General features: G+C 41.7%; 7 protein-coding genes across 9 annotated transcripts; 4 read left to right on the plus strand and 3 right to left on the minus strand.

The window, feature by feature from the left end:
• Positions 1–12937: 12937 nt before the first annotated feature.
• On the minus strand, positions 12938–15334 carry LOC137291718 (uncharacterized). The gene has a single exon (XM_067823179.1). It carries the CDS (start codon positions 15332–15334, stop codon positions 12938–12940), a length of 2397 nt encoding a protein of 798 aa, XP_067679280.1.
• Positions 15335–50908: 35574 nt separating this feature from the next.
• LOC137290227 (A disintegrin and metalloproteinase with thrombospondin motifs adt-1-like) lies at positions 50909–73183 on the plus strand. The gene is made up of 20 exons (XM_067820973.1): positions 50909–51123; positions 52299–52482; positions 54008–54240; positions 55707–55868; positions 56574–56735; positions 57718–57861; positions 59020–59163; positions 59287–59430; positions 61405–61539; positions 61655–61798; positions 61973–62116; positions 62705–62839; positions 62936–63079; positions 63210–63353; positions 64108–64242; positions 64345–64488; positions 64757–64897; positions 65808–65951; positions 69630–69794; positions 70972–73183. The coding sequence occupies exons 1-20, from the start codon at positions 51033–51035 to the stop codon at positions 71346–71348; spliced, it is 3216 nt and encodes a 1071-aa protein (XP_067677074.1). The 5' UTR covers positions 50909–51032; the 3' UTR covers positions 71349–73183.
• Positions 73184–77372: 4189 nt separating this feature from the next.
• Positions 77373–77867, plus strand: LOC137291951 (keratin-associated protein 6-2-like). The gene has a single exon (XM_067823505.1). The coding sequence runs from the start codon at positions 77373–77375 to the stop codon at positions 77865–77867; it is 495 nt and encodes a 164-aa protein (XP_067679606.1).
• A 3218-nt stretch (positions 77868–81085) lies between these two features.
• LOC137291041 (sushi, von Willebrand factor type A, EGF and pentraxin domain-containing protein 1-like) lies at positions 81086–135983 on the plus strand. Its single transcript, XM_067822300.1, has 36 exons — positions 81086–81697; positions 84660–84915; positions 86071–86250; positions 88365–88526; positions 89102–89281; positions 89458–89637; positions 90355–90552; positions 91706–91954; positions 92790–93026; positions 93920–94111; positions 94732–94856; positions 95348–95420; positions 95769–95900; positions 97572–97796; positions 98341–98502; positions 99351–99512; positions 100016–100177; positions 102011–102163; positions 102814–102927; positions 104518–104631; positions 105130–105328; positions 106133–106290; positions 106935–107127; positions 107810–107982; positions 109127–109366; positions 115151–115318; positions 116040–116213; positions 117108–123392; positions 124928–125116; positions 126034–126213; positions 126664–126843; positions 128658–128837; positions 129284–129379; positions 132450–132545; positions 133422–133515; positions 134331–135983. The coding sequence occupies exons 1-36, from the start codon at positions 81200–81202 to the stop codon at positions 134359–134361; spliced, it is 12390 nt and encodes a 4129-aa protein (XP_067678401.1). The 5' UTR covers positions 81086–81199; the 3' UTR covers positions 134362–135983.
• An 825-nt stretch (positions 135984–136808) lies between these two features.
• LOC137291046 (armadillo repeat-containing protein 7-like) lies at positions 136809–143051 on the minus strand. Its single transcript, XM_067822319.1, has 7 exons — positions 142913–143051; positions 140725–140823; positions 140378–140446; positions 139732–139798; positions 139278–139348; positions 138302–138393; positions 136809–137471 (listed from the first exon to the last, which is right to left on the minus strand). Exons 1-7 carry the CDS (start codon positions 143019–143021, stop codon positions 137373–137375), a joined length of 606 nt encoding a protein of 201 aa, XP_067678420.1. The 5' UTR covers positions 143022–143051; the 3' UTR covers positions 136809–137372.
• A 35-nt stretch (positions 143052–143086) lies between these two features.
• LOC137291042 (HEAT repeat-containing protein 1-like) lies at positions 143087–196557 on the plus strand. The gene is made up of 45 exons (XM_067822301.1): positions 143087–143198; positions 143793–143961; positions 145099–145315; positions 146496–146640; positions 147235–147336; positions 147788–148051; positions 148809–148894; positions 149146–149403; positions 156586–156687; positions 157458–157677; positions 158318–158410; positions 159082–159164; positions 160024–160211; positions 160885–161018; positions 161621–161788; positions 163053–163224; positions 164098–164246; positions 164834–165023; positions 165392–165573; positions 166196–166390; positions 167424–167657; positions 174035–174169; positions 174718–174812; positions 175868–176014; positions 176600–176703; positions 177112–177233; positions 178155–178283; positions 180063–180323; positions 183496–183628; positions 183943–184112; positions 185686–185856; positions 186958–187101; positions 187411–187578; positions 188083–188261; positions 189574–189673; positions 190018–190085; positions 190662–190746; positions 191327–191461; positions 192390–192494; positions 192935–193005; positions 194068–194165; positions 194912–195069; positions 195602–195760; positions 196176–196284; positions 196404–196557. The coding sequence occupies exons 2-45, from the start codon at positions 143817–143819 to the stop codon at positions 196490–196492; spliced, it is 6462 nt and encodes a 2153-aa protein (XP_067678402.1). The 5' UTR covers positions 143087–143198; positions 143793–143816; the 3' UTR covers positions 196493–196557.
• A 772-nt stretch (positions 196558–197329) lies between these two features.
• On the minus strand, positions 197330–209520 carry LOC137291045 (uncharacterized). Of its 3 annotated transcripts, none has more exons than XM_067822315.1 (13): positions 209400–209520; positions 207098–207259; positions 206729–206808; positions 205894–206029; positions 205145–205276; positions 203789–203806; positions 203335–203552; positions 202643–202794; positions 201324–201472; positions 200049–200148; positions 199144–199315; positions 198517–198595; positions 197330–197425 (listed from the first exon to the last, which is right to left on the minus strand). In XM_067822315.1, exons 1-12 carry the CDS (start codon positions 209470–209472, stop codon positions 198551–198553), a joined length of 1437 nt encoding a protein of 478 aa, XP_067678416.1. In that variant the 5' UTR covers positions 209473–209520; the 3' UTR covers positions 197330–197425; positions 198517–198550. The 3 variants fall into 3 exon arrangements, with proteins under 3 accessions (XP_067678416.1, XP_067678417.1, XP_067678418.1); XM_067822316.1 differs by lacking the exon at positions 209400–209520 and adding an exon at positions 207371–207520 and having other exon boundaries at positions 197332–197425; XM_067822317.1 differs by lacking the exon at positions 209400–209520 and adding an exon at positions 207371–207480 and having other exon boundaries at positions 197332–197425; positions 207098–207269.
• Positions 209521–213994: the final 4474 nt, after the last annotated feature.

Below are 213994 nucleotides of genomic sequence, written 5' to 3' on the forward strand. Positions count from 1 at the left end.
TTGTACCCTTGTCAAACAACTCCCATGAGTGGACAAAATACAAGTCATGGAGAGAGAGAGAGATAGAGAGAGAGAGAGAGAGAGCCCATGGGGAAACAGCACAACTTCACAGGACCCATGACAACAACAGAGCACAACTTAAGAAAATCTACGAGGAAACAGAGCACAACCCACGATCATACAGGGCCCAGGAATGGAACCATGAACAGACAGAATCTGTGCTGTCATACAGGTGACAGTGAATCAAGTGGTCAAGTTTGGTGACGTGTCATATCAATGTACCAGAAGGCATGGTCCTTTGCTTGTGATATCAATCACTGTATTGGCTGTCATGTATAGGTTGCAGTCCAATAGTGGGAATATTGCTTAGTGTCGAATTACTCCGCAAAAGCACAAGGGAAAAAAATGAACAATAAGACCCACCAAAACCAAATGCAGATGCACGTGGTAGAAAGATCAATGCAAAACAATGCCAAGATTCAGGGACCTAAGATAGACCTAAATTTTCAAGGCACGACCATGACCCCATTGTTCAGGCAAATTGGCAGTCGGTGAAGGATGGATTGAGTTCATGTTGATAGTTCATGAATACCAAATTATCCAGAATGTTCTTCTCAATTTCAAAATGGCTGAAATAGGGCGACCATAAGATTAACCACTTGTTTGCCCGCCAGTACCCAATACAAGTCCGTACCAGACAATCCTGTGATTGAAGTTATGAGTAGCTATCCATGTTGATAAAGTGTACTGACATGCTATCAATCAGGTTAACAAGCTTGTCCATATTGCTTGAATCACCTTTTTTGATGACCAGAATCACTATGGAATTAAACTAGACCCGACTAAACCCGAATCAGGGTTATGAGAAAATGTGGAGAGGGAGAAGATAGGGCTAATCCAAAAAGAGACCATGAATAAACATGGAGAATGTTCTAGGTTTCATCTTCCTTTTAGTCTTGAATACGTTCTGAAGCTTGTTCCTGGCCCCACACCACCCACCATAAGTGGTGATAAAAATTCTAAAAACTTTAGTTTCATCTCAATAAAAAAGGAAAAGAAAATATGTTTCGAATTTTCAACAGAAGAAACACAATCCTTTCCACATCCGTATGAAATCTCTCCTAAAAGCAGACGTAATTGTACAATTCTGACAATACCATGATCATGTATTTGTTTCAGCAGTATTACGTGAAATATCCTGGATTCAAACTACCTGAACATTAAACAAATATGTATCAATGACAAATCTGTTAATCATGGGGTTCAGTCTATAATTATGTAGTGAGTGGAAAAAAGATCCCAAAGTTGTGTATTCATCCCTTAGCGTTATAAAGAGGCTGCCCCTGTTTGTAGTTCTTATTAAGTGGCTAAGAGAGGGAAGCTATTGAATGTTTGATGTTGACGATGTGTGTTTGCTGTCAACTTTTGAAATAACAGTCACAACCCAGGCTTCAACATCAAGGGGTCCTTGTTTGGATGTTCAAAGTGAAAAAAGCACATATTGAATGATGCAACACCCAGTGAAGAGTTGCCAGGTGTTCCATCTTATATAACAATAATCTCTTTCCTGTGCTGTTGTATATTGCAACAGCTGTATTGTGTTTTAGATGGCCAGTTTTGTTTTACTTTCACTTACACCTGTAATACTTAAACACAATGGCTGAAATGTCTGTGAATGATAATAAATTGATTCAGTCATCTCAGTATATAAATATTTGTTTTACGAGATATATTTTTACGGCATATTGCTACGTCTACAAATCCTGGTAACAAGCTTGTTCAACTGGGCGAAGTAAAGAAATGGGATTGCAAAGAATAATTTCATCTTGTCCAGTAAGGTTAGCTATTTTATAGACTGTCGGCATGCCACACAGGAGGCTAAGTAAAATTCAGACAAAATTAAAGTTTCAAAGTTAATTTCGGTTATTTAAAAAAATTAAAGTAGCAGTTGTAAATATAGCAATTTAATTCCTTTCTCTATCTATTGCACCATTTAAGAAACAAAATAAAGTTAAGACCTGACCAGCTCTTTGAAAACTGGGAATAATTGGAATAGACATTAACTAAAACCTAACAAAAAAAAACACGTACCATAACAAAATTAATAAACATAATTAGCATAATTCTAAACCTATCAATTTGAAAATATTTAAATATAAAACCTGAAAAACTGTCTCTCTTCCCCTCCCCATCTCTACCAGTTTCATTCCACCTGCCAACTTGGCCTACACCTGAAACAATATTTTTCAAGCTGATTTTCAAGATAAAGTGAATAGGGTCATAATAATTTGACACTTCAGGAAAAGTATGTGTTTGTGACCGGCTTGGCCAAGGAGGAATGCTGGTGATTTTAACAATCCTATTATGAATAGGTTAGAGGAAATCCCAACTGTCAATAAACACCACAGCTTGTACAATCCATTTGAACTGAGTCTGAAGTGGCAGTTTTTCATCTCGGTAACTCAAGCACCCCTCTTTTCTTAACCAAAAGGACATTAGGGATTGTTCACTGTGAAAACGAGGGCATTCTAGAGGGGTAGGGGAAATTTGGTTGTGTTAATGTTCTTGGTGGTTGATCTATTACAAGTCGTCATGATATGCTGTTGTTTGTTCGCTCGTCAAGGTAAAGAACGGAATTTCAGATTGTAGTGTTGACAGGGCATGGGGCTTGATGTACCGGCGGTGACGCAGGTTGTTGGGGTGATGTGAGGTTTAGGAGGAGTCTACAATGACAGGAAGAGAATGGGGGGACTGTTTTACACCTGGGTTTAGAATCTGATCACGAGAGTCAGAGACAGGCATACCTGTCATTCCTGGAGGTGCAGGGGTTGATTGTCCCTGCAGATCGGTAACAAACCACGTGTGTGTCCTCTGTATGTGTGCGTGCGTGATGCACGTGTGTGTGTGCGTACGTGCGTGCGTACATGCGTGCGTGTGTGTGTGTTATGAGGGAGAGAGAATTCTTGTTTCAGACTTACACCAGCTACAACTTCAAGTCTGGACCAGACAAATCAGTGATTGATACCATGAGCAACATCTGCATGAAGTCAGGTATGATGATACGCAGCCAGCCAATTCACGACAGACACGATGTATCCCCATACTGTCGTCTTATAGCTGGTATATTTTTGGTGTTGCCTTACACAACAAGCAAAGCATTCAGTTGTGATTTAGATGACAAACAAAACTCATCATAATCGAGACTAGCATACATCTCAAGATTTAATTGTAATCGTTGGAACTGTGTACCAACCGGTCTGACATCATGTCTCTAAAATGAACATATCCTACAGAAAAGATTAGTTTCCATCCATCCACCAAACAAACATCCATCCACCACCCACCCGTCCGTCCATTCATCCATCCACCCAACCACCCAGTCAACCGCTCATCCACCCAATCAGCGTGTGTCCATCAACTCACCTCTCGCACCTTATCGATCCAGTCATATAATTGGCCACAAATCATACAGGGTACACGGTGTGTCAAATTAAAGCGTGTTTTTGGTATGATAACAATCATAAACGTTTATCTGACGCCATTGATCTACATGCCCCAGGGTGTCTGTCAACACCATGGCGTCATTTACACGATCAGTATTTACCGGAGTGTGGTGTCTAGTCATTACACAGGTACGTGACAGCTAGATGTTCGCTGACTATTTAATGTCTTTACGATTTCATTCTAACCTCGCCCTCCTCTGTCCCAGTTGTAAGGACCCATGGAGGGAGAATGTCGGCCTTCGAAACAAAGTCAACAATGCCAGTTGACATAACGCTAACGTTTAATACACTCGACATCTGTGTATCGCCATCCTCTGCCCAAACCACTGACCGTATATATGGAGAGGGATGATATATGACTCGGGACATTTCCAAATTCCTAAAATTAACACATGTTTCTTTTGCGTATGTGTTAAGTGAATTTTAATACAACGTAAACTATAGCATTTTTGTTAAACCTCAGTGTACGAAGATGACGACCTTATGACAACGTTCAATCACTCCTGAAAGTAATATGTTTAGATACGATATAAGTTTGCAAGGACCTTTAAGAAGAAAATCATCATTGAATATGGTGTGTCTGTGTCTCTATTGGGGAGGTTGCGGTGGCCTGTTGGTTTCAGCGCTCGCTCATCATACACACGACTAGGGTTTGATTTCCCTCATCGGTACAATATGTAAAATCCAGTAATGAGTTTGTTATTGCTAGCTGCGGCGCAAAACCATACTGCTTGCTCCCTCCCTCACATTGCTTTCAACTCACATGCTGTGATGTGACTGAATTGATGTTAAAAGAGGCACCAGAGCAATAACTCATGATCACTGTTGAGGCGGTTTATAGTTACACTCACCTGAGCATGGTGCTTGGATGGCGGTGTATGTTTTGCGAATACATATAACACATACAGTTGTATAAACGCATACGTGCGTTGGTGTGGAAGGTTATGCGTGTGTTCGCCCTTGTCCATGATAAGGAATTAGATGTCACGACGTGCAAATGTCAAAGCGTTACTCTCTTTTCGTACCCAAATCAAAAGAGTGAGTTTAGTTTTACGCCGCTTCTAGCAATATACTAGCAATATCAAGGCGGGGGTCGTCAAAAATGGGCTTCACACATCGTACCATGGGGGGAATGGAACCGGGGTCTTCGGCGCAACGAGCGAACGCTTGTACTACGAGGCTACCCCACCACCCCTAAACAAAACGAAGTATAGAGAATACGTACCAACAAGAAACTATTCAATAGTAAAACACGATGGACAAAAGACAATAGTTTGGGGCACATAATGTTACTGGAAATACCTCAACGCAACGTTAAACGTAAAATCCTGCTGTCGTAAATCTATATATTTGATAGGGACATCCAAATGCCGCATGTTTGTGAATGTGTATTTGATAATTGGCGTCGTCCTCATTGTACCCCAAAGTCATTAGTCATAATCGCTTTTAGGAATGTTTTAAACTTTTAAGCTTTGGGTATTGATACATACTAAAGGTTATCTTCAAAGAGGAAAACATTGCGTTAAGCTGGTGAGAGTAGCGAGTAGTTCAAAAGACATGTAATCCGGCCAGTAATACGTCCAGTTCACAGGAGACATATTTGGGTTTCGGTTGCTTGAAAGTGAATCCCTGGATTATTTCCGTTCTCCTATGAAAGTTGTCTGATCCCATGTCTGCCACGCTTCTACTGATATGAAGCTGCTGGGGATTGAAATGCCACGATCCACGTGCACGTGGGATAAAAGGGGGGCAACTCGTGCATGCATATAAGCACGACGCTGGCGATCGTTATAAAGCGGCCAATCTGGTTTATTTCATGTTATATTATGTAGGTACAATGCCACATTTGTCATAGATTCACGTGGGAATATATTTTGTGTGAGTTAGGGCTGGGATGGGTAACCCGGATACCAGGGACGGGTCGGTAATGAGCTGGACCCAGGTATCCGTCTCAATACCCGGGCCCATTATGATCATTGTGACTAATAGATTAAACAAAGTAATATTTTAGTATTTCATGATTAAAAGGTTGTATCGTCTTCAAAGAGTTAGGCACAGTTACAGTTAAGTTAAGTTAAGTTACATGGTTGAGATATAGCAAAACTCGAAATTTTAGCCTCCCAGCTGAAGAATACATTGCCAGTACATGCACATTTGATGTCAAGAATAAACATAACGGGTAATCCGGGTAGAGTAGGGTATGGTAGGATTGTGTAATACGGTGTGGGGTACACGTGTAGAAAATCTGGACCCGTCCAAGCCTACGCGCGAGTTAAACTTGACCAATTCATCCTCTAGAACCTGAGTGAGTGAGTCATTTGGGTTTAATACCACTGTGAATTATCATGGCCCTGGTTCTGTCAGCTTAATGTTTCCACTACTTCACAAAATATGCTGGATCTGACCCAAAGCCATTTAAATTCTGAGTCAGATGAGTGTTGAATCTTGTTCACATCACACTCAGAAGGTTCGTAACTCTCTCGTGCAAGACGCCTATTGCTTCGGTAACGTGAGTTGTGTTAAATAGTCGATCGTCCAGAATCCTGTCGTTTATTGTTAGTTGAGGGTGACCTGATCTAGGTCACTAGTGATGCTCTGCCTTCCCATGTCAACCCCGCTGCCCTCCTTTAAGAAGCACAGTGAGGAACATCACCCCTACCCCATGACCCAATGTCTGCATGGATTGCTGTTGGGGTGAACCCTCTTAGTTGGAGAATCTTGACGACTGCGCGAAATCCAGTCAGTTAATTTCATCAACAGACAATGCATGATCACATGCCTTCCGAAGTATGCAGAATGGTCGTGTATCTGATAAAATACAGAATTTGAGAATCGGTGTGCGAAATGGTCACTGGCCCGCTAGCCGGTGGCTAGTAATAGTCCAGCCGGACCAGTAAATCTCCAGTCACTGGCCCGCTAGCCGGTGGCTAGTAACACGCCGGCTAGTAACAGTCCAGCCGGGCCAGTAAATCTCCAGTCACTGGCTCGCTAGCCGGCGGCTAGTAACAGTCCAGCCGGGCCAGTAAATCTCCAGTCACTGGCCCGCTAGCCGGTGGCTAGTAACACTCCAGCCGGACCAGTAAATCTCCAGTCACTGGCCCGCTAGCCGGTGGCTAGTAACGATCCAGCCGGGCCAGTAAATCTCCAGTCACTGGCCCGCTAGCCGGCGGCTAGTAAAAGTCCAGCCGGGCCAGTAAATCTCCAGTCACTGGCCCGCTAGCCGGTGGCTAGTAACGGTCCAGCCGGGCCAGTAAATCTCCAGTCACTGGCCCGCTAGCCGGTGGCTAGTAACGGTCCAGCCGGGCCAGTAAATCTCCAGTCACTGGCCCGCTAGCCGGTGGCTAGTAAAAGTCCAGCCGGGCCAGTAAATCTCCAGTCACTGGCCCGCTAGCCGGTGGCTAGTAACGGTCCAGCCGGGCCAGTAAATCTCCAGTCACTGGCCCGCTAGCCGGTGGCTAGTAAAAGTCCAGCCGGGCCAGTAAATCTCCAGTCACTGGCCCGGTTGGGTAGTAACTTTCCATGGGGTCATATTGTAAATGTCTCACTCTCTCCCACTTGTTGAGTTATAATGCAATGTTAAATCACGGGGTATCATGGTCTGATAAAATGCTCATCATATTAGCAGCTTACCTTTTTGTAATCCTTTACTTATTAGTTTCTAAGTTCAAATTCAACATCCAAACTGTTATGGGTGAAACACACACCATTCTCTGACACAGAACGTCAGTTCCCCCCTCGATCCCCATTTCGGGCGTTTGAGCATGAAGATTCACCGTGACCGATGTGGCCGGAGAACCCCTGCACATGTACACCAAACACAGTTACCGCACTTGAACCGATCTACGTTAATACTTTGAGTGGTTCGGCACAACCCCATAATGGTGACTTAAGAAGGAATACCCAGCGACTAACCTTTTACTTCGAGATAAACAGGTGTTCGACACATCAAACTTCGACACAACCCTGTTTGTAATTCGTATCTAATGTTTTGATTAAAGCATTAAACATCGCTTTCCAACCACCACCCCTTTTCAATCCAATTACCACATCAAGTTAACGGTTCCAGAAATGGACAGGGAATACTGGCATTAAATACGCCCAAGGGGAAGATCGATGCAAATCCCGGAATCCTATGGTATTCTTTTCAAAGATTCTGCGGTCTTTGTGCCATGCACTAACCCAATCATCCAGACGCCTCTTTTCATTTAATCATTCCCAATTAAACAATGTTTATTACCCATCCACCAGAAGGCTTTATCAGTTCAGTGCACCATTTCTTTTTATAAAATTAAGCAAACATTTCTCGCATCGACTTGTCTGTATGGAATTGTCGATCCATACCCCTTTCCAAGCCAACCCTTTTCATTAAACCACAGCGATCTTTAACCATACCACCTGTGTTAATAGAACCGGTTCGAAAACATTGGCTTCTGATGAGATGTGTTAAATAATACAGGTTCTGAAAACTACTTCCCTAATGACTGTTGATTTCAGATATTGACTCCCGATATGTATGGACGAATTGTTCTTTTCAGCGTCAGTAGTTCCTGCCGACGTGGCCTTCTGTTTTTGTGCGTCGATATCAGCAAATCATTTTGACAACAGGCGCCCATGCGTTTAATGCACGATTCGCAAATTAGACGCTTACATATTTTACAAATGATTGACTAAATGCTGATTAATTATAGAATAGCTGCAAGTAATGTATAATTATCTAATCCACTTTTATGCTCTACTGAAGGCTATATCCACGGCTCCAGGTTAATTATTGAAGAAGAAATGTTTCCAGAAATTACAGACAGAGAGTGTCAATACAATGTATCCGAAACTTGTTTCGCTAACACTCGCCCGCTTATAAATAAAGCGATATTCGAGATTCAGGTTTTATAGTGACTAATCGTGTTGCAAAAAACTCAAATATTTAACTAATTACACTGAAAGTAGTTAATCAAAGCAATGATCCGCAGCACAAATCCCTTGTCCAGGAGCAGGAGTGCAGAAGAGTTGTGGTTAAAGCATTAACTCGTCACGCCAAAGTCCGTTTTCGATTTCAAATAAACAGTATATGACCCTTTTGTGGAGCCAATACAAGGCTAGATTAATGATAAAAGGGCACCAGACTCACTCAGTCGAAAAAAGAAAGACGCTGTTTACTGTTTTACGCCGCACTCAGCAATAATGCTGCTACATATATCGACAATCTGTAAATAATCGCTCCTGGACTAGACAATCAAGTGATTGACATCATGAGTGTTGAGCAACGCAATTGTTTGATTGACTGACTGACTGACTGGTTGACTGACTCATTGATTGATTGATAGATAGATAGATCGATCGATCGATTGACTGATGGATCGATCGATCGATTGACTGATTTAGCAAAATTCCAGCAGTGCCCCAGCGTGTACCCATGTGGTGAATCGAAGATCCGTCCTCACATTGACCACTAGGCTAATTCGACCACCAGGCACCCACGAGAATACCTTACGGTCAGCGAACTTGACATGCTGATAACCGTAATGGAATGTCGGCTTTGGTTGACTCATGTCATCGAACTCCAATTGCGTAGTTCGATGCTGATGCTATCGATCACTGGATAGTCTGGTCCAGACTGGATTTGGTTCCAGATCGCCGTTATATAGCTTCAGTATTGCTGTGCATGCCGTAGGCGGCGACAACGGGATCCGCCCGAGTGACTTGACTGACACGTCATCATATCCCAACAGCGCAGATCGATGCTCATGCTGTTGATCAATAGAAAGTCTGGTCCAGACTCGATTATTTACAGACTGCCGGCATATAGCTACTGTATTGATGATTGTGGCGTTAAACAACAAACCAAGGGAATGTTTCATCTTTATTTACGCTTGACGCGAATGGTCTGTAAAAATGTTGACAAGGAATACTTCTAAACTTTGTCCCAACATTTTAAGTAGCGACTCAATGATTTAATAAAACAATGAGAAAAGAAAGGACCAAATTCTTAGATAATCAAGAGGCAATTAACGGGATCGGGTGGTCATACTCGCTGACTTGTTTGACACATGTCATCGTATTCCATTCCGATCCTCATGCTGTTTGTCACTAGATTGTTTGGTCCAGACTAGATTATTAACAGAATAGCTACAGAATGAATGTGAATCAGCGATATGTCAAACCATCAGTAGGACAACTGGATACCAATATCTATCCCAAACTGAACTGTGTACACGTGTTTCCAGAATTTCACCGGAACAAGTTGAGGAAAACATCGGATAAAACAGACAGAGTTATCTCCCTTGAACTCACTATCCCATTTTCGCTTTGAGGGAAAATTTAACATGTACTCATGTAACATGTACTTTATCTTATATAGCATAAATTCACTCCAACATACACGTAATATATATTGTGACCATTATTTTAACCACTTAATTTAAACTGTAAGTACTTGTCATGGCGAGTATTCATTATTCCGGGTAGAGTACATAATTTGCAATGTAGCTGTTTTATAGAAGTCTAGACAGCATAGAGGGATCTCATGTTTGAGGTCGGTGATCGCGACTGAACCTAAAACTGTATGTTTTGAATGCCTAAGACGATTCCGTACTTTAAGATTTACCAGTAGATACAAGGTACCACCCCAGGCTGATAACTATTCCTGTTTGATTTCAATGGTACTTAATATCACCCAAGTACTTATATATTGTATTGCTGTATTTGTTTTTGCTTATTTATTTTAAGGAATAAAACCTCCTTGAAGGAGAAAAACGTATTTTTACAGACATATTCTGACGCAGTTACAACCATATGTTCGCCTTATGTTACCAGTTATATTTCTGAAGGGGGTTTAATAATCATAAATAGGATTTGTTTATCGAATATGCAAATACAATTTATCAAAGAGCCCCGCCACATTAAATCCCAAAGCAGAAACTCAAAAATGACTTTTAAATAGTTCCCAAACTAAACATTCGTGTAAATCCTGCTGTCATACCCCTAGTGGAATCTAAATCAAGTCACTGACGATTCCCAAAGGTGTGAATTATATGTTCAATGTTAAAGGTTAAAGTTGATTAGTTATGTCCAGATATAATATTATGGTTTTAAAACTCGTTGCGATTTGATTACATTTCCTGAAATTGTATGAAGCGCACGTACAATCACCACAACACGCCCGAAAGATTGTCAGAAATACTCTCGGTTGAACCTGTGAGAACCGTTGCGTCAACAGACGCACGTTTGTGCTGTCGGGGTTTAAGGGCTCAACACACGTTCGTGTATTAGAATCTCTCACCGTCAATCGCATGATTCTTTTGAAAAAAAATCCACATTAGACAACAAAATTCTGTTAGCTTGGTTCTTAGTACTTTCAATATGACGACATATAGCTTCACGATTGTTTAAAACAAGAACATAATGCCCAAAACGATTTAAGTAGTCTGGATAATATTTATCACAGTACAGCAACCATTACGCGCTTTGTGATTGGTTTCTCGTATTTTCGCATCAATTGGGGACGAGTCTTCTTGGAGGTTACGGAAAGAGGCGAGAGGTGACGAATGCCATCTCTCGTCGCACGCAGCTAAATATCACGTTTTGCCCGGTATGCACGTTTATTTGTGATGTCTTGGAACTAGTACACAACGCTGAGGACGGGACGAAGATGAGCAAATCTACAAACAACTACAAGGTAAGAGTTAAACCTGGCCACCAATGCCATCCCTTGATAGAGGCTCCATCTTCAACCTCCAACTACGTCATCCCCTACCACCCCACCACCCCAACCCCCGCACGCCCCCCAACCCCCGCACGCCCTTTAAGTCATTACAGGAAAACTGATGGGTTTCACACGGCAATCGAAGCAGCCGTAAAATATCGAGCTCTATATCCGCGCCTGGTTTTGGCCATAACTGCCGCGTCACAATATATTTCTGATCAAACGTCAAGCTGACTTGCTATATCTAAAATAAAACATTATTTTAAAACTTTATTTTAATGTACAATGACATGGAAGTAAAACGCTGGATAATACCGATCTGACTTCTGTAACTTGGCACAAGAACCTACATATTCGTAAGTATATCATTAGAACCATAAAAAGGCTGAATTATTGCCCGGCCTCACTAAACATGAAAAATGAACATAGGGAAATAGGTTGATAAGTGAGTGAATACTTTACTGTAGGTAAATCTGTTTCGTGGCCAGACATTTAACTGAAGCCACTGTAGCGAATGAATGTTGTTGGACGGCGCTTGAAGTAGTATGTCACCTATATTACAGCCCCCGAGGTTTGTTGGTTGTGGAAATGACGTAGCTATGCAGTCTCCATTGGTTTGGTTGGTTGGTTTGTTGTTTAACGCTAAACTCGGGAATGTTCCAGCTATCTGGTCTGTGCATAATCGAGTCTGGACCAGACAATCAAGTGATCGACAACATGAACATCGATCTACGCAATTGTGATACGACGACAATCAACGACTCTGACCACCCTGTCCCGTTATATTTCCTTTAAGAAACCCACAAACTTGAGTAGGCTGCTGAAAAATCACGATGATATCGCGAGAAGTTTCGCCTCGACTGAACGATAATACATTACTGGCAAGTCAAAGGGCCGCAACTCTGAAAGGTACCTGAGACGACTGGCAACCACAGAAGTAACATGCCTTCTACATGGGTTGAGGCCGGACACCAGTGGTTCATCAGAATCTGTGTCATAATCTATAAAATGGAATAATATGGACTTAATGATGCCTCTAGATAATGTTTTCTGACCTTCTGTGCTTTTATGTGTTTTGCACCGTTTTTAAAAGCATTCCAGCAATATCACGGCAAGGGACACACCATATGGGCTTCACATACTGTACCCATGTGGGGAATTCGCCGGGTCTTGGCGTGAATCGTTATAGTCACTTACGGAATTACTTTGAATATGATTTGTTGAATGATAGTTGAATTATTGTTCAATGCATGGTTCAACAAGAAACCTGCCAATAAATTTTGTCACACAATGTTTTGTAGGCTACGAACTGCCATAAATGTGTAAGAAAAATAACATTGGTATAATGAGATAATCGGAGTCGTCAGGTGGTGTGGCCCAGTGGTTGAAGCATTTGCTCGTCACACATATGTCCCGAGTTGGATTCTAGTGTCCCAAACTGTGATTTTGCTGAAATATTGCTATACGGCGTAAAACAGTACTCACTTACTCTCTCACTCACATCTGGAAAGATGACATTTTCACTAGTGATTGTATCGATGCAATCTAAATATCCAGTGATTGACATCATGAGCATCAATATACGAATTGAGATACGATGGCATGCATCAAGTAATTTGGCAAGAATGATCACATGACCCAGTCGATCGCCTCTTAAGACACGCATGGGTTTGCTGAAGAACATCTTTACACGCTCAAATGTAATGAATTTGACCATATGTCAAGAAGGAGATAGTCACACTAACGATTCCATAGCACCGAGTTTCACAATGAAAGGGATTACTGGTTCATGATCAGACTGTATCCTAGTTCCATTCTGGTGTGATTTCAGCCATACTGGCTGCAATTCGAACATGGCAGTGGAATCTGAGCATGTTTCCGAGAAGGATCGTTTATGCTTGATTGGCGTAAATCCTGTTTGGCAGTTGAGCTGTAACTCTGAATTTTCATGAACACAGGAATCAGACTTGTGTCTGTTTCTAGAAGGTCGAAATGACGTCAGTTCTGGATGAGGCGGAACCTCGGCCAAGAAGTCTTCAAAATTTGGTACGTCTTTAGATTGGTTGTCTGGTGGCATTACATACGTACAGTCGGAGGAGTGAGATTCGCTGCTACATTGACAGCTTGGCCCCGGTTGGCTCACTTCAACATTTGCTAACCACATTTTTACACAGTCTTCTTTCGTGAGTTGTCTAACTTTCTTTGTGTCCTTGACCTTGGTACGTAACGAGCCTACACACACAGCTGTGGAGTTTGTTCCACCAGTCAGAGACTGAGATGATGTCCTCCCGGATAGCTTCTGGGCGTCTCTGAACGTATTCGTACTTGCTGTACGAGTGTCACTGTCATTCCAGTTGAATTCTTCGGGACTGACACCCTTACTCTCACGAGAAGAGTCCGGTTCTTTAACACCAAACTGCTTCCCAGACGTGACTAGAAAATGTGACACGGATGGTAATCGTAGTTGCAGCCTCTGCCACATTGAGCTTTTGTTCATTCTACGTTGCACTATATTCCTATTGTCATCAGTAGGAATACCATCACGCGTGGCAATAACCCCCGATGTCTCGCTAGTTCCAACTAAGCTAGTTCCAACGGTGTTTGTGTTACGACTGTTTGAGGAACAGATATCCAGACTGACTTCACTTCTATTCCTTGCCGTTCTGTTTGTTCCTGATCTTCCCAAAATAAATTTATTTCCTCTCCGTGGTACTCGTGAATGAATCTGAGTAGCAGGTGCTTGCAATGCATATCTAGACACTCGGGTTGGGTCATCAATAGAGCATGAATCTTGAGTTCCTGTCCTGTAAGTGCCATAATCAGTTGCTGAATCACTAGCTCTTGGGTCCACAGACGCTGTACGTCCAGAAACACGACCAAAACTCATGGCTACGTCACCACTTCGAGTTTCACTTTCATAAAATGGAATCCTATCTGTTACACTTCGACCTTCACCAACCAGCCTTGGAGACGATCGACTTGGCTGGTCCTTTTCCACTTGCATCCTTTGACTCCGATCTTTGCCTTCAGAGGTGTTCAAATGGTTGTCAATGTCGGAGCTAATGGTCGGTATTGGGGATATGCCTTTGATGATGTTGTTGCTTTCTAAGATAGTCGCCTGGTCGGGCGTTTCCGACTGGATCAGGTGTATGTTTGGTGGTGGGATGATGAAGCCACAGCTCATGAATTTTAAAATGAGCGCACAGATGAAGATCGCTAGCACAGTTACAATGACGATTAGTTTAGTAATATAGTCATACTCCTCTTCGGCTTTCAAAAGCCACACTGCCACCATGATTATGTTTTCAACCAGGATGACAGTATAAAACGAAACATACTTACATTGCACTTTATGTAAATCCTTTTCTACGAGGTCAAAAATATTCAAGAAGGACAATCCAAGTCTCATTAGAACATCGTTGAGGACCAAGGACTCACTTTTCACAGCCTTGCAGCTCATATATCCAAATATCAAGATCAACATGTGGAGCGCAAGGAGAATCAACACAAAGTATGGCGCGACGAGATTCATGAGGACTATACACGAGAATCTGGCAGTGAGGGCGAGAATTGTTCCCAACAGCAGCAGGAATATTCCACAGTATCTCTTGGCGTTGCCAGTGGTGACGCTGTTGTCATCGTTCCAGGAACAGGCGTGGAGCTGGTCGCGGACACAGAACATAGTCAGGCTGATAGCAGCAGATAGTAGAGCTACGGACAATGTTAACACTGGCACGACTTTGATACTCATTGTAGAAAACATTAAGCATCCATGGAGAGCTAGAAACGGTAGGGTCTGGATGGCAACGTGAATCAGTCTGAGACTCGTCATTTCGAACCAGTCCCTTTTATCGTACAGAAAGACAAGCTTCCCGAACCTCCAGGCTAGGCCGAACTGGCAAAGATGCAGCACAAAACACAGAAGCTTCCCGAAGTATTTGTCGGAGAAGTCCATTGACGTCCTGACCATCATAGCTGAGGACGTGTTGATGAGGACGAAGGACAGCAGGACGAGGACGATGTAAGTGATGAAGAAGGCCATATGGTCATGCAGCTCAGTGATCAGGTAGGATATCAACAACGTCTCCAGGTACATGGTAATGATGCTTGTTGTGAGTAACGGGTTCACCATCTTGATATCCAAATACCTCATATGCTATGGCATGTTGTTGTGTGGACACTCGTCCTCAACCTGCACCTATCTGGATTCGGGTTCAGGTACAAGGCAATGGCGACTAAACATTATGAGATAAATCATTTGTCTGGGCTTACATGTTGTTTCTGAAAGGATTTCCTTCGTGAAGTATCACCGAAGACGAATATTCTCACAAGCTTACACTTCTGATTTATCCGTGACTCCATCCAATAGGCCTTAGATCTGCAGTCGAAAATAGTTGCCCGTCGCGATGAAACAAGGGTCTCCTTTGACTCATCCTCTGTATAGTGTTCACCTGTCTTCTACTCTCAAACCGCTACCTGCAACATTGAAAACAACTTTTCTTGAGCAAACACGCAGGCATGCCGTTTTCTTGCCACCTAGTGTGACCCACAGCGTTTTTCTAGTCTGTAATCTTGATAGCAAACACCGAATGTATTGCTTGAAGTCGTTGCATAATAGGACTGTTAATTGTTTTTGCCGAAAGCCAATGTACTCTTTCGCTGTGAGACTTTTAACTACACTTCCCAGACATACGACATTTTTTCTCTCGAAACAGTCGTATTATAGGAATGTTTTCTCTTAACGCACCGCCTACTTTGAACGCGGGACGCTGTTGTCAGATATACGTGACTTTCAGCTGGACCCATTAACAACATACACATGTACATTGACAGTTGCTTGTACAACTTCTCTCTGTACACCTATGTACAAGAACTGTATACCTACACGACTGTCCACCGTATTTCGTTATACATAAGAAGATTTAAGATATACATTAAGATAGATATCAGATGTGAGTACCCGCCACGGGTATTATATTACATCCTAGCTTTCATGTGCCAAGCATGAATTTGCCATGGTAGAGTTAAGGTGAGAGGTCAACTCGATCTATTGCGGAAAGGTCATATTACCCATTAAAACACGAACCAATGCAAGACTCATCACAATTGGGCGTTTACCTGAAATCCTTACCTTTTGCTGACAATAAAAACGAAACGAAGCCTTTCCGATTACTAACGTGCATGTGAACATTAATTTACAACATGCCCGTCACCGGTATGTATTTCGGGGCCAGGAAATGGAAACCGTGTTTTAAATGATGGAGTAGGACAAACTTAGGTCACGAGTATAATTTATTATACCTATATTCAGGTTTAAGTCATAATTTATGCAATGGAAGAAGTGACTTTATATGTGAAAAAAGCGGGCGCGAATGTTAGCGTCAGCGGTGCGGATATTTGATCGAGATGTTTTGAAATACGAAACAGATATACAGAGAAGATATCTTCAGAGAATGATTGTGTAGGAAACGCGAATCCCGTATACGTAAAACTTATATTTTCTATTTGAGAATATGTTTTCAATCATCATGCCCATGTATGACTCGCATTGTAGGCCCATAACCGCGACTGGCGTCCAAATATACTCTTTGCTACGTTATTTATTAACATAATCTAATAACTGCGCACTTGCATGTTTTTGTATATTTTAAATGTGAAACCTTCATAAAAATGCGCATTTCAAACCAAAATACTAACTTTTTTATGTGTGTGCATTATGTGAGCATTTTCTGGTCGAGACTCGATTGTTTACAATCCGCAGTAATGTAACTAGAATGTTTTTGTGTAAGGAGGTACAAAAACAACAAACGACTTAAAGACAAAAGAGTGAAATAAAAATAACGTCTGCAAGATTTGGAAAACATGTTTGATATTATGTAGGAAGAAACAGACTTTAGGATACGGGTCTTCTTTCTTCGTATTTATTCTAAAATTCATTCACCTGTTTACACAGAAGGCGCTTGAGATACACTAAATACATATGAATCATACGAAATATCCTCTTCTAATCCAGCGAACATTTGTCACATTTCGTCAAAAGGAAACTCAATCACGACACATACACGACAAAAACAAACAATATATTATATTATCATCGTGAGACACACATACCCGATCTGATACAGGGTTCCTCTGTAAACCATTCGGGGTAGATCAATACCCCTGTTTCTCGAGGGACATGATTGTTCGGGAATACAGTGTGTCGCTACCCGTCTAACACTACCCCGTTTACACACGGCTTTAACCATGGTTTATCAATCCGCAATGAGAATGTCATTCATACACTCCAGCTGCATATATGACAGAAAACGGCTTAACCTGGTTACAGCGTTCTGTCCGCGTTTACCACTCACACGCGGAACAATTTATTTGCTAATCATTTTGATATAAGAGAATAGAACACCTTTATAAATACAATTTTAACAAGGAGCTTCATATATAAAGTGCACCGGTTATCTTGTTTTCTGATCGAACTAAATTAAAAACTATTGTTGAATAACTATTAGAATCGGTTGTCCTATATTACAGGACGTATTACCTGACATGTGAGGAGTATAAATGGAGATATAAGACTTGTGTATTAAGACATATTACGCTACGATGATTGTGGGATTAGTATTCGTGTGAGGGTAATATACTGGCGGATATTTCTGTCTTGGGCTATCGTTAAGATTTCAATATAGGCCAGAGGTCCGGAGCTTTTTATCAGATATGTCTCGGCTTTGATATTAATGTCCCTTTAAGGATGTCAATAAATGAGATCCGAATTGCATTTTTATACGTCGAAACTTATAACACTTCCACGACCAGTCTTAATCAGTTTCAGGTTATAAGGCGGTTTGAAGTGTAAACGTTGAGGCTTAAAGCTTTCAAAGAGTTTTATGGCAGGCACGTGGAGAACATTTCTAAATTTACCCTCCGTGAGAAATTCCATATGGTGTAATTCCCTGTTTAGATTTGTAGCATATTTCCTGTGATTGACTTGCCTTTGTACGTGTTTGCACACGATCATGATACTACCGGAAGAATACCAGTTTAGGGAAATGTTATTTTGGGGTTGTCACTTTTATTTGCTTTTATACATTTATTTGTCGTATTTGTTTATGGGAATACCAGTTTAGGGAAATGTTATTTTTGGGTTGTCACTTTTGTTTGCTTTTATACATTTATTTGTCGTATTTGTTTATGGGAATACCAGTTTAGGGAAATGTTATTTTTAGGTTGTCACTTTTATTTGCTTTTATACATTTATTTGTCGTATTTGTTTATGGGAATACCAGTTTAGGGAAATGTTATTTTTGGGTTGTCACTTTTATTTGCTTTTATACATTTATTTGTCGTATTTGTTTATGGGAATACCAGTTTAGGGAAATGTTATTTTTGGGTTGTCACTTTTATTTGCTTTTATACATTTATTTGTCGTATTTGTTTATGGGAATACCAGTTTAGGGAAATGTTATTTTTGGGTTGTCACTTTTATTTGCTTTTATACATTTATTTGTCGTATTTGTTTATGGGAATACCAGTTTAGGGAAATGTTATTTTTGGGTTGTCACTTTTATTTGCTTTTATACATTTATTTGTCGTATTTGTTTATGGGAATACCAGTTTAGGGAAATGTTATTTTTGGGTTGTCACTTTTATTTGCTTTTATGTATTTATTTGTCGGTTTGTTTATGGGAATACCAGTTTAGGGAAATGTTATTTTTGGGTTGTCACTTTTATTTGCTTTTATACATTTATTTGTCGTATTTGTTTATGGGAATACCAGTTTAGGGAAATGTTATTTTTGGGTTGTCACTTTTATTTGCTTTTATGTATTTATTTGTCGGTTTGTTTGTTTGTGGGTACTGGTATAGGACTATTGGACATTCAATCTTTAGCCTTGCCAGACCCTGGACACTCACCATGATATTAAACACCTTGTTCGTTAAACACATGCCTCCGATAAATATTTCTAAAAAAATGGGAACCCAAGACAATAAAATCTTTCTCAAGTTATTTATGTTATTAAAATACAGGCGTTGGTCTATTCTTTATTTCATCCGAGCCGTGAAGATCACTTCAATTGATCTTCAGTAACTCATTCTTGTCGAAAGAGGCGACTAGTGAGGTCGGGTGGTCAGGCTTGCTGACTTGGTTGACACATGTCATCATATCCCATTTCATGTTCGTGCTGTTGATCCCTTGATTGTCTGGTCCATGTCCTATTACTTACAGTCCGCCGCCATATAGCTGGAATATTGCTGAATGCGGTGTAAAACTAAGCTCGCTCTGTTAATTATATCCATTGAACAATTTGAATTTTTGCTGTAAAAGGCATTTGCCGAAATAGTTCCTTCACAATAATGAGTGGTAGGCACTCTACCGTATGGGATCATCTGACACTGTTTCCAGGGTTAATATTAGCTTAAGAATATGTCTTTCGCTTCATGCTGAATTTGATCCACAATCCTGCTCTGATGATGTACCTGGCGGAAATCTACAGATCATAATGATTCTCCGTGATTATCTGATCCAAATGACCATGAATTCTTTTTGTTAAGAAGCAAAGACATCGAAGAAAGCAAACGAAAGTATATATTTCCATAGCCTAAGGCGTAGGATGAAGAAAATAAAGAATGTCCCAGGACTCCTTTTCATTCAAATGAATCCAAACTGACCATGACCATAAATTTAATTTTACGCCGCAATTGGTCTTTAAGTAATCGAGTCTGGACTAGACAATCCAGTGATCAACAACATGAACATTAATCTGCGCATTTGGGAACTGATGATATGTGCCAACCAAGTCAGCGAGCCTGACCACCCGATCACGTTAGTCGCCTCTTACGACAAGCATAGTCGCCTTTTATAGCAAGAATGGGTTGCTGAAGGCCTGTTCTACGCAGGACCGTCACTGGTTAAACTGACCATGAATTGTGCTGTACCAAAGCTTGTTTTTATACTTGAGAGGATATTCTTACAGCTCGACGAAACTGTTAACTATTTGTCAGGATCAGGTGTGAATCATAAACTTCAGACATACGTACACACGAAAAAATAAAATAAATGACATAAAATAAAATTTTAAAAAAAATTAAACAAACAAAAAAGTGAATGATTGAGTGAGTATTAATTTTAATTCAGTTGTTATTATCACATGCGCAATCTGGGCTATCATATATTGTTCGACGGATATACAGAACCCCCTTGTCTTGAATTCGGATGCTTCGAATCCCTTGTATTGCACTCATTAAACGGCCTCAGGGAACCATTCCTATTTCTATTGCTAATCAAACAAAATGTGTCGAACTGTTCGTCTCATCAGGACTCTGACACAATGAGATCAGTTTTGCAAGATATTTACAATAGAAACAAGGGAGGTAATCCAACTCACCGAGACACCAACTGTGTCGCATAACACCTAGGGTTTCTTGGCATAAGACATGTCCTGTTAAAACTTTGCCCTCAGATAAACCCGACAATACAGTGGAATCCTTGATCGCCCCGATAGCCCTCGCGCATAGTTACGATACACGCTGTTGGCCACGTCGGCGTCGTAAGACACCACGTAATCGTGGAGTAATCGGCAACACGCACGTCTTCTGTCACCCCGCAGGGAAACTATCAGCCATTGACATAGTCCCTACATTCCGGGGCACCAGTGGGGTGACCCAGTGTCACCGGTAGGTGGGGGGTGGAGGCATCTCCCTCGCCCCTCACCGATTCTTGTCTTGTGCATGTTCGAGGATCTTGTGCATAGAAATTAAACCGAAAGCTAAATGGGAATAACACGGATGACAGCTCTTCTTGCGCATAGAATCCGACTGGTTAGGTCAACCACGCAACTGGGTTCAGTATTGCTTTGATCAGCCCTACAGGAGCTTCCGTCTCTCTGCGAAGATCTGGAAGAGACTTGCTCAAAGGTTCCAACAGATAATCTTAATATTATATGTCTCTGGTTCCAATAAGGACTGAATTTTTCAAGGCTCCGGTGGTATATTCGGATGTTCGCTTTGAGACAGCGTATACAGAGGATACTAAGCGACCTGCCGTGTAATGCCATTGATATTAAACAAGTGAATGATTTGGTATCAAACGAGCGACCGCGAGTCAAACAAGGTTCAGTACCCTTGCGACAGCGGCATTAAGCATTGTGACGTCATAACTCTGAATCCTTATTACGTCATCTCGCGGTATTACACTAGTAGTAAAATATTACACTGCAGTATCTTCCAGGGGCGAGTAATTATACTACTATACTAATGATTCAAGTAATTTGTTGTCGCATTGTTAGCATGTCACGTCTTAGGCATGACCACCCTATCTTATATCATATATCACAGTAGCTTTTCACAAACGGGTAAAGATGAACCCCCCAGAAAGCCACGTTGATAGAGGCCATTGTGTTCAATTACAGCATTACCCAACCACAAGAAGAGTGGACTTCACACAAATTTTGATTCTGAATTGAACAGATTAACCATTACGCTACTCACCAAACATGCTATGTATTATTATCTACCATCAGCATATGGCATACCATAATGTAACTACCTAAGAGCGAGGGATTTGGATTTAAGCCGCTTTTAGAATTATTGAAACAATATCAAGACGGGGAACATCAGAAATGGGCTTCAATTGTACCCATGTAGGGAACTGAAACTAGATCTCCCGGGTGACGAGCGAATGAGAGTGGTAGCTTGTGTTTAACAGGTTGATGTCCTTTTCTGCAGATGTTCAAGACATTCTTTTGGCATTGTTGACGGATGCGAATTACTTTCAAGAAGTGGAGACAAAAAAAAAGAGAAAAAAGGATAGATTATTACAGTATATACAGGAAACTACGATCATAACGACGCCCTAATAACGAATTAATGGACATAACGAACTATTTTTATCCCGAAATGCTTAAGACGTACTACTGTATAGCCGTTGTTAACTGTCCTATCGAGCAAATCTATTATGTAACAGAAGACTCCCACAGCAACAACCACGTGTTATCATCTAAATGAAGGGCGATGGAGTAGCCTAGTGGTTAAAGCGTTCGCTCGTCACGCCAAAAACCTGGGTTCGATTCCCCACTTGGGCACAATGTGTGAAACCTATTAATGGAGTCCTTCGTTATATTGCTGTAATATTGCTAAGGGCGGCGTAAAACTAAATTCACTCACCTAAATGACAGGTTTCAGGAAGGCTTTCAAGTATTTTGTGACAGCTCCCAGTAATGTTTCTCCTGGCTTATATTCCCTGTATTCTTCGAGTCCAGGTTTAGAAGGTGTTTTTTGTTTGAAACACTCTTGAATTACTCTCGATTATCTCTCCAAAGAATCCTTGATGGGTAAATGGTAAAATAACGATGAAGAGGACATATACAACACAGACAGATCACTGGAAGTCGTTGACCCATGGTGGATATACCAACAGTATTTGTCTCAGGTAGTGGTCAGTTCAGGCCAGTCTCAACGAAACGTAAAATATAAATATTAATCTCAGTTGTTCAGACGGATTACTATACCCGGGGATTTGATACTCTTAGATGTGTAACATCACAATCGATTTTGTTAATTCCCTTCCCTTTGATCTCGATCCCAATATTAAACACGCTTTCGGATCTTTTTGATCGTCGAAATTACACTGTTTCTAAAGCAGCCAGCTTGACATCGTGCGAACTGCCATGATCACTCTACTTTTGATGCATTCTCTATTGGACTGATTTGTTTGCCGTGAAACGCTTGCACTCCTCGACACACGAATGGACATTTTATGCAACGCGCTGATGGTAGAGAAGGCAGCAAACCAGTTTGAACTCTACACTGTCTCTTCTGTTGCTACTTCCAGGTTCCATGTGCGCTGATGCAGAGATGGGGGAACCAAGTTTATACTGTTTCCCAAGACACCTTCGCCCCAAAATATCTTAAACGAGCACATGCTGTGATGTAACTCCTAATTTGTATCATGCTATTTTTGTTTATGTGACTTACACTATGTACTTACTCAGTCACTCACCCATTGTATTCTTCCAGCTCCGTTTCAGTTTTAACGGCATATTTTGCTTCTATGAAAGCACTATATATTCAGAGACTAACCGTTAGTCTATGTATGGAGATTAGCTTGTACATCTCAGTGGGGCCCGTTTTCAATCAACCCGTGAAGATCCGGGTTAGAATTGATCGTCAGCAAACTATGATTGTGATAAGAGGCGACACGAGATCGGGTAGTCAGCATGGTTGACTTGGTTGACACATGCCATTTGCGTAAATCGATGCTCATGATGTTGATCACTGGGTTTTCTGGTCCGAACTGGATTATTTACAAACCGCTGCCATATAGCTAAGTGCGACGTTAAACAAGAAATCAACCAGCCAACCAACCAAAGCCAACCTTTCCAGTCCACAAGGAACTACATATTTCTATCCAATTTGTACATTTTCAGATTCTACGTTTTAGTCTAAAGCAGTGTTTCTATGACGCCAAACTCGAGTCCGGCTACCAGTTCTGATTACATCGTGAGCATATCTAAAATTAGGGCATGCTGGGCCGAAGGATCAAAATAATCACACATAAAGAGACAGACATAATTATGACACGAATAAAACTAACCTTATACAAATAAATAATGTCTGGCTATTACAGTTGAATAATCACACATAAACAGACAGACATAATTATGACACGAATAAAACTAACCTTATACAAATAAATAATGTCTGGCTATTACAGGGGGAATAATCACACATAAACAGACAGACATAATTATGACACGAATACAACTAACCTTATACAAATAAATAATGTCTTGCTGTTACAGGGGGGAATAATCACACATAAACAGAAAGACATAAATAATACGAATACAACTAACCTTATACAAATAAATAATGTCTGTCTGTTACAGGGGGGAATAATCACACATAAACAGACATGATTAATACGAATATAACTAACCTTGTACAAATAAATAATGTCTGGCTATTACGGGGAGAATAATCACACATTAACAGACAGACATAATTATGACACGAATACAACTAACCTTATACAAATAAATAATGTCTAGCTGTTACAGGGAGAAATAATCATTGCGAAACTTTTATTCATGTGTATATTTTCAGGCAGTGGTATACCAGTGCATATGTTTGTCCCTATTAACATAATGCACCATATATGAACTGCATGGATGGCACTCTTGTCTCTGTTTTTGTTCATGCCCTCCCTGAACTCCAATATTATCTCCGATGTATCATATGTGAAGTGGCATATCCTCTTGTCTAATTGTATTCGCATTTAACTATTCGCCCGACAATCTTATAAACATCAGGACTACCTCACTAGCTGCTACTCAGTCCGTCTAACTCGGATGTGTTAATGCACGAACGCAATATTTGAACTGCTAATTCCTCATGTCATTCGAGCTGTAATGTACAATCCTTGTTTAACACCGCGTTTAAACCAGGACGGCCGATTGCTGAGATAAGATTAACTTAAATCTGCTGTTAAGTCCTAAGACAACCCACGCAGCGCGACTAAGCCCTCGGGAAGACCTCTTCATGGTGTGTTTATTACACTGGGATCTGTGCTACATTCTTCACTGTCACCAATGTAGCTAGATCGGGAACGGCGTTTAGCTCAATTGGGTTAAAGGTTTCGTTGTAATGTCTTAACTAGTTGTCATATATGTTAAACTTTCCTACACCTCTAAAACGCAGTAGTCCTGTCAGTTATAAAAACATATTTTTTCACTGTCTAGCATTTAGTCAAATAAAACAAATAAATAAATAATCAAATAAATAATTAAATATATAATCGGGAAGGTTAAGCAGTAGTGAAAATGTGGTCCAGAGACAGTGAGACAGACTATAGCCATATATAAATGTATAAATATATATCAAATATTTTGGCATAGTAAACCAACGATCGAACCAACCAACCAGCCAACATCGAACCTGCCAACCAACGAGGCCAAACGAGAAGTGAGAAGTGCATCTTACCATATTCATGTGTGTTGTCAATCTTCAGGACGGCAGTCTTACCAGTTACATACCATTAAATACATTACTACGAGGAAAAATATAAAAGTAGAGTACATTCCTCCACACAAAAACCACATTGATCGTATCAAACATTTCCTCCATAATTAAACAACCGCATTGCTATCTGAACAATCTCAGATTCAGGAACACATTTGCATGACGTGTATAATACTCCCTACCTTGTCCTATGTAAATAATATGACATGCACATAACTACAGCACAAGCAGGAGGAGTTACAGTCCGTTTGATGTCATTTGAGACCGGTGAAATGCTCACTCAAAAATCTAATAAATGCAACAAAACAACTTTGCACAGTTCTCTCATATTAATATCTGTCAAACAGTTGTACGACGTCTGACCTTTCCTTGAAAACGAAACAAAACCAAATATTAATTTTTTAAAACAAGAAACAACACTCAAATTCGTTTCGGAACATTTCGGTGAAATGCACACTAACAAAAAATCTAATAAATGCAAGAAAGCGAAACTTTGATGATATACTACTTCAGTAGTATCAATATACGTGACGAGGAAATACTGACACAGTTATCAAGTGCAGGGTAGTAGCTTCACCGACAAGTCGTCCATATTAATCATACTGAACTTGTATATCAATAGAACGTTTCCCTTTGTTCATTGCATCATCTTCTAAATCTCACTACCTCACCCACCAATCCACCCACATACATCAGTCTAAACAGGACTCTCTCTCTCCGATAGACCCGTGAAGGTCCCGGGGTAGAACAGGCCTTCAGCAACCCATGCTTGCTACAAAAGGCGACTATGCTTGTCTTAAGAGGCGACTAACGGGATCGGGTGGTCAGGCTCGCTGACTTGGTTGACACATGTCATCGGTTACCATTTGCGCAGATCGATGCTCATGTTGTTGATCTCTGGATTGTCTGGTCCAGACTCGATTATTTACAGACCGCCGCCATATAGCTGGAATATTGCTGAGTGTGGCGTAAAACTAAACTCACTCACTCACTCTCTATCCGATATTTTTTCTTCGTTCAATGTTAGAATTTTTCTGTTGCTATTTGTATCTGGTCAATGGCCTATCGATGAACAAAGACAGACCGCCGCCACATCCATACTGCAGCCTGTACTTACAGATATCAAACACATCTACAATATTCTTTCAAGACATCGATATTTTCAATGACTGTCCTCTTGAAATCATAAACTGACAGACATACACGGGTATTGCTTAGAAACCTACCGACAGTTAAAGGAGGGTTTTGCGAGCCCCAAAAGAATTCTTGGTTGTAGTGAGTGAGTTTAGTTTAGCGCCGCTTTTGGCAATATCACAGCGGGGGACACCGGAAGTGGGTTTCACACATTGTACCCATGTGGGGAATCGAACTTCGGCGTGACGAACGCTTTAACCACTAGGCTACCCAACCGCACTCTTGGTTAGAATTACTCCTTGGTGACCTGTATACGAGAGACTAATGATTCCGGTGGTAAAGGATCAATACCTAGGGTGCTTGATCATGACTTCTCGTTCCCAGATGTAGTTCATGACATCAATCACTGATATTTCAGGTCAGACACGATTGTTTTCAGACGCTGGGATATTGCTTAGTGCAGTTTAAAACAAAAACGAAACAGAAGGAATAAAACAACCCATACAAAACAAAACCATAAAATGGGCCTAAAGGGGTTACCACAAGGCCTAGCTTAACCAAATCCTACTTTTACAAAATCCCGAACGACGGTAATGCTTTAATCATACAGTGTCACATCGAGTGGTATTTATGCGAATGTAAACACGGTTACTACAACTGAGGAGATAACCGCTAGACTGCACAGTGTACTAAAGTACCGGATAAGATAACACGCAGGCATCTCATAGTGACGTGCTAGTCCTTTCTGTGTAATCTCATAACGTTTTTCTTCATACAGACGACTTACAAATGGTGTTTACGCATGTTATGACACCGACATTTATTTGGTTATAAATGAAGAGACAACGTGTCGATGTCTTTTTATTCAACGTGATCGATAAGCATATTAAAATCTTGATCATATCTGTCTTACAGTTGTATGACGACTGACCTTACCTTAAAAACGAAACAAAACCAAATATCAAAATTGAAAAAAAGAACCACTCAAATTCGTTTCGGAACATTATCGATTCGACGTTTTGAAAATGCATTCTGCGTTCAAGGTGGTAAGGGAATAACTGTGTGTTGTGCACCTATTTTATTTTAACGAGATCTGTATGGTAGGTTCCGATTAAGCCAAACAATATTACCCTACTGTATATTCATCATGTTTGTTGTGAACACATATAGTCAAAGGCAATACAATGATCTTAATTTCGCCCTCTTATCGCAGGTAACAAATCACCGCGTCACAATCAGCTGCCTTCGGATCAGCGGAGATAGAGTTACAGTATAAATCAATATACTTCCCATTACGACCGCGAGTATTGTGTGAAGAAGTCGCAATGCTTCAGATACAATGATCAATCGATATTCATCACAATGGATGAAACATTATTACGAGGCGGTCAATATTAGTACCGTGAGATAGGCGTCCTTCTCTCTCGTTGCATCTCGCAGTTTCCCGCTCAATCCGAGATTTACAGCTAAATCATGTAACGATGTTATATTGACAATGACATTTGTCTTATGATCTATACACCTACTTTTTCATTTCTAGAATTTAGGAAAAAAATGTAACTATTCTGTTGGATCGAACGATCAAATAAATTACTAAAGACAAATAATATGCTTTTTAAACATAGATTATCTTTACTTAAACTTTCAGCAGTATGGTAACGAAAGCCTAAATGAATTTTTGTTGTTAATTTCTTTTATAGTTAATATACAAATGTGTTTTAGGTATTAGTCCAACTGAACTCTGAGGCATGAACAATATATACTGCAGTAAAGGCGGAGGATTAATGTTAAATGACTGTGAACATGAACATCATGCATTTCCTGGTTCAAATGCTCAGTGTTACTGCGTTAAACTGAAACATAAGAATGGCAGTTATGAACACTGATCGTTTTGGACAATGTGATAGATAGTTTTCCAACTTTACCATAAGTACAGAGAAGACCAACATTTATCCCGATGTCTATACGTTTGACTGGCATTTTAGAAATTGATGAATGATAAGAAAGGTAGGATACATTTGTGAGTTTGTGTGAGTGTGAGTGTGTGTGAGTGTGAGTGTGTGTGCGTGCGTGAGTGAGTGAGTGTGTGTGCGTGCGTGCGTTTGTGTGTGTGTGTGTGTGTGTGTGTGTGTGTGCTAAACAGCAAGAGACACGTTTCGGTAAAAAATGAAATCTCATAAAAGTAAACGTTCATGTTTGTCTCCTATTTATTTGACTAAAAGCCAGAGTTGCGTTTCTTTTGCTGTTCAGTATGAGTCGGTTCTGTGCTGTTTTACTTTAGTCTTGCATGACATGCACAATGGTATAGGAATCTTCCTTGTTATATAAAGAAGTTGTTATCCATAAAAGTATCGTATCTTTCTTGTCCGACTATCCAGATGACATAGACACATATGTACATATTGATGATGATCTGACTCAGAGATGACCCTGAGAATGACGCAACAGAGTGAATATTTCATGAGACCACATTAACCCAGGAATACTCTTCAAGTATTGATGCTGATTCAACCTTCAATGATTAATGAACAAACATGGACGGGAGGTCAATACAAACACAATTTAATCAGAGTGATTCCACGATGCACGCCAATGCCGGAATGGAATATATGGGCAGACATTACACAACATCCACTGACGCTGAACCAAACAACGACAGACCTTGTTGACCTGTCCATTTCCATAGAGGATGAATGACCAGAACATATCCTGACTGACCAGACGGTGATTAATTAACGCACGCTTCTTTTCAACCTAGATGGCCCATAATGGGTTTGCTTGTTACTATCAAACTTTTATATATATATATATATATATATATATATATATATTCAGAGACTGATCGTTTGTCTGTTGTCTTTTAGACGTCCACTGTATTTTTCAAAACATTCACTGAGGCTATAACAAACAGCGATAGACTCTGCTGACTTGTCCCTTTCCACGAAAGCTAAAGTCCAGTATATTTCCTGACTGACCAGTTGACCAGGGTAATTAACACACGATACGAGAAGACACCGTGTATATATACTATTGCCGTTACCATTTCGACGTTCATTGTATGTTAGACAACATTCCCTCCGACTGTACCAAACAACGATAGACACATGTTTGCATCCATTACAACAGAAGATGAATGTCCAGTACATTTCCTGACTGACTAAATGATGATTAATTAACTCTTGCTATGCAAGAAAATACTGACAGTGCATGAACATACTATTGTTGTTACCATATAAACGTTCATTGTATATTAGACAACATTAACTGAGATTGTAATAAACAACGATAGACCCTATTGACCTGTCCACAGAGAATGAATGTCCTGTACGTTTCCTGACGGTTGACCAAGGTAAGAAACGCACGCGAGGTGAGAAAACACCGATAGTATAATATGCTATTACCGTTCAGGCGCTGTCAGTAACGCCTTGACACAGGTCTGAACGCTGCAACACCTTCTCTTCATCAGCTCTAATCCGTAGTGATGTCAGACAGGTACTGTTACAGACCGACGCTAATCAGGATTAGCTAGACTTACCTACCTGCTGTGCCTGTCCTGTCTCTTCAGCACCCGTGTTCTGATTACTACCTGCCGAGAAAAATCCTGTCACTGAATAATTGATCAACTCTGAGATCGCCCGTCACTCGAATTAGCGCTGCATATGCCACAAATATGCGTACGTTATAGCCCAGGTAGGCTATCGTACCCGGGTGCCGATCTCCTTATGGTGCAGGTTTTGGTGGTGTGTTTGCGCGAGTTTGATCATCGAGTGAGTTAGAAATAGGAACAGGTAATATTGTGGAAGAACTAGGGTGGAGTGAGGTATTTATTATAACTACCGTTCTGTGTTGTTCTACATTGTCCTTTGTGTTATACTTTTAGCATGTTTCTTTACAACGAACTGGCGGATATAACGAACTGATGAATTTGGTTACACGATGCCATTTAGAAAGTGGTCAAATGCAACATATGTCATATTCGGGATTTCACTTTCTCAGTAAAGTACTTGTGGAAGTCCCGGTGGCTGAACGGGCTAGGCGGCTGGCGATTGGGTGCCTGACTCTGAGGGTGCGGGTTCGAATCCCGGATGGAACTAAACCAAAAAAAGTACTAGAATTTGTACTTTACTGAGAAAGTGAAATCCCAAATATGACATATGTTGATGAATTTGGGTTTTATTAGCATGGCGGGGCGGTGGGGGTAGGCTAGTGGTTAAAGCGTTCGTTCTTCACACTGAAGACCCGAGTTCGATTCCCCACACGGGTACAATGTGTGAAACCTATTTCTGGTGTCCCCAGCAATGATATTGCTTTAATATTGCTATAATGGGCCCTAAAACTAAACTCGCCCACTCACTGTCTTTAACCTTGTCCACTTGCTTTGTATTTACGCAATGGGTCAGTCCAGTACGTAGGAACCGTGGTTTGGGGAAACAGTATAAACAGGAAGTATATCGCTGTTATTGCAGAAAGTGTGGGATCTACATATCATGGGATTAGGTGGTCTCCGTAGTGATTTCAATACAGTACTCTGTCTTACATGGCAAGTGCTACGGTAGGCCGAGAATAGTGACAAAACACCTAATACTTTTGGTCAAATGGAATCAGAAATTTAAGCGAAATGCGAAATGTTGTGATGGTTTGTTGTTTGACGCCGCAATCAACAATATTCCAGCTATAATGGTATCTTGACCGGATAATCCAGTGATCAACCATCGTTGCCATGAACTGCCAGAAATATACGCGATCATCAGGCACATGCTTGTCGTACGCTAACACATGTTAATATTTAAAATCACTTCTGTCAAACTTTACTAAAATGAAAATTAGCGTATTATTGGTTGCAACTGAGAAGTAAATCTTTAATATCAGCCCGCCATGTAGCTGGAATATTGCCGAAACTCACTTACCAAAACCCTAATATCACTATAGACCCGTGTAGATCCGGGCTAGAATAGGCCTTCAGCAACCCATTCTTGCCAAGAAAGGCGTCTATGCTTGTTGTAAGAGTCGACTAACGGGATCGAGTGGTCAGGCTCGTTGACTTGGTTGACACATGTCATAGGTTCCCAACTGTGCAGATCGATGCTCATTCTGGTGATCACTGGATTGTCTGGTCCAGACTCGATTATTTACACACCGCCGCCATATAGACGGAATATTGCTGAGTGCGGCGTAAAACTGAACTCACTCACTCTAATATCACTATGATTCTGTTCCGACATAACTAGAGCCAAGCATTCCCATCACACTATTTCTGACATCACGTTTCTTATTCAGGCTAGGTTGTTTACAGAGATTGCTGGAATATTGTGACGTCAAACATCAAACAAATAAACGTCAGTTATTGGTTACTCGAAACTGGCCCTAAAGATCACTATATTGCGTTACTCACTCACTCACATCACTATAATGCGTTACTCACTCACTCACTCACTCACTCACATCACTATAATGCGTTATTAGACGTGAACATTATCATCATGAGGCAGTTCAGTTGATTTTTAACGTCAGTCTCAATGATTGACATTCAACGTAATGAGCGGTAGGGTAGCTAAGAGGGGTTAAAGCGTTGGCTCGATAACCAAAGATCCGGGTTCGATTCCCCACATAGGCACAGTGTGTGAAGCCCATTTTCCACACATGGGTACAATGTGTGAAGCCTATTTTCCACACATGGGTACAATGTGTGAAGCCCATTTTCCACACATGGGTACAATGTGTGAAACCCATTTTTGATGCGACATGCAGGGATCATTCTGGAGCAAATGGTCAATGGGGGAAACAATGGTCTTTTTTCAGAAGAAATTATTGGATATATCTATATCATTCCGCAGTTAGAGCATGCAGAAGTGATGGGAATTTCTCCCCATGTTGAAATGTTGATGGGATATTTAGTATTTCGGTGGGTAAACCCCAAATAATTCCAAATGCCGAAAGTGATCCCAGTATATGAAATCATACTCACTCATTGACATTCGGCTTAAATGAAGTCACAGACAACCATTTATTAAGATGACAACTTAAAACTTGTCATGAATTACAAAACATAATCTCTACAAACACACTTGTCATAGGACACTAACTTCAGAACAGATGTAAATCAGAATGTGTGTTATTTATAGTGTGTCCTTGTATAACTATTTTGTATTAGAACTGACACTGATCAGTCAGACATCTAAATCCTGCTCATTGTATTGTTTAAAGGATCGGGGGTAACGGATCTGGGTGCCCTGGAAGACCTGCCAATCAGATATGATATGCTCTTCATTGTGGGAGTACTCAAGGAGTTTTAATGCCCGAATAACTATTAAGACAGTCACACCATCGCGTCTTGCAGGGCCCGCAATCAGATATGAGTGAATTGAAAAAAAACCAAACAAGTAGATACTTGTCACATATGCTTGTCCACTCGTCTGAAGCGCCGCACTTTTCTGTGCTTTGAGGTGCGCCAGAAACTGTTCATTGATGGTTTGAATCCCAAATTCTGGATTTGACCGGTCCATGCCAGTCCTACTGATTGTAATTGCAGAAGACTACTATGTAGAACTTAAAGGAACCATTAAATTTTGTTCGTTATACGCATTTGGACTATTTTTAATATATCACTGTGGTACATAAATAGAAGTTCGTCACATCAGTCAATTCATTATAGGCGCGTTTGATATAAACGTAGTTTTGTAGTTAACGTGTAATGTGTGCACCATACAGGGATACCCTTCCATGTCATCTGGGTAATTGACTGAGTTTAGTTTTACGCCGCTTTTAGCAAAATTCCAGCTATATCACCACAGGGGGACACCAGAAATTGGCTTCACACATTGTACCCATGTGGGGAATCGAACCCAGGTCTCTGGCGTGACGAGCAAATGCCTTAACCACTAGGCTAACCCATCCCCATCTGGCATCTAACAGAAATAATGTTCCCATTTGCTGTGGTTACATGGTAAGCCTTGTTTCAGGAACCTGTGCTACAAGCATATCTCACTCACTCACTCACTCACTCATTCATTCACCCACTCACTCACTCACTCACTCACTCACTCACTCACTCACTCGACTGAACAGATTTGGTTTCCTATTCGGTGAAAGAAACCAGTCAGTTTCTCGGTCCCTTTCGCCAAAACGGCGCCATGCTATCGCAACACGTCTGTTAGTGGACTCCTCTTCAAGTAAATCCGATCATTAGAAATTTATTGTCGTTACTGTGTAATGAAAATATTTGAATAACAGGACTGAGCATGCTCTGCCACCTGACACCCACACAACAGAGTAGAATCAAATTTACAAACCCGATAAAAGGCCGAAGACCGAGAGGACCTCATAAAAACACACAAACAGAGAATAAAACTGTCATGTCTAAGCCAGTTCGCTTTTCAGAGTTGAAAACCCCATTGAAGTTACGTTCAGCAGATGTCGGGATTTCGATGTCTTCAGAAATCAGAGCACTGACTTCAAAACTCTTTTATTAATATGAATTTCCATGACATCGATACCACGATGAGATTCATTTGAATACTGTAAAGTCTTTTTTGTTGGTAATGACAATTGATCCTTTGGGGTTTGAGGTCAAGGTCTTTGAATGTATTGATCTATTTGTTGCTGTTTAAATAGGAATTTTTTCCCAGGGAAGTAACTTTCACAAAGGCTTATTAAGGATTTTCTCCGCCTCCTTGCCGTCGAGAGGAGGCCAGTTCAATAAGATCAGATGTACCGTGCAGTTAATTAAGAACGATCGATAAGATGAACTCGAACGTAATTATTAGTGATTCATAAACTGCATGCTTGTCACAAAGTCTGAATCGTACAATGGATTCTGCTTTTAGCAGAGATTTCATATGATTATGAATGTAATTTTGTTGTTCTTTGTGATTTTATACGAGCAGACATGATCCCAGTCACAGCCGAGATGAGTGAGTGAGTTTACCCGAATCATTGATATGTATCAGCTTCCCTGGGGTAGCCTACTGGATAAAGTGTTCGTTCGTTACGCCGAAGTCCTAGGTTCATTTCATGTGTCCCCTGCCGTGAAACTGCTGAAATAGAAGCGACGAATAATCCATACTCATTCACTCACTAATATATATGCACGTTTACATTTGTGTCGGTTTAGGAATAGAAAGGAAAACTGGCTCTACGTGTCCTCAGCAATTCATTATCAATTTTCTACGTGTTATATTTTCTCAAGAAGGGGTCGTACTTGAATTAAAAAGCAGGTGGTTTTAATTCGAGTGTGCTTTTCAAGTGTTCGACTTGTACCTGGTTCGTCACATAAACATTGAAACGGGACTTATGAATGCCAAGCCCATGTCATTCAGATATACAAGTGCATTTAAGCTGATATTGTGAAGGACACTCGATAAAGGACCTGATGTATACATGCAAACAGTGTGGGTGTTGTGAATGACAAGGACATTAGTTCAGTGTGCACCTGTATGTAATAACTGCTTATATACAGACGCTTCCAAGGATTGCGGAGGTGGTGGGGTAGCCTAATGGTTAAAGCGGTCACCCCTCACACCGACGTCCACACATAGGTACAGTGTGGGAAGCCCATTTCTGGTATCCACCGTCGTGATGTTGCTTGGGTAATGCTTAAGGCGTCGTAAAACTGAAATTACCCAGTCAATCCAAGGTTTCTGCAATGGTCGGTAGTACTGATACCATCTCTTATATATATTTTAGATACTTAGGACATATTTCAAGAACTGATTCATAGGCAGCTATTAAGGCTATTCACACTGGAGCTGATCTGTCGCGAAATGAATTGAGCTTCGCATGACACATTGTGAATCTGGACATATCATTTTAATACTACATATATCTTATGTGATATTGTGTTGACGAATATAAAGGTTTGGGTATGACAAACGGAATTTCAACATTATCAACAGATTAGGATATAAAAGTATTGTAAAGGATATAGCTGTAGTCTGAAGTGACAATAATATTTCCTGTGTATACATAATAGAGATGTCATTGTGAATGACAATGCTATTACATGAATGACGATGACACTACCCACACGTGTGCATGCATATACGAGTAGGCATTGTGAATGACGATGACACTACCCACATATGTGGATGCACATACGAGTAGGCATTGTGAATGAAGATGACACTACCAACATGTGTGCATGCACATACGAGTAGGCAATGTGAATGACGATGATACTACCAACATGTATTCGTCATATACGAGTAGGCAATGTGAATGACGATGATACTACCAACATGTATTCGTCATATACGAGTAGGCAATGTGAATGACGATGATACTACCAACATGTATTCGTCATATACGAGTAGGCAATGTGAATGACGATGATACTACCAACATGTATTCGTCATATACGAGTAGGCAATGTGAATGACGATGATACTACCAACATGTATTCGTCATATACGAGTAGGCAATGTGAATGACGATGATACTACCAACATGTATTCGTCATATACGAGTAGGCAATGTGAATGACGATGATACTACCAACATGTATTCGTCATATACGAGTAGGCAATGTGAATGACGATGATACTACCAACATGTATTCGTCATATACGAGTAGGCAATGTGAATGACGATGATACTACCAACATGTGTACGAGTAGGCAATGTGAATGAAAATGACATTACCTAACAGTTTGTATGTGTGTGTGTGTGTGTGTGTGTGTGTGTGTGTGTGTGTGTGTGTGTGTGTGTGTGTGTGTGTGTGTGTGTGTGTGTTGTGTGCGTGTGTGTGTGTAAGAAGGTATTGTGGATGGCAAGAATCTCAAGTACTTGAATGCATTTTTATATATCAACCAAAATAAGTAATCTCCTAATTTTTTTCTTCGTTCTCTCCAGAAAATAGATCTGTGGTCGCTTTCACTTTGTCGCCGACTCGTGTAACCAGGTATTATACTGAATACCTTTACACTAATTAATCGGCAGTATTTCTTAATATCATTTCAAACAAATAAAACGTAATTAGTTTCTTATAATTTCCCTTAAGAAGCTTTTAAAACATCTAACAAAGTTGCGAGTCGGTGTTTTAAGGGTTTAAGCTGATTTTAGTCCAGGGATTATTTAATTGCTTTAAAGATACTACGGTGATGTTGCTGTTAAGCGAACGTAACTCCTTTTAACTCCTCATCAGCATTTTACGGAATGCAGAATGGCACAAGCAGACGTAAAATCTTCAAAACAAATCTCCAGTTCATTCGTGACCAACTCGTGTTATTCCGGGACAAGCCGAATAGCGACTTGTGATCCCGTTGTGACCACTTCGTTTTTTTCCGGAACAAGCCGAATAGCTAGTCGTAACCCATTCTTGACCAACTCGTGTTACATCGGGACAAGCCGAATAACGACTCACGACCCTCGGGGAGGATTTCTTATTGGTGCAAGAACATTAGTACTACTTCAAACAGGAAATTTCACAATAACTCTACTCCTGTTTCATTCTGATGGTGCTTAATATCACCGAATCACTCGTGCATTGTATTGCTGGTTTTGCTTATCGGATACAACTAGACGGAGAAGAACACATTTGTTAATGATTTATTCTGACGTGTACTTATTACCAAATGTTCAACTTATATTTCCTTGTATTTCTGAAAAGGGTTCACTAATACCAAATTGGATTTGTTTCATATAACATGCAAAGAAACTATATAAAAACTCAGCTACATTATCCCAAGACAGATATGCCAAAATTAACTTTAAAATATTTCTCAAACTGAACATTCAGGTAACCTTGCTGTTATACCCCAAGTGGAATCTTAAATGAAATCGCAGAAAAAATATATGAATGACCTCCAAAAAGTCAGACTAAAATATTCCTAGATATGTTAAATAGATGTCCAATTTTAAAAATTAAAGTTGATTAGTTGCATACAGATATGTTTTTGTTTTGAATCTCACCGAGATGCATAATTACATGTTCTCAACCAGTTGGAAGCCCACGTCCTATCACCACAACAGGCTTGTCAGCAATACTCTGTTGGAACAGTGGGAGCCGTTTTGTCAACAAACACATGTTCGTGTATTTGAATCTCTGACCGTCAATCACATGATTCGTATTAATAAGTTCACATTAGATAGCACAATTCTGTTAGCAACGTTCAACGTACTTTCAATATGGCGATGTATATTTTTAATGATTGTTAAAACAGTAACATAATGCCATAAATGATTTAAAGATTATTTTTTTCCAAAGCACCGCAGTGACAGCTAGATTCCGGAATCTACATAACTGGAGACATGTATCATTGTATGGTTCAGTTAGACCTTTTGCTTCAGTGCCACGACGGAAGACGTTATCAACGTCGAAATAAATGTTTTACCCAGAATTGTGTCGCCCAGGTTGACCGATATGGTGGTGAAAGTGTCATGATATGGCGAGCCCTATCCTACACGCTTTGTATGCCTTCAGGGCAGTTTAACTGAATAAACCTTAATGATTCACATGGTTTATACCATTGGCCACCAGAGTGAGTTGTATCAGGAAGAAAATTCCAGGTCTCACATTGCACATGACACTGTTCAGAATCTTCAGTGTGAGGACGTAACAGTTACTCCATGGCCTTTCATATTGCCCCACCTCAACCTGTTCGAGAATTTGTCAGATTATATCGGCCAACCGTCAGACTTTAGATCAACTGTCGTAGGCATTGAAAGAGGAATGGGTCAGAATTCCACAAGGTCTAATTTAGAGACCTACTCAGTCCAAAGTCACTCATGGTGGTCACAACTCGACGTCCAGCTTGCAACGGACGTTTCTCATATAGAAATCCTCCAGGCTATTCATGTTAACAGACATTGGATCTTTTATGTGGCAGTGAAATGTGACAGCAACTGATTCAGAATTACATGTGTTACATCATTTAAAAGCTTTTGCAAGGAGAAGTGTATTTCTTTGCTTACCAGGATTGTACCAACGAAACTGAATTTCATCTCACTCAACAGTCGAGCATGTCAGGGATATCGTGGAAGAGCCTTCGTCCAGGCTAGAAACCCAAGCGGGACGGAGGGACAGGATTTTCCACATAGTAGATGGTATTTCTAATAGTTACACAACCTGTCTTACAGTTTTGAACCATAACATAGTCCCTAGTGGTAAAAGCGTTCGCTGATCACACGGAAGACACTGGTTCAAATCATCATATAGGCACAGTATGTGGAGCTCATGTCTGAAGTCTCCCGCCGCGATATCGCTGGAATTTCACTCGCTCACTCAATAGTATCAACATAATGTTGTTGTTTTCAGGCATTAGGTATCCATTAGACTAACACTCAGTCCCTGAATATATATAATTTTGACAGTAACACATAGAACCATTTAAAATTGAAAACGAGTCCTAGAGAGATGGGAGATTAAAAAAATGGCATTGGAAGTAGGGTTAGGCATCTCGGAAATATTATGGTCCACTGACTAACTCACACTAGGCGTCCGACTTATGCTGTGCTCTGATATTTGCTTTGCAGTGGACCAGCGATTGTTTATCTGTCAGTTCTCTAAAAATTCAATTTGTTCACGCTTAGTGTTTACAAACAGTAGTCACGCCATTTTCATGATGATCACTTTGGCAGTGTGAAACCGGCTAGCATTGAAGAAATTATATATGTGCGAAGGATCTTCAGACTTTTGTCTTTTATTTTGTGCATGTGTGTGTGCATGCGTGTGTGCATGTGTGCCCTGTCTGCGTGCGTGCGTGTGCGTGCGTGTGTGTGTATGTGTGTGTGTATGTGTGTGTGAGTGCATGCGTGTGTGTATGTGTCTGGATGTGTGTGAACCAAGGAATGATTTCTTTTATCCGACATTGTAGGTTGTCTCTGCTCACTCATAAAAAACAAGCCCAAAACATGAACACAAAATGAAAATTGATTGTATTTCCCCTTGGTAGATCACAGACCTCGAACAGCAAACCTGTGACAAAGAACACACTTCAAACCTGCCTACGAACGCGGTTCTTCACAATGGCCTTTGTACCTTGTCGTTCTCAAACAGTCTGCGACACGGGTGACAAGTTTGGCCACTTTTCTTTTCAATGGAACCATCGGATACTGCTTTCATTACGAGAGTAGTCCCGTGTTGGTCTATTGACAAATCTGGAGTGGAAACAGGCAGGCGCCTGAATAACACCGATCCAATAAAACACATTGCATAACGATTACTTGTGACTGTAAAGGCTACGTCGACATGAACGTGACCTCGATGTTGACGCTGTGTACGCCTTGACTGAGCATTGCAATGTGTATTAATATATCACAAGGTGTTCGATACTACTTCAACATTTGAAGGATCAAGGTGTGTGAGGCATTGAATTATACTAATTATCACAAACACATATTAGATACTGTTGCCTATTCTGCCCCTGTTCTGTCAATATATAAATCTGTGTTTGTTTGTTTTTTATTAGCGACAATAATTCATACATGGCGGTTCGTGGAAAATCGTAACCAGAAAAACCTTTGATGGTAATCGATAAACGCATATACTATTACAAGCGCCAACGAAATCAGCGTGTCTGACACCCGATACCTTCAGACAAGCATGGATTGCTGAATTCTGATCCGGGTCTAGATAGGTCCAATACATCTAAAGTGGAACCGATGTACCAGAACTTCTTTGAGGCATTTAGAAGCTGCATAATATTATGTGCTCCTCCATTCTCATATAGTGAATCACTTGCTTGATAACGGTGTTAGAACCCACACCGAAACGTAATAACAGCCTCTCACAGCAACCTGTCACAACAATAACGACCTCTTACAGCAATAACAACCTGTCACAGCAATAACAGCCCCTCACAGCAATAACAACCTCTCACATCACCCTCTCACAGCAATAGCAGCCTCTCACATCAACCTCTCACAGCAACAACAACCTCTCACAGCAATAACAACCTCTCACATCAACCTCTCACAACAACATCAACCTCCCACAGCAACAACAACCTGTCACAGCAATAACAACCTCTCACATCAACCTCTCACAGCAATAACAACCTCTCACAGCAACAACAACCTCTCACAGCAATAACAACCTCTCACATCAACCTCTCACAGCAATAACAACCTGTCACAGCAACAACAACCTCTCAGAGCAATAACAACCTCTCACAGCAACAACAACCTCTCACAGCAACAACAACCTGTCACAGCAACAACAACCTCTCACATCAACCTCTCACAGCAATAACAACCTCTCACAGCAACAACAACCTCTCACAGCAACAACAACCTCTCACATCAACCTCTCACAGCAATAACAACCTGTCACAGCAACAACAACCTGTCACAGCAACAACAACCTCTCACAGCAATAACAACCTCTCACAGCAACAACAACCTCTCACAGCAACAACAACCTCTCACAGCAATAACAACCTCTCACATCAACCTCTCACAGCAATAACAACCTGTCACAGCAACAACAACCTCTCAGAGCAATAACAACCTCTCACAGCAACAACAACCTCTCACAGCAACAACAACCTGTCACAGCAACAACAACCTCTCACATCAACCTCTCACAGCAATAACAACCTCTCACAGCAACAACAACCTCTCACAGCAACAACAACCTCTCACATCAACCTCTCACAGCAACAACAACCTGTCACAGCAACAACAACCTGTCACAGCAACAACAACCTCTCACAGCAATAACAACCTCTCACAGCAACAACAACCTGTCACAGCAATAACGACCTCTCACAGCAATAACAACCTCTCACAGCAACAACAACCTCTCACAGCAACAACAACCTGTCACAGCAATAACGACCTCTCACAGCAATAACACCCTCTCACAACAATACAGAAAAAGTAGTTCATGATATACTGAAGTACCAATAGTTAAGGACTGCAGTTGTTCATCTGTTCATGCTTTGAAGGCAAGAAAGAACATCAATCTATGATTAACTGTCCACACGCACGCACGCACACACACAATGTTTTCAAATACTGTCAAAGGGATAAGGATAATCACTGTACAAGAGTTCGATTTCTGGAAGCATGTCAGCAGCTGGATCGATATTGTTGATATTCATGACAATTGTTTCTAATCGCGGACTGAATTTTCAGACAAACGCGGTTCCATAAACGTCAGCTTCTTACGAGAGTGAAGTAATAAAATCCCAGGTAACTAAAACAAATCATCTAAAATTCCAGATATCCAAACAACTACATCTGTCATTTCCTGTACTGAAAGAAAGCACAAGTTGAACTGACAAAAATGATCCCCAGTGAATAATACAGGATCGTTTGTGAGGAAATGGCGTGACGTGGACTGGGGTATAACAGCACGTGCAAAATCATATCCAAAGCGACAAGCATGCACGTGCGTGTGACTGTTTTTCTGTTCTGTAAGCATGTCGCTTTGACAGTGTTGTCCATTGTTACAGCATACTGTGGGTTACCATTGATACCAAGACTCCAAGCTTGCTCATTTCTCCGCCGTGATATTGCTGAAATATTGCTGAAATATTGCTGAAAGATGTAAAAACCTTACTAACTCGTTCCCAGGTAAACGGGATGAAATGAAATGACCTATCATTCTTGATCTTTCAACGAAATATCATAAATGTTATGTTGAATAAATCTGCAGTGTGACTGCTGAAGAATATGACAAATAACAGCGACGGTGACTGGAATATAATCAGTGGATACTATTCACTTAGATATACAATGGTGAAAGCCCAAGGTCATGTTTGTGTTTCTCGTTGTGGAGACGTGGGTTTTCTTAAAACGGTCTAAAATCAGATTTATTCATACACGGGTTGTCAGGCGATGCGGCATTGACTGCAGAATACATCAGCGTCACACTGCATACAAGCCCGAAATGACCCGTGAAGGCCCCGGGGTAGAACAGGCCTTCAGCGACCCATGCTTGCCATAAAAGGCGACTATGTTTGTCGTAAGAGGCGACAAACGCGGTCGGGTGGGCAGGCTCGCTGACTTGGCTGACACATGTCATCGAAACTCAGTTTCGTAAATCGACGCTCATGCTGTCACGATTATTTACATATCGCTGTCATATAGTTGGAATATTGCTGAATGCGGGGTGAACCTAAATTCATCACCACACTATTACATATTAAACACAAATCGTGCTTGTTGCTACCAAAATGGTAAGCGTCTATGTCCTGGATCGCGTCAGGCTTCTCAACTTCTTTGAAGTGGCAAAGCAACTGTAGCAGAAATACTGTCAAATATAGATCGTCAATGACAGAGTCTCGATTAACTAGCGAAACAGATTCCGACTGACATAAACGATAAATAGCGGTTGAATTATATGTGTGTATCAGTGAAAATCGGTATAGACGATATCTCGAAACATCTGGAGAATGTCCCATACAGCATTCCATACGAAACAAATTTAAGTTTTTACTGAAATTTCAAACTGTGTGTGACTTTGAAACTGCTGAATTTTTAACTCGACCGCGTTTTTAAAATAAAAATATAAGCCCAAACAATGTCAGTATGTATGTAATCTATCCACTAAACTCAGATTGTCTGCCACGTTTCAGTTCCTCCTGGGAAATGCATTTTCCTTACGTTTCTCAAATTTGGGTAAAAACTCAAAATTAAGTCTAAACTCAGACTTCAGTCTGTTCCGAGAATTCGGGGACAGGTGTTCATTAAAAAATGACCATGACCAGGTGTGTCAACAAAACAAAACAAAACAAAAATAAAATAAAAATAAAAAAATATAAAAAACCAAAACAAAACAAAACAAAAACAGACACAATCAAAATGTGAAACAGGAAATACTAAATCTGGAATGATCTTTACCGTTTTCATAGCATGGTTCCACGTGTAAGTTCGATCATGGAGATGGATCTTTTGAAAACAACATCGTAGACAGGAATGTTGAAACGAATGACTGGCTGGCAAAACAACTGCAAATGAAACCCCCATAATGAAGATTATTGAAATTGTATTCCCTTCCTCTGTTTAAAATGGGATTATCACTTTCCGATGTGGCAGTCCGTGTGGTTTCTGTATAGGTGGTATCTGTATGTAAATCAATGACCGTGTTTATTCATTAAGTATAGCAGGTCATTGGTCCAACAACACACAACATTCATACAACAATTCATGACCTGGAATAATTCATAAGGTAACTATTAGATACATTGGTCATATAAGTAATCCGTACCAAGATAAATTATTCAAATATGCCTGGATTCAAAATATTTATTTCTCATTGTCTAAGACATGTCCAACGATCGTGAAGAACCTTGGGAAGTGTTTTGGTGTTGACGAACGAGTTCTTCCATCTCACCCGTGTTTACGGGTGGATCAACATACATACCCTCTACAGGACATGTAAACAGGCCATCAGGTCCGGGAAGTACGTCACAGCATTATACTACATTAAGACAGGTTATAGGCTAAATTAGTGAAAACACCTGGACACCCGTAAATACGAACCTGTCAATAAGCCCCTCGCTGACTCGAGACGGCATTGTGCTGGGAACCTGGCGAACTACGGTTGTCCATTTCCTGGAATTGATCCTGATGGGGTGTTGTCCCTCCCAGCCCTTTGATGAAGCACTGACTTTTAGGGTCATTTTGCTTGTGTTGTACGAGGGTTTGATGGATTAACGTGGCCACTTTCGATGAGTTTCCAAGTGGTGGGACTGTATACATAACTACCGTGGGAGTAATGTCAATATAGGTATTGTCCACGCTGTATTGAACATATAACTAAAACGTGAACGTTATGAACGATGCACTTTGGTTGATGAAATTCACGATCTGAAAATATATTTTTCAATCATAGAACGCATTTGTGAAGCTATATATGTATATGTATCTTTTACCATCTATATATATCTTACACAAAAGAGAAAAGACTCACCCGAATATTTCATTGTAATGTGATTCTGTCATGGTATGAGTGAGTGAGTTTAGTTTTACGGTTCTGTTAGCAATATTCAAGGAATTTCAGGGTGGGGGACTCCAGAAATTACGTTAATACATTCTTTGGCTTTATCAAATAGGACAAGATCAGGCATATTGGCTGGAATTCTTCGGAGGCTGTATACGGGCCTATTCCAAAGAAATTTACAAGCATCAATTTAATTCAATTTACATTTCTCCCTGGACCTCATAGTCAAAGCCATGGCGAAAGTGATACATATTTTTTAAATGTCTGATTTTGTGATGATTATTAAAAACCTTCACATAAAATTCTGCAGCAGCGGAATCCGTAAACAAGGAACTTCATAATACGTCACCTTGTTCCAGACTTTCCGAACATGAGACCATATTGAGATCATCAGTGCAGCTGCATTTACTCAGCGACAAGATTCTCACTGGTTTACATTGATCCATGCAGGCATCACGTTATCCAGTGTATCAGATAACATTAGAATTGTGTAGGATTAATGCGAAACTGACGCCTTCCGTATCAGTGTCTCATTCATCACTTTAGAGAAATGTCATTTGTAAAGCAGGATTGAATGATAAATGTGATATTTGTGATTTTAATATAATTTATATCTGTAATTCAAGGTTTATCTGTAATATGAGGAGGTATTTTTTGCCGACGTGAAATATGTTTTACTTCATAGAGACAAACACTGATGTTTTGTGAAAGCTGAAACAGATGCTTTTAATTCATGCACACACTGAAATGAATTAAGCTAAACAGATGTTGTCGTCTGTAGTCCATGACGAAACTGTGATCTTAGAACTTGTCTGGCATATAAAAATGGGTAACAAATGTTGCCATGGTTAAAAAGTGGATATCACGTTGGAATGATTAATAGTGTTATGATGTGATACGTCTGTTTGTTATTACGGGCGCAGTTTTGTTCAGAATTGGGTTGCCCTTAAAAGTGACGAAAGAGTTTTTAATGTTCTGTATCTCCTTAATTATGCCCGTCTGTAGGCTACGAAGATATACATTCAAAGTAAATATATCAAAGGCAAATGTCATTCATAATTCTTTGTGAGCCGTTTGGTGTGAAAATATTTTTCCGCCGGAGCTTTCATGCATACACTGTGTCTTTGAAAGGACGCACAACACGAGATTTGATTATTCTGAACATCTTTAAGTAAACGGACGATATCAGTTTTAGCGAATTATATAGGATCTCACTGCGTATCATCAACTCATCGAATGGTACCAGGTCGTCAAATAATCTTGTCAGTTTGAGAGTGAAGTATTCCGATATTTCATCGAATCATATCAGTATTATCACCAGGTCAGTGAATCATGGCAACGTGTCGGCGTATGAAATTGGCTGGTCAGTTAATGATCTCAACATGTGACCAATAATATCATCATGTTATAGAATGGTCTCATCATATCAACACGTTGGCGGATAACGTCAGTATTTCGGTGAATGACATCATAATTTCAGTGAATGACGTCATAATTTCAGTGAATGACGTCAGCATTTCATTTCGGTCATCAGAATATTTAGTGAATGACATCAGCATTTCAATGAATGACATGAGTATGTCAGTGAGTGAATCTAGTCTCAACAGATCACTTAGCACCGTTTGGGATGTCAAATGCTTGTCCCTTGACTGGTGGCTGTAGAACAGTTTAGGTTAACTGAGAAAATAGAAACTAAGGAATGTTGCTAAAGTTACAAGGTGGAAGCTGGAAACATGACAACCATTTTATACCACTACATATGCAACTGGTGCGAGTGAGTCTGTTGATGCTAAATGAGACCTGTATTGAGAGTTTAAACTTTATTTGACATGATGTTTCTTTCCTTGTTTAACGGACAGTCAGAACTATTGTCATTATTAATATTATCGTTATAGGATATTTATATGGCGTACATATCCACGCACCTAGTACATGCTCAAGAAGTCTGAGTGTTCCCTTGTTCAACGGACAATCTTTTTCTGGCAGTCTTTTTAACCATCTCAACTTCCTGGGGAGTATTCAACACAGACGCCTGTATAACATAAATATGCTTAACAATATAGTGCACTGATTTCATAAACAGCGTCCCTGGTCGTTAGGATACAATGACACACAATCAGGCAATCCCTTTAGGGCATCTCTCAGAACAATCATAGGGGTGCATTGCAAGGCATGGATCAACGTTGAATGGGGTCCATTTCCCAGGTCAAAAAACTTTCAAGTTCCGCAGTCAAACTCAAATTTCCATCAGTAACCATTTTGGTTTGAGAACGAGCCCACCCCAACCAGCGACTGGTGTTTATTATTATTATGACTAGATTCTTATAACTTATAAAACGGTATAAGAATCCATGGTTTCCTGGGGGCCTCTTCAAACCAGTAATCATGAAGTGGTCAAAACGATTGATTTCCTTGCCACTACTGTGAAAGCGTTTGTCTATATAATGCTCATCCTCGGGTGTTTATAACAAACTGTTTAGTGATTAAAACAAACCCTGCCAGATTCGCTTTTGTTCCAGGCGAAACTAATGAATAATATCATAAAATAGTCTCACAAAGCCGTGGAAAAGACGGCATGCTACTTTTAGCTACCAGTTAACTGTTAGTGACTTAAAAGTATATGGCAGGATGTGTGATTTAAGCCCCCGAAAAGATCAAACCATTTCAAAAGATTTTAGTACACTACGGAAAGTGTATACAACTGCCTCCGAAACAATACTTTGTTTTGTTGGCACATGATTTGTCGTACAGGGCTTCAAACCAGTCTTTCTCTGATTCGTAAACACATTATCATGAAATAGAACCAAAGACTCTACGGTGCCAGGGATTTCTCATGAGTATTTTGTCACTTTGTCAGATGACTAATTTTGTGCCCGCCATGTGTTCTGGAACTAACAACTTAGAACGTATTGTTGTCTGAAACTGGATACAGTTTTGTCATTCAGCATTTGAAATAACAGTCTATCTTTGGAAAGAAGTGCCATGTAATTAGGTTCAAAATCCATATCTAACGCCCTCAATTTCACATGCCTCCGCTTCGCCCTCCATCTTCCACCAAACCCCACCTCTCTATACCAAATAATTGCCGTCTAATAGAGCCGAACACGTGCTTGCGAACAACCTTCACAACAGGAAGTCCCAACACGTGACATGCTAAATATAGGATTGAGTTCCGCCACATCGATATGGAAAAACGATTTATGGTATAAAGGACAGATACACTGAGCAATCAGACACTGTTATGTGACAATTTTCTGATTATCTAGCGATTAGAAGGTCCAACGCGACTTACAATACTGACAACTGAAAGTGCCACCGGTTGTACTTCAGGTTGTCCGTATTTCTCTCTTTTCCATCTACCAATCGCTTTGCAGTTTGCAAATTCAATTCCGACATGAGATCGGACGCCGTGGAAAGTTATGCCCCGATGTGACTGAAAAAATATTTAAAAATTCGTTTCCAAGGCACAGTGAATCGATCTACGTCATAAATCAATTTATACACTGGTACGATTTTGTTAGACAATCCAAAAATTATGATAAAAAGAAATTTTGGGAAAGGTCTCGCCTGCAGGCCCTTTTGCTTCCTAAGGATACAGATGGAAATCAAACTCAAAAGACATACATTGCATCCCAAAGAACGAGTTATGTCTGAAGATTACATACATAACATACAACGAGCGAGTTGAGTTTTACGCCGCTTTTAGCAATGTTCCAGCAATATAAAGGCGGCAGAACCACAAATAGACTTCATACATTGTGCCCATGTGGGGAATCAAACCCGGACCTCCAAACTTGACACTTCACTGATATATATGTCCAAAATGTCATATATTTGTGTAATGGCCATATTTGATAATATGTAGCGCACGTTTGCTTTTCAACCATAACATCTTAACTTGTGCGAGAGATTCGATTCCATAACAGCCATATTGAATATACATGTAGATATAGCACTTCAGTGTAAATGAATACCCAGCATTCCGTTTTGTAAATTCCGTTTGCTGAAAAATTAGCTGTGAAAATATGAATTAGACTTAAATCAGTATGCTCTTGACTATTGGAGTTCATTAAACAGAAAACGTTGTTTAAACGGTACAAGACTGAAAACAACGCTGCAAACGTAGGATCAGTTTTTGAGCCAACTGGCAAACGTAGGGTTTGGGTTTGACATATTTGTTTGGCAATTTGAAAAGGGTTAGGAACAAAGTATACAACGTAGACCGCCATCGTCAAAAACGCTGTTATGTTACCGTATGTTCTCAGGACCCATACAGAAATATTTGAACAGTTATTCTGACATATGTTTTGCAATATTCCAGCAATATCACGGCGGGGGACACCGTAAATGATCTTTTCATATTGTAAACATGTGGGGAATCGAATCCGAGTCTTCAGCATGACGAGCGAATGCTTAAACTACCTGGCTACCCCACCAACCTTCAGCGATAAGCGGTTTACATCGATTGATGTTTCTGTGCAGACACAACCAATCCTGTTTTAATTACAACCGTCCTAATATAGGCAAAAGAATCAACGTTCCTTAATTTAGATTCACTAATGTTCATACCACAGGGTGTTACCCATAAAATAAATTGAAGATTGTTGTTGAACAAACACAAATGTGTAATTCTCATTCATTCTCTTCGATCATGCTCACCTGCCTGATATTCTAAATGGAGTGATATTTAATTATCGTCTTGCTGCGCGCGTGTAGATGCATAATGTAATTGATGCTAGCAACACAATTCCCATGAGGAATGTCTGTTCTGTGTGGGTTAGTGGGTCACGCTATGTTCTCAAGTTCACTGTTGGATACAAGATCAGCCGTGTGGTGTATAAGTCCTTTATACACCACAGACGCACAATACCAGGTCGGTCTTCCGCATTTCCGGTTTCTGTCATTCTGATTTGATTTAAATGAGATATTTTACCCTGGCACGATACCTTTCTAATGGTCGATATAACAGAGCTTCCATAGAACATTATGTCAGCTGCTTTTCTGATGAGGAAATCAGCTTACTGGTTTCGCTCCACTACAGACACCGTCAATCCGTTCCGGATCTCTTAATGTTATTACCCGTTATACACTGCAGTGCTGCACCTTATCGTTAAATGTCATTCCACTAAAGGCACTTGCATGCCCTTCGTTATGCTTTTCTTCATACCTTAATGTCATCCCACGTTATTCACTGACCGTGTCATACCGTTCCTTATACCTTGATGTCATTTCACGATATTCACCGACCATGTCACACCGTTCCTTGTACTTTAATGTCATTTCACGATATTTACTGTCATGTACCCAATTCCTCAACGTCAATGATATCGTTCTGACATACACTATCATATCTTGTTTAAATAATATAAAATCAATTTGCGATCGACATGATATCACAACGCCAAGTCACCATAGTCGTTGTTAACCCTTTCCTAATACCTTAATGCCATTTTTGTGATCATTGTCACGGAGCTCCAGATAGTAATAAATTAATGTGTTTTCACGACGGGCACTGCCAAGGTGCCATTAGTACTGCTTCTTTTCATGTAATTCCATTAACACCACATACAAGCCACAATCAGTAATTTCTCAGTGAAAACACTTATATCGTCAATGTGCTTATTTATTTAGTTCATAAACGAAAAATATACACAGAATGCATAGTTATAGCAAGTTGGAAATGCAGTGCTAAAGTAACCAAATACTGGCAACATTCACGACAGTTTACTCAACAATGACTCTTGTTGCCAATTTGTGCTCGAATGCCAGTCAGTGAGTAAGTGAGTGTTTTTAGTTTTAAGCCGCTTTGAGCAATATTCCAGGAATATCAAGGCGGGGGACATCAGAAATAGGCTTCACAGATGGTACCCATGTGGAAATCCGAACCGAACCCGGGCTTTAGGCGTGACGAGCGAACGCTTTAACCACTAGGCTACCTCACCGCCCCTGAAATAATAAGGTTATAGGTGTGCTCTGTTTCCACCCAGTTTTTAAGTCCACCCGTCAAAACATACACCTTAATTCTGAAAGGTTCAGCAAAAAACAATACTCGACACAACACATTTTAAAAGCATGCATTGTGAACGATATTTTTTCTGCTTAAAATCCAAAACTACTTTGTTTTCAGTTTTGTTACATTTCCAAAAATAAGTTACATTTTTGGGAAATAAAACCCGGGAACGCACTAACCACTAGGCGTGGTATCTATTGCATGACATACAAACATAACGTCTCGACGACTAACTACTGTTATTCATGTAGATTATGGGCACACAGTTTGAAAAAGGATTCGATCCATAACCCAGCTCTTCTAAACATTTTTTAAGCAGTCGGACATACGGAGGATAAACAATAATCCATGATGCCATAAAAATAATAACCTGAAGAAAGAAGGATGTTGACGTTATATCAAAACAACCTGGACGCTTGAGCCTATAGCTTCTGGTGTTTTCATGTGAAAGGGAAGATACAGAGAAATTCAATCACAGCATTTATCCAGTATCGGCACAGTAACACGACCGTCCTTCGCATAGCTTTATGGGATATCGACAGGTCTTGGACGGTTCCAGTGCCCGACAGACTACGGCGTTGATTGGTTGCGCTGTCTGGGAACCATTGTAGCCATTGATGCCATTAAATGGTTTTGTAAACTGCGTTGAAATGGTTGCCAGGGTTGATTTGTTCTCAAGACAAAGGGGGTTGCTATTGTGGCCCTTGTATAACTATTTCTCAAGATGAGTGTGCATTCGCTCAGGAAAGTTATGCATAGTTAAGGGATGGATACCATTTGCTAAAGGAACATGGATTTCAGGAGGGTGTGTTTTCTGTTTGTACTGGCTTTTGCCAGTCGGATTATTGGCGCAAATGCGGATAAGAAGTCAAAAAATGATGGTAAGACTTTACTTGATGTTAAGTGAGATTATGAAACTTAAGACTCAGTTAAAGGGAGATTATCTTTGTACAGCTAATAAACCCAGTCCCCCAATCAAAGCAATGTTGTTAGAAGAAAACATGAATGTTTAAACTTTATATATGAAACTGTCAAAATATTTCCGTAATACATTAATAGAAACGCGCCCAAAATATCCCGTCGCTTGTTTTCATCAGCCAACGACAATGCAGCCAGCAAGTTAGCGGTTACAGTTTCGATAAAGAAGCTGATATCCCTAAGTACTCTGTTAGCATTAATGCTACATGTTTAGATATCATACATGTGCTTCAAAATAACTCAAACACAATACAGAAAAAATACAATCAAGATGTGTATGGATATTTTGGAGTGAAAGTATAGCGGTACTGTTTTTTTTCACATTTTTATGACACTTTCTCTTTGAGGAAGACGGTGTCCTAGGTAACAATACACAACAATGGATAATCAATGTGCTGTCTTTTCTATGATTCAGTGTGTCTAGTCCGAGATGCATCCTAATAACCCTTTCTCGTTTGTTTCATTTTTAACCGTGTAGATTCGGGTTGCAATAGTAACTGGTCCTCAGCCATCTTCAACCCATGTTTGTCTTATGAGTCAACCTATGATTGTCCCTGATTGCCTTATCCCGACTAACATGATCGGGTGGTCATGCTTACTGACTTCGTTTACACACTTCATCCCTAATGTGAAGATCGATGTTCATGCCGTTTAACTGGATTGTCTTATATATCTGAAATAGTATATAATAAACCATCAAACAAACTTGGATGTGTACTCTCCTTTACCTGGCTAATTACCAGACTAAAATGTTCTGTCATCATATACATGGGGCGGTGGAGTAGCCTATGACTTGAAACATTTATAGATATCCGTCTCATGCCGAGTCATCACACGGTGGGCATGAGATTCTATCAGTTTATGCTGGAGAGTAATAAACAGAATATCAAACTCGCTTCTAAAAACGTGATATCATCACCGTAAATCGATAAACACCCACAAAAACATCCGAATGACAGAGACATAATCTGTTTTTTTTTCAGCAGTGATTTCTTAACAATTTAAACTTTGATTTTGGAAAGTGTTTTTTTACCATCAATCACTATAAATCGTGTAAGTCTGTGATTTTATTCTGTAGAGGTTTGCCCTGGAAACAACTGGGCCCAGCTGGATTCGACGTGCTACTATTATCTATCGACGACGAAGGCGTGGAACGCTGCCGAGAAGGACTGCGAAACCAGGGGTGGAACGCTACTCATATTCAAGGAACAGAGCGAAGTGGCTAAGGTTTTTAATAAGATCAAAACAATTGCCCAAAACATGTAAGAAGAAACTTTTATCCGAGTAACAATCGAACCATGCACGTATTAAATGTACGTTCAAAATGTACGCACCCTTGCAGGCCCTTTGATAAAGACATTCATTTTTATATGTACATGTACTTTCTTTACTAGTCTCCTGTCTCCTTCACGTCCTTTTTTTTATTCCAGCCTGAAATAATTTAAAGTTTTCTTTTCTCATTGTCCCTGCCACTATAGAGACCCATGAAGGTCCCTGGGTAGAATAGGCCTTCAGCAAATCATGCTTGCCATAAAAGGCGACTCTGCTTGTCGTAAGAGGCGACTAACGGGATCGGGTGGTCAGGCTTGCTGATATAGCCGGCCCGGAACATTGCTGAGTGCGGCGTAAAACTAAATTCACTCACTCCTTGCCACTGTAGAAATTTAGCCCTGATGTTATAAAAAATATATACCATTAAAAAGTAGCGGATATTCCATTTTGAGCATGTTACCAAAGCATATGAGAAAAAGTGTGAAACATGAAACTTTTACAAAAGAATGGAATAAATTTTTATTAATCTTGTAAATCTAATATCCCCTACCTTTTAATGGTATATTTGCACACGTTAGAAACATGTTCAGACTATATTTCGCCATCTACTTGAAACTACATTTTACCTTGGATTCGAAGCAAAACAAATTGGACAAGGAAGGACAATGTATATTTAAAAAGATGCTTCGCCCTTCCGCTAACTTACTGGTTGAGGTTGAAGACGAGAGACACAAACGCCTAAAATTTAAGGCAAGGTGATCGAAGTGAAATAGGGTTTACTTCACACATATATTTTGCTTATGTGACGACGCGCATGCGTGTTTGTGTCTTTGCTTGTAATTGTCAAGACTGAAGCTGGTTTTATAGTGCTAGCTAACCGAGATACCATGCCTCTCTCGAGGCGGACGCTCTAACCAGTACACCACGGCGGAGGTCTAAAACTATAAGACTGGCCTAAACTGTATAATGTATCCGCCAAGGCAACGTTGAATTAGGAGCTGTGACGTTTCACTTGAAAAGTCACATCGAAGAGATTAAATGAGTTGAAATCCACAGACAATAATCTGTATTTATTGACTTGTGTTTGCTCCCTTGGGTTGTCTGTATGAAATGAATGAAAATTGTATTTTTGGTCAAATCCGGTTATCGAATGTATGGGCTCTATATTTGCACGTACATGTATTATGTAAACCAGTGCGGAATATATATGCTTTCTTATTATTGTGCTACCCGTGAAGATCCAGGTTGGACCTGATCTTCATCAACCCATGCTTGTCGTCCGAGACGACTAACGGGATCGGGTTGCCAGACTCATTGATTTGGTTGAGACATGTCATCGTATCCCAATTTCGAAAGTGGATGCTCATGATGTTGATCATTGGATTATCTTTTCTAGATTTGACTATTTACAAACCACTGTTGTGTAGTTTGAATATTCTGATTGCTGCTTTACACAACAAACAACAAAGCTTAGCAGTGTTTTGGCATTCAGTGCTTCTTCTGTGTCTCTGTCAGAGATTCGGTGCCTCTTTTCTGGATGGGGGTGCACAATCAGGACGAAGACCGCGTCTTCCGGTATGCAGACGGAAGTGACGTCACAAAGCCCAACTGGAAGAAGATGCTGAACGAAGCCTCAGGATCAGGGCGCTGTCTGGCGCTCAAGTCCAGCAAGAGCGGGGGCAGCAGCAAAAGCTGGGCTTTGACCGACTGCAAACAATCACTCCCGTATGTCTGCGAAATACAACTCTGTAAGTCTTGAACAAAACCAACGTTTTGATCCAAAGCGAAACACGTGTGTTGTTATCTATATTGAAGGGCGTTAAAATATTCAGAAGATAGAATCTCAAGTCCTGTGACATGACGAGAACCACGCCCTGGTTTGCTCGGTTGATTGCACATGGGTGTGCATGAAGCGCCAACCGGACCATGGCACAAATAGTTGGATATGGTCAATTTGACAGAACCGCATAGTTCCATTTAGACTGAAATGTTGTGAGATTGAAACTAAATAAAATCTTCACTTATTTCATTGGCGAATCCAAGGGTGGAGTGATTTACGGGATTCGACAACCTCACCCTCACCCTCACCCTCACCCTCACCCTCACCCTCACCCTCACCCTCACCCTCACCCTCACCCCCAAATCACTAAAAGCTACATTGAAGTCAATGTTTTGCTTTGGTAGAGCCAAGTTAGGGGAGTTTGCCCCTTTCCCACTTGAAAATTCCTGGATACGCCCATGTATTTCATTTTAGGCTTTGTCGTTATAGACAGGGCTGGGGGTGGTGAAAAACAGCTTGCATCAGGAACTGTAAGCATGGCGAGTATTGACCCAGAAACTCCATAGTAATGAATCGATACATGGACTCCAACTCAACTGATTAGTCACAATAATTTTCCAAATCAGATCTCATTGCGTTGATGTAACTCCATTGATATACACTTCCTGAAAGGGGGTTACATCGATTATCCTTTTAGAGCTGTACTGAAGTTTAACGAATGTACCCTTCTGCAACGGCAACGTGCCGGGAATCACGTAATACTAAACATGCCATATTCACTCATATCAGACCAATTATCAATTTATCCATGAACTGGTAGATTAATGTTTTTGAAGGGTTTTCAAAAGAGCAAAGTGTGCTAATTATGGGCACATATGTATGGGTAAATAATATTTATCTGACTGATAAATATGCTGGGGGTGTCCTTTCTGGATTGCATATTTATCCCTGCACGTCCTTTAGCAAGCAAAAGGTTCAGAGAAAACATGCACTTACATGGATGTCTCACATAGTGTTTCACCATTTAGCATAGACTTTCTGAATGTCGTTTTAGAAACAATTCTTAAGGCAACGTTGTTAAAATAATTTATGTGATAGTTCTTTGAAAGAGTATTGTAGTTACCTGGGCCTCCTTTCACAGTATGGTGATCACAAGTTAATAACGTAACCTTAGTGCAATGTTAAAGAGTCGCAGTTAGGGTTAAGTTTAGAGTAAATGGTGGTTAGTAAAAGGAGCTCCTGGACCCTGGTTTCAAATCTGAACATTTTCTCTGAAAAGTTATTGAGCAGTGTTGTTAACCGTACTATGCAGAGCATGGGCACCTTAGCGACCTGCTTGAGTATATTGCTAAATTAAATTAAACGCGCGTAATCACCATTGGCTGAAAGCTGCATATTGATGTTGAATGACCCTTCCCTTGTCCACTGTTTCAGCTGTCGCTAGATGGTCCGGCTGGAGCCAGTGGACTGACTGTTCAGTGTTTTGTGGGGAGGGATCTAGAACTAGGACTCGGACCTGCCTCCGCGTTACTGAAGCTTCGGGGGAGTGTGCTGGGGAGGCCGTCAAGACAGAGGTGTGCTCTAACGAGTGCAAATGTGAGTTCAGACAAACCCGTGAAGGTTAGAAATGATCTTCAGTAGCCCATGCTTGTTGGAAGAGGCGAGTAAGGGGATCGGGTGGTCAGGCTCGGTGACTTGGTTGACACGTCATCGAATCCCAGTTGCGTAGATCGTTGCAACATGTTGTTGATCAGGGGAATGTCTGGTTCCGACTCGATTATATGCATACCGCCGCCATATAGCTGGTATATTGCTGAGTACGGCGTAAAACTACACTCACTCACTTTCAAATTCATCGCGACACTATGTTACAACATCCGTGAAGAGCCGGCTAAGAGCTAATCACCGGGAACTGTCGTAATAGACGACTTCCGCCGTGGTGGTGTTAAGACGCTCTTGATGTCGATCACTGTATAGGTCCAAAACGTTTTCATACAGCAGGTATTTAAACAACAAACAGTACATTTGAAAACTTGTTTTCACTGACTTTCAAGAAACGAATCTTCTTTATGAGTGAATTAGAATGAAGATATGGTCTTATGTGTCTGAGTTGAGGAAATAGAACCACCTGCTTTAGGCTGTGAATATGTTATGCCATCCATTCATGTTTTACTGAAATGAAGATGAAGAACACACGATGACTATTGGCAGTGGTTAATTTGTCACAGTCTTTTCAAAGTCTTCCACCTGTTGGCGATGTCTAACTTGATTCGAGTAGTATAAAATTATGGGTGTGTACAGTGCCTGCTGTGTGGGGAGAGTGGAGCAGCTGGGGTGCCTGTAGCAAGACCTGTGGGGTGGGTCAGAAGAAAAGGAACCGGAGCTGTCTCAACTCGAAGGACGTCAGTGAATGTTCAGGGGAAGCAGACGACACCATGGACTGCTCAACAGACGTTTGTCCTGGTCAGTGAATCTAGTTGATGTATGTCTGGTCAGTGGATGAGTGAGTGAAGTTGATGTAGAATGTGGGTACACACATAGCGTTTGCTTCCCCCACCTTCTCCTGACCCAACCAAAGCTTGTATATATTAAACCAGCTGTGGAAATCAACCACAACCAATCAGGCAACAACACTTAATAAAGTATATTAACGTTAATACTTTAGAAGAATTTTGTATGAAGATACCAAAGACCCAGGGTACATGGGTACAATGTGTGAAGGCAATTAGTGGTGTCTCCCGCTGTGATATTGCTGGACTATTGCTAAAAGAGACGTAAAACTAAACTCACTCACTCAACTGAACACGCGACGATCACAAAAGCCATTTGATAAATTTCGTATGCATATTATTTGTACACATCGCAGATCCTGCTCATGAATCATACAAAAACAATTATCTTGCCTCACACATACATGCCAATTTCTGATTGGCTGAACGCTCTTCTAATATTTTCAGCGTATCCTACTTATAAGCGAGTAACATTTTTATGTACCCCGCTTGGAATGCTGAACTCATTTGGTACTAAATCTTTTCCTCTGATAACATTGAATCTCGAATGATGTACGGAAATTACCGATGTTTCGCGAATGCAAATCGATGGAAGAGAGATGACTCTAATTCTTTTTTGTTGTTGTTGCTGTCGTCGTTTAACCATGGCTACAAAACGATTTGTTCGGTCTTATTGAACATATAACCAACATCGGGGGTACATTAACCCATATCCCCCTGGTGACCATTGAACAACTTATAGTACAGCATACCAAACCGGATGAACACACATTTTACAATGGGTTAATGTAATTATTTCAATTATTTTTATTTGACGCATAAGTATATTTTGGCAGTATAATCCTTTACTGGATTACTTCAGACATTTCAGAACAATGGGAAACGTTCATAATACCGGATACTTGAGTGATCTCATATTATTCTCTGTGGTTTAGTGTGGACTGGATGGGAAGAATGGGGTCCATGCAGCCAAACTTGTGACACCGGCACGAGGTCAAGGTCGAGGTCGTGTCCTGTTGCCAATGGATGCAAAGGAGAATTGATGGAAACAAACAACTGCAAAATCACGGACTGCCCCAGTAAGTGTACAACGATCGCAGCGAAGGCAACCTTTATCATAAAAAGTGAGCATTGCCAGGTTAGGAGGAAAACATCACACATAAATGGAAAGACGTGTAGGTACAAATAAAAATCGTTTTACTCCTGTGTCTGATTTACTGAGAATAAGGATGTACAAGCAGGATCTAAATAATTTTCCTACTCTCCTGTCAAACGAACGCTTTGTAGTTATGTCTGCCAATGCCAAACCTCGGCACTATTTTTCAGTATCGTCTATCCTGTTGTTAAACTAAATCCCTGATCCAACTTTGGTCTTGAATTAACTCGTGAAGATCCGGGTTAGAAATGATCTCCAGTAACCCATGGTTGCGGTTGACTAAATGATCGGGTGGTCAGGTTCGCTGACATGGTTAACATATGTCATTGTATCCCAGCTGCTTCGATATATGGCCATGATGTTGATCACTGGACTGTCGGATACCAACTCGATTATTTACAAACAGCCGCCTTATAGATGGAGTGCGGTTTAAATTTGAACTCACTCACTAACTTACGATGAATTTATAAATTTCCCTGTTGCATTTTCCAAAATACAGTATACCCTGGTTATAATGCCACCTTTTCTCCAAGACAAAATATGACATTATGTCCAGGGAGGCAGTTTAAGGTAGGACAGTTAGAGGCCCTCTGGCGTCAAAGAAAACAAGTCAACTTGATCATTCTTTATTTCTCAATTAAATAGCTCATGTACACTCGCACATAAACACAAAATACATTTTGCTCAACTGAATACATTATTGGAATGAAACTCTGACCCGCAATGATTTAGAATGGTTTAGAAATCTATAACTGATGTCTGCTTAGTATGACTGATTGACTAGCTGGGGACTGGACTCTGGTGTGATCACTACACCGGTGAGTTTCAAGCATTTTGTAACAGATGTTACTTGCTCAACTTATTGCATAAAGTGCAGTTACGTTTTATGCATATACCCGTAACGTATTTTCAAGCATATGTTATCATTGCAGTTTGGGGTGAATGGAGCGCATGTAGTGTGATCTGTGGCCGAGGTGAAAGGTCAAGGTTTCGTTTGGTTTTAAATAAAATACATTTACCATCCATGGAAAAAGTTCAGAATAGACGTCTGACTACGTTGATGTTATTCTCTATGATGTAGTGTGGAGTCGATGGGGAGAATGGGGACCTTGCAGCCAAACATGTGACACTGGTACGAGGTCAAGGTCAAGATCGTGTCCTGTTGTTAATGGATGTCGAGGAGAATCAACGGAAACAAACCATTGCAAAAACACAGATTGTCCAAGTAAGTGTACGGCGATGCCAACATAAACTAATTTTATCACATTCAGTGGGAATAATCTATTTATGATAAAAATATCAAACATTCATAAACTGACGATAACCACAAATCGTGATAATGTTTAAGCCTGGGCTAAATGGAACTCGTGGAGTACGTGCAGCGTCACATGTGGCCAAGGTGAAAGGTCAAGATCACGGAAATGCAGCAAAGCTGACACCTGCGAAGGGGAGAGCAGTGAGAAAGAAAAATGTCGAGAGGCGGATTGTGCAGGTGATGATATATATTGTTCTTCTTTTCTAAACCTCCTTCTGCCTTTCTTACCAGTGATATTACACTCTTCAAAAATGATACTTACAATTTTGTACACATATGTAAACTCAAACATTTTTTTAGGATTGTACATTGTTTCTGGAATGTTTTAGAAGATCATGCCTCACAAAACGCAACCCAAAATGATTTTGAACGGTTTTATCAATCAGGATTGTCATGATGTGCGTGGATTTCTCACGTGCAAAGCATGAGTACAGCATGTGACGATAAAAGACGCACATGAATCTCACAATTTCATCTACGATCTTTGTAAGTACTGTACAGGAAATTGGACGATTGCAAACTGGCGAATCAAAGAGTGATGTGGCAAGGATCTTCAACGTTCATCCCAGCACAAAAACTCGATTGTGGGATTGATTTCGTCAAATGACCGTCCAAGATCAGGAAGACCTAGAATCACCACACCTGTCCAAGATCGGTACATCCGGTAACCCACCTAAGTGACCGCTATCGTACCGCCCGGGACACAGCAAAGAACAGTTTGGAGCCCTAAGAGTGTCCGATCAGACAATCAGGAACCATCTCCGAGAAGTAGGAATGCGTGCAAAACGTCCAAAGGTTTGCCCCCTCCTTGACATGACTACATCCTAATCCTAACTGCATCAGGCAGGTGGGCGGATTAGGCGAAGGAAAGTGTTATGGTGTATGGAGCGATCTGATCTTGTTCTTGTCCAAAGCAATGTGACGGCCAATCGATACATGGACCATATTCTCCGTCCGCACGTCCTTCACCTAGTTGACCGTCAACGGCAGCTCTTCCAACACGAGAACACCAGACCCCACACAGCACGTGCCACCGTGGACTACCTGGCTAGTAACAACATTAATACCCTCCCCTGGCCCTCCAGATCCCCTGATCCAAACCCAATCGAGCATCTTTGGGATCAGATCGACAGACGGGTACGTCAACGTCGTAATCCACCACAGAATCTTCAACAGTTGTTCGACATGCGTCAGTGGGAATGGAGAAGGATTCCACAACAACACATCCAACGACTGACCTCCTGGTCGTCGGGCCCAAGAGGTGTCGGTCAATGGTAGCAGCTGGAGGTGGTCACACGAGGTATTGACTTCAACACCACCTGCTGGACAGCAGTAATGACTGTGATGACTGTTATTCTCATGAACTATGGACAAGATAACAATGCATTGCTCCACAAAATACAAAATTTCATTCATGTATCTTTGTTTTCCGCTGATCTACACGTCATTGAATAACACCAAATGTTCATTGATATTTGTGTTTTGCGTTTCGTTTTTTGAAGAGTGTATTTACGAATCCCATAACTTCTTACAATAGGTGTCGAGGTTTGTCAGCACCAAAGGATGCTCTTGGGTTTCACGAAGTCGCTAAACTTTTATACATCCATCTCTTTGGACATTCTCTGCCCACAGAGGTTACTCCTGTCATATCTGCCTACGTAACTACGGAATCCTCTGTGGGAAGAGAATGCTCTTTGGGCTTTCCTCTTCCATTCATCCGACCCATCTCTTCAGTATGGATGCAGACATTTAAAGCAACAAAGCTGTACCTATAAATGTTACCCTTTCCCAAACATAGAGATATATGACGAATAGGGCTGACAGGTCATGGAGTTGTTTCTAACATAATAACCTCAATAAATCATTCATGAACAATCCCTGTTTTTAGCGTTGGTTTGGATTAAGGAATGGCTTTGTATGATTTCAACCAGTATTGAGCCCCGTTCTTCAAGATCATCATAGCTCTACGACAGTCGTAAGTGCATGATAAAGTTTGGGAGTTATGATCAACTTAGCCCTACGATGGCCTTGACAAATCAAACCCCTGACCCACCCTGCATCTGAGTGGACATTCAACATAACAAAACAATTTTTCTGAATGCACAGTCAATGCGAGGCACGTTAATTGATAATGAATAGTTTTAATCGCAGTTTGGAGTGGATGGAGCGCATGTAGTGTGACCTGTGGCCGAGGTGAAAGGTCAAGGACGATTTCATGTGGAGGGGATAAATGTAAAGACGGGACTTCTCGCCAAACAGAAGAGTGTATGGAGATCACGTGTCCAGGTATGCTTATAATTCTATTTCTTTTGTTTAGTTTTAAATGAAATACATTTACAACCCATGGAAAAAAGCCTAGTATAGACATGTGACTACGTTGATGTTGTTCTCTATGATGTAGTATGGACTCGATGGGGAGAATGGGACCCTTGCAGCCAAACATGTGACACTGGCACAAGGTCAAGGTCAAGGTCGTGTCCAGTTGTTAATGGATGTCGAGGAGAATCAAGGGAAACAAACCGTTGCAAAGTAATAGATTGTCCAAGTAAGTGTAGGATGATGGCACCTTTTCTTGTTTTGAGTGAGTGAATGGTTAATGGCAATATCTATATATTCTTTTAAGGTGCAGTGAGAACAAAGTAAGGGTCGTTTATAACAATCCTTGCCTTTCTGAAGGTACCTTACATGCCACTATCAATGTTAGGTGTTCTCGTTTAAGCTTGGGGTGGTTGGAACTCGTGGGGCGCATGCAGTGTCACGTGCGGAGATGGTCAGAAGTCAAGGTCACGAAAATGCAACACGGGTGACATTTGCAAAGGGGAGAGCATTGAGACAGGACAGTGTCGAGAGGCGGATTGTGCAGGTGATGACTTATTCTTCCTTCTTTCCCAAATCCGATGACGTCAGGTTCGATTCCCACTTGGCACTGGTCTAAGGTTGTCGGCACATACTCTTGGACGTTGGTTTCCCGAAAGTGGAGACCCGTGAAGGTCCCGGGGTAGAATAGGCCTTCAGCAACCCATGCTTGCCATAAAAAGGCGACTAGGCTTGTCGTCAGAGGCGACTAACGGGATCAGGTGGTCAGGCTCGCTGACTTGGTTGACACATGTCATCGCGCGATCGGTTCCCAATTGCGCAAATCGATGCCCATGCTGTTGATCACTGGAGTGTCTGGTCCAGATTCGTTTATTTACAGACCACCGCCATATAGCTGGAATATTGTTGAGGGTGGCGTAAAACTAAACTCACTCAATCACTCACAAAAGTGTTAAAGCCTGAGACATGCTTCCATTCTTTCTTCCAACATTTTAGACTCTTATGTATAAATTGCAATAATGTGTTGCCTGAGCCATCGTGCAATATACAACACTTATCTTTCATTGCCTGTCAATAGCAATAGCCATGAAGGCTCCTGTTAAAACGCACTTAATTTATGCTTTGTAAACTGCAGTGTGGAGTGACTGGACGGGATGCAGTGTGACATGTGGTCGAGGTGAAAGATCAAGGACAAGTTCATGTGAAGGGAAAAATTGTAAAGACGGGGCTCCTCAGCAGACGGAAGAGTGTGTGGAAACCGCATGCCCAGGTTGGCTTTTGAATCGCCTTGTCTCCTAAAACAATGTATATGTAGTCATGGTATATGAGTGTGACGTACATTGAATAATTGTTTCCTGTGACATAGTGTGGACTCGATGGGAAGAGTGGGGACCTTGCAGCCAAACATGTGACACCGGCACGAGGTCAAGGTCAAGGTCGTGCCCTGTTGTTGGTGGATGTAGAGGAGATTCAAGGGAAACAAACAACTGCAAAATCACTGATTGCCCCAGTAAGTGTCGACCGACGTATGCTAATGCCGGAAATGTTCTCTAGGACAATAAATCTGTATACGTAACGTTACATTTCATCTCTGATGGTCGCTCCAAATACCAGTATTGAAACCTTTCTTATCATTTCAGATTGGACTAATTGGCAATCATGGAGTGCATGCAGCGTCTCATGCGGTGTTGGCCAAAGGTCAAGGTCACGAAAATGCATAAACGGTGACATCTGCGAAGGGGAGAGCAGTGAGACAGTTGAGTGTCGACAGGTGGATTGTGCAGGTGATGACTTCAGAATGACGCTGTTTCTCTCTTTCACCGAACCTATGTCTTCATGTGGACGCCTCTAGATTCTTTTTTCTTCTCTGTATCAATGGTATGGTAAATGTTCACATCATCGCTTGCCACTAAACCATGGTACCAAGTCCCGGATCCGTTAGGTTTTCGTGCGTGAGTTTAGTTTTGCGCCGCACTCAGCAATATTCCAGCTATGTGGCGGCGGTCTGTAGGGAAGGTTTTAGATTTGTATGCACCATACGTGGGTTTTCATGATCAGTAATCATCTAAGACCTGTATCTCTAAAAGTGTTCAACCTCCATTGTCTGGAGTACTTTAAAAAGCATCGTAAAAGCAGGGTTAACTCAGATTCTAGCTAAAGTTAAAAGTTTGGGTTAGTGACCTAGCAAATGCATTATGCAGAATGTGTTTAGTGTAAAATAAGACACTTGTCATATATAAAAGCAGATGTACCCTTATTGTGTCTCTGGCGGTATGAATGAGGTGTCCCACTACCTAATCTAACGTAGGCATCAGGGACTATTGCAGTATTGTTTGACTTGCAACTTAAATCATTCCAAGTCCTACCTAGATATTACATGGATTGTGTACATGAATGACATTACCTTCACACATATACTCAAGCAGTGATCTGGGACCTGCATCTTTCTCATGCTTCCCCCTTACATCACCCGATGTGGTGTTGACTCCAAATAGTTCTGAATGAAGTTCTATGTAATATATTTAATCCAACTTACAGTCTGGAGCGAATGGACTGGATGCAGTGTGACTTGTGGTCGAGGTGAAAGGTCAAGGACAACTTCGTGTACAGGGGAAAACTGTCGAGACGGCATATCTCGACAGACGGAAGAGTGTATGAAGATAACATGTCCAGGTATGGTTGCAGAACATAGTCTTATATGTGAGTTTGATTACAACAGTTGGACGTCTGTGCAAATGAGAAACGTCCTCTGCATGACCATTCTGTATTTTGTAGTGTGGACTCGGTGGGGAGACTGGAGTCCCTGCAGTCAATCATGTGACACTGGTACAAGGTCAAGGTCAAGGTCGTGTCCTATAGGCAATGAGTGTGGAGGAGAATCAACGGAAACAAACGATTGCAAAATCACGGATTGTCCAGGTAAGCATTGAAGACGGTCAGCAAATATCTTTAATTCGAAGACCATTGCCAGAAATATCATAATCAGTGTTGAGTCATGTCATCAATTACAAGCGTGGGGTTAACATACAGGAATAAATGGACAATTCGTTTCTTGGAAGACTGAGAATACGTATTATGATTTTAAATAATTGGTACCAGCCGTACATGATATTGTGTTTGTACAGTATACGGAGGTACAATGCTGAAAGACAAATGGGTACATCAGCACTACCAATACTTATTGCAGCGTGGAGAGATTGGGGGACCTGGACCTCCTGCAGCGAGACCTGTGGTGAGGGTCAGAGGTCAAGGTCACGGGAATGTTCGGGTGGAAAATGCAGTGGAAGTAATTCCCAGACTGAAAGTTGCAAGATTGAAAATTGCCCAGGTAAAGCAGATGCATCCCGACGAGTTTGTCATAGGATGTAGTCATCAGTTCCCGCGTGGAATACTAAAACTTGGAAAAGAACAGTGAGTGAGTATGTTTTTTTACCACCTTTTAGGAATTTTCCAACAATATAACGGCGGGCGACACCAGAAATGGGCTTCACACATTGTGCCATTGGCGTGACGAGCGGACGCTTTAACCACTAAGCTACCCCATCTCCCCAGCCAAATAGGAATGACGATATGAACATATTATTCGGGGAGGGTAAAGTCTTTGAAGATTGTCTGTAACCTCTGGTTAAAGCCGTGATATACGAACTGAACTATTTTTGCTCAACACATTAGGAATGTTCCTGTGTACTTTGGGATTGTTGTTGATAGGATGGTTACGGATAGACTTGCGCAAGTCGCAAAGGTGATAATAAATAGTTTACAAGATAACTTCTAAAAACATTTCCTTAGAGTCGCTTATCTAGACGTGCCTCATTAAAGGATAGAATTATATTACAAACAATTGAAGGCTTAGCACTTGGTACAGCCTTGGAACTTTGATTGTAAATCGTCGTAACCGGAAGCATTGAACACTGACCCTGTTAATACTTATTAGGGACAGTGGGTTAGCCCAGTGGTTAAAGCGTTCGCCACGGGTTCGATTCCCCACATTGGTACAACGCAGCGTGTGAAGCCCGTTTCTGGTGTTCACTGCCAAGATATTGCTAAAAACGGCGTAAAACCATACTCACGCACTCATTCTCTAACTCTCTGTGGTTTGTCAGAGTTAAGTACAGGCTTTCTTGATGTTAGATATTGGTAGCTTGGGCTTTAAACGAAATGCGCACACAACAGTGAACACCTGGAATAAAAGAAATGAAGAAGCAGTCATCTTGTATGTCCGTCTGTATTGAATCCAGAGTTGGGCAAATGGGGCCACTGGACCGACTGCAGCGTCACGTGTGGAAAAGGCAAGGTCACAAGGTCAAGGTCATGTAGTGGACTGGGAAAATGTAGACATGAGACGTTACAAGCTATGTCTTGCAACAAACCTAAATGCCCAGGTAAGAGAGTTCGTGTTTTCCATTTTCAAGGTGGGATCCAGTATCATACAATATACATGTATACTACTCGAAGGAATTTAATGAATAGTCAATCCTTCGAATATCTTGGGATCGACTTTTCGAGAGGGTAGGGGGACGAGCTTGTGACATTGTGAATGATGATCGGATATTCTTTCCGCTTGGGGCGGAAGCGATTATATTCTTAATATTCTTACACATTCCACATTTGCGATGCTTGTACAGAAACTGCTCTTAAAGAAGTCAGTTTATTTGGGAAATCCATTTTCAGTTTTTGTTTTCAAAACTCCCGTGTGTCATTTCCACATAATTGCCTACATTATCATGTCAAACTCAATAGCCAATTACATTTCCATTGCGATTTCCTTCACCACCTATTACTAATCAGATGTTGTTTGTTATATAATCTTTTCATTTCTTTAATGTTTTTTGTCTTCCCCATGGATGGGTTTTGTACTTCCCCAAATAAATAAATAAATACTCACTCACTCACTCTTATACCAGCCAAACTTGTGATATGCTTCATGAAGGCAGGGAGACTATATATATATATATATATATATATATATATATATATATATATATATATATATATATAGAGAGAGAGAGAGAGAGAGAGAGAGAGAGAGAGAGAGAAGAATCTCCCCGTACGTCTCGGGTCGTTACGTAACCAGTGTAGCCAATATAGCGGCAGCTGAGTCCGGTTCATTTTCAGCAGCTGATTAAAATCGCTGAGTGTTGTAACAACTGAAATCCTACATGTAGAAGATACGTGAACTATTTTGTCACTTCAGTTTAAGTCAAATAATTGGTATTAGAGTCCGTGTTAGGACAGTAGATTTGTAGTAAGGTTTCAAGTCAGTATGTTATAGAGCACTGGCTTCTATTCTCGATTCACCGCGAAGATAGACTAAATTGTGCCGATAAAAATATGACATATCGCCGATCTGTCAATGAAATGCTACACACCGTTGTTTGAGAGTTTCTACAAAAACGTCTTTCACATACACGTTTTATTCTTATGAGGGGAATATACTATCAGGTGAAATGTTTTTGCAAGTAATAGTCATAGTTTCATAATCTGAAAATGAATGTTACGGTGTGTTTGAGGTGTGTTTAAAAGCTTGACTGATACACAGATCTTCAGTTCGCTCTCGTCGCTATGGCAGGCAAACGTAAAGCTATCACCTTTGACACAAAGCTTCAGATAATCCAGGCTGTGTTAAACGCAGTTAAGTGTTATATTGTTGAAATTGTTGTGATTGTTAAACATGTTCTAGATAATGTATTTGAACAATGAAATCAGAATTTTAATGTCAATGTACAAGAATAAAAATATGTAGCCCATGTATATACGTGTCTCTTCATCTCTATGAGCCAATATGGCGGTCAAACGTGAATAACGAACAACGGATATAGCGAACTAAATCCCTTGGTCACTTGGAGTTCGTAATATCCGTGTTCTACTGTATGATATATTGCCGATCTGTTCTGATCCGCCATTGAAATGTTGTACGCCGTTGTTTGAGTACTCCTCGTTATTTCCTCAAAAACATCTTTCACATTCACCTTTAATTCATATGAGGGGAATATACTATCAGGTGAAATGTGTTTGCAAGTAATAGCGATAGTTTCATAATCTAAAAAGAATGTTAAGGTGTGTTTGGGGTTGTGTGAAAAAAGTGACATATCGCCGATCTGATCTGATCCGCCATTGATGCTTGTGATGTTTGAGGGTTTTAGTTCCATAACTTCTTTCTTTCTTGTTGATCTTATTATTTGACAAAACTGGAAAGGTGTTTCGGAGGCTTGGTGACAGTTTTACACTTTCTGTTTTTGAGGGGTATGTGGCAGTGTCAGTTAACATTTTGTTACTGTCCATTCCATTCCCCATATGGAATAAGATATCTGAATTAATTATTAATGTAAACAAAAATGTCTCAAAGTAGATTTTTTAAAAAGGACAGCTGGAGGTAACACATATGTTCTGGCGATACTTTTGCGTTCTTTAACATGTTTTGGGAGGGAAGGCCGCTGTGTATCATTTATTCTTTCATTCATTCACCTACATCTTTCTTGTATTGTTTCTTTCATTCATTCACATACTTCATGCTCTTGATTCTTACTATAATTCATTCATTCATTCATTCATTCATTGTAAAATTCCGACTGATACAAAAAACCGGCTGAAGTTCTGTTAAACACAGCTGAAGTAGCGCTGGGAACGAGCCAAGTCACGGTGTGCGTTGGAGCGTGACGAAGCACACGTTAATTAGTACAAATGGTAAAGAAAGCAAGCGAGTGGCCTGTCCTTGTTGTAGATTATCCCTGATTATCGTATTTTGAAACATAGACGAAATAATTGTTTGTCTCCGGATGAAATCTGCGTCCCCCTATCTTTGGTAAACAAAACAGAGGGCCCGTTACATCAGTGTTGCAAAAACTCGCGTCATTATTCCTGTTGATCTAATCCAGAAACATTGTATAGAGATGCTTCAGCCCTGTTATCCATCAGAGTTTAAAATTGTCCATTCCTTCATGCACATTCGAAAGTCTCTCAGATGTATTGAATAATCAAAACAGATGATCGATATCGCTTTAACGGCTGAGCAAATATACTCCGTATTGACAGGTGTTTGGAGAAAGGGCTTACTTACATGGTAAAACCGTTATTTTAATTCATTAATTAATTCATTCATGAAATCAATTGTCGCCATATTATTGATTGGCAAGTTAAACGTCGTATGGCATATTGTGAGTAAATCTGTGTAAACGGTTAAGGTGTGTTTGGCTACATTAAGCTGTATCACACACTCGGTTGATTCCGCTGTCGACATTACACTTCGGGCAACAATGACGTGTCACTTTTGCATAGATTTGCTATTGACCTTGTACCGACAGACCCCAACATATACAGTTGGTATGACATGTTGGTTTAATAGAAATTAGGCTCGTGTGTACACTTTGATGTGGAAACCAAACATTACAAATGTAAGCTAAAGAGTTATTTTGTATAAGCAGCGTTTCGACAAAGATTCAAATGGCATCGTCCAGCAAGCAGTGACAACTTTCTTGACAGCAACATTAGAATCTATGTCGAAACTTCACCTTCGCAGAATAAAGACGTTGTATATTCTTAGGAACTGTCCTCATTTCCACAAAAGCAGTTAATTGAACCGCCCCGAAGGCACTACTGTTTCCACTGTGACATTGTGTCAAGTGATCATGACAGTCTCGTGACCGTATTGCAACATATAAACCTGATTATTATCCCCCGCAACGCGTTTTGCGGGGGGTATTAAATCCACCCTGTCCGCCCGTGCGTCCGTCCTTGCACATTTATCTTTTCCGGAGCGGAACTTTAACACCATTCAAAATTTCTTCACCAAACTTGACACATACACAGATCTGGTGGTGTATTAGTGCCTTTTTGGTAGTTTGGGTATTCTTAATAAAATATTCTTCGCGTTTCCATGGCAACAAGTGTGACTTAGACTGAAATTGGAGGTAATGCGGGGGATATTGATGACTGTCTTTTTGTTTGTCTCGTGTATTGCACAGAAATATATTTATTGTTTGCCAGACATGTTCCCCACATGGTACAATGTGTGAGGCCTGACCTTTCTAGTTACATATGTCATATACAAAACTCACCTACAGGAAAGGACCACTGGACAAAATGGGATCTGTGGAGCGCGTGTTCGGTGACGTGCGGTGTCGGCAGGAGGACCCGACAACGTCAATGCGTCAACGTCGACGGCGACATCGTCAACACTTGTAGGGGCTCCGACACCCAGTCCAGACAGTGCCTAGCTCCTTGCGATGGTAACACTTGTGTTTTATGGAGAGTTTTATAGGTGTAAATGTGTAAATGAACAAAACGGGCTGCTTATTCAGTGTTCTCGCCCACCACTGTCATTGTCGAATGAGCCTTGACCAATGTGATGTACAGAAATAACTGAGTTTAGTTTTCCGCCGCCCTTAGCAATATTTATAGCAATATCACGACGGGGAACACCAGAAATGGGCTTCACACAATGTCCCCATGTGGAAGTCGAACCCGGATCAACGGCGTGACGAGCGAACGCTTTAACCACTAGGCTATCCCACCGCCCCCTTCAGAAATGAAACTTCCATAGCTCTAGTAAATTGACGAGTTGCATTTGATCGTCCGCAAACCAAGCTTGTGAAAGGCAAGTTACGGTGTCGGGTGGCGATTCTCGGTATCTTGGTTGATGTTTGCAGTCGTTTCACAGTTGCGTGGTTTGATGCTAACGATGACAATAACTGGACTGTCTGTTCCAGACTATTATTTACAAACCACATCATATAGTTGGAATATTACTGACTAAAACACTGAAACAAGCTCTACTATTGACTTGTTAGACCCGTGAAGATCCGGATTAAAATTAATCTTCAGTAACCCATGCTTGTCATAAGAGGCGACTAACGGGAATTGGTCGACACACGTAATTTTATTACGTTTGCGTACATCGATGCCCACGGTGTTGATCACTGGATTGTCTGGTCCAGACTCGATATTTTCATAGACCACCGCCATGTAGTTGGAATGTTGCTGAGGGCGGTGTAAACCTAAACTCACTCACTCGCTTTTGACTTATCAAGCGATAACATCGCAGACCGTATCTTCATGGATGAAAGAAAGGCGACACCGCTGTGGCAGGTAGGGTAGCCTAGTAGTTAAAGCGTTAGCTTATGACGCCAAGGACACGAGATCTATTCCCACCATGGGTACACGTGTGAAGCCCATTTCTGGTGTCCCCCGTCGTGATATTGCTAAAAGTGGTGTAAAACCAAACGCACTCACTCAATCCAAACTAACTACGCGGTGTTGTTGTGCTCATATTTTAACTCTCAATATATGTCCCTCGAGACTGAAGGAAGGATAAATTCTAAAATTTATGATTATACGAATTATATTTCAAAATGTTTAATTTAAAATTGTCTTGTGTAGTTGCTTTTCTTGACTCTATATTTACAGACTTGGCAATGGTGAAGAAACTGCTGCGGAACTGTCCCCCGGATGAGGTCGCTGGTTTGAAAAAAATTGAGGAGAAAGTGTCCAACAAAAAGAAGAAGGAAGACATATTCAATGGTCAGGACACTGAGGACTGGGTGATTGAGGGATACGAAATTGAGGAAATGATTGTGGATCGGCCGCTTACCTGCGCGCGCATATGTCTCTTAACAGGATCTTGTCGATCTTTTAATTACGAGTATTTGTTGACGGATGGAAAGAATGACCTGAGTGTTCCCAAACGCTGTATGCTGAACAGTGTGAACAAAGACTACGACAGGAAAGCTCTCAAGAAAAAGGAAGGACACAAACTGTTTGATCTGGAGCCATTCTTTGTATGAACGCGACTGCGTTTGTTGTTTTACGCCGTAGAGATTTACCAGTCATTTTACAGCGGACTGTAGATAAACGAAGTGGTTGATCGTATGACCAAAACTATACATCGTAGGGATCGTCCAGCAGCCCGATCAACAATGCGTTCGTAACTTTACGACGTGTCGTAACTCTACAATTTATCATAGAGTTACGAAGGTTTTGTGAATCGGGACCCAGATCTGATATCACCCTATTCGCGTTGTAGACTGTTCTTCCGACAAACTCGTGATATTTGGGTTCTAAGCGGTTGGGTAGCCTTGTGATTAGGGCGTTCGGTCGTCACGCCGAAAATTCGGGTTCTATTCCCCACAATATCTAACCCAATTCGGATGTGATATTGCTGTCACGCTCTGAAATAACGCCAAATCATACATACTCACATGGGTTAAGTTCTTTCATTTAATCCCAATGGTGGATCTACCCCCACACCTAACGAGCGAGTGAGTATCGTTTTTGCACCTCCTTATGCAATATATCAATACCATAGCACTGAATACCAGAAAAGGGCTCGACTTGTGTTGGGACTCGAACACCGATATGAGGCAGGACAATCAGACACTGTCTGATGTCTTGGCTAACTGTATGTGTGGTCTGTTAACAAACGAAATTTGATCCAGTGATTGACATCATGAGCATCCAGATACGTAACGACGCGAGGACGTGCACCAACCAAGCCGAGGAGCATTACCGTCGGATCCTGTTAGTGTCTTCTTCCGACAAGCGTAGCCAACTCTTTTTACATAGCATGGGGTGCTTGTTATGTTTTCCCACCTGGATCCGGATATGGGCCATCATTGCCTTCTCATTGTTTGGAATACTAGATAAAGATAATTATAATAATAATTATTCCATTTACATTGCGCTAAATCCACACCGCCTGCATGCTCGTGGCGCCCACGTTTCATTATTACCCCGAATAACCCAAGCTTAATGTGCGCCGTTGGGTTATAGACACATAACTCATCCCACCGGGTACCCATTTTGTGCTAGTTGAACTAATACTGAACAATCCTTATCAGAGAATATTGAATGTGTATCTACATTTATATGTATATCGAGCAAATACCCTAAGTTATCGTCATGACACAACAAGGGAAATATCCAGATCCAAAGTCCGTTATCAGCTCCTTGTGAAGGATGCAAATAATGTGATTTTCTGGAGTGATCTGGTGTCTTAGAAAAGTGTAGGGCTAGGCGAGATATTCCACAGTTTTGTTTGTAAATTTTCAGTGTTGGTCACTTGCAACAACAGAACGATGGACGTCAAGGGTCCGCCGCCCTTTATCGATCCCAAAAGTAATATCGTACTATTAATTCGTGTGCGATACTCAACGAAGTAAATGTAGATAGAACTGAGGAGGATTCGTACGTTCGCGTCTTTGTGTGCGTGCGTGCGTGTGTGACTGTGTGTATATATGTGTGTGGTGTATGTGTACATAGAGTAAACTATATCGATATCATTTTATATTTTACAGTCTATAACTATATATAATGTACATTATGTGATGCCAAGTATGTTATATAAGATCCTAATGTGTACATCCGTCAATCCTGTTGCAGAGAAGTCGTCCTTCCAACTGAACTACAGTGCTATGAAGTATTTGTTTACGTCATAGTGACGTCATCGCTGACGTATTTCTTCATTGTACCATGTGTAGATATATTGAGACAGTAGATAGTGATGTGAGGCACCGTTGTGATACAATACAGAGACAATAACATCATGATAAAATGGGTGCGAATTCTTGCTATTCCCCACACTAGACTGTGATGCAAAATAAACATTAATAGGTTTCAGAAAGCTCTTCTTTAGTTCACCGCTGATATATTACGAAGGCCTCTTCAACAAAGGGAAGGTAGCATGAGTTCTGCGTTTGTCTGCGGCTTCCTCTTAAGTGAGTTTGTAAGGCTGGACGGCACTTTTAGCAATAATCCAGCAATATTTTCATAGAAACCAATACTTCGTTTTACATTAAAAAGGAGCCCAAGCGAGAAGGAAGATTGAGGACATCTTCGTTATGGGCTTTAGCAAAACAGAACGCTCTTGGTGGAAGGGAAAATTATGCTGCCCAGTTCTATGATACAGGCCAACTGCATAAGACAGGCGGTAAATGTGTTCGCCAAAGACGCGGTTTCGATTCCCACATGGTGACAGTGTGTGAAGTCCATTTCTGGTGACCCTGTCATGATATTGCTGGATTTCTCAATGCGGCATAAAACCACACTCACTCACCTAAAGAACGTAGGTCGACGTTTAGTGTTTCAAACGCCTCCAATTGCCGGCCAGAATAGGGACGTCGGCGTCAACGTATTAGGCCACGACAACGTTGACTGAACTTGGTCAGGTGCTGCAAGAGGAGTAGGAACGTATCCCTCTTTGCGTATTTCTCTTTCAAATGGGTAAACAGTGCTGTTACTGAAAGTTTGTGGGAAACCTTGGGAAACCTTAGGTTGGAAACAACTTCGATCCAAACATTTTACTTCCTGTTTCTGTGAAGATGGATACTGAACCGAAAACTCTTGACCTTCCAAAGGTCCTAAGGGCAATACAGATGAAAAGAAATGATGCATTGAGTTGAAATATATAGAGGAAAATGACATTAAATTTCAAAATTGTTTCTGTATAGTTTTGACAAACAGAAACGTGGGCAGACGCTCAGCCATAATAGTCGCCTTCATGCATTAATTTCATGATTACTATTAATCTTGCACACGTCAATTCACACAATGATCCTACTTCCGATAAGATCTATAGTCCAGTAAAAGAGTCAATTCACTTAAGCTGCATCCAGAATCCAATTTGATTTAGCGCACTGGTTGTGGTATTTGACGTAAATAACATTAACTTCAGCACACAATGAGCTGTTATTTATTGACTCGAGCAAAAGCGCTTCTCAGCAACAATGGCGACCCAACTGTAACTGCTAAAGCTCGTAACGAATAAGTTTTTCAGCCAATAATTGATTTAATTGTAATAAGGGTATTTCATGCATTTACGAAATTACTTAAGCATGTACGCGGCACATCGCCGTTGGTTTTAACAGTTTTGATGTTTTATTGTGCAAATCAATTGAATACATGTATCGTTCAATTTGGTTTGATTTAAACTCTGCACGTTACATTAGGGGACTCGTGGACAGTTCACAGCATTTTATAGCCTTATCCACGAACACTATCATTGATGATAACGATTCCAGTGTTTCGTTGACAAAGTTAAATGGTTATTTCTGGTTGCTTTGTCTCGATTTATTATTTAATATGATGTAGCTTTGTAGTGCCAGCATTCGTATGGGGTATCGCGAACTATGAATAAATCTACATCTGTTTGATGCTTACGTCACATGTGCAGGGAGATTGGAGTAGCATAGTGGGATAAGCGTTCTCTCAGCACACCGTAAATCCATTCCTCTTGTGATTGTGGCTCGTGAAGCTCGAATCTGATGTCCTCTTGTTGCTAGATTACTCACTCGTCCACCCACTCACTAACCCACCCACTCACCCGTGAAGGTTCCTCCTTCAGCAACCCATGCTTGCCGTAAAAGGCGACTATGCTTGACGTGAGAGGCGACTAGCGCGATCGGGTGGTCAGGCTCGCTGACGTGGTTGAGACATGTCATCGGTTCCCGATTGCGCGGATTGATGCTTATGCTGTTGACCACTAGTTTATCTGGTCCAGACTCGATGATTTACAGACCGTCGCCATATAGGTAGAATATTGCTGACTGCGGCGTAAACTAAATTCACTCACTCACTCACTTCTTACATGGGTAATGTGCTGGGGAAAAAAGAGTACAAACTTGTTTGATGCGGTTTAATCATAGCACATTCCAAACGTTAAAAAGGAACGCATAAGTGAAAAGTAAGAAAATGTATAAAAGATCTTTGCGTGCACATAAGTCCAGTTTGGCATTAAACTTGAACATGGATGTACGAAAGCCGTTGGATTTTTGCATGGGGAATTTGTAGCCATTCCCCTTGCACTGCAAAGTTCTTTGACATATCTTAACATAAACTTCATTACAGAAAGACACGTAAGATGTTAATCAATAGGTGAGACATGTGAAAAACATACGAAAAAGCACAAAATATCTTTGAGATGAACCCTTGCGCCTGTCGGAAGCATGCCAAGTGAGTCGACTTTCCGTCGTCAAAACTGGCTGAGTGACCTAATTGCCATCTATCGCATGATCTATTGTTTTCTGCAGTTGTTCGTATTTTTCCGATTCGTTTTGCTGAAACAAACACGTCGCCCGAACCCTTTTGCTCCACTGAACGTGTCGTTGACGGTGCTGTCGAGTCGAGACAGGTCCAAGTTTTGGTCGATATGCTGGAATTCCCACTTCTTTGACGATTTTTGATGGTTTGGTCGGAACTTCTTCGAAGACCATGCACCTGTCATGCAGAGTCCGTTTAGTTTAATTTAAGCATATTTTATTCACAATGTGAAAAGGATTGGGGACAAGTTCTTTCAACTTATAAAACCCCAAAAGTGTCCGTTGCTGAATCAAAGCTCAAACATGTGGATGCATCGGTTCTGATCAGGAGTGGTAACTCTTGGTCCTCAACATTTGTAATGATCTGGAGTTGAACCGTACATATAGATGTCATAATCGAGTTATTAAACTTTGGTGTTCGGTCAAAGTGACTGGAACTCCCGTGGTTCCTAACGCCCAATAGTGATATTTTGGTCAGCAGCATTCAGTCTTGGCATTTTTAAAAATCTCCTTTTACGTCTTACAAAAACGTAACGAAATGAAGAATTTGGTTTGGTCTTTTATATTCGATGTCTCTACTCATGTTTCCGACAGTGCGCTTTCTTTACGTCGAAAACTTTTTCTGCATACACATTTCATGCATTGTTTTCAATTTTGGATGACAAACGTTTACAAACACATTTAGGAATGGGTTTGTGGTCAATACTCAAACATTCAAACACAGGAATGGTCTGAGTGACGAGTTCTGTGAAAATATAGGGAAATACGTTCACTGTAAATGCCTATGCGTTTCTTTTCTGAAGAGTGTATGGTGTGGTGAACTAGAGTTTACAGATTAATTTAGTTTTCATTGACGTAAAATATCGAATGTTATGATTTGCACTTGGGTATCACCTACCCAAACATACAAATCTCTTCCATCGCAGGAAATATCCATTCACATCAAATACCCTTTTATCAATGGCAATAAAACAGCATATCGATTCCAGCAATAAGTAGCAAACCTGGTACCAACTGCTACCTTATTCCAGCACCGCTTTGATCAGTTATCATTACAGGTATTCTCTCCAGGTAAAACATTTTGCTCATACAAAGAAAAACAAACCCTGAAAAACTTTCAATAATCATAATACATCTCCACTCAATGACTCCTTGCAAGTGTTTATGAAGGCATAACGGTGACTCAAGACTAATAAAATCTGTTGAGAAACACGTGTGAACCTGCAGTCTGATTCCACCCACTTATGAATTGCGGAAGGTCACACATTTCAGTCCCTCGTCGAAACCACCTAAATGTTGTATGATGCTCGGAGCATATTACTTCTTGAATTCACGGGGTGTTTTTTTATTGTTTTTTTTTTTCATTGTTTTCTTTTTTGTTTTTGGGGTTTTTGGGGGTTTTTTGGGAGGGGGTATTTTTTTAAATTTTTATTTTGCCTCTGTCCTTTCTATTGTGTTCTTTCTTCAGTATATCTCTCACGGATTTGTGGCACTTGTCGATTTATTAACTGATGATAATCTCGTTCATTTCTCTGTACCTCTTTGTGTTAAACGGATGCCATGTTGACATGTCGTTTAATGGCTAAATTATACCGTATCCACTAGGAGAATGTAAATTTTGCGTTCGTTTGTTTTCTGATTGTGAAGAAGATGACAGCGACATGCTTTTAGTGGAGACGACATGATTAAATTCAGTTGATGAGTTGAATAATTATCCAGGCGTGCAGTGCCGGTATTAAAATAGTTATATAAATTAGTATTCTATACTTGGGGGATATGGGTACGGAAGTACGACGCTGGGTTGGGATGGAACTGGGAATGGAAATACAGGTGTTTGTTGGAAGAGGAATCAGGTGTGAAAGTGGGAACGCGTGTGGAAATAGGAACGGGTGTAGAAGTAGGAATGGGTGTGGAAGTGGGAACGGGTGTGGAAGCAGGAACGGGTGTGGAAGTAGGAGTGGGTGTGGAAGTAGGAACGGGTGTGGAAGTGGGAACGCGTGTGGAAGTAGGAATGGGTGTGGAAGTGGGAATGGGTGTGGAAGTGGGAACGCGTGTGGAAGTAGGAACGGGTGTGGAAGTAGGAATGGGTGTGGAAGTCGAACGCATGTGGAAGTAGGAGCGCGTGTGGAAGTAGGAATGGGTGTGGAAGTGGGGTCGGGTGTAGAAGTGGGGTCGGGAGTAGGAACGGGTGTGGAAGTGGGAACGTGTGTGGAAGCAGGAACGGGTGTGGAAGTAGGAACGGTACGGGTGGGGAAGTGGGTTCGGGTGTAACAGTGGGGTCGGGAGTAAGAAGTAGGGACGTGTGTGGAAGCGGTTGTGACAATGAAATTTGATGTTGAAGTGAGATCGCATGCTGAGCGGATATGGAAGTGGGAGTGGAAGCTAGTGTTGAGTGGAAACGATGGTCGGGGCGAGAGGGAATAAATTATGACCGCAAACTGACTGTTCCGATTACAAAGTGTTGAGTGCATCGACGGATTAGTCACTGATTGTTGAGATTCTAATAATGATTCTTATGATCATACTTCACTCTTGTCGTTAAAGAATTTAGATCATCATACCAGTGATGAGCTGACAGTATTGTCTCAGAATTTGTTTCTTTGATATAGCATGTTTCTGGATTGCACGTGCCACCTACACGTGACGTCCACGTGCACTATCACCGGACCTCCGTGCGACAGAAGTTACACTCCCCGATACACTAGTTAACGCGTACGCGACTTCTGAGAGCCAGCTTTTCATAAGACGGTTGAACTGTAGATATGTAAGCCATCGCTCCAGATTAAAAAAACTGGAGTTCCGTGAACTTTTTAACCTTTATCAGACTCTTTCTAGATAAGATCATACACATATCTCACATGGCACCGTGTGGGTATGTGTGTGTTCAAGGCTAGGAGCTGTACAACCATATGCCGGCCAGGTAGATCTGGAACCCACATGACGGAGACTACTGGGGCAAGCACACGTTTGATAAAAATGTTTTGATCTGGATGGGTGGAGGGTAATTATTATCTAATTTTGTTTTAATTCATTATGTTGATTTTTTTATGAATCGATCGTCTATAATGAATCGGGGTCCAGTGGATAGAATCTACCAAGACTCCTGGGTGTGGGTGTGTGTATGTGTGTTGGGGGTGGGGGGGTTGTCATTCCTGGTCGTGTCACGCCAACAGACTCTAAAGCTTGGCGCCCGGTATTAAAGGAACAAAACAGAGTATTTACGGAATAAAACAAGGGGCTCACCAACCACTGCTTGTCATAAGAGGTGACTACCAGGATTGGGTGATCGGTTAAACATAAAAACAAAACATATACAAGGCTTGGCGCAATCGTGGGCAGAATGCCCTGCCTCTGTAATATATAAATGTGGCACTTCATTTCATCTCAGTGTTTATGACTGTTGGAAAGTGGTGATGCAATATGATGGGTGAGAAAAATGGTTCTTGGTGATGTAATATGATGGGAAAATGGTTCTTGGTGATGTAATGTGATGAGAAAATGGTTCTTGGTGACGTAATAAGATGGGAACCATGGTTCTAGGTGATCTAAAGTGATGGGAAAATGGTTCTTGGTGATGTAATATGATGGGAAAATGATTCTTGGTGATGTAGTGTGATGGGAAAATGGTTCTTGTTGATGTAATATGATGGGAACCATGGTTCTTGGTGATCTAAAATGATGAGAAAATGGTTCTTTATCTCATATTGTAATGGTAAGAACATACTTGTAGGTGGATAATAGTTCATGAAGAGATATTTTGACAGGGATAGTGGTTATTGACATCATATCGTGGTTGGAATAATGGTTCCTGAAAGTTAAATTACCGGTGTGAGTGTGTGTAAGGAAGGTAGGTGGGTTATAACCTATTGGAAAAAAACAAAACAAATTGAACGTGTGAATGAGTGTTTGGGTTGGGTTTAACACCCCTTTAACAATACCCAGCAATACCACATTGGGAGACAGAAGAAATGGGCTTCACACACTGTACTGATGTGGGAATTCGAACCCGGGCCTTGGTCTTGACGAGCGAACGCTTTCACAACAAAGCTAATCTCAGCCCCATCTAATTTGAAAACTGTTTCAAGATGCATTGATGTTTTAGTGATGTTACATAATAGAATGTTTAAATAATCACAAACCCTATTAACAAGCGAAATAATGTGCTTTACAAACATGTGGCTCACATAATATCTGTGATGTTAGTGAACTTCACAGGCATCACACATTTGCTTTCTTTCATTTGACATTTGCGCACAAGTAGAATATCCATATGGCTGACCTCTAAATGTGCTGATGCAACATTCTTGAAGCCGATTCCAATTAATCCACACACATCGGGCACACCTGTCAATCAAACGGTGATACTGGCACCAGGAAGCACACGATGACAACCGCAGTGAAGACTACTTCCGGTGTTATCTAATTTAATGATCAAGTCGAGCTCTGTACTAAGTTTCACTGTGTGTGCAAAATTATGATTTGCACTGGTTCTGATATGTCTAGACGGAGCCTAATTCAGGAAGTGGCGCGCTTATTAATCCATGTGTGACTCAGCATTTATGTCGGCGAGGAGAAAATTTATAAAAAATGAAAATGTGTAGCATTTTGAATAATTCATAAATTAATGAATTTTACACCCCTGAGATTTCTTTCTACTTACATTTATACTGCACACTGCAAATACTTCGTAACTCTATAGAGCCAGTATTTGATTAGCAAGAAATTAACCACTTATTAACCAAAAATAAATAAATGAAAGAAATCCTTTTAACAATTGGAGTTCTTGCTTCATACCACAACGATTTTTAAACGACCAAGACAACATCATACTGCAATAGATCAATAAGGAAATATAATTTAGAAACAAAAGAGAATCTGAATATTTTCTTTACTTTTTCTTTTTAGTTTTGTACTAAATAAATAATCACGGACAAAATATTAAATGCATGCTGTCCAATTTCATTCGGATACTCTCACAAAATACCAAACGAGCGACCATATAACAATGGGTCACTGATCCAATAGATTACAAATTTTCTTGGTCCTCATACAGTGTTTACATCTAAAGTCAAGGGTTGACATACCCTAGAGTTTTCATCCACTCCTTCTCACTGCCCAATCACAGCATAAACACAGAGACGTCCGAGAAAACCCACAAGCGTACATATTGTGGCCACTCTTGCACCCTCTTGAAAGTGGGACAGATTCCTTGCTATGTGTGCCGCGTGAGTGAAATCTGAGTGGAGGTGTTGGCATCAGATTCAGTGTGGGGATCCCGTTACAAGTGCTTGGCCACACGAACCACATGTCCAGGCGCAGTTAATTACACATCCCAAACACCTTCCTTGAGGAGTGGGAAATTGCAGTGTGGACATAAGGAAAACCAGAGCCGTGCTTACCATCTTTGCCGAGCCGGTTCCTCTGTTATTCAACCCGAAGCTGCTTATCGGGGATTGTTTATATCAGCGTTTTTCTTGAGAACCTCTTTCATTCTGGAAGACGAACCCCCCACCGTCAGCTGTTGGTCATTGCCTGACACGAGCTGAGCAGCTTTCTGTTGAATGTGTTGATATACTCAATATGTGTTAAACAGTCGACTTAAAATGATACTGGATATTCGACTCGGGCCGACATTGCTGCACTTATTAACTCTAGGATATCTTCTGCACACAGGCTCCTCGTCTTATTATGGAGGGGATTATTACAACTCTTTGTTCAGACCATTAAGCGCGGATTTTAAAACTAAAGTGGAGACGTTAGGAGCGGTTTTGAAACGCCATGTCCAGCGTCTCCGGGCAACAGAGAATGGGCAAGTGGAACTAGTGTTTTTAGTGGATAGTTCATCAAGTGTAGGGGCAGATAACTTCTTCGAGGAACTTCGGTTCGTCCGCAAATTGTTAGCGGATTTTACAGTGGATGTGAACAAGACCAGAGTGTCGGTCATTACGTTTTCGTCACGAGGGAAGGTCATCAGACATGTTGACCATCTGACCCAGCCAAATGCAGACAAACATAAGTGCCGCTTACTCGGAGACGAGCTGCCAAGGGTTAATTACATTGGAGGGGGTACATATACCCTTGGGGCCTTCCTTGAAGCAAAGGTAACCTTATGTAACATAGTTAACCCTTTTTATGTTGACGCGTTATTACGGTGAGTAAAGTCTCCACAACGTTTATTTAGAGTTCTGCAACTTAAATAAATATTGTGTGGTATTGTAAATATTGTAAAATACAGATTTCGTCAGACCCATTTTCTCGAAGACGTTACTTTAAATATCTATATAACTATCTCAAAGGTTCAGTAATATCTGCTATGTTGCTATTTTACATGTGCGTCAGTAAGCATGTATGATTTGTCTCTTTTAGTAGAGTTCGTATAAGTAAAGATATCTTTATGAATATTGCCCATTGTCGCAATGTGATATCACAGAGAGATTTTGCCAATTTCGTTTTAATAACATTTAAGTAAGATAAACAGAAATTCTTTAAAAACTGATTATGTCACTGACAGTAAAGCACAGTGTTTGGTCGGGATACATTTGACGATGATGATTACATTAGAGAATTAAATCAACAAGGTTTGTTTAGCTCTCCTTTTGCGTCGACGTCGTTGTACTAAAACATGTCCGGTATGCAGTTTCTGTTGTCATGGAGGACGGCCTCAATGCGACAGGAAACTAGGTCACCCGCTTGTTTTCTGTACATTACGAGGTGAAGGGATGGAAATGAGAAACATTTTGATACACTGAATGCCCCGAGAGTACTGACCTAATGAAGAATTTATTTAGAACGTCTTCACATAAAAGATTAGATGGAAGAATTGTTTGTTCTCTTTGGTACGTTTGTGTATTGTATTCAGGATATTGTATACAATGTGTATATATGTAACATATGTGATACTATTATATACAGCGGGGTATATTATGGTTATCAGAAATGTGGAGTCGTATACTATTGTAACAGATGCATGTGCTAATGAAAACATTTGTAAGTGACGTGTACGTGTAAGAGATACGAATACATATATGTAAGAGAGTAAAAGAGACATATACTTACGTAAACAAACAGTTTAGACTAATTATTAACAATAACTAAATAACAAAATTGTTGTTTCATTACAATTCAAATGATAACATACATCAAAATATCCCCATTTTCCCTTATTCTAAACCTAACAAAACCCCAAACACCTTCTTGTTAATCTGATTATATTCAAAATGGAATATTTTGTAAGATGTTCTATTTACGAATTGATATTTTTATTGTAACTGTGTTTTGGTTTTCAAACAAATTAGATTGACGAATCTGTCGACCCGTGAAGATCCGAGGTAGAATAGGTCTCCAACAAGCCATACTTGCCATTAAAGGCGAGTATGCTTGTCGTAAGAGGCGTAATTACGGGATCGGGTGGTCAGGCTCGCTGACTTGGTTGACACATGTCATCGATCGGTTCCCAGTTCCACAGATCGACGCTCATGTTGTTCATCACTGAACTGTCTGGTCCAGACTTGATTGTTTACAGACCACCGTCATATATTAGTAGCTGGAATATTGCTGAGTGCGGCGTAAAATTAAACCCTCTCACTCACTCATGAATCTGTCAGTGGAACCAACAATAATAACAAACTATCTGAAACACATCCTTGCTTTATCCTGCAACGACACATATGTGTATAAATTTAGTAAAGTCAGATGTGTTCACAGGGCATTTTCCTAAATAGATTGCTAATTACCCAGTAATATCTGACCGGGTTGTGATAGTGCAAGAGAGACCTCATTCCAGCGTTTAGTTAGTGTTTTGTAAAGTGTGTTTATCAAGGAACTTCTGTGGAAATAGTAAATAGAGTATTTAAAGTAAATGTTGTTTGGGAGCACCACAAGCGATAGCGTAGAGTTATCAGAGTTGCGATAACAGTGTTATCTCCCAGGCGAAGGTTAGCTTCGCCTCACATGGCGCTTCTAATTGCATGCGCTGCTGGAGCTATGGCGCAACATGTCACAACATCCTCATCCCACGTGCTGATGTGTTTACATTTACGCTCCTTCATTGAGCGTGTTTTAGTGAACCTTGCCTTCAGCACTGAAGATTTATTTACTGACAAGCAGGCGAGGAAGATTAAAGATATATAAGAATCCTGAACGAATCGTAGATAAAGTCCATGCTTTGAAAAATATTTACACTAAACAGTTATAAACAGAAAACTAGGTTGAATGATCGGACCTGTTGACAAGAAGTACGACCGTATATTCAACTTGAAAAATGAGTTTATCCCTGTGAAAAGGATGGTTGGTCATTCCATTCACGAACACCTGGTGCCATCACTGATTATCGCAGCTCGTTTTCCCATTTCACCAAACGAATTTTTTTCACAGAATAGTCAAGATTGGGCATCATTTTGCAATGACCTTCTATATTTATCTCACTTGTTTCTTGACTGAAAGAACATGACCACGGTAATCATGGCACTGACTTAGCTCTTTGGTGTGATGCTTCTTTTGTCTGAAAACAAAAGTGTATTTATACCCATTAGAGGAGCATTTCATAAACAAATGGGTTTTCATATGCTAGTACTTTTTTCATGAAAACAAAATGTCTTAATATTGATGATGTACATGTATCTATTTTCACAGAAGGAGATTTTCATGTAGTTGTGTTTATTGAAATACACTAACAGAACGATTCCTTAAGCTAGCATAAAGAACGCTAAGCTCGACTTGATAGCTTTGTTCTACGTCATTATTCTGCCGGGTAGAATTGATCTTAAGTAACCTATGCTTGTTGTAAGATGCGACTAACGGCAGCGGTGGTCAGATTTACTGGTACGTGTCATTGTATCACAACTGCTCAGATCGATGCTCTTGCCTTTGATCACGGGATTGTTTGGTCCGGACTCAATTATTTATAGCCTGCTGTCATTTAGCTGGAATATTGCTGAGTGCGGTGTTAAACATTAAACAGACAAACAAATGCAATCCGAAAAGTTCCAACATTTCAAAGTGATAAATCTACAATAACAAAAATATTTTACAGATGTAATATATCACTAATGCACTGTGTGTCAGGTTGTTCTGAAGGGAGCCAGAAAGAATGCCACGAAAGCCATATTCCTGATAACGGACGGGTTCTCCAATGGCGGTGACCCAAGACCAGAAGCCAAATCTCTTAGAGACAGTGGTGTGAAGATATTCACCTTCGGCATCCGAAATGGCAACTTTAGGGAGCTGTACGACATGGCGTCCGCACCTAAGAACGAAACTTGTTACATTCTGGACAGCTTTGAAGAATTTGAGGCTCTTGCAAGGCGGGCTCTCCATGAAGGTCAGAGGTCAAGGTCATATATTTCATGTTAAGATCAAAGCTTACTTACATTCGTATTTGGGTCACGAAGCCAGTAGTAGCTATGTCTACATTGGGACATGTGCTTCCACTCATATACACAATAGTCACATGGTCAAGGGTCGGTAAAGGAAAATGTCAGCATTAATAACTTTTGATCTTGCTTGTGATATGTTAAAGAGGTTAATATGTGTGTTATAGATGTAGTATATATAATATATGTGATATGTTTCTTTAGAGACTGCATATACTTGAATACAATGGTCGTGATGAGGAACACCTTGTTTCACTTTCCGCTCAGAAGTCACATGCCCAGGTGGTTATCGTTATTTGATACTTCTGATTAACCAATCCGTATCATAATTCTTAAGACCCCTGAAATTCCGGGTTAGAACTGGTCTTCAGCAACCACTGCTTGTTGTAAGAGGCGGGTAACTGGATCGGGTCGTCAGGATATCTGACTTGGTTGACATATCTCGCAGGGACATAGCCTGGTATTTCACCAACGGTACTGAAGATATATTCCCAGTTTCATCATTTCTGTCGGATACTTCTGTTTACAAATCCCCATTAATCATTGAACCTACACAAATTTCGACGCTTTTGGACGCAATTGAAAGTGGTTACTATTGACCTTTGGACGCTTGAATATTCGAATATCCAATCAGTAGCCGTTGTAATCAGCTGAAGACACCCCAAACACCCCTACACACACACACACACACACACACACACACACACACACACACACACACACACACACACACACACACATACCACATCACACACACCACTTAATCTGTCTAAGTCCCCGAACCACATCATGTTCCTTATTGCCCAGCCCTCTCAATGCAATGCTAACGCCCTAAATGAAGAGAATCTAGAATTCCTCAGGTTCTGTATGAATGGTCCATGTCAGCGGGTCCGCTTTTCATTTTACATGGATTTATTTGTTACGATCAAAATTACATGTATTCAGAGACTAAAGTTAGTCTGCCTCCCAGTGACCTCAGTTTGTACGATCTCATGTCCATCTTGAAAACCACCGCTTCCACTTGAGTGGAATGTAGAATATTGTAGACATTTTACACCAAACATTATGATTATGACATTTTATTACTATGTTTTTATGACTAGATCTCCACACTGGATCCTATGTGTACCAGCCCAGGAGCAGATGTAATATTCTGTGTAAAAACGGAGGTAACTGTTGCCATGCCAACGCGACATGCGCGTGCGGGACTCATACAGGAAAATACGAATGTCAATGCAAACCAGGATTTTACGGACAAGGAATCGGAAAATATGGATGTAAAGGTAATTCATCATTTATCATCACGTGGAACCTGCTTAAAGTCATGGTTACAAGTACTGGTCAAAGTCCAGTAGAAGAAGGGCGGTGGGATAGTCTTGTGGTGTCCCCCGCCGTGATATTGCTGGAATATTGCTAAAAGCGGCGTAAAACTAAATTCACTCACTCTTCCATTAGAATAGATGGGTTTTAGTCAAACTTGTAACAACGATTTTGAAATAGCACTTCCACTACAGTGAAACCTCCTCAGTGTAGACTCCGTCAATGCGGGCAATTCCCGAACGATTACTTCTTTAAATCTAGCGATTAATGCATCACATTGGAAACGTTCAATTCCCAATATTGGTGCAATTTGTGAAGCCTTTATTTTACTTAATGATAAGTATATGCCAGTAATTTCTTGCGGCCAGAAATATTTATGTTTGTTTATCAGTATACATGTGCACATAATACAAGTTGAAACGATTCCTGTCATCTCAGCCTGTAAAAGCGGGTGTGTGGCACTTACGCAAAAATATACTACTCAAACAAGTAAGGAACACCTGTTCTTTCATATTGTTAGATCATATATGTCACGTCATACGTCCGGAATTTGAAGAGGATAGGGATGTGCTGAAATTGCTTTGAGCAGCATACGTAAAACTAAGCAGTTGATGCGCCATTATCCGCAAGAGGTACGGGATTAGAAAGAGCACTCTGTCGCAGATATCGCTCTGAGTGAATCCAGAATGTTTACGGACCATGATAAGAGTTGATCTTTTAAAAATATTTTTATCTGAAGGTAAGCGCTCAGTTTCAAATAACGGTACCAGCGGCATTACAGAGGATCATCAAATTTCAGAACAGGATGTCTCGTGTTGGTCACTGAATAAGCGGTGAACAAGATTCATACCACTAACAAAACAACTCTGAAAAAAAACAACATTTGAAACACTTTTTATCTAACCATTAAAGAAATAAAAATTGAAATAAAACAAACTGTGAGAACCATATCTTTCATGTCTAACAGTGTTCGCATATAATCGGAGATGGTCATGCAATTCAGAACTGTGCAACTAAAATATACATGTTCTGTTTAGACGTGTTTGTCTGTTTCTTCAAACCAGTATATAGTGAAAAGTAGATGCGGACAACCTAGATCATTGTCATCACCATGGTTAATCTGTCATAACTTCACTCACGTACTCAAAAGAAGTGATGAAACACAGTCACGTTTCTTTCATACTGCAACAGTACACCAGTAATATCATGTCAGATTAACTGGAGTAATAAGGGAAGATCGAATGTTCCTTAAATATTTTGAGCAGTAACTGTCGACAACTATGACGCTGATAAAGTTATTATTATATATATGTTAAAAATACAAACACTTCCATCCGGACTAGGTTATAAATATATTCATGCTACAAACAAAAACTTGTATAAAACCCTAAGATTTGGTAGGTATATATATTATGAACTTGCACGTGGTGAGGTCATTTACACTCTAAGGTAAATGCAACTTTTTGTGTGCTTAATGGACACTTTAAACAACATGTTAGACCCTCCAGTGAAGCAACTGATTCAATATTCTTTGACTGGCATGTTTAGAAGTTGGTAAATCAGATATGGACAAACTTCATGGATGAAAAACTTCTTTATTCAGGCCTAGCGACAGATCTGTATCGAAACGTCGCTTCACCTGAATAAAGAGCTTCTTCATCCGTAGCGTTTGTCCTTAACTGTTACAATATTCGTTGAGCTTGAGTGAAACATTGGCAAAAACAGCGAAAAACAAGGGTGATGCAACACACCTCAGGGGCGCACACAGCTTTTCGAAAAGGGGGTGCACACTTCATTTTGACCCGTGTTTCAAAGGTCGTTTAAAACAATTTCAGGACAAGAGGGGGATGGAGAGAAGGTGGGTGGAAGAATTAGGTGTGGAGAGAGAGAGAGGGAGCTTGAGAGAGAGAGAGAGAAAAAGAGAGAGAGAAAGAGAGAGTTAAAACACCCAAACACAACAGTCTAGCGCACGTGGTAGACAGAATGAATAGGTTAATCACAATTAAGTTAACTTTGTACACGACTGCTCCCATTTCATAAAGTAATCATATATCTGATGTATAATTGGGTTTGTTAGCCTGTCCTCCTGGAACATACAAGAATGTGAGCGGCCCTGGTGACGTCAGCACGTGCTTGCCGTGCCCGGATGAGAATCAGACGACAGGTTCAGGAACGGCGGCCATAACCGACTGCAGCTGCAAAAAGGGATACGTCAACATGAACACCTCGGAGTGCGCAGGTCAGAACGGAAATACATTTTAAAGTGTAAAACGAGGCTGAAGTTTGTCATATATGGCTACATTTCTGTACATTGTTAAGTTTTGATATCTTTAAAAACCGAAACGTTGATCGAGAACAAGATCCATGGCAGTATTTTTTATCATGACAGCTGAAACACGATATCTCGCCATTTTCTAACTATTTTTTCTCTACGCACATGGCATTACCATGTAGCAACATACGCTTGTCGTAAGCATTAACAATATGGTGGGCTAAAACGATTAAACTTTAAAACTGGATTTAACAACATATCATAAAACGTTTCAGCACAAGACGCTGTTTAGGTCTAGACAAAGCCATAAAACACGAGTCACCGACGGATATCACCAAGTTTATCGATTACGGGTATTTGTTGTGACGAGAAAACGCTTTAAACACTAGACCACCGCCTTGCTGTGTTATAACGCGACTATTGCTGACTACGGCACAAAACGATTTCATTCATTCACTGTTCGTAAACCGCAATGTGCTTACCCACGTTGATCCTCCCGGTCGTCTTGAATTTGACGTAAAGGTAAACTATGTGGGTTCCAGCTTTCACCTGTCCAGCACTTGACCCCCCGAAAAACGGCTACTTCGTCAACAATAAATGCAACAACGTGTACAACGCTGCATGTGGACTACGGTGTAAACCAGGGTACGAGCTGCAGGGTAGCAGTCTGAGGATCTGTCTGGAGAATGGAACCTGGTCAGGTGTTGACGGCAGCTGTATCAGTGAGTAGCCAATTGTGTGACCAACGTTACCAGCCGATTGTGTGACCAACGTTAGTAGCCGATTATGTGACCAAAGCTAGTACCAGGGTCTTTTTTTTCAACGTTAGAAGCCGATTGTGTGATCGACTGTCAGTACACCGTCTGTGGCCAGGGTTAACACAAATTCGCTCTTTCAGCGAAGACATGTCCAACACTTCCGGTACCCAAGGATGGTCAGATGATCTGCAGCCGCGACGACTTCACATTCTCCACCGTGTGCAGATTCACCTGCGACAACGGCTACCAGCTGGTCGGGTCCAGGAAAAGGACGTGTGTCGCCATTGCAGTCTGGACGGGTCTTCCCACGAGATGCAGAGGTAGAAATGGGGTGTAATGTCGACAAATAGTTTAAAATTGAATAAAGGGTTTTGGAAAACTATACGACGAGAATAACTTCAATGCATTTCAAATCTGTTTCGATTCAAAGAAACTTTTTTATGCGTGAGTTTGGTTGGTTGTACGGCGCACTCAGCAAAATTCCAGTTATATGGCGGCGGTCTGTAAATAATCAACAGCTTTAGCATCGACCTGCACAATTGTGAAGCGATGACATGTGTCAACGACAAGCATAGGTTACTGAAGTTTAATTCTAACCCGAATCTTCGCCGGATATGTTTCGCCACATAGCTGGGATATTGCTGACTGCGGCGTTAAACAAACCATTGCCACATAGCTGGAATATTGCTGACTGCGGCGTTGAACAAACCATTGCCACATAGCTTGAATATTGCGGAGTGCGGCGTTAAACAAACCGTTGCCACATAGCTTGAATATTGCTGAGTGCGGCGTTAAACAAACCATTGCCACATAGCTGGAATATTGCTGATTGCCAAACCATATATAAACCTACAATCTGCTTGGCTGGGCGTTTTGACATGGAGTGATTCCTTCAAATCTCCTTGAATGTGATAAAATGCTTCCTAGCATCACAAATAACTAATCATTTTGGCAACAAGCACTGCACCTTAATAAGCCGAAAGAAGTTCGGAAGAAATTATGTATCCATGAAAACAATTTTTAACATTTTTCATCAGAAATCACGTGTCAGCCCCTGACCCCCTTGAAGGACGGGAGTGTTCACCCTGCCGTGTGCACCGCTGGGGAGGTCTCATTTGGCACCACTTGTCAGATGACGTGTCTACGTGGCTACACAATGTATGGTCCCCACACCATGCAGTGTACACCTGATGGTAACTGGGCACCCAATGTAGACAAGTACAACGAGTGTTTAGGTGAGATCTTGCATCACTTCGTCACAGAATGAATGAATGCATCACTTCCTATGAGAATGAATGATGGAATGAATGAATGAATGAATGATGGAATGAATGAGATTTATTGTTTTATTTTGATATATATTATTGTTAGGAATCTTAGCCTAAAAGGCATTTTCCTTGACATGTTGCAAAAACATTTTAAAAAATATATAAACGAGTGACTTTATTTATTTATTTATTTATTTATTTATTTATTTATTTATTTATTTATTTATTTATTTATTTATTTATTTATTTATTTATTTATTTATTTATTTATTTATTTATTTATTTATTAGAAAAAGCTTCTGCTACATGGGTTAAGAATAATGTTGATGCCAAAGATCCATTACACCTATTACACCTCATATTCTCTGTGGATTTACTGCAAGCAAGCTAATGTGCCACTTGACAGATGTTTGAGTATTTCCTTCAGGAAATGTCATACAGCTGCACACATGGATCCATTTTCCTTGTTGACATTCCTCAAACACCTACAAATTGAAATTTACGCGCTGGTCAGCCCCCGCTGCATTTCGTGTTTAGACATATGAAGTTGATATCTGGAATGGAAAAGCTATTTCTTAGTGTAAACATTGAACAGCTGTGCATCCTCGCTTGTATAGGGTAATATATCTAGTCTGTTATGATTAAGACCCTGGGCCTCTCCGTCACCGTTTATGCTCAATGTGCATGACATTATTATGTGGACAGAGAGTCAGTTTGCATTCCAAGTCAGTTCTCATCTCCCTGGGAAAAATGTATAACTCTAGTTGGCTGTTTGGAGGGATATGATTTTGATTCAGAAAATTGGTAAAAATATTATTCACATATATCTTTCAGCCTCATGAAATATTCAGTCCCCGAATATTTCGCCCTGTGTTCCTCCAAATGAGGGCGACCCATTCACCCCAGGCCGATAAATTCTCTGTTCAGGGCTACATCCCTTCCCCAGGACAACACCTGTGATAATGGTTCGAATACCGCAATTCCACGTTTGTCAAAACCACGCATGCCATGGTAGATTTCACAATGAACACATAAGGATTATCCCACTTTCGTCTTTCCCCAGACATCATGTTGATGTTACTGGAATACTTTGTGCATTAACCCTAACTCACTGTTACAGATGAGAAGCCTCCATTTATTGAGTGTCCGAACAACATCGAGACTGTGACAGACGTTGACGAGAGTACGGCGAAGGTCACGTGGCAGGTGCCCGTGTCTGTAGACAACTCTGGTTTCCTGCCAATTATGACGGCCGAGCCGGCGGTGACACCTTCATCACGCTTTCCCATCGGTGTCAACGTCGTCACCTACATAGTGGAGGATTTTAGCCACAATAAGGCAAACTGTTCTTTTACAATCACGGTCAAAGGTAGGTAAACAGTAACTCAGACTACATCAGTGTACATAAATGGATTCCAGAGGGCTTCCATTTCCATTTTTCAGTTATTGGTATACTGTAAAGCAAACGAAACGCATTTTTGTAAAAAAAATGAAATCTGATAAAAGTAAGTGTTCATGTTTATATATTCCATTTTAAAACATGGCAAAAAGCCAGAATTGCGTTTCTTTTGCTGTTCAGTATATTTAGCAGCTGTGGATAATATGAAATGTTTTGTACAAGGTTGCACTCGATGGTTGCCATATATGTAATAGTGGGCACTTCATCTGAGACATTTCAGTTCACTAACTGCTGATCTTCAGTTGAGAATGACTTTGATTTTACGCCGCGTTTAGCAATATTCCAGCAATACCACGGCCGGGGATACCAGAAATGGGCTTTACACATTGTACCCCTGTGGGGAACCGAACCGGATCTTGACGAACGAACACCTTAACCACTTGGCTACCCCACCACCCCTGATTTCAGTTACCCACGCGAAAGAGGGACCGTATCACATAGATCGAAGCTCATGGTGTTAATCACTTGACTGGAAGATGACGCTTTTGCAAGTATCAAACTGCAGATCGAAGAAAATTTATAACCAACATTTTTTGAGTGTCGTCTGAAATAAATTAGTTTCGGTTGGGTAGCCTAATGGATGCAACGTTCGCTCGTCATAAAGAATTACACCAGGGTTCGATTCCACAAACGGGTACAGTGTGAGAATCCCATTTCTGTCGTCCCCCGACGAATTCAAAAACCGCTTAAACCCACACTCACTCACTTAATATCTGTTTGAGATTCCAGATAATCCATATTTCAGACACAATCCCTCCGACTGTCGACAAATGTTTCTCGCCTCCACCAGTTGTCTCCCCTGACAAATACGGCAATGTCACGTGGGAGGAACCACAGTTTAGTGACAACTCAGAGGAGGACCTGTACATCTCAAGGTCACATGACCAGGGATGGTTTCCGATTGGTGTAACCCAGGTGACATACTCGGCTACAGACGGGAGCGGCAACAACAACACGTGCGTCCTGGACATCAACGTATTACGTGGGTGAATTATATTATCGAAATACACTTGCCGAGGGCTACACCATATACATTTTAAATCTCCCATATTGTGCGAATATCGTCCATTAAATTGTAACGGAAAGAATGTATTGGAAAGATGCACACTTTCTAAAATATTTGTAACCGATTAGGAGTGAACATACTTTTAGTAGAAAGCAACCAGAATCATATTTAAACTTTCTAAAATATAGGGGAATTGATTACGAATGTACAAATTTTCTTTGTTAAACTGCCGTCTCAATGACCGTGAAAAGCAGATTGGAACTGATCACGACTGAACATTTTTAAACCGTCTTGTAATGAATAATAAAAGGGAATATGAAGATATAAGATTTATTCAATATTAAACGCCTGCTTTGAAGTTTTCGGCTGTTATGAAAATTGTGAGTAATGGTAAGGCAGGTAATGATGAATAATTTGACGTACTGCCAAAGATAACATTCAAATGTGCACGTGTCTTTTTGTTTTTCAATAAAATCATGAGAAAGAATAATAACGTTAGTGGGGAAACCAAACCTTCCAGACCACTTCCAGGACTCCTACATCCTGGTTCCCGAGCCTCTCATCAATATTAATGTGAGGCACCAGGATGGAGCTCCTGTGCATTATATTGAAATTTAGTTCTACGTATTCCTGATTTTTGTATCCGGAAACGTGTAACACTGAGCAAATGTACTGGAAACGGTTCAGTTCGGATAAATGGCTTATGAAAGTTATCGACTTTTGTCAAAAAACCTACTTATCATACATCATAAGTTAATGTGATCCTTTACGGTAATGCATTGAACATTTATGTCAGATGAATCCACGTCTCACTATATATGTGTCATTATATTAAAAGTGAGTATACGTGAATATCATGAACTTGACAGCACATCCATGTGAGTTCCCGGCCCCGCCTGTTAACGGTAACCGCACGTGTCGCGAGACTGATGAGGCTGTTCACTGCTCCATCTCTTGTCTCCCTGGTTACGCCTTCGCCATATCCCCTGCAGAGGATTACTGGTGTGCCTATGACAATGTCTGGGAACCAAAGGAGAAGATGCCTTTCCCGGACTGTTCAGGTGAGATTGGATTAAGATATAGTTAAACGTAGATGACATATACACGAGCGAAAGAATCCCGTCAACAGTGAGTGAGAGTGTTCTAAGCAATAGATCCAAGGAGAAATGGAGAATATGGTCCAAACACCGACAATATGGTCCAAACATTATACACTTCATGGAATCGAACCTCGACAGTGGACGTGGTGTCAGATTACTGGATGGCTATAATGAACCATTATCTCGTTGATTCCATTCAAAACTCTCCTGTTGATTGCGTCAGTTACAGCGTCGGTCCTTAGGTCCGAAGCCGACTGAAAACCACTCGAACCGACATCTTTTGTTGTCTGCAGGCCCTTGTGACGGCCAGTTCTTTATTCCCAATGACTAAGAGTATTATTTTTCAGAAAATATTATTCAGTGATTTCTGGTTTATACTTCTAATATTTAACTCAATTTGTTAGTTACATTGCAACTATAATAGAAGACCTGCACATTCAGATCAGGACCCACAGCAGTTTATGGTTAAGGGTCCCTTGGGCCTCAGCTTTTCATGATTAACGGCAAACATTCCTATGGCAGTATTTCGATAATCTGTGCAAGAAGTAATTCATATTTTTACTTGACCGTTTTCACTGTAGAGAAGAAAATCTCCAATGACGTTGTGCAGCCCGCGACGGTGAAGTTCTCGGGGATGGTGCCGTGCAGGGAGAAGAAGATCCTGCATAAAATAGAAGAGACCTTCAAGAAGAATGTTTCTGTGCGGGTATGTAGTCATACTCCTGAGTGCGCTCTCCTTTTTTCAAACACCTGCCTAGTCGTTGTTTAATGTTGATATGTAGATACATGATATGGGCGATAGAGCAATCTAGTGATCAAAGCGTTCACTCGTCACGCTGATCCAGGTTCAATTCCCCCAATGTGTGAAACCCATTTCTGGTGTACACCGCCCTGATATTTCTGGAATATTGCTAAATATCAGTCGGCGCGAAATATCAGTCACTCGCAGATACATGCCTATGATACAGAATCTTGCAAAAGAACCTTCTTTGAGCAGAGTGCGGATGTGCTTTGGTCGCTTTTATACGCGGATCCGGTCACGTGATTATCATCATGAGTTGCATGAATCAGTCTTATTCCTGCGGACTCCGCGGCCGTTTGTTCATTCACAGACAACACGATACTCGCGCCCTGACGTGTATTCTGTATTGATATTGATGTTGCGTTCGCTGCTGATTTTGAAATGTCCTATTGAAGGTCTCCGATCTGTGCGAAGAAAATTTCATCTGCTCAGTTGACGAGGTTGAGACCACGTGTCAGGAAGGTGAAGGTCAGTCCTTACTGCATTGTGGCGGATCCTTCTGATTATTTCCCAAAATGCACACAGCCGAGTAGTACCTCTACAGCCAGAAAATGCGAGTTGCACCGAACAACGTGTTCCTTCCTTAACATCTTCCCAGATGCATATTACAGCCAGGAGAGACATTTAGCCCAAGACATGAAGTCCCAGAAAAAGAGTTACCTTATTTAAAACTATAAATATGTCGTTTACCAAATAAATTCTCAATTCTGGAGCAGAGGTATTCAATATTTGCCAAACAATTCTAGACTTAAGTAGGACTACAGTACAGGTTACAAGTAACATATTGATACTAAAGTTATCACATTCATTACCCAGACTACAACAAGATACATATTGGCCTGGGGAACCGACGACGCAGGAGACGCAGTGTCGGCAAGTATCGCAAACAGCTCGCAAGGAATAGAGGTTACGAGCGCAGTGTGCTTATCTTTGACTTCAAGCTGGAAGGTAGGTCTGGATACTGATGTACTGTACATTGTAAATGGCATAATTATTTTAAGGGTAACGCTATTTTTCAGGGCATTATCATTTGCAGAAGCCCGAGGTCTTTCATTAACGGCCCGACGAAGGAAGGCAGTTGAAAAGACCGAGGGCTTCTGCAAATGATAATGCCCTGAAAAATAGCGTTACCGTTATTATAGCTAAAATAGATACAATTTTTAATACAATAAGAATAAAAACAGCGGCATCGGTTTAGAAACATTTACTGCCAACAACAAAGCGACGGAGGTTACTGACACACATTTTGCAAATATAGAAACGTCGTAGAACAACACAGATGACGTCACTATAGAGAGTGACAACATTCGACCTTGACCTTTGCTCATACTACCAGCCGCCATTGTTTTCAGTCATCAACAACGTTAGACTTCAAGCTGATATTTTCACTGCTTATGTAGTCATTTATGGTACAATTGTTATGGTTGGCACAGGCAGGAAATTTGTATAATGGCACAGGCACATGTGACGAATGTGGGCCAGATATATGGTCAATAATGAACCCAAGTTCATTCGAGCCGTAGGTGACTGAACTTCAACAGCTGAGCTACTTATGACGTCGCCTAACAACGGGCTTGATAATGGCCCGTCGTCAAGAGTTATCAAGTTACAGTGGACCGCTCATGTCTGATAACGAGCAGTCGTTTTCATGATAATTCTATCCATTTTAGCTATTATATTTATTACTCGCCCGTTGAAGATACTGCAGTGTAATATTTTTACGGCAATATTGCACTAGTATAATACCGCTTGACGTATGACGTCAAAATAGTTCAAAGTTGTGACGTCACAATGCTAATGCCGATGTCGCAATTTTACTAGACCCTGCTTGGCTCGCTTAAAGCTGAGTGAGAGTCCTCACACTGTAGGGAATTTGGCGGCAGTTTCTGTCAATTTATGTTGGCGAGTAATAAACAGAATACTGAACTCGCTTCCGTGAAATATCATTTTTATTAAACTCGTTAAAGATTTAGTATCAAACTCGCTTTCGCTCGTTTGATACCAAATCATTAACGAGTTTAATAAAAATGGTATTACACGGAAAGTCATTTAGTATCTTCTATGTATACCAGCATAGGCACAGATCCCCGAGTTGTAGCCGACTCCGTTATTTGCCAATATCGTAAATACAAAATTTAAGATTAAATGAAGATTGTTGGCACACAGACATGGAGGGAGCAGGGTTGCCCAATCGTGTCAGACGTAGCACTTTTTGGCAGAGTTACGTCCCTTGATCTTGCCAGAAACCTATAGTCACTAGTTCGAACCTCAAACTAATAATGTTTCTTGGTTTGTACTGCATCACTACAGTCTTCCTTGTTAGAATGATGTAACCCAAAGAACTGACACTAAAGCATTATCGGGTGATGTCTGTGTCTCTCTCTGTGCCGAGAACATGCGGATTTGGATTGATCTTCAGCAACCATGCTTGTCTTAAAAGGCACGTACGGGGAACGAGTGGTGAGGGTCGCACTTTGTCCCAATTATGTAGATCAATACTCATGATGCTGATCACTGGATTGTCGGGCCCAGTCTCGATAATTTCCAAGTCGTTGCCATATAGCTGAGTGCGGTGTTCAACAACAAACAAAGAAACACATCTGTCTCACTCTTCACCAGGTACAGTGACAGCTACAGGCAACGAGACAGAAGATGACAGGCGCCAACTCGCCATTACCAACAACCTCAAGACGATTCTGCATACATTGCAGCAAGACGCAAGGGCAGGACGTTTCAACTTCCGGTTTGGTGGAAGAGAGATGAACTTCAAGAACATGAACTTCAACCCTAACCAGCCCAGGTTCATGTGTCCAGAAGGAACGGTTCAGATCAGAAGCTCCTGTGGTGGGTATCAATGATTTATGTTTTTACACGATGATCTGTCGCAGAGCAACAAGGAAGGGAAGGAAACAGACAGCAGGTCCAGACAACTTAAGTTTTCAAAACCTAATACATATTTTTGAACATTGTCTTAATGATGGCAGTAAAGGCATTGGAATGGTCGTGATATCTCTGATCTCACAGATGACAAATATTTGCTTTCCGCAGCAGTTCTGTACATATTTCACTAGGATAGTGAACAAACTACCCATTGAGTTTAAAACTGACAGGTGCAAAAGAACAGCTATTAACAAAGAAAACGAAATTGTCCTTAACCTGCCTATGTCTCCCACATAAGCTCCATAAGACAGCAGTGTTGTTGAAATGCTGTTTCAAAGGCTCCGAGATCTACACTGTTGATGTCAATAAAGAATAAGACATGTAATAGGACCACCCAGTTCTGTATATCACTTTACTTTATCTGCCATCCAATAATATATTAACTCCAGGAATATTCTAGAAGCGGGCGTGTTTGATTATTTTACTGGTATGTTTGTTATATTTCCAGTCAAATGTCCCGTGGGGATGTACTTCAATGTGATCAGAAAGACCTGTGAAAGCTGCCCTGTGGGTACATACCAGCCAATGGAGGGTCAGGCCACGTGCCTGGTGTGTCCTGGGAACCAGTCAACCATCGAGGCCAACTCTAGGACGTCAAAAGAATGCAAAGGTAATGCTTGAGTAAACTGTTTTCTTGTTTCTCTTGACAGATCACATCTCCTATATTGCCCAACATCGATAGATATCATGTTACATTGACGTTGTTACCAAACTAAGGATAACAGTTCAAATTGATGAGTCCTCGTCATGATGACATAAGAGTGTCAATGCGTTTCTCACCCACAGGCTTCTACAGCTCCTTTAGTGATCGTTGCTACTGGAACGCTTTTACCAATATTCCGGCAATATATAGCGGGGGCACAGGAAATGTGACTCACATATTGTACCCATGTAGGTTATCGAACCCATGTTTTCTGCGATGTAACTCACCAATTGATTGTTGAAGACGCAATCAGCAGCATGCCGGTTTAACGACGTCGTTCTGTCAATGATCAGGCCTGGACAAGTCAGCTATCGTTATTTGTTGATCCACGTCTTCAGGGTATGAGGCAATAGACAACAAAGCCTGATCAGCTTCTTTCGACAGCTGTCTATGTTCATGGTGTTGATCTCTTGGATGTCTGGTTCAGACTGGATTATTTGCATACGTCGCCTTAGGACTGGAATACAGTGGACGTTGTCTAATCCGGCAGTCACTGGGACTGAAGAAATCATCCGTTTCAAACAATGTGCTGGATTGTAAAGCTGATGATAAATGTACTAGCCACGGAAGGGACTTACATTTTGACCGGTGTTTACAACTTGCTGGGTTAGACAGATACCGGTTGGGAAAACTTCCACTTAAACAGCCGCCAAACATAACAATATAGGTTGCTGGGAACCTATTCCAACTCGGAATGAAAACGGAACCACTGGTATACGTGATAAAAATACTTAATAGCTAGAGTTTATTTTCAGCCCAGTGTCTACCGGGGAGCTTTTCCTCCAACGGTCTGGAGCGATGCGAGACCTGTAAGGTCGGTTTCTACCAGTCGGAGTATGCGCAGACGGAATGCCTGCCCTGTCCAACCAACAGAACAACCAGGAGACGGGGCAGCCGAAGGATTGACCTTTGTCAAGGTAGACTCACATAACACCTTTCAGGTTCGCAGATCACGCAACGCTACTCGGGTGTGTTTTGTGCAGACGTATACATAGTCTTTGACACAGTGAAGTGCATGTGAAATATGAACACATTTTATGTCTTTTTAATTATAACGTAGAGCATTCTGTTGATCTCTTCAGTTTCAGAAACAAGAAATTCAGAAGTCTATACTTATTCACTTTGTAAGAGATGTCAGAAATACTGTGTCAGTATTCAAGACACTCATCCACATCTCAACGACCCTGCACCGTTGTATTTACCCTCCTGCCTATCTCTCTATTTACAAGGTTAAAGTCCTATATGAAGCGAGAATGGATTTCCTCAGGTTCTGAATCTCCCAACTTTCTGAGGTTCCTTTTCAATTCAAAAGAATCTATTATTCCTATCAAAATTATATATATTCAGAGATTAGTTTCATTCATTATTTGTCAGTCTGGGAATCTATGTATATCTGTTACTTTGTTTTGTATTACTACAGAGCGTTGTCCGGCTGGCTATGTGTCTAAGAGCGGTCTCATGCCATGTCTCCCATGTCCAAAGGGGACGTTTCAACAAGAGGAGGGTCAGTCTGCCTGCTTCCAGTGTCCCCACGGAGCGTTGACCACTCACCCTGCTGCGTCATCGGTCAGAGATTGTGAAGGTATTGACGCTTAGGCCCCTTTCCACAATGCGACTGAAGCGAATAGGTCATGGTAACTCCCATGGTTATGATACCGGTGTTTAACGGGACCCTGTTCTGTAGATCACAGACGTTTCTCATCCACAGAGTTTGTATTCTCGCTGCTACTTCTACAGCAGGCGCTGTGGGGTACCCTCCCAGCTGACAATTTCACGTTATCACAACGTCATGCTTTCGTTGGGACAGCGTTATTCTCCCATTTACGTTGTCTGAGCGTTACGTTATCACATTTTAAACTTATTTCATGCTTTCTTAACGTTCTGTTTTACGTTGACAGTTTTTCCCAGTAATGATCAGTACACAAGAAGCAAAGCCGAAATTCACCTCAATGTTTATTCATCAATTTGCAATTTGTTATGGTCGTGTGTTTCCTGAAGCTGTAGCAGAAAAATAAAGAAAGAATCGTAATGCGACAAGGTTTTCAGATAACAATAACCTTTATCGTGACACCAAGTTGTTGAGTAACAGTTGACACACAACGTTTTGACAACGTATATATGTAACGTTGCGGTAGCGTTGTGAAATAACGCTATAAAATTACGTAATACTAACATTGTGACAACCTTACCACAACGTTGCGAAAACGTTGCTGCGTCGCTAGGCTACTGGTTAAAGCGTTCGCTCGTCACACCGAAGAGCCAAGTTCGATTCCTTACATGTGTACAGTGTGTGAAGGCCATTTCTGGTGTCCATTGCTAAAATATTGCGAGAAGCGGCGTAAACTCCAACTCACTCACTTCTACAACAATAAAGTTACTGTTTCTGCGGAACATTCACTGTGCTTTGAGATGGACACATCGTCCTTTTGTCTCCACTTCTGAGAAGACTAATCTCATGCGAGAATATGTCCGAGATAAGTTTTAACAGACATTTTTTTCTGTTAGATCGAGATCATCAAACCCGTAAACATGTTTGTTATCATATGCTGAATAAATAATGCTGGTCACCACAGCACCTCAACTATTAACTGAAACTCAGAAATGTATGACGTTTATGGATGATAACTTCCTAATTTCTTTGAGATGCATTGGCATTTTAGAGGATGTTAAGATGGGGGAAAACCAGGTTCTATGGATAGTCAACTTAAATGCAATTGGTGTTGGTAATAACACCGTTATCAAACAAGTTAGTACCTACACCGAAACGTCGCACCTATTGCAGTGAAACAGTTGACTATCCATACAACTTTGTTTCCTTCAACTGCTTAATAACATTATGATATGACGATGACAACGGCATTGGAATCTATACCGAAACGTCTCATCATGATGTAATTAAAAAGTCCATAAGGTATCATACCTTTATTGTTATTATTCAGCAATTTCTAAAATGCCAACGAAACAGATTACTGAAAGCAGCCCGGAGCACACAGTGCTCTGGTCATGGCTTGGAAAAGCTCTGCGTACATTGAATGAATGCCATTATTACAGTGAATGTCATTTTGTGTTGGAGCAACCTGGTGTCCTAGATGAAAATTTACAATAGTTGGTATGGATACACTGACATAACGCTCCCATCACGGCAGTAACACCTTCAAAAATAACTACATTAGCATCCATTTCTCCGCCAAAAGCGCCGCCATGTAGCTGGAATATTGCTGAGTGCAGCGTAAAACTTAACTCACTCACCCTCCGTCAACAGCTGGAATATTGCTGAGTGCGGCGTAAAACTATACTCACTCACTCTCCGTCAACAGCAGCTGCCGATATATTTTGCTTGCTACTTTTACGTGCAAAGATTTTAAGTTTCAGCTCCTTCATAACATTCTTTCTGTTTTATGTTTTTGTACACCAGGCGACTGGGACCTTCAAAGCGACGCCTCTGTCCCCCAAAATCAGCAGAGACAGATCCAAGTTAATCTTTGCTTTGAAGAACCGTGTGAGAATGGCGGTACCTGCAAAGCTAGAGGATTCGGTTTCAAATGCATATGCAGGGAAGGATTTACCGGTAAGACTAGAATATTAATGTAAAGTAGTTATGTTAAGAATACATTAATACTCTTGTAGGTCCTGGTGATTGGGACGTGGCAACGTGGGCAACGTGTTTTGAATAAATCATTAATCATGTACTTATTTTCCATCCATGATCATACTTATTTACACAGCCATGATATTCAACCAACAGGGTTAACACAATACCTCGGCAGATCTTTTTTTCAAATGGTATCATGTTAATGTTGGTATCCATTGTTATACAATTATACAGATATTAGTTATCGGCTGTTTACAAGCTATGGCCACAAACCCTTAAGTAATCCAGGCGAGGACCCGCCGGTGATGAGTTCGAACTCCAAGTTCATTTCATTTATGAACCATGGTTTTTATTAGCACTGTCAACACTCGTCGGTGGATAGAGTTATCTCGTCACTCCGAAGACCGGGTTCGATTCCCCACATGGACACAATGTGTGAAGCAGATTTCTGGAATTCCCCGCCGTGATATTGCTGGAATATTGCTAAAGGCGGCACAAAACCACTCTCTCTCATGACTGGTCACTGAGGTTTCTCGCCAACGTTCAGTCGAAACACTGTGATATGTTATAACTGAATATTCTTCAGAGCAGGAGCTAATCAGTTTACTTTTTCTCCGTCTGGACAGGGACTGTGTGTCAGACACCAGTGGACCAGTGCAAGGGTCAACCATGCCTCCACAATGGCACGTGCATCAACCTCCAAGTAGACTACGCATGCACCTGTCCAGAAGGTTTCTCAGGTAAAATACTTATCTTCTTTAGATTTTATTGTTGTAGGTTATTTCCAACTAGAAACGCAACCCAGAAGTTTGTAAGTACAGAACTGAATCATGAATCCATGTTATGGCTAGAACAGATCAGCGTGTACCATGAAATCATACTGAGTGTACATGTAATGATCGAGTCTGAGTCAGACAATCCAGGTAACAATATTGTGAGCATCGATCGATTGCCGATTGGGATAACATCATGTGTGTTAACCACGTCAGCGAGCCTGACCACCCGATCCCTTCAGTCGCTTCTTTCGACAGGGACTGCTGAAGACCATTTCTAACCCGGATCTTCACGGATACTAATCGAGGAAGAAATATCACTAGTCAAATAAGTGAAACAACAATGTCCAAAATTCTTCAGTACACAATAACAGGAATGTAGTAGGTCCTACTAACTATGCAATCTTCAAGATTCAGGTCAGGTGGACAGGTCTGCGATTGTTCCTATACGAGTTCATCCAAGCTTCTGGAAATTGATGCGTGAAACTGCATGGACAGTTATGCCTTCCATGTCATAACTAAAAATTCTACCGTGCTACTTCCGATATTCGTGGCCAACTCGTGTTATGCCGGGACAAGCCGAATAGTCTTCTTGGAGGTTACGGAAAGGGACGAGTGGTGACGAATTGGGTTGACGACTCTTCCTGGCATTCGTGACAAACTCGTGTTATCACGGGACAAGCCGAATAGCGACTCGTTCCCCTCTCGAAGGATTTCATATTGGCGTGGGAACATCAGAACTACTTCAAACAGGAACGATAACTTTATTGGATCCCATGTTTGTTTTTTAACATCACCGAAGTACTCATACACTGTATTGCTGTTTTTGCTTATTTATTTAAAAGAATTAAACCTCCTTGATACACCTAAACGAAGGATAAAAACATTTTTGTTAAAGACTGAAATATTCCCGATAGATGTGAGACATATTCCCTGTGTTAAACACTAAAGTTGATTAGTTACATACAGATACATTAATATTGTATTGTAAAGTTAACAATATTATAATATTAGTCTAGCTAACAAGCCCCCAAGTTCATCAGAAACATACCTGTGAGAAATATACCTGTCAACAAACGTATGTGCGTGTATTTGAATGGCTCACCGTCAATCGCATGATTCTTTGAAACACTTCACATTAGACAACACAAGTCTGTCAGCTACGTTCTTAGTACTTTCAATATGACGATGTGTATTTTTCATGATTTTTAACAATAACATAAGGCCATAAACGATTTTAGTAGTCGGGATTATTTTTTTCAAAGCACCACTACCATTACGCACGTTCTGAGATTGGTTTGTCGTATGTTCGTACATGACGAGCAACGAGTAGGAACGAGTCTTCTTGGAGGTTACGGAAAGGGGCGAGAGGTGACGAATGTCATCATGGAGGTTAAGGAAAGAGACGAGTGGTGAATGCTACGTCCGATTGTCACTGTTGTGATACACTTGATACTTAACTAGCGTTTCAATATTGCTGTAATGCTTGTAATATTTGTAACATACAAAATATGAAACTTTAATATTTATTGCTGGTGTTTTCTAATCAATGACCAGGTAAAAAGTGCGAGGTGAACAGGGACGAATGTGCATCCAACCCGTGTCAACACGGCGGCACGTGCACAGACGGTGCCAACAGATTCACGTGTCACTGTCACTCGGCTTATCAAGGTGAGAGTATGCCTTGCATGAGACACATAAGATCATTTCATGTAATAAAATATACATGTTGGGATTTCATCGATTTTGGTAATAAACCTTAATATCAGGTGGATTTTATCATGGTGCATTGTATAATGTGTGTGACTGTGTGAGTGTAGCTTTCTTACGGGGTTCTCATATATCAGCGAATGAGTGACTTTAGTTTTACGCCGCTTTTAGCAATATTCCTGCAATATCACGGCGGGGGACAACAGAAATGAGCTTCACACATTGTACCGATTCGAACCCGTTTCTTCAGTGTGACAAGTGAACGCTTTAATTACCAGCCTTAACCACTGCCTCAATAAAATTTACAATTACGAAAAAAAGGTATTTTGTAATTTCAAATATGGTTACAAATCGAACTAATGGTAATGGATATGCAGACACTAGAGTACCTTAACACAATTCATAACACTGTGTATGTATATGTGCCTGTAAGTAATCATGCACTAATTACGAAGTCAGGTGCGACTTGCGAGGAAAATATCAACGATTGTTCTGACACTCGTTGTCACAACGGTGGCACGTGCATCGATGACGTCAGCGGCTACACCTGCAGCTGTCGAGGTGGCTTCACGGGCGAGACGTGCGAGATTGAAATTGATGAGTGTTTGGAGAACCCATGCAGGCATGGGATATGCCACGACAAGGAGAACGGATTCTGGTAATATTTGAGGTTACAATTATGTTACCCATTATAATTCTAATACACATTTAAATGTCAAGGATTTGCAAAGTCATGCAAAAATGCAAAAAAATTTACGGACACTAGATTTACGTGTTAATTTAGGGTAGCATAAAACGTTTCTTGAGCTTAATTTTTGTTATCAAATCAAATTTGTGAGGAATCGTCTTACCTACAATCGCATAACGTTTGTTTGATATTTATCGGATGGCAACAATTTAATCAACATATGCACAGCGCCGTGAAAAGACAGTGGCGGATTGTGCACTGTGGGACGACGGATCGTCATTACTTGTATACTGATCAGAGAACTGAACTGAAAATATACTTGACAAAAAAGTTACTGGAAATTGATATTTTTATGACTGATATTTAATCAGTATGTCAATTAATAAGTACACCATTATATATATATATATATATACATACATATATATATATATATATATATATATCCAACTATTTTTGTCCAGTATATACTTGCAAAGCAGAAATGATTCGCGTAAATACGTAAATGTATACTTAACAGGAAAAGAAAAGTAAGCGTTCATGTTTATGTTTTCTGTTTTAATCACTTGACAAAGAGTTGCGTTTCTTTTGCTGTTCAGTATATGTGTGACAAAACCCCAAACGTTTGGCATACAGGATGTATTTCACTATTGGCTGATGATTCGTGGGAAGTCCATTGTTGTGTCCATCGTCGTGGCGTTGTTGCACAATTCTTCACACGCACCTTGACGAAATGGAAAATATATATATATATTGTTTTGTGTGTGTATGCAGGTGTGAGTGTGAGGCAGGGTATCAAGGAAAGAGGTGCGGACGAAACATTGACGAATGTGCCTCCTCCCCTTGCCAGAACGGCGGTACGTGCAAGGACGGGATCAACGCCTACTCCTGCAGCTGCCCCGCCAACTACACCGGCGTCAACTGTGACGCAGGTGAGTGTCCACGTTGATGTTTACGGTTAAACCTCGGTAGTCGGAACTGGACAGTCAATGCCGGTAAAATGTACATGAACACAGCAGAAGTTTCTCTTCATGGCTATTCCTTTTATTCGGATATGTAATGTTTTTGTAAGCTCCTAAATCAGCCATTATGCGTAAGACCCGTGAAGGTACGGGGTAGAAAATGCGACTATGCTTGTCGTAAGTTAGTAATCAACGGGATCGGGTGGTCAGGCTTGCTGATTTTGTTCACACATGTCATCAGTTCCCAAATGCGCAGATCGATGCTCTGCTGCTGATCACTGGATTGTCTGGTCCAGACTCGATTATTTACAGACCGCCGCCATATTGCTAGAATATTGCTGAGTGCGGCGTAAAACTAAACTCACTCACTCATTATGCGTAAACTAAAGTTAGCGTGTCTGACTTATTTCAAAACCTTAGAAGTTGATGTCTGTTTCTTAAGACAAAGCCATATAAACAAGCCGACGTTCAACCAGTTATTAACTCCAATGGTATTACTTTAAATTGCATGTATAAAACTTTCTTTTTGAGTTCTGGGGACTATGCGAATGCTTTAAAAAACGTTCGAATTAGAATTTTTCAGAAGTATGAACAATGTTGTACTTTGTTTGCAGTATTGGATAAGAACTACCAACTGGACTTCCCGTCAGCCGGAACTGACCATGTCCAGGTGCCAATCAATCAGGATATGGATGTCGTCACAGTGTCCTTCTGGATGAAGACCGATGACGTCATCAACCAGGGCACGCCCTTTTCATATGCCATACCGGGCTCAGATAACGCTCTGACGCTGACTGATTATGATGGGTAGGTGTTTCCTTAGACATATGTACATATGAACATCCGAGTTTTAACTGATCTTCAGAAACTCAGTCTTGTGGTACGAGGCGAATAACGGGATCAGGTGGTCAGGCTCTCGGGTTTGGTTGACACGTATCACTGTATCCCAGATGCTCTGATGTTGATCACTGGATTGACTGGACCAGATTCGATTATTTACAGACTGCCGCCATACAGTTGGAATATTGCTGAGTGCGGCCGTAAAGAGCAAACAAATAAACATTGGACATTGGATGCAACTTCCTTGAGAAGCATCAGTGCCTAACGACGTCATTTGATTTTGGGTGGTTCCCCAATGAATGTGACTTCCTGCTTTTAATCAAAGCGTAGGTCACAAAGCAGGAGATGTTACTCAACGGTGGGCAACGTCCTCGGATGGGTGACTGTGTGTGACAGCTAAACTACTGAGAGTATGTAGGACTTCAGTCCTGCCCCACAACGAAACACATGTAATACATGTGGTCTCACCTTAGGCGAAATTGCCTCTGCAAAAAATGGGTACCCGATTGGATAAGTCATGTGACTATAAATTTTCTAGCGCTTCACTGGCATCTGGAGTAAAATTAATCACATTGTGGGCCTTGAGCAGGATGTGATATGATGCCAATAAATATTCTTAACTGATCAAGAATTATTACTTGTTCCTTAGATTTGCTTTCACGGTGAATGAGGAGAAGGTAATGACGGATGAACCAACCAATGATGGCATCTGGCATCACATCGTCATCACGTGGTCAGCCAACAGAGGGTCCTGGAAACTCTACATCGATGGCCTCCTGAGTGACAGCGGCTTTAATCTGTCAACTGGTAAAGCCATTGCAGGTAATTATCTACACGTGAGCCCACAGGTGTATTCCTGTAGCAGCATTGTACAATGGCTGTGTGATAATAGCATTACGTTTTTATCCGAAAAATATGAATTTTAGAAAAGAAACTCCTTTTTAGGCTAACCGGGCCTCCTTTCACAAAGCACTGAGGTTATCGTAAGTCACTATGGTAACTTCAGTGCCTTATTAAAGAATGTTAGTTAAGGTTAACCTTATCAAAGGTTGCCTCGCGAAAGGAGACCCTTGTCTGTGTGCTACCGTAAATAATTGCCCGAGTGTCATAACCAGTTAGGTTGTTTCAAAGGCATTTAGAAGTTGGAGGAATCAAACTAAAAGTGCTTTATGGTTCAACTTCTTTAATATACACGGTCACAACGTTTCGAGACAGATTCTAGTCTCTTCTTCAGGTGAAGTAAAGTGAAGTGAAGTGAAGTTGCTTTATGGTTCAACTTCTTTATTATACAAGGTCACAACGTTTCGAGACAGATTCTAGTCTTCAGGTGAAACGTTGTGACCTTGTATAATAAAGAAGTTGAACCATAAAGCACTTTTAGTTAGTTTCATAACCAGTTGTTATTTGCACATGTCCATTTTGGCTATTCTGAAGGATGACTGGTCAGTTTGGTCTGTAACACGTGAGTGTTTCATATTGAGTGAGTGAGGTTAGTTTTACACCGCGTTCAGTTATACGACACAACGTCATCACAACACCTCAGATTGATTAGGCTCTCTTCACTGAAGTGTTTCTGTATGGCATATATTCCACACGCTTTACCTCATTTTGTCTGATTAGATGCCAATGAATGATACAAAAGTACTCTGCTAGAAACTCGTAATTGTCTTTCCAACGGATTTAAAGTTGTGGTTACCCATAAAGATCCCGGTTAGGATTGGTCTTCATCAACCCCTGCTTGTCCTCTGAGGCGACTAACTGGATCGGGTGGTCAGGCTCGCTGACCTGGACTGTAGGTGAAACATTGCTGAGTGCAGTGTTAAACATGAACAAAACATGCGGTTTGTTCCTCGGTTCCACTTTTAGTTCCAGTAAACGTCAACTTGTGTTTTACTATACCAACAAAACACGAACAGCATGCAGTATGGAACTGTTATGTAATGTCAGTGTTATTTTATTTTACCAGGTGGTGGTATTTTCGTGATCGGCCAGGAGCAAGACTCTGTGGGAGGCGGGTTCGATCCCCGTGAGTCTTTCATTGGGAGTATAGCTCACCTGAACGTGTGGGACAAGGAGCTCTCACTAGACACCATTGATTCCATGAGGACAAAGTGCACGGACGTCTATGGAAACGTCATCGCATGGCCGGATGTCCGGAGTGGAATCAGGGGATCACTGAAAGACGCCACCTCAACATTCTGTGGAGGTAAATGATGACGACTAACTAGAAGGTCATCAAACCTGTACCTCGCTCTGTGTGATATGCCTGCATTGTATGCTTTGTAACCGATTGGCAGTAAACTGACCAACGAAATAACGCAACATCGTGTGTATATTAATCACACTACCATTTTTATGGTATTTTTTACGATATTCAATTAGTTACATTCGAAATTCTATGAGTTACGCGGGGTGTGTGCCGGACATAACCCTTTTTTGAAGTACAGAAGATAATTACATCTAGGATCTCACCGGGAGATCGTGTTTACGAATGGTTTTCAAAAATAATGACCCAGGACAATGTTGACATCGTCCAATATTCCTTTCCACAAATTCTGCATTTGGAGCACGGTCATGAAAGTCGCATCTATCAACTTTGGGAGTCTCGGGGAACTGACCAGTGACAAATGTTTGGCTTCTGTTTTGGCAAATGAGTCTACGATGGCGGTAATGGCCACTCTCTAACTTACAGGCTACTGGTTGACCAAACAGGCAACGTGTTTTTCAGTCGTTGATGAATCTAATACACGACGTTTTAAAGTTGTGCGTTTATTTCGTTGGTCAGTATAACATACATGTCTGAATGAAGCATGGTCGTGCTCAGTTTGTGATTGTATTTAATGCATTAATTTTGAATGAAGTGGCCCTGGCTTATTCGTGTAAAGCCATGCCTCCGCTTGATTATTAATACGAGTGACACGTATGGTATGCATTGTAGTAACTCAAGAATACGAAACTTGCATCATAGGGTAGTTCTTTCTCCGGGACAAGAGCTGGATGGAGAGGTTCATTATGTAGACTGTGGTGTTTCTTGAAAAATGACAGAAAACGTCAATTAGAGTTTGTGTATTGTGTCTGTATGCTTCTATTGTAAATGTCCTGACTGGCACTACTTCCTTAATCTGATTTGAAATCAAGTAATACACATGAGCTTAAGAAATGCGGAATAACTGATGTTTATTAAAATCGACATTTGCTACGTTTCCAGTGTATTGTCTGTGTTTGAACCAAAAACTCGGTGTTGACCTTGATTTGACCTGGCTATCCATGTATACTACCCATCAAAAGTTTAGACTCACTTAAAACACTCACTATGTTATGAATGGAAATATAGTTACATCAAAGTGAGTGAATGAGTTTAGTTGTACGCCGCACTCAGCAATATTCAAGCTATATGGCGGCGGTCTGTAAATAATCGAGGCTTGACCAGACTATCCAATGATCAACAGAATACCTGTTAAAAGTATAGAGTATTTTGCAAAAAATAGTTTAGGACAACTGCGTGAAGTAAACGTCTTTATTTAGTTGTGTATTTACACTGGTGAGTCTGAACGTTTGATGGAAAGTATAGGTCATATAAATCGATAAGAAAATATTAAACAAAATATCGATTGATTATCGATTAATATCGGAGACCTAACCTTGAGGTAAAATGTCTAAAAGAAATAAATAATTTCACATCACTGATCTATTTTCTTCATGGATTACTTTTAAACAACGTCCTGAACATAATTTAGAGGTAGGGTCCTATATCTGTATAATTTGTGGGAAAATTCCAACATAATCTTCTATCACAAAAGTTAGTGTACGATATTTTCGATAACACAATGTTCATATCGATAATATTTATTCCTTTCGACGATATTTCTGATTATCGATCATCCGTATATATAGATCATCCGTATATATCCGTAATCGAAACTGTTTAGTGAACCGGCTGATCCTTCTCCTCCAGCCATCTTCAGTGTCTGAGATCACACACACAGAATACAGCTTGTCCCATTTCAGCAGCTTGAGTCTATGTTATGTTTTCTATACTGGTGTAATAGCATTATCGTTTATCAGTTTGCTTGTATCGTCAGATTAACACATTGTAATAACACGTAATATATCAAGCTTGTTCAGCATGAGAATGTGATGGTCCTGTAGCCATTCTGAACTGTCATATCTTATGGCCATGATGACGAACGGTACCTGTGTCATACTGGAAAACAGTACTGAACATGATATTTTCCAGAACCATTTTATACTGAAGCGCACTAAATATCCTTCTGGAAAGTACTTAGTCATGTCAAAAATCTACTTTTCAACTTATCATTAGTAATACACATTTGATTAAAGCATAGTATTATTCTTGTATATCCCAATAAATGGAACGCTATTGGAAAACACAACTGAAACGATTAGGGTAACGCAAGCTTTCTGGATCTGCCACAGCTGGCTGTACGGAGTTTTCTCCCTTCGCAGAAATGGCAATGTGGTTTGGAATGTCGGATTCCGATCTCTGTAGTAAACACACATGACCTGTGTAACGTCGATCCTCACTTAGTCTAAAAGCAAGCTTAAGATGTTCCTCGAAACGAAAACGGCGTATAACCCGCTTACTTTATAACCTTGATGGAAAAGTTGGATGTGATTGTTATAAGTCTGTTATGATCTTGAAGAAACCATTTCGGTTTTGAATGTCTCTACTTTCTTACAACATGCACTATTTTGTAGATGACTAAATATTAAGAATGCCCAAAACATGATTAGTTTTCTTTAAGTCTACAAGAATAACCTCACAACGCATTAAATACGGTTATTTCCCAATAATTGTTTGAGACGGCAGTTTGCAGGAACTGCATTGCCCACTGTCCATGTTATCGCTCATTCATGGTCTTGTACGTCAGTTGGTTGAGAGCACAGGCTGTCGTGTCTGTACGATTATTGAAGATTAAAAAAATTAGATGATCCCTGACTCAAAATGCTTAACACTACAATAAATCGCGATTTTATTGTATCTGAAAGCATTTCGAGACGGGGGGTCATCTCAGTTATTTTTGAAAATCTTTAATCCTCGCAAAGACAAGAGGGCCTGTGGTTGCGAGTGAGCATTTTGGTTAAATACTATCTTCCTTTAAGCAAAACATAGGCATAGTTTGTTTCTATCGGTGCCCTTCTGATTTTTCAAAATCTGTGTAAATTTTGTAAGTTCATTTTGTATTCTTACAGCATCAGACTGTGTATTGTAGAAACTGATAAAAACTGCAATAAATCTATTTGACATACGTTTTATGTTTTGGGGTTGTTTTTTATCCATTTTCGTCCAGTTAGACTTATAAAATTATGCTTTGAGCGGCTACTTGGACTGACATTGCCGCATCATGGTCCAGAATGCTCATTCAGTGGCAGTGATTATGAGAAATAAGGGTGACTGATAGGGCTGGCTGTCGATAAGGATATTAGAGATCGACAAACTTAATATCGATCGATTATCGATAAGTATCGGAGAAGTAATGAGCAAAAATGTCTGAAAGATCACAGATCGATAATCCATAACTAAATATCGATCGATTGTCAATAAATATCGGAGAAGTAATGGCAAAAATATCTGAAAGAAATGTATATAATTTTGACACCACTGGTAATCGGTGACATGTTAATACATGGATTTCTAATAAAACAGCGTCCTGAAAATAATTTAGAAACATCCCTTGATTAAAACCCTAACTTTGTGTATTTGTGTGAGTGAATTAAAGCTAAATGTATGTACGATTATGTTGATGACACTTTCATATCGATCATATTTAATGATTTTTCTTAGCGACGATATTGCCGATTATCGATCTTTTAAGCCAGCCCTAGTACCTGTCCCCCTTGTTATTAGACTCCAGGCTGCCTTCACATGCATCTTTATAAGTGAACGTGAGCTGCCTTATGTAGTGAAGACTTGGTATTAACTCTCTTTGCATGGCGCTGTTGAAAAACGCATGACATTAATTTTCATATCTAGCCTGTTTGTTTGTTGTTGGCATTTACAAATGATGCAAGGTGACATTGCAATGAAGTGCAGCCTGTCATTGTTGCGTGTTGTGAGTTTTACACCGCACACACTAGTATTCTAGCTGTATGGCGGCGATCTGTAAATAATCGAGTCTGGACCATACAATCCAGTGATCAACATCGTCAGCATCATTCTGCGCAATATGATAGTGTGGCATGTATTAACCAAGTCATCGAGCCTGTACATCCGATCCCGTTAGTCGCCTCTTACAAGCATGGGTTGCTGAAGACCAATTCTAACCCGGATCTTCACGGGTACATATTTAGACTAACGATTACTGCCTAAATATATGTATTTTTGACAGAGACAAATTATTCACTTTGCATTGAAAAGGAGCCAAATAAGATGGGAAAACCAGAGGAGATGCAGACTTACTTCAAGTAGGTCTTCAGCACTCCGGAATAACTGAGCGGAAGGGAAAAATTGAGACACACAATTTTATACCCTGCCGTGTTGGGTATAGTAAATTATAATTATTAAAAGATCAATGATATTAATAATAATCACTAATATTAGTTCTTATATCCTTAGTTGGATATACACATTTCCACTATTATATACACCATATGCACGCTACAAAAAGAAATCAGTTCGTGTTATCCGTCATGTTGCTATAAACATAGTGTGTTGTATTTGGTTTAATGAAAACGTCGTTCGGGCTGGGTACAGTAACACTGGTGTTACCTGTTTCACTATATATGGACATGATTCAGTGGCACATTAATGTTGACTATTGGGCAAGATGAGGCCAAGAACACTGTTGGGTCCTCTATTGCCAAGTCATGCATTGCCACCTCTTCACACCAGACCCCCTTTATACCGGAAACCGGGCGATTACTGATGACAACGTTATTTGTAAGGTATTGACTGTTGAAGAGTGGCTGTGTGCGCCCATGGGTTGTGTGTTTTTATGTGTGTACACAGAAGCGTTCGCTCGTCACACCTAAGTACGAGTTTGATTCTGCACGTAGATACAATGTGGTACACCTATATTTGAATTGGTTTATTTTGTTGGACTGTTTCCAAAGTGTTTGAGTGCTGAATGTTTCAACACATGCAGAACGCTAGTTTTTTTTTCATTTGTAGCATGTGACTTTCTTAAAAGTCATGGGGCCGTGGAGTAGCCCAATGGTTAAAACGTTCGCCCGTCACGCCGAAGGCTCAGGTTCGATTCCTTACGTGGGTTCATGTGTGAAGCCCATTTCTGGTGTCAACCGCTGTGATATTGCTGGAGTATTGCTAAATGCAGGGGGGAAAAAACCAACTCACTCACTCACTCTTACAGTGATTGCACATATAATAATCTATGATAACATCACTGTTCACACATACTGGAAACCAGACACAGACATGAAATCTGCCAAACAGTTCACCACCAGATTATGCCCCAAAATCTGTTTATAACATGTACATTAATCCAAACCAAGGAAGTCATTTACTAACGTTAAAATCGTTAATTCTGTAAAAAAAAACACACACACACACAAAACAAACAAACAAACAAACAAAAACAGACAAAAAGACACGTCCATGGGTTTTAAGAAATGAGTACCTGTGTTAGCACATTAACCACGGGGTAAGTGAGCATGTGTCAGTAATAAAATGCTATTCATATGCAAAACTAATTGTTTACTTTGGACGTGAACGACAACTCTCTGAATGACTCTGTACACAGTCATATCTTCACAACAGCACGCTAATGTTATCTATATGCGCACGGCGGTGACTCGGAATGAAACGCATAACGCCCTGTAACCGACACGGGGGTAATGATGCATTGGTACTTTGTATGTGAAAATGGTACCATTATGTGTACAGATGTATACTGTACGGAGGATGATGATGTACATACCATCTTCAATGGTCATTGATCTTCCAGTGGTGATATTGCTTGGATATTGTTAAAAGTGACGTAAAACCGAACTTATTCACTTATTGTTTCAGATTGTCCCACACCGATGAAACCCGACTATGGCCAAGTGACCTTCACGACCATCACCCCGGGATCAGAGGCTGAGTACTCCTGTATCCGAGGTTTCCAGCTGGCGGGGTACCACTTGCTGCAATGTCTCGTCACTGGGGAGTGGGAGAGTGAACCTCCGACTTGTCAGAGTAAGGGTTAAATTAATGTTCATGGAGACTCGTGGGGAGTGTGAGACTGAACCTCCGACTTGTCAGCATAAAGGTGAATAAATGTTTACAGGAACTGAAAGGGATACCGAGCATCCGACTTGTCAGGGTAAGGGTTAAATTAATGTTTACAGGGACTCGTGGGGAGTGTGAGACTGAACCTCCGACGTTTCAGAGGAAGGGTTAAATTCATGTTTACAGGGACCGGACTCGTGGGGAGTGGGGGACTGAGCCACCGACTTGTCAGAGTAAGGGTTAATTAATGTTTACAAGCATTGTGTCGATCCTCAGATAACTCGTGCCTACGAAGGTCCCTTCGACCACCACACAGCGATGTTTGGATATATCTGTGTAACAAAGAAAGATATATCCAATACAAATTCTTCTTTACAGCCCACGAACCAGGTACTGGTGGTTACGCTGACCTAGCTGTGTTGATAAGTGCTCATATGCATGTTATCAACCATATGTTAGTGATTTTTGTCAACAACATGGTGGATGTAAGAACCATGTTTTTCACTCAACACAATACGTTGGTCGCTACAGACACTGCTTTGGCTATACTCGTTTGGCACTGAAACCACATGTTTGAAGCAGGAAGTGATGCGGTAAGAGTAGTAACCGAGACGATGTGTGAGACGACAAACAAGAAATAGAAAACAATACAACAATGTGTATTTATACATGTATGATTGTATTGCAGAGGTATCCTGCGGTTACCCAGGCAACATAGTGAACGGCTTCGTGGAAGGCTTCAACTACAACTACGACAACCGAATACGCTACAAGTGTCGTAGAGGTTTTGAGCTGGAGGGTCCCGCGACAAGGTACTGCAACGAATACGGTGAATGGGAGAATGACGCCCCAGTATGTAGAGGTACGTCACAGAGTATGGAGGCAGGGGAAACGATGACTGGTTGTTGGCAGCAGGAATGGGTTACGATGAACAGCCATAGGCCCTGGGGGTTCGAAATAAGCCTGTAATATACGTTGGATGTAGGAACGATTCTTTGACAAGGCTTTTTGTTGGGAATGATGCCCTCCTGTGGACCTTGGGTGGGAATTATGCCTTTCCATGGGTGAGAACGATGCCCTGACAGGAAACCTGGGTGGGAATGATGCCTTGACTTGAACCTTGGGTGGGAATGATGCCTTGACTTGAACCTTGGGTGGGAATGATGCTTTGACTTGAACCTTGGGTTGGAATGATGCCTTGACTTAAACCTTGGGTGGGAATGATGCCTTGACTTGAACCTTGGGTGGGAATGATGCCTTGACTTAAACCTTGGGTGGGAACAATGCCTTGACTTGAACCTTGGGTTGGAATGATTTCCTTACATGGACCTTGGGTTGGAATGAGGTCCCGACATGGACCTTGGGTTGGAATGAGGTCCTGACATGGAAAGAAGTCCTGATCTTAGGATTGGCATGTCCTGTCATGTAGGTGTCGGTGAAGGATGTGACTGACAGAGTCATGAAAATAGCGGAAATAACAAGCCGCAATCAAACTTAAATTTATTTATGCTCAACTTTTAAAGCCAAAGAAGGAATGAATGTGTTGCCCTTCTTCCCACCCAACTCCTACACTCTATAGGCAGGTAGTTGCAATGTTAAACTGAGGAGCACTTTTATACCACAGCTTCTTTTCTCGGGAAAACAGAAAACATATCTTAAAATAAATTGTATCTACAGACGATGTGATGTAGAAAACTACATAAAAAGTTGTATTATGATTCACATATTTGCTATCATTACACAATTTGTACTTCAGAAATCACCTGCGAACTGCCACCGATCTCTGAGAATACCCGCATCTCCAACCCGTCAGACACTTACCGACCTAAAGCAGTGGTAGAGTTTGAATGTACTCCGGGTAATCGCCTCCTAACGCCTCACAATGCTGTCCTCTGCCAGGCCGACGGCACCTGGGACAAAAGCGTCCCTTCATGCGACCCAGTATACTGCGGTACTCCCCCTGAAATAGACAACGGTGGACCCTCGTCAACTCCGGAACAGTCTTTGGTTGGATCTCTGATCAACTACGAATGTAACTTTGGATACGAATTTGCAGCAGATTCAAAGCAGACGATCAGCTGTCAGCCATCGGGGAGCTGGGATTCCCGTGTTCCAGTGTGTACAATTGTCGTCTGCCCTGATCCACCTATTGTGGCGCATGCGAAGCACTATGGCGACACTTTTGAGTTTCTGTCACTGATAGAGTATCTTTGTGACGAGGGCTACCGACATAGTGAGGACGACACCATTGAATGCTTAGAAAATGGACAGTGGAGTGGGGATGTGACTTGCGAACCTGTCAGTTGTGGCGAACCCAATGAAATTAAACATGGCGAATTCACTGGGGATGACTTCTATTTAAATGGCGCTATTAACTACGAATGTGACAATGGATATAAACTGAAAGGAAACAAGAGACGCCTTTGTTTGGCTAACTCTTCGTGGAGCGGAAGAGATCCTGTTTGTAAGCCCCATGTGTGTGGGAAACCTGCCAAGTTAGAAAACGGCCGAGTTACAGCTTCGTCCATCACATATGGTAGTGTAGCTACGTTTCAGTGTGATGAAGGGTACACTATCAATGGCGTCACTGAGATGACATGTCAGGCAGATAGCACGTGGTCAGATTCATATCCCGTGTGTGAACCTAAAGAATGTCCACCTCCCATAGACATAGACAACGGTTACTTTCGGCTGGTAGGGAGGAGCACTTATGGAAATACGGTGACGTATTTTTGCAACGATGGATTTGATCTTGTAGGGGAGGCTGAACTGATGTGTAACAGTAATGGACGCTGGTCAGCAGATGCTCCTTCTTGTCAGACTGTTGAATGTCCTCAGCCAGAGGCTATTGAAGATGGAAACGTGAACGTCCTGGGAGTGACATACACGAGTAAGGTTGAATATTCCTGTGACGAAGGGTATGAATTGGTGGGTGAAACAGTGCGAACATGCCAGGCGGATAAAACGTGGACAGATCAAGCGCCCGTCTGCAGTCCTCTTAAGTGCAGACCCCCACGGAATGTAAAAAATGGGGCGCTCCATTACAAAGATCTTAAACTTTGGTCCATAGTGAGATATTCCTGTGACCCCGGTTACCAGCTTGACGGTTTAGAAGTGAGAAGATGCCAGGCCGATCTTTCGTGGGAAGGATCAGAGCCCACGTGCAATCCTATCCACTGTACAGAACTCACAGGTATCGCATATGGAGTTCTGAACACCACAGAGACGGTGTATCAGACAGTCGTTTCCTACTCATGCATTGCAGGATACACAATAGTAGGCGAAGCTATCAGGACTTGTTCTGAAAACAAAGTATGGACTGGTGAAGTCCCAGTCTGTGAACCTGTTCACTGTAACAAGCCTGGAGATATTACATCAAACGGACGCATGCTGGGGAATAACTTCACATATGGGGCTGTGATATCATATGTATGTGACGAGGGCTATAACCTTGTTGGATCACAGAACAGGTCATGTGGGGCCAATGGGGAATGGGATGCATCCATTCCCATTTGTGAAGTTGTCGAATGTCCAAGACCAAAACTGGCACATGGACGTGCGTCAAGCTTTCAGCGTGAATTCAATACAGTCATTGACTTTACATGTAAGAGAGGATTCCGTCTGGAAGGACCTTCCCAAAGAACCTGTCTCGCCAGTGGTCAGTGGAGTGGGGATGACCCGATTTGTGTCAAGATTGTCTGCCCAACACCATCACCATTGTCTTCAGGAAGAGTGACTGTGTCGCCCAATGGTCTAAAAGCAACGTATGAATGCTTTGAAGGATACTTTCTCAATGGGTCTAAGGAGCGCTCGTGTCAGGAGAGCGGAAGCTGGAGCTTAACAGAACCTACATGTGATAGGATTACATGCGATGATCTGTCAGCTTATGGTTTCGAACATGGGCGCCTTATTATGACAGGGACAGAGTATGGTTCATATGCGACCTTTGAGTGTAACGTCGGGTACTCGCTTTATGGAGAAAGTAAACTTCAATGTACCTTGAAAGGAAGATGGTCGGAAGAGGTTCCTGTCTGTAGAATAAAGTCATGTGGGCCACCGGGTGCATTTGCCAATGGAGAAATAACCGGTTCGGTGTATACGTTTGGGTCAACCATATCCTACACATGCAACAGAGGATTTGAACTTAAAGGAACATCTGAAAGAACGTGTGGAGCAGATGGACTTTGGGAGCCATCAACTCCAAGATGTCATTCAATTGTATGCCCAGATTTACCTGATATTGATTATGGACGAACGATCCTTCAGTCAAATACGCTTGATGGTACAGTGAGATACAGCTGCCAACCCAGTTTTGTCCTTCGTGGAAACCCATCAAGAACATGTTTAGAAACTGGTGAATGGTCAGGCACACACCCAACGTGTGTGATGCTTGAGTGTCCAGCTCCTCCAGAATTGGAAAATGGTCGCGTGGTTGGCGATAGTTATGCTTTAGGAAGGATACTTCAATATATATGCAATGAAGGTTATGAGCTGGAGGGTGTAGGTATGAATCAGTGCCTACCAACTCTATCATGGCTTAGTCTGCACCCAACTTGCAAAAAGGTCACGTGCCCACCACCAGTAGTTCCAGTGAATGGACTCATGTCTGGGGACAGCTTTACATACGGTGATTCTGTGACATTTTCCTGTAATAATGGTTACATACTGAAGGGGGAATCAACTGCCTCTTGCCAACCGGATCGTGCTTGGACAATAGAAATACCAACATGTGAGCCGGTTCCTTGTGGAGAACCTCCTCAGGTTGCCAATGCCTTTGCGAATCTGGAAAACGGAACAGTATTTGGGTCAACGGTGTCTATTCAGTGTGTGATTGGCTACAATCCTATAGAAGACACCCAGGTACAATGTCAGGCTGATGGTTCCTGGACATCACCTTCCGTCCGATGTGAGATTGTAACCTGCCCAGCACCACCACCAGCTGAACATTTAACAGTGGAAGGCAATTACACGTTTGGAAGTCAGTTGAGATTCAGATGTGATGTTGGATATGAACTTATTGGAATTGCTTCCACCTGTCGCTGCAAACCAGACGGAACATGGGATTCACCTTTCCCTACATGTCAGATAATCTCGTGTCCAGACCCTGGTACATTTGACCATGGAACTATTTCGGAGTCGGACAACACGTATCAGAGTAAGATTGTGTACACATGTGATCAAGGCTTTGAAATAATTGGAGAAGAAACAAGAGAATGCCAGGAAGACAAATCATGGTCAGGACAAACACCAATGTGCATTCTCATCCGATGCCCAAACCCACAGTCCACAATTCCAAACGGAAGGATGATATACCCAAAACAAAGCTACAACTACAACGATGAAGCATCTTACGTTTGCAACGATGGCTATGAATTGATTGGCAGTGACAGAATTAGATGTTTAGCCACAAAAGCCTGGAGCAGTAGAGAACCGTCATGCACTAAGATCGTATGTCCAAGACCAGGGAACATAGAACATGGTAGCGTTGTAGCCACGGATGAAGTCTTAAGTTACACATGTGATGATGGATATGAGATGATGGGTTCACAGCTGAGAAGATGTCTCAACACAGGACAGTGGGACACGGATGCCCCTGTTTGTCTGCCCGTTCATTGTCCTTCTCCCGCGCCTATCAACCATGGGCAGATTGAAGGCGGAGAGTTTATATATGGACAGAGCATTAAGTATATCTGTGATGAAGGATTTCTGCTAGTGGGAACTGGAATCAGACGTTGCTTGGCAACTGGATTCTGGGAGACAGAGAGTCCTTTCTGTGAGAGATTGACGTGTGGGATACCAAGGGCACCTGAACATGGAATGGTGTCAGGAGCGTCTTACCTCTTTGAAGACGTTATAGAGTACTCATGTGATTTCGGGTATGAGTTAGTCGGGGAGAATAGACATACATGTGAAGCAAATGGAAAATGGAGTGCTGAAATACCCTTCTGTGAAATAATTGTTTGTGAATCACCACCGGAGGTATTAAACAGTATATCCACATCAAGCTCGAACACTGACCAGTATGCTGTGGGGGTCACCGTCACCTACACCTGCAACACTGGGTACCAGATTGATGGTGAATCTTCACTTCGGTGTCTTCAGAGCAGAAGTTGGTCTGACGTTCCTCCCAGATGCAGCTTAGTAGCCTGCTCTTCCATAGACAGTATCGAGAATGGATTAGTTATTGGGACAGAGTATATGTACGAGTCAGTACTGGAGTTCCAGTGTAGTCCAGGGTATGAGATTGATGGCGATAGTGTGCTGGTGTGCCAGGAAGACGGCACCTGGAGCAGTGACGCGCCAACATGTGTACTTATTTCATGTGAAGCCCCACACACTATCCAACATGGTGGATACAGGAAACTTGATGGCGGTTCCCCAGGAGACACGTTTCTATTTAATGACCAAGTTACATATTTCTGTGAAGCTGGATACAACGCTGTAGGGAACATGCTCAGACAGTGTAATGCAGAAGGTGGCTGGACTGACCGTCCACCAATCTGTCACCCTGTCAACTGTCGTGAACCACCCCCAGTACCGTTCTCCACAATCGTTGGTGCCGATTTTGACTTTGGGCAAAGAGTAACATATGAGTGCTATCCTGGATATAGAAGAGAAGGTAATTATGTTTTAGAATGTGGAGCTTTGGGATCCTGGATCGGAGATGTTCCAGTGTGTGAAAAGATAGAGTGTGGTCCCCCTGTTGTCTTCGACCACGCTTCAGTAACTGTGGAGTATGTGGGCGCAATCCAAGTAGCAAGATACGTTTGCAACTCTGGATACATCCTCCAAGGAGATCCCCGAGCTGTTTGTGACATGGGTACATGGGTGGGTGATGCCAGACTGGACTGTGTTCCTGTAGATTGTGGACCTCCAGAAACAGCTGACTATGCCTCAATAACGTTTAACTCGACCACTTTACATTCTGTGGTTCAATATGCCTGTATAGCCGGCTACAGCCTATCATCTGGGACGCTGAGTCACGTTTGTCAAGAAGACGGGACATGGAGCGAGGAGGTTCCAGTGTGCAGTAAAGTCTTCTGTGGAATGCCAGCGACTGAAACTGGTTATACGGGATGGGATTACTATTTCGGAGGAACCATCTCCTTCTTTTGTGATCCTGGTTATGAACTTATTGGCCAGACACAGTCAACTTGCATGGAGACTGGGTCTTGGAGTGGAACTTTACCTTACTGTCAGGAAATCAGCTGTGGTGAACCGCCACGAGATGTAGCCTTCTCTGGATCGGATTTCACATTTGGAGGAAGAGTTGTGTATGAATGTCCAGTTGGGTATAATATGGAAGGAGAAGCAGAGATTATATGTCAGTCCAATAAAAAGTGGAGTAGTGGTTCACCGAATTGTACCAGGGTCAGCTGTGGTCAGCCACCATCAGGAGCGCTGTTCACAGGATCTGACTTTACATATGAGGGATCAGTGACGTACTCTTGTCCTGAAGGATACTATATGACAGGGAGTGCTATAATAACCTGCCTCATCACTGGAGCGTGGAGTGGTCTTGCTCCCCAGTGTCAACGAGTCAGTTGTGGAGAGCCACCCAGAACAGCTGAATTCAGTGGGACCGACTTCCTCTATGGGGGTCGAATACGGTACACATGTCCAGAAGGGTTCAATATGGAAGGAGACGCTGATCTAAGTTGTGAAGCAAATGGAACGTGGTCAGGAACAGCGGCATCTTGTCATATTGTTGACTGCGGAAGACCCCAGACAGAGGCGCTGTATGACGAAAGCGAATTCACGTTTGGAGTTACTTTGAGGTATTATTGTCAAACTGGGTTTACACTTATCGGGGAATCAGAGGGTGTTTGTCAAGCGGATGGTAGCTGGAGTGCCAAGGGGCAGATATGCATTAAGGTGAACTGCGGGATCCCATCAACTGGCGCACTGTTTGTGGGGTCGGACTTCAGTTATGGTGGATCCGTGCGGTACTACTGTGAAGTGGGAGAGATTCTGAGTGGTCAGGAAGAGATCACTTGTCAGGAGGATGGAACCTGGAGTGGTGAAGGGCAGACGTGTACACGTAAGTGATATTACAAGCTGTAGTTTTGTGTTGTGCTGGATTCGAGGTGGATAAAACCTAACGAGACATGCATAAAACCCCATATAACCTTGAATCATGATGCCACAACGAAATTATCTTACCTCACACATAAATGTCGTTTTCTGATTGGCTGAACGTTCTTCTGTTATTTTCAAAGTACCTCGCTTACAAGCGCGGAGGGGTGGCGGGGTAGCCTAGCAGTTAAAGCGTTCGCTCGTCACGCCGAAGACGCCGATTCCCCACATGGGTACATTATGTGAAACCCATTTTCTGGTGTGCCCTGTCGTGATATCGCTGGAATATTGCTAAAAGCGGCGTAAAACCAAACTCACTCACTCACTCACTCACAAGCGCGGAACATTGCAATACACCCCGCTGTCAATAGCAACTCATTCGGTACTTCGTGGTGGTTACTCTTTTTATCTCATGTAACGCATAATGCATGGAAATTACCTATGTTTTGCGAATGGAAATCAGTGGAAGGGAGATAACTCTAAATCAGCTACGAAACCATTTGAATCTCTTTCCAACAAATAAATTTTCACAAAACGTCTAAAAGTATTCCCTGTGAATATAAAGAAGGGGAATTGCATCGCGTCGACTTTACTAAGACAATACCTACGAGAAAAACCCAGCAAGATGCAAGATTTGAATAGTTTGATTCGCGCAGGTTGGCTGAAGTGTACGATCGGATACCCATGCTACAAACAGTTCAAAATTAACATTGAGGAGTTCGGTAAGATAAATACGTTGTTCAATGGGCCCTCGGGGACCATGGGTTGAGGTACCCTTGATGTTTGTTCATGTGAACAACTTATAGCGTAAATATATCAAGAAAACAAAGTGAAATTCGATCATATATATTTTACTTACACGGTACAAGCCGATCTAAAACACCATTCACGGTGCACTGACTGTCGTCTATTCATGCTTTTTCCACGGGGCGGGGTATAAATGATTTTTTTCTGCCTTGCAAAGATCTATACCCCGCTTTGGCGGTGTACGGCCATACATCGGGCATATATGTTCATGTGTTCAAGATCACGTGAACCAATCAGAGATGGACATTCCTACTTGAGGTAGGATAAAATTAATGCGACTTTCAGCCGTGACGCTCCTTTCACAAAGCAGCCTTTGCTAAGGTAGAACCTAACTCTCGTTGCTTATCACTGCAATGAGGCTACATTAGTGACTTTGGAAAGGAGGCCCTGGATGCGCCCTGAAGATTGTTTTCAATCATGTGATCATTCAAATATTGAAACGGAAGACACAGTATACAAACAGTAATCTAATTATGAAGCAACAATGTGCCAAATCAATTTTTCAATAATAATGCATGTCACGAAATAGGACTTGATTAGAGTAATACATCGTAATGTTTGTAGCAGTGTATATAAAAAAGGACCAATTGATTCCATATATCGGTTTATCCATCTTGAGCAAAAAGGAGGGCAGGAATATACTTTCTTCCTTGACTTGAGGATTGTTTTTGTAACGGTATGTTATGTTCTTAGCTGTGGACTGTGGCCCGATCTCAGTCCCGGCCAACGTCGTGGTGGTATCTGGAGACCCGGTGAGCGGCACGCGCTACAACGAGACCATACAGTTCTCCTGTGGAGATGGGTTCTCCCTCAGCGGAGAGACCACAATGACTTGTCTAGCCTCAGGCCGCTGGAGCGGAGAATTGCCTGCCTGCAGTATAGGTGAGACAAAATATTTTTTCGATTAACGCAGCAATGTTCCGTATGGCGCTATATACGTATCATATGATGTCATACACGGCTATCTGTAGTGTTCGAATAAAGACCAAGCCAAACAATCCAGTGATCAACAGCACAAGCATTGATCAGTACAAACGGGGTACGATGATATGTCAACAATGTTACTTAGCCTGTCCACCCGATCCCCTTAGTCGCTTCTTCGTGTGGGTCACTGAAGACCAGCAGTAACTCTCATCTTCAAGGGTCCATACGTTATACACAATAACGTGTGTGTTTCAGCAACTGATTATTCATGTAAATTCCTCAATACTTGTAAGATTGAGAGGAGCGTTAGGATATCCCAGTGGTTAAAGCGTCCTCTCGTTCCGCCGAAAACCCTGGTTCGATTCCCCACATGAACACAATGTGTGAAGTCCATTGCCGAAGTGTCCCCTGTCGTGATATTGCTGGAATATTACTAGAAGTCAGCGTAAATTCATTCTCAACCAATTTGTCACTCAACAAATAGTATGTTCTCGTCTAGGCCATATTGTTAACAGACCAACATCAGAAAAGCTCCTGATGAAGGAGCAAGCATACACTCCGAAACGTTGTGTTATTCACAATAAAGAAGTTGACATCCATAAATCTTGCTTTTCTTATATGCATTCCACTTCTAAATGACCCTCAAAGATCAGACCAGCATCACACAGGTAGAACAATGCAATGAGAAGCGTCTGACAGCAAACAGGGTATTTCTGTTTATTCATGATGTTGGTGGATAAGCTGGTGCCATTAAGCTGTTTGTATGGTTCATACTCCGTCATACAGATGAACGTTGCTGAGTGTTTCGTGAATACATCACACAACTCTCGTGTCAAGCCTTGTCACACAACGCTGCATGTTTCTTCAACTTTCAGCGTTCACCAACCTGTGTGACCTCGCTGTTGACGTGGACAACTCCCGCCCCATCTCTTCCGGCTACGTAGAGGGAGACTCCCTGGTGGTGGGATGTTTGCCGGGATATGAAGCTGAGGGAAACATGGAGTCAGTGTGTCTGGAGGGAGGGGCGTGGTCAGTGCCGGCCGGAGAGTGCCGCCGTGAGTACTTACAACTGGCCTTTCAAGGCCATGTACATCAGGTCACATAGGAAATGTCCACTGTGAAAAAGAGCACCTTGAAGTTGATTTCCTTCAGCCCTCCTACCTGGCCGTAGAAAAAAAAAATAATAATTTTCACGATTTGCAACAACAATAGTATTCTGAAGCCATGATGTTTTCACAACAGGTTCCACTCCATCAGATTCAAGAACGGTTAAGAAATAACAACTGCAAGTTACCCGTTTCACCTGTTAATGACTTATACGTACATGTATTTTAGGACTTATATGGCGGATACAGTCGTGCATTTGTTTCAACGTTTCAACCCTGTGTTATATGGTTTTGAGGACTAACTAGCCTCGAGCCTCCGAAGTGGTCCTCAAGTGCACTTTTCCTCAGGTGTTGCAAACTTCTGTCTATATATTGACCGTCAACTGTGCCTTTCCACAGGTGTTGCGGACTTTTGTCAGCCCAGAGTGGATCTTCCCAACACGGCAGAGATACGGTCGGGGTACCTAATAGGGGACAGCGCCACCATTGAATGTGAGGCGGGGTACCAGCCCCGTGGGGAGATGACGGCCGTGTGTCTCGAGGGGGGGATGTGGTCAAGGCCTGCTGGACATTGTGCAAGTGAGTACTTTGCCGACACAATACCCGACGTCAACATTCTATGGGTATTGCAGTATTGGTTCATGTTACTTCTCACTACAACAGATGTTGATGTTTAAGGGTAACAAAGACGTATGTTCAGAAATATTGTGTTTTTTTTTCTTATAATGCTAAATATATATGTTTTATTACACCGATATATACTACCGACAGAAAATAAGGGAACCAAGAAATTGAATGTAGATGACTTTGACTGTGACAGGGTCCGTTATTGTGGCGTATCTCCCAAACGCAACATCCAATGAAAATGGAATTTCGCATAATGCATGCCAAGCACGTGCTACACGTGCATACAGAAGTTAACTCCTGTAAATGTACTGGAGAAGTCGCAATCACTAATGCAATAGAGATTGACACTTACTGACAGAAATGCCTCCGAGGCAGTATCTCGGTGAAGCAACAAAATGGAGAATTGTGGGGATGATAGTGGTGGTGGGGGGGGGGTGGGGGTGGGGGGGACATCATTATGTGAAGTTGCCCGGCAGATGGGTAAATCAAAAAGTGTAATTTCACGCCTGTGGGATAAGTACCGTCAAACGGGTGGAGTTGCAACGAGACCTGGGCGTGGTAGACCAAAATCAACGACACCACGACAGGATCCTCTCATTACGTTAATTGCTCTACGCGATAGGTTTAAATCGGCCCCTGCCATCAATAGAGAATTCCGCACACTCACTGGAAGACGCATTTCAACCTCAACCGTTAAAAACCGACTCTATCAAGCTCGTCTGAAAGCAAGACGGCCTTTTAAGGGTGTCACCCTTTCAGCTCACCATAAGCACCAAAGATTGGCATGGGCTAGGCAGCATCAGGGACGGGCTATGCGCCACTGGCGTTACACCATGTTCTCTGATGAGTCAACGTTTTGCCTACGATTCACAGATGACAGAAAACGTTGTTGGCGTCGGAGCGGGGACCGATATGCCAGAGCAGCAATTCTTGACCATGATCGATATGGAGGTGGTACTGTCATGGTGTGGGGTGGGATTACACATGACAGACGATCAGATTTGGTCATCATTAACGGAACCATGACTGGTCAGCGATACGTTGACCAAATATTGCGTCCTGTTGTGGCTCCATTGGCTAGAGTTATCGGCCGCAATTTTGTATTCCAAGATGATAATGCCAGACCACATCGGGCCCGAGTTGTCTCCGCTTTTATATCCGACAAGAAGGTATCCAGACATTGGACTAACCCTCTAATTCCCCAGACCTGTCCCCAATTGAACATCTCTGGGACGTTCTTGGTCGAAGGGTGTACGCCAGGGACCCAGGACCCGCCAACCTGGCCCAGCTTGGTGCAGCTCTCCAAGAGGAATGGCGGGCAATACCACGGGCAACCATCCGGAAATTGATTAACAGCATGCCATCAAGGTGCCGTGAATGTGTTGCCCAACATGGTGGACACACCAGATATTGAACTTGACGCCTAAAATTGATTTAGTGGATATTTAAAGCAGTTTCAAATTCGCTATTATTTCATTAGTTCCCTTATTTCTTGTCGGTAGTAGATATTATACAGGCTTGCCACAATATATGAGGGTTTGAATCCGTGCTAGAGTGTTTCAGTGATGAACCCTTGAAACCTGCATTACATCGGGTGTCCCTCCCATATTAAACTGATACACTCGGGGAGGAGTTAACTTGTCTTAGCCCAACTTTTATAAACCTTATTTTTCTAGGCACAACTTTTATAAACCCAACTTTTCTTGGTCCCTCTTTGATCCAGTGCCCTGGAGATTGCGTTTGACGCAAATTGTCTTCTGTTACAGAAGTCTACTGCGGTCGCCCCAAGATCAGAGACATGGTAAACGTGATGCTCATTGGTCGGTCATATTTCTATGGTGACCATGTAATGTTCATGTGCCGGCCTGGCCTGACCCCAGCGAGGATACCACCCAGGTTGACGTGTGGAGAGACCGGTGATTGGGACGGCGAGATCGGCTGTTCAGGTAAACCTGCGGCAGGAATGATCTGGTATGACTGTCTTAATGTTTAACGAAATGCTGTTGACAATCCAGTGATCAACAGCATGAGCATCGATCTTCCTAACTGGACTACGATGACGTGTGTCCACTAAAGCAGTGAGTGTGACTTCTCGATCCCGTCAGTCGCCTCTTTCGAAAAGCATGGCGTACTGACGACCAATTCTAACCGGATCTTTACTGTTCAGAGAAGATAGATTGCATCAGGCTCTGTATCGTCGTGCCCTGTTGGTGTAGGTTCATGTCTGTGAGCAAACGGTTTGAGGAGCCCAGGCTCGAACACTTATAGGCAATTCTGATAGATGGAAGAGTTTGAAGACCACTTGCAGAGAACCCGCCTTAGAGCTAAAAGCGGGAAAAAACGAAAGACCCATTTACTCAAAGTGACTTGATTCTCTTCTTCTTTATTGTAGCTCAATGCAAGTTTGAATGTCTTAACGGCGGACGATGTGTAGGTCTGAACAAGTGCAAATGCATGTCAGGATGGGGCGGCATTCGATGTCAGAGCGGTAGGTTCACAAGCTTTCAAATATTTAGCAGTAGTTTGCTGTGATCATGTATAATCTCTTTGTGTGCATCCTCAGATGCAGACTTTCTCTGGGCAGAGTTACGTAGGTTATGTACCATGTACGTGATTGTCACCATGCCAAATTCATGTCAAAAGGTCAAGGACACTACCTTTTTGAAATGATTGTGTCCCCATTTTTCTCATTTGGTTGGACTTGGAAGATTGTAAGATCATAACGAGTTCACTAGTAGAGGTGACACAACTTTATGGATGATCCATTTCCATGATCCATTTTAACAATTCCGACGTATCGGTATAGCAACATATGTCATATTTGGGATTTCACTTTCTTAGTAAAGTACAAATTCTAGTACTCGATACGAACCATCCGGGATACGAACCCGCACCCTCAGAGTCAGGCACCTAGTCCGTTCAGCCACGGCGACTTCCACACAAAATCTCAAATATGACATATTTTGTATTTGACCACTTTCTAAATGACATGTGTGTAATCGTGTCGGTATAGGTTCTTATACCGTTTTGAAGCATATAGTTGATGATGGAGTGCACCAGTTTATATACAAGACAAGATAATGCGCTAACAATAACTAATGTGGGAAAACAAAGCATCATAGATGTTCATGGGCTACCATGACATGGTGATGAGCTTAAGATAGCAAAGGGTGGTAAGTGGGCTTACCATGACATGATGATGAGCTTAAGGTAACAGAGGGAGGTAAGTGGGCTTACCATGACATGATGATGAGCTTAAGGTAACAAAGGGAGGTAAGTGGGCTTACCATGACATGATGATGAGCTTAAGGTAACAAAGGGAGGTAAGTGGGCTTACCATGACATGATGATGAGCTTAAGGTAACAAAGGGAGGTAAGTGGGCTTACCATGACATGATGATTAGCTTAAGACAACAAAGGGAGGTAAGTGGGCTTACCATGACATGATGATGAGCTTAAAGGTCACATGCAACCAAAAAATCAAACATAATTAAAACACATTTATCACATATTCATGACATATAATATACACTGCTGCTTTTAAAAAAACAAATAAACACAATTATAAGCGTACAATCGCGATTCAAAAGTGCAATATTTTGTACTTGGGCTTACTTCCCCCGAAACGAAGCCCTCGGGAGACCGAACCCAGTCATAGCGGGTGGATATGCACTCAAGTGAAACGACGGCTTCCGATTGGCTGTTTCATTTGCTGATATGCTAGGTTTCATTGTGTGTACAGAAAGATGATCTGTGTGATGGGCATTTTAGAAGTATAGCCAGTCACCAGAAAGTAAAAGTCTTTATGGATAACAACTTCTTTTAGTGTACTTGATCCGTCGTTTCAGTATGGATTCATATACTGTTGTCAAACAAAATCATATACACTAAAAGAAGTTGTTATCCACGAAGAATGTATATAGAGATGTTGGGTTTGGAAAATACATATTCTCTGAATTTGCGCTCGATCCAATAAAAAAATCATGTCAGTAGAGATAGTAAACTACTGCGCGGCTGGAATCTGTCATTCGTCCAAGTACAAAGCAGGACTTGAAACTGACAAGAGTTTGCACCAGTTTCCGTCAGATCCAGCCATCCGAAAAAAATGGATGTAGTTTGTTTGCAACCCACAGACATAAAAACATGTCATGTGTATCACACGTGCCTAATTACATAATGTGGCGGACACGGGACTCGGGTGCAGGAGTCATAAATCAGCTTATTTTCTTTATGTCGTATAGTCTGATAGGTGTTAAGTTCAAATCGCACGTGGTCAATGATTGAAGCTGTGTATTGCATGTTGTCTTTAGCAGACAGGCAGGCAGACATACAGGTGTGAATAAACCAGACACTGAGCTTTCTCTGTGACAGAGACTGCTCACCACAATCAACATGGTTTTTTTTACGTAACGAGTAGATTATTTACTTGTTTGTGTACACAACCAAGATTAGACTACTGCTCACGACCTCAGTATGCATACTGTTTCAAGCTCCGCGAATCTATTCACTGCGCATGCGTTATGGACGCAGCGCAGCACAGCTGTTGAAACCAGTTTTCCACCCAGCGCTGGGGGGAATTTAGTGAAACGTTTGAACTCCGATTTCGCGGGCTTTTTTTTCATCGCGTTTTTTTCAACTTTATAGATTGAATTGGCATTTTTTATGATTTGTTTCGGTAATTGCATACCAAAAGGTACCAGAATCTGCAAAGTTGTGTTTTACGTTGCATGTGACCTTTAAGGTAACAAAGGGAGGTAAGCTTACCATGACAAATGGTTAATTAGGCAGAAGCCAAGGGGTTGGGGGATTAATTTGGGGGACCAGTGATGACGAATGTGAGTTAGGGAGGTTGATGAGAAGTCAGAGTGGGTAGGGTGGATAATTATTTGTGGATAATGTTGTAACCTGAGGGGATGTAATTTGGTGATGTGTTCCGAAATGGCTGGTTTGGCGTCTGCTTTGTAGATGTCTTATGTTCTTTGATGTGTATCTTGAGTGGTCTGGATGTTTCACCAATGTAGTTGCTGCCACAGTCGCAACTGATGCTGTAGGTCACACCTTTAGGCTGGTTTTATTTTGTAGTGTGTTTCCTAACGTTTGTCCTAAGGATGGTTTTGATATGCCTATGTCTATGCCACCCGTAAATGACTGATGTGATGTGAAGTTTTGCCTATGTAGGGTAGTGGGATAAGGTTACTAGTGAGCATATGTAAAAGTATGGTTATATCACCATCCGTGCCGAACACTCTTCCCTCAACACACATTTGTATATTTGTGTCTGTAGAGTTGCCTCCCTTGAATGTCATGATCTTCTGATGGTTAATCTTTGTTTTTTTCTGATTGCATACACTACGTTCCTTCACACCACAGTGAATACCACACTGTAACATACTGATCCTTGGTTGCATTAACACTGAATACCAGTCCTGGATTTCAGCTTTGCTTTAACATTAATCTGGTACTACACCGTTCGTTCATTTCCACAGCGTTTGGTTCTCGCTTGGTGAAATAACCATTGTCTGAAAACATGACGCATTAATAACTGCTTGTATTCCCAGCTATCTGCATTCTACCCTGCTTGAATGGCGGCTCCTGTGCAGCTCCCTACAGGTGTGGCTGTCCTCCAGGTTACGAGGGCACAAGATGCCAGAGAGGTAACAATCTACACTCAGATCAACCAACTGGGAAACAGAGAAAGAGCAGCTCGTAAATCGACCTAGTAATGATTTCATTTGAGATGTGGAACTGAAATGTTTCTGTATCATACACATTGATGGTTTCGTTGATGCTATGATCTGATCATATAAATATGCAAATAAGGGCAGCGAACAGAAACTGCTCTTTTGTTCCACACATCGATGCGATAAACCTATGCTGCAGATAATTATTTGAAAATGTGGATATTTAGCAGGAACTACTTTATTAAGGCTCCCCACGTCGATGCAATAAAGCAAGCCCATAAAATTAATACGCAAATGAATACATCTAACAGAACTACTTTATGGCTTCACGTATCGGTGCAATGAACTGATCCAATAAATATGCAAATGAGGACATCTTGCAAGAACTACTTTAAGATTCCACACATCGTGGACGCAATGCCTACTTCGTCACGTAACTGTTGACTATGTACACAGAATGGTCAATAGTACTGTGTGAAAATCTTAAGGCAATTTTATTCTGTATTTCTTTTGCACTGTATGAGGGGTAGCCTAGTGGTCAATGCGTTCGCTCGTCACGCCGAAGATCCGGGTTCGATTCCCCACATGGGTACAATATGTGAAGCCCATTTTCTGGTGTCCCCCGCCGTGATATTCCTAAAAGCGACATAAAACTAAACTCACTCAATCACTTTGCACTGTATAATGAAGTTTGGCGGTTCACTCAAAATTTGTATTCATACACAGTGTCTAAATGTTACATTACGCAGTAAGGATGCAACTAACTGAGATATCTTAATTACCGTGACATGTTTACATTATTTACTGAAATGTTCAGATGTTCGGATGATGTCTACTTTAATGTTACAGCGATCTGTTCCCGACCATGTCAAAACGGAGGCCGGTGTTTGTACCCAAACCGGTGCCAGTGCATCTCAGGATTTTTACCACCGTTTTGTGAGACGTAAGAGGACACTTGCTAAATTAGAGAGGAACTGTTTATAGTGATAGAAGAACTGTTGATAGTCATAGAATGGTTCCACCAATGTATTTTGTTATATTTGTACACCTCAGACATTCGAGCATCTAATACCATTAAAACTCTCCACTAGGCCGTATACGTATGACAAGAGGAATGAAATCAACTCTGCCATTCCTTGAAGGGGTGGTGTGTAGCCTAATGGTAAAAGCGTTCGCTCATCACGCTGAAGGCATTGATTTGATTCCCCACATGCGTACAATGTGTGAAGCCCATCTCAGGTGTCCCCTCCTTGATATTGCTGGATTATTGCTAATAACGGCGTAAAACTAAACTTCCCCCAGTGTTTACATTTATCTTTTTGAGGTGCTGATGAGCATGCTGTTTTTTATGGGCGTCATACGAACCTTGCTCAAGGTTACGATATTCAACGCCTCAATAAAAGTTTAATGGTAGACATTTGGAAGACATTTCAAATCACTGAGAAACATTTTGTCCGATGTTTTTCCTATTTGAAATCAATATGCTCCCAATTGTTTCAGGTGAACAATTATTGACGTGCCTTTCCACACTCGTGTGCACTGATAGACGACAATATTGTATAATAAAACATGTTTTTAGCAAAAGTTTCTCAAAGAAGTGGAAATGGTAATGTGATTCTCTTATGCAGTGTGCATTTTGCGGAATTAAGCAATGAGAACTGGTCAAAACCAAAGGTCAGCTTCGGTAACATGATCTGCTTACACATCATCAAACTCGTGATAATGATTTGACTTTTTATACGATGCATTTTGTTTCAGAAAAAGGATTGACAGGGAAAGAAAACCATAATGGACAGAGATCCAGGACATATGGAATGAGCAACGACGCACTGGACAATGGCTATCTAATCAGTCTCCAGGTCAAGTGACGATTTCACCTGGAAATACATGTACATCATTACTTTGGACAAAAAAGTCCACAAGACGTTGCTTCTTTATTGTTGTTTTTCAAAATTGCAGTCCGTACTCGTTCCATTTTATAAATATAATCAAAAGGTTTAAAGGTTTGGATGGGGACTCTTTCATGAGGCTTCCGTCACAATAATTAGCTGAAACTCGCTGAAAAATGGTTGCAAAATTCCTTTCTCTATAAACTCATCGTTTGCATATTGTTATATATCATATACTACTAAAAATTGTTAATGTCGATATTGATATGACAATGAGATATCAGCTAAAGTGTTTTGAGTAGTATATTACAAGAACAGTAAAATGTTTCAATGCAGGATGAGAAATAATGACATTAAATTAACAAACGATTTATTGTGGACAAAATGACAAAAATCAAGATTAACATAACACACACACATCTGTTATCAGCTTATATTAAGCGGTTGTAAATTAAGTGCATATAGAGACCTTTGCTTAAAATATGTCAATAGAAAAACGGACGTAGCTACCATTGCTGCTAAAATGTTGAGTAAGCCAGCAATACTTTCTAAGCAGAGCTTTGCAACCTATGAGGATTACACACAAGAAAAACTGGCTTGCTACACATCTGAAAAAAAAGTGCAATAGTCATCAAAGTATTTGCAAAAAGTACTGAAAATTCCTTTTAAATCTGATCTCCAATTGGATTCCCATCAAAATAGCTTTACTTTTAAGCCATTCATTACCTCTATCTACCTTCCTGTGTTCTGTCATCTGAAGTTATATAATTAGGTTAATAAAAACAGTAAATGACATATACTCATAAATAACCGTATTGAAAATTTGATGTTAAATTTGAGAACTTAGTCAAAGAGTGCAGTGACCTGAAGAAGCTCCCTATCATGGCCGGCCTTGTGCAAAAAGCAGACAAAACTGATCAACTCAAAGTGTTTGCAAGAGTTCTAATAAAGATTCATTTGAGGGCACTTGTTGTCAGTCTTCATATGTACTAATTCAGACGGGACTGATTTTTGTCCTCCGAAAACCTAAAGGCAGGAGGAAAAAAATCACCGAAGTAATATTCCTTCTAAATACTAAAAGCATTTTACTTTTGCCAGTTTATGAAACGTATAAGGGGCAAAAAACAATCTAAAATTAATTTCCTTGTAAGTTTAAATTTTTGGCCAATACAAACATTAGGATTGTATTTTTTGAGCGGGGAAAATTTATTTTGTCTGGCCTCAGCTTCAAAAGTTTAAATTTATATTTTTACTTCGAGGCAATGATAATGTATTTCATTAATGTGGTGTTTTACTATAGTATTTTGTGTTTCCTACACAGGTGTAGTTGATGTTTCACTAAGTAGAAACGTTATCCTTCAGGTAGTTTTAGGGAGTAAAACTAGATTGACGCAAGTATGTTTCATGCAAAAAATGTACATTCTTTTCTTCATAGGCATGTACATGTACCTTGCTTGGCAGATAATTCAAATGTACTGTATCTACATATTTTAAATAAAATCGTAAATTGCCTGTACAATTACTACATTTTTATGTCTTTTCTTCAACGTTTTCTTCTGGCACATACAGTGAGATGGTGTTTAATTACTATCCCATTTAACTTCATTGCACTTTCATAGCAATGTGTGTCTGTGGGTGGCTTTCTGTCTGTCTGTGTCTGAATGGTTGTATGTGTAATGTATAATGACCATAACATTTTCACAAACCACCAATCTTCTGATCTAAGGTTGGACACCCTGTCCACATGACCATTAGCCCCCACTAGCAAGCCCACATTGTGGGATGTCATCTTTGGGGATGACTTAACTCCATGCAACACACAGACTCAGTTCCATTTTACAGTCCTTCTCTTGTCTTTCATACAGACCCTGAAACAAATATAATCCAAATTGCCCATGCAAGTCTGTATTAGAGTTCCTTCTTAAAATGAAGACATATACGTGGCTTATTTTTATTATATTTCATGAATATAATTTAGAAATCAGTTTTTCTGCAAATTATGTTCATTTGAGAGACTGGATGTTAGTCTGGTGTTACCCCATAATGCACTGAGATTCCATTTTACAAGAAAACATAGATCCTCCTCCAGAACACATTTCATTGACAGAGGTACCATGGGTCAGTTCTTCAGCTCAGTCCCCAATGTCTGTAGGAGTGAGTGAGTGAGTGTAGTTTACGAGGCTTTGAGGAGTATTCCAGCAATATTCAGGTGAGGGACACCAGAAATGGGCTTCACAAGTTTTAGAAATAGAACTCCAGTCTATGGTGTACTGAACAAAAGCTTTAACCATTTGGCTACCCCATCATCCCTTGTCTGCAAGAAGTATTGCAACACAGAACGACAGTGTATTGATTATTGAAGTTTTATTTTATTTTATTCATTCAGGATCAGTATTCTTGACATGCTCAACCTGTTTGTTTAAGTTGCCTGTTCATGTGTGCATATGTTATTCAGTACACCAGTTATGACATGCACCACTTGCTGCTGCTAGCATAAGATTGAGTCACGGGTGGTTAAAATCTCCATGTGCTGCTGTCACTATGGGGCTGAGTCATCACTTCCTGAAGTATGTGTCCTTGTCATCTCTTGCTCTTGTTACCATGACAATGATTCATCATTTGATCATTGCTGGTAAAAATCACCACAGTCTCGTCATCAGTTGGTCAGATCACCAAATGGGCCATTCATTACTTGCTGTAGTCAATATCTGACCCAGTCATCACTTGCTCCACTGACCATGTGGCCATGCACAAGCCATCATGTGCTTTGGTGATCATAAACCATTGCAAAGTATTCCACAAGTCCCCCTGAAATACATGAAGGTGTAGGGCAAGGCTACCTGCAGCAACACCATCTGCAGCCTGGGCAGCGTGCTGGATAAGTACTGGAGTAGAACACACACAACAAGGCTCAGGAGACCTGCTCACTGAGTGGGTGAGGCTGTTGCTGTTGCTGTTGCTGCTGCTGAACCTCTCGGGCTTCCTCGACTTGGGCCCTGGTACAATAGTCCTTCAAACAGAAAAGAGTGCTAAGGTGTACCTGTAACAAGTACGTATGTTAACACGTGATAAAAGGACGTCAGCAGAAATTACACACATAAAACTTCATAGTTGTCACCGATTCTTCAATCACGTGTGTAGTACCACTATAGTATACAAACACTGATGTCTGAGCAAACTGGCAGTCCTAGGAAATGGAGTTTAATGTCACATTCAAGATAACTACACCTGTTTAACGCAGCCCTCCGCAGTATTCCAGCTATATGACAATAGTCTGTTAATAATCGAGTCTGGACCAGACAATCCAGTGACCAACAGCATGAACACTGCTCTATGAACATTGATCAGCAACCCTGACCCCCAGACCCTATCATTAGCCTCATGCAACAAGCATTGGTTACTGAAGACCAACTCGAACTCAGATCTTCACATGTCTTGGCTGCTTGTAGTAGCAGGGAGTTATGTTGTGCCACAGTTTAACATGGATATACCACTTCAGGGACAATGTACTGATCCTGAAACTGAGTAGTCCCTTTTTTATCTCTCCTAAATGGGGACTGCCAGCTAGAGTAACAAGAAGTACTATCTCACATCGTTTAGCGTGAGGCAAGCATGGTATTACATCACAAACCTTCCGATAATCTGTGAGACACTATCCAAAATCTACGTCACTAGAACTCTGTTAGTGTGTTTGGCTCTACACAGCTCTTTGCATTATTCCTGTAGTATCTCGATGGAGGAAACCAGAATGTGGGGAATTGAACCCAGGTCTTTGGCATGATGAGCGAACGCTTTACCACCTGCCTGCCCCACCCCCACATGACAATAAGGTACCAGTACCTGCAGGAAGACCTGGGCCAGATTTGACAGCCGCTTGTTGAGGGACCTGGAGAATCTCAGCATACACTCCACTACAGGCAGGGCTGTGATCTCTGGAAGTACAAAAGGGACAACAAGTCAGTTTATATGCAACATGAATCTGAAGATGTCCAAGTGTTTGAACGACCCTCTCATACAACAAAAAAATATGATGAAAATGTTTCTCAGAAATTAGCATACATCAATTAAATTATTAGCACCAATCAATCCTATTGACAATAAAAATATGTCATGCTCAGAGGTCCATAATCAAAATGAGCATCGCATATAGGATACAATGACGTGTCGACCAAGTCAGCGAGTCTGATCACCCGATCCATTAGTCACCACTTACAACAAGCATGGGTTACTGAAGATCAGTTCTAACCCGGAACGTAACAGGTCTCCCTGAGGTTAAAGCACCTTGAAAACACAGGGTTGATTCCCCACATGGTACAGTGTATGAAGCCCATTACTGGTGTCTCCACCTGTGATATTGCTGGAATATTCCTAAAAGTGATGTTAAACTTTTTATGGGGTTTCATGTGCAATATGCACAAAATCAATGAATCCCCTCCAGAATGTGTACACAAATTTGATGACACAACACCCCACCCCACCCCACCCCACCCCACCCCACCCTTGCCAGAACAAAATGGGTGACGTTCCCTTTAAAATCATCCCCAGCACCCTCGCCATAAATTATGAACAATTCCGAAGAAGATGATAGCAATGTAGGTGTCAGTCTATATCACAATGCAGGGAAGCCAATCTTTACAATGCTGACAAACCTGGAAACACAACTGGGGCAAACAGGAATTCGAACAAATTATGTACTATTCTCTAACCCCTGGTTGCAACCCTGCCACCTTAGACAACATGTCCTCTTGCCCCCATTTCTCCTTGGAGAAAGTTTCCACATTTCTCAGTAATCAGAAGAAGATGAACCTGACTGCACCTTGCTTTGAATCATTTGTGACGAGATACATCAGTGTTGTGATGGCCGACAGCACGGTTTCCTCTACTGGGCTGCAGAAAGACAAACATAGATGAACTGACTCATCATCCCTTACAAGTTACAAAACATAACAAAACATAGAAAACAGGATAGCATTCGCTTGTCACACCTAAGACCTGGGTAGAAACAGGTACAATATGTGAATCTCATTTCCAGTGTCCCTTGCTGTCACATTGCTAAGAATGACATAAACTGGACCCATTCACTAACATACAAAACTAATGCAAACAATGCATTTTAACACCAAATCATGTTTAGACATGAAATATTCAAAATAGTCTTGATTTACAAAACATCTATGCAAATGATGTTTCTTCTTTAAACACAGGTAGAACTACATTTAATAATGTACTAGATTAATGAACCTGACCATGTTATCTTTGTTGCAACTCACCTAGACAAACAATTGATGACAAGTGCCACCCCACCATTTTGGAGAATATGTTCCTTGTTTTGCTTGTCTAGGAGGAATGAAAACATTTTTACATTAGAGGGTAGTGGGGATTCTGTTTTGTTTGAAAAACTGTACTTAATTTTCATCATAATTTTATCTATGTCATGTAACAAACTGAACAAACCATATTGCAGATAATCAGAGATATTGTATGTCATACAGTATCATCCATGCCAAAGTGTGTCATACCAAAGGACATTAAAAGTTGGTGCTAATCGTTGTTACTCTGCCTGACAATTAGTACTAAGGATGTAAGAGGCATGCCTGTGCTGGTCATTCAACTGCAGTATGTTGTTTCAGAGAGCTAGGAATATAACACTGATAGTAGTCCAGACAAAGACACACATAAAAACCAGACAATGGTTGTATAAATTCAATAGTCTTGAAAGTGCCATGGTAGCCAAGTGCTTAAAGCATTTGCTTGCCACACTCAAGACCCGAGTTGGATTCCTCAGAGTGTGTAAAGCCAATTTCTTGTTTCCCCTGTCATAATAGAAGGAACGCAACATAAATCAAAACTCATACTCTCACTGAAAGTGGTGTTAATTGCTCCTAACATACAACTAGTGTGTAGACTAGTACTTACCCAACATGCAGTTACACAGACCACCAATACCAAACTCTACCAGCTTCTCATCAGACTCATCCAGTGCATCTGGCAAAGAAGAAAAAGCTGAGTGTAAACATGGTAAAGGACACTTAACATCATCAGGAGCATGAACCTCTGTTTGCTGTCTCAATCCATCTTTTTGATGAGCTAAAATGCAATGTCCAAAAACCCTCTGGTATTGACAGAAACGAGAATTAATTACATGATTGTGGCTCATGAAATGTGTGGTATGATTCGTAATGGAGAAATATAAAAAATACATTGAGTGCTATGTGTCCAATGATCCCTTTCATGGGAGCTTATCATCAGTCATAGAGTCTCACCTAGAAACAGGTCCAGTACATTCAGCTTCCTGAAGTAGTCATAATTTATCGGGTCATACGCAAAGTTAGCCAGATTGGCCAGTACTTGCTGTTTTGCTTCTGAAAAGAGAGAGAATTCTGTCATAGGTTTATTTGTACCTACTTTCTTGAGTAGAGGTGTAACGATACAAATGCCTCACTATATATGTATCTCAATACTGAGGTCAAGATACGATATGTATCGGGACATGGTATTTTCGACATTTTGTGCATAACAGGCAGCCATTACCATGATGGTAAGTTGTCTGATGTTGAAGCAATAGTTCACTGAAAACCTGTAGACAACTAATCCACATCATTTCTGTTACAAATACATGTAGATGTTATTAGAGAAAGAACAACTACCCATCAGCCAAGGACCCATCACTCACTCTCAACAAGTCACATTTGCTGTTTTGGGTAAAAAATGAAAGAGACAAATGTGTCAAGACTCAAACAGTAATTGATATATGTAAATAAAAACAAATCAATATAAAATTAAAGGTCACATGCAACCAAAAAATCAAACATAATTAAAACACATTTATCACTTATTCATGACATATAATATACATTGCTGCTTTTAAAAAAACAAATAAACACAAATATAAGCGTACTTGGGCTTCCTTCCCCCAAAACGAAGCCCTCGGGAGACCGAACCCAGTCATAGCGGGTGGATCTGCACTCAAGTGTAACGACGGCTTCCGATTGGCTGTTTCATTTGCTGATATGCTGAGGGTTCTTTGTGTGTACAGAAAGATGATCTGTATGATGGGCATTTTAGAAGTATAGCCAGTCACAAGAAAGTAAGATTCTTTATGAATAACAACTTCTTTTTGTGTACTTGATGCGTCGTTTCAGTATGGATTCATATACTGTTGTCAAACAAAATCATATACACGAAAAGAAGTCGTTATCCATGAAGAATGTATGTAGAGATGCTGGGTTTGGAAAATACATGTTCTCTGAATTTGCGCTCGATCCAATAAAAAATCAAGTCAGTAGAGATGGTAAACTACTGCGTGGCTATAATCTGTCATTCGTCTAAGTACAAAGCAGGACTTGAAACTGACAAGAGTTTGCATCAGTTTCCGTCAGATCCAGTCATCCGGAAAAAAATGAATGCAGTTTGTTTGCAACCCACAGACATAAAAACATGTCATGTGTATCACACGTGCCTAATTACATAATGTGGCAGACACGGGACTCGGGTGCAGGAGTCATAAATCAACCTATTTTCTTTATGTCGTATGGTCTGATAGGTGTTAAGTTCAAATTGCACGTGGTCAATGATTGAAGCTGTGTATTGCATGTTGTCTTTAGCAGATAGGAAGACAGACATATAGGTGTGAATAAACCAGACACTGAGCTTTCTCTGTGACAGAGACTGCTTACTCCAATCAACACCTTGTTTTACGTAACGAGTAGATTATTTACTTGTTTGTGTACACAACCAAGATTAGACTACTGCTCACGACTTCAGATGCTGGGCATGCATACTGTTTCATGCGTTATGGATGCACCGCAGCACAGCTGTTGAAACCAGTTTTTCCTCCAGCGCTGGGGGGAATTTAGTGAAATGCTTGAACTTCTTTTTTTCATCGCGTTTTTTTCAACTTTATAGGTTTATGATTTGTTTCGGTAAGTGCATACCGAAAGGTACCAGAATCTGCAAAGTTGTGTTTTACGTTGCATGTGACCTTTAAACAATTACATGAATCATAACGTGCAAAGCTTGCAGATGATGCACTGATGAATCATGACATCCCTATTCTTGAGCACTGTGATACTGAGCATGAGTACTGGGCTGTATATTTTTCAACAAAACCTTGAAACTTGAGGTGAGCACTGAGCATACTGAGTGAACTGACGGTCTGCATCAAAGCATGTGTCTATCCAGAGACCATATAATAGTCTATGTATATGGTCTCTGGTCTATCTGGCTTATGCTTTACTATAGTATACGCGGTAAATAATACTATAGTTCAGTGGATCTTTTACACATCAGTTGTTATTTCGAGGGATGTCCCTATCTTATACTGGATAAGGTGTAAATATGCATTTTCCTGTTCTCTTTTCTAGCGAGATCCCCAGATGGTTTAGTGCGCGAAAAACGAGGACCTCATGATCGCCGTTAACCGCTTGTGATCTTTTCACTGCATCGTCTAACCTTGATCATCGATGTCCTGGTATTCGGTCACCAGCGACTGCAAGTAGCTGAACCTGCCGATGCCATACGGGCCGGTCTTTCTGTCAAGATATTCTTGAGAACTGAACATTGTATACACTTTGTATCTGGGGACTAGAGTCGTCTTCCTCCGCGGATCCGTTAAATCCATATAGTATAGACAGGAACCAGTCAAGTCCTACGAAACGGTTTCATTGCCCAGCTCCGCATCGTTTAACAACTTCCGACTTGTAACCCACGTGTAGAAGTTCGGCTCGAACGGCAACTCGTATGTACATAATATAATATAACATCAAGTCATAAAAAACATGTCTGCCTTGTTTAAATTATAGAGTGTTTTTTTATGTTGGGCGCGTATTTAGTAAAACTTCCCTCCATAACCACCTTTGCATCGCTATTTACATTTCATCTATTTTCTAGCATCTTTAACCCGTGTGGACACTTAGTAGAGTGTAGAGTTAAAAATATTAGGGTTAGAAAATATTTATAACAGGGTTTACTTACCGAAATATGTCCAGAATTGTGAGGCATTCAAAACACGATCAAACTGTAAACAGCAAAAGCACTTGTGTTAAACTATCAACTTCATCTTCTTATTTAAGCATCTAATGTCACACAGTCACATCCCTTTGAAAAATGATTTCTGCATGCCGTGACGTGACTGTGTGTCCTTGGTGTCATAATACCATGGCATCCATATATATCACTGCTCATGCTATTAACCATTTGTTCACACTGCTTATACATGCACTGGCTGCCTTGATAAGTCTGGAATACTGCTAGCAGCCTAGTACATCCCACAGCAACAGTGACTCAAGCCCAGGTGTTTATTGATTGTTGATTTATTGTTTGTATTTAACAGATATCAGTTTATACATAACTGAAGATGACGACGTCACTAGCCCGCCAACTTCAGCAGCTGGCTGTCCCTCACACACAGGCTATACTTGGTGAAGACAAGCGGAAAGTATCTCTTCTATTTGATCCCAAAGATGCAGCCACATTTGATAAGGAGACCTTCTATGCACTTGGTATGTAGGAGTGTCAGTCTAAGTAAACTTATCCTCAATACTTTTCGTTACACTCCACCACTGAGTCTAACAAAACCTTATGGGAGGTCGTGTCAGGTAACTTTTGAGACTGACCAATCAGAACACACCTTACCAAATCGCGAAAGACGACATTCGCACTTACCTTTCGAACTTTTTATCTCGAAAAGGTTTGTACCGAAACGATTCCGAATGCTATTTAGCGTACGCTCGCTTCCGGGTGATGCACACGGCTTACGTTCAACCATGACAACGGTGAGTAAACAGTCGCTGAAAATGGTGTTTTTGGCAATTTCCAAGGATGTCATCTTGCGGAAATATTAGCTAATGGTAACCACGTCAACAGAAACCCCAAAGCAAATATGCTGCAGGTCAAATAATTGTGTTATATGCTGAGTTTTGTTTGTGGAGAGATCTGTGTCAGTGGCCTGAATATTTTGAAAGTTCCTCCGATCCCTAAATAGTAGCCGTTGTCTGATTGGTTAAATCTATTTAACCGTCTCGCATTTGGTTGGACGGTCATTGGTCGCTCAAAGGTTACCTGACGCGACCTTCTACTAGATTTTGTTAGACTCAGTAGTGGAGTGTCATGAAATACACTGAGACTAAGTTTACTTAGAGTGGAAGGAGTGTTGTATTACTGCTCTGAACACCCAGGATGTAATGTTAGGCTTAGCTGTTGAATTCGATCAGAGAGATCAATAATCGTTAACTGAATTAGTAAATATCTGCTAAATATGATGCTTCTAAGTTATGTTCAGGATACCGTTTTCATAATATTAATGAATATCAAAACATGTCACCACTTACCATTGATGTGAAGTATATTCATTCCTTTCTGAGATTTAAATTTAAGGCGTTTTTCACAAAGTTACATATGTGATATTTACTTTTACTGATGAGTATTTCATCAATGATTATTGATGTGTGTCATCCCTATTGATAGTCAGCACTTATCTATTTATTAATTGATGTACATGCTGTTAGCAAAGTTGTTGTGGAGCAGCGTTATTGTCTGTGTAGATGTCCAAGTGGATTCTCTACAAAGGCAGTTTTAGAGACTGTGGTGGTAAAATAGATGGAACCTGGATATGATTTTCATACTTTTGTTTGTTGCAGGTGTCAATGGCATCGAGGAACTGGAGGGTATTGACCCTTCCTTTCAGGACTTCCACGAGAGTCTGTTTAGTGAGGGTTCTCTTACATTTGAGAGGAGCGTTCAATCCAAGGAAGTCAACAAGAAAATCAACACCATCATCTCCAAATTTCTGCTGAAAGTCTCTCCATATTTCTTACTCAAGGCAGCCCAAAAGTCTGTGGAATGGTTAATTCAAAGGTAAGTCTGGAGCATACCACTGTATACTTGTATTTAGTGCTATAACAATATGGCAATACAGTGGAAACTCTCAAAACCAACAGCCCTTCAATCCAGCATGGTCTCAATATCGTCACAAGAATTTGGTCCCGACACAAGCTAATTAATTTATGATCATGTACACACCCTCTAATCTATTGTCAGTCTATTCCATATTTTAGCACAACAAAACTGCCCATTTGACAGTTGGTACAGTAAATAATGCTCTCTAACACTCCAGTATCTCAACTCTAATGTTGATTAGCGGAACATGTAATAACAACACAGTGGATTACCATCAGGATTAAGCTCATTGATGTTGTCTGATGAAAGGACTATTGATAAAGATTAGGCCTAAGTAGGTGAGGTAAATTACTGAGCGACACGTCACTTGTCTCAAAACCGCTACGCCCTCTATACCAGCGTTATTCGCTGGACCCAACAGAGGGCTTCCACTGTACATCAATTTACAACTACTGTATTATTGATGCACAAAACAAGAGATTCATTCTTTTGCAGGTTATGATACTGATGTGACCCATGAATATTGATACTAGAAATGGGGCATGGGATAACATAGTGATTGAAGCATTTGCTCTTCATTCCAAAGGCCCGCGTTAAATTCCCCACACAAGTACAGTGTTAACCCTGCCAAGATACTGCTGGAATATTGCTAAAAGTTGTGATATTTTGATATTTTATACTTATCCTGACTCATGACAAGAAGAGTTCCTTACCACCCCACTCAGACGCTTTTTTTTTTTTCCTTACCACCCCACTCAGAATTCTCTGCAATTCTCATGTCAGGCTTATGGAATTACAGAGAGAGTGACAAACAGGGCTGCTCATGTGACTGATGCGGCGGGAAACAGGGAGGCTTCCTGTGGGTGAATGTGATTGTACGCCCACCTCAAAAGAAGGGAACTTCAAGGGATTTCAACTGTTCCACTATCTTCACATAGAGGGGGAGATAAACAAATGAGCATGAGTCTGGATAAGTATAAAATATCAGTTTTATTCAGAAACTTACAGTTTTATGATTTTCCTCATTTTAGTCTCTGGTCTGAAGCAGTGTCTATAAACCATTTACCTTGAATACATAGGCTCAATCTGAGTTGATCTTGGTGTTGAATCTGTTGTTGATCTGTCTCCTTGGTCCCAGGTATCACATCCACTTTTACAATGTTGACGACCTGATGATGTGTATCCTGCCGTACCATGACACCAAGATCTTCGTCCGAGCCGTCCAGCTGCTGGATCTCAATAACAAAGATGTACGCCACTGGAGCTGGCTACAGCCCATACAGGTAACCCATTCCTTCGCTTTATTTCCTGGGACATTGGGTAACTTAGTGGTAAAGCATTCTCTTGTCATGCTGAAGGCTGGGGTTCTATTTCCCAGATGGGTACAATGTGTGGAGACAATTTCTGGTATCCCCATGCGATATTGGTGGAATATTTCTAAAAATGGCGTGAAAATCAACTCACTTCCTCCCAAATCCAGAAATGTAGGGAATGTATGGATAGATTGCTACCACCCATGGAAGAGCCAGCTATTGTCAGGATTCCTCATTGTGTGTCGATGGGCCCTGATAACATGTTGTTGCTCATGCTTTTGACCATTGGTTTGCCACAATTACTCGAAAAGGTGTAGTATAACTCTTTCATTTAACACTATGTATTTGTTATCATAGTTGAAGCATTGTTTGACAACAGGTTCCCCTGCTCTTCAGATAAATGTGATGATTGGCGGATCAATTTTGTTGTTGTGAAAACTGAATTTGTTGGGAACTCCTGCAAATGGAAGAAACTTACAAGGGAACATTGTTTCCGTTCTTATTTTGGGAACTACATCATTATGTACATACTGTATGTTTAACTGTATTGTTACCATATATCAGAAACCAGGAGTGCACCTAGCCAGATCCACTTTAATCAGCCATTGTGGGAAGAACACTGCCTTCCTCTCATTTCTCTGTGATATGGTGCCGAAGTTTGTGAAGGTAAGTTTGGGGCAGAAGTCATCTGAAAAGATATAGCATCTTTGATTTGAAAGGACTTCTAATTTCTGAATGTTTGTAAACATTTTAGTTTCTCTTCAAAGAACACAGCTGTCATTTCTCTGCTATGTATGATGTTCGTAAGTTTTCTGTTTTAGCAGAAACTTTTAAGAGATTAGTGTTCTTTTCTAGTACCTTGTTCATGGACTCTCGATTTTGTTAACAGATTGGACTATTGTCTATTATGGCCAACATTTCAGAGACATTAGTTGCTTCGCTTGTATATAACATGTTCTGATGTTCGTACATTTGAATCACAGAGTTACTTAATCTTAGCTGACAATGGATATTCTTTGGCTTAGGTGTAGTGGTATAGTACTGAATGCTTTGAACTTTTGACTTTCCTTCACAGTGGTGTTAGAACATGCTCATCCAAAAGATCTTTTCTCACCAGGCAAATGAAGATGCTGAAGACACCAACAGCCCCCAGTTTCTAAAGACGGTCTTCTCGTTCTATGCAATGACTGTGATATCTGTGCTTGACATGTACAATGTCAACGAACGTCTGGTGTCTGCCCTCATTGAGCCCATAGCGCGAGGTGTACAGTCTCGAATACGAGCCTATCAGGCAGCTTCTTACATGATCATGGCAGAGTTGTTTCACAAGGCAAAGGTCAAGAAGGACCTATCAGAGACCTTCATACATCTTGTCTGCAAGGTAACTCATGTTATCTAATCCATGAAGGTCCAGCTTCATGATCTTCAGTAACCCATGCTTCTAACGGGCGACTAACGAGATTGTTAGTTCAGACTTACTGGCACATGTCATTGGTCCCCAGTTGCTCACATCAATGCTCATGCTATCGACCACTGGACTGTCTGGTCCAGACTCATACTTACAGACCACCACCATTTAGCTTGAATATTTCTGAGTGTGGTGTAAAACTCAACTCAATCATGTTATCTTGAAGCACAATGGCCAATCGCTGTTTATATTTTATAATATATGTGATTTTTTTATAAGTCCATTTTGAAAGAATTGCATGATTTTTATCACTTGTTTTTCAAACATCTCTTCACATCATTTCATTGCCCTTGAGATCCTACAGATGAAGGAAATTGTTGGTATGTGTAATAAAGGGCGTGATGTTATGGAGCCTGTTGCCTTCCGTCCTCTTTGACCCAAGAAGATGTAGGTTGGAGTAGGTCTTCAGAAACCCATGCTTGTCATAAGAGGCAACTAACAGCATCGTATGGTCAGACTCACTTACATGGTTGACGCATGTCATTCTATCCCAGTTACCAAGATCACTGCTCATGCTATTGATCACTGGTTTGTCTGGCCATAGACTTCATTATTTACAGACCAACGCCATGTAACTTTAATATTGCTGTGAGCAAAGTTAACAAACAAACAAAGGTGTTACATGTTCCAGTATTTCTCATACATTTCAATTTCATCCACACTGTTTCAGTTCATGAACCCCCAGATGGCTACAGAGGCGGTCACCTGCATCCTCATTATCTTCCAGACTCAAGACGTCACCAAACTGCATAAGAAGTAAGAGCTGTTTCCCAGTACTGTCATACAAGTAGTTAAGTGTGGTAGCCTAGTCATTGCGGCACAGCTCTTTATGGAAAAGACCCGGATTTGATTCCCCATATGTATAATATGTGGAGTCCATTTCTGGTGTCCCTAGCTGTGATATTGCTGGAAAATTGCTGAAAGCAGGTGTACAACTAAACTCAACAAATAGGTAATAAATTCTTGTTATAGACTCCTTATCACCTCACTGCTGTTCTCTGCTTCAGGAATTTCAAATACCTCTCTCGCCATCCAACCCTAGCATCTATCATCAAGAAGCTGTCTGAGAAGTACAATGTCCAGCCCCTGCTTCAGCCTCTTCTGGGGAATTTGGTGCCAGCAGCATTCAAAGAATCTGCCCTCAACATCATCAGCAGTGACAGCAGTGAAGACGAGGGTGGACCACAGCCGCAGCTCATGTCACTGTTGCAGGATCTGCTGACAAACGTGGCACTGCAGGAGATGACTGCCATCGGAGTGGCAAAGTAAGGATGGGGAGATGAGGGCTGAGAGTGTGACACATTGATGTGACACCTGTCATGATTTTATAAAATACTGCCTCAAGACAGCAGCTGTTATCGTGGGAAAATGTAGTTGAGAAAACTGCCATCAGTGTAAAGAAAAGGTTGGACAAACATTGTAGAAAAATAAACCAGAGCAGATAACTGCTATCAGTGTGGTAAAGTAACTGTTCTCAAAGTATTGTGGAATCTGTCTATTACAGACTGTTCACTGGTTGACTCATTTGCTCAGGTCATACAGCAGTCTGGATCTGTCATCATTTTGTCTGTTGCCTTTTCATCATCATTTCTTTTCACCCTTTGCAGCTTGGTCTGTCGGACAGTGTCCTGTCGAGTAAGGCACAAAAAAGTCCAGTTTCATCACAGTAAAACACATTCTCCAACTCATAATCAACAGTCAACTTAATAGGCTTGTGTTTATATAGTTAATTACCTCTTGAAAACAGTGTTTGCAAAGTTAATTATTTTTAACTTACCTTACCATAGGTCTTATGCATATTACCTCTAGCTTCGCTAAACGAGATCAGACAGTCGTTGATTCGCCATCCCCTCGATGGCTACCTCATGTAATCTACGAATGTAGTCACGGAAGTGACGTGATCTCTCCACTCGCGCGAGAGCGCAGAATCCAAAATTCACTTTTACCTTTAGCGTTCGTGCGAACGGACGTGTTGGTTTGCAGTTTTTTTCCTACTGTGTGTAGTTTCAATAAAGTTGCTACTCCTTGGTAGGTATGGTTTGTATCCCCTCATTATGTATCAAAGTCAAGTCATACAAGCATTTAATGTGCTTACCTTGCTACCTCGTGTTGTTCTTTTCTCACTCAGGCTTGGCTTGGCCATGTCGGAGGTGAGAACGACATGGCGTCCATGAGGGTAGTTCATCTTGTTGGTGGTTTGCCCGTCATGTTTCTGCCCATGCTTGGTCATTTTCACTTGTGTTTTCGGTATTTAGCATACTTTTTTCTGCCATGAATTTCAGCGTAGCGAAGGCAGCCATTGTGGTTGTTATTTTTCGCTGCCCCGCACTTACGGGTGTGCCTATTTTTTACGTAGGGGTGCAACTACTTTCTACATTTTTATGTAGGGGGTTTTCCTCCTAGTATTGTATTAACATGTCGTCAAGTCGTGGTTTCTTGTCTGTTACAGTTCTGTGTATGACTCGACACTATTGTACTGTCTGCAAGGGGCAGAAATCAGCCAAGGACCCACATCCCTGGTGTCCGGATTGTGCGTCCGCTGTTTGTTCCATCGATAGTCGGTGCCTACACTGTCAAGCGTTATCTCTCACCGATTTCAAGACCTTTTTGGCGGTTCGGAGGAAACGTTTTACGCAACGTAAGAGAAGAATGTCGTCGCCAGCGTCTTCCTTGGGATCCTTACCTGACGACCAAGATCTACCACCGCCTTCAATACCACTATCAACGCCGAGTGTGGAGCGCTCATCTATTACGCCGGCGCGCTCCTCTCCAGAGCCTACGCGTTCGGACGCCTTTGTAGATTTATCTCACCCGGATGCCTTATCCCATCCTGAAGTTCAGAGGCTTCTGCGATCTCTCTTGACGCCGGGCGCTGCTGTACTCCCTACCTCGGTATCTACACCTTTACCAACGACAGCGCCTAGACTTACGCCAGCGCCGTTGCCTGTACCAGCGCCTCTGCCTGTCCCGGCGCCACTGCCTGTCCCGGCGCCTTTGTTTACATCAGCACCGGTGTTTTCGTCAGCGCTTATCCCGACGCCAGCGCCTATTCCGACGCCAGCGCCTGTACCAACGTCAGCGCCAATATTGTTGCCGGACCCTGCTCCTATAACTACGTCTTATCGGATCCCCAGAGTGTCTCATACGCTGACTAAAGAAGAAATGTTACAGCGCCAGCTGGATGAAGATCGCGCTCGTCGTTTAGAGGCTGAGCGCTCCCGGCGCAGATCTCGTTCTAGGTCCCCGAAGGGTCGGCGCTCTCGTTCTCCACACCGTAGCAGGCGCCGGCGCTCCCGGTCGGTTTCCCGCTCTCCAAGGCGCTCCTTAGAGGAAGACTCACGTACCAGAAGTAGACGTAGAGTGCGATCTCGGTCAAGATCACCACGACGTCTCTCTAGATCCCAGCGTTCGCGATCGCCGGAACCACTGCGGACTTCCGGCAAAGAATTTAACACTAAGAACTCTGCTTCCAACTCGAGTCAGCGACGAGAATCAACCTCTATTTCCTGGGAGGAACACGAGGAACAGTTCTTTTGCCCAGACTATGAGGAGGAACCTGGCAATGTTGGTGATAGTGATGGCACCTATCTTCCCTTAACTGCTGTCTTTGAGTGGATTGCCGACAGATTACCGGACTGTCCTTCCCCTTCTTCGGATTCAAACAACCCGGCGTCGATTCACTTGACTCCTGAATTACTTATTCCACCACACCCTATGGTGGCGGATGCGATTACTTTGTTAGACTCGAACTTTGCGAAGTTATCCTTAAATCCGACCATCAAAGCGTCGAAGTCTAAGAAATCAGATTATAAAGTGCACAGTCTGGATTTTGCCGACAACGGGGCGGCGCTAGACGATTCAATTAAGAGGTTGTCAAGTTCAACTCCGTCATCTTACAGAGTTCAGGATTCAAAGTTAGCAGCTGTTGATACTGAACTGAAACGTATGCTTAAACCTATCTCGGCGCTTGCGTCAGCCACCTCCGCTGCAGCCTTGGATTTGTCAGAGGATAATGCCTCGAGGGTGGATCATTTAACTACCATTTTTGCTTGGCAAGGCAGAGTACTCCATGACCTACTTGGACACTTACATGCGGCGCTAGCCATGACTACTACTATGCGCCGATCTGGATTTTTAGATGCTTGTTCTTGGCAAGAGGAATTTAAACGTCAACTTCTTCGTGCACCATTTACGTCTAAGTTCCTCTTTGATGAAAAGATACCGTCGGTGTATAAACAACATGCCGAACTTACTAACACGGAAGTGGCGCTGTCAACTTTCGAGGCCTTGGGCTCTGCATTTCGTGGCCGAGCCAGGGGTAATGCCAAGAAAAGATATGTACCCAGGAGAGAGTCGATCCGTTCCTCGTTTGGGAGGGGACGAGGTCGTACCAAAGACTCAGATGTCCAGCGCAAGCCTCAAGAACGTGGCAGGGATGCCCCAGCTACGTCCGGTCGAGGTAGGGGCAAGCGTCCCTACTCCGGCCGCTGAAGCCATGGACTACTACGACTGGGACCTCCCACCCCCAGTCGTACCAGTTCATCCGACCCCTGTAGGTGGGAGACTAGGGATCTTCTGGGCCAACTGGACATTCCTGGAAGACCCGTTTGTTTGCAAGATCCTGAGAGCCGGCTACAAGCTACCACTAGCCAGAGCTCCGCCGTTGACTACCACTCCCCTGTCACGAGGGTACTCAATAGATCAACAGGTACTTATCCTAGAAAACATCAACATTTTATTAACAAAACATGCTATAGAGATAGTGTCAGAACCCCATCTCTCCCCGGGGTTCTATTCACCCATCTTCCTGATACCCAAGAAAGGTTCCACCAAAATGCGGATGATTCACAACATGGCGACTTTCAACAACCTGTATTTAGCCGAGCCCCCGCATTTCCGAATGACATCACTGGATCAGATCCGAGCCAAATTGTCACCCGGAGCTTGGATGGCCAGCCTAGATTTACAGGATGCTTACCTGCACGTTCCTGTATTCCCACGCCACAGGAAGTTCCTGCGTTTCATATTCAACGGAGTACACTACCAGTGGCGAGTGCTGCCGTTTGGAATTTCTACGGCCCCGTGGCTTTTCACTCGGTTCACACTGCCTGTCACCCGGTTTCTGCACCTCCAGGGGATAGACTTCGATCCTTACATCGACGATTGTTTTCTAAATCACTGCAATCCTCAGTTGCTACGCAAACAACTGGACTTCTCCACACGCCTACTTCAACAGTTGGGATGGATTATCAATTTCGAGAAGTCGCAACTGAAACCAACGCAGGAGTTAACGTTCATTGGGGGGTTGTTCCTGACTCGGCTCAATCTAGTCAGGGTCCCTCCCGATCGATGGCAGAAGATTCTCGCCTTTACGGATCGAGCTCTGTCCCTACCTCTCACCCTCAGAGAATGGCAGTCTCTGTTGGGCTTGTTGACGTCGGCGCAGGACCTCACCCTCAGAGGACGGCTTATGCTGCGCCCACTACAGAGGTTCCTATTACCATTCATTCGAGAGAACGACCTCCAGTCGTCATTTCTTCTACCCCCGCACCTGCATCAGTACCTCAGGTGGTGGACGGTAGAGTGGAACGTCTGCGCCGGTGTTTGTTTGACAAACTTCAACCACGACCACGAATTGTTTGTAGACGCATCCCTCTTGGGATGGGGTGCTCATTTGAACGGCCAGACAACCTCAGGGCTGTGGTCAGACGCCGAAAAGGAGTGGCATATCAACAGCCTGGAGATGCAAGCAGTCATCCTAGCGGTTCGCCACTGGCTACCGGTCCTAACAGACTCCAGACTCCTGGACGTGTCGTGTGGGTGATTCACAATCAGGGTACAACCAGGTCCAAACAACTTCTGGACCAGATGTTCCTGTTAGCGGATCTGGTAGACAGCAACGGCATCGTGATCGCGGCTCGTCACATTCCCGGCTGCAAAAACATTCTGGCAGACGCCCTGTCGCGCCCCGGCAAACCATCCCCGACGGAGTGGATGCTTCATCCGGACGCATTTCGCCAGATTTGCTGGCAACTCGGGAGACCACTGGTAGATCTTTTTGCCACCAGTTTCAATCACCAGTTACCAACGTACGTATCTCCCGTGCCGGATCCACAGGCGTGGGCAGTCGACGCGATGTCTCTATCATGGGAAGGACTGGACGCATATGCGTTCCCTCCTCCAATTCTTCTCTCGGATGTAATCGCCAAGATCAGACTGACGCAGAACCTCCGACTGCTTTTGGTCGCACCTTGGTGGCCAGCCAGATCGTGGTTTCCCGATCTTCGACGGCTCGCCAGCGGAGACCCTTACAAACTTCCAGAGTGGTTGCATCTGCTTCGACATCCACACAGTCGACAGCTGCATCCGGATCCACGGCGATTCCATCTTCACGCATGGGTCATCTGCAGAGAGTATTAAAGGCTAAGGGCTACTCTGCGCACGTGGCGAACGTTATAGCTTGCGCGCATAGAGTTTCTACCCGTTCTTTATATGACGACAAATGGCGCTCTTTTGAGAATTTTTGCGCACGAAGATCTCAAGATCCCATGGCAGCATCTCCTCAGTTTGTGGCACAGTTCCTTCTCTACCTACGGAACTCTAGACATCTCAAAGGCAGTACCTTAGGCACCTATTTGTCAGCTTTGAATTCTGTCCTTGCTATCAAGTCAGATTCACAGATCTCCAAGATACCGGAACTTATTGCGCTTCTCAAAGCTTTCAAGCTGGAAGACCAGAAGACCAAGTTTCGTCCTCCAGCTTGGGATCTTAATGTTGTCCTTCAACATCTCAGAGGGCCGCCGTACGAGCCATTAGAAGAAGCCTCCTTTGAACATCTTTCCAAGAAGACGGTTTTCTTACTATCATTGGCAACAGCGGCTAGAGTCAGCGAGATCCATGCTCTTGACGTTACTCAGATCCGATTTGAACAGTCAAGACACGGACGTGCTCATTTGGGTTTGCTTTGGGATTTTGTGGCTAAGAACCAGCTTCCCGGGCAGCCTAACAGGTTATTCTCCATCCCTCCTTTGTCTACGATCTTGGGTCATCATGACTTGGAGGAGGAGCTGCTATGTCCAGTCAGGGCTCTCAGATGCTATATTAAAAGGTCAGCCTCTAGGAGACGATCCCGCAAAAGGTTATTCATTCCCTTTGCCGTGTCCTGCAAAGGTGAAGTAAACAGAAATACTATTGCCCTCTGGCTCAGATCGACTATCCTGGCGGCCTATGACGACAAGCACCTGCCTCATCCGGTAGCAAGTAACCCGCACGAGATCAGGGCCTTGGCGTCTACGATGGCCCTCCATCGGAACTGCACAGTACCGCAGATCATGGAGGGCTGTTTCTGGAGGTCATCAACTGTCTTCGCATCCCACTACTTGAGGGACTTGGCAGTTGAAGACGTGGAGGGATTACAGTCATTTGGTCCATTGGTGGTTGCTCAGCAACTTACCCGACCATCCGCCCATTAGGTAACTACACTTCTACTTACCTTTGGTCTTAAGATTAACCTCACCCCCAGGGTGCGTCGGTTTTTCTTTGGAGTTCTATTGGGTTGCTCTTTGTCCTGTTCCAGGTATTATCCTGAGACCGTTGACATTGGCTTTCCCGAGTTCTCCTGATGCATGTGCACTGTTTGCTGAGGGATGGTCCTCTGGAGTCCACACCACCATCCATCTGTCGAAGCCATATGCATAAGACCTATGGTAAGGTAAGTTAAAAATTTATTAAAATCTAAATATTTTAGATATTTAAATACTTACCTTACCATAGGGCGGTGACTCCCTCCTAACGCTGGATGCTCCTCCCCACTTTGGACTCTTCGGACCTTCCGGTTGACGGTAAAAGTGAATTTTGGATTCTGCGCTCTCGCGCGAGTGGAGAGATCACGTCACTTCCGTGACTACATTCGTAGATTACATGAGGTAGCCATCGAGGGGATGGCGAATCAACGACTGTCTGATCTCGTTTAGCGAAGCTAGAGGTAATATGCATAAGACCTATGGTAAGGTAAGTATTTAAATATCTAAAATATTTAGATTTTAATAAATCTGTTGAGAACAGAAGTAAGAGAGATGTTTGTTTTTTCGTCATCTAAGTCCAGATTACAAAGTATTGTTCTCATCACTAGCTACTTGTCAGGTCTGTCATTTTGAGTCAATAATTTGTAATTCAGAGACTTTGAATTATAGAGCAAGCTTTAGGACTCGTAAAGTAAAGTCGAATGTGGGTGAAACCAGTTTACAACGTGTCCAGATTTGACAGATTCCACTGTAGTCAAATTGATATGCATATGACTGCCTTCTTTGTGAAGTCAGGAGAAGACCACCTTCATTAGGGGCATAGTATGTTTAGGGAGACGAGCACTGTCATTTCTTGAAAGTTATGTTTATCTGTCCCTTCAAAAGTCAAGGAAGTCAAGATTTGTGTGAACGTTTTGTATTCAGGAATGTTCTACGCAATTTCATCTCAAACCTGCTACGTGACCAGGGTCATCAGGAGAGCCACCACACCACAGTCCGAGGCATTGTCAGACAGCTTGAAGCAAAGTATGTTGTCACTGTACATTGGGGCTGCAACGATTTGGTTTGATTCATCGAAAATTGAATCTCACAACTTAGTTTCAAGAGCCATTATCGCTATTTCGATTTAATATTTGAATACCTATTTAAATTATTTCACAGCCAGAAATGTAATTTTGACTCAGCTTGGGCAGTTTTAAGCAGCGGAATAAGTCCAAATGCGATTGGAAGATGCTGGGTTAATTATCCAGTGAGAATTGCTGAAAGTAGATATCTTCAAGTTGACAATGGATTTCAGGCTAGAAATTTAAAAAATTCTTGGATGGGGAGTCAGAAAACTAACATGCTGTGCATCCCCACTAAATTCTCTCAACACCCAGAGAGTAGAAGGTTGCAGGTTCAATCCCGGGTCCCCGTCACACTAAAAGGCAATAAAATATGGTACATGCTGGTCCCTGCATGGCGCTCGGCATTAGTGTATAAAACAAGGACCGATCAGCTCAGAGTATAATGTGCCTGAGAGGGGTATCATGCTTAACTGTGGCATGGCATATCAGCTAGGAAGCACTATAAAATCAGCTTAAGTCAGAGCCTGTACAACAGCCACAACATACGCATGCATGTCATCATATGAGCCAAATATTCTTAAGCATGATATAAAACCCCACCTCGCCTCACATTCATTCCAGAAAAACTAACAAATAATTACAAGCATTATACACATGAAACAAAGATATATTTTGTTTCTTTAGATAGATAGTATAAGATAGAATAATACATATTGTTTTGTGTGCCAGGTACCCAAAAGCCCTGGATATTGCAACAGATGATGTGATGCTGTCTACCAGCAGCCAGGAGGAGAGGGAAGCCATTACCTCCTTCTTGAACTTGTCGGCCATGACAACCCAGCACCAGATCCTACCAGACAACCAGACAAGCCTGGTGTTGTGTCTCAACCACCGACAGGCCTCTGTTCGACAGAGTGCTGTGTCCTACTTGCTTGAAAACAATGGGAAGGTCGGTAGCTTTAATAATATGAGCAACACAGAGGGGCAAGCTCAGAACACTACAATCTGAATATTTTTACTCCGGATGACTCAAGCTGCCTATGAGGCACTTAAAACAGACTTACTGGCTCCCAGTAGACCAGTATTGGGATTCAGTAGTAAACATCCTTCCCTACAATCTGAATATTTTTACCCCTGATAACCCAAGCTGCCTATGAGGCACTTAAAACAGACTTACTGGCACCCAGTGGACCAGTAATGGGGTTCAGTAGTAAATGTTGCTTTATGCTACATCAGCAATTTTGCAGCTGTATGTGGCAAATATGAATCCTTCATCGTTTTGGTTAGGTTGATAACTGAGACATGTTCTGGTCTTGATGGAGATATTCTCATTCAATAAGCATACAACATGAAAAATGGATACTTAGAAGATGTAGTGGCTCTCATTAAAATTATCAGAACCAAATTTAGCAAGTATTTGTCCTGTTGTCAGCCTGTTCATTGAACCCTGTTAATGGTTCATAGATTTTCCATGTGATCTCTCTCTGAACATTTAAGACAAATCCTTGTCAGATACAACAGTTTGTATATTCTGTGACCTTATGATCAAGAGCTTCTTATTAAATGATAAACCTGTTTGATTTGCTTAGCTTGATGACACAGACTTCATCTCTGAGTCTGTACTGGCACGACTGCGAGATGACAACCCAGAGATTGTGAAGATGATTCTGCAGTATATCAAGGTCAGACTCGCCTCAGTGTTGCCTCTGTCAGTCCCATAGCCCCTATTTGTTATCATGGTTATATCAATGGTGCCCCTGTTTGCCGCATTGACCCTGTCTGCCCCATGCCTATTTGCCATATTGACATAGCCCCTTTTAGTCCCATTGCTCCTATTTACCATGTCAGTGTGGATCCTCTTTGCCCCCATTGTCTCTAGTGTATGTTATGGATTTCAAATTCATCTTTATTGTTTACACAACGTTTCTGGGGTATTCCTTGCCCCTTCGTCATGGTCCCATCATCCAGCTGTCAAAGGGTCAAGGAATAGCCCAGAAACAATTATCAAAGAAGAAGTTGACATCCATAACATATTGTCTTATATTAGAATACCAACTTCTAAATGCCTGTCTAGAAACCCATTGCCTCTGTTTACCACACTGATGTTGACCCTGTTTGCCAAAGTGCCCCTGCCCAGAGAGTGTAGGTCGCAGGTTCAATGCCCAGCCATGTCATAACAAAACACATTTAAGTATGGTAGTTGTTCCCTGCTCAGCATTAATGGGTAAAATGGAGATGGAGAATATGACCTTTTCCTTATTAACAAAGGTCACCAATCATGTTCAGTCAATGTTCACATGTTTTTGGATTTTGTATCAAACCTCATATTGTGTCATGGTGTTTGTATTCGCAGCTGCCGGATCTGGTTGAGGACAAGGCTGAGTTCCAGAGTTGTCTTCTCCAACTTTTACAGAACTACAGCACGCATTCAAGCAGGTCAGTCACAGCTCAACAGTAACCTCAGTTAAGTCCTGGTGTAGATCCATTGCCAGAGTAGCTCCCAAGTTGTCTTTCTGTAGAGGAGCTGTAGATACTGATCTTTGTCTGACCTGGCTGACTGCCTCTAATGCAATGTTATGTCATTGCTCGTGCCATCGACCACTTGTTTGCCTGATTAAGACTAAAGGTGAAAAGCACTGACCTATGTAAACCTGGTATGCTCATATTCACATGCTTTTTTCTATTTCAAAATTATTTCATTTAAGCTTTATTAAGTATCATGATATTGCAAGTCCATTACATGAATCGGTAGTCTAGTAGTTAATGTGTTCATTTCTCATGCCAAAGAACCAGGTTCAGTTCTCCACATGAGTCTAATGTGTGAAACCTGTTTCAGGTGTCCTCACATATTGCTGGAAAATTGCTAAAAGTATCATAAAACCATACTCACCATTACGTGCACTGAAATTGTTAAGATTATGACGAGTTATTTGTAGCAATTCTATTGGCTAATGAGAGAAAAAGTCCTTGTTATTGAATTGATAAGTCCAGAATGTACTCTCTGGTCCAATTTTCGGGTCTTTGTTATCTCATGGCAGTTCAGCTGGTCTTCAGAAACCCATGCTTGCCACAAAAAGCACCCCTGTCCCAGTAGGTGACTGTTGGCATCAGGCGATCAGGTTTGCAATGTCATCGCTTCCCAATTGCACACATCAATGCTCATACTGTTGGTCATTGGGTTGTATGGTCCGGACTCAATTATATATAGACCACTGTCATCTGGCCAGAATATTGCTGAGTGCAGTATATGAATCAACTCACTCACTCGCGCTTATGCTGTGTTTTGTCCCTGCAGCACCATGTGCCCTTATATACTCAAATGGATATGTGAGGAAAAGTCTGTCTCAGAAGACGTTGCCCTGGTTGCCGTGGTAACTCACCTTTTCCTCCTGTCAGGACAAGTGTCCCAGGTCGACCTGGTCAAGCAGGTGTTTGAGTCATCCTTGGCCAAGAGAAACAATCTCCTCAAAGCATTAAAGAAAGGTGGGTCTGCTTTGCATTTCGAGGTCATGATTTCAACATCAAGCTGCAGTGTAGTGTATTAAGTGTTTCTTCCTGTGATTATTACTCTGGTTCGATCCCCCACATGAGTACAATGTGTGAAGCCAATATCTGGTGTCCCCTGCTGTGATATTGCTGCAATATTGCTAAAAGCTCTGGAAAACCATGTTCGCACTCATTCTGCAAGTCATATCACAATCTCCAGTTTCAGTGTAACAAGCCTTAGTACCCCACTAGCATAGATCAAAGCTTGTGCCGTTGATCACTGGATGGTCTGGTCTAGACTCAACTGTTTATAGACTGCCATATCCTGCCATATATGTGGAATATTACGATGTACTGGATCAAACAACAAGCACACAAACATTGTCTGCATAATTCCAAGCTGAAGCTTGACTAACTAACTGTCCAAAGAATCAGCATGAATCTTTTGATATGCTTCTTGATGTATTAGTTTACTCTGATATATGCTCATTTGCAGGATAACTCTACCACAGTCTGACTGAAATATCATTGCTCTTCTTTAAAAGTACATTATATTTTTAGACTAAGGTAATCATTCGTAATCCTCTTGTCAACGATGTGTTTAATTTTTCCCTGGTTTGGTCATGTATATTTCTCAACACAGTATGTTGACTTCTGTGTTTCTGTTCAGATTGGTTGCCTCCATTCATGGAAGTTGTTGGGTCCTGTGGCTCTGTTGAAAGTTTTTTTGGTATGAATGAAATGCTGATGAAGTGTCTCGGACAAGCAATGCTGCAGTGTCATGGTTCTGATTCTGTGAAGCAGGTGAGAATGTAAAGCTTGTCAATCACTCCTTGCTGCTCCGTTTTGAGATTGCGGGTTAGAATTGGCACTCAGCAATTTATGTTTGTTGAATTGGGAAAACATGCTTGGTGACTTTGTCCCTGTATATTTATCGTAGCTTTGTCACCACCATCATTGGGCAATGATGTTGACATCCTCATATAAGGGGTGGTGATGTAGCCTAGTGGTTAAAGCATTAACTTTGGACGCAGAAGATCTTGGTTCAGATGCCCCTTGGGTACAATTTGTGAAGCCCATTTCTGGTGTCCCTTGCCATGATATTGCTGGAGTATTGGTAAAGCAACATGAAACTAGCTCATTCACTCACTCACTCACTCACACAGTGTGATATGAACACTTATATAAGGCAAATTCTGTATGTAATTGTGTTATATCCAATTCACCGTGTCACTCATGCATGTTCACATTGCTTTTATGCCAGTTAATGCAAGTGCTTACATTGCTGTGTTATTGCTTAAAAAAGTAAACACTTGTTCACAGATTTATTTCCTGAGATTGAATCTCTCTCTTTTAGTCATATATTTAGTGAAATATGACTTTGTTACTTTGTAACTTTGTTACAGTTTCGAGCTCTGTACAATCTGAAAGACTCTGCTCCGAGGCTTGGTGCGTTCACATGTCTACTGATGGCCAGCATGTGTGAATCCATGACAGCTACAGATGATGACAAGCTGAAGATACAACTTGGCCTTGAACTTCTCCACATTGCACAGAATATTGCAACGGACAAGGTAACTGCACAACTTTCTGTATGTTTCCTAATTTTGACTCATGCTTATTTGCTTATCTCCTCCCTCTCTGTGAAGATAGTGGAACACCTGAAATCCCTTGGAGTTCTCTCGGATGTACCCAGAAGCCTCCCTTTCCCGCCAATATGGCCATGCTTGTCACTCTGTCCTTCATCGCCCAATGTTGGCGGCACTTTGGGTCCCTAAACGGCGATAAGTTTTCGCTCATATTTTGGTCATGTAAACTAAATTGTGTCGTATTTGTTTTTTGGATTGTAATTATTTTCGTCATGATGTAAAATTATTGTTGAAATATATAAATTTTCATGTGTTTTGGAGACATTTTCTACCACTTAGACTTGGTTGTAGTTGATGAAATCATGCTCTCAGTGTAAATTATGACTGTCAGTGGTTGATCCACATATATTATGTCCTTCGCTGTGAATTTACATTATAATTATATACTGTTCAAAGGTGTGCTAAGGACAAACAATGTAGGCTCTCTCAAGTCGTGTAATATATCAGTTGATCCTGCTTCTAGTAACCGTATGTTGATCTCAGTTGACATTCATGACTTTAGTGATCAGCCAGATGTACCCAGGGGGCATGGTCGAGGTATCAGCAAGATTTCATCTAGATCTCAGACTAGATCCCTACATGATGTTGGGGTTAGCTTAAGCCCAAAACGTTGTGGGGCAGAATAAAACAAGAAGATGTAACTCCCAAGAATCAGATTTATTCTTTTTTTAAATTCCTAATGGATAATAATAAATATAATGAGAATATTTGAAATATACATTTTCAAGGCTAGATATCCTGCTCGAAGCACACAATCTAATCATGATCACCTGAGGTAACCCAAGTTGACTGTTAGGCGCTAGATGGTTAATAGTTTCATGACTCACTTAACCGGCTACCCATTTTCTGTTTGGTGAACAGAGGCAGTGTTGAGCAAACTCACTTGCCTAAGATAAGACCACATGTGTCACACATACTTCATTGTGCGGCAGGCTGGAAGTCCTGGAAACTCTCACAAGTTAAGCTGTCACACATGGTCACCCATCCAAGGACTCTCCATGCCCATCGTCGCTGAAGTTCAACTGATTGTGACCTGAGTGCTTTGCACAGGACTACACACCATCACAGCAGATGATGTCTGCCTGTATGTGATAACCATGAACTAAGGCATAATTTCCTTTCCACATTGTGGTAAAACTGAAAAACTTGTCAGCAACAGAAATTGTAATTGCTTTGATGCATATTTCAGAAACTGATGTCCGCCAAGCACACCACCTCCTCTTCGGGGAAGGTATCTCTCAAGTCTGTTCTGCAGGGCTGTGTGGTGAGCTTCAAGAAAAATGGCAAGATTCCCCCTGTGATGATGGTATACATGCTTGGGCAGCTGATCAGGTCAATGACTGTGCCAGAAGAACTTTTGAGTAAGTAGTACTTGTGAAAATCAAGACATTGTCTATTAGTATTACTGTTCATTTTCCCAGTCTTTAGGAAATATTGAAGCAGATTTTACACTTTAACATTGAGTTCAATGCAACATTAATACCAACTCATTCACCATCTTTTCTAACTTCATAAAGTCTGCCAATCAGAAATGTCTCCCTTAGGCATCCTAGTAACCTATGATGATGGGTCTATATGCAAGTTTGCTCTGATTTTGTTTCTCGGTTTGTGACCACCATACTATTGCTCATTGTGTTCACCAAACCATAAAGGCACTAATCTATAGGGTGGTGAGGTAGCCAAGTGGTTAAAGCATTAGCTCATCATGCCAAAGACCTAGATTCGATGGGTACCCACATGGGTACAATGTGTGAAGCCCTTTTCTGGTGTCCCCTGCTATGATATTGTTGGAATATTGCGGAAAGTGGCGTAAATGTAAACACACTCACTCACTAATCTATAACTGGAATGGATTCAAAACATATTACTCTCAAAATATTCATCATATGCACATGCTTCAGTTTGCCAATGAGCAGTACTTTTAAGCCCCAACTTATATTGTGCCATTATTTTAAACAGATAAGTGATCTTAGAAGGACGAATGATGAATATGATGCTAACAGTATCATTTTCCACGTGTATATTTGGCTGCTTTTCTAAACATTACCTTATTTTTGTCAACAACATTCAACAAGTCTGGAGTCTAGAGGTCCAGGCTCTCGATACACAAAGTACTCTTAATGTTATATCCTGTGATAACTCCACTGTTTACCATGTCAAAGAGCTACAAATTCCTTGTGGATTTGGGCCCGGACCTCTGTATGTTACAGTGGTTTCTTGATTTATTTTTGCAGAAACAGAATTCTGGTGTTTCCATGGTGATGGGAGGAGCTCAGATGCTTGGTTGAAGACAGTGGTTCACCTGTTTAACCTGCTACTTGATCTGGTTGATGACCGAGCCACTGCGGCTCATGGGAAGACTTTGGTTGCTGCTTTCTTGAAAGTAAGTAGGTCGGAGTGTTAGCTCATGTGTGTCTGTTAAATAATGTCACTTATAGCTGACTTGGGGTGGTGGAGCAGAGTAGCTGTTAAATCATTCACTCCTCACTCACCCACTCACTCACTCACTCACTCACTCACTCAGGCTGAAAATGTTTTAGAAACATGAATGTGAGTCGTGAACAATACCTTGATGAGGTCGCAGCACCCCATGCTTGCTTTAAGAAATACTTCATCCCATTCAAATAGTGGCAGAGGGTGGCTGTGAGGATCAGGTGACTCTGAAGGTATGGGTTCAAGTCACAAATGGGATGCAACACAACAAAAGTACTAGAATGTGTACTGAGAAAGTGTTGTCCCAGATATAACATGTGTTACATGATGAAAATAGGATTGTTATTATGCTTAACCAGGATAATAATTGTGCACTAACAGCATTGATTGTTGCTTGTCCTGTATGTCAGTGCATTGTCTGTGCCAGTGTTTGAATGGAGTAAAACATGGTTTAGAGACTGTTTCTACTAAGTCTAGCCTTGCTGTTTTCTTTCTTTACTGATGAGAAGAGTCAGTACCAATCCTCTTCCTTTACAGACTGTTTTTCCAGACAAGCTGCAGCTGTTGAAGCTGTTCTGTCTTTTGTGGACCCAGCATGCCAACCCACACAGTACTGACCTTGACCTGTCGGAGGCCCTCCAGGCCCGGGCCCTGTGTCTTGGCTTCATCCAGATGCAGGCCCTAGAGGAGAAGACAGCTGTGCACATCCTTGATAGACCTGGCCCAGGTTGGTTCGACCCTGTGTGGAATTTTGGTTAAAATAGTTCCCAGCAACCTGTATACTCATAAACATGCGGATTAGAACTGGTGTTCAGTAACCCATGCTTGTCGTAAGAGGCGTCAGTGGGATCAGATGGTCACTGACTTAATTGATACATGTTATTGCGTCCCAGTTGAATAGATTGATGCTTATGATGTTGGTCACTGGATTGTCTGGTCCAAATTAGATTATTTACTGATTGGAAATATAGATGGAAACATACATGACACTTGAGATGAAGTATGACACTTGAGATGAAGTTAGATATCTACACTGCTGCAATTTTCAGGTGAGCGTTCTGATGCTAAATAAAAATTATCCTCTGTTGTATCCAGTGCTGTGCAGCCTGCTGGTGGTGTTCTCAAGCCCTCATGATCGTCTGCGGGAGCTGAGTCTACACTGTCTAGGGACGCTGTACAAGCAGTCCGGCACAAACACTGCCCTGTATAAGCCGCTGGTGGAGACCATCATTCTTAGTCAGGAGGAGCTGTCCAGTGATCCAACCCACATGGCACAGGTCAGTCTCAGTCCTTGTGTAATACTGTTTTCTCTAACACAAGGAACAGTTTAAACTTCAGATGTCTGCTGACCACATTAGCACCTTGAAAGATGTATTTGAGTGAAGACTGGAATTACCCTAAGACTGGAAGACCTGAAGCCATGTCTAGCAAAGATAATGCTTTTTAGGAAGTCATTGACCAATTGGAAGACCTCAGGTGCAAAAATTTCTGGATCCATTGTCTTTTTGGCAAAGGACTCAAATGTTATGACATATGCCTTGCTGATTTGGTTAACTCATGTCATCTGTTCCCAACTGTGCAAATTGATGCTTATGCTGTTGCTCATTGGATTGTCTGGTCCAGACTCTATTATTTACAGACTGCCACCATATAACTGGAATATTGCTGAGTGCAGCAGAAAACTAAACTCACTCATACTCGTTTATAAAGTTTGATATGTGCCACCTCAGAGAAAGGTTGTTCTACTTACCCATTAATCTCTACTGCTTGTGTCTAGTTTGAAAACATGTGTATTAATTAGTTGAACAATAATATACTAGATTGGTGGATTCCTGCCAAAGTCACTAGATTGACTGCAAAAGTCACTTTGGTTGTGATGTCACTTTCATTCTGTTGCAGGTGTTTGTAAACATGATTGAAAAGACAGAGGCACAAGAACAGAAGTCCTCTCCCAAGCAGAGACGCAGGAGGTCACGCTCTCACTCTTACGTATCAGGAGCTCTTGAAACTCTACTGGAAGTTCTGGTTACCACAACAACACCACTTTGGATTGTCAAACCACTTCTGGGAATGTTTCATTCCATCAACAGAGTGGTGAGTATTTGTGTTATGTTCCCTTCCATCAACAGTGTGGTGGGTGTTTGTGTTATGTTCCCTTCCATCATCAATATGGTGAGTGTTTGTGTTATGTTCCCTTCCATCAACAGTGTGGTGAGAGTTTGTGTTATGTTCCCTTCCATCATCAATATGGTGAGTATTTGTGTTATGTTCCCTTCCATCAACAATGTGGTGGGTGTTTGTGTTATGTTCCCTTCCATCATCAATATGGTGAGTGTTTGTGTTATGTTCCCTTCCATCATCAATATGGTGAGTGTTTGTGTTATGTTCCCTTCCATCAACAGTGTGGTGAGAGTTTGTGTAATGTTCCCTTCCATCAACAGTGTGGTGAGTGTTTGTGTTTTATGGGTGAAAAATGTAAAGATTTAGTTGAAGAAGAATAAATGCATCTAAAAGAAGATCTTGACACATACTAAAAGCATCTTTGTGCGGAGATGTTGTGGCAGAACAGGTCTCCATGTTGTAAGAGCCATCTGTAAAGAGATTTTAGTAGTCTCAGTCTTTACCTGTTACCCACAAGGCATTGGGATCTTGCTCATGCTATCATCTACTGGTTTGAAGAACAAATCGTCATAAAATGCTTCATAATTGCATTGTATGGGCAAGGCCCATGAGACTTATTTAGACGATTGTTCATTTGCGTCTGCTGCTTATACTGTCAGTGTGCATGGTAGACATTTATAAATATTGGCCCATTACCTGTCAACCAATGTCAACTGAAAAATGTCTTGGGTTTAGAAAATGTTATCTGCCATAATTAAATGAATAACAAAATAGGCTCTCATGGCAGACTGATGCTATATGTCTTTTCCATTGTATTGTCTGCAATATACAATTCATATCTGCCAGTTTGTGCCATCAAGACTAGTCAGTATTACAGATGTATTCTATTTGAAACATGAGAGAGTAAATACTGCACTTTTGCCACAAACAAGTTTGATTGTGTGGCTGATAAGAAATTCAAGTATAGGTTTTCATGTCAGTTCATCACTTTGTTGGTATGTTTCAGGAAAACATGACACAGTTACTTCCCTTACTTGACCGTCTGCTCCAAGTTCCTGGGGACAAGTTTGGTAGCCTGGAGCTGGATTGTGTGGAACTGCTGCTCGAGAGATTCACCACGGAAACCATAGCTTGTGTCCAGGATGACAGTCTGCCTCTCAACATCCTCACCAAGGCCATAGAGTCCAAACTCTACCTAGTTCAGTCCCGTCAATCTGTTGCAGAGATAGCCATTGATCAGGTTTGTTGTCCCATGCAAATAGGATAGAATACATCTGGCTTGAGTTTTCCTCAGCAAGTTTGGCAGGATTTGATATATATTATTGTTGCTTTGTCATTGTTAACAGGCAAAGTGGTATTGGTTTTCAGGTGTTAATTGTTTTGAAAAATGTTTTTTTGCATAGAGCATTGAAGGGATAAAAGAAGAACTTGTGTGTATGGTCGTAGCACATTGAGTAATTTACTGAGTGAGGTAATCACTGTAGCATTGTTTCTAAGTGGCCATTTATAAAACAGACAGACAGATGCACACACATTCATATGTAAGTGAAATAATCATGATTCTTTTTCAGAAGAAGTCCTCCTTGGGGTACATATAGAGCATTAAAATGTCCATTTTAAAATGCCTACGACAGTTGTAACAATATTGAATAAAATATTTTACAAAACAAAAAACTCGTTTTGTCTTGTGAGACCACCCCTACAGGGCCCCTACCTGGGCCCCTTGACAGCCAAGAGCAGGTAACTCCCGCCGCGAACCTCGCACCTCACTTTTCATACTGTCGTCATAAGAGACAGACGTCCAGCACAAAGACACAAGTACTGTCAAAGCTTACGGATAACTATGAGTGAGAAGACTTCTAACTCTGTATGTATGGCTCCTTTTTTATGCACGGGCGCTATTAGGAATTCATAGGTTAGACCTTTTCATTCATGAAATGTTGTAACTTTACGTGGTGTCCGCGTCTTTCAGCCATGTGGCTGACAAGATGGCGGTCAGCATGTTCCGCATGGTTAATGTTTCCAGCCTTGTTAATTAGAAAATTAGGCGTGGATTCTATTGCTATGGGGTGATTATGGATTTTTCCTTTGCTTGCAATTGGTATGTTTTAGTATAGTATCCTTTATGGCTTCTCTACTTAAGCGCATTGGGGGCTATTCATACAGTTCAGTATAATAGCTGCTATTTTTTACAGATTAGATATCGCCGGTGCGTTTTATTTTTCTCTGTAAAAATTATGTGTGCTTAGTGGATTTACGGACCTTGCTACTACATAGCTTGGTTGTGTTTTTTCCAGTTTAAAGGATGCTCAACATGCAGCGCCATGCTGCCTCCCCAAGATTCACATACGTCCTGCCTCAGGTGCCTAGCTGAAGACGCACATGACGACCAGGGGTGTGCTATTTGCCAGGGGTTTTCACCCAGGGCCATAAAGACTAGGCACGCAGACCTTATATTCTATCGGTCTCTGATTCAGGCGGGGGGTGATATTTGGGCCCAGGAGCCACCCTCAAAAAAAGCTAAAGGGGAGAAAAAGAAGGGTTCTTCGGCGGGGGGGAAATCTTCCAAATCAGCGAAGTGTACAGCTGGAGGATCGCGTCGAGGAGATCATGGAGGAGGGGGAGGGGCCTAGCGAAGCTTCTTTTTCGCTCGGCGCCTCCCTGAGGCAGGTACGGGAGCGTATAGCTACTGTCCTGCCTCAGGTGGTTGTGGCCACGGCGACGCCCGACCCCATGGAGTTTCGACTCCCGGGGGAGGCATTCGCTCCGACGAAGGTGGCGGATACTCGGCTCCGCATCATCCCGTCAATTTTAGCCGATGTTATCAATCCCCTCCTGTCGGGATCCCGATCTCGCTTTGATTTACCGGAGCTTGATCGGAGATACCTGATGGGGGATCTCGGCATTTATAACCCCCCTGTGGTAGACGACTGCATTTATGCGTCGGTTGCCCTGGGGGGTTCATCTGGCAGCTCGCTTGCCTCGGCGAGGCAGGGTCGGAGGCTACCACCCTTTACTTCCAATGCGACTGCCCTCAAATCCGCCTATAGGTCTTTTGAGGAGCAGTACCGCAACGCTGCGCAATGTCTCAAAGTCACCATCCATGCTGCGTACACTTCGGTGTTACAGCGCCAGCTGGTGGACAGTGAGGGGGGCGAGGGGGAGGCTACCCCCTCGACCAAGGCGCAGCAGCTTACGGAGGTGCAGTCTCATTTGGTCCTCACTCGATTAGGTCCTCAGCGTGCCAGATGATGTCTGCGGTTATGGCCCTCCGTAGGCTGTGGCTCTCGGTGGCGCGGTATTCGCCGGCCACGCAGCAGGCTCTTCTTGCGTTGCCTTACCGGATGGGTTCCACCCTGTTTCCGGGAGCGGCAACAGTAGTTCGGGAGGCCGCGGAGGCTGTTTCCACTTTTAAGGATTCAAAACCCTTATTGGAGCAGCCGCATTCGTCTCGTGCACGGCCCTCGACCCTTGCCTCGGTGTATCCTTCGGTGCCAACCAAGGACACTGCCAAATGGGCGCAGCCTTTGCAGGTGCGCAAGGGCAAGGGTAAAGGTAAGGGTAAGGGCAAGGCTGCCGGGCCCCAGCAGCTTTTTCAGAGGAAAGGGAAGTCGGCACCGACTTCCCAGTAGTCTCTCCTCTGGTGCCCTTCATGACCCCGAATCAAGCAGGCGGAGTACTGCCGACGTCAGGGATTCACTGCCTTCTACCACATGTCCCTGTGGGTGGCCGCCTTTCTCTCTTCCTGCCGGAATGGGAAAAGGTCACATCCAATCCCTGGGTCCTATCCACACTCAGGGATGGCCACTTACCACAGTGGAAGCGAGACCCACCTCTCTTTTCCGGAATCCGTTGCATGCCAGTGCCGGCTGTTCCAGAGAAAGCCGAGGTGCTCCGCGCCGAGGTCCAGTCATTACTGGTCAAGGCGGCCATCGAGGTGGTTCCGAGGGGACAGGAACAAGAGGGGTTTTATTCCACTTATTTCCTAGTTCCCAAAAAGGACGGAGGGTTCAGACCTATTCTAAATCTAAAAGGTCTGAACAAATTGTTGCAGGTCCCTTCATTCAAGATGGAGACACTGAGGTCGGTGATCTCATCTGTAGAAAGAGGCGATTGGCTTACGTCCATCGATCTCAAGGATGCATACCTGCACATTCCCATGCATCCCCAGTTCAGGAAGTACCTCCGGTTTTCCTTCGACGGGGTATGCTATCAGTTTCGGGTGCTTCCCTTCGGCATCGCTACGGCTCCGAGGGTGTTCACCAAGCTTATGCTAATCCCAGCGCAAGTGGCCAGGTCACAGGGCAGGTGTTGTCATCCGTACCTGGACGACTGGCTCCTTCGGGCACTTGCCGCTCACTTGAGTCGAGACGCGACGTTTGCAGTCATGTGTATTCTCACCAAGTTGGGTTGGATTATCAATCTACAGAAATCAGAACTCGTTCCCACACAGGATCTGATCTTCTTAGGCGCACGATTCGAGACAGCGCGAGGCTTGGTCTCCCTATCTCCGGATCGAATCTCCAAAGTTCAGCGAGTTGTTCTACAATTTCTCGAGTCCCCCTCGGCCAGAGCTCGGACTTGGCTCCAGTTGCTAGGCAACATGGCGGCGACAGTGGACATCGTTTGGAGAGCGCGGTTGAGGATGCGGCCCATTCAGTACGCCTTGGCTCGGATGTGGTCTCATTCCCAGAGCTACGAGACAATGCTCCACGCTCCGGGGTGGTTACTTCCTCATTTACGGTGGTGGACAGTGGTAGGGAATCTATCCAGGGGGCTGCCCCTGGACGCTCCCTTACCAGATCTCTCAATTCAGACAGACGCCTCCCTCACGGGTTGGGGGGGTGTACTGGGCAGTCAGTCAGTCTCGGGCCTGTGGTCGCAGAACGAGACGCACCTGCACATCAATGTGCTAGAATTGAGAGCTGTCCGGCTGGTGTTCCGACATTTTCGGGAGATGGTCTGCGGCTGTGTGGTGCGTCTAGAGATGGACAACCAGACGGCAATGACCTATATCCTGAAACAGGGCGGTACGGTGTCTCCGTCTCTCCTTCAGGAGGCGTGGCAGTTTCTACTCTGGTGCGACCAGTTCAACGTGCGGGTGTTTCCCGTGTATCTCCCGGGGGTGTACAATGTTCGAGCAGATGCGCTCTCTCGACGTGTTCTGGCTCCACACGAGTGGATGTTACATCGGGAGATATTCGAGACTATCTCCCGGTTGTTCGGGTCGTTCCAGGTGGATCTGTTTGCCTCTGGGGGGACGAACCAGATTCCGGTGTTTTGCTCTCGGATACCGGATCCGAGAGCCATCGCCCAGGACGCCTTCCAACTCGATTGGACGGACAGGGTATTGTGGGCGTTCCCACCTCTGCCACTGATTCCCAGGGTCCTCTCGCAGCTTGCCACCCAACCAGCTCGACTGTTAGTGCTTCTTGCCCCTCTTTGGTCGTCTCAAAGCTGGTTTCCGGTGTTACTCAGGTTTCTGGCACTGCCTCCTATCCTGTTACCCTTTCGACCGGACTTACTATCCCAGAACGGAGCGCCGCACCCGAATCCCAGGATTCAATGGGTGGCTTGGCCACTGTCAGGGATCGCCTCCAGGCGAGCGGAATTCCTGCACCAGTTGCAGATACAATTTTGGCTTCGCGGAGGGATTCGACAAACGTTCAATATGAGGATAGATGGGCCTGTTATGCGCGCTGGTGTGTCGACAGGGGGATTCTTGATCCCTTTTCTTCAACTTTAGTTGAAGTTCTGGAATTTTTACAGTCCCGGCTAGAGAACGGCCTTGCCGCGTCTACTATCCGGGGCTATTCCACAGCTATTTCGGCTTTCCATATTCCTGTCGACGGTGCTCTCTTGGGGCAGCACCCTCTTATGCAACGTTTTCTAGCAGGCGTGGATAGGATCCGTCCGACTATCCGGCGGATTAGTCCCCCGTGGGACTTGTCAATCGTTCTTGATTGGCTGTCCAGTCCTCTTTTTTACGAGCTATCGTCTCTTTCTCTCCAGCTGTTAACTTGGAAGGCTGCCTTTCTTGTGGCGGTAACATCCGGCAGGCGGGTTGGCGACATTCACGCTATGTCAGCAGATCCTGCTCTGACCGTCTTTCATAAAGACAGGGTCAGTATTAGGTTGCCGGATTCTTACCGTCCTAAGATCGCAGGCACTTTTCATGTTACAGCACCTATCAAGCTACCTACGCTCATGCAGCCTCCCTCGTCCGGTACCTCTCTTCGACGTGCTCACGTCTTAGATGTCCGTAAAACTCTCAGAGCTTATATCAAACGAACTGCTGATATCCGGAAGGATAAACAGTTGTTTTGCTGTTATGGCGGGGGGAGAGCTGGCCTGCCGGCGAACAAGCAAACCATTTCTAGGTGGCTTGTCTCTGCCATTTGTATGGCTTACACCCATAAGGGGTTAACTATACCCGAAGGGCTGAAAGCTCATTCGGTTAGGGCAGTGGCTACATCACAAGCTTATGCAGCGGCACTGCCCATTGAGGAGATCTGCTCAGCGGCTATTTGGAGCCGGCCGAGCACGTTCATCCGACACTATCAGTTGGACAAACACTCGAGGGAGCGTGCTCGGTTTGGTCAGACAGTTCTCTCCAGTGGGCAGGGTCATGACCCTCCCTAGCTGAATGAGCTAATGACATCGAGATCATGTGTTTTTTACCTCTGGTGATGGGTCAGTAAATTCATTATGGTGGTGGATTTTATAGTGGTGGTGGTTTTTGTATATATATTTATATATATATTACAAAAAAAAAAAAAAAAAAAGTACCAAGAAGACGATGGCACTTTCTTATAGCGTCGATATACGCTACTGTTATTATGCACTGTTGTTCCCGGCACTGTTCGCTGGTTTGGGGAATGTACCATACAGTGTAGAGTTTAGGGCGTGGACTCATGTCCATCAGTCCTGAGTGCAGCCGTTCATTGGCTATACCCCACATTGGCCACGCCCCCGCCTGATTGACATCAGCGGTCTCGGTGTTTGGGTAAGTGTTTCTGTTATCTCTCGCAGCTTCGGCAGTGTATGAGAGTGTGTGAAGGGTATATGTTAGCAGACAGAATGCCTCTCCCGACTCACGTTCGTTGGGAGTCTGTTTTATGCTATATATGTACCCCAAGGAGGACTTCTTCTGAAAAAGAATTATACAAACCTGTAGAGGTTATGAATTCTTTGAAGAATGTCCTCCTTGGGGTACGGCCACCCACCTCCCCACATTCTGTCTGACGAGTTCAGCATGAAAAGTGAGGTGCAAGGTTCGCGGCGGGAGTTACCTGCTCTTGGCTGTCAAGGGGCCCAGGTAGGGGCCCTGTAGGGGTGGTCTCACAAGACAAAACGAGTTTTTTGTTTTGTAAAATATTTTATTCAATATTGTTACAACTGTCGTAGGCATTTTAAAATGGACATTTTAATGCTATATATGTACCCCAAGGAGGACATTCTTCAAAGAATTCATAACCTCTACAGGTTTGTATAAATTTGTGTTCAACCCCATTTTGCACCATTGTACAGTCAGTGTCTTATTCATTTGTGAGATGTGAAGTTATGATGTGAATGAGGTTATGAGAGAATATATGATGTAACCCCTCCCTCATACAGATAAGTCGTGAGGTTTACGATGGCCTGCCCACAAAATCAGTACAACAGACCATCCTCAGCAGCCTCTTCACCGCCTGGCTCAACACTGCCAACATCAACGTGTCCAACAGCGTGCGCAAGACGGTCAAGAAAACTGTAAGTCTAGTCTGGTTAAAGATGTGTTTTCTTTATCACAGTGAAGATATACCAAGAATATGTATTCTTTTTGTCAAATTCTAAGAATTGGGATATAGGTGGCACAGTCCTCCAAAGTATACAGTTCTTGTAGAGAGTTGTGTCCCTTTGGCTATCCAGACACCTGTCACAAATGAATCCAGCCTGTAAGGGGCAAGATTTCAGTGCATTTTCGTCCCCAGTTTTGCATGTTTGTTGTAAGGTATGACTACTGAATAGTGGAAAGTTGAATATGAGAGAGAATATACTCAAGACAGTATGTAACTGTCACCCCTGAGCTGAGAAAAACATTGCTGGTGTCTGACTGAAAGAACATTCATTCACTGCTGCTGAAATTACCACCAAATGTACATTTATACAGTGATAAGCGATTCTACTCCTCTTAGTATTTGCTGGTCATGAGATATCATGCCAGTTGACAGCAGACAACTGATGATTGTTAAGCATCTGTTCTTTTAAAGTTTTCAGGTTTTAAATGTTTACCATAATTAACTGATACATGTTCACAGCTGCATCTTCAAGCAGAACACATCATATCTGAGCTGAGACCAGTTCTCCAGATATCAACTGTTCGCAAAGTACGAGAAGCTAAACGACAGAAAAGGTAAGAGACTGAGATGTAATGCTGCCTAAAGGAAGATAAAGGGATTTTTCAGTGTGTTCATCATCATGTATGTAGAACCAAGCAGTATAACCCCATGATGTGTGTGAAATTGTTTCTGTGTTGCCATTGGTCTGTTGTTGAACACTTTGTGTAGAATTGCATGACTTTTGATCTGCTTATCATGTGTGAATCTCATATTCATTCTGATTATTATCTTGCATCATCACCATATCCCACACACTCCTTCCACACTCAGATCGGAGTCAGTATAGTGTGTCTGAGTGGGGTAGTCATGCTTAACTGTGGCATAGTATCTCAGTCTAATTAAACTTAGGCTCAGTACTTTTTGTTTCACTCCACTTCTGAGTTTAACAAAACCAAGTAGGAGGTCTTGTCAGGTAACCCTTGAGCGACCTATGACCGTCCAGTCAAACACGAGAAGGCCGAACGGATTGATCCAATCAGACAACGGCTACTGTTTAGGGTTTGGCGGGAAATTCGCTAGTCACTGACACTGATCCCCCAGTAAACGAAAATCCACATAAAACACTGGTATTTGGCCTGCAGTATGTATGCTTACGGCTACCATGGCTGACATGGTTACCATTAGCTAACTGACAAGCAACTTGACAAGTTGACTCTATTTTCAGCAACTGTTTACTCACTGTTGACAGTGTTGTAGTGCACTCCATGGGAATTACCTGGTAGCGATCGTATATGTTCGAATGTCCATTTTCACGATTTGGTAAGCTGTGCTCTAATTGGTCAGTCTTAAAGGTTACCTGACGCGACCTTAAGTAAGGTTTTGTTTAACTCAGTAGTGGAGTTTAACGAAAAGTAGTGAGACCAAGTTTACGTAGACTCAGCCACCCATACACACACATACACATTGTCCTATGAGTGAAATATTCTTAAGTGATATGTTCAACCCCATTTCTCATGTCACTAAGTCCCTCCCTGCCTCACAGTTCCATATGCACTCACCCTTGCCTTTGATCTCTGACACTCACTCACCGATTCACTCACTCATTCATTTACATGACTGTTGACTCCAGGCTTCCAGAGGAGGACAACAGCACAGAAGCAGTGTTTGAACGTCCTGAGTGGCAGCGTGTTGTCATCATCCTGGAGGCTGTCCAGGACAAGAAGAAGCTGGAAAACAGAGCCCAACTCATCCCCATCTGCTTCCAAGTTCTGGCCAAGTAAGTTGCTTTAGCGGCAGTGAGTAATTATAAATGACATGGAAGGATGATGGGAAAGACACCATAAGTTTCAGCTAAAATCTAGGATCTGCATGTATGTCTCCAAATGAGTTTCAGGGTCCGTGAAGTATGGGGTGCATAGGCCACATTACACAGAAGCCATGTACATCAGAATTTAAACCCTGATCCTTAAGTAGGTCTCAACGAATAGGTCTAAAAGGGGTGTCCACAGATCTAGACCCTGGAACCTGAAGTAGGTCTCAACAAGGCTTCAAAGACACCACTAGTTCCTAGTCCTTTAAATAGGTCTGCAAGTGGTGTCCACAGCAGATCTAATCCCCAGAACCAGAAGTGGGTCTCAACAGGGATTGAAAGACACCACTGGTTCCTAGTCCCTTAAATAGGTATACAAGGGGGTCAAAGGTAGATTTCAGAAGGTCTGTAAGGGGCATCAGTGCAGCTTGTGTAGGGAAACAAGAGGGAGGGATGGAGGGTCAGGTATGGATTTTGGGGACAGAATAATGCCCCAGTAGAAATGCTGTGCAGTATATGCAGACATAAACAGCTTTCTCTTGTCTTTGCCAGAGCACTTGACCTTGAGGACCACAACAGTGCTGAGTACATCAAGCAGTTGCTTCTGACCACCATCTACAACCTGTGCAACAGATTTAACACTGACCAGAACGGAGGTAACCTGACACACGTGTAGTTTACACCCTCACACACCTGCAGCCTACACTCTAAAACACCTGCTGTCTACTCTCTCACACTTGCAGTCTACACTTGCACACATGCAGTCTATATTCTTATACACCTGTAGTCTATACTCTTACACACCTGCTGTCTCTACTCTTGCAGACCTGTAACCTATACTCTCACACTTGTGTACTCCAAACTCACACACCTGCATTCTACACTCTCGCACACCATTAGTCTATAATCTCACACACTGTGGGCTACACTCTAACAACTTGTAGTCTATACTCTTTCACACCTGCATTCTACACTCTCACACACCTGTAGTCCCCACACTCTCGCACAGCTGTAGTGCTATTGATGATGATGTACCTGCTATAATTGCCTTTGTTCTGATGCAGGTTCTATCCCTGAGGAACACTTCAGTATGGAGCTGATCGTTCAGTGTATCCGGACATCAGACAACCCACAGACACACCACCAGGCACTGCTAGTGCTCACTGTGTCTGCCAAGATTTGCCCAGTATGTTGCACACGCTGTACATTAACCCCTTTTGATTATGCTCTTATTTTATGGTCAGTACATTATCTTTCAAAGGCGTGGATCAGATTTCTCTCTAGAGTGTTGTGAAGTAGGTCCAACCTGTGGTGTCGCCATTTCGTGAAACGAAAGTCTAACCTTTCCTTGGGGAAAATTAATTTGTACAGTATTAGGTTGAACACTTTCAGGGCAGTTCACAATCAGAAATTGTGGTATAAACATTCCCCCCTGGATTATGGTTGCCTTATTCCTGTGGGTACCACAGAATATACAGAAATGAAATCAAAATTTTAAAACTGAGTCATAGCTATCCCTAGTGGTATGCCTGCCTAACTACAGTTATGTCCCCTGCCTATGGCATCGCGGCATTGTTATTTGAAACCCTTCACAATATTTCATCATAGTCCACATACATGTACACAGAAGTGAGAGTGAAATATTGCACTTCCACGTTCTGCTACTTCACTGATCCAATGGTTAGTTCTGTCACATTAGGTCAGTGGAGTTTACATTCAGATACTGAACTGATTAACAGACAGCAATAATGAAATTAGGCATGTTTGATTTGATTAATTGTCACATGTTGATTGAAATCTGAGGATGTTCTTGCATATATTTATGTTTAATAGATAAGAGAAGATCACGAAAATCTTGTGATATTCAGTGCAAAACTGGCTACTTTGTAGAAGCATATCAATTCCACATCTCTGTTGGGGCACCTTTTGGAATCATGCATACATGATATTTCCCATCTACCTGTCTCTGTCTGCAGGTGGTGGTGGGATAGTCTAATGGTTAAAGTGTCTGCTCGTCAGTTGAAGACCTGGGTTTAATTCTGTATATGGGTACAATCTTTGAAGCCCGTTTCTGGTGTTCTGACTCACTCACTCTGTCTGTCTGCAGGAGCACCTGCTGCACAACATCATGACTGTATTCACCTTCATGGGAGCCAACATCCTGCGCCAGGATGACAGCTACAGCTTCCACATCATCAGCAAGATCCTGGAGAATGTCATCCCTGCTCTTATCAGTGTGAGTCAGGGCTTTCATGCAGGTTTCTTTATAACTGTCAGTATCACTGGATAGTTACAACATGTATGAGTGCAGTGTTAAACTCTAGTTACAACATGTGTGAGTGCAGTGTTAAACTCTAGTTACAACATGTATGAGTGCAGTGACAAACTCTAGTTACAACATGTGTGAGTGCTGTGTTAAACTCTAGTTACAACATGTGTGAGTGCAGTGTTAAACTATAGTTACAACATGTATGAGTGCAGTGTTAAACTATAGTTACAACATGTGAGTGCTGTGACAAACTCTAGTTACAACATATGTGAGTGCAGTGTTAAATTATAGTTACAACATGTATGAGTGCTGTGTTAAACTCTAGTTACAACATGTGTGAGTGCAGTGTTAAGCTCTAGTTACAACATGTATGAGTGCAGTGTTAAACTCTAGTTAAAACGTGTGAGTGCTGTGACAAACTCTAGTTACAATATGTGTGAGTGCAGTGTTAAATTATAGTTACAATATGTATGAGTGCTGTGTTAAACTCTAGTTACAACATGTGTGAGTGCAGTGTTAAACTCTAGTTACAACATGTGTGAGTTTAGTGTTAAACTATAGTTACAACATGTGTGAGTGCAGTGTTAAACTTTATTTACATGTGTGAGTGCAGTGTTAAACTCTAGTTACAACATGTGTGAGTGCAGTGTTAAACTCTAGTTACAACGTGTGAGTGCTGTGTTAAACTCTAGTTATAACATGTGTGAGTGCAGTGTTAAGCTATAGTTACAACATGTATGAGTGCTGTGTTAAACTATAGTTACAACATGTATGAGTGCTCTGTTAAACTCTAGTTACAACGTGTGAGTGCAGTGTTAAACTTTATTTACAACATGTGTGAGTGCAGTGTTAAACTCTAGTTACAACATATGTGAGTGCAGTGTTAAACTTAAGTTACAATGTGTATGAGTGCAGTGTTAAACTCTAGTTACAACGTGTGTGAGTGCAGTGTTAAACTCTAGTTACAACTTGTGAGTGCTGTGTTAAACTCTAGTTATAACATGTGTGAGTGCAGTGTTAAGCTATAGTTACAACATGTATGAGTGCAGTGTTAAACTATAGTTACAACATGTATGAGTGCTGTGTTAAACTCTAGTTACAACGTGTGAGTGCAGTGTTAAACTTTATTTACAACATGTGTGAGTGCAGTGTTAAACTCTAGGTACAACATATGTGAGTGCAGTGTTAAACTTTAGTTACAATGTGTATGAGTGCAGTGTTAAACTCTAGTTACAACGTGTGTGAGTGCAGTGTTAAACTCTAGTTGCAACTTGTGAGTGCTGTGTTAAACTCTAGTTATAACATGTGTGAGTGCAGTGTTAAGCTATAGTTACAACATGTATGAGTGCTGTGTTAAACTCTAGTTACAATATGTATAAGTGCAGTGTTGAACTCTAGTTAAAACGTGTGTGAGTGCTGTGTTAAACTCTAGTTACAATATGTATGAGTGCAGTGTTAAACTCTAGTTACAACATGTGTGAGTGCAGTGTTAAACTCTAGTTACAGCGTGTGAGTTTAGTGTTAAACTCTAGTTACAACATGTGTGAGTGCTGTGTTAAACTATAGTTATAACATGTATGAGTGCTGTGTTAAACTCTAGTTACAACATGTGTGAGTGCAGTGTTAAACTCTAGTTACAATGTGTGAGTGCAGTGTTAAACTCTAGTTACAACATGTGAGTGCAGTGTTAAACTCTAGTTACAACATGTATGGCTAATGCTAATATGTCAAACTATTTTCTTACAGACATGTGAAAAGAAATCCTCACCAAAGAAAACCAGTCTAACAAGCAAACCCGAGGAGGTCATTACCATGGTGATGCGAGTCTTTGTCGACGCCTACCCTTACATCCCACAACACAGGAAGTTGATGCTATACACAAAGCTGGTTAGGATTGTGGGACAGAAACAGTATCTGTGGAGATGCCTGCTGCTGTTCATGGAGCATGTGGTGACGCGGGAACGTAGTGTCAGACCAGACGATTCCCATCATGTTCTGGAGGAGAAGGTTTGTGAAACTACATGAGACTGTTGACTAATACAGTAAGAGAGCTGAGTGTTGAGCACTGAGGTACTGTGTAATTATCTGGACTTGCTGTAAAGCTTATAATTAGACATTGGTCCATTAAAAAACCCAGAATACAAATTGCGTTTGATCACAATAATTGTAACCAATGTTCAAAGTTCGAAATTAACATATTTTTCCTATCATGACTTATGCTTTATTGCTTATCTCCAATTCCTTTCAAAAAATGGTCAGTGGAAACCTGAGTTCCTTGAAATTCCCTAGAATCAAACATGCAATCACTCACCTTGAGCCACCTCCCTTTTCCCGCCAAGAAGGCCCTTGTGACCATACGAGGGGTGATTGATGGGTTTTGAACCTAACAAGGAAAACATAATCCATTTGATATGAAACTTGTTTATTTCTGAACATAATCACCTTTCAGGTCTACACACTATTGCCAGCGATGCTGAAGTGCAATTATGCCACTTTTATAGAAGTCAACTTCTTTGTTAGTGAAAAAGTTGGTTACGGCTGCAATGACGTCATCATCAAACTGGAAATGAGTTCCCGCTAACTGTCTTTTCAGCTGAGGGAACAGATGATAGTCCGATTCGGCCAAATCAGCTGAATAGGGCAGATGTGGAGGAAGTTCAAAGCACATTTCATGGATTTTTGCCATTGCAATCATTGACGTGTGAACTGGAGCATCGTCATGGTGATAAAGGACTCATTTTGTCAACTTTCCACATTGTGTAGCTTTGATTTTCTCTCTCAGCTGTTTCACGAGTTCCACATAGTAAGCCCCAGTGATAGTATGACCTTTAGGAAGCCAGTCCACCATGATTATGCCTTCAGAATCCCCAAAAACAGAAGCCATGATTTTCCCAGCTGAATGAACTGACTTTGCCTTCTTTGGAGTAGGAGATGTGACATGTTTCCATTGTTTTGACTGTTGTTTTGATTCAGGCTCAAACTGATGGACCCATGTTACATCCATGGTAACAAATCGTTTGAGAAAAGTCTCTGGATCACCTTCAAAAAGCTTGAGATTCTCCCTGGAGAGTTGCTCTCTTTGGTGCCTCTGATCCGCTGACAAAAGTTTGGGGACCCATCAAGCAGAAACCTTGTGCATTCCTAAAATATCGGTCAGAATGAAATGCACTCACTCCTGAGAGATGTCACTGTGTCACTCTTCGGTCATCCATAACTATATCCAGGATTCGCTGGACCATTTCTGGCATTGAAGACACAACACTTGGGCCAGGACGGGGTTCATCTTTAATACTCGTTGGCCAACGTTTGAATTCTGCCACCCATCTTTGTACTGTTGCATATGATGGGGCATCATCCCAAAGTGTCGATGACATATCCTCAAAAATCTCAGTTGGTGTCAAGCCTTTCTTCAAAAGGTACTTGATCACAGCTCGTTTCTCTTGTTTTTCCATTTGTAGTCACAAGGTGATCCCTTCTGCAGTCTATACCTTGCCCTCTCTTAGATAATGTGTGAAATACTTCCACCTTTTGTTTTTGTGGCTCTACTTGATTGCTCTATCAGTACACCAAATGATTTCAACCGTACCACACTCCTTCAGTGGTAGGCTCAAAACTCATCAATCACCCCTTGTACACACACCAAACTTCACTCTCTACAGGGTGTATAAGCAAATACAGATCTGAGTACAGTCTAACAGGGAATTCCAAAGGTGGTTGACCTGCCGCTTTTTCCTTCAGATTCAATGAGCCATAGAGTGTAATTCAGGATAAGGAAACATATCTAATTTGTATGAGAAAACTGATATTTTATACTCATCCTGACTCATGAGATGAAGAGCTCCCAACCATCCCCTCTCACCACTCGGACTTCCCGTAGGCCTGTGTGGAGGCATATATTAGAGAAAGTGAGGTTTGGTATGTCCATTGTGATGTGGGTGCTTTTTGTGGGAAAAGGGAGGTGGCTCAAGGTGAGTGATTGTACAATTGCTTCTAGGGAATTTGAAGGTATTCAAGTTTCCACTGACCGTTTGGAAGGCTGGGGAGATAAGCAATAAAGCAAGAGTCAGGATAAGAATAAAATGTCAATTTTATCATTAAAATTTCATTTCTGTGAAGTAGCAAGTATCTGCTACCTGTTTTAAAGTAGCAAAGTCCCATGCTGGAAGCAGCATTTTGTCCTGTCGCATAACATATATCATATAATCAGTTCATAGTGTCTTCAGTACCATTGCAGACTGATGTTTATCAAGTTATGCAAAAATAATATCTTTACTTGTATTGGTACACAACACTTTATCTTACCTCACACATGAATGTCGCTTTCTGATTGGCTAAGCGCTATTCTATTATTTTCAATGTACCCTGCTTACAGGCGTATTGTCACAATTATACGAGTATTGCAATGTGTAAGTGCCAAGAAAACATATGATGAGCATTTATTTAAAATTAAAAACCAGTGTCTCTATCTGTTGCAATCGAAAGTGTAAAAGTGGACATCTTTTCTTTGAAAATGATGGCTAATTGAAGCTGTTTCACCAAGGAATACCAGATAGCAAGTTGTTGCTTCTGTGGGGTTTTTTTCAGATAGCAAAACTGGTTTTAAATAGCAAATTTGCTACCTCAAAGCATTAATTTTGAACCATGTGTAATGAGTTAATCCCAGTTTACGAACCATTGGATCCTAGGTGTCATTGAATGTATTCTGAGACATATTCCTGTGCCCTTTTCAACAAAGGCATCATAACACTTTAGTGATTGTATCTCCTTTACATTATCATAGGGTGTGATCATCATAGCTGTAAGTTGGTCTGTGGAATGGAGCCTGGAGGTGTATCCAAGGGCATATCCCAGGATGTCTCCCAATATGTATCCCTGAACATGTTTCTGAACATTCCTGGTTAATTTTATATGACACATCTGATCTGGGTTAGAATTGATCTTCAGTAACCCATGCTTGTCATAAGAGTTGACAAACAAGATTGGGTGGCCTGACTTGCTGACTTGGTTGACACATGCCATCGTATCGCAGTTGTGCAGATGGATGCTTATGCTGTTGATCACTGGATAACAGGTCAAGGCTCAATTATTTACACACCACTACCATAAAGCTGGAATAATACTGAGTGTGGTATTGAACAACAGTCAAACAATTGATCAATAAATCTGTTCATATTTCCAGATGTCTGGACCTATAGGACCGGCAGAACTGGAATTTATTCTTATTCTGTCAACCTCCTTCTCACCTGCAACCCAGCTGATGGCGGCCCGGGATGCTATTGTATATATCTCCCAACTTCCAGATGACAAAGATGGTATGTTACCTGATTATCTTACAATTATGAATGAAAACATTTTTGTTACTGTGTCCGAGGTGTCCCAGGTGTCCCAGAGTAACTCGCTGGACAGAGTTACATCCCTTAGGGGTGCCAGGAACGTATGGTCATGGATCCAAATCTCTCAAGTTGACTTACCCCTTATAATGTTTCAACATTTGACAGCAACTTATTGATTGAGTAAGGTGTGGCAATTCACTCTCACTCACTCACTCACTCACTCACTCACTCACTCACTCACTCACTCACTCACTCACTCACTCACTCACTCACTCAAACTTGCTTATGTTCAGACACGGTGATCAAAGCCAAGAGTGTCCCTCAGTCCCTCGGAGCCTTGAAGAAGGAGGACAGTGAGATCTTCAGTGTACATTTCCACACTGCCAAACAGCTACGGCACTTCAAGTATGCTGGCGTCCATCTCTTTGTCTCGCTTCTCTCTCATCAGCAGTTCTTGTCACAGGTAGGAGGATGTTCGAGGAGTTTTTCCCTTTTTGGAAACACTAGGTTAATCGGTAAAGCCAGAATTTACTTGTCTTTTAGAAACATTATGGTTAACTCTTTTATGAAATAAATGGTGAGGCAGTAGCCATATAGGTAAGTGTTTGTTTACCAATTGGTTATTTGGTTTCTGCCGTTGAAAATTTAAAAATCTGAACTTTAATCGGGCTATGGCTTCACATTTATTGATAAGTAAGATGTATATGTCATGCTGAAATGGTATGTTTACTTGTTGTTAGAGCTGGATAGCGCCCTGATTCTCGTATTGTGTCTTCTTTTAGTGGCATGTTTAAAAGTTGGTGAATCAGATAAGGACAAACTTTATGGATGAGCACATACTTTCTTAACAACGATACAAGAAGCTGTATCGCAACGTCGCTTCACCTTATTAAAGAAGTTGCTCATCCATAAAATTTGTCCCTAGCACATATTTTGACATATTGCAATAATTTAAGAAATGTTGTAATATTGTTACGTTGCCATGATTTAAGACACACTGTAATACATATTGTGATATACTGATGTGAACTCTTCTGCCAAAGTGCACGTATCAGAAATTCATAATGGCTGTCTGTGTGTGACATCTTCTTCCTCATTGCTGTTGACCATGCTTTTAGGCTGCATGTCCCCATTGTGTGTGGCTATATGCCAATGGTTTTCGATATAGTCCATGCCAAAACAGACCAATGAAGTATTGACACAGTTCACTATTTGTTACTGGGGAGCAGTGCAAAGAAAGGGACAGCCAGACAGTGAAAAAACGCCAGACAGCATAGCACAAAAAGCTTACATGTTACACTTGAAAACAAAGTTTCATAACTGATGATGTTTAAAAACATTACATTCCGTTTGTTGTCATGTTTCCAGGGCGGTTCCTGGTATAGTACCGTGGCACCCGAATGCAACTTGTAAAGTCTCAAAACACTTAAGTCCAACATTGCTTAGTCTACAGGCAACATCAACGGACTAGTCTTTGAAATTGTTTTACCTCTTAAGCATTGCATCTTTTGTTGTGTGCATAAACGAGTAAGAAATCTGCAAAATGTTCACCGACAATTGATTGTTACTTCATTAAACAACCTAAGTTGACTGAAGCACTCGTTTTACCTGACAAAAGAACCCAATGTTCCCAAACACATTCTGATGAAATAACATTATCTAATTCATGTACTGATTCCTCGCCAGTTATTTAATTAGACACTCAGAAACCATCTACTGTCTCTGCTGACCCATTAGAACTGACAAATAGTAAGACTGATTTCACTTGTATAAAGACGCTTCCACTTGTATATTGTAACTTGAAAACAACAGAAATAAAAGTGTATTTGGCACTTATAGAGTGCATTTTGTTGCTTTGGAAATCAAGGGCAGATAATTCGAAGGGAGCTAACTATGTATGACCGACTATATTGCAGAAACTCAACCATAGCGTGATATATGTATCACAAGGTACATTACTGTTATATGCTGTTTACCAGTAACATTGCACGGTCCGAGTTGTTGTAGTTGAGTGAGAGGTGTCTTTTTGTTTGAAGGTTGCTGCCAAAGAGGGGAAGAAATCTCTGCAGAAGAATTTTGAGTCTCTTCTGGAAACCCTCCTTCAGTACATCAGCCAGATCTCCATTGCCGTGGACAGGCACCAAAACAAACCCACATCTCGCTTCTGGAAGGCCTACCTGCACAAGGCTTATGACATGATCGATAAAGTGAGACTTCCCCTGCAGCTGTCAGATATTGCCACCACATTTAGAGGCCTTGTACCAGAATTTTATCAATAAGCATTAAGAGTGGACGGTATTTGATAACATTTGCCCAATTTGTTTCATCTATTTTCTTATACAGAAACATACCCAAGCCAAAATGTGAAGGCATAACATGTCCACTCCAAGGTTATACCATCTTATCCATGGAACAGTCAAACTCATACTGTTTCGTTTTAGGTGCATTTGATAGAAGAGACAAGCATACACAGTGATAAATATTTTTCTATGCACTGTATCAGTTTTAATAGGGCAAACAGGAACAATTGCCTACAGTTTCAGTTTAAAGTTGAGGAATATTGACTTGTCCACTGTTTAGGATACTGGCAACACTTCTGTATTGTAAGGGTACATTTTTGCGTGTAGATACATTACCTGGGTTTTATACCTGTGGTACCACTGCAGACAAAGGCACCGCCAATATCATTATGGCCATCAGGACTCATTGAGCAATGTAGAAATTTTGATGGTCGGCCAACATTTGTCCATACAAGCTGGCTGGGTTTTAATGCATGATGTCATGATTGTGGTGCAGAAAAGGTCTCCGTCAGTCCATACTTGTTTTAAGAGCGTACTGAGGATGATTCCAAATGTTTAGTTGATTGTGTACAAGCACAAATGTTATTGTTGTCGTCCCTTGATTATTGTGTGGCCATGAGAATATTGGTTGTCTTTCCTGAATCTGACATGAAAGAGATATTTTTGACTGTTAACAATATAACCAGGTCCAGAGGTGCTCAAGGGAAGGAAGAAACTTGTATTGGGTTATGGGATCAACGTTTTGAAACAAGTTGCAGTTTGATGTCAGGTTGGGTAAAGTAAATGAGTGTGATGGTCTTACGCTACTTTTAGCAATATTCCAGCAATATCACAGCAGGGAACATCAGAAATGGGCTTCACACATCGTACCAATGTGGGCAAGAGAAACAGTGTCTTTAACCACTAGGCTACCCCACCGTCCTGCATGTAATATTGGATCTCCAAATCCATCTCCTAATCACAACTGTATATTTCAAGGACATGTTCGACAACTTGTTGTTTCTCCAGATCACGTGCCTGCTGCCGGACCACGTGTTTGTGGAGGTAATATCAGGGCTTCTGAAGCACAGCCTGCCCACTGTCCAGCGTAAGGCCATGGAGCTCCTCAACTCCCGTCTCCAGCAGGTCAAAGATGTAGTGGACAAGGAACAGGTCAGTGTGCTGTATGAGTGTGTGTATGTGCTCCCTGAGGATACCATCTCCAGTACTTCATGGCTTCGTTTGTGCAAAGATCTACATATTTACAGTTTATGGAATTGATTATCAATTAGTGGTTGCACTGTTAGTGGGGAGCATTAAAAGTTTGTTGAGAACCTTGTACTCTGGACATTGTTGATGGTGGACGTTGTAAGTGGTGAGCCTTATACTCAATGCTGTGTGTGGGGAAACCTAGAATACTGTCTGCTTTGACAATCAGGATGACATGCTGTTGTGTACAAATAAATTGTATGATTTCTTCAGGAGAACATTCTGCTATTGCTGGTGGATGAACTGTCAGCTATAGTGAAACAAACAATTCTCGATTCGGATGACCTTGAAGAGACAGGGGTCAATGGTCAGACAGCTCTCTACAGCCTAAAGGTGTTGTGCCGTCTGCTTGGTCATAAACACCCTGACAGGTTTATCAAGGTATGTGGTATTGAAAGTCACATGGACTTTGATAGCTCTCAGTTACAGACTCTGTTGATCAGATACAGCCATGATAAAGGAAGAATAGCAAACGGATTCTAGTATAAAACAACATACAGAACATCTGTGATTCAAATGTATACTTTAGGTCATAATTGTGCATTTTTCTGCCACAATCCATCAAGTATGCTAATTTGTGGCAGGAATTCTTCTGCAACTCGTGTTAAACAAAGAAACTTGCCTTAAAAGTTTGCAGATTTATGTACAGAGTTATACATTAGTTTTGGAATGTGCTAAACATTCCACGAGAACATAAAGGGGTAGGTACGGCAGACGGCAGAAAACAGCATGGACTGAAAATGGTCTCGCTCTCATGATTGTTTTTTCGGCATCAGACCTGACCCAACATTTGCTGAAATATTCCTCAGATAACTTATATTCCATACTCTAGATGGGTCTGTGTTGAAAGACACATACGGTACTGTGACGTGTCCTACATTTCAGATACTGCAGCTCACCTGCAAGGTACTGACCAAAAGGAAGGACAGCCCGAATGTGTTGGCATGTGCCTTACTATGTGTTGGGGAGATCTCGGCTGACCTCAAGGTTCATGTCATTCCCCACTTGCCGAGTTTCATGCCCAAACTCCTCAAGATATTGGGTCGTACTGAGGAGCTGACTAGGTGAGACTGAAGTTATGTACAAGTTTGATTTTCAAAACACTGTGGCGAATCTGGTTCTGTTTTGCCACCATTTGTCAAGATTTATATGTTTGTTTTGAAGGATTTACTTGAATTATAATATCTTCATGGAAATCTGTATTGATGGCCAGTAATCCAGAGTTACTTCCCTTGGGTTTGCCAGAAACCTGTGCTCATGAATCCTCAGTTCTTCCTGATGATATTATTAGGTGGATCAGCAGCATGCTTGTGCCCATTGGTTGAAAAATAAGTTAAGACCTGACACTGCATTCACTCTCTACTAGGCTCACGTGCAAAGCTGACAAGCAGTGACTGAAAATACTGATCAGAGTTCTGTTATACTCACTCTTTTGTGTTATTTTTTAAAAATTGCCGTGACAAAAGGTGTAAGAAATCTCCTCAGAACCAGCAAAATATAACACTGAAAAGTCTCATATTTCCAATAATTTTGGATTAACAGAAAGAGATATAGAGCTTCACTAGAGGTTTCACGTACAATACAACTGAGTCAATTCTAAAGTAATGGGTTTGATTGCAATGCTCATATAGTCAACTAATGAACTGTCTCATACCCCTTTTGATTATTCACAGGGTGCACTGACATCTCAATATTACAATGTTAAACATCCAACAAATATCTCCAGATACTTGTCACATATAGCTACAAAATAGCTGATGTGGATTTTAACAAAAATTGTCAGTGCAGAATGATACTCAGTCCTGACTATCCTCAGACACAAGGTCTGTTACTTTGGTGTAAAGGGAAATGTAGCTGTGATAATTACGTCAGTGGGTCACTGAAAATAACCTGACTAATGGGATCGAGTGGTCATGCTTGCTGACTTGGTTAGCACATGTCATCATATCCCAGTTGCGTAGCTCAGTGTGCATGCTGTTGATCACTGGATTGTCTGATCCAGACTTATTTGTTTACAAACCGCTGCCATATGGTTAGAATATTGCCGAGTTTGGCATGAATCTAAACTCGCTCACTCGCTCAAAAAGGTATTCACCATTCTCATTGAGAGAGCCTGCATGAGTGCCCCACATGTTCACTGACTGCATGCATGAGTGCTCCACATGTTCACTGTCTGCATGAGTGCCCCACATGTTCACTGACTGCCTTCATGAGTGCATCACATGTTCACTCACTCCCTGCATCATTGCCCCACATGTTCACTGACTGCCCTCATAAGTGCCCCACATGTTCACTGACTGTCTGCATGAGTGTCCCACATGTTCACTGACTGCCTGCATGAGTGCCCCACATGTTCACTGACTGCGTGTGTTGTAGGAATGAGCTGCTGCTGCAGAGTTGTGTGACAGTCATCAGCAAGGTGGTGGAGAATCTGCCGCACTTCCTCAGTCCCTACATCCTCGACATCACCAAACACGTCAGTATACAGAGATACTACCTTCCTTGCAACTGTGTGTACTCATAAAGACTACTGCAAATATTATTTGAAATTATTAAAATGAATGCTCGTCCATTGCAGTGCAAATGAATGAATGAATGAATGAATGAATGAGTGAATGAATGAATGAATGAATGAACTATCTATTTAAATTCTTATTTTATTTCTTATCAATGTTTGGAATACATTAAAACCTCCTAATGTGTTTGTTTGTGTTAGTGTCTGGCAGATTCTTACAGAGCCTTTCCACATAAAATAGGTATTAGGAGAAAAGTCTCTGCTTTTACTGTCAGATACTTCAGTGTGATTGTTTGTTTTTCCAGTACTGCCTCCTGTCTGGAGGGGAGTCTCCTCAGAAGCCACAAGTTCAGCAGCGTCTTCTAGCCATTCGGTAAGACTGGTTTGGTTGGCCATGTGTTTCTGTGGCTTGTAGGGGCTGTCAGGTAGTGGTTAAAGCATTTATTCAGATGGGTAAACTGTCTTAAGCCCATTTCAGGTGTCCCCAGTCGTGATATTGCTAAAATCTGCGATAAACCATACTCACTCTCTCACTTCATCGCCTGTAGTGGCCATAAGATGCTGGAATAGAATCCAAGGCCATCAACATCACTCTCACTGCAGTTGAAAACCAGACCATTCACATAATGCTGTCTAGTATAGCCTTCTTTCATTACATCTTGCTTTAAGGTATTAAGAGCAGGAGCTTAGGCAGGTGATGTCTTTGTCTGCCAGTCAGTTTTGTCGGTTCACTGATTTTGGTCAGGCAACATTTCTGAAATACCCAATGCAACAGCCCCATCACCAAATGTACAGACTTTGTCATATCTATTTCTTAGAATTGTGCTCTGTTCCATTGGTATAGGACAATCCAAAGCTGTGTGCACAGGTATTAGAATCTCAATTTGACTGCAGGTGTCATACTGATGGTATGTGTTTCATTCAAAACATAGTCCACTTTCTTTTTCAGTCATGCGATGGCCACGGTCTTACCAACACGTGTCATCCTTCCAACTGTAGTGTCATGTTATGAGTACTTGGTTGAAGAACATCAAGTATGTATTACTTGTTTAATGGGCATTCTGTTGTGTGTATTGCTACTGTAAATCTTTTCCCAGGGTTACGAGTGCTTTTTTGTGTTCAAACGATTGCAACTTTGTATGGAAACTGGGCGGTAGGGTAGCCTTGTGGTTAAGGTGTTCGCTTGTCACGCTGAAGCCCTGTGTTCAGTTCCCCACATGGCTATAATGTGTGATGCCCATTTCTGGTGTCCCTAGGCCATGATGTTGGTGGAAGACTACTCACTCGCTTTTGTTGTATGGTTAGGTCAGCTTTCATGATCAAATCATCAACTGTCAGCTGCTTTCCATTTCAAGAAGAGCTTCAAACAGAATTGACTGTGAGGACACACATACCTGGATATACTGATGTTTCCATACAGTGAGAGGCCATGTGTTTGAGTGTTGTAAAGTAATTCAACACTGATTTTTAGATTAATACATGTTGAGCCCCATGTAAAGATCATAACCCAAACAAGGCTCATGTTAAATGGTTTCAAAACTACATGGATGTAAATCTCTGTTGGATTGATCCTAAAGATTGTAGCAGCGATTTAACCACAGTGTATCTTGTCAGGAATGTCTGGAGTGCCTCATGTCTCTGCTAGAGGCCCACATCAAGGAGATGAACCGAGAGGACCTTGCCAGCTTCCACAACGACATCCTGTCCTTCTTCTTCACCTGTCTGGACTTCAGGACAAACCATCCCAAGGTGAGTTTTCAGGGTAGACTGTTCCAAGGTCTGTCTTTAGGACAGACTGTTTCAAGGTCAGTCTTTGGGACAGACTGTTCCAAGGTCTGTCTTTAGGACAGACTGTTCCAAGGTTAGTCTTCGGGAAAGACTATTCCAAGGTCAGTCTTCAGGACAGACTGTTCCAAGGTTAGTCTTTGGGACAGACTGTTCCAAGGTTAGTCTTTGGGACAGACTGTTCCAAGGTCTGTCTTTAGGACAGACTGTTCCAAGGTTAGTCTTTAGGACAGACTATTCCAAGGTCAGTCTTCAGGACAGACTGTTCCAAGGTCAGTCTTCGGGACAGACTGTTCCAAGGTCTTTCTTTAGGACAGACTGTTCCAAGGTCTGTCTTTAGGACAGACTGTTCCAAGGTCTGTCTTTAGGACAGACTGTTCCAAGGTTAGTCTTTGGGACAGACTGTTCCAAGGTCTGTCTTTAGGACAGACTGTTCCAAGGTTAGTCTTCGGAACAGACTATTCCAAGGTCAGTCTTCAGGACAGACTGTTCCAAGCTAAATCATCAGAACATACTGTTTCAAGTTGAGCCTATAGGGTCAACAGTTCAATATGTAACCCAACACATGGGGACATGCATTTACTTTGGTTGTAAGAAATCTAAACTGTCACCTGTTCAGTGGGAACTGAACAAACATATTACTCTGTATCAGAATGTATAGTAACATGATAGAAATGGCAGGGAGGGGATGTGGCACAGGTGTTTAGACTAAAACTACTTAAAGACTACATCATCACATCTAGTTGTGTCGTCAGATTTGGCTTCTGTTTTAGGTGTCTGTTGCCATCTTTCAACCATGAATCTTTTCGTTTGGTAAATATTAACAATATGTAACAGTCAAACTATGGATGTATCAAGGACTTTAAGCAGTGTATGATCTGTATGTGTTCAGGAATCACTGTCCAGGATAAACCAAGTTGAAGACTCCGTGATCAGCACTGTAATCTCCATGGTGATGAAGATGTCAGAGGCAACGTTTAGACCCATGCTCTTCAAGGTCAGTTTGGCTCATGAGTCATGTCCTACTTACACAGCCTAATGATTAGAGTGATCTCTCATCACAACACAAGAAGATCAGAGGTGCAAACCTATACGACATACCTTCACTAGATTTATGACTTTGTTGTTCTCACCACAGTGTGTGTGACACAGGTATAATTGCTCAACTAAATGTTAATGAACAAAGATTGCGTTGCATCATTATTGTATTTTCACCAACTGCACCTGGAACATTGGAATGGCGTAGTGCACTCCGATTATGGTACTCTGGGAATAAGTAAGTTATGCAAGATACCTAGATAAGGCATGGATGTAGGAGCTTGTGGTCAATGTTTAAGCGAAATGAAAGTGGTTGTAACTTTCGCTACAACTTGTCCCATGATTTCATGACAAGGTTAATTCTCCAGTCATTACAACCTGTTGCATATTCTGTGTCAGGTGTTTGACTGGGCAACCCGACAAGATGATATGAGGTCGCGGGTCCTGGTGTTTTACAGACTGGCAGACAGGTAAGTCTAGCAAATGTCTGCTCAGAATATGTTCTTTGTTTTGTTTAGGTGTCATTTAATACATCAACGTGCTATATTACAATTAAACAAGAAAGAACATGTTTGATTTTGTTGGGATACAACATATGTCAGCCCAAGTCAGTGAGTCTGACTACCCAGTTATGTAAGCTGACTCAGACAACAGGCATGGGTTTTTCAGCAGTGAAAAAAACATGTGACGATGGATGGTTCAAGCATTTATCCTTCCAAAAACCTAGGGTTTGTTCCTGTGCTGGGTACGATGAGTGAACCCCATTCCTGATGTATTATTACTGGAATGTATTGAAAAAGCTGTAAAACAGTTGTTGCTGATTCATGCTGACTCCACTTAGTGGGGTTCCCAGGGCAGAAGTTTTACCCTTCATGAGAGGCTAATGAATTGGTCAGGCAGAGTAATAGGACTCATAATTTATCTTCAGTACCCATGCTTGTCACAAGAGGAGGCTTACAGGTTGTCATGCTCCCTGACTTGGTTTATGCATGTCATCATAGGACATTTGCGTAGATTGATGCTCTTGCTGTTGATCCCTGGATAGTCTGGTCCAGACTCAATTGTTTACAGACTGTTGCCATACAGCTGGAATATTGTTGAGTACGGCATTACACAGCAACCAACCAAACAAGGATAGCTGATGTTGTGAATTGTTTGGTATTTGGGTTTGGCCTTCAGCAACCCATGCTTGCCATAAGAGGCGACTCTGCTTGTCGAAAGAGGCGACTAATGGGATCGGGTGGTCAGGCTCGCTGATTTGGTTGACACATGTCATCAGTTCCCAATTGCGCAGATCGATGCTCATGTTGTTGGTCACTGGATTGTCTGGTCCAGACTCAATTATTTACAGACCGCCACCATAAAGCTGGAATATTGCTGAGTGCAGCGTAAAACTAAACTCACTCACTCACTCACTTTAATCTTCTGTTACCAGCTGATATTTTTTGCATCACAGGTTGTTGATACAAATCCGTATGTCATCATGTGCTATCTGATGACTGTAAGATGGTGTACAATGTTTGTCTCTCCAGACTGGCAGACAAGTTGAAGAGTCTGTTTACGCTGTTTGCTGGTTACATAGTGAAACATGCTGGGGAGGTCTTGGACCAGAACACCACCAGTAAAGGAGGTAGGACAACCATGGGAACGTCCAGGTCATACTGCGTATAATCACATGGCCACATCTTATTTATTACCCCAGCCATGGAATGGGCTCATGAACTGAACAAAATCTGTACACTCTTCAGTTTTCTACTACAGTCTAATGTAAGCATGTTTAGATCCTTGTCATCCTTGCCATAACATTAGATATTGTGCTGTGAAGCCTATTTCTAGTGTCCCTTGCTGCGATATTGCTGGAATATTGCCAAAAGCAGTTTACATTTAAACTCACTCATCCAGATTTACACCTAGTTTTGTGTAGTCTATGGCTATCTCAGTTTTCCTACAGACATTAGCTAACAAGTATGTAGGACTTTATGTAGCTCCTTATCACTGCATGTATGTGGACTATCTGGATTGTCTCCTCTCACTCAACTATAGTAATAAAATCTGTTTCTATCAGCGAGATGAAGGTCAAGGTTTGATCCCCAAAAGACATCAAAATTTGGTACTTGTTGTTCCCAAGGTGACACTTGGCGTTAATGGGTATGACAAAGACTGGTCAGTTCAAAATCGCTATAATGTGTCTGAGTAAGGTAGTCATGCTTAACTGGTGCATGGTATCTCAGTGTGCTAGCACTATAAAACTCAGGTTAAGTTTGAGTAAATACAAGCAGCCACACATACGCATGCATGCACGTCGACATATGAGCGGCATGTGATTGAATATAAGTACGATGTTGAGGCCCATTTCACCTTGCCTGTTACTTCCAGATGGCAAGTACTTCGGTAAGGGCAAGCGGTCACGGAAGATGTCCACTCAACTGTTGTCCTGTGTGCTGGACACACTATACAAGTGCTTCCTGTACGACAGTGATGGATTTGTGTCTGTCGAGAGGTTTGAAACACTCATGCAGCCAATTGTTGACCAGGTAAGTTTACAATTAAATCAAACACATGAAAATCCAGATTAGATTCACTGGTTTGGTTGACACATCATCTTCCAATTGTGTAGATCAGTAGATCGTGATGTTGATCACTGGATTGTCTGGTCCAGAATGGAAAGTTGCTAAGTGCAGCATCAAACAACAAATAAACACAAAACTAAACACAGTTTTGAGTGATGAAACTATTTTCCTTCCAGTAGTATATTGATGGACTTACATGACAATGTGGGGCGGTAGAGGTTAAATCAATGGCAAACCAGTAATAGCGATTTGACACTATGATACTTTGTTAAACAACTTTCATGCTAAGTTGAAAAAAAATTATGAGATTTGAATGTTCAGTTGGCAAGGTAAAATTATGAGGAGTCGCAGTGTAAATTTCGCTTCATTTGATTTTCTTTCTGTTTAAAGTGAAATTCATCGAAATCTTTTCACAGCAAACAGATTATGACAGCGGCATAAAACTAAACTCACTCACAATGACCATGTATATAAATGATATTTTGTCGATCTTTAGATCGAGAACACACAGGGAGATGAGGAGACATACAAGAGTCGAGTTTCTCAGAATCTGGTTCGGTGTATTGCTCAGTTTGCTGTGGCAGCTAGAGATGACGCCCACTGGAACACCATGAACTACCAGATCCTCCTCAAGACCAGGAACCCCTCACCTCAGGTGAGATGTGCAAGAAGTTTAACCTTTTATCAATGTTTAAACACTTTAATTTATATACGTGTTAGGTGTGCATTCAGTCGTCATTTTGTGTAAAATCTGTCAGATGTATCACTCTCGCATCAACCTGATGTGCTGAAATTTCAACTGAAATGTTGAAAGCAGCTTTTCATCATTCTCAGCATTAACATACTTGCAAAATATGTCACCCTAAGGTGGAATTGATACTCAGCAAACCCTGGATGTCATAAGATGCAACTAACGGGATCGGTAGTCAGTTTTGCTGACTTAGCGGACACACCATAGAAACTCAGTTGCCCAGAGTGATGCTCATGCTGTCCATCACTGCATTGTCTGGTTCGGACTTGATACAGCCACCGATCATACAATTAATGCAAGATGTATTGTGATTGTGCAGGTCAAGTTTGCTGCTCTGGATGTGATAGAAGAGTTCCACAAGAAGCTCATGGATGACTTCTTGCCACTATTACCTGAGACTATTCCTTTCCTAGCTGAGCTGATGGAGGGTGAGTGCCTTAAATCTTTCTTGAAGTGGATCACTTGACCATGATGGTTGCTGGAATGCATTTCGACCACTCAATACTGTCGCCATGCACTAAGAATCTGTTCCTTTCTGTTGTTGCAGATGAAAATGAAGAAGTTGAGAAACGCTGCCAGACAGTCATAGCTGACATGGAGAGGACCCTTGGTGAACCCTTACAGAAATACTTCTAACTGACTGCTTGTCCAACACCTTGTGTTTATGTGCATCTTTAGGCAATAAACATACTGTGAAAACACTTGTTATAATTTTTCGTCTGGTTTTGGGTCTTCAGCTGCTTATGACTGTTGATGTCTTAGTTGAGTCGACTGTTCCAGATATTATTCACTTTATTATTGTTGAATACTTTTTCACATATTCTCAACCTCTGAGACACCACTTTTAATCATACATCGTTCAGTGATGGATAAGAGTTAACTTATCATTTAACTGTTGGTACGAATCCAGTTAATGTAACAACATAGTTCCTCTTCCTCTCTTCCTCACTGCCTGCCTGCTTGCCTTCTCTTTCAGAGGAAGGAGTTTCAATGACAGCTCTATTCAGAATGCTTCTAGATTATAGGAGATAACCCCTTGCTTGTCCTCAATATCAATGTCTATTGGATGGATTATTCATTATTAATTCAGTATATAATCATTGCAGTGATATCCTTTGATTCACATGATATCAACATTGATTTTAACAGGGAATGACATAGGATGTATTGGCCAATCAGCTGACAAAATATATGGTCGTCTCATGTACTACTGCCTTGTTACACTGTCAATCCTTGTCATAGTAAAGTTATCTCAGTAAATATTTTATATCAGTTTTGTATTAATGTCCCCTTTCTTTTTAGTAATATAAATTGCCTTATCAAAAGTCAAATAGAACTGGATTGGCTGTTTAACTGTTTTAAAGGTACTAGTATCACGTGCTCTTGCCTTACTCCCAACCAGAATCCAAAAGGGTCACTATCATACATAGGTGCAGGACATCACGCCTTTAAGAAAAAACAAACAATACAGGATATGTCGTGGAAATCCTATGTTTATTTGCTTACGCTTTCGTTAAAACAGTGTTATCGAACTCTGCAGCCCAGCACCCCTTCTTACAACCCTCAGCTCTGTAATGATCAGAGAAAGCATATGTTTAATTTGCAAAAAATAGTGTGACACACTGGTAAAGCGGGGTATTTAACGCCCTAATGTATAAAAGCAAAACACAAAATGCATGAGTATGTTTCGAAATTAGGCTTACAACTATTTTAGCCAAACAAAAGTTTTTTCACAACCTTTCTCTCAATCTAAACTTAACCCAAGCAAACCCAGCTGACACTTTCATCAAATCCGACACATTAAAGCCTTACACTATTACACAATTCACAAAACCTAAGGATCACTTGATTCTTTCATATTACAACAGTTAATCCATCCTGACATGACTTATTACACATCCTAATATGAAAGAATTGGGTTGTCTTTGATTTGTTTTGAGTGGAATAGGTGCACAATAAAATGTTTTAAATAAAACTCAAAATAGGTTAGATCTACGTACCATCCGATTCTCTCATATAATTTCTATAGTTGGTACTAAGCTTCATTTGAGTAGTGCACGTGTATATGAGAACATCATGTGTAAAACACGCTGTCTGGAGATCTTTATGAGATTTCTTTTTGTAATTTAAAACAGGTGTAACCAACTGAAAAGTATCCAACGGATGTTGTATAACTGAATTAGGTTAGTCGGCGATAGTGACGTCATAATGCCGAACTTTCTGTTGCCACTTCGATAGTTGGAATTATCATTTTAACTCCCTGTAAGCAGGTTTTTTACCACCAGTGTCAGCCAATCAAAACATTAGGTTTGAGGATGATTAAAGTTCAATTTCAGTGTCATGGGGATTAGTAGATGTTGTCAACTGAATACTTTTAATTGGGTATTTTTATCGTTGAAGGGGTAACAGAGATATCTCCCTTTCGTTTGTTTACATCCGGCATCGTCTGATTGATTTGTCATCGTTTTGCCAACCTGTGTGTAATAGATAGATCACAAAACGTTTTGATGTCGAATGTGGAAAACATTCCAACTCAATATTTTTTTAAATGTTTCCATTTGATCCTGATTGCTAATTTGATTCTTTTTTTATTCTCCATAGTCAAAACCTACGCTCTTTGTTATCTCTATTAATAGGTCTCGACCCCTCGTTTCACTTACCTTCACCTTCGTTCTGACTGACCCGATGAGTATTTTAAGGATTATCAGCTGACCGCCTATATCGATCACGTCCACATGGCTAAAAAAAAATCAGTGAAATCTTACGAAAGATTCTGTACTAAATAGTGAAGTAACAACTAATGGGTGAAGAGTTAAGAGACTTCTTATGACGTATAAGGTAGGTTATGACGTATAAGGTAGGTTTGGAGAACAAAAGAAGTCAAAGGTCTCCTTAAGCGGTAACCCATCAGGCCACAGGCGCCCACTGCGGATCCGAAAGATCGATAAACTAAGTTCCGGTTTACTCTCCAACCCCTTTGCTATATAGTTTACATAGTATGGGGGTTGGATAGTAAACCGGATTTAGGTTTTCAATTTTTCGGACCCGCGGTGGGCGCCTGTGCATCAGGCCGCCTGCTACAGTAATTGCCCTTTATCAAAGGGAAGCTACTCTTGTCTAAAAGTTGTCACATTTGTTGAGAAACTGACGGGTACGACAGTATATTCGTTGTGGTACGAATGTGCGAGTTCCTGGCATAAATAATCTCATTTTTGCAAAATCACACCACTTTTACGAACATTTTATCAATATCTGTAAGATGTAACAGTTTCTTATCACACTCTTACCGAGACGCACTCAGAGCGGACTGGATTATAGCAAGGTTTGAGGTCACAGCTGAAGCTCAAGGATGAATATCCTGAAAAGGCGAAGGCTTTAAAAGCAGTCGAACTCATGCGTCTTTCCTCGCCCGACTCTCCCGTCAAAGTGTACCCTCCCATGCCCATGTACACATCGCACCTGCAATTGAAAACAGTATTCTTTGGTGTTTTATGGGCGCATGCTATGTCATGCCATTAAACAGTTATACTAACCACACTACCATTACGTATGGGAGAGCAGGACAGAGCGAACTCTCGTGACATTTGTCTAAATAATGCGGTGCTAAGCAAGGGTATAATTCAACTCATAGCACATCTGTTGTAGTCATTCAGTTGACATTAAGTGGCATATATTATTAAAGTTATCACTGAGCGAGTTCGGTTTTTACTGCGCGTTTAGCAATATTCCAGCAATATCAAGGCGGTGGACACCATACATGGCCTTCACACATTGTATCCATTTGATTAACCACTTTCTGTTAGACACTGGACAATGTTGTAGGTTAGTGTAATCTGGTCAAATCTGTGGAAACTTTATCCAGTATGCACAAATAACGGCATAAGGGTTGAGTGACAAATTCTAGCCTGGAATGTAATGTCACTGTAGTTTGGTTTGGTTGTTGTTTGACTCAGCAATAATTCGGCTATATGGCTACAGTTCTGCAAATAATGGAGTCTGCGCCAGATATTCCAGTGATCAACAGCATGAGCATCGTTCTCCGTAATTGGGATCCGATGTGTCAACCAAGTCAGCGAGCCTGACTATCTGATCCCGTTTTAAGCCTCTTACGACAAGCATGGGTTAGTGAAGACCAATTATAACCCGGGTCGTCACGGGTCTAATGTCATGATAATTAAATTTGAATATTTACCCATTTTCATCCGTCATCTTTCTCACAAATTGACCGTCAGGACTTTTAGCCTCACAGTTCCGCGGTGACAGAAGGCCGATTCTTGACCTATCATCTGAAACTGTGATAATCCTGCATTAATCCTTCAGCTGATAATAATACTTGTCTGACATCACGCAGAACATTTGTGTTCGATTTTCAGCTATAGCAGTTTGTTGTAAAACAAATTCTTTCCAACAATATCACCTTAATAGGCGATTCTGGACCTTACAACCTGAGCAACCTCTAGTCGTGGGTTCAGCCGATCGTGCACGTGGGTTCAGCTGCTGTGCTATGGAGCTCTCCTTCGCCTCAGATACGCTACAAGTATGACTGCCTTTGCCTTGGACCTAAAGACCCACCTGTTCCATAATAAGTGACAATTGTTCATCTTTTAGATGTATGTCTTAGGGCATACCCGTGCGGACTGGAGACCAGAGAGATATAAGTGGCCACATTACTATGAATAAGAATAACAGGAACAGAGAGTATTCGGATGATCCTGGCATTCAGGCTGGTAAGGCTAATCATAAGGCTGTACACGCAGTCTAGACAGAGAATGGGACCCAACACTGCAGCCTCCGGCATTAAGCAGAGTGTCAGAAGGGTTGTGCTGCCGGTGGAGAACCAGGACACGCCTTACCTGCGCCAAGAGGTGGAGTTGCTGAACAGAGGACACTGCGAACAATTGGGAGTGAGTGAGTGAGTTTAGTTTTACGCCGCACTCAGCAATATTACAGCTATATGGCGGCGGTCTGAAAATAATCGAGTCTGGACCAGACAATCCAGTGATCAACAACATGAGCATCGATCTGCGCAATTGGGAACCGATGACATGTGTCAACCAAGTCAGTGATCCTGACCACCCGATCCCGTTAGTTGCCTCTTACGACAAGCTGAGTCGCCTTTTATGGCAAGCATGGGTTGCTGAAGGCCTATTCTACCCCGGGACCTTCACGGGTCGCGAACAATTGGGAGTCAGAATACAGTGAACTTGGAGTGCAGGCGATAGGTATTGAGCATTCTTTCAGCGAATCTTCCTGAGTAAGGCTGGTATAACATCAGCAAATCAGGGCCTTCTACACGCAGCCCAAACAGCGAATGGGACTTATCCCAGGAAACGTTGCCTAGCCGAACCCATCAAGAACGTTTCGGAGAATTGGTAGTATTATCACTAGGAAGCATTTGGACTATTCGAAAACTGAATAGCCGAAAGGGGGATCTACACCGAACACCATTAAAGCTACTGGTTCGTACCTGAGACGTTCTGTGCGGCTGTTGGAACCACAATCTGGATCTCCTGACCAAAGGCCACCTGGCTGACCTCTTCCCCACTCTTGGCGTCCACGATCATCACATTGGCAGACACGTGTCTCGGAGTGACCACCTCTGGGGGTTGTGATTTCCTGAAGCAGTGTCAGTGGTTCATGTACATGAGCAATAACTCAGCCGTAGCTCGTATCGAGTGATATTTACAGTTCGGGCAAGATGGTCTATCATTGCTACTGGGGGCCATTTCTGACGCAGCTGAAGGCTGTTTCAGTATGTCTCTATAGGTTCCACTACACTAAATCAGAATCACATGCTCCCCAAGCGAGCACCGTTTGTGAACGATTGAATATATAGAGAGATATATGTCATCCGTGATTGGGTAAAAATAGTGTAAGATGTTTATGTTTTGTAAAAGCACATCCACCTAGTAATTAAAACTAACCACAATTTTATGTATTTAGTGCTGTCATTTTTATCGCCATGACTTATTTTCATGTTTGTACAGGTGTTGTCAAGTAGGTGACATTTGGTGCGGAACTGGGGTCAATGTGTTCAGCTTCCTGTGCTGGGAAAGTTGGCCGGACAAGTCGGCGAAAACCTGTTTTATTTTAGTTTAAAGTCCAGACTGTACCAACGTGTACATAGAATGGCTGTTTATAGCCTGCGTAATTAAAAATATAAGGCTACTGTAAAAATTTATCTCTTATTTTTCACTCACAACCACTGCTCTCTCTCTCTCTCACACACACATGACTTGCCTCTGCGTGTGTTTGTACCTTATGTGTTTTATTTTTAGCGATCCTACCATATGTTGTAATACAACCAAAATGTGCTTCCTTATTTTAAAACGTAGACACGAATTATTATATGGCTAAAACGTGTTTTTACCCTTTTCATGTCTCTCATAATTCGTCTTTGAATGATCCGGTACACCTTTATAAAAGAATTGTATCTACAAGTGCGTGGATATCCTTCTTGTGTACAGAAGTGACACGTTAATAAACTATTGTCTGTCTGTCTGTCTGTCGTCTGTAAAGCAAGTAATTGCAAGCGATAGCAAGACTACACTGAATGTGTACTTCATGTTTACGGTTGAACATAAATGTTTTTATGAGAAACATCGGTTGCTGACTCAGTTAAGGGAGGTAACACGCAACGTGCATCAAACTGTTGGGATTCGCATGCTGTAATAAGCAACTCGAATATTAGCCGGTATGTTTGCCTGTTATGACGGAAGAACGCTGTAGATGAAACTATTATTTTGCAAATCATTTGTGAAGGACAGACAGGTTTGATAGGCGTACCTTTCCACGTGAACAGGAGCCGTAGAAATAATCATATCATCAGCATCCGAGAAGTTGCATCTTACTTTCACATCGGTGTCAAACGGAGAAAGTACTCCCTCGTGCTGCTGGAGGCGGAACGTCCATTCATAGACGGGTTCATTGTCATCGACCTGTAAACAAAATTATATTTTTCATCGTATATAACGGCAACATTGCTATAGTTTTCAAAATGACCCAGCTGTATGGAGAATGTATTGACTGTGAGTTTGTATGCACACAATACAATGATGATGAAATGGAATACCGCAGTATCTCATATAAGGACGAAGAGTTAAACAACCTGCAGATACTGGACCAGAAAAACCAATGAACGAAATCACGTGCACCTGCGCCTACGACGACACATGGCGAATCGAATTAAACGACTCTTTTTGTCGTTTGCTAAGACAAACAGGTTTCATGGGGCCAATTTCAACATTGAACGCCCATGGCGTCACCGCTACACTTTGAAATGGCTGCAAGAATTGGAGGCAACTTGATTTTCATTTGTCTCTTCCGTTCTTTCCTGGTGATATAATCCGAATTTTAAGTATTTCTTTCATCACCCGGTGTAAGTTATTTGTAAAAACATGAAAATACAGTCTCCTATATTATCCAGATAAAATGAAAAAAAATAGAAGAAATTCAAAAAGGTGAAATATACACCAAACCTTTAGTGCGGAACAGTCGGGAGAAAACTGCGTATCGTTGCCATGAATGTAGGTCAGCATCGCACCATCTCCGTTAAAAGTGAACTTAGCCCTTGTACACTCTGAGCTGACTGCTCCTTTGGAGTCCACCGAGTTGACACCCCTGAAGGCGATTCCGTGACTATCTACTCTTAGAATCATGTGATATTCCGCTCCATTCCGCATGCAATGGTACCTGGCTGAAAAGGACATAAAGTGAAGTAGTACACGTGATATGTCGAGAGTGAATTAGTGATTGGATGTTGAGTGCTGCTTAACACCGCTGTAATATCTCATATCGCACTGATTCATTGTTCGCATTTCCAGTCCAAATTTGATCCACATACGAATTGTTTCGATTAATTTAATTTGTGTTTTGACAGGTTCTTGGATATCGACGGAAGATAACCAGCACAGTATGATTAAAACTACCTACCTTCAGGCTTCTTTTGACCTGGAATGTAAAGGTGAAAATATTCAAAAATATTTCAAGGCGAAACAAACGCACACTGGTGCCTCCAGTGTCCAAACACATGGAGAATGTATACAATAACGAATCTCTGGAGGATGGGAAACTAAATTGCTGTCTAAGTCCACCATTCAGATCGTAGTTGTTTCTTAAATGTTTTAGTCGTCGAAACATTCAAAATATTAATCGTCAATCTTTTTATGTCAGCTCAATGATTCTTCAATGCCGACAGAACATAAGTAACGCCACCTTATCTATTCTACCCATTCGAACATCCAGTAACGCCCCCCTATTTATTCTAGTATGCGTCAGGAATCTTAGGTAACGTCATCATATTGACTCTAGTGTGGTTTAGTTACACCCAGTAAACGTCACTCAACTGATAGTACTGAGCCTTACCACACCTAGTAGCGTCGTCCTATTGATTCTGTTGTGTCGTGATGATACACCCAGTAATTAACGTCAACCTATTGGTTCTGTTGTGTCGTGATGATACACCCAGTAATTAACGTCATCCAAATGATTCTGTTGTATCGTGATGTTACACCCAGTAATTAACGTCATCCAAATGATTCTGTTGTATCGTGATGTTACACCCAGTAATTAACGTCATCCTAATGACTCCAATGTGCCTACTTTTATGAGACTTCATTTTTTCGAAAAAAATGCGGGAGTTTTTATTTATTTATTTTTTAACATTTTTTTTTTGGCTTGTTTTGTTTTCTTTTTTCTTTTGCTCTTATGTATAACACACACAGTTTATTGTGCTGTGTACCAGTGCTTTGTCTCACTAAGTCTTTAATAGTGTCTTTGGAGGACCCATCAGCGTCATCCTCCTGATTCAAATGTACCTTAGTCACACCCAGTAACGTCACAGTATGTACATGTACGCTGTCCGATCAGGTATTTTATGTATATACTAACATGCATTGCAATACCATTGTGTATCGAAACTGTAAGTAACCATGATTTTATTATTTTACTCACTTGTGTTCGATCTAAACCCACGTTGCCGCTTTACCTAGGGGTGTTGACGTTTTAATCGCATGTTACAACTATATACGTGTACAGGTACTACAGTTAAACTCGAGCACATGTACATCAGATATACTGATATGTAGTGGAAACTGTAACAAGTATTACTAAGCTATACTCACGTATATTACAATAAAGCCCACGTGTACATCAGATATACTAATATGTATTGAACCTGTTACCACGTATACTAAGCTATACTCATGTATATTACAATTAACCCCGCGTGTACAACAGATATACCAATATTTATTGAACCTGTTACCAAGTATACTAAGCTATACTCACGTATATTACAGCTTGCACCTGTCCAGCCGACTTCACAGCCGTAGGGACATTCCCCCGTTGTGCTGTTGCAGCCAGGGGTGAAGCAGTGGCATCGGTCCATGCACTTGTCTCCGTACCAGCCGTCCACGCACTCTAACCGACAGGTCAATCACATGTCAATACAGTAAAACCTCGTTTAACCAAAACCCTCGCTTATCGGCGAGGCTGTAAACCAGTGTCGTGTCATTACATTGTCCAATCACATTTAAGTTAAATATGTGGTGAAATCAATTAAATCGGACGACTTCTAGCCAGACACCTTATCTGCCTGAAATCACACTAGTGTTATGGCCATTCCAGACATACAGGTTAAGTCTTAGTTAAATCGGTTTGGTTTGGTTTGTTTGTTGTTTAATGCCGCACTTAGCAAGCTCCTCAGACCTCCTATTACCAATGAGTTCAAGTAAAACGCGAAGGGGAGATCTTGGAGTGGACGAGTGTGGTTTTTCGCTCATTTAAGCAATATTCCAGCAATATCATGTTTGGTATTTTTTGGCGGCGGTCTGTAAATAATCCAGTTTGGAATAGACATCCGGTGATCAACAGCATGAGCATCCATCTACGCAATAGGGACACGATGACATGTGTCAACCAAGTGAGCGAGCCTGACCACCCGATGTCGTTGTAGCCTCTTACGACAAGCATAGGTTGCTGAAGACCAATTCTAACCAGGATCTTCATGGGTCTGGATTCATTGGGGGTTAACTCACCAAGAGAGCGTTGACAAAGGGTAGGATGTGTGGGTGATCTACAGTCGTCTAGGTCCCATGTGCCATTAGGTGTCAACAGGGCACATTTGTAAATTCTGCTGCCGCGGATCTTTCTTTCGGGGTTTGAAAAGTTGAGCTGAATTAAGAGTGAGTGAGATTAACCCCACTTTTAGCAATAATCCAGCAATGTCTCGGCGGGGGACACCAGAAATGGGCATCACATAATGTACTTATGTGGGCAATCGAACCCAGGTTTTCACCGTGACGAACGAACGCTTTTACCACCAGACTACCCCAGCTAATTGTGCAACGATTTAAGTGAGTGTTCCTGAGCACTTAAAATACCCCCTTATGTCTAATAATTATATTTAAAAACTTTAATGAGTCACTGTGTAAATGTAAACCAATGACTGAAAGCATGAGCAACAACTCTGACACGATGACATACAATCAACAGTCGTATATCATGATAATACTGATAAAGGTAAGCGGCCTGTGAGTCAAGTTGCCAAACACGACCACTCATCTCAGGACTCTCAGTGACCGACGGGGGAGGTAGGGTAGCCTTGTGGTTAAAGGGTTCGTCCCGAAAGTCTATGTTCGATTCCCCGCAAGGAACAATGTGTGAAGCCCATTACTAATATCCCTCACACACAGCAATATTCCAGCTATATTGTGGCGTTCTGTAAATAATCAACTCCGGACACGACAATCCAGTGATCAACGTTCAAAGAACACGTTGGGAAGACCCTCTAGGAAGCTTAGAGAAGCCTTATGCAGAACGCGTTGTGAAGCCTTCCATAGAACGTTCCTGAATGAGGAGATATCCACTTACCGGTAAGAATGTCACAGGGTCAACCCAACCTCCACTTGGCGTGTACTTGGCATTGATCCATGTTGGTTCCTTGACAATTCCTGCAAGAAACAGCACTTCACTAATAAAGGTGAAGGATAAAGAACGGTCATGGTATTTTAGGAAGGCAATACATGCCGAACACTGTTCAGTAGAAACGTTTCGATCGGTTGGAGTGAGTTTAGTTTTACGCCGCTCTCAGCTACAGTTCACATATTGCTACCATTTGGAGAATCGAACTTGAAATATTTGGCTTCACGGGCAAACGCTTTAAGCAGTGCCCCTTATATGTCACAACAGAACGGAGTAATCAAGTGTGAAATGTAATAAAAGAATGTGTATTTTCTTTACCCTTCAGGACGCTGTTTTGTTCCATGCCACGAATGGTTGCAACGCTTTGATTACATGTCTCGGAGATGTCCAGTGCAGTTACCATGTCCTCAATGACTTTGAAGCAGTGTCGTCCCACCTGCGTCCAACCATTTGGACAGGTCGACTTGTAATGTGGAGCATCTGGAGCAAACTTAAAATTAAAATTCATGTATTTGTTACGTCGACATACGAAGTTGTGTTTCTTTGTCGAATTTTAAAATTATTTGGGTAGGAGAGCTTAACTACACGTACCATCTGCAATATGTCGGACCTTTTGAAGACATATACTATACATATATAATCTCAATTTATCAAACCTGTGTAGAACCATGAAGATTTAAACTCAGAGTCTAGTGACATGTATTCAACATGCATGCACGTGAAAAGCTCCGTGACGCCAGTAGTTTCGTCCGTGCAATACGTTGTTGCACGTGCATTCCGGGAAAGAGAAACAGAGCAAATGATTGTCACACAATACTGTCACCTCGGAAATCATTAAAAAATTAGACGGCTATTGAAACGCATATCATCCCAAGACTAACGTCTGCACAACGTCATGAGGCCATTGGGGTGGTCCGTGGGGGAATGTCTCAACGACAAGTGGCTGCACATTTCCACTGCCACCGGATCACCATTTCTTCTGGTGAGACGCTACCAGAACACAAATGACGTTATCGATCGGCCACGTTCTGGACGTCCATGTGTAACAACGTCAAGACAGGACCGATGGATAAGGGTGACCCATCTTCACCACAGGTTTCAGACTTCAGTGATGACTGCCTGGACCATCCCAAGACCAACCCAACACAGTTCGACAACGTTTACGTTGCCACGGGATCAGACCACGACGTCCCGCCATACGACCTATCCTGACACAATGTCATCGACTAGCTCGCGGAATGTGGTGCCGAGATCATGCCCGCAGACCCTTGTTCTGGTGGAGAACAAATGTTGTTTTTATGTATGAGCCCAGGCTTAACATTTCCCGTCAACATGACGTCAACCTGCCTGTAGACGCGTGGGAGGACGTTCTGCACAGACATGTGTCTTGGAGAGGAATCGCTTGGGTGATTGTTCCATGATGATTTGGGGTGGAATAACAGCATGCCAAAGAACTCTTTTGGTGATTGTTCAGGGCAAGTTAGCTGGTGTGGGCTACAGGGATCAGATTCTTCGATATGTGGCGATTCCGTTTCTGCAAAGTCATGGCTCTGGGTTAATTTTCAAGACAATGCCGGCCCTCATACGGCAAGGGTTGCTATGGATTTCTGGCAACACCACAATACTGACTTACTGCCTTGACCTGCAAATTCACCGGATCTTTCTCCGATAGAGCATGTTTGGGACGAGATGGATTGACGTCTACGCCGTTTAGCTCATCCGCCAGATAACGTCCTTGGCCTTGCAACAGAACTTGAGAGAATCTGGCCTGACATCCAACAAGGCTTCCTTGCACGTTTGATAGGCTCTATGAGTCATCGATGCACTACTGTTCTCAATCCCGATGGTGGACATGCCCGCTTGTGACATGGTCGTCACAGTGAGGCTGTGCCAGTGTACATGGAGCCCCAAATCGGACACATTACACAATCGGTCTGTCCTTGTTTTACCCGTTAATGAGTAGCACCTGGAAAGGTTTAGAAAGGGCGCCATCTTTTAATGTTCAATGGTATGATCCGAGATCGAACAACAATGAACCGCAACAGCCTTGAAACACGCCGATGTAAACAAAGCATGAACATGTGACACTGAAAGATTAACAGGTTTACGCTCTAACTTGTTCATCAAGTCATACAGTCAGTTAGTCGTTATAGTACGTCAATGAACCGAAGGAAATTTTGTGAAAGTCCTACCGAATGTCAATCTTCTACGTTCATACCGTTTTGCCCTCAAATTTTAAGGTTATTAACTTAATACTAACAGAAAGTGAAAATCAGTTCTGATGTAGTGTGATTGTTGATGTCATATCAGCTATGTTGTAGTTGTTAGCTGAAATTTTATGATGAAAAGGGTATCGATAATCAGGTTGTATACAAAAGAACACATAGAAGAATATAGCCGCTTTTATGTATTTCGAAACTTGCGCTTCTTTTGCTATTCAGAATATTATCAATCCAAGGATGAACCATATATAGTTGTGATAAACCTTCATATTACCAATCTTCGACGGCCATAACACTTTGCCTTCACCCTTAAGTTTGTACAAATACTGTACCTGTTCGTCTAATTGAAAAGACGTATGAACTATATAAACTTTTACTAAAGTATACCGCATACGAACCTTCATCTGGCGCCGAAGAGCCCAGGGACAGATGAACCACAAGACTCAGAAACCATAGCAACGCAATCCCCATCCCTTCGATTTGGTGTTTCGCTGGCAAAGTCAGCGGTGGAGAGTGAACTTCTGTGTATTTGACTGTGCCTATCCACAGGAAGTAATCGCGATAAATTGGTTAATGGCTCGCGATTAAAGGGTGTTTAGTCCGGATATACGTTATATTTCCGAAATGCCACAAGCCAATTTCATGACATAATTGAATAAGTGGAAGGTCACATATAGTCCAAGGCATGTGTGTTCCGTTGAACTATGACAAAACGTCGCCTGTTCACATGTATGTACATCATAGCGTACAGATAGAGGTCATAACTGATGACCGGTGACTATAAGTGTCCTCCGAGGCGACTCAGTGGAACGCAACCCTGAAGATCCCGGTTAGAGCTGATCTTCAGTAAGCTATGTCGTAAGGCGACTAACGGCATCGTGGGTTCAGGGTCGTTGGCACATGTCATCGTATCCGAATCACCTATCGATGTTATGTTGTCGATCAATTGATTCTTTGGTCTAACCTTGATTGTTTGCAGACCGATGACACGTGGCTGGAATATTGGTGAGTTTGGTGTAAAAACTCACTCACTCACTCAGTGGATCAGTTTTTTTCGGTTAATACTAGAAATGGGCCTCACACGTTGTACCTAAGTGGGGAATCGAACCCTGATTTGAGGAGTGACGATCTAACGCTCTTACCAGTATATTGACTGCCCCACCGACCCTTTCGGCAAGTGAGACGGGTATATTAAGGGGCCATTATTTGGTCTGTACAGGAGCGAGGGAGTGACAGAGGACATGCACTCGCGTTCGATTCCTCAATGAGTAAAATATATGAATGTCATTTCAGGTATGGCTCGTCGTGATATTGCTGGGATGCCATGTCCATTCCCATGTAATGATGATAATAATGATAGGCATAATAATGCTGAATTATTTATAACGCCCCCTTTCCCGGCTTCAAATCCCGCTCAAAGCGCACAGCCGGTAAATTATATAATCCACACTGCCTGTGAGGCGCTAAAAGGTTATTAGTGACATGTCATATTCTCCCAGGTACCCATTTTCTGTTGTGTGAACAGACGCAGTTTTGAAAGGTGACACCACATGTGTTACATGTGCTTCGTTGTGGGGCATGACCGAAGTCCTAGAAACTGTCAGGAGTCAGGCTGTCAAACATGGTCACCCATCCAAGGACTCTCCGACGTTGCTTAACTTCAACTGATTTATGACCCGTGAAGGTCCGGGATAGAATAGGCCTTCAGCAACCCATGCTTGCCATAAAAGGTGACTATGCTTGTCGTAAGAGGGGACTAACGGGATCGGGTGGTCAGGCTCGCTGCCTTCGTTGAAGGCATCGGTGAATGTCATCGGTTCCCAATTGAGCAGATCGATGCTCATGTTGTTGATCATTGGATTGTGTGGTCCAGACTCGATTATTTACAGATCGCCGCCATATAGCTTGAATATTGTTGAGTGTGGAGTAAAACTCAACTCACTCACTCAACTGATTTATGACCTGGGCTCTTCGCACAGGACCACACACATACTTAGTCTCTGAACATATATAATTTTGACACTAACTAAAAAATCAGTTTAAATGGAAAAAGGAACCCAAGGCAGATCAGAGATTCAGAACCTGGGGAAATCTCGGCATGCTTCAGTTTGAGCTTTAGCACTGCAGGGAGGGCCAGGCACAGTTTGACATTGAGCAATTAGATTTGTCCTAGTTCAAAGGGGAAAATGCACCAACGCAGCTATAGACGGAGAAATGGGATTGCTGCGCCTAAAATTGGGGAATTGCTAAGACTGCTTCTATGAATTGATGTGCTAGGACTCTGTACAGTATTCGTCAATACCATAAGCAGAAAATGGAATAAGAGGATATTTTTTAATGGCGAACAAAAGCAAAAGGAAAATTGGAATTTTAAAGTCAGAACACATCTTTCAACCCTTTAGCCTCGATCTCCTTACAGCTATTTGAATTACAATACATCCATGAGATCAGCATTCAGTACAACCTTGGATCAAAGTACCTAATCAGCTAACAAGACTAGTACCGTGTTACTTGCAAAAGGGAAACACCGAAGGTGAAGTAAGTGAAGCGCTCGAAGGGTTATTTCCCTTTGAACATAGTGCCCGAAATCCAACTTTCCATTCCCAAGAGTCAAATGCAGACTCACTGTGTCTAGGAGCGCCTTTAGCTATAGAATACAGCATCACAACTTCTCGTGAGGACATCGGGGTTGGGTTACCCTAACCCTAACAGTAACAGCTCTTATCACCCATAATTATGTAAAAGTGTATTTTGACGTGTTTTTCAAGTTTGCGGTGTTGTATTCTAAATGAGGGGCGAGGAATCTATACACAGTTGTCAGGCAACACCTTAGGCAATATCAAGCTGATCTGGTCAAGCTCAATTTAGCATGAATTGCCTCACCCATTGAGTCTCTAAAACTATCATAATTACACTGGAAATCAAATAATGTCAACACCTCATACTGGCTGAACCCACAGATTGCTGTATTCTTCGTTACCTCCAAGTGATGCTGTCGTCAAAGATTAGCTGGTTTGATGCTTAACGCCGCACTCAATAATATTCCAGCCATATGGTGGCGGTTTGTAAATCTTTGAGTCTGGATCAGACAGTCCTGTGATCAAAAGCCTGAGCATCGTTCTTACGCAACTGTCATGCGAATGACAATTGGGAACCGATGACAAGTGTCAACCAAACAAGTGAGCCTGACCACCCGATCCCGTTTGTCTCCTCTAACGAGAGGGGCTACTGAAGACCATTTCTAACCCAGATGTTCACGGGTATCACGAAAAGGTTACGGCAAGGGAATATCTGTTAACAAGTCCGTTTTCGCCAACATCTTTGAATACATACAAGTCCTCGAAACACAAATTATACATTTAATAACACGTTTGACTTTTTAGCGATATTTTAACAGATAAGTGTTGTTGTCATGGCAGTTGTTTAGATTCATATACTTTGAGACATGCTTCATCACAAATGTTGGACTGAAATCAAATTTTGAAAACTGACAAAGCGTAAGATGGTCGATGAAAAAAGGACAGGTTAAATCGTCAACGAAACGAAAAAATCCGCCCTGGGTTCAAAACGGGTTTTCCGTTCTGTTTTTTCGCGCTGCGTAATTTAATGATAGGACCGTCGCCCAGCCTTCCGCTTCCGACTTTTTAAACACATTACGAGACTTTTTTTTCTCAGTGACTGCACAATATCCAGGCGAAGCTGTCAGATTTATTGTCTTACGGGAATAATCCATTTCTGCTATTAATATACTTGCAGTGTCACGTGTTATCTCCTCGGGTTGCAGATGCATATGGGTCATGGTTATGGGGAGGATAGTAGTCGTGAAAATGTAGTCACCAACCCTAATTGTCACTTAACATTGGGGGGTCCGGGGGTGCACACCCAACTTTTGTCCAGAAATTATGTTACATGACCTTTGAAACTTGGGTGAGAATGAAGAGTGCGTAACAAGGTTTGCTTACTTATTTATTCCGTGTTTTGTACAATTAAAAACGGGTCGAAATACTGATTAAACTTATTCGCTTAAATTTACTGGCATTGTGTTGGTCTATCTTAGGTTCAGAGTTAAAATACGAAGAAATAAATGAGGAAGTGTGAGGTCCTGAGTATAATAGAGTCTAAGTCATTTCACTTGAAGTTAAGCAAAGTCGATCTCGGAGAGTCTTTGGATGGGGGACCGTGTTTAACTACTTGACTCCGGGAGTTTCAAGGACGTCTTCCCACAACGAATCACACGTGATACATGTGGTCTCACCTTAGGCAAGTGAATTTGTTCACTCAGCAGCAAATTTTGCTGGGTGCCCGGTCTCCGTTTCACAAAATTCTCGTAACATTCGTACTTCCGATGTTACGGTATAGAACTAGTATAGGTTCGAAAATTCCATTCTACGAGAAAAGTTACGAGAACTTGAAACGGGGCCCCGGTGAGTTACGTCATGTGACTAATAACCTTCCAACGCTTCATAGGCAGCTTGGGTTTTCCAGGGTAATAATAATCAGCTTCTGATTACAGCGTCCAATGATCAACACCTCAGATGGATTTTAGGCGCTATGTAAATGCATTATTATTAATCAAAATTTTATGAATATAATTATCACATTCATATCAAATATCAGAACAGGTCATATGCACTGTGGCAGGGGAATCCATACCCAGTTGCACAGGTTGGTAAGTGGTGGCAGTAATTCTTTAAAAATGTCAGTATCCCGCCCTAAGCAAATACTGCAGCCAAGCCATTGTGTTAACAAATGAACCACGTGTCACGTACTGCTGCACTGAGAGCTCTGTGCCACGCCCACAAATGGTTCTGTCTTTGATGCCGGTTACAGAGCGTGTGATTTCACCACTTTCACATGAACAATTAAATGCTTTCTTCGAATGTTGAATTAATTTATATTTTCCCTCTGAAAGTGACTTCATGAAAATTGATATTTGCAACAAAACCACAATCAATTTTCCACTTTGACTTCGGCTTTTAACGCCGCGTGAACA

The sequence above is a fragment of the Haliotis asinina genome, chromosome 7 (assembly GCF_037392515.1).
Source record: "Haliotis asinina isolate JCU_RB_2024 chromosome 7, JCU_Hal_asi_v2, whole genome shotgun sequence".
Classification (NCBI taxonomy): domain Eukaryota; kingdom Metazoa; phylum Mollusca; class Gastropoda; order Lepetellida; family Haliotidae; genus Haliotis; species Haliotis asinina.

Coding starts and splice junctions, on each gene's coding strand:
- LOC137290227 (XM_067820973.1), top strand. CDS start 51,033: ATGGATTTCAGGAGGGTGTGTTTTCTGTTTGTACTGGCTTTTGCCAGT. Junction 64,243..64,344: donor TATGAAGATAACATGTCCAG/GTATGGTTGCAG, acceptor TGTATTTTGTAG/TGTGGACTCGGTGGGGAGAC. Junction 64,898..65,807: donor CAAGATTGAAAATTGCCCAG/GTAAAGCAGATG, acceptor TATTGAATCCAG/AGTTGGGCAAATGGGGCCAC.
- LOC137291046 (XM_067822319.1), bottom strand. CDS start 143,021: ATGTTCAGTTCTCAAGAATATCTTGACAGAAAGACCGGCCCGTATGGC. Junction 138,394..139,277: donor CACAAATGATTCAAAGCAAG/GTGCAGTCAGGT, acceptor TTGTACTTCCAG/AGATCACAGCCCTGCCTGTA. Junction 137,472..138,301: donor TGGCCCAGGTCTTCCTGCAG/GTACTGGTACCT, acceptor TTCTGTTTGAAG/GACTATTGTACCAGGGCCCA.
- LOC137291951 (XM_067823505.1), top strand. CDS start 77,373: ATGGGTACGGAAGTACGACGCTGGGTTGGGATGGAACTGGGAATGGAA.
- LOC137291045 (XM_067822316.1), bottom strand. CDS start 207,449: ATGGTTCTACACAGGTTTGATAAATTGAGATTATATATGTATAGTATA. Junction 206,809..207,097: donor ACAAAACAGCGTCCTGAAGG/GTAAAGAAAATA, acceptor TGTTTCTTGCAG/GAATTGTCAAGGAACCAACA. Junction 202,795..203,334: donor CCGACTGTTCCGCACTAAAG/GTTTGGTGTATA, acceptor TTTTGTTTACAG/GTCGATGACAATGAACCCGT.
- LOC137291041 (XM_067822300.1), top strand. CDS start 81,200: ATGATACTGGATATTCGACTCGGGCCGACATTGCTGCACTTATTAACT. Junction 91,955..92,789: donor TTTTACAATCACGGTCAAAG/GTAGGTAAACAG, acceptor TCCATATTTCAG/ACACAATCCCTCCGACTGTC. Junction 94,112..94,731: donor GCCTTTCCCGGACTGTTCAG/GTGAGATTGGAT, acceptor TTTTCACTGTAG/AGAAGAAAATCTCCAATGAC.
- LOC137291042 (XM_067822301.1), top strand. CDS start 143,817: ATGACGACGTCACTAGCCCGCCAACTTCAGCAGCTGGCTGTCCCTCAC. Junction 147,337..147,787: donor TGGTGCCGAAGTTTGTGAAG/GTAAGTTTGGGG, acceptor TTTTCTCACCAG/GCAAATGAAGATGCTGAAGA. Junction 184,113..185,685: donor ATCAGCAGTTCTTGTCACAG/GTAGGAGGATGT, acceptor TTTTGTTTGAAG/GTTGCTGCCAAAGAGGGGAA.
- LOC137291718 (XM_067823179.1), bottom strand. CDS start 15,334: ATGGTGAACCCGTTACTCACAACAAGCATCATTACCATGTACCTGGAG.